At 31.4% G+C, this 282,804-nt stretch overlaps 32 protein-coding genes, 3 long non-coding RNA genes, 1 other non-coding gene and 1 pseudogene across 56 annotated transcripts in view; 12 read left to right on the top strand and 25 right to left on the bottom strand.

The window, feature by feature from the left end:
- LOC119369893 (putative LRR receptor-like serine/threonine-protein kinase At1g53440) overlaps positions 1-6,624 on the bottom strand; it is a 10,134-nt gene extending 3,510 nt beyond the window's left edge. Inside the window, exons 1-20 of one of the 3 annotated variants that reach the window (XM_089720453.1) lie at positions 6,362-6,623; positions 6,185-6,250; positions 5,873-6,029; positions 5,595-5,666; positions 5,444-5,515; positions 5,147-5,218; positions 4,946-5,017; positions 4,795-4,863; positions 4,634-4,705; positions 4,276-4,347; positions 3,735-3,806; positions 3,478-3,549; positions 3,255-3,326; positions 3,072-3,146; positions 1,943-2,014; positions 1,231-1,287; positions 919-1,002; positions 253-333; positions 131-142; positions 1-41 (exon numbers count right to left, since the gene is read on the bottom strand). In XM_089720453.1, coding sequence (XP_089576579.1) covers positions 1-41; positions 131-142; positions 253-333; positions 919-1,002; positions 1,231-1,287; positions 1,943-2,014; positions 3,072-3,146; positions 3,255-3,326; positions 3,478-3,549; positions 3,735-3,806; positions 4,276-4,347; positions 4,634-4,705; positions 4,795-4,863; positions 4,946-5,017; positions 5,147-5,218; positions 5,444-5,515; positions 5,595-5,666; positions 5,873-6,029; positions 6,185-6,250; positions 6,362-6,563 — 1,564 coding nt within the window. In that variant the 5' untranslated portion in view covers positions 6,564-6,623. Of the gene's footprint in view, positions 42-130; positions 143-252; positions 334-918; positions 1,003-1,230; positions 1,288-1,942; positions 2,015-3,071; positions 3,147-3,254; positions 3,327-3,477; positions 3,550-3,734; positions 3,807-4,275; positions 4,348-4,633; positions 4,706-4,794; positions 4,864-4,945; positions 5,018-5,146; positions 5,219-5,300; positions 5,357-5,443; positions 5,516-5,594; positions 5,667-5,872; positions 6,030-6,184; positions 6,251-6,361 lie in introns of those variants that run through there. The other 2 variants (XM_089720454.1, XM_089720455.1) reach the window with 2 other exon arrangements.
- An 11,221-nt stretch (positions 6,625-17,845) lies between these two features.
- Positions 17,846-23,656, bottom strand: LOC149496630 (uncharacterized). The gene is made up of 6 exons (XR_016320592.1): positions 23,490-23,656; positions 23,304-23,354; positions 22,944-23,030; positions 18,912-18,983; positions 18,151-18,793; positions 17,846-18,058 (listed from the first exon to the last, which is right to left on the bottom strand). It is a non-coding gene; the product is annotated as an uncharacterized LOC149496630 (long non-coding RNA).
- A 6,139-nt stretch (positions 23,657-29,795) lies between these two features.
- LOC149496631 (uncharacterized) lies at positions 29,796-33,460 on the bottom strand. The gene is made up of 3 exons (XM_089720395.1): positions 32,250-33,460; positions 31,328-31,703; positions 29,796-31,130 (listed from the first exon to the last, which is right to left on the bottom strand). The coding sequence occupies exons 1-3, from the start codon at positions 33,458-33,460 to the stop codon at positions 29,796-29,798; spliced, it is 2,922 nt and encodes a 973-aa protein (XP_089576521.1).
- An 80-nt stretch (positions 33,461-33,540) lies between these two features.
- LOC149496632 (uncharacterized) lies at positions 33,541-36,422 on the bottom strand. The gene is made up of 4 exons (XM_089720396.1): positions 36,414-36,422; positions 34,704-35,148; positions 33,976-34,037; positions 33,541-33,927 (listed from the first exon to the last, which is right to left on the bottom strand). Exons 1-4 carry the CDS (start codon positions 36,420-36,422, stop codon positions 33,541-33,543), a joined length of 903 nt encoding a protein of 300 aa, XP_089576522.1.
- Positions 36,423-36,568: 146 nt separating this feature from the next.
- LOC105647145 (putative LRR receptor-like serine/threonine-protein kinase At1g53420) lies at positions 36,569-46,739 on the bottom strand. The gene is made up of 29 exons (XM_089720397.1): positions 46,521-46,739; positions 46,212-46,368; positions 45,882-45,953; positions 45,731-45,802; positions 45,454-45,525; positions 45,161-45,232; positions 44,960-45,031; positions 44,809-44,877; positions 44,647-44,718; positions 44,265-44,336; positions 44,067-44,138; positions 43,496-43,567; positions 43,239-43,310; positions 43,020-43,091; positions 42,837-42,911; positions 42,162-42,233; positions 41,330-41,398; positions 41,040-41,114; positions 40,394-40,474; positions 40,264-40,275; positions 40,133-40,173; positions 39,362-39,714; positions 39,066-39,252; positions 38,854-38,973; positions 38,644-38,765; positions 38,358-38,562; positions 38,047-38,281; positions 37,805-37,958; positions 36,569-36,969 (listed from the first exon to the last, which is right to left on the bottom strand). Exons 1-29 carry the CDS (start codon positions 46,669-46,671, stop codon positions 36,748-36,750), a joined length of 3,192 nt encoding a protein of 1,063 aa, XP_089576523.1. The 5' UTR covers positions 46,672-46,739; the 3' UTR covers positions 36,569-36,747.
- Positions 46,740-57,525: 10,786 nt separating this feature from the next.
- On the bottom strand, positions 57,526-64,270 carry LOC105647146 (putative LRR receptor-like serine/threonine-protein kinase At1g53440; annotated as a pseudogene). The gene is made up of 19 exons (XR_016320352.1): positions 64,044-64,270; positions 63,874-63,945; positions 63,673-63,744; positions 63,231-63,302; positions 62,948-63,019; positions 62,747-62,818; positions 62,500-62,571; positions 62,021-62,092; positions 60,886-60,969; positions 60,394-60,480; positions 60,263-60,274; positions 60,142-60,182; positions 59,583-59,950; positions 59,306-59,492; positions 59,092-59,211; positions 58,883-59,001; positions 58,562-58,766; positions 58,245-58,476; positions 57,526-58,165 (listed from the first exon to the last, which is right to left on the bottom strand). The product of XR_016320352.1 is annotated as a putative LRR receptor-like serine/threonine-protein kinase At1g53440 (transcript).
- Positions 64,271-64,425: 155 nt separating this feature from the next.
- Positions 64,426-66,473, bottom strand: LOC110010864 (uncharacterized). The gene is made up of 7 exons (XM_037636745.2): positions 66,286-66,473; positions 66,101-66,151; positions 65,739-65,898; positions 64,959-65,027; positions 64,793-64,864; positions 64,601-64,672; positions 64,426-64,517 (listed from the first exon to the last, which is right to left on the bottom strand). The coding sequence occupies exons 1-7, from the start codon at positions 66,437-66,439 to the stop codon at positions 64,445-64,447; spliced, it is 651 nt and encodes a 216-aa protein (XP_037492673.2). The 5' UTR covers positions 66,440-66,473; the 3' UTR covers positions 64,426-64,444.
- An 8,960-nt stretch (positions 66,474-75,433) lies between these two features.
- On the bottom strand, positions 75,434-76,102 carry LOC149496633 (RING/U-box superfamily protein). Its single transcript, XM_089720576.1, has one exon. It carries the CDS (start codon positions 76,089-76,091, stop codon positions 75,669-75,671), a length of 423 nt encoding a protein of 140 aa, XP_089576702.1. The 5' UTR covers positions 76,092-76,102; the 3' UTR covers positions 75,434-75,668.
- On the top strand, positions 75,475-75,546 carry TRNAE-UUC (transfer RNA glutamic acid (anticodon UUC)). Its single transcript has one exon. It is a non-coding gene; the product is annotated as a tRNA-Glu (tRNA).
- On the bottom strand, positions 75,997-78,235 carry LOC105647103 (Trm112p-like protein). 3 transcript variants are annotated; one of them, XM_089720577.1, is made up of 4 exons: positions 78,001-78,235; positions 77,847-77,901; positions 77,590-77,689; positions 75,997-76,396 (listed from the first exon to the last, which is right to left on the bottom strand). In XM_089720577.1, exons 1-3 carry the CDS (start codon positions 78,099-78,101, stop codon positions 77,597-77,599), a joined length of 249 nt encoding a protein of 82 aa, XP_089576703.1. In that variant the 5' UTR covers positions 78,102-78,235; the 3' UTR covers positions 75,997-76,396; positions 77,590-77,596. The 3 variants fall into 3 exon arrangements, with proteins under 3 accessions (XP_089576703.1, XP_012088484.1, XP_037492687.1); XM_012233094.4 differs by lacking the exon at positions 75,997-76,396 and adding an exon at positions 76,678-76,975; XM_037636759.2 differs by lacking the exon at positions 75,997-76,396 and having other exon boundaries at positions 77,468-77,689.
- A 111-nt stretch (positions 78,236-78,346) lies between these two features.
- Positions 78,347-80,388, top strand: LOC105647101 (Pentatricopeptide repeat (PPR) superfamily protein). The gene has a single exon (XM_089720573.1). It carries the CDS (start codon positions 78,355-78,357, stop codon positions 80,050-80,052), a length of 1,698 nt encoding a protein of 565 aa, XP_089576699.1. The 5' UTR covers positions 78,347-78,354; the 3' UTR covers positions 80,053-80,388.
- Positions 80,389-80,864: 476 nt separating this feature from the next.
- Positions 80,865-83,820, bottom strand: LOC105647100 (SKP1-like protein 1B). Its single transcript, XM_012233092.4, has 2 exons — positions 83,349-83,820; positions 80,865-81,275 (listed from the first exon to the last, which is right to left on the bottom strand). The coding sequence occupies exons 1-2, from the start codon at positions 83,649-83,651 to the stop codon at positions 81,102-81,104; spliced, it is 477 nt and encodes a 158-aa protein (XP_012088482.1). The 5' UTR covers positions 83,652-83,820; the 3' UTR covers positions 80,865-81,101.
- An 817-nt stretch (positions 83,821-84,637) lies between these two features.
- Positions 84,638-92,456, bottom strand: LOC105647148 (putative LRR receptor-like serine/threonine-protein kinase At1g53420). 5 transcript variants are annotated; one of them, XM_089720693.1, is made up of 13 exons: positions 90,887-92,456; positions 90,522-90,767; positions 89,748-89,900; positions 89,521-89,592; positions 89,294-89,395; positions 87,352-87,575; positions 87,231-87,271; positions 86,672-87,038; positions 86,397-86,581; positions 85,662-85,866; positions 85,345-85,576; positions 85,112-85,265; positions 84,638-85,026 (listed from the first exon to the last, which is right to left on the bottom strand). In XM_089720693.1, exons 10-13 carry the CDS (start codon positions 85,693-85,695, stop codon positions 84,778-84,780), a joined length of 669 nt encoding a protein of 222 aa, XP_089576819.1. In that variant the 5' UTR covers positions 85,696-85,866; positions 86,397-86,581; positions 86,672-87,038; positions 87,231-87,271; positions 87,352-87,575; positions 89,294-89,395; positions 89,521-89,592; positions 89,748-89,900; positions 90,522-90,767; positions 90,887-92,456; the 3' UTR covers positions 84,638-84,777. The 5 variants fall into 5 exon arrangements, with proteins under 5 accessions (XP_089576819.1, XP_089576821.1, XP_089576820.1 ...); XM_089720695.1 differs by having other exon boundaries at positions 87,352-87,363; positions 87,489-87,575; positions 89,748-90,767; XM_089720694.1 differs by having other exon boundaries at positions 89,729-90,767.
- A 761-nt stretch (positions 92,457-93,217) lies between these two features.
- On the bottom strand, positions 93,218-94,095 carry LOC119369666 (uncharacterized). Of its 2 annotated transcripts, XR_005177227.2 has the most exons (3): positions 93,945-94,095; positions 93,759-93,809; positions 93,218-93,543 (listed from the first exon to the last, which is right to left on the bottom strand). It is a non-coding gene; the product is annotated as an uncharacterized LOC119369666 (long non-coding RNA). The 2 variants fall into 2 exon arrangements; XR_005177225.2 differs by having other exon boundaries at positions 93,218-93,809.
- Positions 94,096-107,134: 13,039 nt separating this feature from the next.
- On the top strand, positions 107,135-109,680 carry LOC149496634 (uncharacterized). Its single transcript, XR_016320656.1, has 3 exons — positions 107,135-107,594; positions 108,363-108,425; positions 109,327-109,680. It is a non-coding gene; the product is annotated as an uncharacterized LOC149496634 (long non-coding RNA).
- A 9,464-nt stretch (positions 109,681-119,144) lies between these two features.
- On the bottom strand, positions 119,145-122,205 carry LOC149496635 (SKP1-like protein 1B). Its single transcript, XM_089720574.1, has 2 exons — positions 121,749-122,205; positions 119,145-119,532 (listed from the first exon to the last, which is right to left on the bottom strand). The coding sequence occupies exons 1-2, from the start codon at positions 122,049-122,051 to the stop codon at positions 119,359-119,361; spliced, it is 477 nt and encodes a 158-aa protein (XP_089576700.1). The 5' UTR covers positions 122,052-122,205; the 3' UTR covers positions 119,145-119,358.
- A 1,989-nt stretch (positions 122,206-124,194) lies between these two features.
- Positions 124,195-126,078, top strand: LOC105647104 (senescence-specific cysteine protease SAG39). The gene is made up of 2 exons (XM_012233095.4): positions 124,195-124,995; positions 125,123-126,078. The coding sequence occupies exons 1-2, from the start codon at positions 124,563-124,565 to the stop codon at positions 125,710-125,712; spliced, it is 1,023 nt and encodes a 340-aa protein (XP_012088485.1). The 5' UTR covers positions 124,195-124,562; the 3' UTR covers positions 125,713-126,078.
- Positions 126,079-127,116: 1,038 nt separating this feature from the next.
- On the top strand, positions 127,117-129,397 carry LOC105647106 (senescence-specific cysteine protease SAG39). Its single transcript, XM_012233098.4, has 2 exons — positions 127,117-127,954; positions 128,203-129,397. Exons 1-2 carry the CDS (start codon positions 127,435-127,437, stop codon positions 128,790-128,792), a joined length of 1,110 nt encoding a protein of 369 aa, XP_012088488.2. The 5' UTR covers positions 127,117-127,434; the 3' UTR covers positions 128,793-129,397.
- A 108-nt stretch (positions 129,398-129,505) lies between these two features.
- On the bottom strand, positions 129,506-135,818 carry MCA1 (PLAC8 family protein). Of its 2 annotated transcripts, none has more exons than XM_012233099.4 (10): positions 135,517-135,818; positions 135,355-135,426; positions 134,884-135,141; positions 134,360-134,802; positions 133,290-133,705; positions 132,613-132,710; positions 131,562-131,633; positions 130,836-130,942; positions 130,018-130,111; positions 129,506-129,920 (listed from the first exon to the last, which is right to left on the bottom strand). In XM_012233099.4, exons 4-10 carry the CDS (start codon positions 134,774-134,776, stop codon positions 129,868-129,870), a joined length of 1,257 nt encoding a protein of 418 aa, XP_012088489.1. In that variant the 5' UTR covers positions 134,777-134,802; positions 134,884-135,141; positions 135,355-135,426; positions 135,517-135,818; the 3' UTR covers positions 129,506-129,867. The 2 variants fall into 2 exon arrangements, with proteins under 2 accessions (XP_012088489.1, XP_012088490.1); XM_012233100.4 differs by having other exon boundaries at positions 135,345-135,426.
- A 17,520-nt stretch (positions 135,819-153,338) lies between these two features.
- On the top strand, positions 153,339-156,376 carry FBS4 (F-box family protein). 2 transcript variants are annotated; one of them, XM_037637584.2, is made up of 6 exons: positions 153,339-153,458; positions 153,676-153,712; positions 153,877-154,343; positions 155,353-155,427; positions 155,571-155,680; positions 155,788-156,376. In XM_037637584.2, the coding sequence occupies exons 3-6, from the start codon at positions 153,987-153,989 to the stop codon at positions 156,047-156,049; spliced, it is 804 nt and encodes a 267-aa protein (XP_037493512.1). In that variant the 5' UTR covers positions 153,339-153,458; positions 153,676-153,712; positions 153,877-153,986; the 3' UTR covers positions 156,050-156,376. The 2 variants fall into 2 exon arrangements, with proteins under 2 accessions (XP_037493512.1, XP_089576152.1); XM_089720026.1 differs by having other exon boundaries at positions 153,423-153,516.
- Positions 156,377-158,360: 1,984 nt separating this feature from the next.
- Positions 158,361-162,415, bottom strand: LOC149496636 (GDSL esterase/lipase EXL3-like). The gene is made up of 5 exons (XM_089720844.1): positions 162,098-162,415; positions 160,193-160,323; positions 159,808-160,041; positions 159,175-159,430; positions 158,361-158,744 (listed from the first exon to the last, which is right to left on the bottom strand). Exons 1-5 carry the CDS (start codon positions 162,375-162,377, stop codon positions 158,548-158,550), a joined length of 1,098 nt encoding a protein of 365 aa, XP_089576970.1. The 5' UTR covers positions 162,378-162,415; the 3' UTR covers positions 158,361-158,547.
- A 4,932-nt stretch (positions 162,416-167,347) lies between these two features.
- On the bottom strand, positions 167,348-171,261 carry LOC105647110 (GDSL esterase/lipase EXL3). The gene is made up of 5 exons (XM_012233102.4): positions 170,934-171,261; positions 170,274-170,404; positions 169,910-170,143; positions 168,183-168,438; positions 167,348-167,652 (listed from the first exon to the last, which is right to left on the bottom strand). Exons 1-5 carry the CDS (start codon positions 171,196-171,198, stop codon positions 167,459-167,461), a joined length of 1,080 nt encoding a protein of 359 aa, XP_012088492.3. The 5' UTR covers positions 171,199-171,261; the 3' UTR covers positions 167,348-167,458.
- A 7,227-nt stretch (positions 171,262-178,488) lies between these two features.
- HIPP27 (Heavy metal transport/detoxification superfamily protein) lies at positions 178,489-179,534 on the bottom strand. Its single transcript, XM_012233104.3, has 2 exons — positions 179,423-179,534; positions 178,489-178,976 (listed from the first exon to the last, which is right to left on the bottom strand). The coding sequence occupies exons 1-2, from the start codon at positions 179,525-179,527 to the stop codon at positions 178,590-178,592; spliced, it is 492 nt and encodes a 163-aa protein (XP_012088494.2). The 5' UTR covers positions 179,528-179,534; the 3' UTR covers positions 178,489-178,589.
- Positions 179,535-184,204: 4,670 nt separating this feature from the next.
- Positions 184,205-188,413, bottom strand: LOC105647113 (PCNA domain-containing protein). The gene is made up of 8 exons (XM_012233105.4): positions 188,254-188,413; positions 187,502-187,654; positions 187,294-187,383; positions 186,876-187,030; positions 185,906-186,026; positions 184,875-184,994; positions 184,722-184,792; positions 184,205-184,639 (listed from the first exon to the last, which is right to left on the bottom strand). Exons 2-8 carry the CDS (start codon positions 187,607-187,609, stop codon positions 184,393-184,395), a joined length of 912 nt encoding a protein of 303 aa, XP_012088495.1. The 5' UTR covers positions 187,610-187,654; positions 188,254-188,413; the 3' UTR covers positions 184,205-184,392.
- Positions 188,414-189,165: 752 nt separating this feature from the next.
- LOC105647115 (vacuolar protein sorting-associated protein 35A) lies at positions 189,166-197,545 on the top strand. Its single transcript, XM_012233106.4, has 21 exons — positions 189,166-189,427; positions 189,508-189,604; positions 189,706-189,829; positions 192,204-192,389; positions 192,790-192,877; positions 193,059-193,115; positions 193,218-193,307; positions 193,417-193,539; positions 193,675-193,809; positions 194,077-194,193; positions 194,389-194,628; positions 194,711-194,773; positions 194,993-195,082; positions 195,291-195,380; positions 195,752-195,841; positions 195,925-195,993; positions 196,094-196,174; positions 196,274-196,381; positions 196,473-196,576; positions 196,850-196,963; positions 197,066-197,545. The coding sequence occupies exons 1-21, from the start codon at positions 189,335-189,337 to the stop codon at positions 197,274-197,276; spliced, it is 2,370 nt and encodes a 789-aa protein (XP_012088496.1). The 5' UTR covers positions 189,166-189,334; the 3' UTR covers positions 197,277-197,545.
- A 676-nt stretch (positions 197,546-198,221) lies between these two features.
- On the bottom strand, positions 198,222-202,583 carry RAC6 (RAC-like 6). The gene is made up of 8 exons (XM_089720664.1): positions 202,292-202,583; positions 201,874-202,175; positions 200,949-201,036; positions 200,747-200,856; positions 200,572-200,635; positions 198,966-199,030; positions 198,811-198,876; positions 198,222-198,719 (listed from the first exon to the last, which is right to left on the bottom strand). Exons 2-8 carry the CDS (start codon positions 201,970-201,972, stop codon positions 198,618-198,620), a joined length of 594 nt encoding a protein of 197 aa, XP_089576790.1. The 5' UTR covers positions 201,973-202,175; positions 202,292-202,583; the 3' UTR covers positions 198,222-198,617.
- Positions 202,584-204,350: 1,767 nt separating this feature from the next.
- On the bottom strand, positions 204,351-207,736 carry ISI1 (binding protein). The gene is made up of 5 exons (XM_037637603.2): positions 207,362-207,736; positions 207,066-207,271; positions 206,695-206,793; positions 205,462-205,535; positions 204,351-204,814 (listed from the first exon to the last, which is right to left on the bottom strand). The coding sequence occupies exons 1-5, from the start codon at positions 207,657-207,659 to the stop codon at positions 204,589-204,591; spliced, it is 903 nt and encodes a 300-aa protein (XP_037493531.1). The 5' UTR covers positions 207,660-207,736; the 3' UTR covers positions 204,351-204,588.
- Positions 207,737-212,573: 4,837 nt separating this feature from the next.
- On the top strand, positions 212,574-219,242 carry LOC105647118 (hypothetical protein). Of its 4 annotated transcripts, none has more exons than XM_012233111.4 (5): positions 212,574-212,740; positions 212,933-213,065; positions 213,246-213,290; positions 213,428-213,529; positions 215,585-219,242. In XM_012233111.4, exon 5 carries the CDS (start codon positions 215,757-215,759, stop codon positions 218,628-218,630), a length of 2,874 nt encoding a protein of 957 aa, XP_012088501.2. In that variant the 5' UTR covers positions 212,574-212,740; positions 212,933-213,065; positions 213,246-213,290; positions 213,428-213,529; positions 215,585-215,756; the 3' UTR covers positions 218,631-219,242. The 4 variants fall into 4 exon arrangements, with proteins under 4 accessions (XP_012088501.2, XP_020540151.2, XP_020540150.2 ...); XM_020684492.3 differs by having other exon boundaries at positions 212,939-213,065; XM_020684491.3 differs by lacking the exon at positions 212,933-213,065 and adding an exon at positions 214,198-214,306.
- A 2,746-nt stretch (positions 219,243-221,988) lies between these two features.
- On the top strand, positions 221,989-229,612 carry LOC105647119 (hypothetical protein). Of its 3 annotated transcripts, none has more exons than XM_012233112.4 (3): positions 221,989-222,192; positions 223,376-223,483; positions 226,131-229,612. In XM_012233112.4, the coding sequence occupies exon 3, from the start codon at positions 226,302-226,304 to the stop codon at positions 229,170-229,172; it is 2,871 nt and encodes a 956-aa protein (XP_012088502.1). In that variant the 5' UTR covers positions 221,989-222,192; positions 223,376-223,483; positions 226,131-226,301; the 3' UTR covers positions 229,173-229,612. The 3 variants fall into 3 exon arrangements, with proteins under 3 accessions (XP_012088502.1, XP_012088503.1, XP_012088504.1); XM_012233113.4 differs by having other exon boundaries at positions 226,204-229,612; XM_012233114.4 differs by having other exon boundaries at positions 221,989-222,187.
- A 1,979-nt stretch (positions 229,613-231,591) lies between these two features.
- On the bottom strand, positions 231,592-232,506 carry LOC105647149 (pectinesterase inhibitor 4). Its single transcript, XM_012233145.4, has one exon. The coding sequence runs from the start codon at positions 232,466-232,468 to the stop codon at positions 231,821-231,823; it is 648 nt and encodes a 215-aa protein (XP_012088535.1). The 5' UTR covers positions 232,469-232,506; the 3' UTR covers positions 231,592-231,820.
- A 1,501-nt stretch (positions 232,507-234,007) lies between these two features.
- On the bottom strand, positions 234,008-237,044 carry LOC105647120 (3-dehydroquinate synthase). The gene is made up of 8 exons (XM_012233115.3): positions 236,607-237,044; positions 236,352-236,502; positions 236,089-236,256; positions 235,748-235,974; positions 235,300-235,423; positions 234,638-234,700; positions 234,404-234,547; positions 234,008-234,318 (listed from the first exon to the last, which is right to left on the bottom strand). The coding sequence occupies exons 1-8, from the start codon at positions 236,930-236,932 to the stop codon at positions 234,187-234,189; spliced, it is 1,335 nt and encodes a 444-aa protein (XP_012088505.1). The 5' UTR covers positions 236,933-237,044; the 3' UTR covers positions 234,008-234,186.
- Positions 237,045-238,204: 1,160 nt separating this feature from the next.
- LOC105647121 (putative methyltransferase TCM_000168) lies at positions 238,205-240,763 on the bottom strand. The gene is made up of 4 exons (XM_012233116.4): positions 240,517-240,763; positions 239,455-239,859; positions 238,923-239,195; positions 238,205-238,845 (listed from the first exon to the last, which is right to left on the bottom strand). The coding sequence occupies exons 1-4, from the start codon at positions 240,604-240,606 to the stop codon at positions 238,498-238,500; spliced, it is 1,116 nt and encodes a 371-aa protein (XP_012088506.1). The 5' UTR covers positions 240,607-240,763; the 3' UTR covers positions 238,205-238,497.
- Positions 240,764-241,611: 848 nt separating this feature from the next.
- On the top strand, positions 241,612-248,186 carry ATRAD17 (RADIATION SENSITIVE 17). 3 transcript variants are annotated; one of them, XM_020684493.3, is made up of 12 exons: positions 241,612-242,102; positions 242,324-242,381; positions 242,628-242,713; positions 242,791-242,838; positions 243,472-243,528; positions 245,108-245,210; positions 245,601-245,911; positions 245,996-246,350; positions 246,532-246,657; positions 246,923-247,015; positions 247,109-247,169; positions 247,661-247,819. In XM_020684493.3, the coding sequence occupies exons 1-12, from the start codon at positions 241,908-241,910 to the stop codon at positions 247,671-247,673; spliced, it is 1,506 nt and encodes a 501-aa protein (XP_020540152.1). In that variant the 5' UTR covers positions 241,612-241,907; the 3' UTR covers positions 247,674-247,819. The 3 variants fall into 3 exon arrangements, with proteins under 3 accessions (XP_020540152.1, XP_012088508.1, XP_012088509.1); XM_012233118.4 differs by having other exon boundaries at positions 241,615-242,102; positions 246,817-247,015; positions 247,661-248,186; XM_012233119.4 differs by having other exon boundaries at positions 241,615-242,102; positions 245,721-245,911; positions 246,817-247,015; positions 247,661-248,186.
- Positions 248,187-248,922: 736 nt separating this feature from the next.
- LOC105647122 (hypothetical protein) lies at positions 248,923-251,453 on the top strand. 2 transcript variants are annotated; one of them, XM_020684494.3, is made up of 3 exons: positions 248,923-249,089; positions 249,768-250,133; positions 250,711-251,453. In XM_020684494.3, exons 2-3 carry the CDS (start codon positions 249,774-249,776, stop codon positions 251,326-251,328), a joined length of 978 nt encoding a protein of 325 aa, XP_020540153.1. In that variant the 5' UTR covers positions 248,923-249,089; positions 249,768-249,773; the 3' UTR covers positions 251,329-251,453. The 2 variants fall into 2 exon arrangements, with proteins under 2 accessions (XP_020540153.1, XP_012088507.1); XM_012233117.4 differs by having other exon boundaries at positions 248,924-249,089; positions 249,765-250,133.
- A 3,002-nt stretch (positions 251,454-254,455) lies between these two features.
- On the bottom strand, positions 254,456-258,688 carry LOC105647125 (pyridoxal-phosphate-dependent serine hydroxymethyltransferase, putative (DUF632)). The gene is made up of 4 exons (XM_012233122.3): positions 257,569-258,688; positions 257,258-257,442; positions 256,843-257,066; positions 254,456-255,785 (listed from the first exon to the last, which is right to left on the bottom strand). The coding sequence occupies exons 1-4, from the start codon at positions 258,284-258,286 to the stop codon at positions 255,002-255,004; spliced, it is 1,911 nt and encodes a 636-aa protein (XP_012088512.1). The 5' UTR covers positions 258,287-258,688; the 3' UTR covers positions 254,456-255,001.
- Positions 258,689-267,982: 9,294 nt separating this feature from the next.
- LOC105647126 (L-ascorbate peroxidase 3) lies at positions 267,983-270,983 on the top strand. The gene is made up of 8 exons (XM_089720319.1): positions 267,983-268,386; positions 268,813-268,862; positions 268,931-268,996; positions 269,083-269,131; positions 269,226-269,308; positions 269,606-269,685; positions 269,777-269,882; positions 270,689-270,983. The coding sequence occupies exons 1-8, from the start codon at positions 268,149-268,151 to the stop codon at positions 270,875-270,877; spliced, it is 861 nt and encodes a 286-aa protein (XP_089576445.1). The 5' UTR covers positions 267,983-268,148; the 3' UTR covers positions 270,878-270,983.
- A 260-nt stretch (positions 270,984-271,243) lies between these two features.
- LOC105647127 (Tetratricopeptide repeat (TPR)-like superfamily protein) lies at positions 271,244-273,406 on the bottom strand. The gene is made up of 4 exons (XM_012233124.4): positions 273,086-273,406; positions 272,713-272,925; positions 272,479-272,634; positions 271,244-272,362 (listed from the first exon to the last, which is right to left on the bottom strand). Exons 1-4 carry the CDS (start codon positions 273,251-273,253, stop codon positions 271,469-271,471), a joined length of 1,431 nt encoding a protein of 476 aa, XP_012088514.1. The 5' UTR covers positions 273,254-273,406; the 3' UTR covers positions 271,244-271,468.
- Between the last annotated feature and the right edge of the window lie 9,398 nt (positions 273,407-282,804).

Raw genomic sequence — 282,804 nt, forward strand, 5'->3', positions numbered from 1 at the left:
TTTTTTTATGACATTTTTTCGCTTTCTGAGATATGTACTCGCTGAAAGATAAATAAATGTGTAAATTGTAATTAGACACATATAATTCAAGATTCATTACATAAAATTAAAGATGTAAAAGCAAGCATACCTCGTTGGCTCACTGAATAGCCATCAACAATATGCAAGTAGTAAGCAAAAAAGCAAGGTGAGTTTTGAAACAATTTACAATGCTCCAAACAACAGATAATGTGAAATATGTTTCCAATTTACATGATAATCGTATTTGACGAAGGTTGAAGTGTTCCATTTTCATGGTTTGGCATATTTGTGAAATCATTGTGCGAAAGATCACTGCAAGACAAAATGGAATTATTTGCTAACTCCACATACAAATATATATAAAGATTAAATTACTGTGTTAATTTTTATTTTGATGCATTATACACTTTGACTTATAAAAATGTACGTATTAAACACTTTAATTTTATCTATTGAACACATCAACTTATAAAATTAGATTGATTAAATATTTTATTAAATAATTAAAAAAAAAGTGAAAATTATTATTCCAATGATTATATTAACCACATATCAAATTAGTATTTTACATGTAAAAAAAATAAAAACCTTAAAATTACTGTTGCTAGTGTGAGAGGGTATTTAATTATTATAAAAAATGAAATTGAGAGGAACCCTATTTTAAAATTCAAAATGTCGCAATATTTATTTATCAAAGTCGAAGAACTACATCATATATTCCCCAATGAACAAAGAAAATTAATTGGACATGAATGTGGCTAAGAACACCTTAATGCTGATTCATACCGAGACATGCTATCGAGTATATTCTTGAATAGCCCAAATTCAATAAATTAAGATTCAGCTGTGCACGCGCTTTTATATATATATATATATATATATATTTTATGTACTTACAGTTCAAGTGGTCGATAAAGCTGTGGTGATTGCTTACTGATCCACCGAGGAAATTTCCCATTAAACTTATTTCTTGATAAAAATCTAACATAAAAAAAAAAAAAAAAAAAAAAAATTGAACCCATTAGACATATTTCAACTTTGAATATTATTGTAATGAAAACAAAAGAATAATATTATAATTACTATATAAATTGTGTATAGTAATTTAATTATTATCTATCATATGGAATCTATATACACAATGTAAATTATTCATTTGCATGATTGATTGTGATTAAACAATATTAGGAGAGAAAATATCTCACATACATCGTTCCTGTACCAAACTCTTGGATTTCACCAGTTAAGTTGTTGAAACTCAAATCACTGCAAGAAGGAAACATCAAACATTAATTAAATAAAACTTGCTTTCACTAAAATTAAAATTAGAAATAATAGACGATTACGTTTTTTTACATAAAGCCTCTCTCTTGAAAATCTAAAAGTCCTTTTTTTTTTTCTTTCATGAACGGCCAACGACGAGTTCTCACTGGTCCAGTTTTCCTTTTATTTTATTTTTCTGAATAATCCAGGTATTCTGTCCTTTGACATAGATCTTGGTTATTATTGCCTATATTTTAGGATGATTGTTGCATGTACCTTGGGATTTTGCTCTTAAATGGGGTTGTTTTTTACTGTTTCTGATTTATCATTGTCACCGTTATGGTGATTTTACTTAAAAAATTTTGTTATCTAGATAGTTATGCAAAAACATGTGCAAATCCTTTTTGATAGAATGAAGAAATTTAATAGAAGTAAAAATTCATATATGTAGAAAATGAATTTTACTAGTTGAACATAGGAAAATAGTACAGTTAGGAATTTAAAGAATAGATTAAAAATTGTAGGGAAAGAAGTTACAGTTAAATAGCAGTTACAGTTCTGTCATTTTTAGACCATTTATCAATATATTTTTTGCTTAACTAAATAAGAAAATTGGATTCCCTAATAAAACAAGAACACTGATTAGAATAATACTTACAGAACCGTCAATTCAGGCCATTTAGCAATATAAGAAGGAATTGTGCCATTGATTGAGCAATTCCTCAGCACCCTGCATGTATAGATCTCCTTGATGAGCCATTTGTATTTTCGATTGAATTTTTAAATATTTCATAAATTTATATTCTTAATTAGTTTAAAAGTAATCGTTTTACGTAGCTTTTCACAAACCACTAAATGCTAAATATTATATGGTTTAATTTTTTTACTGTGTTACGAAAACAACTTTTGAAGTAGCTTTTAGTGTTTTGAACAGTAAAAATGATATATAGTGTTCGATAATATAGCATTTAAACTAATTATTAGAGGTTAATATAACATTTTATAAAAAATTAACTCATGTAAAGTGTAACTTTTAGTGTTTTATGAAAAACTACTCAAACAACTAAAACTAAACTTTACTAAAACAGCCAACAACTAATTTTGCCGAATAAAGCCTTTATAAAATGTTACATTAATTTTTAAAAGCTAATTCAAACGTTATGTTACCCAACACTATACAAAGATAACCTGTAAAATCTACTTAAATAACCGGTCAACAAGATAAAATCTACTTAAAAATTATTGCCAAATACAATCTAAATATCCTGTAATATTTAATTATTTAGTCATTCACATTTAGTATAATATTACTATTTACTCCCACTTATTTACTACTCCATCCGTTCAAAAAAGATAGTACACTTTCTATTTTCACACACATTAAGAAGAAAGTAGCAATTATTATGGTTAAATGATAATTTTATTCTATAACTTTCCTATTATACTCATCTTAAATAACACAATTTAAGAATTAATGATAAGTAAGAACTAATGAAGGTTATTGAGAATAAGATAAAATTTAACAAGGGTATAATAGAAAATTTAAGAATTAATTGTAATGCAAAAATAAAAAGAAGAAAGTGGACTATCTTTTTGAAACGGAGGCAGTATTACATTATTGTTTAATTCTTCACTTAATGATAAAAATAACTATCCTTGAAAAAAAAAAAAAAAAAAAAAAAAAAAAAAAAGGAAATTTTGACCAATCCTTCACCAATTGCAACAAAATGCAAAATTTAATAAGTTGTTAATACATTGGGACAATATATGTATACAGAAATACTCACAAAGAACTTATGTTCGTCATCAAGTCCGCTTGTTTGGGGAAAGCAAAACCAGGATTCCTTAAGCCACTAACCCACCTGAAATCATTCAACCACTTCTTAGAAAGCTTTAACTAGAAAACGACAGCGCTTCAACTGTTTCTTGAAATGAAATTAGAAAAATAATTGTCATTTAACTGCACATACAATTTCGTAAGATCTGGAAGCTTGAAAATCCCTTCTGGTAGATTCCCTTCAAAATTATTTCCCAGAAGATTCCTGACAAGTTTGTAATGGTACAAACAACATTCTAATTCTTTAATTTTTAGTTTTAATAGTAAAATTACAAAAAAAAAAAAAAAAACATATTATATCCTAAAATTTTAAAGAACTTTTATTTGTATCAAAATAAATTCTTAAGAAATCTTACAGATAACTGAGGTTCTTCCAGTTTGCAATGTAATCGTGTATAGGGCCAGACAAATAATTTCCAGCTACCTCACTGCATTGCATTGATCAATTTGGGAACTTGAAATATATTAGCAAATTCACATCAAGAAATTCCTTAGAAATACAAAATTTCTTTTTGAAGTCTGACTTTAAAAAATAAAATAAAGAAAGTTATAAACAATTATTTATGCCATTTATTGCATAAAAAACTAAATAATAATGATAGGAATGACTTACAAGGTTTCAAGTCCAGTAAGTTGGGAATAACTTTGTGGAATTTTACCAGTAAGATAATTGGAATTCAACCGGCTGCAATCATAAAGTTTTAGTTAAAGAGTAACTATAATACATTAAAAAGTAATTTGTAAATTCAGTGGATACTATCTCTGTTCTATAATACTTGTCACATTTGAAATTTCACGTCTTTTAAGAAAATCATTAAATTTGTCTAAGTTACAATAAATTATGGAGTAAATTAACTATATTACCCTTAATTTAATACTAATTCTCTAAGAAAACCATTAAATTGAAGTAATAATTATTATTCATATACAAAGGAAGGGTAAATATGAAAAAATATTTATTACCCTTTGAAACCCATAAATATGAAAAGTATCATGAAACTGAGTTAGTAATCAATTTGACTAATTTAATAATTAAAAAACCTGTAGCAACTCTGTCGATTTTAATGACATTTAGAATTAGTTCATAAGAAGAAAAATATACCTTTTCATAATAAAAAAAAGACGAAAAATAAATAAAATTAAATGAAACTTACAAACTTGTAATATTGTTCAATTTTCCAAGTGCTTCAGGAAGTGGACCCGTGAGTTCATTGTCATACGCAGACCTGTTTTTTATTATTATTATTATTTTTTTTTTTAGTATACAGCATATAGTCTATAACATTAAATATAAATTGTTTTTGGGTGATTATTTTGTTTCAAAATATAAATTGTTTTGAGTATTTTTAACGAGTAATAAATGATAAATTTCCAATATTACTCATATTTACATTATGTACAATAATCACCTTTACTCAGTTACTCTTGATTTGAGATAAAAGATAATTTAATTATAATTTAAAAGAATTAATTGTTTTCTTAATTTTCATGTAAAAATTTTAAATGACTTACAATGTCTTCAGCGATTTGAGGTTACCAAATGATTCAGGTATGGATTGATTCAGGAAGTTGAACTCCAAATACCTGTTGCATGGAGTTTTTCAACAGCAGTTATAAGCGCAAATTCATTTGATGTACTGAAATAATTCTATAGCAATAAGGGAAGTACTCACATTCGAATCAAATTTTGCAGATTGCCCAATCCAGTCATTGGACCATTCAAGAAATTGCTTGAAAGATCCCTAATTGCACAAAACTCAACTTAATATATATAATCACACAGTCAAAATAAAATTACAGACGTTACGTAATTGATTAACTTACAAATACTCAAGTGAATTTAAAGCTTGAAAGCTACTGGGAATAGTACCTTCAAGCTGATTGTTCTCTAGATCGCTGATCAAATAGAATCACAAATGGCATATTTGGTTGTTTCAGAAGTAAAGTAATACTGAATGTATTTTGTTGAAGACAATTAAACTATTCATGTCAAGATTAAAGAATTTGCAAGTTGATTATTCTTACAGCTTTGTCAAACTAGTTAAATTTCCCATGTTTTGTGGTAGGGATCCAGTCAACTGATTGAAGGAAAGATCCCTGAATTTTAATCAAAAAATAGAGAATTAGTGTCATACTGTTTGCTCCTATATTTATAAAAAGAAACTAGATGGGAGTTTACAGAATTTGCAAGTGTTGAAGCCCACTTATTGCATCATCCATATTTGTTTGTTTCAGTAGTAAAGTAATATTGAATGCATTTTGTTGAAGACAATTAAACTATTCATGTGAAGATTAAAGAATTTACAAGTTGATTATACTTACAGCTCTGTCAAACTAGTTAAATTTCCCGTGCTTTGTGGTAGGGATCCAGTCAGCTGATTGGAGGAAAGATCCCTGAATTTTAATCAAACAATAGAGAATTAGTGTCATACTGTTTGCTATATTTATAAAAAGAAACGAGATGGGAGTTTACAGAATTTGCAAGTGTTGAAGCCCACTTATTGCATCATCCATATAACCACTCAGCGAGCTACTCATTTTATTTCTGTCACCATGAAATGTGAAAATATAAGGTCATAATTAAATATTTACAATGATATTTCATTTTAACGAAGACTATAATTATTACTGAAATATAGAAGTGTAAAGTCATGATTGAAATCCTCCCAAAGTTCAGGAGGCACAAAGATAATTTGCCAACATTCAAGATCAAATTTATGCATTACGCCACATACATACATACATACATACATTTCGGTTATATGGCAAGTGAAATAGCCATCCTTGTCCTTGAAACTGCAATCACACCTTATTGCAGCACCAGCCACCAGGTTGCTGCTATTTTGACAGTGTGAAACATTGAAGTATGTGACGCCTAAACCGGTTAAGAAAGTTGTAAGAGCATCCACTGTCAAATATTTCAAAAAAATTTACATCAAACCCAGAAAAAGTCAAACAGTGATTTCATATTCTTCAATTTGAACAGAAAGGAGAAAACAAAAAAACGATTAGCACTGATTCTTGAAAGAAAAGAGAGAGTTAAATGTGGGTATGGAAGCTTACACTCGTCACAAGGCAGAGCTTGGTTTCTGTCACAATATTCCCTTCTAGATGTTCCACCACTATAAACTGTAGACAGAATTAATGTTAATCCAAACAAGTAACAATGAAATTAGCTAATTCTTGAAAGAAAAGAAAAGAAAAGAAAAGAGTTTGAAAATTGTGTTTATAGAAGTTTACCGCTATTACAAGTAAGTTTATAGGGGGGACATTGACAGGAAGAATAAGGTCTACCACTTTTACAGTAAGGATAGTTATTAACGGCAACTGCTTTCTGGTTTCTAGTAATATAAGGTTTATCAGCTCCATGAACAAGTTGCCATTGAAGAAGGAAAGTAAGAATGGGAATAAGTAAAGCCCTCCCTGAAAGTTTACTACACATTCTTTCTTCTTTGGATGGCTGTTTCTGTTACTCCTAAATTTATACAGCCTCAGAGAGTCAATGGCAAGTCCTCTATGGTCCCCGTATATACTAAAAGAAAGGAACTTTGATCCTTATCAATCAAAAAGAAAGGAACTTTCATCCTTTTCAACCAAATAGACTCAGTTAGGAGAAAAAAAAAAAAAGAAAAAAAGGAAACTAAGTCAAGGTCAAGTTTTATTATCTTTTAATTTTTTAAATCCTTAACTATAATTAAACGTAAAATACATAAATTTATCCTTAAATTTTGTTACTTTAATTTTATAGCAGCTTTTCAACTTTTATTTTTATCCGTCAAATATATCAACTTATAAAATTATACATATTAAATACTAATTAGACTAATTAAACACCTATTACATAACTAAATATTATAAAAATTATTATTCTAAAAATTATGTTAACTATATATCAAATCAATATTTTATATGTAAAATATCAAACTTTAAAAATTATTGTTATTACTATGAAAATATATGCAATGTTATCAAAATTTCCACAAATATGTAATAGATCATCCACAAAGTTCAGAGCGCTCTAATTGCCATAAATCTAGTTTAACAAATGCAAAAAAAAAAAAAAAAAAAAAAAAAAAAAAAAAAAAAAGAGGATGTATAACAATCTATTTTTGAAAAGAGAAGACTTGATATGTATATATATATATGTGTGCGCTCTGTTATAATGCTCTCTCTTTACATTATTGTCTTTTTTTAGTCTAAAATTAATATATATTTCTCATTTATTTCTTCGTACACATTGACTCTAAGCATGATGACACTCTTAAACTCAACTTAGTAAATTCTCGAAGCAATATATGAAAATAATAAATTAAATTGTTTTTAAAAAGAAATAAATTATTATATTTTATTATATTTATCACATTTAAAATTTTATATTCTTTAAAAAAAATATTAAATTTATTTAAGTTACAATAAATTATTAAGTAAATTGATTTTATTATCCTTAATTTTAATTCTCCAAAAAAACTATGAAATTAAAGTAATAATTATTGGTCATATAAAAAAGGTAAATATGAAAAAAAAATTTATTATTATTTAAGACTATAAATGTGACAAGTATTTTAAAGGAAACTATTTTTGCAAATGTGACGAATATTATGAAACGGATGTAATAATTATTAATTTAATCTAAAGAATATATTATGAAATAAAAGTGAAATATCATAATTTCTAAATAATATAGAGCGAAAAAATCAAATAAAGATACAAAATTTATCTTTTACAATGACTTGAAAATGGAAAAAAAAAAAAAAAACTTTCATTTAAAAACGCAATGAACAATAGAAAGACAAATTCAGAACATAAAAAAAAAATATAAAAACTTAAAATGATAAGTAAAATGTGAATTAATCATATGGAAAGAGTTCTTTTAAGCTTTTATACAAAATAATAAAGATAGAAAATTAGTATTTGATAGCATATATGCTTTTCAATGTAAGTTTAAATTGTATTATTTGAAAACTAACTAACAATATTATGTAATAATTTTATTTATAATAATTTAGAAATAATAAACAACTATATATTATTATACAAAATTAATTAATATTTTTATTTATATAACATATTAAAATAAAAAATAATATAATATAATGCATTATATATTAATAATTTTGGCTATAATTTAGAGAACAATTTATTTATTTTTTCCTTTAATCTATTCCCGAGTTAATATAAATGATGTATTAGAAATATTACTAATAAAAAGAAAAAAAAAATAAAGAAACGGAAAGACCAAAGCATTGTGACTAAATTAAGGCCACGATGACACGCAACACAAAACAAATGAACAAGTCCTTTTCTTTTGAGCATAGGAGATAAGAATCACTTTGAGTCTTTTTCTTTTTCCCCTCCTTTATTATAATAGTAATCATGGCAATTCTTAAAAACAATTTATTGTATGTAAAATACAAAATTTAGGCGATGGTAAAGTAATGCCATGTTTGCTCCTAAAGCCATTATTTCTTTTCTTGATAATTACAAGTAAAATGATAATGAAATATTAATTTGGAAAAAAAATTTTAGCAATTATTTTTGTAAGGTTAAAATTTTTTAAAATAATATTTAATATAAATTTATTATTTAAATAATTATAAAACAAAAAAATGATTAAAAAATATTAATTTAAAAAATAATTTTACTATTAATTTGTTTTGAAATTTAATTAAATCTAAATATAATATAAAAATAATTTTTTAAAAAAGATGTGAAATTTTAATTGTGACATGTATTATAAATATATGTCTTCAATTATTCAGGTAAAGTCTCAATTATTGTGTAACTTTTCTGTCTCAAAAGCATAAATGATTGAAAAAAGTAAAGTTCCATTAATATCCCACTCTTGTAGAATTTGACTCCAAGAGTCTCTTTACTAATTTATTGAAAGCCTGAATAGGGTAACGCGACCATTGAACCCAAACAACCGTTGGTGTTGGGAGAAAAAAAAAAAAAAAAAACAAGTTGAAGTAACACAAATTACAAAACAAGTATTCTTTTTTAAAACAATGGTAATTTGTTTTTTTTCTGTTAAACAAAAAGACAAAAATAATTGATTCGAATTTGTAATGTGATTATGCTTGATATTCATTCCTAACAAATAAAGTAACATGTCTTAATCTTATGCTACTATTAAATAATATTAATTATTTTAATAGTATTTATTATTTTTTTAACAATTACCTAAACGAAAAAATGGTGGTAGAGTGATAGTTAAGGTGATGGTTGTGGTGGAATGATGATAACCAGTAGAGTTTGAGGTTGAGTTTGATTAGCATTCCGTAGAGATTATAATGGAATGATAATTAAAATATGGGTAATAAAAAAATTCATCAAAACATTATAATCAATTATTAATGTAATATTTATTTCATTATATAGTTGATTCCATTTAGACACGGCCAAAATTCAGTTTTTGGAACCGGAACTGTCAGTTTGAAACCGGTCCGAACTGGAACCGGAACCGGTAGCCTACGACTTGATTCCGGTTCCACCATTCTTAGAACCTTGAATCGACGGTTCTAAGAACCAGCCAGAACCGGTTGGAACCGCCGGTTTTTCCGGTCGGTTTGAAATTTCGGTTTGGACCGGTTTGTAGTTGGCTAGTGCAAAGGTCTGAATAGAAAAAAGGAGAAAGTAAACCTGAAAGGTGTAGTGGCGCAGTTGGCTATAGCGTAGGTCTCATTGCGAAAACCGTTGATTGATATCCTGAGTTCTCTCACCCTATTTCCTTTTTATTTTTATAGCTTTTTTTTATTATATATCCATAATGATGCTCGTTGTAATTTTAATTTATTTGTAAGAAAGAATTAAATAAAATATTTACGATAGTTTTTCATATTTTGCTTTTTTTTCTAAAAATTTGAATAAATTTAAAATTGAAAAGAAGATTGATGACCAAAAATTTAATTAGTATAAAACTTTCATCATTAACAATTTTCATTTTATTAAATCTACAATTATATTATATACCGTTCAAAATTTTGTATCACACATAATACACTAGAAGCACAATCATGTGTGGATGATTGGAGTAAGGCCGAATTAAGAGCACAAGAAAATACTAAAGAAAATGAAGATTCATATGATTTTTACGATGGGTCCTTAACGAGAATATCAACCTGTAGTCGCAATAGCGACTAAAGTAAAATGGGTGAAATTAGTGTAAGGTAAGTAAAAATTACGTGGGATTTGATTCTTCTAAACCCCAAGAGAATACGTAGACAACTTAATTTTTTTAAAATAAATTAAGTTCAAACCCTTTTTTTTTTTTAATTAAGTTTCAGCCTTTTTAAACAATAAATAAATTTAGTTGAAGACCTTTTTTTAAATAAAATAAAGATCAAGTTTTTTTTTTTTGAAAATATAAATTAAATTCAAGCATTTTTAAATTTTAAATTTTGAAGAAAAATATTCTCTACTTATTTATTTTACATTTATGCGATTCGCTGGAAAATCGGTCGGAGAACCGGCCGGAACCGTCGATTTTGGAACCATTAAGGAACCCGAACCGGAACCGTCAATTTTCGATTTAGTTCTGGACCCGTCGGTTTCGGAACCGTGGCCATGTCTAATTACATTGAACCAAATGCAGCCTTATAGAATATTAGAATACTGATATGGCACGATGCTAAAATATTATTTTACCTTTTATTTTAAGAAAACTATTTCTTTAATATAATTGATAGAGAGTTTGAATTAATATAATTAATGACACTCTTCAATTTGTCAATAATTAATAAAATTAATAATATTATTAAAAATTTTGAAAACCTTTCACTTTTTTATTTTTAAATAATTTCCTGTTTTTCATTAATATTTCATATAAACCGATATTCTTTAGTTTTTTTGATAACTAATAAAACTAATAATTTCATTAACATTTCGAAAATCTTTCTCTTTCTTTTTTTAAATAATTAACAATACTATTAATTTTTATATCTACGGAAATATTCATTCTCTTCATTTTCCTTTTTTATTGATATGAAATTCACATAGATTTATCTTTCAATATAAATGAAACTATAAAGAAACACAGAATCATATATTCAACAAAAAAAAAAAAAAATGGGACTCTCTTTGCACATAATATCAAAATTATTTTTCACGGCATTTTGTTAATGTGAGCTTGATCAATGTAGCAACAACAATGTAATTACAAAATGTATTTGGTTTCTTATAATCAATTGATATGTGATTTTATGATTTATATATCAACCTTTAACTATTAGCATGTTAGATCCACATAGAAGCATCTTACATGTTGTTATTATAATTAAGTGTTTATCTTTATCATTAATTATAGTGTGATTCTGACATGATATCATTTAACTCATAGAATTCATGTTTTCAAGATGCTTTTTTTCTAATTAAAATTAAAATTATAATTGATTTTATAATGTGATTTTGTACGAAATTCTATTCAAAGCATTAAGTTTTACAAAATATATAAACAAAAAAAGAAAAAAAAAAAAGAAAAAAAAGGAACACTGAAAACAAATAAACAACACCATATAGAGTGGTGAATGGAGCAGAGTTCACATAAGAAAACTCCATAGTAAATCACAAATATTAAATTAGACTGGGGAAGGATCCATATCTCTGTTTCTACTGACTTGGAAGCCCCTAGTTTCGAGTAATGTCCTAATATCCTCAACGGTTTTTTTCCTGGTGGTGTCGGGGGGACGTAGGTACAATTGGCTAAAACTTATTAAAATTCTGGTCCCTTTTATTTATTGCTTTGTTTTTATTTATTTAATAGCTATTGTTGGGCAAAATATTTTTGGTGGTTATTATCTAATTGATTACATATCTAGGTAAATTCTATCAACCAACACGAATTTAGTCTAAGGAAAGTGGATTTTATGTGAAACCACTTGTAACTCCTCCACCTATCTGAAAATTTACCTAGTATAGTTACTGAGTGCAATAATTCACAAATTATTTTAATTTGGTGGAAAAAGCCCAATTTCCACGACACATTAGACATATGTAACTTGTTAATTTAGTTTTATGACCTTTCAATGGTAAAAAATAAATTAATATTAAATTAGTGTGAAAATTTTTCAATAATTAGTGTCCTCTTTTAATATTAAATTAAAAAATCAAGTAAATTAATATATTGTGTTACCTATTTTATACAAGTAAGCACAATTATTGAAGTAAAGTCTCAATAATTGTTCCATTAGCACTCCTACATCACAAAACCCTGAATCATTAGGAGACGCAGAAATCACAAAAGCAGGATTTGGGGTCACAAAAGCTGAGAAAAAACTAGCATGTTATAGCATACTTTCACAAGGTTTTGAGTTCTGTATCTGTTTTTATGGTTCACAGTGAACTCAATTAATCCTCATTCATCTTTGGAGGCAAAAAAGTTGGCCGGAGGCGCAGATGACCAAACTCATGACTTAAGTTATGGTAATTAATTACGCAAGTGTTTTCTGTACTGATTACTTTCTGTCCAGTTAAAAAATAAATTATAATTCTTATCGTGTAATATTATATTCCCTTCGTTCTATATTTTTGTCTCATTTTTCTTTCCATCCATCCCAATTGTTGTCATGTTTCTTTTTTTTTAAAAAAATTAATAATATTTAAAATTTATTATTTTATTTTATTTAATAAATTTTTTATCAATAAATATAATAATCAAATTACTACATTATCAGTAGTTGGGGACTAACAAGTTACCAGAATTTCAAAAATTATCAAATAAACGAGTTGTCGAAATTCGGTCAAGCTCAAGTCTTCTTACCTTTAATTTTTAAACCCTTATCAAATCATGCCCTACAACAGGACATAATCAAGATAAGTCTTCAAAATATTAATATATTAAAGAGAGGGTCTTTCCCTCTTTTTTTTTGCCCTTTCTTTTAATCTTAAATTAATATTTCTCATTTGTCTCATTCTCATCATGTGCATCATCCATGACGACAGTATTAGCTGTAAGCACGATGATACACGGAATTTAAAAAAATGACCAATTATGTGAATTCACCTGTCAATTTAATAATTTTAATTTTATAGTAATTCTAAATGTTATAAATGACCTGCGGCATATTTGAATTTGTAAATTTTTAAATGAATATGGTCGGAGAATTCATTTGTAAATGAATTTGAGGTAAATTTGTCATATTTGATATGCTATAATTTAAAATAAGGAATTTAATTGAATTCAACGAAATTATATTTTGAATAAATTTTTAAATAAAAATTCATTTGTCTTTATTTCTTATAACACTCTTGATATGAAAATTTAATAAAAATAAATAACAAACACCAATTATATTTATTATGTACAATATAATAACTAGTATTTTTTTTATTAAAATATAAATAATAAATTTCATATAAATGAGTACACTAATATTTCACTCTAATTGATTAATTATATGAGCAGTAACATTCATCATAATAATTATTTTTAATTGATGTAAAAATTTTTATTGATTTAAGTAATTAATTTGGAAACTAAAAATAATTAAGAATGTTACTATTGTTTTAATTGCATGGAAAACAATTGTCGATACACAGTTTTTTATATTATTAGACTTAAAAGAAAAAACACGCCATTACTAGTTTGGAATTTTCCAAAAAAATAAAAATAAAAATATAAACTAACGTCATTACTGGATTAAAAAAAAAGACATTGTTATAGTTTGAAATTTTTCAAAGAGAATAAATAAAAAGGAAAAAAGAAAGTAAAAATAGTTGAGATTATAGCGGAGGATAATTTTGTTAATAAAATTTTAATGGTCAATTTTGTGAAATTTATTTATAAATTTCATCAATTTTAGTAGAATTTGAGTTAGACATTCTCAATTCCATAGAATTCAATTCGTAAAATTTAAATCTGTTTTTTTTTTTTCATTCTAAATACAACATTTTGGATTTCCAAATGAATTTCACAAAATTTGTGGAATTCATTTATTCCAAATGGATTGCACACCTTTCCATACTAATAGCAATATTTTTTAGGATTTTTAGTTTTTATGCAAAATATGAATTTAATGTGTAGTTAATATAACTTTTGAAATAATAATTTTCACATATTTAAATTATATAATAAATATTTAATTGATCAAATTTTGCAAATTGAAATGTTCAATAAAATAATTTTGTAAATTTAAATGTTTAAGATACATAATTTTATAAGTTAAAGTAATTAATAAATCAAAATAAAAATTGAGGGTGCCTAATTTCAAAGTAATAAAATTTATGAATGAATTTTTATATTATTTATATTAATATTAATATTAATATATTTTATATTTTATACAATTTAAATAATTTACATAATATTTAAATAATTTAAATAATTTTATACAATTTATATTTTATACCGGAGTTTTATTTTATTTTTTTAAGGGATCAGATCCTATTACCTCGTGAGGTCACAGGAACGGACTAGAATTTTCTCAGATTGGACTCATCTTCGTATGGATATCAAACTTCTTTTAAGTCAGCTTTAGGATTATTTTCTAACTTGGATTAGAAGGCAAAATAACAAAACCTGCTCAGAGAACTAGACAAACTTGTTCGATTAATAAACCTACTCAAATTGGTCTCTAAATTATATCAAACAACATATAATTAAATAATTTTATTTGCAAAAACTATATATGAAGTGTTTAACTTATGAGTTAACATGTTGATCATTCTGTTCAAAATAACATTAACTAACTATAAGATTTTTAATTTATGATTTCCGTTAACATTTTAATCTTTCTATTTTTGGATTGAAGGACTAAAGCATTAATAAAATCTCGTAATTCTCGAAAATAGAAATCCTAATATATTAACTTGACTATGACTTTTACTACAGTACAGAATTCAAAAATTTTGTATTGATACAGAAACTTCATTTGCATGCCATTTGGACATGCGCTAACTTGCTAGGTAGGTCATAAGGTTAAAACATGATTTTAATATAAATAGTAGGGTACTTGAAATTATTTTAAACACAATAAATAACATTTTAAGATAATTATTTTTATAAAAATCTCTAAACGATCTCAATACATATTAAAAAAATTTATAAGTATGGATTATATAATTCATAATTAATTTTGATACGAAACTAAGTTTTGAAGTTATATTCTTAAAGCAAATGATTATGGCTTTTTTGAATTTTACAATAAAATTTTAAAAAGTAAAAGGTGAATGTTATAAATTCGATTATGATCATTATATTGTAAATTTATTTGGGATAATGCAATTATTATTGATGTATTGGATTAATTATATTATTGTTTTGAGCTCTAATAGATAAAACACTTGCTTTTATATAAAGTCAAGCTTATAATGGATATATTCAAAAAATTAAGTTGAGTTGTTTTTTCGGTAGATCACAAATAAAGTTCAAATTAAACAATTACAATTTACATAAATTATAAAATAATTTTAGTAAAAAAAGTTAAGTTATGATATATTATAACTAATAATGTAGGAGTATATAAAAATTAAATTATAAATCATATTATGATCAGCAACACAACAAACTTAAAATATTTTTTTATTTCATCTTAGGAGGTAAATAGTAGCTCAATAACTTATTTAAATTCAATAATCCTTTATTTTAATTATTTATGAAAAGAATATTTGATACTTTTGTTGTTTTTAAACTTCTTGCGTTGACGTCTTTTAGATTGGTAAAACAAACTTTTAACTAAAATAATAAATATAATTAAATTATATATGAATAAGGATACTGGTTTTATAGGCAGCAGGTTATTAGATCTTTTAAATTTAATGGTCCACGTTTAGGTAGTTTAAATCTAATGAAATATAACTATTTCTTTATTTATACAGAATTTCTCATTCTGTATAATAGACTTACCTATGATTTAAATCAATTTATTTTTTTCTCTTTAAACTACTGGTATTCTCCCATTAATGCAAATTTAGAAATATTGCTAATGAAGAGGAATAAATAAGTAATTTGCTTTTTTAATGAAGTGCTTTTGAGCGAGTTTTCACTGATTTAATAAATTAAAGAAGTGAAAGAGTTTTTATTATGTAGCTCACGATTTTATTTTTAACTATTTTGATTAAAAATAACGTAAAATTAGTTTTAGAATTACAAAATTACAAATTATGATTTCAATTATACCTTAATTGATAAAACTTATAATGAATTGAAAATAAATATTACTTTAAAATTGAATCCCGATGGCCAATTCCGTTGGTGATGTTATAAATAACTTTAAAATTATTAGTCAAATCCCCCTTAAATGCATTCTTAAAAAATGAAAAATAAAAAAAATACAATCCATGAATGGTCAAATTATTACTTTTTTTTTTCTGAATCTATTACCAGATTATATAAAATAAAATATATAAAATAAACAACACTATAATGGTCACAAATTATATAAAACATGTTTTGAAAGGAGTAAGAATTATATAAAATGATACTACCAATCAGGTGGTAGTTTTGTTGGTCTTCTCACTTATGTGAGGAATAAAAAATTTCGAGTTCAGAGTCCTCTAAATCATAGTTGCACTTTTATCTTTTCTTAATAACAAATCTAATTTCTCTTTTGCCGATAACAAAAAAAAAAGTACTCACAAAGACTCTAAGTGTGTTAAGTTTGCTTGCTGCGGGAAAGTAATACTAGGATTCCTCAGTCCAGTAACCGATCTGAATCAAAAAATCTCGTCTTAGAAAGCTTTAGCCAGCTTATTTTGACCTAGTGGCCTCCCTATGAATAAAAAACAAAAGAAAGAAAGAAAGAAAGCATTAACCAGAAAACGCCAAAGCTTCAATTGTTTCTTCCAAATGAAATTATGAAAAGAAGTAGGTATTCAGTTACTGCACGTACGATGTAAGAAGCTTTGGAAGTTTAAAAATCCCTCCTGATAGATTCCCTTCAAAATTATTTCCCATAAGTTCCCTGACAATTTTATAATAGTACAAACAATATCAGATCAAGATAATTTTTTTTTTCATTTTAAATAATAATATTCAACATTCTGAATCTTTATTTATTTACATTTATTTATATCAAAAATAAATTCTTAGAAATACTTGCAGAAAAGTGAGGTTCTCCCAATTTGGGATGTAATCCGGTATAAAACCAGACAAATTGTTTCCAGATAGTTCACTGCATTGCATTGAATCACAGTTTTGGAAATTAAAATATTTTTACAATATTTGACATCAAAAGACCCCTTCTAAAAAAAATGAGAATAATAATAAAATAAACAACTTTATTTTTCAACTTTGCTTTAAAAATAAATAATGTTTAAGGATGACTTACAAATTTTCGAGTCGTTTAAGTTGAGAATAATTATGTGGAATGTTTCCAGAAAGATAGTTGGATCCCAACGAGTTATAACCATAAAATTTCAGAAGTTGGCAATATAAGCAATATAATTTAAATTTGACTAATTTAGTATTTAATTCTATATTTTAATAGATAAATAATAAAGACATGCTTACTAATAACAGGACTTATTGCGTTTTTATTATTCTCTCCTATTTACTTTTACTTATTGGTTTGTAACTTTAAATGTATTTAGTTTGATTTTTATATTTATTTTCTAATTAGGTTTAGATTAGTAATTTTATTCCTAATTAATTTAAATTTTCTACTCTATAAATACTCCTTTATCCAACATTCTAAATAAAGTCTTTCAATTAGAATATTAGAATTTTCTCTTCCATAAAGTTATGTTTGTTTTATTTATCACTTAAATAAAACTTAAAATTTTACCAGATTGCCCAATTTTCCAAGACCTGAAGGAAGTGGACCGTTGAGTTCATTTTCATCCAAAAACCTGTTTTTTTTTTTTTTTTTTTTTTTTTTTTTTTTTTTTTTCCAGTGAGTTAGAAATAACAAATAAATAAAAAAAAGCTTCATACAAAGACCAAAGTTGAGTGAGGTTTCCAGTTAGTCAGGAATTGGGCCTGATAACATGTTATCGTCAAGAATCCTGCAAAGCCGCAATGTATATATATATAAAATTACAATTATATTGCGCCGGAAAGAAAAGAAAAGAAAGGAAAAGAAAGGAAAGGGCCTTACAGGTACTGTAGCAATGAGAGTTACCAAATGATGCAGGTATTTGCTGATTGAAGAAGTTGAAGCTCAGATCGCTATTGCAGGGAGTTTTTAAACAGCAATTAAAAGGTAAATCAAATATGCCATCCCAAATGACTTTTAAAGTTCAAATTTTAAAGACTTATGGCTCAATAAAATTAGAGGTGTCAAAATGGATTCGTGTCTAGTTTGACACGAATCCGTCTACACGTAACACGATTAAAATCAATACGAATACAACCCATTTAATAATCGTATCAAATATTTAAATACAAACACGATCTGTTTATGACATGAATCCATTTAAACTCAATACTAACTCATTTAATTTTCAGTAAATCGTGTTCTCATATCATGACCCATTTTGACACCCTGAATAAAACATGAGTTGAATAAGTACTTACATTGCATTCAAATTTTGTAAATTGCCCAAGCTAGTGATTGGACGATCCAATTAATTGTTTGAAAGACGCCTAATTTTGCACAATTCTCAACTCAATATAATTAAACCGTAAAATGTACAATTGAAGATAGAGTGATATATAGGCTAACTTACAATTCTTGGAGCAACTTTAAATGCTGGAAGCTACTAGGAATAGTACCATCAAGCTGGTTGTTGCTCAAATCTCTGATTAGGTACAATCACAAATCACAATTTTATTTGTTTTGTAGTCAGGTAATACCATTTATTATAAATATAAAATATATATATGTCCTAGTTAAATTTATAAATCTGCAATACTTACAGCTTTTTGAGACTAGTTAAATTTCCCAGGCTTTTCGGTAGGGTTCCGGTCAATTGATGGCTAGAAAGATCACTGAATTTTAACCGAACAAAATATATATTAGAGAACCATTGGCATACTTATTGAAGCCTAATTATTGTGTCATCAATAGGACCACTTAGTGTACTCTTTATATTTCTGTCACCCAAAATGCATAGATTTAACATTAATTACTTAAGCCCCTTGTATGAGAACACCTATATATCAAATCAATTATCAATGGTATTTTGGCTCAGACGAGTATTTCTGATAACACGCAGGAAGGAGTTCTATGGACACTATAGGGCCAAAGGCCTATATTACGCATTTCTCCATAGGAAAGGTTTCGGTCTAGATAGTTTTGCGTTGCCTGGAATGCCCAAAGACCTTGACCTGAAACTCAGATGTACGATACCCTTATGTATATAGCAAGATGAGTGATAAGTGTAATTTTATAGTTGTTTCAATGTAATTTTTATTAAAGTTTTTAGTATTTTTAATTACTTTATTTAGTTTTTATCTTAATTTTATTTATGTTTTCATATAAAAGCTTCATTGAATCATAATTCACTTGATCTTAAGGAATTTGTAGGGTTTGCACAGAAAAGAACAAAATGAAGTAAAAATATTTTAGCATGCCCAGCCCATGCCAATTAGCATGACTGTGCTAAAACCAAGGAAAATCAAGCAAAGAGTCAGACCTTGGCACGCCCCAGACTGTGCATCCAAGCACGCCCGTGCTACATACCAAGTGCTGATTTAAGTCAAAATTTCCAACCATTCCTTATCATTTTCATGAGCTCACCTTGGATATTTTCTTGACATGCAAATCAAGTTCTAATCTATGCACATGGAAGAGACAAGATTGAGAGAAATTTAAGGCCTAATGAGAACTTTATTCCTGATAAGTGCATTATCAAGTGCTTTTATTGTCTATATTCGTATGCATTTTTGGGTTATTTATGTGCTTAATTCACTTTGTTAGACAATTTTTACCAATTAGACATTATTTTAGTTGCATTTGGAGTAATATGATTAAATTGGTAAAATTCCAGCATTTTTTTATCTTGACCCTTGTTCGGTTTTTCAGGGATATCTGGAGTTGTAGACCTTCAAATTGGATTCCGTTTCATGCGTTGGAAAGATGAAATAAAGTTCTACAATTGTCAAAGAGGAATCAGAAGCTAATTCAGTCTCAATATTGATCAAATTCAGCTCTGAATTTTGAAGCTATGTGCTGTATAACTGAGCACAACCTGTTCTGTTGTGGACTTCATATCTGGAGTTCCAAGTGTCCAAACTAACTCAGCCTAGGCCCATTGAATTCTTAGAAGACAGCCCTATGGTTGTTGTGAAGACAATTAAATGAAATGAAGTCGTTTTGGTCTTCAAAAACGTCATAGAAGATTAAAGTTTTGAGCAGAATTTCTGCGTCAATCTGATTTCGTTTTTTAGGTCATATTCTTGTTGTAGATGTCCGTTTTGGGCGAGCCTTAGCTCGTTAGAAAGCAGAGAGAGAGATTTTCAAATTTATTGAAGGAGTCAGAGCCAGATTTGGAACAGAAGATGCTGAAAAACAGGAGAGAAATCAGAACATCAAATATTTTCTGTTTACTGCTTTTGAATTTCCCAATTGATTAGGGATTCTTTTTCCTTTTGGAGGTGTTATATAAGGAGTGATTCTACGGCAGCTAGGAGGCACGTTTTTCTTCTCTTAGTTCATCTATTAATCTAGGTTTTTGTTCTTTATTCTTTGTTTTTGGTGATTCGAAGCCATGATTATGAGTGGCTAATTTCTTTACACCAATTCAAGGGATTTATCATCCTTGCACTTTTGTGAGACTCGGGTTTTAAATGAGTAGTTTCTTCTTAAATATCTATTGTTTCTTGTTCTTATTGAGTTGATTCTATTGAATTCTTTGCTAAAAAGGCCTATTAGTGAATTGTTTGGTAGGATTAAGTGCTATTTCAAATTTCATAATCCGTAATTGTTACGAAAGTTTGAATGTTAGTAGCAATTAGGTATTACTAATTATATTTCAGGTTTTCAGTAATAATCTATAGAGACAATAGGATTGAATTAAATGGTTTATGTTTTATAAATTATTGTTCAAGTTTAACTACTTCCTGATTCTTAATGCTTTTATTAAATTGAAAGGCATTGCTTAATACCTGATCGTTTAATAATTAGAGTTAATGAGGGTGCTGGGCTCAAGTTAATGAAATAGGGGAGTTTTGGGAATTTATCATGCTTTTTGGTAAATTTCAGTTAAGTATTCAAAGAGTAATTAAATCATAAGTTGTCTGTGATCAATTGTGCATTGGATTAGAAATCACTTTGAATTGGTTTTTTCATCAATTTGCATTACTACTTTAGTTTAATTAATTAATTTTCTTTTTGAACTGTTAAGTTGAATTTTTCACAAACAAAACCCCCTTCTTTTTAACACAAAAATTAAGATTTCAGTCTCTAAGGTTCGACCTGAATTCACCACTTCTACAGTTAAATTCAGTAATTTAAATTTGGTGGAACCGACAAACATCAATTCCCTAAACAAGGTGGAATTTATTCCCTAAACAATGTAGAATTTCTCTCCCAAGAAGTTTATATAAAGATAGGAAGGATCCCAATTCATCCCATCATCTCATCTTCCATCTCATATATCTCTCATTCTTTTAGTCTTGTACATAGTTTTATTTTCTTTAGAAGTTAAGTGTTCAAGAGTTGTGTAAAGTTTCAAGGAAGCCATCTAAACAATTTATCACTAGTTCTTATTTCTAAACTCTTAATCTTGTTTATTTCTTTCATTATTCTTATTGATTATGGAATATTTATCAAGTATTATTGAGTTTTATTTAAGTACCATGTGTAACTAAATTCTTATACTAGGGGTTTGATGTAGCTTAATCTTTTTTTCCAATTTATGCGATTAGATTTATTTTTCCTTATTCAAGTTATGATTTATTAATGAACTTAATGCTTTTAGGCAGAATTTTCCCCTAGATTGATTTATTTCAATTATCACTATCGGAAGAAGGATCTTTGATATGAAAAGGTTAATAAAACACATGAGAATAATTACTTGATGCGGAAGCTATATGGTTTGACTCATGGGAGGGTTTTATGATTTATCAACCTTAAATTGTAAATCCATAAACAACTACATAACTTAATGATTTAATTCATATTTGATTGCGCTATTGGAAGATAGGTAATTAAATGGAATTAAAATAGCTAGCAATACATCGGAAGAACTTGTTAGTGAATTCAGAGTTGTTTCCCCTACTTGAATAATTAAATTGATTAATGAACTAATGAAATAAATTGGAAAGAATTAAGTGAAATCAAAACCCCTAATAGTTTCAATTCCTTGATTTCTTTTAATCAATTTTTGTTTACTTGACTCTTGTTTATTTTACATTTATAAAACAATTCTCTCAATTGTCGTCTAAATAATAATGAGATAACATAATTTTGGTACTTGGATTACAATCCTCGTAGGAACGATATCTTACTCATCATATATTACTTATAGCGATTCGTACACTTGCGAAATAAGCTGTCAATGAGCCTTTATAATCAGATGATATGCTAAGACTTTCGAAGGATGCATGGCTGGCCTAGATTACAAGTGGAGTCTAGGCACCACGCAGCTGTCAAAAGCTACGAAACCCTAGACCCCATGACATTTGAGAAAAAAATAATAAAACAATAAATTTTTTTTAAAAGCCTTTTTTTTATCGGTTTGGTATTTAGGGGCCAAGCTAGACCCAAAATTAAAGGGTTCAAAGAAAAATTTTCAAAATTAAAAGGTGCCAAAATCAAAGAAAAAATCTTTTTGGACTATTTTATAGAGAAAATTTAAAAGAAAAAAAAAAAAAAAAAAGGAGTTTGGGGGGCCAGGCTCCCCTCAGTCCTCTCCCTCCGCCTCTGTTTGTATATAGAACCAGCCAGACACAGGATGTAGACAAGTCTATAATTGACAATATATATCAGAATTTGGAGATACATACATTTCAGTTATGTGGCAAGTGATGTTGCTCTTGTTATCCTTGAAAATACAATCACACCTTATTTCAGCACCAGGCTCCAGATTGCTGCTGTTTTGACAGTGTAAAGCATCGAAGTGAGATGCTGAAGGAAAACTGTTTATGAAAGTTCTAATGGCATCCACAGTCAAGAAAAAGAAAAATCTGGTTAAGCCAAGCATTACATCAAACTAAACGGAACTTAATTAATCCAAATACAGAATAATGAAATGGTTTGCTAGCTAGGAGTAGAATATTATATGCATGCAAGTTGGGTTTCGATTCCTGAAAGAAAAGAAAAAGTTAAATGGATTGAGAATTGCGCTTTTAGTTACAGAAGTTTACACTCATAGCAAGGCAGAGTTTGATTTCCGTCACATTCTATTTCAGATTTTCCTGTAGAAAGCACACCATAAAAACAAATTACTACAGATGGGAGTTAAAAGAAAATAGAAATGGTTATTTAGCTAGTAGGAGCTAATTCTTGAAAAAAAAAATTGAAACTTGAAAATTGTGCTCATAGAAGTTTACCCATTTTACAATTAGGATTATACATGGGACATTGACAATTAGAGCTATATCGGTCAGGACTACATACAAGAGAATCTCCATAAACAAGTTTCCGATGGAGAAGGAAAGTAAGGATGGGGATAAGTATAGCCATAACTCATGTTAGAGATATGGATGCTTAGAAAACTTTCCACGTCTTAGGAATGGAAAATAAAAAAATGAAAGCACCAATTAACGCAATTCTATTTGAACTTAAATATTAATATTAATAATTTATTAAAGATAATTTTCAAACATGTTGATTTGGTGTAGGCATTAATTGTCACGTTTTCGTTGGAAAAGAAGAGTGGTTGAGTTTTTGCCCATTGCCAGGTTGTCCATATGGCGGTGGGACCAATTGAAGCAACTGCTGATGAAAAATAAATTTTATTCTGACTTTTATTTTTATTTAATTTGGTCTTAAGTAAAATCCATAAACTAAATTTGGTCTTAACTAAATATAGCCCATTGGATTAAAACTGGTTGGCCCACTAAAGAGTAAAATGCTAATTTCATTCGTAATAATATAAAGTTTATAAATCTTTCATATAGTTAGCAATTACATAAATAAATAAGGTTCATCGTGTCGACCTTATCTCTATTTTTTTTTCTAGTTTTATGTGATTCTTGAAATTATGACATTTTAGTATAATTGTATTATCTACTCCATCCCTTAAACGGTGAAAATAATACTTTTTGATGAAAGGTTTAAATGGATAAAAGTATTAATAGATTTAAAAATTAGAGAATGATTCAATTATTTACTCAAAATATAGAGATGAAGTGGTAATTGGAGTCATGTGTTTAGAATTAAATAGTTTTTACCCATAATTTTGACAAGGGCTAAGTTTCTCCAACAACCTAGGTAGGTGCAATAAATTTCATTTCAATTTTTTTTCTTGATACGTGGGAGGCTTAATGGACGGAAACATTGTGAGCTATACGGTAAGAGATATCTCTCTCTTTTGAATAACATTCATTAAATTGGTGATAACTTTTATGGTAGAGAGGACTCAAACTCGAAATATTTCACTCTCTACATCTTTTACGAGAGGTAGGACGACCAATCAAACTACACCTGATTGGTTGTTATTTATTTATTTATTTAATTTAAAGCATCATATATATTATAATTAATTCAAAGGTAAAAGAAAAAAAAAAGAGTTGTTGCTTTTTTTTTTTTTTTTTTTTTTTTGCAAAATAATCAATTGCATAAGATACCTATACTCCACAACCAAATTAGGCCAAAGTCACGAGACAAATAGTGGGTAGGTAGCATACTTAAATTGACATTATTAATATTAAAGATACTTAAATTATCTTTAATATTAATAATTTATTAAAGATAATTTTCAAACATGTTGAGTTATTAGTATAACTCATTCAATGACTAATGTAATCAGGAGAGTGATTGGTATGTGAATATTAGTGCTGGAAAAAGTAACGAAAAGAAAAGGTTGATAAATAATTAATTAGGTGTTTCTTTACATTTTATTTTAGTTGTTGTTGCATTAGTTAGAATAATATTTTAGTAAATTAGTTAGAGAGCGCACGATTCACTGCATAAAAAAAATTAGGAGTTTTATTAAGAAATTTCTCATGTAAGCATAAAAAAAAACAAAGCATTTAATTTTAAATATAAAATAAATAAAAGTGTGACTCATCTAAGGCTTTTATTATATATATATATATATATATATATATATATATATACACACTAGTCTTTTTTATGATGTGCGTTGCGCGTTTACAATACTCGTTATATTTTTATTTTTTATACTCTTTTAATTTTTTATCTATATAATATTAAAAGGATAAATTTTTGTTTAGATTGAAGTAAATACAATTGGTTAATTTGTATTAGATTTTGTCGTATAAACTATTTAAAATGTTATTTTTTTATGTAGTTGATTCTATTTTATATAATGAAATGATCTCAAAGTTCAATCCATTTCTAGGAATGGCAAAATCAGCCCAACCCGATGGGTATGCACTCGACCCAAATCCAGTCAAACCCAATTTTTAGAGTTTTGATTGGATTTGGGTAAAACCCGAAAGTTTCGTTTTGAGTACGGGTAGGGTATGAGTATTGTTATTATAAACCCAAATCTGATCCCGAAATCGACCTGAACTTTTGGGTTGAGTAATATCCGAACCCGATACCCAAACCCTGAGAAGTTTGAAATTAATTATTTTCTCTAAATTGTGGTATGAAATATTTAATAAAGTAAAATAATTATAATTTGAATAATTTTGAGTTAATTTGAATAATTTGAATAATTTTGAGTTAATTTGAATAATTTAAATTAATTTCAATAATTTGAATAATGCGGATAATTTAAATTAATTTGAATAATTTAAATTTATTTAAACAATTTGAATTTTTCAAAATTTTAAATTTTAGAATTTTAAAATTTGAAGCTCAATATTTAATATTTCATTTAAATAAATATCTTATTTTTAATTTTATATTTTAGTCTATATATTATTTATTGTAGATTGAAATTACTATTAGTTAGAAGAAAACAAGAAAGACTCTAACTAAGAAGAATTTTTCAATTTCTCAAAAAAACAAAAACATTTTATCAAAAGCTTCAACACGAGTAATAGTTACAATAAAGAATTTATTTATCAAATATTTCAAAGCAAGCGGTGTCAAGTCATGCTTATCTTCGTTAATTTATCAGTTGAAGAGTCTACTACTATTACCCTTCAGTGACATATTATGATAAGAAGAGCAAGCATTATGATAAGAAGAGTAATTTTGTAATTAAAATTGTAATTTATCATTTTTTGAATATTTATTTATGTATTAATTGATTTTCATATTTTTAATAGAATGATACTTTTATTTTTTTTTAATTCTTTTATTTATTGATTCAATATAATCTAATTTTTTAAACAATTTGAATATATGAATAAATAGGTATTTGCGGGTAACAGATACCCACGAGTACCCATAGATAATGGGTACCATTGGATATTGGAAACGCCAATCCCTGGCAATGGCGCCAAAAAAAAAAAAATTTATAATCAGTTCGACCAAATCTTTTTTACATAAACATCTGAAATAATCTAATAAAAATAAGTAAAAATAAGAATGAATGTCTAAATTAATAATAGGGTAATTAATATTGATATTGGTAACGTCAATCCCCGGCAACGGCGCCAAAAACTTGACAGTGATTTTCACAAGTGTACGAAATCGCAATAAGTAATATAGAATGAGATGAGTATCATTTCCACAGAGATTGTTTACCAAGTGCCAAAGTTATGTTAACCTACTATTATTTCAACAGCAATAAGTGGAATTGTTTTTAAGAATTAACTTCAACAAATAAAAGAGAATAAAAAGAACTCAAGTAAGACAATTTTTGATTAAAAGAAATCAAGAATTAAAAGCTACTAGGGATTTTGACTTTACTTAATTCTATCCAATTTATTTAATTAGTTTGATAATCAATTTTAATTATTCAAGTAGGGGAAACAACCCTAAAATTACTAACAAGCTCTCCCGATGTATTGTTAGCTATTTTAACCCGATCTAATTACATATCTTCCAATAGCGCAATCAAACATGAATTAAATCATTAAGGTTTATGGTTTATTTTGTGAATTTATAACCTAAGGTCATTAACTTATGAAAACCCCCAAGAGTCAAACCATATAGCTTCCGCATTAAGTTATTATTTCCATATAATTTACTACCTTTTTTATATCAAAAACCCTTCTCCAGATAGTGATTAATGAAATAAATCAATTCAGGGGAGAAACTCTGTCCGGAAGCATTAAGTTCAATAATAAATTATACTTCGAACAAAGATAAGCAAATCAAATATTATAAATTGGAATCGAAATTAAGCTACATCAAATCCCTAGTATGAGAGTTTAGCTCGACATAGTAATTAAATAAAACTCAATTAAACTTGATAATAATTCCATAATCAATATGAATAATGAAAGATAAAAACAAGATTAAGAGTTTAGAGATAAAAACTAGTTAACAAATAATTCTGGACGGCTTCCTTGAATCTTCGCACAAATCTTCAACATTCGAAGTCTTGAAGAGAGGGAGAAAAACAATAGAACAAAAGAATCAGAGATCCAGTGATCCTTTACAATGAATGAGTTCTCTCTTTATATAGACTTCCTAGGAGAAAATCCGACTTCGTTTAGGAAATAAAGTCTTCATTAAGTAAGAAATCTTTTGGAAATAGGAAACTGTTTAGGCTTTGAATTTCTTCTCAACTAGGACTCTCTCATGCGCCTAAATAGGATTAGAAATTGATTTGCATGTCTAGAGGAGAATCTGTGGCACAGGTGTACCAAATAGCACGGCTAGGGCGTGCTAGGCTCAGAGTCTCCATGATGGATGCAGCACGGGCCGTGCTCAAGCAAGCACGGCTTTGGAATGACGTCCTCTTGCGGCACGGGCGTGCCAGATAGCATGGCTGGGGCGTGCTAGGGCCTGAGTCTCCACTTGATTTTCCTTGAATCCAGCATGTGTGTGCTGATGTGCACAGGCAGGGCGTGCTATAGCTTGAGTATTTTGCTTTATTTTGTTCTTTTCTGTGTTAAAATTCTACAAATTTCTTTAAGATCAAGTGAATTATGATTCAAGGAAGCTTTGAATAAAAACATAAATAAAACTAAATAAAAACTACTAAAAATTCTAATAAAAATTATATTAAAAATACTATAAAAATGACACTTATCAATAAATTTCTTAATTTTATTAGAAAAAAGAAAACCGGAAAAATTTTAATTAATTCAAGAATCTAACCCAAGCTAGTAGGCTTCCCCAATATACTCAAGCTAAGACCTTACCCTATCTAAAAATCTATTGTCAAACACCGCCTATGTGTCATCGTTCAAGTATGTTCACCTTATAAGAGAACTAATTAAATAAATAAAAAAAATAAGTATGCATTTATTACCTTTTCCAAAAGATAAATAACTATTGTCAGGATCTCTAAGGTTTTTATCAATCTTTTTCCCACTAATGATTTCAAGTAGTAGAAGCCCAAAGCATCATAACTTAGTTGCAAAGACGCCTTTACTGTGGCCTCCCCTTGAGTTAATAATTTCTGGAACTCATCATAAACTTTTTCCCACTCATTAAGCTGGCGTTTTGATTTCAATAAGGCTGCTATGGTTTTGATTGCTAGAGGAAGTCCTCCGCATTTCTTCACTATCTTTTTTCCAACTTCGATGATATTCTCATCTTTACAGATATCGTCATGGGGAGAAAATGCAACCTTGTGAAACAATAACCAGCTTTTTTCATCTTCTAAAGCTTTTGGATAATGGATTCGAGAACTGTTTACTCGCATACCGATTGCAACTTCTTCTATTCTAGTTGTGATAATGATGCAGGTATTTTGATCTCATTTTTTTCTCAAGACTAGAGCATAAGTCCTGCCAATGAGATAGATTGAAAACATTCCATATATCGTCCAAAATGACAAGGCAGAAACTTTCATGATCATCACCTCCTTGTGTCTCCTCCTGCTGCTGTTTTTTTAGTTCTTCCAATATGCTCTTTATAATGCTTTCTTCATTGCAATCTTGAGAAACAGTCAGCCAGATTTTGTTTTGCTTAAATGTATCAATTACTTCCTTGTCATTGTAAATTTCCCAAACAAGAGTAGTTTTGCCTGAACCTCCCAACCCGACAATGCCAACAAATTGCAGTGGTGGCCTATTCTCGCAGAGAATCCATTTCTTGAGCTTTCTTATGTCTTCTTCCAATCCTGTTGGATATCAGCTCTGATACCACTTGTTGGGATTAATGCTCTGATACCACTTATTGGATATCAGCTCTGATACCATTTGTTGGATATAAGTGTAGTGATAAACTCTAAGATTGATTAATAATTTATAACACCAAGAATAATAACGGGGAAGGCAACCAAAATAATACTAACACAAAACACCAAATATAATTGTATTAATAAGAAGCAAACATTCACAAAGCTTAAGGAAAAGATTACTTACTTGGTTTTTGCTTGGTGCTTGCTTGGTTTTTACAAATGAGGTGAGGGGTGGTATTTATAGGCATTTCCACCTCCTCAATGTACGACTAAGATTTGTCTACAAAATGGACGGTTTATATTACATGGAGAATTCTAGAACTATGTTGACATTATACAAAATATCTTTTGGGTGGAGTAATATGGAGTATTCTAGAATGTGGGCTTGGACCTCTAACTTTGGGCTTAAGGCTTCCCAAGTCTTGGCTTATTATAGCAGCCCATTTTGATGGTGACTAAATTAATCGGTGATATTTTAATACTCTCCCTTAACGATTAATTTCTCTTTCTTCATCATTCCCAACTGTTGGCGAAAATCTTCATATTTATTTGCGTTTAAACTCTTTGTAAAGATATCGACTGGTTGATCCTCCGTCTTGATATATTTCATTTCAATCTCTCCTTGTATAACCTTCTCTCTAATAAAGTGATAGTGAAACTCCACGTGTTTTGTTCTCGCATGAAACACCGGATTCTCAGCCATTTGTATAGCCGAATGATTATCACAATTCAACGGAATCGGATAGTCGATGGGTTGATGCAGATCGTTCATAAGCTGCGACAACCAAACACTTTCCTGAGCTGCTGTTGCTGCTGCCCGATACTCAGCTTCTATTGTGGAAAGTGACACTGTAGGTTGTCTCTTGCTGCACCAAGAGATTACTCCTGAACCAAGACTAAATGCATAGCCTGTTGTCGAGCGCCGAGTGTCGTGATCTCCTACATAATCAGCATCGCAGTATCCTTCCAACTTGATAATTTCGCCTCTCTTGTAAAAGATCCCATGATCGATTGTACTTTTGACATATCTCAATATTCTTCGAACTGCTTCCAAATGAGGTTTCTTAGGCTTCTGCATAAATCGGCTGACTACTCCAACTGCAAAGGAAATGTCTGGCCGTGTCATAGTGAGATAGATTAGGCTTCCCACTAGTTGTCTATACATAGTAGCATCTTCGAGATCATTCCCTTCATGAGCACACAGCTTGACATTAGCATCCATTGGAGTAGATATCGGCTTGCATTCCATCATTCCAAACCTCTTCAGTAGATCTCTTGCATACTTCTGTTGTCCAAGGAACAAACCTTCCTTGGCTTCTTCTATCTCCAGTCCAAGAAAATGCTTGAGCTTTCCTAGCTCTTTCATTTTGAAACGAGTAGCCAAATTCTCTCGGATGAGTTGAATCTCTTCACTGTTGTCGCCAGTGACTATTATATCATCAACATATACTAGCACTATAGCTAGTCTTCCTTCATGATCTTTCACAAACAAACTGGAGTCTGCTTGTGTCATAACATATCCATTCTTGATAAGGAATTCTGCAATTTTGCCATACCAAGCCCTCGGTGCTTGTTTTAGACCATAAAGAGCTTTCCTTAGCTTGCACACATAGTTAGGATTCTCACGACTTCTAAACCCTGGTGGTTGCTCCATGTAGATTTCATGATCAACTTCACCATGTAAGAATGCGTTCTTCACATCCATCTGCCACAAAGGCCATGACTTACTAGCTGCTAAAGCTAGTAATACACGCATAGTAGTGATCTTGGCAACTGGACTAAATGTCTCATCATAGTCCAAGCCATATTGCTGAGAAAATCCACGAGCAACCAGTCTTGCTTTGTATCACTCAATGATCCATCTGGGCGAGTTTTGATTTTGTAGACCCATTTGCAAGAGATGGGTTTCATATCTCTTGGTTTTGGCACTAATTCCCATGTTTGATTTTCCTCCAAAGCAGCAATTTCTTCTTCCATCGCAGTAGTCCACTCCATCTTCTTTGATGCTTCTTCATAAGTTGTTGGCTCCTTTATCTCTGCTATAGCAGCATTTGCATATTTTGGATTAGGCCTTCTTTCTCGACTTGATCGCCGAAGTGGAGGATAATCTGGATCTTGTTCTTCTTGACTTGGCTGTTGTTGTTCGTATGCACCTATCTTCCATGGGCTCTTCGATTTCTCTTGAACTCTGGATGGCTCTCCTTGACCTTTCTCTGGGATGAACTCTCCCTCTCCTATCTTCTTTTCAACTTTTTCTTGAATTTCTTTTGAGTTTGGTAGCAGAGTTGCTTCAGATGACCACCAAGATGATGTCTCATCAAAGACCACATTTCGTGAAATATGGCACTTGTTAGTTGTAGGATCACAACATCTCCAGCCTTGTCTTTACTCATTATAACCAACGAATATGCAGCGAAGTGCCTTTTTGTCAAACTTGCTTCGAAGTTCATCCGGAACGAAGACATAACATACGCATCCAAAAATGCGAAAATGACTTACAGGTGGTTTAATGTTCCACAATTTCTGGAATGGGGATGTAAACTCCAGTCTTGCTTGAGGTAGTCTGTTGGTGACGTACACAACTGTATTCATGCACTCTGCCCAAAATCTAGCTGGCACATTCTTCGCATGGAGCAAACTCCTGCAGATCTCCACTAGGTGTCGATTCTTTCTCTCAGCAACTCCATTCTGCTGTGGTGTTCTTGGACATGTGAATTGCCTTCGAATGCCTTGCTCTTGGCAATATTTAGTGAATTCGTCAGACGTGTACTCTCCACCATTATCGGTGCGAAGGCATCTAATTTTATTTTCGATTTCTTTTTCAACTTTCTCCTTGAAAGCTTTGAATTTTTCAAGAGCTTCTGACTTCACTATCATGAAATCAACCCAAACATATCTCGTGTAGTCATCGATGAAAGTAATCATGTACCTCATATTACTATTTGAAGGTTGCTTGATCCGTCCAAGAACATCTGAATGTATTAACTCCAATGGCACCTTGGCTCTATGTTTTGACTCTTCAAAGGGAAGTTGGTGAGCTTTTCCATATTGGCATCCTGCACATATAGTGTCTTCTCGGCATTCCAACTGAGGAAGACCTTTAAGCATGGACTTCTTCATCATCACCTTAAGCTTGTGATAACTAACATGTCCCAGACGAGCGTGCCAAAAGTCAGCTGTCTCATTCTTCCTTGTTCTGTCAACATAGGTTTCTTGTGCTGACATGACGTAGATTGATTCTACTCGCCGTCCTTCCATGACTGGATCTCTGATTAATTTAAGGTTACGATAAACCTTCACATTATCAGGACCGAACACCACATAATAACCTACACTTGTTATTTGTGATACAGAGAGCAAATTTTTCTTCATCTTTGGCACATGGTAAACCATCTGTAACTCCATTTTCTCCTTACTAGAGGGAGAAACAATGGTTGTCTTTCCAATGTGAGCTATTGGCAATCTCGTGTTATTTGCTATGACTACAACACGACCTCCATCATAATTGGATACATTCGATAATTTCTCCATGTTTTCTGTCATGTGATTAGAACTTCCAGAATCAACTATCCAATCATCATCATAGTTGATTCTATCACTTACAGATATTAATGACGACTCATGTTCGGGTCCTTTCTGCATCATCTCTACTGGCTTTTGTAGAGAATATTCTTCCTCCTGAACAAAGAAACTGTGAATATCCCATTCCTCTTCACTTTGTTGCTCGTTCTGGGTTGATGCTGTGTTTCCTTCTACTCGTCTGCTTCGACATTCTCGGGCGAAATGTCCTCTTTTATTGCACTTATAGCAACGATCATTTTCTCGCCAATCATCTTTCCTTTGTCCTGGTCTTGCTCTCCCTTGCTGTGATGGTCTCCACTTTTGCTTTCTCCATCCTTGTTGATTGCTCCTTTCTTTTCCACCATCTACTCTCGCAACGTTTCGAAATCCCCTCTTTTTAGTAAAGAGAGCTTTCTCATCATCCTTCAAAGCTACTTTAGACATTTTTTCGTCTAAAGTCTCTTCATTGGACAAGATATTCTCTAACTCGTCTAAGGTTGGTTGTGTAGCCCAACCACGAGTAGCAGTCACAAGACCCTTAAATTCAGGTCTTAGACCATGGATGATGATCCTCCTCATCCTTGTCTCGTTGATCTCGTTGTCTGGATCTAATTTCGAAATCTCCTCGCATAAAGATTTTACTTTAGAAAAGTATTGACTTACAGTGAGGTTATGTTGCGAGATTGAGAACAACTCATTTTCGAGCCGTTGCAGTTTTGCTTCATTCTTCTTGGCGAAAGCAGACTTGAGGATGTCCCACGCTTCCTTTGGTGTTTTAGCCGACTTGATTCGTTGCATTGCTCATCTTCTACTGCAACCGTCAGCACATACATCGCCTTCCCGCATTTTGTCTCCCACTCTTTCAAAGCTTTTGCATCCCCAACTGGTGGTGTAGTATTATCTCCTCCGACGATATCCCATAAGTCTTGACCTATGAGATAATATCTCATACGGGTACTCCAGTTCCCGTAATTGTTGCTATTTAGCTTCTCAATGCTATTAGTAACTCCAGAGAAATCCACCATAAGGTACTGGTGTTCCTGACACTAACCAATGCACAACGGTCCTTGACCAATCACAATCACAATCCTTACTTGTGAATTTGGTTGCTTCAACAACAGTCCCCGACTGTTAATTCCAGCAGAGTAACAATACCCTGCACTTGTAAATGAACACCACCAAATACCATGGCTACAACAACTACCACCACAACCAGGCTCTGATACCACTTGTTGGATATCAGCTCTGATATCACTTGTTGGGATTAATGCTCTGATACCACTTGTTAGATATCAGCTCTGATACCACTTGTTGGATATAAGTGTAGTGATAAACTCCAAGATTGATTAATAATTTATAACACCAAGAATAATAACGGGAAAGGCAACCAAAATAATACTAACACAAAACACCAAATATAATTATATTAATAAGAAGCAAACATTCACAAAGTTTAAGGAAAAGATTACTTATTTGGTTTTTGCTTGGTGCTTGCTTGGTTTTTACAAATGAGGTGAGGGGTGGTATTTATAGGCATTTCCACCTCCTCAATGTACGGCTAAGATTTGTCTACAAAAATGGACGGTTTAGATTACATGGAGAATTCTAGAACTATGTTGACATTATACAAAATATCTTTTGGGTGGAGTAATATGGAGTATTCTAGGGGCTTGGACCTCCAACTTTGGGCTTAAGGCTTCCCAAGTCTTGGCTTATTATAGCAGCCCATTTTGATGGTGACTAAATTAATCGGTGATATTTTAATCAACTAATGAGTCAGATGAGTTGAGGTGCTGAGAAATAAATAATCCCTTATCCATACTTCCTTCGTTCTTGTTCAATTGTTGTGATTGACTATTGAGATACTTGTGCATGCTATCCTCTACCTTTTCCATGCGTGAATTTAAACGTTTCAACCTTCTTCCCATTTTATACGCGAAAATTGGATCATTTAGCGAGAAGCAGTGTCCATCTTTCTTATATTCCTCTCTGATGATGCAATCTGTTAAAATGTCATCAGCATCATAAGCCAAATCTCTCAACTGAGACAAAGCTACCTCTAGAACTTGTTTCTTTTCCTTGAGCTTATCCATATCAGCAAAGAAACCATTGACAATTTTAAGCTTATCCTTCAAGTTCTGGAGGTCAGATTTGAAGTCAATTGCATATTGAGCTTGATTTTTGATCGCTTCAGTAAGTTCATCTGCTAGTGTTTCAAGAATCACAGTTGCCACTGCTTCCTTATTCTTTACTTGTTTGGGCAGCACCTGTAAAGTTCACCAATTTACCAAAAGAATGTAACTCAACTGCCCATAGGCTTGGGACTAAAATGAATAATCTGTTAATTTCTTTACATCAACGGTAATATTAATCAAACAATAATATTCTAAAAATTATATTACATGTCCTTTTATATATATATATATATATATATAACTATCGGTGTTGATTAAGAAGAAGGGTTTGAAAAAGAAAAAGAAGGTGGTCGTCTGTATAGTGGACGAAGAGCAAGTATCGGGTGGAAAGAGAAGAAAAAGAAAAAGAGAAGAGGGAAAGTAGAAGAATAGAAGGGGATGTAGCTTTGGACATTCGTTTGGTTGTTTTTGTTTGGGATTAGTGAGATTACTGTTTTAGGTTCTGAATTATGGCCATCTTTGAAGTTCTCAAATTAGCTTACTCACAAGGTTACACCAAGGTTCAGGTAGAAAATGATAATTTGTTAGTTGTAAGTACTAAATATCATTAATGGTGTCCTGTTGCTGTTTGGCTTTTGTTTTGTTAATTTGATAGTTCTTTTCCTTGAATTAGTCCATTCATATTTCTCATATTTTTGTAGAAGCTAATTGGTGGCAATGACGTGCTCTATAAGTGCATAGTGGTACAAATAGTATAGAAAAATTATCGCCTTCATAAAAAATAAATTGTTGATTATTAAATTATTATGATTTGAATTATCTAAAATTCTAAAGAGAGCTAAGAATAAACTAAACAATTAACATAAAAATAGAAATAAACAACTAACAAAATATAAGACTAATATAATCTAAAGGCCTAGTGTTGAGAGTTATATCAGCGTTAGCTTAATATAGTTATTCACGATCTTCCTAAATTAACAATATTTAATATCTTAAAGAAGGTTAGCCTAACATGTCCAAGTCCTTTTTCTAAAGCCAAATGAGTGTTAGAATCAAATGATATCTACTTTTACAGTATTAAGTTGATTGAAATCCAATGAACAGGTGTCAACCCTTTTGCTCTTAAAGATGAGCTATCTATACGATGAATTAAACATCGTATAGATATATATGCACTATATATATACACTTAATAGCTAAATTAATTATTTACATGTAAAAAATTATTCCCTTCATCTCAAATATTTCTCAAACAATTTAGGTATACCTAGTTAAATTAGTTTGGATATAAATTTTTTTTCTTATTTTTTCGTGTGTATAATAATAATAATAATAATTCCTTGAAATAGGAGCAGCTTGCTATGCTTCATATCAAACTTTGACGCTCAAGAAATTACGTTGGCCATCAACAATGCAGGTTTGAATTATTCATATCAAGCTTCATATCTAAAATAAATATTGTAGACAAGCGAACATTGGGTTACTTCTGAACATTGGGTTTTCTATGAATTAAAATAAATAAAAATATAGATAGACTAGTAAATAGTAGCAGTATCACAAAATAGGCCATCTAATCAAACCATTACATTCTTTTACAAGGTTGCAATACATATAAAACTGTCCAAAAACATAACAAGAATACAATAAAACAGAAAAAAAAAAAAAAAAAAAAAAAACACCACCATAATAATAAATGAAAATAGAGTCCAAAATTAAATTCCAAGTGTGAAATTAAACATCAGTCATATCCTTAACGGTTTTTTCACCCTGAAGCACGCTCACTACATCTGATATTGGGGGTCGTTTAGAAGGCCAATCGGTGCACAGCATTGCCAACTCAACGATGGTAATGGCTTGATAAAGCATTGCTGATGATACTCTCCCTGGTGGACGCTCTTTCAATGTTTCATCAATTAATTGTTCGTACGTTTTTTGCTTGCGACACATGTCGGCCTACATTTAAACAGTTTTGCGAGTGAGTTTAAGGCCCTGTTCGGCCTTTGAGCAGATTGGACCAAATTAAAATTCTATTTCTATTAATTGTACTGTTTAATAATAGCTATTATAATAGGTTTTAAACATTGGATGAGCTATATCAATTGGTTTAAAACTCCTTGGTTTTTTCTCCAAAAGTCAGCTAATTAAATACTTAATATCTGTTTTTGTCAATTTAAATTAAACATTTAATTAAACCACTGTTTTTATCGAACACTTTTAATTTAAACCATTATATAAAAAGTTAACATGTAATAGTTAACAGCTAACAGCTCATAGAACACCTAACGGCTAATAAAACAATTAACTGATACTATAACATCTAACCTAAGGATCTTTTCGATAAAATTAGCTGTTTTGATAATTGTTAGATGTCTTTTCATAAAATTTTAAAAAGTAAACGTTACATGGATTAACTTTCTTTTTATAAAATGGTACCTTAATATCTAAAAGTTAATTCAAACGCTATGTTACCGAATACTGCAAATAATAGCGTTTATTGTTTCGACTAATCAAAACACTAAAAGCTATCTAAAAATTTATTGTTGACGCTATGTTTTTTTTATCGGCAAATAAATTTCTTAATTTTATTAGAAAAGAGAAAACCGGGAAAAAGTTTAACTAATTCAAGAATCCAACCCAAGCCAATAGACTTCTCTAATACACCCAAACTAAGACCTTACTCTATCTAAAAATCTGTTGCAAACAGTGCCTAAGTGTCATCGTTCAAGTATGTTCACCTTATAAAAGAACTAATTAAATAAATAAAGAAAAATAAATATGCATTCATTACCTTTTCCAAAAGATAAATACTATTGCCAGGATCTCCAAGGTTTTCATCAATCTTTTTCCCACTAATGATTTCAAGTAGCAGAAGGCCAAAGCTATACACATCAACTTTCACTGTTATGTTATTGTGAGATACATACTCAGGTGCCATGTACTTCCTGCATGTAACATCAACAAATTATCCCTTTTTTTTTGTTGTTGTCTATAAAGCAATAGTGAAGAAATTTTTGTTGTTTCAGTACTTACAGTGTACTTCCGGGATCTTTAGTGAACATAAATGGATCATCTTCCTCATAAAGCTTTGCCAATCCAAAGTCTGAGATTTTAGCATTATAATCTCTATCAAGCAGAATATTACTGGCCTTGATATTTCTATGGATTACGGCCGGCTCCCTTTTATGTAAAAACTCCAAACCTAGGGCTATTTGTTCACAAATTTTGTATCTTTTTTCCCAACTAAGTTGTGCCGAACAATTAGCATCTGCATATAAATACTTAATAAGTTATAAAATGGATATAAGATCAGTGAGCTCCTGGGATAAAAGAAAATAACGTACCAAATAAGACTTCCTCAAGGGATCCGTTTTCCATATATTCATAAATTAGCAAATGCAAGCCTCTTTTTGAATAAGAACCCAGTAATTTAACAAGATTCTGATCTCCTAAATTAGACAATGCAAAAACTTCTGCTCTTATTTCAGCAGCTGCCTTTGATTTTGGAAAAAGCTTCTTCACTGCTACTGTCAAATTTGGCAGTATAGCCTGCAAACAGAGCAGTGGAAGGAGAAAAACATAATGAACTATAATTAACGCCAAGAAAATAACAAGATAAAAGATTTCAACCTTGTAGACTATTCCAAAACGACCATCCTTGCCAATCTTTGTTTTTGGGCTGAATTTTTGAGTGGCATTAATTATTTCTTTAACACTGTAAGCCTGTTCTTCCGAAAGGTTTATACGTGTTTCTGTGTTCCAATTTCAAACATCAAATCAAAGAAGTTACAGTGTATGTGTGTGTGTTTATAAATATTATTAGGGGATGGATGCTCTTACTGTGCAACTCTCTGTCTCCTATCCATCCCATTCTCCACAGGAAAGCTAACAAAAGGAACAGAAAAAGGACGCAAGCTGCCGCAATTGCAACTATTTCCCAAGCTTTTAATTTTCTTGGAGCTTCAAAACCCAAAATGCAGTAGTCATTATGAAGTGAAAAAAATTAAAATGTTCGATCACACACTGAAGCAATAAAATGTTCAACATTATACCACGCGTTATGGAAATAGCTGAAACGAGAGGTCCATTATCATCTAGAGATCCCCTACCAGCCCAGAAGAAGTCTATCTGCAATGGTTCGTGGTCAGGTATTATAGCCGTGAAACTTTTCATAATGGTCTTATACTTAGCTCCTTCAGCCTCTTTCTGTATGTTGAAATCCTGTAATACTTTCTTTCCCTGTAATTAAAATCAAGAACTCAAAAATTAGTTTCAATCGTCACAAGAGCATTATAACAAGTTCTAACCAATAAAAAGAATCCCCTTTAGAAACAATTAGGCAAATTACCTGAATATGTACCTCAAAAATGCGTTTCTTCAGAATACTATAATCTTCCTTTTTGGAAAATGAAGTTTCAGCAAAAAAAAGTTTGATATTGTATTTGCCTTTACGCAAGCAGAAGGCATAATAGGTAAGGAAGATAGGAGCAACACGAGCATTGACGTATAGGTCTCCCTCAGGAACGGAAACTCCACATGTTAAGTTCTCTCTGGTGGTTGGAGTGATGGCGCCTCCAGAAACGCTATAAGCCCAATTTCCATCAGGACTTTCATAAAAGTTTGATATTGCAGTATCATTTTCATAACTTTGCTTGTCAAAATCCACGTGGTCACCACCACAGTTTATTGACAGGGAGTGAGCTGCAACAAACATTTATTAGTAATCTCTATATTTAAAAGTTTTTATTTAGAGTCTATTTAGCAAAATTAGCTGTTTTAATAGCTATTGGCTATTTTAGTAACATTTAACTGTTTGAGTAACTTTGGTAAGAGCAAAAGCTACGGCAACTTTGGTAAGAGCAAAAGCTACTGCGTTTAGTGTTTCATCAGCTATTTAAAACTGTCTATTTTAGTAACGTTTAACTGTTTGAGTAACTTTGGTAAGAGCAAAAGCTACGGCGTTTAGCGTTTCATCAGCTATTTACAGTTATGGATCGAACACAATCTTAATCATTTATTTATTACTATTATTTTTTTATTTCTACAAGCAGTTAAATATTTTCTTAATACATGAAAAAAATACCCACTAAATTTTATAAGTTGTGGATGGTAAACTTACTCTTTTTAGGACATTTTTTCCCTTTCTGATATATGTACTCTCTGAAAGATAAATAAACATGTAAATTGTAATTAATAAACATATAATTCAAGATTCATTACATAAAATTAAAGATGTAAAAGCAAGCATACCTCGTTGGCTCACTGAATATCCATCAACAATATGCAAGTAGTAAGCAAAAAAGCAAGGTGAGTTTTGAAACAATTTACAATGCTTTCAAACAACAGATAATGTGAAATATGTTTCCAATATATCTCTTACATGATAATCGTATTTGACGAAGATTGAAGCATTCCATTTTCATGCTTTGGCATATTTGTGAAATCATTGTATGAAACATCGCTGCAAGACAAAATGGAATTATTTGCTAACTCCACACATAAATATATATAAAGATCAAATTACTGTGTTAATTTTTATTTCAATGCATTATACACTTCGACCTATAAAAATGCACGTATTAAACACTTTAATTTTATTTATTGAATAGCTCAACTTATAAAATTAGATCGATTAAATATTTTATTAAATAATTAAAAAATGTAAAAATTATTATTCCATTGATTATATTAACCACGTATCAAATTAGTATTTACATATAAAAAAAAACCATAAAATTACTGTTGCTAGTGTGAGAGGGTATTTAATCATTATAAAAAGTGAAATTGAGATGAACCCTATTTTAAAATTCAAAATGTCACAATATTTATTTATCAAAGTCAAGAATTACATCATATATTCCCCAATGAACAAAGACAATTAATTGGACATGAATGTGGCTAAGAACACCTTAATGCCGATTCATACCGAGACATGCTATCGAGTATATTCTTGAATAGCCCAAATTCAATAAATTAAGATTCAGCTGTGCGTGTGTGTATATATATATATGTTTTTATGTACTTACAGTTCAAGTATTCCATAAGATTGCTTAATGATCCACTGAGGAAATTTCCCATTAAACTTATTTCTTGATAAAAATCTAACATAAAAGAAAAAAAAATTGAACCCATTAGACATATTTCAACTTTGAATATTATTGTAATGAAAAAAAAAAGAATAATATGATAATTACTATATAAATTGTGTATAGTAATTTAATTATTATCTATCATATGGAATTTATATACACAATGTAAATTATTCATTTGCATGATTGATTGTGATTAAACAATATTAGGAGAGAAAATATCTCACATTTTCACATGCTTCGTTCCTGTACCAAACTCTTGGATCTCACCAGTTAAGTTGTTGAAACTCAAATCACTGCAAGAAGGAAACATCAAACATTAATTAAATAAAACTTGCTTTCACTAAAATTAAAATTAGAAATAATAGACGGTTACGTTTTTTTACATAAAGCCTCTCTCTTGAAAATCTAAAAGTCCTTTTTTTTTTTTTTTTTTCTTTCATGAACGGCCAACGACCAGTTCTCACTGGTCCAGTTTTCCTTTTATTTCTTTTTTTTCCTGAATAATCCTGGTATTCTGTCCTTTGACATAGATCTTGGTTATTATTGCCTATATGTTAAGATGATTATTGCTAATATCTTGGGATTTTGCTCTTAAATCAGATTGTTTTTTTACTGTTTCTGATTTATCATTGTCACCGTTATGGTGATTTTACTTATAAAATTTTGTTATCTAGATAGTTATGCAAAAAAATGTGCAAATCCTTTCTAATAGAATGAAGAAATTTAATAGAAATAAAAATTCATTTTGCCCTATCAACTCAATTGGAGATTTCAAATCGAGATTGGTTTTTTTTAATTCTTTGATTTGTTATTTTCAATAGAAATTTTGTCTATTTTTCATATCTGTAGAAAATGGATTCTACTAGTTGAACATGGGAAAATAGTACAGTTAGGAATTTAAAGAATAGATTAAAAATTGTAGGGAAAGAAGTTACAGTTAAATAGCAGTTACAATTCTGTCATTTTTAGACCATTTAGCAATATATTATTTCCTTAACTAAATAAAAAATTTGGATTCCCTAATAAAACAAGAACACTGATTAGAATAATACTTACAGATGCGTCAATTCAGGCCATTTAGCAATATAAGAAGGAATTGTGCCATTGATTGAGCAATTCCTCAGCACCCTGCATGTATAGATCTCCTTGATGAGCTATTTGTATTTTGCATTTTTATAAACTTTTGAATTTTTAAATATTTCATAAATTTAATTATTTAGTCATTCGCATTTAGTATAATATTACTATTTACTCCCACTTTTTTACTACTCTATCCATTTAAAAAAGATAGTTCACTTTCTATTTTCACATACATTAAGAAGAAAATGACAATTTTATTCTATAACTTTCCTATTATACTTATCTTAAACAACACATGAGCAATTATTATATTGGAATGATAAGTAAGAATTAATGAGGGTTATTGAAAATAAGATAAAATTTAACGAGGGTATAATAGATAATTTAAGAATTAACTATAATGTAAAAAAAAAAAAGAAAAGTAGACTATATGTTGGGACAAACTAAAAAGGAAAGGTGAAAATCTTTTTGGGACAGAGTCAGTATTACATTATTGTTTAATTCTTCACTTAACGATAAAAATAACATTCCTTGAAAAAAAAAAAAAAAGTTGACCATGTCATTCACGAATTTTAGACCAATTGTAACAAAATGCAAAATTTAATATGTTTTTAATACATTGGGACAATATATGTAGACAGAAATACTCACAAAGAATATATGTTCGTCATCAAGTCCGCTTGTCTGGGGAAAGTAAAACCAGGATTCGTTAAGCCACTAACCCACCTGAAATCATTGAACCACTTCTTAGAAAGCTTTAACTAGAAAACGACAGCGCTTCAACTGTTACTTGAAATGAAATTAGAAAAATAATTGTCATTTAACTGCACATACAATTCCTCAAGATGCGGAAGCTTGAAAATCCCTTCTGGTAGATTCCCTTCAAAATTATTTCCCAGAAGATACCTGACAAGTTTGTAATGGTACAAACAACATTCTAATTCTTTAATTTTTAGTTTTAATAGTAAAATTACAAAAAAAAATAAACATATTATTTCCTAAAATTTTAAAGAACTTTTATTTGTATCAAAATAAATTCTTAAGAAATCTTACAGAAAAGTCAGGTACTTCCAGTTTGCAATGTAATCGTGTATAGGGCCAGACAAATAATTTCCAGCTACAGCACTGCATTGCATTGATCAATTTGGGAACTTGAAATATATTTACAAATTCACATCAAGAAATTCCTTAAAAATACAAAATTTCTTTTTGAATTCTGACTTTAAAAAATAAAATAAAGAAAGTAATAAACAATTATTTATGCGATTTATTGCATAAAAAACCAAATAATAATGATAGGAATGACTTACAAGCTTTGAAGTCCAGTCAGCTGGGAATAACTTTGTGGAATTTTACCAGTAAGATTGTTGGAATTCAAGCCGCTGCAATCATAAAGTTTTAGTTAAAGAGTAGCTATAATACATTAAAAAAGTAATTTGTAAATTCAGTGGATAATATCTCTGTTTCATAATAATTGTCACATTTAGAATTTCACGTATTTTAAGAAAATCATTAAATTTGTCTAAATTACAATAAATTATTAAGTAAATTAACTATATTACCCTTAATTTAATACTAAATATCTAAAAAACCATTAAATTAAAGTAATAATTATTATTCATATACAAAGAAAGGGTAAATATAAAAAAAATATTTATTACCCTTTGAAACCTACAGATATGACAAGTATCATGAAACTGAGTTAGTAATCAATTTGACTAATTTAATAATTAAAAAGCCTATAGCAAATTCCTATATTAAAAAATTACCTCTTACAGTTTCGTTTTTAATAACATTTAGAATTAGTTAATAAGAAGAAAAATATACCTTTTCATAATAAAAAAAAAAGACGAAAAATAAATAAAATTAAATGAAACTTACAAACTTGTAATATTGTTCAATTTTCCAAGTGCTTCAGGAAGTGGACCCGTGAGTTCATTGTCATGCGCAGACCTGTTTTTTTTATTATTATTATTATTATTTTTTTTAGTATACAGCATATAGTCTATAACATATAAATAAATTCATACATAAGGATATATAAATAAATAAATTAAATTAAATTAAATGACTTCATACAGAAAATCAAGTTGAGTGAGGTTCCCCAGTTCATCAGGAATTGGGCCGGATAACATGTTACTGTCAAGATTCCTGTAAAGCCACAATGTTTATATTATTGAAATTGTAAGTACGTAATATTACCCGTTCATCCTAAATATAAATCGTTTTTGGGTAATTATTTTGTTTCAAAGTATAAGTTGTTTTGAGCATTTTTAACGAGTAATAAATGATGAATTTCTAATATTACTCATATTTACATTATATACAATAATCACCGTTACTCATTTACTCTTGATTTGAGATAAATGATAATATGATCAAATTATCTTTGATTTAGTTATAATTTAGGAGAATTAATTATTTTTTTAATTTTCATGCAAAAAAACCTTAAATGACTTACAATGTCTCCAGCGATAAGAGGTTACCAAATGATTTAGGTATGGATTGATTCAGGAAGTTGAACTCCAAATACCTGTTGCATGGAGTTTTTCAACAGCAGTTATAAGCTCAAATTCATTTGATGTACTGAAATAATTCTATAGGCAATAAGGGAAGTACTCACATTTGAATCAAATTTTGCAGATTGCCCAATCCAGTCATTGGACCATTCAAGAAATTGAGTGAAAGATCCCTAATTGCACAAAACTGAACTTAATATATATAATCACACAATTAAAATAAAATCAGAGACGTTACGTAATTGATTAACTTACAAATACTTAAGTGAATTTAAAGCTTGAAAGCTGCTGGGAATAGTACCTTCAAGCTGATTGTTCGCTAGATTGCTGATCAAATAGAATCACAAATGGCATATTTGGTTGTTTCAGTAGTAAAGTAATACTGAATGTATTTTGTTGAAGACAATTAAACTATTCGTGTCAAGATTAAAGAATTTGCAAGTTGATTATACTTACAGGTATGTCAAACTAGTTAAATTTCCCATGCTTTGTGGTAGGGATCCAGTCAGCTGATTGGAGGAAAGATACCTGAATTTTAATCAAACAATAGAGAATAGTGTCATACTGTTTGCTATATTTACGAAAAGAAATGAGATGGGAGTTTACAGAATTTTCAAGTGTTGAAGCTCACTTATTGCATAATCCATATTTGGTTGTTTCAGTAGTAAACTAATACTGAATGTATTTTGTTGAAGACAATTAAACTATTTATGTCAAGATTAAAGAATCTGCAAGTTGATTATACTTACAGGTCTGTCAAACTAGTTAAATTTCCCATGCTTTGTGGTAGAGATCCAGTCAACTGATTGGAGGAAAGATCCCTGAATTTTAATCAAACAATAGAGAATTAGTGTCATACTGTTTGCTATATTTATAAAAAGAGATGAGATGGGAGCAGAATTTGCAAGTGTTGAAGCCCACTTATTGCATCATCCATATTTGGTTGTTTCAACTGAATGTATTTTGTTGAAGACAATTAAACTATTCATGTCAAGATTAAAGAATTTGCAAGTTGATTATACTTACAGGTCTGTCAAACTAGTTAAATATCCCATGCTTAGTGGTAGGGATCCAGTCAGCTGATTGGAGGAAAGATCCCTGAATTTTAATCAAACAATAGAGAATTAGTGTCATGCTATTTGCTATATTTATAAAAAGAGATAAGATGGGAGTTTACAGAATTTGCAAGTGTTGAAGCCCACTTATTGCATCATTTATATAACCACTCAGCGAGCTACTCCTTTTATTTCTGTCGCCAAAATGAAATATGAAAGTATAATGTCATCATTCAACATATGCAAAGATATTTTATTTCGGTGAAAGCTATAATTATTACTGAAATATGAAAATATGGATATGTACAAAGATATTTCATTTTGGCTAGACTATAATTATTACTAAAATGTGAAAGTATAGAGTCGTTGAATCCTCGCAAAGTTCAGGAGGCACAAGAATAATTTACCAAAATTCTAGATCAAGTTCATCATTAGGCGACATACATACATACATTTCGGTTATATGGCAAGTGAAATTGCCATCCTTGTCCTTGAAACTGCAATTACACCTTATTTCAGCACCAGCCACCAGGTTGCTGCTATTTTGACAGTGTGAATCACTGAATTTTGTGACGCCTAAACCGCTTAAGACAATTGTAAGAGCATCCACTGTCAAATGTTACAAAAAAATTTACATCAAACCCACGAAAAGTCAAACAGTGATTTCATATTCTTCAATTTGAACAGAAAGGAGGAAACAAAAAAAGATTAGCATTGATTCTTGAAAGAAAAGAGAGTTAAATGTGGGTATGGAAGCTTACACTCGTCACAAGGCAGATTTTGGTTTCTGTCACAAGGCAGAGTTTGGTTTCTAGCAATATAAGGTTTATCAGCTCCATGAACAAGTTGCCATTGAAGAAGGAAAGTAAGAATGGGAATAAGTAAAGCCCTCACTGAAAGTTTACTACACATTGTTTCTTCTTTGGATGGCTCTTTCTGTTACTCCTAAATTTATACAGCCTCAAAGTGTCAATGGCAAGTCCTCTTTGGTCCCCGTATATGCTAAAAGAAAGAAACTTTGATCCTTATCAACCAAAAAGAAAGGAACTTTCATCCTTATCAACCAAATAGACTCCGGTAGGGGGTAAAAAAAAAAAAAACAAAAGCAAACTAAGTCAAGGTCAAGTTTTATTATCTTTTAATTTTTTAAAATATTTAACTATCAATAAAAATGGAATACGTAAATTTATCTTTATTACTTTAATTTTAAAGCAATTTTAACTTTTATTTTTATCTTTTAAATATTTTAATTTATAAAATTATATTTATTAAACACTTATTACGTAACTAAATATTATAAAAATTGTTATTCTAAAAATTATGTTAACTATATATCAAATTAATATTTTTGTATGTAAAATATCTAACTTTAAAAATTATTGTTATTACTATGAAAATATATGCAATGTTCTCAAAATTTATAACTTTAAATATGTAATAGATTATCCACAAAGTTGAGTGTCCTGTTAGTTGCCATAAATTAAAAAAAAAAAACAACGATTGAATGATGTGGAACATATATATAGATATATATATATATATATATATATATATATATATATATATATATATATATATATATATATGTGCGCCCTGTAATATAATTATCTCTTTACATTATTGTCCTTCTTTTAGTCTTAAATTAATATATATTTCTCATTTATTTCTTCGTACACATCATCCTTCATTCAGTACGCATTTACTCGAAGCATGATGACACCCTCAAACTCAACTTAGTAAATTCTCGAAGCAATATATAAAAATAATAAATTAAATTGTTTTTAAAAGAAATAAATTATTATATTTCATTATATTTGTTACATTTAAAATTTTATGTTCCTTAAAAAATTATTAAATTTATTTAAGTTGTAATAAATTATTAAGTAAATTAATTTTATTATCTTTAATTTTAATTTTTCAAAAAAATTCAAAAATTAAAGTAATAATTATTGGTCATATACAAAAGGTAAACATGAAAAAAAAATTTATTATTCCTTAAAACTACAAATGTAACAAGTATTTTAAAATAAACTATTTTTTCAAATGTGAAGAGTATTATCGAACGGAAATAGTAATTATTAATTTAATCTAAAGAATATATTATGCAATAAAAGTGAAATAACATAATTTCTAAATAATGTAGAGTGTAAAAATCAAATAAAGATACAAAATTTATCTTTTACAATGACTTCAAAATGGAAAAAAAAAAAAAAGAAACTTTTATTTAAAAACGCAATGAACAATAGAAAGACAAATTCAGAACATAAAAAATATAAAAACTTAAAATGATAAATAGAATATGAATCATATAGAAAGAGTTCTTTTAAGCTTTTATACAAAATAAAAAAGATAGAAAATTAGTATTTGATAGCATATATGCTTTTCAATGTAAGTTTAAATTGCATTATTTGAAAACTAACTAACAATATTATGTAATAATTTTATTTATAATAATTTAGAAATAATAAACAACTATATATTATTATACAAAATTAATTAATATTTTTATTTATATAACATATTAAAATAATAAATAATATATATATATCCAACTGAAAAATATAATGCATTATATATTAATTAATTTTGGCTATTATTTAGGGAACAATTTTTTTTTTTCCTTTAATCTATTCCCGAGTTAGTATAAATGATGTATTAGAAATATTACTAATAAAAAGAAAAAAAAAATAAAGAAACGGAAAGACCAAAGCATCGTGCCTTTCATTTTCCAACAACAAGCTCTAAATTAAGGCCACGATGACACGCAATACAAAACAAATGAACATTCAAGTCCTTTTCTTTTGAGCATAGGAGATAAGAATCACTTTGAGTCTTTTTCTTTTTCCCTTCCTTTTTATAATAATAATAATGGCAATTCTTAAAAACAATTTATTGGATGTAAAATACAAAATTTAGGCGATGCTAAAGTAATGCCATGCTTGCTCTCAAAGCCATTATTTCTTTTCTTGTTAATTATAAGTAAAATGATAATGAAATATTTATTTGGAAAAAAAAAAATTTTTAAATAATATTTATTATTTTAAACAACTATAAACAAACAAATGATAAAAAATATTAATTTAAAAAATAAGTTTACTATTAATTTGTTTTGAAATTTAATTAAATCTAAATATAATATAAATACAAATCAATTGATAATTTATACAGAAAAAATTTCAAAACTTAATTTAATCAACAACAGATTAGAATTCTATCTACCATGTGCTGCGCAATATTAATTGGATGAATCATTTAAATAAAATGACTTTCTAAAACAATAGTAAAAATGTTGTTGATTTATATTACCTACTCTCCACAATATTTATATTTATCGCATTTAAGAAAATAATTTGTTCTAAAATACTTCACATTTGCGGTTTCAAGATTTCAAGAGTAATAAACTTTTTTATATGTTCACCTTTGTATATGGCCAATAATTATTCATTGTTTAGATATATTAAATTAAAATAATATAATCAATTTACTCAATAATTTATTATAACTTAGACAAATTTAATAATTTTTTTAAGAGATATGAAAAATTTATTGTGATAAGTATTATGAATAGAGTTAGAGTTAAATTATATTCAATTATTCAGGGAAAGTCTTAATTATTGTGTAACATTTCTGACTCAAAAGCATAAATGATTGAAAAAAGTGAAGTTCCATTAATATTCCACTCTTGTAGAATTTGACTCCAAGAGTCTCTTTACAAATTTATTGAAAGCCTGAATAGGGTAACGTGACCATTGAACCCAAATTACCATTGGTGTTGGGAGAAAAAAATAAAAAATAAAAAAAGAAAGAAAAAGTTGAAGTAACACAAATTACAAAACAAGTATTCTTTTTAAAACAGTGGTAATTTGTTTTTTTCTGTTAAACAAAAAGACAAAAATAATTGATTCGAATTTGTTATGTGATTATGCTTGATATTCATTCCTAACAAATAAAGTAACATTTCTTAATCTTATCCTACTGTGAAATAATATTAATTCTTTTAATAGTGTTTATTATTTTTTTAACAATTAGCTAAACGAAAAGATGGTGGTGGAGTGGTAGTTAAGGTGATGGTGGTGGTGGAATGATAATAAACAGAAGAGTTTGAGGTTGAGTTTGATTAGCATTCGGTAGAAATTATAATGGAATGATAATTACAATATGGGTAATAAAAAAATTCATCAAAACATTATAATCAATTAGTAATGTAATATTTATTTTATTATATAGTTGATTACATTTAGACATGGCCAAAATCCGGTTTTTAGGACCGAAACCGCTGGTTTGAAACCTGTCCGAACTAGAACCGGGCGGAACTGGAATCGGAACCGGTGGCCTACGGTTTGATTCCGGTTCCACCATTTTTGAAACCATGAACTAGCGGTTCCAAGAACCAGCCGGAACCAGTTGGAACCGCCGGTTTTTCCAATTGGTTTGAAATTCCGGTTCAGATAAACGTCAACAAAGAAAAGGAGAAAGCAAACGTCAAGTTGTGGTGGCGCGTCGGCTATCGCGTAGGTCTCATTGCTAAACCCGTTGACTGATCCTGGTCTCATCTTATTTCCTTTCTATTTCTATAGTTTTTTTTATTATATAACAATAATGATCCTCATTGTAATTTTAATTTATTTGTAAGAAAGAATTAAATAAAATATCTAGGCATGGCCACCGGTTTGGTTTTAACCGGAACTGAATCGTACTGTAAACGAATTGAAACCGGACCGAAATCGGCTGTTCAAAATTTTGAACTGGAACCGGCAGTTCAAGGACCGGTTAAGGTTCATTTGAATGTTAAAAAATAAATCTGAACCGGCGGTTAACTGGCGATTTCGGTCCGGTTCGAACCGGATTCACAAACAAAATTATTTGTTGCTTAAAATTTTTAACAAAAAAATTTATATAGTTGATTTGATTTATGGTGAAAAGAAAAACACAATGATACATAATTTCTAAAAAGTAGTGAAAAAAACAACATCATTAAATCATTTGACTTAATTGGTAGAAAAAAAAGGTTCAAACTAGCCGTTTGAACTATGTTCATTTGTAAAAAGAAAAAAATTATGTGTAAAAAAAAAAAGGTTCAAACGGCTAGTTTGAGGTGGCATTTAATTTTTTTATTTTTGGTAAATAAATTTTATTCATTTTTAATCATTTATTTATTTACTGTAATTTACTGAATTATCCAAAAATATAACTGTTATTTTTCTGTTATAAGGGACAATTTAGAAAACTAATAAATGAGAAACATTTATAAATATGATGAGTTGATGATTTTTTATTTCACAATCAATTATATCCTAACTTTTCTCTTATTCTCAATCAAAATTCTCTCAAATTTCCATAGTTCATTATTTTTTTATTGTTTTATTTTCCTTAATATTAGAATTATCTATTATTTATTTTTTATTTTCTTACATCCAATTCCAAATGCTTTCTCTAATCTCAAATTTTTCCATTCATAAATTTACTTCATTTGATTTTTTAAATAATTTTCTTAGTATTTGAAAATAATAATTTCCAACTCATTCCATTAATTTGATATTCCATTTATAGTTTTTTATATTAGTAAATTAGCAAAAATTGTAAATTTAATGTAATAATAGTTCTAAGTTAGTTAATAGAAGTTTTTCTTTTAAAATTTATAATAATTCATTTAGTTAATAAAATTTAAACATTTTAAAATTATTATTTATTCAGGAATTCGAAATCAAAATTTTATTATTTTTTTAAAAATTTGCGTAATGCCGGAACCGAATCGGAACCGTAATTTGAACCGTCGATTCGCCGGAACTGTACTGAACCGTGCCGGAACCGGAGGTTCAAGGGTCGGTTCCGGTTCAAAATTTTAAACATCTTGAACCAGCGGTTCAGTGAACCGGAACCGGCCATGCCTAAAAATATCTACTATAGTTTTTCATATTTTGCTTTTTTTTCTAAAATTTGAATAAATTCAAAATTGAAAAGAAGATTGATGACCAAAAATTTAATTAGTATAAAACTTTCATCATTAACAATTTTCATTTTATTAAATCTATAATTATATTATATATTGTTCAAAATTTTGTATCACATCTGATTCACTAGAAGCACAATCATACGTGGATGATTGGAGCAAGGCCGAACTAAGAGCACAAGAATATACTAAAGAAAATGAAGATTCCTATGATTTTTACGATGGGTCCTTAACGGGAACATCAACCGGTAGTGGCAATAGCGACTAAGGTAAAATGGGTGAAATTAGTATAAAGTAAGTAAGAATTACGTGAGCTTTGATTCTTCTAAACTCCAAGAGAATACGTAGGCAACTTAATTTTTTAAAAATAAATTAAGTTCAAACCCTTTTTTTTTTAAAAAAAAATTAAGTTTTAGCCTTTTTAAACAATAAATAAATTTAGTTGAAGACCTTTTTTTTAAATAAATTAAGATCAAGTTTTTTTTAAAAAAAATAAATTAAATTCAAGCATTTTTAAATTTTAAATTTTGAAGAAAAATATTCTCTACTTTTTTATTTTACATTTATGTGATTCGCTGGAAAACCGGTCGGAGAACCGGCCGGAACCGTCGGTTTTGGAACCGTTAAGGAACTGGAACCGGAACCGTCAATTTTCGGTTCGGTTTCAATTCCAAATTTTTTGGAACCGAAATCGGCGGTTCCGGAACCGTGGCCATGTCTAATTACATTGAACCAAATGCAGCCTTATAGAATATTAGAATACTGATATGGCACGATGCTAAAATATTATTTTACCTTTTATTTTAAGAAAACTATTTCTATAATATAATTGATAGAGAGTTTGAATTAATATAATTAATGACACTCTTCAATTTTTCAATAATTAATAAAATTAATAATATTATTAAATTTTTGAAAACCTTTCACTTTTTTCTTTTTAAATAATTACCTGTTTTTCATTAATATTTCATATAAACCGATATTCTTTAGTTTTTTTGATAACTAATAAAACTAATAATTTCATTAACATTTCGAAAATCTTTCTCTTTCTTTTTTTAAATAATTAACAATACTATTAATTTTTATATCTGCGGAAATATTCATTCTCTTCATTTTCCTTTTTTTATTGATATGAAATTCACATAGATTTATCTTTCAATATAAATGAAACTATAAAGAAACACAGAATCATATGTTCAACAAAAAAAAAAAAAAAATGGGACTCTCTTTGCACATAATATCAAAATTATTTTTCACGGCATTTTGTTAATGTAAGCTTGATTAATGTGGCAACGACAATGTAATTACAAAATGTATTTGGTTTCTTATAATCAATTGATATGTGATTTGATGATTTATAAATCAACCTTTAACTATTAACATGTTAGATCCACACAGAAGCATCTTACATGTTGTTATTATAATTAAGTGTTTATCTTTATCATTAATTATAATGTGATTCCGACATGATATCATTTAACTCAAAGAATTCATGTTTTCAAGATGCTGTTTTTTCTAATTAAAATTAAAATTATAATTGATTTTATAATGTGATTATGTGCGAAATTCTATTCAAAGCATTAAGTTTTACAAAATATATAAGACAAAAAAAAAAAAAAAAAAGAAAAAGAAAAAAAAGGAACACCGAAAACAAATAAACACCACCATATAGAGTAGTGCATGAAGCAGAGTTCACATAAGAAAACTCCATAGTAAATCACAAATATTAAATTAGACTGGGGAATGATCCATGTCTCTGTTTCTACTGACTTGGGAAGCCCTAGTTTCAAGTAATGTCCTAATATACTCAACGGTTTTTTTCCTTGGTAGTGTCCGGGGACGTAGGTAAAATTGGCCAAACCTCATTAAAATTCTGGTCTCTTTTATTTATTGCTTTGTTTTTATTTATTTAATAGCTATTATTGGGCAAAATATTTTTGGTGGTTATTGTCTAATTAATTACATGTCTAGGTAAATTCTATCAACAAACACGAATTTAGTCTAAGGAAAGTGGATTTTAAGTGAGACCACTTGTAACTCCTCCACTTATCTGGAAATTTACTTAGTATAGTTACTGAGTGCAGTAATTCACAAATTATTTTAATTTGGTGGAAAAAGCTCAATTTCCACAACACATTAGACATATGTAACTTGTTTATTTAGTTTTATGACCTTTCAATGGTGAAAAATAATTCACGATATTATTTTTATTTCTTATATTGTTTTTATTTATTTATTTTATTTATCATGCGTCACAACATTTTTGGTGCCAGTTTCTTTCATTAATTTTAAGAAAAAGTAATAATTTATCAAATGGCTATGTAGTTGTTCATATATTGAAAGCAATATTTTTTTTTTTTCAGAAAAAAAAAAGAATAGCATTACTGAATATCACCTAATAAAGATAATAAATAAAGCAAATGAAGACATAGATAATGATGGAATAAACCAGGTTGAATATAAAGAAAACAAAAATAATAGATAATGATGGAATACTGAACCAACATTTAGGGTGAATTTTTTTCAATAATTAGTGTCCTCTTTTAATATTTTATACAAGTAAGCACGATTATTGAAGTAAAGTGTCAATAATTGTTCCATTAGCACTCCTACATCACAAAACCCTGAATGATTTATTCTAGTAATCATTAGGAGACGAAGAAATCACAAAAGCAGGATTTGGGGCCACAAAAGGTGAGAAAAAACTAGCATGTTATAGCATACTTCCACAAACTTTTGAGGTCTGTGTCTGTTTTTATGGTTTACAGTAAACTCAATTAATTCTCATTTGTCTTTGGAGGTAAAAAAGTTGGCCGAAGGCGCAGATGATCAAACTCATTACTGAAGTCATGGTGATGAACTACGCAAATGATCTTCAGCACTGATTACTTTCATTCGAGTTAAAGAATAAATGATAACTCCTTATCGTGTAATATTATGTTTCCTTCGTCCTATATTTTTGTCTCATTTTTCTTTTCATCCATCTCAATTGTTGTCATCTTTCTTTTTTTTTAAAAAAATTAATAATATTTAAAATTCACTATTTTATTTTTATTTAATATATTTTTTATCAATAAATATAATAGTCAAATTATTACAATATCATTAATTGGGGACTAACAAGTAACAAGTTACAAGAATTTCAAAAATTATCAAATAAACGAATGTTATAGTTGTCGAAACTCGGTCAAGCTCTAGTCTTCTTACCTTTAATTTTTAAGCCCTTATCAAATCATGCCCTACAACAGGACATAGTTACGTTTGGACATTGGACACCTTTCTAATATATATATATATATATATAAAAGCTTTAATCAAGATAAGTCTTCAAAATATTAATATATTAAAGAGAGGGTCTTTCCCTCTTTCTTTTTTCCCTTTCTTTAATCTTAAATTAATATTTCTCATTTGTCTCATTCTCGTGCATCATCCATGACGAGAGTATTACCTTTAAGCACGGTGATACTTGGAATTTAAAAAAATGACTAAGTATATAAATTCATCTGTCAATTTTATAATTTTAATTTTGTGACATTTGAAATATTATAAATGACTTATCGTGTATTTAAGTTTATAAATTTTCAGACTGTTTGGAATAAATGAATCTGATTATAGAGTTCATTTGTAAATATTTAATATACTTAATTATATAAGTTAAAATGATTAATAAATCAAAATAAAAGTTGAGAGTACCTGAATTTTAAAATAATAAAATTTATGAATGAATTTTTATATTGTTTATATTAATATTAATATTAATGTATTTTATACTTTATACAATTTAAATAATTTACATAATGCAGCGCGATGAAGACCGGAATTTTATTTTATTTTTTTAAGGGACCAGATCCTATACCTCGTGAGGTCACAGGAAGGGACCAAATTTTTCTTATGGATATCAAACTTCTTTTAAGTCAGCTTTAGGATTATTTTCTAACTTGGATTAGAAGGCAAAATAACAAAACCTGCTCAGAGAACTAGACAGACTTGTTCTTTTAATAAACCTGCTCCAATTGGTCTCTAAATTATATCACATAACATGTAACTAAATATTTTTATTTGCAAAAACTATATATGAAGTCTTTCATTTATGAGTTAACACGTTGATTATTCTGTTCAAAATAACATTAACTAACTATAAGATTTTTAATCTATTGTTTCCGTTAACATTTTAACACCTCTATTTTTGGATTGAAGGACTAAAGCATTAATAAAATCTCAAAGTTTTTGAAAATAGAAATCCTCATGTATTAACTTGATTATGACTTTTATTACAATACAGAATTCAATAATTTTATATTGATATAAAAACTTCATTTGCATGCCATTTGGACATGCGCTAACTTGCTAGGCAGGTTATAAGGTTAAAACATGATTTTAATATAAATAGTATGGTACTTGAAATTATTTTAAACACAATAAATAACATTTTAAGATAATTATTTTTATAAAAATCTATAAACGATCTCAACACATTAAAAAAATTTATAGGTATGGATTATATAACTCATAATTAATTTTGATACGAAACTAAGTTTTGAAGTTATATTTTTAAAGCAATCGATTATGGCTTTTTTGAATTTTACAATAAAATTTTAAAAAGCACAAGGTGAGTGTTATAAATTCGATTATGATCATTATATTTTAAATTTATTTGGGATAATGCAATTATTATTGAGGCATTCGATTAATTATATTATCGTTTTGAGCTCTAATAGATGAAAAACTTGCTTTTATATAAAGTCAAGCTTATACTGGATAAATTCAAAAAATTAAGTTGAGTTGTTATTTCGTAGATCACAAATAAAGTTCAAATTAGACAATTACAATTTACATAAATTATAAAATAATTTTAGTAAAAAAAGTTAGGTTATGATATATTATAACTAATAATGTAGGAGTATATAAAATTTAAATTATAAATCATATTATGATCAGCAACACAACAAACTTAAAATGTTATTTACATAATGATCTTATATGGCAAATATATATTTTTTATTTCATCTTAGAAGGTAAATATTAGCTCAATAACTTATAAATTCAATAAACCTTTTATTTTAATTATTTATGAAAAGAATATTTTATACTTTTGTTGTTGTTAAACTTCTTGCATTGACGTCTTTTAGATTGGTAAAACAAGCTTTTAACTAAAATAATAAATATAATTAAATTATATATGAATAATGATACTGGTTTTATAGGCAGCGGGTTATTAGATCTTTTAAATTTAATGGTCCTCGTTTAGGTAGTTTAAACCTAACGAAATATAACTATTTCTTTATTTATACAGAATTTCTCATTTCTGTATAATAGACTTACCTATGATTTAAATCAATTTATTTTTTTCTCTTTAAACTACTTGTATTCTCCCATTAATGCAAATTTAGAAATATTGCTAATGAAGAGAAATAAATAAGTAATTTGCTTTTTTAATGAAGTGCTTTTGAGCGAGTTTTCACTGATTTAATAAGTTAAAGAAGAGAAAGAGTTTTTATTATGTGGCTCGCGATTTTATTTTCGACTATTGAGATTAAAAATAAAGTAAAATTAGTTTTAGAATTACAAAGTTACAAATTATGATTTCAATTATATCTTAATTGATAAAACTTATAATGAATTGAAAATAAATATTACTTTAAAATTGAATCCCGATGGCCAATTCCATAGGTGATGTTATAAATAACTTTAAAATTATTAGTCAAATCCCCTTAAATGCATTCTTAAAAAATAAAAAATAAAAAAATACAATCAATGAATGGTCAAATCATTAAACTTTTTTTCAAATCTATTACCAGATTATATAAAATAAAATATAAAAATAAAAAACACCATAATGGTCACAAATTACATAAAATATGTTTTGAGGAAAGCCACAAAATAAACAACACCTACTATTAGACTATGTCTTCGTACACAATATCATTACATTTTTTGAGTAGTTGCATAGAAGGTCACAAAATATATTAAATAAACAACACTATAATGGTCACAAATTATACTTGAGAGGAAGCCTTTTTCTCAGTAATTTCCTTAACAGTTTTTTCACCTAGAAGCACACTCACCACATCAGATATTGAAGGCCTATTGGAAGGCAATTGTTCAGTGCACAACATTGCCAAGTCAATAATGGTGATGGCTTGGTTTCGTGTTGTTGATGATAGTTTCCCCGACGGACGCTCTTTTAATGTCTGATCGACTAGTTCTTCGTATATTTTTTGTTTATAACATTTATCGGCCTATATAAATGCATTACCTTATCAGAAAGCTATGCAAATTAATATGGAAAAGGATGAATTTACCTTTTCCAAAAGATAAAAGCTATCGTTATGATCTCCGAGATTTTGATCGATCTTTATCCCACAAACAATTTCAAGAAGCAAGAGGCCGAAGCTATAAACATCAACTCTCACAGTTATGTTTTGATGAGATGCGTATTCGGGTGCCATGTACATTCTGCATACATTCAACAATGAGAAATTATCTTGAAACTAATTTATCGAACAGAAGAATTTTGTGTTTTCTTAATACTTACAGTGTGCTTCCTGCTTTAGTGAACATAAATGGATCATCTTCCTCATAAAGTTTTGCCAATCCAAAGTCTGAGATTTTAGCCTCACAATTTCCATCAAGAAGAATATTACTGGCCTTGATATTTCTGTGGATGATGGGTGGCTCCTTTAAATGTAGATATTCCAAACCGAGGGCTATTTGTTGGCAAATACTGTATCTAGTTTCCCATCTAAGTTGCAGAAAACGATTAGGACCTGCATGCAAATATAATTGAATCATCAAACTACTAAATTAATTTCAAATGGTAGCGAGGTCTTAGGATAAAAGAAAAAATATTACCAAATAAGACTTGCTCAAGGGATCCGTTATCCATATATTCATAAATTAGCAAATGAAGGCCTCTCTTTGAATAAGAACCTAACAGTTTAACAAGATTCTGATTTTCCAACTTAGACAATGCAAAAACCTCTGCTCTTATTTCTGCAGCTGCCTTTGATTGAGGGAAAAGCTTCTTCACCGCTAAGGTCAAATTTGACAGTTGAGCCTATAATATGGATAATGGAAGGAGAAGAAGAAGAGAAGAAGAAGAAAAGAAAAAGAAGAATTAATATATGGACATGAGTAATTATTGCCAACATAAAAAACAAAACAAAGTTCAACCCTGTGGACTATCCCAAAACGACCATCCTTGCCAATCTTCATTTTTGGGCTGAAATTCTTAGTGGCGTCAATTATCTCTTTAATACTGTAAGAATCCGTTCCAAAATTTATGCGTGTTTCTGTATTCCGTTGCAAGAATCAAATCAAATAAGTTAATGAACAATTCTTTGCAAAATTGATGAACAATATTGAGGGATGGATGTTCTTACTGTGCAGCTCTCGGTTTCCTATCCATCCCATTCTCCACAAGAAAGCTAACAAAATGAACAGAGAAAGAACGCAAGCTATTGCAATTGCAACAATTTCCCAAGCTGATAATTTTCTTGGAGCTAAATAATCCAAAATGCAGTAGCAGTTATTAAGTGTAAAAAATAATGTTAGATCAAATAGAGGCCAATGAAAAAAAAAAGTTCAACATTATACCCCGAGTTATAGAAATAGCTGAAATGAGAGGACCATTTTGACCCCAAACAGATCCCTTGCCAACCCAGAAGAAGTCTAATTGCAGAGCTTCATTGTTAGGTACTGTAGCCGTAAAAGTTTTTACAATGTTCTTATTGGCACCTCCAGCCTCTTTCTTGATGTTGAAATCCTGTAATACTCTCTCTCCCTGTAATCAAAATCAAGACCTCTACATATGACCATTCACTTAATTTATATGAGAAAATTAATAATTTCAATCCCTTCATTACAAAATTACCTGAATATATACATCAAAAATGCGTTTGGCCACTATGCTGTGATCTTCCTTCTTAGAAAATAAAGTTTCAGCAAAATAAAGTTTGACCTCGTATTTGCCTTTACACAAGCAGAAGGCATAATAGGTGAGAGAGACAGGAGCAACACGGGCATTGGCATATAACTGTTCCTCAGGAATTGAAACTCCACCTCTTAAGTCCTTTATGTAATCACCTGAATTGAAAAATGTTGTGACAAAGCCTCCAGAAAAGCTATAAGCCCAATTTCCTTGCGGACTTTCGTAAAATTTTGACAATTAAGTATCATTTTCGTAGTTTTGTCCGTCAAATTTCACCGCCTAGCCACCGCAGTTTATAGACAAGTAGTGATCTGCAAGAATCATTATTAAGTAATTAATGAATATTTACCAAGTGCAAGACTTGATATTAAGAACAATTCTATGTTTTATTTGAAAGAACTGAACACGAAATAATATTATAACAAAAATGATTTTATTTTCTTATTTGGTTCACAAAGAATTCAAACATTCAAATATATAGGTTGTACAGAAGTAAACGTACACTTCATAGGGCATTCTTTTTCTTTTCGAGATATGTACTCACTGAAAAACAAACAAATTTATAATGAGAAGTGTGGAGGGGTGTGTATATCTATATAAATGTGTGTGTGCGTAAAACATACCTGTTCGGCTGACTGAATATCCACCAGCAACATGCAAATAGTAGGCAAAAAAGCAAGGTGAGATGGGAAAATTTTACATTGTCCCAAAACAAAAAATTGAGAGCGAGATACGTTTTTAATAAAACTCTTACATAATAATCCAATTTGGGGAACGCAAAAGTGTTCCATTTTTATGGTTCACGTTGGGAACATTTCTCAAATCATTGAATGAAAGATCCCTGTCAGGCAACAACGCGTTAGAAACAGAAATTTTGTTTCTAAAAGTTATATCCGTTTATAAATCTATTTAGAAACAGATCCATATCAATGCTAATTCAGAAACATAAAATTCGCTTTGTAAATGATATAATTCTATTACTAATTTTTGTATTTATTTTTCCATCCATAGCTAAATTCGTTGTCACGTCATGTCTTTCTAAATTCTTGAGAATTAAAATGCTGAAATTTTCTTTGAACCAAAAAAAAAAAAAAATGCTGAATTTTTCTGGTAGTGGCGCGCCTCACACATATAAAAAATCACTAATAATATACTAAATACTCTTATAGTAATATAAAAGCATGCAACATGAAGTTTTCCTTGAATTTATTATTATTATTATTATTATTATTACTTATATACTTACACTTCAAGTGGTCCATAAGATGCAACCGTTGAATTACTGATCCATGAAGGAAACGTTCCATTAAGCTTATTTCTTGCTAAATATCTATAAAAAAAAGCATTAAATTAAAGTAATAAAATTAAGGAGCATATTTATGAATTTTGCCATGATTAGTCTATATTCCTATGTGATGGACTTAATTAATTTAAAATTATATAAATTAGTTAACATGAGAAAGTCCGTCACGTACAACGTTTGTAGATTTGAACCAAATTGTGGGATTTCACCAATCAAGTTGTTGAAGCTCAAATCATTGCAGGAAAAAACCATAAAACATTACAAAAGAAAATAGCTTTATGTTCTAAAATCTTGTTTACAAAATTCTTCATTTTTGTGAATTTAAGCTTATTTTTTCTAATTAAAAACCATATTAAGACATTTTGTAATTTCAGCATTGTACTAAAATTAAAATTAGAATTTTTCATATAAAGTAAGAATAAGAAAATCAAATTTTACTCGGGGCAAATTGAATATTTAAAAGATGAAAAGTTATTTCTTTATAAGCATACACATATCGCTCTAGATAAATTTTTTCCACCTTTACGCATAATTCGCATCCTCTTCGCCTATAAATAGCCATATAGAGATGGACAACTCAAACCATCTCACCAAAAATATCCAAAGCAATTCATTTGCTTTGTAAAACTGAGGTTCAAAGCAAATTGCTTTCAACTGGAGAAAAGAAAGAGTGCTAGAGAATAAAAAATAAAAAATGAGATTTGTATGAGTTATTGTAATTAGTGTAAGTGTGGTACTGCAATGTGTGAGAGTAAAAGAGAGATGAAAAAAAAATTTTAAGTTGAAGCTCAACTTGAGGCTCGATTTTAAATCGAAAAATTTTAAGCTCAAGTTCAATTCGATGCTCAAATAAATTTAAAATAAATATTATATATATGTATATATAAAAGTTCAATAAGACTTGATGAGTTTTTAAACTAAACATCAATAAAATTGAGCTCTGCTCGTTTGTTAATGAGCCGACTCGAATCCAACCGAACTTTTTCAAACATTTATGCTGAATAGCTTGTGAGCTGGCTTGTCTACACCCCCCTCGGGAGACTCAAAATAAGCTAACACTCATTGAAATAATACTTACATATCTACCAATCCAGGCCATTGAGCAATATACGAAGGTATCGTGCCATTAATTGAGCAATTCCTAAGTACCCTGCATACGTCATTCAAGAAGTTGATGAATAACTTCATCTGTATGTAAAGCTCTTCAGTGTGCTTTTTATTACTTCTATTTTAATATTCTACTCCTTCCTGTTCATTTATTTGAACAAAATTTTTAACTGGATGTTTGATTTAATTAGACAAACTTACTAAATTTAGACTAAGAACAAAGTATCAAATTCATATTACCCTTTATTTAGCTTTCTTTATTGCATTAAAAATATGAAAATTACAAGAAAGCAGCAGACAATCGGGTTGTGGTTTTGTTGGTTTTCTCACTTATATGAGGAGTAATTAATAGATATCGAATTCGAGTTCTCTCCATCATAGTTGCACTTTTATCTTTTCTTAATAATCAATCCAATTTCTCTTTTGCTGATAAAAAAAAAAAGTACTCACAAAGACTCTAAGTTTGTTAAGTTTGCTTGCTGCGGGAAAGTAATACCAGGATTCCTTAGTCCAGTAACCGATCTGAAACCAAAAAATCTCGTCTTAGAAAGCTTTAACCAGTTTATTTTGAACTACTGGCCTCCCCATGTATAAAAAACAAAAAGAAAGAAAGCATTAACCAGAAAACGCGAAAGCTTCAATTGTTCCTTCCAAATGAAATTATGAAAAGAAGTAGGTATTCAGTGACCGCACGTACAATGTAAAAAGCTTTGGAAGTTTAAAAATCCCTTCTGATAGATTCCCTTCAAAATTATTTCCCATAAGCTGCCTGACAATTTTATAATAGTACAAACAATATCAGATCAAGATAAATTTTTTTTTTTCATTTTAAATAATAATATTCAACATTTTGAATCTTTATTTATTTATATCAAAATAAATTCTTAGAAATACTTACAGATGAGTGAGGTTCTCCCAATTTGCAATGTAATCCGGTATAAAACCAGACAAATTGTTTCCAGATAGTTCACTGCATTGCATTGAATCACAGTTTTGGAACTTAAAATATTTTTACAAATATTTGACATCAAAAGACCCCTTTAAAAAAATTGAGAATAATAATAAAATAAACAACTTTGAACTAAAACAAGCTAAAATTATTTCAATTCTTTAGGCGACAAATTGCCTATTTCTTTTTCAACTTTGCTTTAAAAATAAAATAATGTTTAAGGATGACTTACAACTTTTCGAGTCGTTTAAGTTGAGAATAAGTCTGTGGAATGTTCCCAATAAGATAGTTGGATCTCAAGGAGCTATAACCATAAAATTTCAGAAAATCGCAATATAAGCAATATAATTTATAAATCATATATCGATTTGACTAATTTAATATTTAATTCTATATTTTAATAGATAAATAATAACAGGAATTCTTGTGTTTTTATTATTCCCTCATATTTACTTTTACTCATTGGTTTGTAACTTTAATTGTATTTAGTTTGATTTTTATATTTATTTCTAATTAGGTTTAGATTAGTAATTTTATTCCTAATTAGTTTAAATTTTCTACTCTATAAATACTCCTTTATCCAACATTCTAAATAAAGTATTTCAATTAGAATATTAGAATTTTCTCTTCCATAAAGTTATGTTTATTTTATTTATCACTTAAATAAAACTTACAATGTTGCCAGATTGCTCAATTTTCCAAGACCTGGAGGAAGTGGACCGTTGAGTTCATTTTCATCCAAAAACCTGTTTTTTTTTTTTTTTTTTTTTTTTTTTTTTTTTTTTTTTTTTTTTTTTTTTCCAGTGAGCTTAGGATATATTGCATGGAGTTAGAAATAACGAATAAATAAAAATAAAAATAAAAAAGCTTCATACAAAGACCAAAGTTGCGTGAGGTTTCCCAGTTCGTCAGGAATTGGGCCTGATAACATGTTATCGTCAAGAATCCTGCAAAGCCACAATATATATATATATATATATATAATTACAATTATATTGCGCCGGAAAGAAAAGAAAAGAAAGAAAAAGAAAGGAAAGGGCCTTACAGGTACTGTAGCAATGAGAGGTTACCAAATGATGCAGGTATTTGCTGATTGAAGAAGTTGAAGCTCAGATCGCTATTGCAGGGAGTTTTTAAACAGCAATTACAAGGTAAATTAAATATGCCAACCCAAATGACTTTTAAAGTATAAATTTTAAAGACTCGTGGCTCAATAAAATTAGAGATGTCAAAATGGGTTCGCGTCTGGTTTGACACGAATCCGCCCGACATGATTAAAATCAATACGAACACAACCCGTTGAATAATCGTATCAAATATTTAAATACAAACACGATCTGTTTATGACATGGTCTATTTAAACTCAACACTAACTCATTTAATTTTTAGTGAATCGTGTTCTCATATCATGAGATATTTTGACACCCTAATAAGTTGAATAAGTACTTACAGTGTATTCAAATTTTGCAAATTGCCCAAGCTAGTGATTGGACCATCCAAGTAATTGTTTGAAAGACGCCTAATTTTGCACAATTCTCAACTCAATGTAATTACACAGCAAAATGTACAATTGAAGATAGAGTGATATATAGGCTAACTTACAATTCTTCGAGCAACTTTAAATGTTGGAAGCTACTAGGAATAGTACCATCAAGCTGGTTGTTGCTCAAATCTCTGATTAGGTACAATCACAAATCACAAATTTTATTTGTTTTGTAGTCAGGTAATACCATTTATTTATAAATATAAAATACATATATGTCCTAGTTAAATTTATAAATCTGCAATACGTACAGATTTTTGAGATTAGTTAAATTTCCCAGGCTTTTCGGTAGGGTTCCGGTCAATTGATGGCCAGAAAGATCACTGAATTTTAACCGAACAAAATATATATTAGAGAACCATTGGCATATTGCTTGATATAGATATAAATTAGATATAGAATCAGATGGAAGCTTACAGAATTTGCAAGTATTGAAGCCTACTTATTGCGTCATCAATAGGACCACTTAGTGTACTCTTTATATTTCTGTCACCCAAAATAAATAGATTTAACATTAATTTAACATTAATTACTTAAGCCCCTTGTTTGAGAACACATATATATCAAATCAATTATCAATGGTATTTTGGCTCAAACGAGAGTATTTCTGATACTACGCGGAAAGGAACTCTATGAACACTATAGGACCAAATGCCTATTTTGCACATTTTTCCATAGGTAAAAGTTTCGGTACAGGTAGTTTTACGTTGCCTGAAATGCCCAAAGACCTTGACCTCAAACTCAAATATACCATACCCTTATGTATATAGCAAGATGAGCCTTTATAATCGGATAATATGCTAAGACCTTCGAAGGATGCATGGCTGGCCTAGATTACAAGCGGAGTTTAGGCACCACGCAGGTGTCAAAGGCTACGAAGCCTTAGACCCCATGACATTTGAGAAAATAAAACAATAATTTTTTTTTAAAAGCCTTTTTTTTATCGGCTTGGTATTTAGCGGCGAAGCTAGATCCAAAATTAAAGGGGTCAAAGAAAAATTTTCAAAATTAAAAGGAGCCAAAATCAAAGAAAAAATCTTTTTGGACTATTTTATAGAGAAAAAAAAAATGGAGTTTGGGGGGCCAGGCGCCCCTCAGTCCCCTCCCTCCGCCTCTGTTTGTATATAGAACCACCCACACACAGGATGTAGACAAGTCTATAATTGACAATATATATCAGAATTTGGAGATACATACATTTCAGTTATGTGGCAAGTGATGTTGCTCTTGGTATCCTTGAACATACAATCACACCTTATTTCCGCACCAGGCTCCAGATTGCTGCTGTTTTGACAGTGTAAAGCATCGAAGTAAGATGTTGATGGAAACCTGTTTATGAAAGTTCTAATGGCATCCACTGTCAAGAAAAAGAAAACTCTGGTTAAGCCAAGCATTACATCAAACCAAACGGAACTTAATTAATCCAAATACAGAATAATGAAATGGTTAGCTAGCTAGGAGTAGAATATTATATGCATGCAAGTTGGGTTTCGATTCATGAAAGAAAAGAAAAATGCTAAATGGAATTGAGAATTGTGCTTTTAGTTACAGAAGTTTACACTCATAGCAAGGCAGAGTTTGATTTCCGTCACATTCTATTTCAGATTTTCCTGTAGAAAGCACACCATAAAAACAAATTACTACAAACGGGAGTTAAAAGAAAACAGAAATGGTTATTTAGCTAGTGGGAGCTAATTCTTGAAAAAAAAATTGAAACTTGAAAATTGTGCTCACAGAAGTGTACCCATTTTACAATTAAGATTATACTCGGGACATTGACAATTAGAGTTATATCGGCCAGGACGACAGACAGGAGAAGCTCCATAAACAAGTTTCCGATGGAGAAGGAAAGTAAGGATGGGGATAAGTATAGCCATAACTGAAAGTTTCCTGCTCATTATTTCTTACTGCACAGCTTCTTTGCTTGGCTCGTTCTATTACTCCAAAATTTATACAACATCGAAATCTAAATGGCAAGTCTACCCTTGAGATCCATAATTATAATTTTATTTCTCTTTCTATATTAATTAGTTTCTAAATTTAATTTCATTGAAATATTTAGTCATCTTATTCAAAAAATCTAATTTAAAAGTTAAATTTTATTAAATTATGTTACTATCTATTCTTTTGCAACTATTATTAAATTACTATTTAGCCTATCTCTTAACTACAAAATGTTGTCTTTTGAACCGAGCTTGATGGAGTTAAATCTCAAAGATTTTTTTTGATTATCGGAAAAGGAGACTTTAAATCCGGATCTATTATTGCTGGGTGGTATATGCACTTACTATTAAGTTATGACATAGTGTACAGTTAAATCTCAAAGATTAACTAATTAATATCTTTAATTAGAAATGAAATTATAATTATAATTAAATCTAAAGGACTAAATAGCTACTTGCTCTTACTATTTTCATTTGAACTGGGTGAATCATGCCATCTAACTATTAACGGAATCTTCTCCTTTTTATTATTTTTTTTCACCTTTTTTTAAGAAAAAAAAAATTCAACCTCTATAGATTTTTTTTTTTAAAATAAACCTCTATGATTGTTAGATATATGGATGCTTAGAAAACTTTCCACGTCTTGTTTTCAGCTTTTAGGAAAGTAAAATAAAATATGAAAGCACCAATTAACACAATTCTACTTTAACTTAAATATTAATATTAATACTTTATTAAAGAAAATTTTCAAACATGATGATTTGATTACTGTGTATAACTCATTCAATGACTAATGTAATCAGGACAGTGATTGGTATGGCCGTATGGGAATATCAGTGGGGTTGATAAATAATTAATTAGGTGTTTCTTTACATTTTATTTTAGTCGTTGTTGCAATGATAATTTAATGGATAAATAAACATTTAAAATAAAAAAATAAAATTTAACTTAAAATATAAAATAAATAAAAATTTCAAATCACCAATTCACTTCTCAACTCCATAAAATTAAATTTTCATTTTGATTAAAAAGTTGATCAAGTTAATGACGGCTAAACCTAAAATTAATATATAGATTTCTTTTTTACCATTAATATTCTGCTATGTATGTAAATTAATTAAAATATTAAAATAAAATAGTCATCATATTGTAACAATCTTTGTAATCATGATTTTAATAGTGATTTGAAATTTATTAAAATTAATATTTTAACACTAAAAACAAAAAATTTTAAATTAACTAAGAGAAACTAAATTAAAACTTCATTAACAAAATGCGAGAAATAAAAGTAAAAACTTTATATTTAGTCCTGCCAAATAACTGAATTTAATCATAAGATTTCTATTATTTTAGGCATAACCTTTACTTCATTAACTCTAAAATTCTACTCCCGCCGTCCCAAAATATAAGTCATTTTTATACGATTATTTTGTTTCAAAATATAAATCGTTTTGAGTATTTTAAAGAGTAAAAAATGATGTTTTTCCAATGTTACCCTTATTTAAATTAGTTGCAAATAAATACTTTCACAAGTAACTATTAGTTTGAGATAAATGATAATTTGGTCAAATTACCCTTGAGTTTATTATAATCTAAGAAAATCAATTGTTTTCTTAATTCTTCTGCAACAATTTTAAATAACTTATATTTTGGGACAGATAGAGTATTATTTTAACATGAACTACATATATAAGCCATTATAACTATAGGGGAAATGCACTTTCTCATCAAGACCTAAACAGCCTTTGGCAAAAGTCAACATAGTAATCGGCAAGAAATCTTTCTATACATACTAATAGATAAAAGCCAAATAATCAATACCATAATATTCTTATTTATAGAGTAAACTAGCAACATGTTTGTGCTATGCACAGTAAATATCTCTATCTATAATTTTAAAAATATGGTGATAATATTTTAAAATATATAATTTAATTGAGAAAAAATTTATAATTTAAATTATTTTTAATTTCATATTTATTAATTTTGTTCAAAATTAATAAATTAAAGAACATATATTTCAAATTCAAAACATTAGACTAATTATACAAAAATTAATGTCCATAATAAAATTGAAAGAAAAGAAAATATATATTAAAAATCATTGTTTTTAATTTATTTTTGAATTAATAAATTTTCTTAGGCGATATTAAAATAATGAAATAAATAAAACAAAATAGACAATAGAAATTCAATCATAGACATATATATATTATTCTTAATGATAATTTCCTACCGTTTTCTAAAGGTGTTATTTTTATAGTATTTTCAATATAATTTTTATTAAGATTTTTACCATTTTTAATCATTAAATTAGTTTTTATTTAATTTTGTTATGTTTTATTCAAAAGTTTCCTTAAATCATAATTCACTTGGTCTTAAGAAAATTTGTAGGATTTTGGCACAGAAAAGAAGCAAAATAAAGTAAGAAACTCAGGCTCTGGCACACCCAAGCCGTGCACATTAGCACGCCCGTGCTAGAGCCAAGGAAAATCAAGTGAAGAGTCAGACTTTAGCACGCCCGTGCTGAAATGACCCAGGACTTCCAGAGCCTAGAACGCCTTGACCGTGCTATGGAGCACGCCCGTGCCACAATGGAGACATCAACCCAAGGGCGTGCTTCAGCAAGCACGCCCGTGCTGCAATTACCCTGGACTTCCAGAGCCTAGCACGCCCTGACCGTGCTATTGAGCACGCCCGTGCCACAAGACCTTATTCAAGCGTGCCTCTGAGCACGGCCCGTGCTGATTCCTCCACAAAGCCAAGTGATAAGTATTATTTTTATAGTATTTTTATTGTGATTTTTATTAGAATTTCCATTACTTTTAATTTATTTATATTAGTTTTTATATAATATTGATATGTTTTTATTTAAAAGTTTCCTTAAAACACAACTTACTTGATTTTTAAGAAAAATGTAGGGTTTTGCAAGAAAAGGACAAAAATAAGGCACAATATAAATTAGCACGCTCAAGCCCGTGCTAATCAGCACGCCCGTGCTCAATGCAAGGCAAAACAGGCAGAGGAAGGAGCTGCGCATGCCCCAGATAATGCTGAGCCGCACGCCCGTGCCACATTTGCCCTGGACTTCCAGAGGCGCGCACGCCTCTGCCCGTGCTAATGCGCACGCCCGTGCCCGCACTAAAGATACAGTCCTGACCCGTGCCAAGGAAGCACGCCCGTGCTACAATTGCGCCAGACTTCCAGAGCCTGGCATGCCCCAGACTGTGCCAGGCAGCACGCCCGTGCCAAGGAAGAGATCCTGAATTTGAGTCAAAAGTTGCCAACTAATCCCTGCCATTTTTACAGCCCACTTTGAATACTTTCTTCACATGTCAGTCAAGCTTCAAACATATGCACATGGAAAGCCATAATTGAGAGAAATTTATGGCTTGATTTAGAGCTTTTCCACCTCACAAAGTTGGACTTTATTCATTAAAACATGTGGAATGCTCCCCCAAGATATCTATATAAAGAGAAGAAGAAGCCATTTCAAAGTCATCCCATACTCTACATCTCTTCTCCCATCTCTCATTTTATAGCTTTGTATATAGTTTTATTCTTTTAGAAGCTAAGTATTCAAGAGTTGTGCAAAGGTTCAAGGAAGCCATCCAAGCAATTGTTAACTAGTTCTTATTTCTAAACTCTTAATTTTGTTTATTTCTTTCATTATTCTTATCAATTATGAAATACTTATCAAGCATTATTGAGTTTTATTTAAGTGCCATGTCTAACTAATTTCTTATACTAGGGGTTTGATGTAGCTTAATCTCTTTTCCAATTTATGCAATTAGATTTATTTTTCCTTATTCAAGCTATGATTTATTGATGAACTTAATGCTTCCAGGCAGAATTTTCCCCTGGATTGATTTATTTCAATTATCACTATCGGAAGAAGGATCTTTGATATGAAAAGGTTAATAAAACACATGAGAATAATAACTTGATGCGGAAGCTATATGGTTTGACTCATGGGAGGTTTTCATGATTTATCAACCTTAAATTATGAATTCATAAACAACTACATAACTTAATGATTTGATTCATATTTGATTGCGCTATTGGAAAATAGGTAATTAAATGGAATTAAAATAGCTAGCAATACATCAGAAGAACTTGTTAGTGAATTCAGAGTTGTTTCTACTACTTGAATAATTAAATTGATCAATGAACTAATGAAATAAATTGGATAAAATTAAGTGAAATCAAAACCCCTAGTAGTTTAAATTCCTTGATTTCTTTTAATCAATTTTTGTTTACCTGACTCTTGTTTATTTTACATTTATAAAACAATTCACTCAATTATCGTTTAAATAATAATGAGATAACATAATCTTGGTACTTGGATTACAATTCTCGTGGGAACGATATCTTACTCATCATATATTACTTGTAGCGATTCGTACACTTGCGAAATAAGCTGTCATCAAGATCCGGCACGCCAGACTGTGCTTCCCGGCACGCCAGACTGTGCTTCCCAGCACGCCCGTGCTAAAGACCAAGAGCTAATTTAAGTCAAAAATTGCCAACCAATTCCCACCATTTTCATGAGCTCACCTTGGACACTTTCTTCACATGCAAATTAAGTTCAAATCTATGCACATGGGAAAATCATGATTGAGAGAAATTTAAGGCCTAAATGAGAACTTTATTACCTAACAAAGGTGGACTTTATTCCCTAAACTATGTGGATTTCTCTCCCACGAAGTCTATATAAAGAGAAGAAAAGTTCATTGCAAAGCATCCCATTCCATCCTATCTCATCTCAGATCTCTCATATATCTCATTTTTCTCTTGTACATAGTTTTATTTCTTCAAAAGTTCAAGTATTCAAGAGTTGTGCAAAGGTTCAAGGAAGCCATCCAGAGCAACTTGTTAACTAGTTCTTATTTCTAAACTCTTAATCTTGTTTATTTCTTTCATTATTCTGATTGATTATGGAATATTTATCAAGTATTATTGAGTGTTGTTTAAGAACTATATCTAACTAAATTCTCATACTAGGGATTTGATATAGCTTAATTTCTTTTTCAATTTATAATATTAGCTTGGTTTTTCTTTGTTCAAGTTATCATTTATTGATAAACTTAATGCTTCCAGGCAAAGTTTCTCCCTCGAATTGATTTATTTCATTATTCACTATCGGAAGAAAGATTTTTTATATGAAAAAGTTAATGAATCACATGAGAATAATAACTTGATGCGGAAGCTATATGATTTGACTCATGGGGGGTTTTCATGAATTAACAACTTTAATTTATGAATTCATAAACAAACTACAAAACTTAATGATTTGATTCAGGTTTGATTATGCTATTGGAAGATAGGTAGTTAAATGGAATTAAAATAGCTAACAATACATCGGAAGAGCTTGTTAGTAATTTTAGAGTTGTTTCCCCTACTTAAATGATTAAAATTGATTAATGAACTAATAAAATAAATTGGATAGAATAGGGTGAAATCAAAATCCCTAGTAGTTTTAAATCCTTGATTTCTTTAATCAATAATTGCCTGCTTGACTTCTTCTTATTTTCACTTATTGAATTTAAATTATTGAAACAATTTCCTCATTTATCGTTTAAATAATAATAGGTTAACATAATTTTGGTACTTGGTATACAATACTCGTGGGAATGATATTCTACTCATCATATATTACTTGTGGCGATTTCGTACACTTGCGAAAGCATTGTCATTTTCTCTTGTGATTTATCAAACTTTTCCTAATTTGATGGAGTAATAGATATTAGAAGAGAAAAAAAATATATATCAATGTCGAAAAGAAATTGTATAAGATTTATTGAAATGCAAAAAAAAAAAAAAAAAAAAAAAAAAAAAAATTGATGTTACCAAATCTCAAAGAGCGCTATCTATTTATAATTTAGTAATAATCAATTAATGACAATTCATATATTATCATTAAAACTAATAAAGACAACTATATGTTGCAATTTTAAGACAAATAACTATTGGTTTGAGATAAATGATAATTTGGTCAAATTACCCTTGAGTTTATTATAATTTAAGAAAATTAATTGTTTCCTTAATCCTTTGGACAACAACCTTAGACAACTTATATTTTGAGACAGAGGGAGTATTATTTTAACATCAACTACATATACAAGCCATTATAACTATAGAGGAAATGCACTTTCTCATCAAGCCCTAAACAGCCTTTGGCAAAAGCCAACACATTAATTGGCAAGAAATCTTTCTATACATACTAATAGATAAAAGCCAAATAACTAATTCTTATGTATAGAGTAAACTAGCAACATGTTTGTGCTATGTACAGTAAATATCTTTATCTATACTCTTAGAAATATTATGATAATATATTAAAATACATAATTTAATTTAAAAAATTTATAATTTAAATTATTTTTTAATTTCATATTTATTAATTTTATTGAAAATTAATAAATTAAAGAACATTTATTTCAAATTCAAAACATTAGACTAATTATACAAAAATTAATGTTTATAATAAAATTGAAAGAAAAGAAAATATATATTAAAAATCATTGATTTTAATTTATTTTTGAATTAATAAATTTTCTTAGGCTATATTAAAATAATAAAATAAATAAAATAAAATAGACAATAGAAACTCAATCATAGACATATATATATTATTCTTAATGATAATTTCCTACCGTTTTCTCTTGTGATTTATCAAATTTTTCCTAATTTGATGGAGTAATAGAAATTAAAAGAGAAAAAAATATATATCAATGTCGAAAAGAAATTGTATAAGATTTATTGAAATGCAAAAAAAAAAATTGATCTTACCAAATCTCATGAGAGCGCTATCTATTTATAATCTAGTAATAGTCAATTAATGGCAATTCATATATTATCATTAAAACTAATAAAGACAATTATATGTTGCAATTTTAAGAAAAATAAATATTGAAACGTTTGAATATACATCGTTAATAAAACTAATAATAAATATTTTCATCATTAATCTTCTCTATCATTCTTTTAAATATAAAATTTTCATTCATAATAATAAATGATAATTATGATTGATTATAATGATATTCAATATCAATATTATAATAATTTTAATTCAAAAGATAAGTTATAATACATATTAATATGATATTCAATGTCAAAATTATGATAATTTTTAATTAAAATTAGGTTATAATATTATAATAATTTTAATTATTTAATCCATATTCATATGATAATTAAATAACAATTAAAACCAATATTATATAATTTTAATTGAGAAAGATAGATTACAATACTATAATAATTATAATTATTTACTTATATGTATTAATTATGATAATTGAATGATAATTAATATCAATATTTATATAACACTATAACTAATAATTAAATTCTATGCGGTATTATCAAAATTTAAGAGTCCCATGTGACATTTTAATTATATGTGTCATCACCAAAAATCTTATGTGGCAAGAATAGGGGAAGAAAATTCATTTAAAAAATGTCACATGTCAACTTCTTGGGAAAAAAAATACTTGCTTTATATATATATATATATATATATATATATATATATATATATATATATATATATATATATATATATACTAGTCTTTTGTATGATGTGCGTTGCACGTTGACAATGCTCATTATATTTTCATTTTTTATACGCTTTTAATTTTTTTGTCTATATAATATTAAAGCATAAGTTTTTGTTTAGATTAAAGTAAATACAATTGATTAATTTGTATTAGATTTTATCGTATAAGCTACTTGCAATACTATTTTTTTATGTACTTAATTCTATTTTATATAATGAAATGATCTCAAAGTTCAATACATCCCTAGGGATGGCAAAATCAGCTCGACCTGATGGGTATGCACCTGGCCTAAACCCAGTCAAACCCGATTTTTAGAGTTTTGACTGAATTTGGGTAGGGTTTGGGTAAAACCCAAAAGTTTCATTTTGGATATGGATAGAGTATGGGTATTGTTATTATAAATCCAAATCTGATCCCCAACCTGACCCGATCTTTTGGGTTGAATAATATCCAAACCCGATACCCAAACCCTCAGAGGTTTGAAAATTAATTATTTTCTTCAAATTGTAGTATGAAATATTTAATAAAGAAAAATAATTGTAATATGAATAATTTTGAGTTAATTTGAATAATTTAAATTATTTTCAATAATTTGAATAATTCGAATAATTTAAATTAACTTGAATAATTTAAATTTATTTAAACAATTTGAATTTTTCAAATTTTTTAAATTTTAGAATTTTAAAATTAATTTAAAGTTCAATATTTAATATTTCATTTAAATAAATATCTTATTTTTAATTTTATATTTTATTCTATATATTATTCATTGTAGTTTGAATTACTATTTGTTAGAAGAAAACAAAGGAGACTCTAACCAAGAAGAATTTTTCAATTTCTCCCAAAAACAAAAACACTTTATCAAAAGCTTCAACATAAGTAATAGTTAGAATAGAGAGTTAATTTATCAAATATTTCAAAACAAGTGGTGTCAAGTCATCCTCGCCTTTTTTGATTTATCAGTTGAAGATTCTACTACTATTACCCTTCAGCACTTCATAAAAATCTTATATCATTTAAAAAAATAATTTAAAAAAAAAAAAGAAAGAAAAAGCTACAGGATGTCTTTTAAGCCTATCTAGTAAACTAGTTGTTTCTTTAGTATTTTCAGTATGAATGGCTAAAAGTTGGAGAAACATTGAATATAATGTGGGAATAATATAAATATGTAAATTTGAAAAAATTGAAATAGGAATAATTAAACCTATCCTACCCCACAACTTATCAAGATAAAGATTCCAGTTAGTGTGCACTATGATTATTTTATACTCTCAATTAGAATGCATAAAATTCTCTCTCTCTCTCTCTCTCTCTCTCTCTTTATATTTTTTTTTCTTAAATGGATTATTAATTAAAACTAAATACATTACCACTAAACACAATATAAAAATTATTATGCTTTTTATGATTATCAAACAACATAATTCCGTTGTCGTCCAGCGGTTAGGATATCTGGCTTTCACCCAGGAGACCCGGGTTCGATTCCCGGCAACGGAAACTTTTTTAAGCACCGGTTTCCTACCCGAATTAACTGCCACTAGTACATTTGATTTCATTTCATTGCCACTTTTTATTGAACGTATTCTAATTATTGCACTTAAAAAATCATATTACAACTTTTAAAAGCCAGCTACATGAAAAGAAGAAAACCATATTACCATCTCTTCAGTGAACTGCTCTTCTCTCTTATATAACCTCTCTTCTTCCCCCATTTCAAACCGGCACACCGGACAAGTTTTCCGGCACAAATTGAACCATCTATCAATACATACCTTATGAAAAATATGCGAGCAAGGAAGATTACGCATCTCCTCTCCTCTCTTCAGTACCGATAAGCAAACACAACAAATTTCGCCCTCTATCTTGAACTGAGTTGACTCGCTCGACTTTATCTCTTCAAGAGACTTAACTGCATCCTTCTTAGCATTCTCCGAAACATCCAACGTAGTAGTTCCTCTGAATGATGTTACATCTTTAATGCTTAGCTGCCTCCTTAGACCAATAAAATTGTAAATAAAGGAAGCCAATTTTCTGAAGACCATTTGATTTTCTTAATGGATGATTAGCATTTCTATTATATCTTTAATAAGAGGAGTTAAGCAAAGATGATGGTGTGTGCAAGTTATGGTTTACTTTTTTTTTTTTTATTTGTAGTTTTTTTGAGTGGTTTTGAAGAATTGTTAGATACAGAGAGACGATTTTGAGTTTCCAACAAAAAGGAGGTTGTACCAAAACAAGAGTGTTACTCTTCACCTTTTCATATTAGTAAATACCTACCACCTTCACCTAGTAGTAGTCTACTTGGCTTCATTCTTTCGCTTAGCAGGTTGTCTTCCAAGTCATAAACCTGCAATTATTTCAGTACTAACTATATTATCTACATATAATTTGTTAATGTATAATCTTCAAAAATATGATAACCCGGAAATCCAGAATGAGATTTTTTTTCTTTCAGACCATCTTTCTATGATATATTATTACAAATAGCAGCACAACCTTCATGGTGAGATATCATTCGCTCGTTAAACATTCTTAATTGCTTGAAATTAAGATAGTTCGGACTCAGGAGTTTAAGAGTTTTATAAAACATTCTTGATTTAACAAAACAGAGTGTTAGAACAAACTGAATGCTGTTCAATTGGGTTCCTGAATAGTAAGAATTATTGTCTGTCACCAACAAATGGTGCTCAAGAATGAACAAATACAGCCCTTTTTCTGTCAAGTTCTTATCAACACATCTGAATAACAAGAAAGTCTAATATCATTGTTTATATTTCAATGAATTAAATAGATGTGTATTAATTATTAACAGTTGAACTTCACTGCAGCTCAACACTTGATTGAAACCTCGAAGGTGTGGAGAAGATGATTTATGGCCTCTTAGAGACTGGTTACGATTCACATTTCTTTCCCCTTGTAATAGAACCTGGTTTGTCATGTTAAATTCTGTAAAAACTGAATTCATAGACTGAAATGAACAATTTCTTTCATATCAAGCATGGAAATACTAATTCTAAATCATCCATCAAACCTAAATAGCGCACCAGTTTAAGTCTACTAAAAGGATCTACCTCCTCCTCTTAGAATATAAACAACAAATTGGCAAAACCGTAATCCCAACTAGTTAGAGTCGACTGTATGGAACTGCTTCCTCATCTCAAAACATATGCTATAAAAACCTCAACAATTAAAATAGCAACAACAATCTCATCTCCACTCACCTTCCAATTCCTAAAGAACAAAGCTACTTCAAAAAAGAAAAGAAAGTTTACCTACATCAAAACATAAAATAAGCTCCTCACTGTTAAAAATCTAATAACAGACAAAATTTGAAATGCAAACAAAAGGAACCTGCTAGATTTGAAAGCCTTACTTCAACCATTCAAACCATTTTCTCACAATATGAAGAAATATCGGGTAGACAAAAGAAAATGACTTTGATCTTGCATTTCTTGAAAGAACAAGTTTATCAAATTCAAAATTACCTGTTCCTATAGCAAATACATTGTAATCAAATCTAAATTTGAGATTATTGACTACCTCATCATCACTCCTTACTAATAACAGATGAATCAGCAGCACCATCATTTTCAAGAATTTTTCCATCTCTTGGAACCAGGCAAGGAACCCCATCTTTTATCTATTAAAAGAGTACAAGCAAGAAAAAACATTCAAAAATAGAAAAAGAAAAACAAAAAGAAAAAAGAAGCGTAATATTACAGAAGATTTTAGCAAAACAATACCCATTAAGGAATTTTCAGTAGAAGGTATAAAATTTATCAGAATTTAGAACTTACAGGATAAGAGACACCAATAGCATCACTGATAAGAGAGTTCGTTTCCTCACAATACCTACCAAAATGAAAGATCAAAGCTTGATTTTGGAAATAGCCATGAAGAAGAACAAAAAAAAAAGGCAAGAAAAAGAAGATGAGATGAAAAATTGAGCACCTTAAGGGCTGCTTGGAGAGTGGGCAGACCAAAACTTCAAAGAGAGTCTTGTTAATTCCATTCCGTGCTTCTTTCAATAAGGCTCTGTTCAATCTCACCATTTTCCGTCCTAAACTTGTGATTTGCAGAGATTTTTGGTTGCAAGTATAAAAAGCCCTCTAAGTTCAAAACGCAGCATTTTGTTTCTTATGTTAGTTAATACGACAACGTTTTATTCTTGCGTTTTAGTCTATGTTATTACTTCATTCACCCCTTCTTCCTCCCATGAGACTGAAAAGAGTTCCCTTCCTCCATGAAAGCCGGAAAACTGAGAGCATTGGCATGCGTTAATGGCTAAAATCAGATCCCAAATGAATGGCAAAAATTTCAATGCGAGACCTCTTCCGAATCAGACTTGGAAACACCATTTTCACTCATCACCGCCGATCAATTCTAGTTTCTCCAAATCAAAACAATCTCTTTTTAGCTTCATATTCATATTCTTTCCCTTATGTCGAAGATAGACCGTTCTCTATTTATCATCCAAGCATTGAATTTGTCAAATTATGTCAAAACAGTGGACATCTCTTTCAAATTCAATCTCAGTTGATCACTTCTGGGCTTTTTCCCTTTTGGTCAGCCAAACTTCTAAAATATTATTCAGATTTTGGTGATATTGATTCCACCATTTCGATCTTTAAATACATTGATTCTCCTGGTCCTGTCGTCGTAAATAATGTTATCAAAGCATACTCGCTTAGTTCTATTCCACAACGAGCTTTGCTTTTCTATTTTGATATGGTGGCAAATGGATGCTTTCCAAATAGCTATACTTTTGTTTCACTCCTTAGTTGTTGTGCCAAATTAGGTTGCGCCAAATCTGGGCAAATGTGCCATGGGCAAGCTTTGAAGAATGGGGTTGATTCTACGTTGCCAGTACAGAACTCATTGATTCATTTTTATGGGTGCTGCAGTGCTGTGGAACATGCTACAAAGGTGTTCGATGAAATGTCTCAAAGAGATTTAGTCTCATGGAATTCTATTATTAGCGCCAATGTTAGCAGGGGTGATTTAGTTACTGCTCATAACATTTTTGAAGTAATGCTTGAGAGAAATGTAATTTCATGGAATATCATGATTAATGGGTACTTGAAAGTTAATAATCCTGGGTGTGCTTTGTTGGTATTTAGGAAAATGGCAAATAGAGGATTGCAAGGAAATCTTAAAACTATGGTAGGTGTGATTCGTGCTTGTGGTAAGTCAGCCAGGCTGAGAGAAGGACGTTCTGTTCATGGGTATCTTATTAGGAAATGGAAGAGTTTGAGTATATTCATTTATACATCTTTGATAGATATGTATAGTAAATGTCGAAGGGTGGAACTAGCTTCGAAAATTTTTGATAGTTTGATGCATAGAAATTTGATTTGCTGGAATGCAATGATTTTGGGTCACTGCATTCATGGAAAACCAGAAGATGGGCTTAATTTATTTGCGGATATGGTAGAAGCTATCGAACCAGATGAAGTTACTTACATAGGAATTCTATCTGCTTGTGCTCGAGCCGGATTGTTGACAGAGGGCAGAAACTTTTTCAGCCAAATGACTCATAAGTATTGTCTAAAGCCAAATTTTGCACATTATTGGTGCATGGCTAATCTTTATGCAGGTCTTGGCCTAGTTAATGATGCAGAGAATGTACTAAGGAACATGCCAGTCGACAATGAGAATGTCTCACTGGAGTCGATTGTTTGGGCTAATTTGCTTACTGTAACCCGTTTCCAAGCAAATGCTACTTTGGGGGAAAGAGTTGCAAAATCTCTGATAGCTAAGGAACCTTGGAATTTCTCGCACTATCAGCTGTTAGCGAATGTCTATGCTGCAGCATCCAAGTGGGAAGATGTTGCTAGAGTAAAAGAGATGTTGAAAAAAGGACAGATGCGAAGAAATCCAGGGTGTAATCTTGTGGATTTGAAAAAAATTGTTCACGAGTATAGAGTAGGACATTGTTGGCAAGAGGGAATTGATGAAATGACCAGAATGATAGGTGAAGTGGCTGAAAAACCAATTTCATGAATTGCTGATTTAGAACAGCAATGAATGATGGTGTTGCAGGCTGGAACTTAGCCTCATGGTCTAATATACAGATGAGAAAACTAGGTAGTAACATTGATCCATTGAAAGAAAATGTCATGCGTTATCATCTGATCATGGAGACTGTTGTAATAAAATTTTTCTAGTTGATTGGCAAATATAGTGGTAGGTCATTTTTGAACACAGACAGAAGTTTTGCGTGCAAGTTCTTCAAGCAGACGCAGTTGAACTTGAGGAACCGTCAAATTTTGGCTATTACAAAAAAAGATTTATCTTTGAGTATTGCCAATAAATGCTTACTCGATATCTTCTCTCTTTCCCTAGTTGTCTTTTGATAAAGATATTTCGTTATGCTTATAGATACACTTGTTCAACTAGACCTCCTCCTAAGTTTGGCATACTTTCCAGATGCAAGTTCTAAGTGTGATTATAAACACATTCTAATTGCAAAACTGCATTTTTTTTTTCATAGCTCATTGGATGAAATCAGAATTATAAATCAAGTTTTAATTTAATTTATAAGCAACAGCACACAGGATCACAAGTCCCGCAAAATCCTAAAACTGCACAAATCGCTCGCAAGAACACAAGAGACTGGCATCAAAATTTTAGTACGTAAAGACCATGATTCATACAGGCAATTAACAAATTGTAGAAAAATTCCACCATGATTGTAGAGAATTATAGAGAATTAAGAATTTACCTACAATGATTCATAATAATTTCCTACATGCATGTATAACTGTGGAGGACAAAATACATGTAAAAGGCAAAGACCACTGAAACACATCTCGTGGATAACCAGCAGAGAGATTGATTACACGCCAGAGAATCCGAGCATTATTTACATTTAAATGTGCCCAGAAGTTCATAACAGTAATTGAAATGTGTCCACAAGTTCAGAACAATGAGTGAAGGGTTAGGTCTAATCACTGGTCTACAGATGAGATAAAGCAACAAAGTTTGTTTAGTATTTAACCACATAATCCACCCAAAATATTCCATAATTGCTGATTAAATATAGAACCACTTCATTCAAATGCCCATTGGTTCTCCCGACGAAGTTCTTCCTCCTCCTCAGGGGTAAAGTCATCCTTGATATTAAATATCTCCCGGATCTCATCAGGCGTCTTCCCCTTGATCATGTCTGCAACAGTCTGGCACGTCAGGTCCAGCAACCCCTTTATGTTCAAGTAGTTGGCAGCCTAGAAACATAATCAGATCACCAAATAAGAATTTTTGGCCAGGGCCAACAGCCAAACTCATATCAACCAGCCTATAAAATCAGACTTCATTTGAATGCATGTCAAAATCCAGAAAAAGAACCCCTTCTATGTGACAAATAAAGATTCGACATCATAATTTAGGAGGACAGCAGTTCTTCTCATCCCACTTACAGAAGTGATGCCAAATTTGTCCAAGAACACAGAATTAAAGCCAAACTTATGTTCACATGTTACATATCAAAACATCTATGACATAAAATAGAGCCCAATGCTAAAACATTAGTTGTGACAATTCAAAAGTTTAATGGTCATATGAAAACTATAATGCACTTTAACAGTAATATAAAATAAACTTACGAGATCATTAATTACCAAAAACACTACCATCAAACCTTAATCCTATTATAGTTAGTAAAGGTATGCCTTAACTTAGGGCACCTCAAAACTTAGAGGCGGGCGACCTCACTAAGGCGCTTGCCTCTAGGCAGAGGCTCAAGCAAGGCAAGCCTCCCACCTCCCACCTCCCACCCCCCACCCCCAAAACCAAAAAACACATACACACAAAACAACCAAAGCCCAAACAGTCACCTAAGGATTTCCCTCAACATAATTATGTCCAGCTCGCATCTATTTACATAATAAGTAAATAAATAAAAGAAACAAAACATAATGCATAAACCAATGTTGCGCTCTGCAATCCAGCCTCCACTCCTCCATCCAGCATCTGCTCCTCGCTCACCTCCTGCAATCCAACCTCCTCTCTCTCTCTCTCTCTCTCTCTCTCTCTCTCTCTCTACTTCTCTTCCTATGTTTGCTCTCCATTTACTTTGTGTTTTTTTCTTTTTCCATATGCTGGCTTCTACTCCCTTCTGTCTTAACTCCTAGATCTTAAAATATAAGCCGTTGTGTTGCTGATCTTTTTCCTTAATTATGTTTTTCTGATTTATGCATGTCTTTGTTATTTTTCCTTTAGTATCTTTTAAATATAATTTTAGGTTTCATGTGCGTTTTAATTGTCCTTTATTTTTTACCTTTGCGCCTCACGTCACTTAGACACATGCCTTCCCCCATGGCAAGAGCCTGGGCTCCAGCAGCCATTTGCACTTTAGTGCATCTTTTACCTTTAATTGCTATTAATTCTATAGAGATACCATAACCTGCAATATTCCAACAATAAAATATTTATGATTCACAGCCAGCAATCATTAACCTAAAAAAGAATTCTCTTTCATGAATCATGAGCAACCAATAACAACAATGACAAAGATGATGAAAGGTTACATGCCCAGTACAAATAATGGCACAATAAATAAACTAATATCACTCCATGATTCAAGAAAATTTGTCACATGATACGACAGCTAGTCAATTCAAAAAGAATTGAACATTTAACAATTAATTCATAAATTCATAATTGTTTTCATATGAACACTTCGCAAATACAATCAAGATAACATTAGCTGTATGTTACACTTTATAACATAGAGTTATTATTTTACCAATAAGGTCTTCATGGGCTCCTCTACTAACCTATTGCAGTTTTACAACTTTGCTATTAACTTCAATAATGACTCGGACAAATGCACAACAACCATCTAAGAAACTCCAAGTTCATGTTTGGTATGTTGAGATCGATCTACAATTTCAGCCTTTCCTGTGGTCCCTTTATCAGTTCGTTTTCTCCCCTACCCTAACAATGTCTATCCCTTTTTTACTTCTTGCTTTACCTAACAATGCATATCATCATTGATCAATAAATGCCCTATTTTCCATTTTTGATATAAACTAGACCTTACATAGATCTATTTCTGGATAAAAAATTATGAAATAACTAAAACAAAACACCAAAATTAGCTAACATGATAATATATACTCATAAATTTCTGAACATACCTACCTAAAATCCCTTTGAAAAGAAGCCATAACTTAAATCAATCTAACTATACAGAAAAACGCAGAAGAAATCCTAAACATAATTGAAAAGGCCACAAATGAATCAAGAAGGAACAGATCTAACAAAAACGGCAAAAAAGAAAAGGGTGAAGTATCGACCAGAATGAGATCAAACAGGGTGGCTTGATCAACTTTGACAAACTCAGCGTCCCAGTTCTTAAGCTCATCATCTGCGCCGCCGTTGCTCCGATCATCGTACTTGGGAGTCTCGACGTGCTTCTTGCAGTACTCAATCACCTTAGCCAAGATCTTGCTTGTCACATTAGGCAGAGGGATTCCGTTATCGGCGCAATCATCCTCGATCATGGGCTTGATCGTTTGCGATTCCAAAGCCACCGCCTCATCCACCTCAAACGCCTCTCCATCGATGCTCTTCAGGGTAATCTTCTTTGACGTCGACATCGTTTTGGATGCAGCAATTCTCTAGACAATAGAAAACGACAACGAAAAACGAGCCTCCGTACGGTTCTCTGGCGTTATAAGGTTCAATTTCTCTGCCAGAAACCAAGGAAAACAAAATAGTTGGTGAACCGAAGAATCGCGATAATTTCAATTTACAGGGCGAGTGAAACAATTTGGGGTGAAGATGATCATACGTAGCATATTTTATTTGGGATAATGTACACCGTCTACGTGTCAATAAATTATTTGATTTTGTTTTTTTATAACAAATCAGATTTTTTTACAGGGATAATAGTAAAGAACTGGGCGTAATCGGTAAACGGATTATTATGTTTTGGACAATTACAAAATAACCCCTACTTTTGCCCTTTGTATACAATATTGTCCTTTCGTTCTTATTTTTTGTAATTATTCTTTGTATATTTTAAGGAAGAAACTGTTGAAAAAATGAGTTCCAGACGATCTAATTGCAATCTACAATTAAGAGTGCCTTTTAGATACTGCCACGTAAAGTGTTTGACAACTTTGCATTTCATTCGTGAACTGGCATGTGAAATTCACAGCAAAAGATAAATAAGTAATTTGCTTTTTAATTAAGTGCTTTTAACGGGTTTTCATTAATTTAATAAATTAAAACAGAGAAAGAGTTTTAATTGTAGCACATGATTTTATTTTCGACTATTGAGATTAAAAATAAAGTAAATTTAGTTTTAGAATTACAAAATTACAAATTATGATTTTAATTATATCTTAATTGATAAAACTTATAATGAATTGAAAATAAATATTACTACTGTTATTTTGAATTGAATCCCGATGGCCAATTCCATAGGTGATGTTATAAATAAATTTAAAATTATTAGTCAAATCCCCTTAAATGCATTCTTAAAAAAAAATAATAATAAAAATATACGATCAATAAATGGTCAAATTATTATATTTTTAATGGTCAAATTATTATATTTTTTTTCGGATCTATTACCAGATTATATAAAATAAAATATATACAATAAATAACATTGTAATAGTCACAAATTATATAAAATATGTCTTGAGAGGTAGGTCACAAAATAAACAACACTTACTGTTGGACTCTGTGCACAATTACCATTACACATTATAATGGTCACAAATTATACTTGAGAGAAGCCTTTTTCTCAGTAATTTCCTTAACAGTTTTTTCACCTAGAAGCACACTCACCACATCAGATATTGAAGGCCTATTGGAGGGCAATTTTTCAGTGCACAACATTGCCAAATCAATAATGGTGATGGCTTGGTTTCGTGTTGTTGATAATAGTTTCCCTGACGGACGCTCTTTCAATGTCTGATAGACTAGTTCTTCGTATATTTTTTGTTTATAACATTTATCGGCCTATATAAATGCAATACCTTATCAGAAAGCGATGCAAATTAATATGGAAATGCATATATATTAACATGGAAAAGGATGAATTTACCTTTTCCAAAAGATAAAAGCTACCGTTATGATCTCCGAGATTTTGATCAATCTTTATCCCACTAACAATTTCAAGAAGCAAGAGGCCCAAGCTATAAACATCAACTCTCACAGTTATGTTTTGATGAGATGCGTATTTGGGTGCCATGTACATTCTGCATATATGCAACAATGAGAAATTTTCTTGAAACTAATTTATCGAATAGAAGAATTTTGTGTTTTCTTAATACTTACAGTGTGCTTCCTGCTTTAGTGAACATAAATGGATCATCTTCCTCATAAAGTTTTGCCAATCCAAAGTCTGAGATTTTGGCCTCACAATTTCCATCAAGATGAATATTACTGGCCTTGGTATTTCTGTGGATGATGGGTGGCTCCTTTTTATGCAGATGTTCCAAACCGAGGGCTATTTGTTGGCAAATACTGTATCTAGTTTCCCAACTAAGTTGCAGAGAACGATTAGGACCTGCATGCAAATATAATTGAATCATCAAACTATTAAATTAATTTGAAATGGTAGCGAGGTCTTAGGATAAAAGAAAAAATATTACCAAATAAGACTTGCTCAAGGGATCCGTTATCCATATATTCATAAATTAGCAAATGAAGGCCTCTCTTTGAATAAGAACCTAACAGTTTAACAAGATTCTGATTTTCCAACTTAGACAATGCAAAAACCTCTGCTCTTATTTCTGCAGCTGCCTTTGATTGAGGGAAAAGCTTCTTCACCGCTAAGGTCAAATTCGACAGTTGAGCCTATAATATGGATAATGGAAGGAGAAGAAGAAGAAGAAAAGAAAAAGAAGAATTAATGTATGGACATGAGTAATTATTGCCAACATAAATAACAAAACAAAGTTCAACCCTGTAGACTATCCCAAAACGACCATGCTTGCCAATCTTCATTTTTGGGCTGAAATTTTTAATGGCGTCAATTATCTCTTTAATACTGTAAGAATCCGTTCCAAAATTTATGCGCGTTTCTGTATTCCGTTGCAAGAATCAAATCAAATAAGTTAATGAACAATTCTTTGCAAAATTGATGAACAATATTGAGGGATGGATGTTCTTAGTGTGCAGCTAACGGTTTTCTATCCTCCCATTCTCCACAAGAAAGCTAACAAAATGAACAGAGAAAGAACGCAAGCTATTGCAATTGCAAGAATTTCCCAAGCTGATAATTTTCTTGGAGCTTTAGAATCCAAAATGCAGTAGTAGTTATTAAGTGTAAAAAATAATGTTAGATCAAATAGAGGCCAATGGAAAAAAAAAGTTCAACATTATACCACGAGTTATAGAAATAGCTGAAATGAGAGGACCATTTTGACCCGTAACAGATCCCTTGCCAACCCAGAAGAAGTCTATTTGCAGAGCTTCATTGTTAGGTACTGTAGCCGTAAAAGTTTTTACAATGTTCTTATTGGCACCTCCAGCCTCTTTCTTGATGTTGAAATCCTGTAATACTCTCTCCCTGTAATCAAATTCAAGACCTCTATATTTGACCATTCACTTAATTTATATGAGAAAATTAATAATTTCAATCCCTTTATTACAAAATTACCTGAATATATACATCAAAAATGCGTTTGGCCACTATGCTGTGATCTTCCTTCTTAGAAAATAAAGTTTCAGCAAAATAAAGTTCGATCTCGTATTTGCCTTTACACAAGCAGAAGGCATGATAGGTGAGAGAGACAGGAGCAACACGGGCATTGGTATATAACTGTTCCTCAGGAATTGAAACTCCACCTCTTAAGTCCTTTATGTAATCACTTGAATTGAAAAATGTTGTGACAAAGCCTCCAGAAAAGCTATAAGCCCAATTTCCTTGCGGACTTTCGTAAAATTTTGATAATGAAGAATCATTTTCATAGTTTTGTCTGTCAAATTTCACCGCCTCGCCACCGCGGTTTATAGACAGTAGTGATCTGCAAGAATCATTATTAAGTAATTAATGAATATTTACCAAGTGCAAGACTTGATATTAAGAACAATTCTATGTTTTATTTGAAAGAACTGAACATGAAATAATATTATATCAAAAATGATTTTTATTTTCTTATTTGGTTCACAAAGTATTCAAACATTGAAATATATAGGTTGTAGAGAAGCAAACGTACACTTCACAGGGCATTCTTTTTCTTTTCGATATATGTACTCACTGAAAGACAAACAAATTTATAATGAGAAGTGTGGAGGGGTGTGTATATCTATATAAATGTGTGTGTGTGGAAAACATACCTGTTCGGCTGACTGAATACCCACCGGCAACATGCGATTAGTAGGCAAAAAAGCCAGGTGAGATGGGAAAATTTTACATTGTCCCAAAACAAAAAATTGAGAGCCAAGGCGAGATACGTTTTTAATAAAACTCTTACATAATAATCCAATTTGGGGAATGCAAAAGTGTTTCATTTTCATGGTTCACGTTAGGAACATTTCTCAAATCATGGAATGAAAGATCCCTGTAAGGCAACAACGCCGGATTATTAGTGCACTGTAAAGAAAAGAGGAAAACACAATTTAGAAACCGAAATTTTGTTTCTAAAGTTATATCCGCGTATAAATCTATTTAGAAACAGATCCATGTCAATGCTAATTTAGAAACAGAAAATTCGTTTTGTAAATGATATAATTCTAGTACTAGTTTTTGTATTTATTTTTCCATCCGTAACTAAATTCGTTGTCACGTCATATGCCTCTCTAAATTCTTGAGAATTAAAATGCTGAAATTTTCTTTGTAACCAAAAATAAAAAAAAATGCTGAATTTTTCAGGGAGTGGTATAAAAGCATATAAAAAAATAACTAATAATATACTAAATACTCTTATAGTAGTATAAAAGCATGCAACATAAAGTTTTCCTTGAATTTATTATTATTATTTAGAAATATGTCCAGCCAATGTTCAATATTTAGATCTTATAAAAAAAATAGAATAATTAATACTCCAACTGCAGTGAATTTCCCTTAAATATAACAAAATGGTCATTAATTTGATTAAATTATACGCTTTATTTCGTATCATTATTCTAATTTCATAAATTATATTTAATATGAATAAGGATATAACTTTATTAATTATGCGTAGATATACTCAAAACTACATAGCTTTAATAGATCAAGACTATTCTAGATAACTTATATTTATGAACAGATGGAATACAAAGTAAAGATGGTAGACAAAATGTTTTATAAGGAAAAAATTGGAAAAAAATAATTAATATTAATAATTTCATAAAACATAATTTGAAATGAAAAAAAAATTCTAAATTATCACTTTAAAGTGAAAGGGAAAGACTATACACTTTACTATTAATAAAATACATAATAAAAATATTAAGAAAATTTTAGTAATGTGTAATTAGCATTTAATTTTTGAAAACTTCTAAAAAATTTTATTATTTAAATTGACTAAATCACATAATATATGTTTACTATTAAATGTTTTGACTATAATTTAATTAAAAACTAAAATACTTACAATCGCGCGAGTAAACGTGTAATAACTTATCTTAATATAATATACTCCTTCTGTTTCAAAAAATAAGTCATTTAAGGTTATTGCACAAAGATTAAGGAAGCAATTAAATCTCTTAGATTATAACAAACTCAAGAGTAATTTAATCAAATTATTATTTATCTCAAAACTAATAGTTATTTATGAAAGTATATATTATAATTAATCTAGATAAGGGTACCATTAATTGAACAATTCCTAAGTACCCTGCATACGTCATTCAAGAAGTTGATGAATAACTTCATCTGTATGTAAAGCTCTTCAGTGTGCTTTTTATTACTTCTATTTTAATATTCTACTCCTTCCTATTCATTTATTTGAACAAAATTTTTAATCTGAATGTTTGATTTAATTAGACAAACTTACTAAATTTAGACTAAGACCAAAGTATGAAATTCATATTACCCTTTATTTAGCTTTCTTTATTGCATTAATATATGAAAATTACAAGAAAGCAGCAGTCAAAATACACCTAATACAGCCAATCGGGTGGTGATTTTATTGGTCTTCTCACTTATATGAGGAGTAAAAGATATCGAATTTGAGTTCTATCGATCATAGTTGCACTTTTATCTTTTCTTAATAATAAATCTAATTTCTCTTTTGCTGATAAAAAATAAAAAAAAAATTAAAAAAAAAAAAAAAAAAAAAAAAAAAACACTCACAAAGACTCTAAGTGTGTTAAGTTTGCATGCTGCGGGAACTGCACGCTGAAAAAATCTCGTCTTAGAAAGCTTTAACCAGCTTATTTTGAACTGCTGGCCTCCCTAAGAATAAAAAACAAAAAGAATGAAAGAAAGAAAGAAAGCATTAACCAGAAAACGCCAAAGCTTCAATTGTTTCTTCCAAATGAAATTATGAAAAGAATTAGGTATTCAGTGACTGCACGTACAATGTAAAAAGCTTTGCAAGTTTAAAAATCCCTTCTGATAGATTCCCTTCAAAATTATTTCCCATAAGTTCCCTACAATTTTATAAAAGTACAAACAATATCAGATCAAGATAAATTTTTTTTTCATTTTAAATAATAATATTCAACATTCTGAATCTTTATTTATTTATATTTATTTATATCAAAATAAATTCTTAGAAATACTTACAGATAAGTGAGTGTGATACCTTAGACAAATTTCACATCGGCTAAGCACAAGGTAAAAGTGATGTACTTAAGGTTGGACAGGTCTTAGGATGCCAAGACGTGTTTTGAGCTGACAGGTGGTTCTCTAGCCCAAAAAGAAAACCGTGCAGGCATTGGGCCCAAAGCGGACAGGCCTGGGATGTTATAGTGAGATTCTCCCAATTTGCAATGTAATCCGGTATATTGAATCACAGTTTTGGAACTTAAAATATTTTTACAAATATTTGACATCAAAAGACCCCTTTAAAAAAAATGAGAATAATAATAAAATAAACAACTTTGAACTAAAACAAGCTAAAATTATTTGAATTTTTTAGGAGACAAATTGCCTATTTCTTTTTGGGATGTTCCGAATAAGATAGTTGGATCCCAACGAGCTATAACCATAAAATTTCAGAAGTCGGCAATATAAGCAATATAATTTATAACTCATATATTGATTTGACTAATTTAATATTTAATTATATATTTTAATAGATAAATAATAAAGACATGCTTACTAATAATGACAGGAATTCTTGTGTTTTTATTATTCCCTCCGATTTACTTTTACTTATTGGTTTGTAACTTGAAATGTATTTAGTTTGATTTTTATATTTATTTCTAATTAGGTTTAGATTAGTAATTTTATTCCTAATTAGTTTAAATTTTCTACTCTATAAATACTCCTTTATCCAACATTATAAATAAAGTCTTTCAATTAGAATATTAGAATTTTCTCTTCCATAAAGTTATGTCACTTAAATAAAACTTACAGTGCTGCCAGATTGCTCAATTTTCCAAGACCTGGAGGAAGTGGACCGTTGAGTTCATTTTCATCCAAAAACCTGTTTTTTTTTTTTTTTTTTTTTTTTTCAATAAGCTTAGGATATATTGCATGGAGTTAGAAATAACAAATTAAAAAATTAAAAAAAAAAAAAGCTTCATAGAAAGACCAAAGTTGAGTGAGGTTTCCCAGTTCGTCAGGAATTGGGCCTGATAACATGTTATCGTCAAGAATCCTGCACAGCCGCAATGTATATATATATATAAAATTACAATTATATTGCGCCGGAAAGAAAAGAAAAGAAAAGAAAAGAAAGGAGAAAAAAAGAAAGGAAAAGAAAGGAAAGGGCCTTACAGGTACTGTAGCAATGAGAGGTTACCAAATGCTGCAGGTATTTGCTGATTGAAGAAGTTGAAGCTCAGATCGCTATTGCAGGGAGTTTTTAAACAGCAATTACAAGGTAAATTACGTATGCCAACCCAAATGACTTTTAAAGTCCAAATTTTAAAGACTTATGGCTCAATAAAATTAGAGGTGTCAAAATGGGTTCGCGTCTGATTTGACACGAATCCGCCTACACGCGACACGATTAAAGTCAATATGAATACGATCCGTTTAATAATTGTATCAAATATTTAAATAAAAACACAATCTATTTATGACACGAATCCATTTAAACTCAATACTAATTCGTTTGATTTACAGTGAATCGTGTTCCATATCATAACTCATTTTGACACCCCTGAATAAAACATGAGTTGAATAAATACTCACAGTAGATTCAAATTTTGCAAATTTTCCAAGCCAGTGATTGGAAAGTAATTGTTTAAAAGACGCCTAATTTTGCACAATTCTCAACTCAATATAATTACACAGTAAAATTAAATGTGTACACATGCCTTGAAAAAAAGAAAAACGCATACACACGTTTTCTTTTAAAAAAGAAAAGAAAAAATGGATGCACTAATTACGCGTCTCTCATTCCCTATAAATAGAGGCAGCTGCAGCTCACAAAACACACAGCAGAAAGAAAGGAAAAAAAAATGTAGAAAGGGAGTCATCTAGTTTTAGGAAGGGTTTACTACAACTAGGAGAGAGAGAAAAATAGTGAGGAAATTATTTTTGCGTTGTTTTTGGAAAACACTTTGAGTGCCACTATTTTTGTAATAGTGGAAGAATTATTCAGAGTTAAGGGTAAACCACTTAAATTTCTATGTGTCATAATTTTGATTATCCCGCTGCGTAATTATTCTCATAATTTTATTGTCGAGGCCCTAATAAGTGGTATCAGAGATTTTGCGACAGTCAAAGCCCCATTCACCTTGGAAAGACTTCCTCCTTCCATTCATGATCAATACACATTGATATTAGGGATGTGTTGAAGATGAAGATGTTACAGCTTGAGAATATCCATACATAAGAAAATGGATCAGACATATTCTTTCAAAGGAGAAGTTCGAATACTGTCGATTAGCTGTAGGGATGATGATGGCTAATGTTTCTACTTAATGTGCAGGGGAGAATTGTTATGCGATGCCCACTTAAGTGGGATCCACATACTTTGAAAAAAAGAAAAACGTGCACACACTTTTCTCCTTTTCAAAGCATGTGGGTCCCACTTAAATGGCCACAACACAACATACCCTTATGTATATAGCAATATTAGCCTTTATAATCAGATAATATGCTAAGACATTCAAAGGATGCATGGCTGGCCTAGATTACAAGCGGAGTTTAGGCACCATGCAGGTGTCAAAGGCTACGAAGCCTTAGACCACATCAGTATCAGTTAGAAGAAGGTTATGATCTTTGCGGGTTGAAACAAGCAAAAGAAGGGATTTTGATCACCTCGGATCGATGCCAAAAAAAGGTGTTTCCAGCTGTACTTCATCACCGAGGGGAAGGAGATAATTAGCCCACAAACGTTCTAGGCGCGTGCTTTTGGAGCCAACGTCTTCTGAGCGGGCGATTGGTGTTGTCTCGAGCTTTCATCCTTGGGAAAGAGAGGTAGTTTGAATGTCACTGCCCAGTACGAGCGCTTTGATCCTGCGTTAGTTCTGCTCGAGCCTGAGTTTCAACTCGTCGGCTACTTTGACAGATAGGGGTTGCACCGACCAGTGCTGTGGTCTTTCGCCCCGACATGCATGAGCTTTGACTCCTACCATTCCGGGCTCAAACGAACTAACCATCTTCTCTTTCTTGTTCCGTTCCCTCCACACCCGCATTCCATTCCTCCGCCTTAGGCCTTGTAGTGTCTGCTGGTATGTAGCTGCCTAGCTCTCCTGGTCCCATCCCTCGTCAGAAGGAGCCATATACTCCACCCGAACCCTCTCCATCTCTATACATTTCTCAAGATCCATCTATCCAAGAAGAGCTCCAGTATAAAGATCTTCGTTAGTACGTAATCCGATTGTATACCACCACTGATAAACACCAGAATAAGCGATATTGACTGGACCGGTAGCAATACCAAACCAAATACGACGAGTAGTGGGGTCCTTGGAAATCGTAATGCCATAATGCCTTTCAAATCCTCATACATGACATTTGAGAAAAAAAATAATAAAACAATAATTTTTTTTAGAAAGCCTTTGTTTTTTTATCGGCTTGGTATTTAGGAGCGAAGCTAGATCCAAAATTAAAGGGGTCAAAGAAAAATTTTCAAAATTAAAAGGAGCCAAAATCAAAGAAAAAATCTTTTTGGACTATTTTATAGAGAAAATTAAAAAAAAAAAATGGAGTTTGGGGGGCCAGGCTCCCCTCAGTCCTCTCCCTCCGCCTGTGTTTGTATATAGAACCACCCACACGCTGGATGTAGACAAGTCTATAATTGACAATATATCTCAGAATTTGGAGATACATACATTTCAGTTATGTGGCAAGTGATGTTGCTCTTGTTATCCTTGAAAATACAATCACATCTTATTTCAGCACCAGGCTCCAGATTGCTGCTGTTTTGACAGTGTAAAGCATCGAAGTGAGATGCTGAAGGAAACCTGTTTATGAAAGTTCTAATGGCATCCACAGTCAAGAAAAAGAAAAATCTGGTTAAGCCAAGCATTACATCAAAGCAAACGGAACTTAATTAATTCAAATACAGAATAATGAAATGGTTAGCTAGCTAGGAGTAGAATATTATATGCATGCAAGTTTGGTTTCGATTCCTGAAAGAAATGAAAAAAGTTAAATGGAATTGAGAATTGTGCTTTTAGTTGCAGAAGTTTACACTCATAGCAAGGCAGAGTTTGATTTCCGTCACATTCTATTTCAGATTTTTCTGTAGAAAGCACACCATAAGAACAAATTACTACAGATGGGAGTTAAAAGAAAACAGAAATGGTTATTTAGCTAGTAGGAGCTAATTCTTGAAAAAAAAAATTGAAACTTGAAAATTGTGCTCATAGAAGTTTACCCATTTTACAATCAGGATTATACATAGGACATTGACAATTAGAGCTGTATCGGCCAGGACTTCAGACATGAGAATCTCCATAAACAATTTTCCGATGGAGAAGGAAAGTAAGGATGGGGATAAGTATAGCCATAACTGAAAGTTTCCTACTTTAACCAATTAACGCAATTCTACTTTAACTTAAATATTAATATTAATAATTTATTAAAGATAATTTTCAAACATGATGATTAAAGGTTGATAATTAGTCAACGAGTGCATGATTCACTGCATAAAAAAGATTAGGAGTTTTAATCATAATTGTATCCTTTTTTTTAAGAAATTTATCATGTAAGCAAAAAAAAAAAAAAAGCATTTAATTTTAAATATAAAATAAATAAAAGTGTGACTCATCAAGGCTTTTATTATAATTCAAAATTCAAAATTCTATGTACCCTTTGCATACCATTTCAACATACTATCTTGCTATGCAGGCCGTACAGTTAATGAAAGGGCTTATAATTTAATTGTTGAGTATATAACAAACATTAGCTGAACTAAATATCATTTAAAATTATAATTCATTTCCAAATCAGGTATTATCACAGTTTGATTCTACATTAAAATCGAACCAATCGAAATCAGGACTAAATTGTGGTCAATGGTTTTCAATTTTAAATCGTAACCAAAACTATATTTGCTTACAGTTGGCTTTGGAGTACATGCCTCACTGTGGGGTTCTAACCATTAATAGTCGTTCCAGCAGGCAACAACTTTTTTTTTCAATTTTTTTATGAAATTCCTAAATTACCCCTCCTAACAGTTATAAACGGCTACATAACGGCTAGTTTTAAGAGTATTTGTGGAAAATTGATTTTTTGAATTTATTATAAATACCTCATTCCATTTACAATTTCCTCACACAAAATTATCTCTACTCTCTCTATTCTATATTATTCTTCTCTACTTTACAATCTCTCTAATTTTCATTCATAATTTATTGTCCAATATATTGCAAGATAATTTCTTCAAAGTCAAATCTCCAATTATTTGTCCAAAATATTGTGAATTAATTTTTCAAATTCTAATCTCTAATTATTCTTTCTAATTTTTTTTTTGTTCTATTTTCCAAATTACATATTATTTTCATATAATGGCAAATGGAGGAAACTCAAGATCCACTAAGGGCAACGAAAGGATTGGAGAAATACAATATTCATCTATCCCTACAAACGATATCTTCGATTTCACTTCCGACCAATACAATATTAAGGGATATCCAAATGAAACATACTTGAAAAAAAATTAAGTTCAGGCCCTTTTTTTTAAAAAAAAAATTAAGTTCCAACTTTTTAAAACAAAAAATAAATTTAGTTGAAGACTTTTTTTAAAAAAATAAATTAAGTTCAAGTCTTTTAAAAAATAAATTTAATTCAAGCTTTTTTTAAATTTTAAGTGTATTTTTTTTTTATAAATTATTTCACAAATTTTTAAATTTTAAATTTTGAAAAGTGGTCTTCAAAATTTAAATTTTAAAATTTAAAATTTAAAATTATAAGATTTGCTAGAAAACCAGTTGGAGAACCGGCCGGAACCATCGATTTTGGAACTGTTAAGGAACCGGAACCAGAACCTTTCGATTCCAAACCGGAATCGGCGGTTCCAAAAACGGAACCGGTGGTTCCGGAACTGTGGCCATGCCTAGGGGGAAATGCACTTTCTCATCAAGCCCGAAGCAGCCTTTGGCAAAAGCCAACACATTAATTAGCAAGAAATCTTTCTATACATACTAATAGACAAAAGCCAAATAGTTAATACCATAATATTCTTATATATAGAGTAAACTAGCAACATGCTTCTGCCATGCACAGTAAATATCTTTATCTATAATCTTAGAAAGATTGTGATAATATTTTAAAATATCTAATTTAATTAAAAAATTTTATAATTTAAATTATTTATAATTTTATATTTATTAATTTTGTTGAAAATTAATAAATTAAAGAACATCTATTTCAAATTCAAAATATTATACTAATTATACAAAAATTAATGTCTATAATAAAATTGAAAGGAAAGAAAATATATATTAAAAATTATTTATTTTAATTTATTTTTGAATTAATAAACTTTCATGGGCGATATTAAAAATAATAAAATAAATAAAATAAAATAGACAATTGAAACACCCTTAATTTTTATTTTCGAAACTTTTGAATTTTTTTTATTAAATCAAAAATCTATTATTATTCTTATTATTATTATTACTATTTAGTAAATTGAGGAAATGTTCCAGAACTTAACTAAAAGAGTCAAAATAAATCAAATCAAATTAGAAAATCTGCAAATCGAGCCAAAAATCGAATCAGACCAAATCGGTTCGAATCGAACCGAAATGATCTAGAAACCGACCCACTTTCTTTCTTCCTTTCTTTTTCTCTCCTTTCTTCTTCTTCCTCCAGCGTCGACCTCACCCTCGCCCTTCACCTCCTCTTGTTTTTCCGATGACCAGAGACCCGCGCCGCGCCTCCTCGCCGTCGACTCCTCGCCGCAGCAGCCCGCCTTCCTTCCCTTCCCTCCGTTTCCGTTTCTGGTGTGCGCAAAGGTCACAGCGAAGCGAGGACCTCAGCGCGATCGAGACAGTCGCGTCTCCGTCCTTCCCTCCGAGCAACTCCGACGACGATCTCCGACGAGGTAAGCTGATGGTCCTCCCATTTCACTCCTTTAGAAATCATTTTGTATAGATTAGGCGATTTAACGCAGGAATTGATCAAAATGGGACTTAGGGATTTAAGAATAAAAAATTGGGATTTTGTTAGATATTGACATAATTTGTAGTAGTTGGCTATAGAACTAAGTTCTATATGAAATTTGCTGCGTCTTGGCGTAAGAATTGCAAGATTCAGGAACCAAGGTACCTCCGGCCACCGTAGACGGCGGCAACAGCGGTGGCTCCGGTGACCGGAGTTCCTTAGAGGCAGAACCTTGCATTCCTCGTGTAGAGTATGAATATATAATTAGTTTTACTATCTGACATCAATTGATATTAAATCTATGGATTAACGTATATTTAGAAATCAGGTTTCAGGCTAAAAAAAATAAATAAAAATAAAAATAAAAAAATAAAAATCAAGGAAGTCGATAAACAAGAACTATATGATCTTAGAAAGGTTTAATTAGCTAGTTAGCAAAGTAATTAAATTTGGTTAATATTATTAAGTAATATGTATTTGAATGTTAATTAAGGATTATTAGTGTATTTTGTTTTATATGTATGATATTGTTATTTGGATGATATGAGCTGCTGAAAGTATAATATGTAAATTTGGGTAAAGTATGACCTGTTGTTCTTATAAACAGCAGCTAAGGTGAAGCTAGTGTCATTGTATATAAATTAATATATTAATGAATGGTTTGATTGTAGACCTTGCCATAATTAGAAATTATATTTCTATGCCAAGGAAATTTATAAGGCCTATATTTAAGAGTCAATCAAGTTACTTAGTATAAATATACGTTGAATTTTTACTTAGGTTAGCATTGATTCTTAGTGGCTAGTTTAGAATTTTAGTAAATGTTTAAAGATGTTGTTTATACCTTAAGCAAGGATGATGAAATAAAGGTTTAATAAGGAGTTTTTCAATAGTTAGAAGCTAATTAACTTAATGGTATAACCTCTGTTTATATGTATATGTATAAAAGATTTCATTTATTTGTCAATTAGCTAAAGAAGCTGATTATATTTATGTGAAGCAAAGAATGTTCAATAATATTATTGGAACATGTTTGAAAGTTATTATAAGTTGTGAATTAATAGTTGAATGTTGACATTATTATTTGGATGGAGGAAGGGAAATTTAACTGTTTGACCGCCCGACGGATGGGCTGTGTGCATTGAATGATAACTATATATAATATTGTGATATTTGAGCAGGTAGATAGTCCAATTTTTAGGGGAGGTGCTGCCGAAATTTCGATAGAATTTAGACTAGTTTTAATTAACAATATAATTAATAAGTTTATTTAGAATAATTCTATAACTTAATACATAGTAAATAAAGGGCTCTAATTACTTTACTATCATCATTATTTATTTAATTATTCAATTACTTATTTATTCTCATTATTATTGTTTATTATCATTATTATTATTTATTCTATCATTGTTGTTTATTGTTAATATTATTTATTTATTTGCATTTGAGTATGAATGTCTAATTGTGCATTGCATTCCGCTGTTTAACTGTGCAATATGTCTGCAATTAATTGCAATGCTTGATTAGTTGTGATGTGACAATGCCTTACTTTGTTTGTGTGGAATTGGGATGAAGTGGGTCAACATGGGTTTGTGAGGACGGTCGATAAAGCATGGATCCTAATTGTGATGAATTATGAAATTGGACCGTCGGCCGGGAAATTGGGAGATCGGTGCCCCCGTGTGCACCTACTGTACCGTTACCGTAAACCACAGGTTGGTCTCTTTATTGGGCGCACCTGATAATCTAGATTTGATCGCAGCCCGCAGGGTAGCCTCCTGTTGCGAGCGCCTGATGATCTAGATTTGAAGGAGACGACCGGGTTACCTCCTGTTGGTATGGAAAAGAAAAGAGAGAACGGAAAAACAATGAGAGGGCTAGTCAAGTAAGGATTAGACCGGTCGGCCAGTATGGGGGATCGGCTCCCTGGTGCACACGTTGTGAGAGGATGAGCCATGTGGGAGGACGGCTCATCGGGGGTTTCGGTGACTCCACTGACTAATTTCCACGTGATGTGATTATATGAAGATGTTAATAATTGTGAGTGCTGGTGATATGCCATTTGTGTGACTGGCTGTGTAAGCATATAACTAGTCGGATGACTAGATTGATATATTTATACATTTGTGTGAATGCGTGTGTTGTGCAATAATTATTATTCATTAATAACTCATATCTCTTTTGTTTAAATCTTTCAGGAAGTAGCATTTTCTAAATCCCAGCTATAACTCTGCTCTTTCAATGTTAAAAAGAAATTCTCTAATTTTAGTATTGATCTATTAAATAGATAAATGTCCGAAGGCTTATCTGTATACGTCTGTTAGTGAACTCCACAGTTGTAGAACTTGTGTACAATTAGTCGTGTATTAACATAGACGACATATTTATGTGAGCCCATATTAAAAATGTGATGTATTGTTAATTGGGCCCGAACTGTGAAATGTTGTAACTGATAAATTTGGGCCGAGATTTAATAGAATCTTGAGGTTTATTTTCCTATAAATATGGGCTGAATGTTTAAAATTATATTGAGATAGTAAATTTTTAGTGTTTCAGACTTACTACGGGCCTCGGGGGCCTTAAGCTTACCTGGGCCCTAGTGCCGGTCCGGCCAATGGAAATGGGTCGTGACAACAATAAACATTCAATCATAGACGTATATATATTATTCTTAATGATAATTTTATATAAATCGTCTTGTGATTTATCAAACTTTTCCTAATTTGATAGAGTAATAGAAATTAGAAGAGAAAAAAAAATATATCAATGTCGAAAAGAAATTGTATAAGAATTATTGAAATACAAAAAAAAAAACAAAAAAAAATTGATCTTACCAAACCTCCAAGAGCTCTGTCTATTTATAATCTAGTAATAAGCAATTAATGACAATTCATATATTACCATTAAAACTAATAAAGACAACTATATGTTGCAATTTTAAGACAAATAAATATTGAAACATTTGAATATTTATCGTTTATAAAACTATTAATAAATATTTTCACTATTAATCTTCTCTATCATTTTTTTAAATATAAAATTTTCATCATATAATAAATGATAATTATAATTGATTATAATGATATTCAATATCAATATTATAATAATATTAATTTAAAAGATAAGTTATAATACATATTATGATATTCAATGTCAAAATTATGATAATTTTTAATTAAAAAATATGTTATAATATTATAATAATTTTAATTATTTAATCCATATTAATATGATAATTAAATGACAATTAAGATCAATATTATGTAATTTTAATTGAGAAAGATATATTACAATATCATAATAATTATAATTATTTACTTATATGTATTAATTATGATAATTGAATGATTATTAATATCAATATTTATATAAAACTATAATTAGTAATTAAATTTCATGTGGCACTATCAAAATTTGAGAGTTCCATGTAACATTTTAATCTTATATGTCGTCACCAAAAATTTTATGTAGCAAGAGTAAGTGAAGAGCATTCATTTAAGAAATGTCACATGTCTAATTTCTTGGGAAAAAATGCTTATTGTGTGTGTATATATATATATATACACACTAGTCTTTTTTATGACGTGCATTGCACGTTGACAATTCTCGTTATATTTTTATTTTTTATACTCTTTTAATTTTTTGTCTATATAATATTAAAGTATAAATTTTTGTTTAGATTAAAGTAAATACAATTGGTTAATTTGTATTAGATTTTGTTGTATAAGCTACTTACAATGTTATTTTTTTATGCAGTTGATTCTATTTTATATACTGAAGCGATTTCAAAGTTCAATCCATCCTTAGGAATGGCAAAATCAATCCAATCCTGAAACAACTCGAATTTTTATTTTCAAAGATTTTCCAATTAAATTTAATAAACCGACAGCTTGGAAATTTATTTTAATATTTTAATGTGAACTCTGTGGGAAACCGAACCAAAAATCGATTGAAAAACCCGTAAACCAATTGGAAACTGAAGATTTGGGCCGAACCGAACCGAATCGAACCGGTTCGACCCAAACCATCTAGAATTTTCTTTTCTTTCTATTTCTAGCGCACCTCACTCCCCTTCCCCATTTTTTTTTTCTGCGCTTCCCGATCTCCGGCGACACCATCTCCGCCACCTTCTTTTCCTTTTCTTTCTTCTTCTTCTTCTTCTTCTTCTTCTTTTCCTTTTCTTTCTTTCTTTCTTTCTTTCCCCTTTCTTCTTCCCTGCACCTGCATTCGCACCACTGTCCAGCAGCTCCAGCAGCTCCAGTCGAGCGCCACTGCCGTTCTCACTGCCGCTCGTCACTGGAGCAGCTCTGTCGCTCGTTCCGCCTTGTCCTAGCTCACGCAGCGCCACAGATCGCACAGTCAGGCCCTCTGTCAGGTCTGGCGCGCCCACAGCAGAAGCTCCAGCTGCAAGTCTCGCTGCCAGCTGCCTCTCTTCGCCTCTCTCCGCCTCTCTCCGCCACTGCTAGTTAGATCCGGCCACAAGCAGTTGCTGCCCTTCAACCCGGCAACTCCCATTCTAGCAATTCGACAACAACTATATTTGGGGTATAATTAATTTAAATACATTTTAGTTAATCGATTTAATTTTATTCATGATAGTTAATTAAAGTTAGTTATTTTAGTTAGTTTAATTTTAACAATTTTAGTTAATCTAGTTAATGTTAGTAATATTAGTTAATTAAATTAATTTTATTATTTGTAGTTAATTAATTTAGTAATGTTAGTTAATGAAATTAATTTTTATTAATTGTAATTAATGAGTTAGTTAAGTTTAGTTAAGTTAATGTTAGTAATGTTAGTTAATTAAATTAAACTTATTACTTTGTAGTGGATTAATGTAATTAATTTAATTTGGTAAATGTGGATAGTTAATAGCTTTGAAATTTTAGTGTTGATTTAATTAAGATAGTTTAAACATAATGTTATTGTGTGGTGATGTTGAGTTTGATGGAGGATGGGAAATTTGATTGATTGATTGCCCGATGGATGGGCTGTGTGGTTTGGAAATATTAGATATATTGTTGATATTTTAACAGGTGGATAGTCCAATTTTTAGGGGAGATGCTGCCGAAATTTCGGTAGAAAATAAAATAAATTTTAATAGAAAATAAAATAAGAAATAAAATATAATTCAAACGAAAACAAATAAAATAGAGTTAGATAGAAAGATAAAATTTTAGTACAGATAAGAAATTAGATATCGAGATTAAATTACGTAGAAAAATTTAGAATATAAAATAAAATTCTTAGAAGGGTAAGGAGATATTTTGTCTGATAGAATTATTTCTTTTTGTGTCATTCTTACTTTGCTTAGATCGCCCGGGTCCATCTAGTACTCCAGGACAGAATCAAAGCTAGAACTTCGCTCTCCATCACTGTGAGTAATAATAAATAATGCATATCAACACTGCATATGCATAACATTTATTCATAAACATTATGTTTTTATTTACATATTTACAATATATTACAAGTATTTTATCATATATATTAAGTTACGATCATTATAATTATACTTATATATAATTGTGCATTTGGATGAAATTGGTGTAATACGTTGAAAGAATTGTTTGATTACTTGTGCTGTGCATATACTGTGCTTTGTTTGTGTGGAATTAGGATGAAGTGGGTCACCATGGGTTTGTGAGACTGTTTCTGTTATACGGATCCTGATTCTGATTTCTGTTATATTCTGATTCTGTTATATGGATCCTAATTCTGTTTCTGTTAGCCGGGTAAATGGGAGATCGGCGCCCCCTTGTGCACCTGATAATTCTGTTTGTTCTGAAACCACAGGATGGCCGCTTGTTGTTGCGCACCTGAAAATCTAGATTTGATTGCAGCCCGCAGGGTGGCCTCCTGTTGTGAGCGCTTGATGATCTAGATTGGATGGAGACCACCGGGTTGCCTCCTGTTGGTATGAAAAAAAAAAAAAAAAAAAAAAAAAGAGAGAATGTAAAAACAATGAGAGGGCTGGTCAAGTGAGGATTAGACCGGCCGGCCAGTATGGGGGATCGGCTCCCTGGTGCACATGTGAGAGGATGAGCCATGTGGGAGGACGACTCATCGGGGGTTCGGTGACTCCACTGACTAATTTCCACGTGATGTGATTATTTGAAGGTGATATTGTTTGTGGGTGCTGATGTAATGTCATATGATTGACTGTTGTGTGTTCATTCAGTATACTAGGGTGCATTTTGCTTGACTGTATGTGGTGTGTATTATTTATTATTATTCACTGAGTTGCAAAACTCACCCCCCTTTTCTCCAAACCTCCCAGGTACTAGGAAGCAGCTCATTCGACTGAAGCTCTGCAATCTTCTCCGCAGAGTTATAAATGTAAATTTTATATTTTTGTTATTTAAATTTGGATGTGCTAATTATTCTATTATCAGAATATTATTGAACTCCGCAGTTATAGGGTCGTGTATTTCAATCGGGCTCTGTCGTATGCGTTATTGTGTAAACGACTTGTTATATATTAGATGCAGGTGGATTAATATAACCATATTATGAATATGACTTATCATGATTAGGCCCAAACTAATCTTTAATTAAGATATCTAAAATTGGGCCGGATTGTACAATATTTATATTTATATCCTAGCTGTATGGGCTTACTGTTCCTGTTAAATGGTGTGGCATGTTTAAGTAGAGTAGTTTAGGCTTACTACGGGCCTCGGGGGCCTTAAGCTTACCTGGGCCCTAGTGCCGGTCCGGCCCACGGAAACGGGTCGTGACAAAAGGTGGTATCAGAGCAAAAGTTCATAAGTCTAGATGTAACTGCGGAGTAATTCCTGTCATGTCTTGACATAGTCTTCCTTGCTTTCCTCTTCAGCGTTGTTCGCAACCAGATTAGAGTCAAGTTGTTTAATAAGTAAATTTTGTATCCTTGTTCTTTAGAGATGTGATTTAGTTACTGATGCTAAGGGGATGGTTTAAACAAAAACCCTTTTATGGAATACATATTTAAGAATGCATGAATGTGTGTATAGGTGTGCTTGCGGAATTGCGAATGAGTTGCTAATAATTTAACAATAGAACTAAATGATTTGGATTCGAGGACATCAGAATCTATTTAATTAGAGTATTGAATGAGTATATGAATTTGATGAAATTTACATGATGTTGGTTAGTGGAATTTCTTATATTTATTGAGATAAATATTTTCTGGATGGAATGGATATACATGATTTTTATAAGGTCTGAATGTTGAAGGATTTGGTGCGATTTGGTATAATAATTGGTGATGAGTATTTTTCATAAAGAATAATATTGGTGGAATTATTAGATGAAGTAAGTTTTATTTATGAGTAATTACTGCTTGGTGGGACAAAGTGTATTGTAGCATTCATCAGCTATTTCGTTTAAAGTTTATGAATGTAGGGAATAATATAAATTATTGTGGTTATAAGAAAAGTAAATTGTGATTCTTAGTAAAAGATAAACTACTTTAATCATGGTGTACTTAGTGGTGGATATTGTGTGGATTGTGGCATCTTATGGTTTAATATGGTACAAGTAAGAATTAAATCTAATGGTATTTAGCCTTTTGATATTTAAAATAATTGTTGCACACTCGATGGTATGTGAATTACAAACAATGATTTTTGTTTAATGGGAGATTCTATGATCTGAGAAGGAGTTAATGACTCCATAAGGGAATTAAGGTACTTATGTTATGTAAATAGTGAGCTATGATGATTAAGTGTATTGATGAATGACATCGGACATGGAGAGATAATTGTCCAATTATTGAATTGATATAATACTAATGAAATAGATAAGTAAGGATGGATCTAGTCCTGTTATTGTTTGGATATTAAGAAAAGAATCAATTACAGAAACGTGAAGGGTATAAATTAATATGATTTAAATGAGGATAGTCAGTAATTAGAGGTTTAATAAATTAAGGATTATGGGTAACAAGATTTGATAAAACTAGAAATAGTGATACCTCAGCAGCTTTAAGATAAAGACTTCTATACTTTGGGAATTCATGAGTGTATTAGACGGGACATAAGCAAGACCCTAGTATATGTAGGATGTTTAATAAGCCAGACTAAGTTTATGGATCTAGTATAATAAAATGAAAGTAAAAGATAATAGAGGAAACTAGTGGACTTGGGATTGGAACGCTATTATGTTGGGTGATAATTATATTAGAAAATGATAATTAGAATATAATTTGAAGGAGAATAATATTTGTGTAATTGTAAAGTTTCTTGTTATATTGATGAAAAAAAAAAATAAATAGAGATAAGGTGGATATTAAGAATTTAAATGATCATAAATAGTAATTTTATGCTGTAAATAAATTTAAAATTTATAAAAATTTAGAAAGTTAACAGATGTTTTAGAATAAGTAGTTAAGACTATGTAGTTAAACAAAAAAGGAGCGAAATATTATTAAAGATAGACTTTCTATTGGAGAGAAAGAGAGAAGAGAATTTTGACTACTGTAATTTGATAGCATCTAGTTGGAATAATAGTTGATAAAGGATCACGGGACTTAGCTTGAGATGACAACGAATGTAAATAAATTTAATTTCTTGACGTAAAGCAATTAAAATAAGGAATTTCTATTAATTAGTGCAACTTTTGCAAGTTGCTTGTTTTATTAGATAAAGAAGGGAAGTTATATTTATGTCCTTGGTAGAACATGAAGGTAATTAGAGTATTTTCATTCATTAGTAAGCAAGCTGAGTTTTAATTTACCATTTGCATGGAACAGTGAAACTTGGTATAAGAAGGAAAAGGTGAATTTGGGTTAGTTTTAACAAATTAATGAAGAGAATACATGTTAGTGTTTGAAGACTAAGGATATAAACTAGAGGATTATTGGATGTGATAACAGGATGGTCTAAGACTACATCTTGATTATATTGGAGTGCCAACTCATGTGTGTCGATCAGATCACTAATCAATTCAAATTGCTCATGGGATTAAGAATAAACATAAAACAATGGACATAGTGTAATCAGGAATTAGATTATAGGTTTAATATCCTTAATCTCATACTTAGCTAGAGCAAATGCACTACTTGTTTAGGATTTCTGGATACGTAGACCTAGGTAAATTGGATATAAATTACGGTTTGGAGAATTTTACATCTTGATTAAGCTTGTAAAAAAAAAAAATGTAGACTGGATTTCATGATGGAATGGAGTATAATAGAACTGTGTTTGCGAATTTTAGAAAATAAATTAAGAATTATCCGGCATGGCAACAACTAATTTGGCTAGTTGCATAAGTTGTTGTCATAATTAGTTAAGAAATGGTATGATATGATAATTCGGGAAGAAGGATAGAGAGGTTAATAACTAAAATAGAGACTTGATTGTGAATTGAAATTTTCTCTATATAGTCGATGTATTATTTGTTTTTATGAGAATTCTCATTAGTAGGAATTGAGAATAAATTATATATCTTTTGTTGGAAAATAGTTAAGTTGATAAATATGTGATGAGATTGGGATAGAAGTCAGTATATCCTATCAGTTGATAGCACTTAGCTAGAGAAATGTCATGATTTTGTTTGAAATAAGCTTGTAGTAATGCCATGAATTTGTTCTCTTTAATTGGAAAGGATTGAATGGTATTTAATGGTAGAATTGATAATAATAATAAGGATTCTAAATTGGAATAGTAATAAATTTGATTGAATATGTGGATTCTTATATCAGTAAGATTACATAATGGGTTGGTGTATGAGTTTCTTATGGAGTGATGATCATTGCCTATGATAGCTAGTGAGAGAATAAATGACGATACATCAATGTAAGGACACATGATATAGAGCTAATGAGATCAATAACCCTTACTTGAGCAGATGTTATAAGTGAATAAAATTCTTACGTGTAAAGGTGAATATTAGTGTCGAATCTGTGCTTTAAGTTATGAATATTTGACTTGAGGTGACAACTTGTAGACATAGTATGATTCACGTTTAAATTAACTTTAGGGATGGATTTATCTTATAATCATCTTACCCTCTCTATAAATTAGATTTTCTTCCCAGGTCTGTTCATTGGTTTGTCTTAATTATTAAATTTAAGAAAAATTAGATTCACCACTCTGACTAACGAACTTGCAACTTTATGTGAGAAGCATAACCACCATTGTCGTAAACAATTATTGTATCCTAGTTTCTTGTTATTTTCAAAATTCGAGGACGAATTTTTTTTTAAGGGGGGAAGACTGAAACAACTCGAATTTTTATTTTCAAAGATTTTCCAATTAAATTTAATAAACCGACAGCTTGGAAATTTATTTTAATATTTTAATGTGAACTCTGTGGGAAACCGAACCAAAAATCGATTGAAAAACCCGTAAACCAATTGGAAACTGAAGATTTGGGCCGAACCGAACCGAATCGAACCGGTTCGACCCAAACCATCTAGAATTTTCTTTTCTTTCTATTTCTAGCGCACCTCACTCCCCTTCCCCATTTTTTTTTTCTGCGCTTCCCGATCTCCGGCGACACCATCTCCGCCACCTTCTTTTCCTTTTCTTTCTTCTTCTTCTTCTTCTTCTTCTTCTTTTCCTTTTCTTTCTTTCTTTCTTTCTTTCCCCTTTCTTCTTCCCTGCACCTGCATTCGCACCACTGTCCAGCAGCTCCAGCAGCTCCAGTCGAGCGCCACTGCCGTTCTCACTGCCGCTCGTCACTGGAGCAGCTCTGTCGCTCGTTCCGCCTTGTCCTAGCTCACGCAGCGCCACAGATCGCACAGTCAGGCCCTCTGTCAGGTCTGGCGCGCCCACAGCAGAAGCTCCAGCTGCAAGTCTCGCTGCCAGCCGCCTCTCTTCGCCTCTCTCCGCCTCTCTCCGCCACTGCTAGTTAGATCCGGCCACAAGCAGTTGCTGCCCTTCAACCCGGCAACTCCCATTCTAGCAATTCGACAACAACTATATTTGGGGTATAATTAATTTAAATACATTTTAGTTAATCGATTTAATTTTATTCATGATAGTTAATTAAAGTTAGTTATTTTAGTTAGTTTAATTTTAACAATTTAGTTAATCTAGTTAATGTTAGTAATATTAGTTAATTAAATTAATTTTATTATTTGTAGTTAATTAATTTAGTAATGTTAGTTAATGAAATTAATTTTTATTAATTGTAATTAATGAGTTAGTTAAGTTTAGTTAAGTTAATGTTAGTAATGTTAGTTAATTAAATTAAACTTATTACTTTGTAGTGGATTAATGTAATTAATTTAATTTGGTAAATGTGGATAGTTAATAGCTTTGAAATTTTAGTGTTGATTTAATTAAGATAGTTTAAACATAATGTTATTGTGTGGTGATGTTGAGTTTGATGGAGGATGGGAAATTTGATTGATTGATTGCCCGATGGATGGGCTGTGTGGTTTGGAAATATTAGATATATTGTTGATATTTTAACAGGTGGATAGTCCAATTTTTAGGGGAGATGCTGCCGAAATTTCGGTAGAAAATAAAATAAATTTTAATAGAAAATAAAATAAGAAATAAAATATAATTCAAACGAAAACAAATAAAATAGAGTTAGATAGAAAGATAAAATTTTAGTACAGATAAGAAATTAGATATCGAGATTAAATTACGTAGAAAAATTTAGAATATAAAATAAAATTCTTAGAAGGGTAAGGAGATATTTTGTCTGATAGAATTATTTCTTTTTGTGTCATTCTTACTTTGCTTAGATCGCCCGGGTCCATCTAGTACTCCAGGACAGAATCAAAGCTAGAACTTCGCTCTCCATCACTGTGAGTAATAATAAATAATGCATATCAACACTGCATATGCATAACATTTATTCATAAACATTATGTTTTTATTTACATATTTACAATATATTACAAGTATTTTATCATATATATTAAGTTACGATCATTATAATTATACTTATATATAATTGTGCATTTGGATGAAATTGGTGTAATACGTTGAAAGAATTGTTTGATTACTTGTGCTGTGCATATACTGTGCTTTGTTTGTGTGGAATTAGGATGAAGTGGGTCACCATGGGTTTGTGAGACTGTTTCTGTTATACGGATCCTGATTCTGATTTCTGTTATATTCTGATTCTGTTATATGGATCCTAATTCTGTTTCTGTTAGCCGGGTAAATGGGAGATCGGCGCCCCCTTGTGCACCTGATAATTCTGTTTGTTCTGAAACCACAGGATGGCCGCTTGTTGTTGCGCACCTGAAAATCTAGATTTGATTGCAGCCCGCAGGGTGGCCTCCTGTTGTGAGCGCTTGATGATCTAGATTGGATGGAGACCACCGGGTTGCCTCCTGTTGGTATGAAAAAAAAAAAAAAAAAAAAAAAGAGAGAATGTAAAAACAATGAGAGGGCTGGTCAAGTGAGGATTAGACCGGCCGGCCAGTATGGGGGATCGGCTCCCTGGTGCACATGTGAGAGGATGAGCCATGTGGGAGGACGACTCATCGGGGGTTCGGTGACTCCACTGACTAATTTCCACGTGATGTGATTATTTGAAGGTGATATTGTTTGTGGGTGCTGATGTAATGTCATATGATTGACTGTTGTGTGTTCATTCAGTATACTAGGGTGCATTTTGCTTGACTGTATGTGGTGTGTATTATTTATTATTATTCACTGAGTTGCAAAACTCACCCCCCTTTTCTCCAAACCTCCCAGGTACTAGGAAGCAGCTCATTCGACTGAAGCTCTGCAATCTTCTCCGCAGAGTTATAAATGTAAATTTTATATTTTTGTTATTTAAATTTGGATGTGCTAATTATTCTATTATCAGAATATTATTGAACTCCGCAGTTATAGGGTCGTGTATTTCAATCGGGCTCTGTCGTATGCGTTATTGTGTAAACGACTTGTTATATATTAGATGCAGGTGGATTAATATAACCATATTATGAATATGACTTATCATGATTAGGCCCAAACTAATCTTTAATTAAGATATCTAAAATTGGGCCGGATTGTACAATATTTATATTTATATCCTAGCTGTATGGGCTTACTGTTCCTGTTAAATGGTGTGGCATGTTTAAGTAGAGTAGTTTAGGCTTACTACGGGCCTCGGGGGCCTTAAGCTTACCTGGGCCCTAGTGCCGGTCCGGCCCACGGAAACGGGTCGTGACAAATCCGATGGGTATGCACCAACCCAAACCCAGTCAAACCCGATTTTTAGAGTTTTGACTGAGTTTGGGTAGGGTTTGTGTAAAACCCGAAAGTTTCGTTTTGGGTATTGTTATTATAAACCCAAATTTAATCCCGAACCCGACCCAAACTTTTGGGTTGGGTAATATCCGAACCCGATACCAAAACCCTGAGAAGTTTGAAAATTAATTATTTTGTTTAAATTGTAGTATGAAATATTTAATAAAGCAAAATAATTATAATTTGAATAATTTTGAGTTAATTTGAATAATTCCAATAATTTAAATTAATTTGAATAATTTAAATTTATTTAAACAATTTGAATTTTTCAAATTTTAGAATTTTAAAATTTAAAGTTCAATATTTAATATTTCATTTAAATAAATATCTTATTTTTAATTTTATATTTTAGTCTATATATTATTTATTGTAGATTGAAATTACTATTAGTTAGAAGAAAACAAGAAAGACTCTAACTAAGAAGAATTTTTCAATTTCTCACAAAAACAAAATCATTTTATCAAAAGCTTCAACCCAAGTAATAGTTACAATAGAGAATTAATTTATCAAATATTTCAAAGCAAGCGGTGCCAAGTCATCCTTGTCTTAGTTAATTTATCAGTTGAAGAGCCTACTGCTATTACCCTTCAGTGACACATTATGATAAGAAGAGCAAGCATTATGATTAGAAGAGCAATTTTGAAATTAAAATTGTAATTTATCATTTTTTGAACATTTATTTATGTATTAATTTATTTTCATATTTTTAACGGAAAGATACTTTTATTTTTTTTTAATTCTTTTATTTATTGATTCAATATAATCTAATTTTTTAAACAATTTGAATATATGAGTAAATAGGTATTTGCGGATAATGGATACCCACGAGTACCCATGGATAATGGGTACCCATGGTTATACTCGAATCCATTGAATTTGGGCATGGGTATGACATTCTCTACCCGATAGGGTATCGGGTAGGGTATAAAGATAATGATAGTTTGGGTATGGGAATTGCACTAACCAACCCAAACCCAACCCATTGTCAACCCTATACCTAATCCTTTAGTCCCTAATTTATAAATATAGATTCTTAAAACCATGATAGGTGCTCAAAAAGAAAATTAAATTATCACTCAATCCCTAACCCTGATCTTCAATCTCAAATCAATATCTATATACAATTATAATGAAAAATAATAATAAACTTTTTTACTGGTAGGTAACGAAAAGAAATGAGAAAATGATCTAAATTAATAATAGTAATCAATTTTGGCTATAATGATAGTATTACTTACTCGGACCATTAGAGAAATGAATATATGAATATACACACAAACTCTTAAAACCTAAAAAATGACCCAAAACAGAAATATGTAGTTCTAGTTTTTTTCAATTTCATAAATATTATTTTCTTTCAAGTCAAACATATTTAGGATATAAAAGAAAAAATATTAAGAAAATTAAAAATGTTTAATTAGGAAGCCATTTATTTGTTGCAAGGAGATATAAATCTCTTACTAAATTAATATGATAATTATTACAAATTAATTCAAAAATGAAAAAGAAAATAAAAATAACAAATTTTTATTAAGAACTCAAAACAACACATAACAAGAAATAAATTATATTAAAAAAATTATCAATTTGAATTTCAAAAATAACCCTGGAAATGCTATAATTTAATTAAATTTGATTTTGATGGACAAAAAATAAAGTTGAGTCAATAAATGAAAATTACAAAAAAAATTATGCCAGGATCCCATATTGGTCAATTAATGAGTTTATTCAAGTATTTTGTTTCTCTATTGTTCTAAGTTGTAAATTTAAAATAAATAAATAAGTTAATCAAGTAATAAAAAAAAGATACATGGAAGAAATGTTATATCCTCTCCAAATAAACCCACAATGTTTCCTACAACCACAAAAAAAAAAAAGAAGAGTATACTTTTTTCTTTTTATTATATATATATTTAAAAAATAATTTTTAGAAATTATATCCAATCAAATAATAAAATGTAATTTTTTTTTTTTTTTTTTTTTTGTCTTAACCATAGGTATCCCAAGCCCACTGAGCTAGAACTAAATCATGGTCGCACCAGATTGGCCCAATAAGATATAAAGTGTTTTCAGTGAGTATTTACTCAAACTCTCAACCTTACCTAACGAAGAAGAGTGTCGAACTATTCATCTAAATACTCGTCGGCAAAAAATGTATTTTTCTAATTGGCTACGACTAAGGCTATTTTAGCATATTCTAAATTTCATTAGAGGTGATATCGGAAATCTCATTATTCTCCCTGTATTCTGACATTTCATCTGAAATTTCATTAGAGGCGATATTGATTCCTCCTTCATTCTAATTTAATATGAATACGTATTCAATTAAGAGTAATTCTATTAGTCTTTAACTGCACTTCATAAAAATCTTATATCATTTAAAAAAATAATTTAAAAATAAAAAAAGAAAAAGCTACAGGAGGTCTTTTAAGTCTATCTACTAAACTAGCTGTTTCTTTAGTATTTCAGTATGAATGGCTAAAAGTTGGTGAAACATTGAATATAATGTGGAATAATATAAATATATAAATTTGAAAAAATTAAAATAGGAATAATTAAACCTATCCTACCCCACAACTTATCAAGATAAAGATTCCTGTTAGTGTGCACTATGATTATTTTAGACTCTCAATTAGATACATGGAAGAAATATTTAATAAAGCAAAATAATTGTAATATGAATAATTTTGAGTTAATTTGAATAATTTAAATTATTTTCAATAATTTGAATTAACTTGAATAATTTAACTTTATTTTAAAATTTTGAATTTTTCAAATTTTTTAAATTTTAGAATTTTAAAATTAATTTAAAGTTCAATATTTAATATTTCATTTAAATAAATATCTTATTTTTAATTTTATATTTTATTCTATATATTATTTATTGTAGTTTGAAATTACTATTTGTTAGAAGAAAACAAAAGAGACTCTAACCAAGAAGAATTTTTCAATTTCTCCCAAAAACAAAAACATTTTATCAAAAGCTTCAACATAAGCAATAGTTACAATAGAGAGTTAATTTATCAAATATTTCAAAACAAACGGTGTCAAGTCATCCTCGCCTTCGTTAATTTATCAGTTGAAGAGTCTACTACTATTACCCTTCAGCACTTCATAAAAATCTTATATCACTTTAAAAAATAATTTTAAAGAAAAAAAAAAAAAAGAAAAAGCTACAGGAGGTCTTTTAAGCCTATCTAGTAAACTAGTAGTTTCTTTAGTATTTTCAGTATGAATGGCTAAAAGTTGGTGAAACATTGAATATAATGTGGAATAATATAAATATATAAATTTGAAAAAAATTAAAATTGGAATAATTAAACTTATCCTACCCCACAACTTATCAAGATAAAGATTCCTGTTAGTGTGCAGTATGATTATTTTAGACTCTCAATTAGAATGCATAAAATTCTCTCTCTCTGTCTCTTTATATTTTTTTATTAAATGGATTATTAACTTAAAACTAAATACATTACCATTAAACAAATATATAATATGTCACAATATCACATACTCGCTTAGTTCTATTCCACAACGAGCTTTGCTTTTCTATTTTGATATGGTGGCAAATGGATGCTTTCCAAATAGCTATACTTTTGTTTCACTCCTTAGTTGTTGTGCCAAATTAGGTTGCGCCAAATCTGGGCAAATGTGCCATGGGCAAGCTTTGAAGAATGGGGTTGATTCTACGTTGCCAGTACAGAACTCATTGATTCATTTTTATGGGTGCTGCAGTGCTGTGGAACATGCTACAAAGGTGTTCGATGAAATGTCTCAAAGAGATTTAGTCTCATGGAATTCTATTATTAGCGCCAATGTTAGCAGGGGTGATTTGGTTACTGCTCGTAACATTTTTGAAGTAATGCTTGAGAGAAATGTAATTTCATGGAATATCATGATTAATGGGTACTTGAAAGTTAATAATCCTGGGTGTGCTTTGTATTGAGGTGGTGCCCACTCAAGTGGGACCCACACACTAAAGTTAAAAATGGAAGGAATCAAAGTTGGCAGCAAAACAATTCTAAAGCTAGGCAATAAAAAAATTTAAAGGTTGGCATGCAATTTTGACCAAACGGAGAGCCGTGAATGAGTAATGCACGGCTCTCTCGTATCCTCTCCTATAAACAAAGGAGATTGCCAAGCTCAATGCACAACACAGCAGAAAGAAGAAAAAAAATATAGAGAGAGTTAGCTAGGGGAGAGAAAAATAGTGATGAAATTATTTGGGGTGTTTTTGGGAAACACTTTGTGTGCCATTATTTTTGTATTACTCTCTTTGTGTACCTACTATTTTTAATAGTGGAAAAATGATTCGGAGTTTGTCCCGTGGACATAGCCCTAAACAGTTAAGGGTGAACCACGTAAATTTCTGTGTGTCATAAGTTTACTTTCCGCTACGTTAATTTTCTATTAATTGGTTGAAAGGGCCCAACAAGTGGTATCAGAGCTGATGCCCAACAACTTGTATCAGAGCTGATGCCCAACAACTTGTATCAGAACTGATGCCTAACAAGTGGTAACAGAGCTGATGTCATATTTCTATTTTCCCGCTGCGTAATTATTTTCGTAATTTTATTACCGGTGCCCTAACAAGTGGTATCAGAGCCGAAGGTTTCGGCAAGTCCAGCCGATCAGATAGCGGTACCGGATCGTGGATATATTTTGAAAATAAATATACCACGATGAAGAGAAAATTACAACGAGTCCATTGGTGCTGTCCACTTAGAAAGATGTTGCAGAATCGACTTAGTGATGAATAGTAAAATAGTAACTCAAAGTTGATGGTGAATCGTACTATTGGCATTACTGTTGCTGAGCCCGTTTCAATTAAGCCCAACACTATTCACGTGTACAGTTACTATTCATGCATACAGTTACTATTCGAGTATACTGTTACTATTCATGGTCACTATTTACGTATACTACTGTTCACGTATACGGTTTATGTTGATGATGATTTTATGCGCAAGTCAAAATGGACAAGCAAAATGATCAGTCTAAATGGCGAGAATTACCATATATGGAGAAATTTGATGATTAAGGTTTATGTAGCACCTTCAGAAATGGTCAGTGGAAGCTCACAAACGGTTCATTTGTGGTAACTAAAGACCAAAAGCTGTACGTGATGCATGCGAAACTCTCCTAAGACACTTTGAGTGTAGCGGAGAATGACAGTACAGTTGAATTGTGGCATAAACGACTACGCCACATGAGTAAGAAAACTCTGGCAAGAAAGAACGTACTACCTGGATTGGATGAAGTTCACCTAGACAAGTGTCCTGATTGTATGGCGGGAAAGCTGAACAGAGTAGCTTTCAAGATTACCCCTCCTTCTAGAATGAAGAATGTATTAGATCTAATTCATTCAGATTTGTGTGGACCATTGACGATGTCATATGGTGGAAATTGATATTTTGTGATATTTATCGATGACCATTCTAGGAAGACCTGGGTATACACATTGAAGTCTTCTATACCTGGTTGAGAGATAGACAGGCAAGAAGCTGAAGTGTATCAGGACAGATAAAGGTGGAGAATACACTGGGCCATTTGATGCTTTCTGCAAAGAGCATGGCATTCGACATCAAACGACACCTCCCAAGACGCCGCAACTGAACAGTTTGGCTGAGAGGATGAACAGAACTTTGATGGAGAGAGTTAGATGTTTACTCTCACATGCAAAGTTGTCTAAAAGATTTGGGGTGAAGCGTTACTCACAGCAGTTCGTCGTTCACTCTGTTTCCCTCTATAGTATGATACTCCAGAGAGAGTATGGTTAGGAAAGAATGTTTCCTATGATCATTTGTGAGTGTTTGGTTGCAAAGCCTTTGTGCATATCTCGAAGGATGAACAGTCTAAGCTTGATGTCAAGGCTAGACGGTGTGTATTCATTGGTTATGGCCAAGACCAATGTGGCTATAAGTTTTATGACCCAATCCAGAAGACGATTATAAGAAATCGTGATGTTGTATTTGTTGAAGATCAGACTATTGAAGATATTGAAGCAAAGTGCCAATAGATGTGATGAAGACTCAACAGACATACAGAGAGTCCCTCCAATAGAATGCAGACAAATTGGAGATGAAGAAAATATTCCACAAGAATAAGTGCCAGAGTTAGAAAATCCAGAAGTTCCTAATTAGAATGAACCAGATGAAGATTATGGTGTTCATGTTCAACCACCAGCACCGGAAGGTTCTCAAACATTAAGAAGATCTAGTAGAGTCTGACAACCATCTACTAGATATCCAGTCAATGAGTATGTACTGACGACTGACGGGGGAGAACCTGAAAGCTTTGAAGAAGCTATAGAAAATGAACACAAGAGGAACTGGATTGAAGCCATGCAAGATGAAATGAAGTCCTTGCATGAGGATGAAACATTTGAGCTGGTAAAGTTGCCAAAAGGCAAGAAAGCTTTGAAGAATAAGTAGGTGTTCAGGATCAAGCAGGAAGAACACAGTTTCCAACCACGATTCAAAGCTAGACTGGTTGTGAAAGGATTCAATCAAAGAAAGGGTATTGATTTTAATCTTTTCACTAGTTATGAAATGGCATTCATTCAGACAGTGCTCGGAACGGCCGCCAGTTTTGAACTAGAAATCGAGCAAATGGATGGAAAGACTACCTTCCTACGTGGAGATTTGGAAGAAGAAATATACATGGAGCAACCAGAGGATTTCGTAGAAAAAGAGGATTGTGTTTGCAAACTGAAGAAGAGCCTGTATGGCTTGAAGCAGGCACTGAGACAGTGGTACAAGAAGTTTGAGTCTGTTATGGGGGAGCATGGCTACAGAAAGACTACTGCAGATCACTGTGTTTCTATTCTTTGATGATGACTACATTGTTTTTGCTCTATGTGGTTGATATGTTGATTGTTGATCAGAATTCTAGCTTGAAGAAACAGCTAAGTAAGTCTTTTGCTATGAAAAGACTTGGACCAGCAAAGCAGATTCTTGGCATGAAGATTACCAGAGATCGAAGAGCCAAGAAATTATGGTTGTCACAGGAGAAGTACATTGAGAAAGTACTTCAAAGGTTTAGAATGGAAAATGATAAAGCGGTTAGTTGTCCTCTTTCTAATCACTTTAAATTGAGTTCTAAACAGTGCCCTTCTACGGATGGAGAGAAGGAAGAAATGGAAAAGATTCCATATGCTTCAGCAGTTGGAAGCTTGATGAATGCCAAGGCGTGTACACGAAAAGATATTGCTCACTTAGTTGGAGTAGTGAGTCGATTTTCTTTCAAATTCTATAAAGGAACATTGGACTATAGTGAAATGGACTTTCAGGATATCCAATCACATTTGCAGGGGGAACCGTGTCATGGCAGTCAAGATTACTGAAGCGTACAAGGAGTTGCTGTGGATGAAGAAATTCTTGAATTAACTCGGAATTCATCAAGAATGATATCAAATATTTTGTGACAGTCAAAGCGCAATTCACCTTGGAAAGAATTCCTCCTTCCATTGAAGATCAAAACACGTTGATGTTAGATCAGTGATGTGTTGGAGATGAAGCTGTTACAGCTTAAGAAGATCCATACAGGAGAAAATGGATCAGTCATGTTGACGATGATTCTTTCAAAGGAAAAGTTCGAATACTGTCGGATAGCTGCAGGGATGATGATGGCTAACGTCCCCACTTGAGTGTGCAGGGGGAGATTTGTTGTGGTGGTGCCCACTCAAGTGGGACCCACACACTAAAGTTAAAAATGGAAGGAATCAAAGTTGGTAGCAAAACAATTCTAAAGTTAGGCAGCAAACAATTCAAAGGTTGGCATGCAATTTTGACAAAATGGAGAGCCATGAATGAGTAATGCACGACTCTCTCGTATCCTCTCCTATAAATAGATGAGATTGTCAAGCCTCAATGCACAACACAACAGAACAGCAGAAAGAAGAAAAAAAATATAGAGAGAGTTATCTAGTTTTAGGAAGGGTTTCCTAAAACTAGGGGAGAGAAAAATAGTGATGAAATTATTTGGGGTGTTTTTGCAAAACACTTTGTGTGCCACTATTTTTGTATTACTCTCTTTGTGTCCCTACTATTTTTAATAGTGGAAGAATGATTTGGAGTTTGTCCCGTGGACGTAGACTTAAACAGTTAAGGGTGAACCACGTAAATTTCTGTGTGTCACAAGTTTACTTTTCCGCTACGTTAATTTTCTATTAATTGGTTGAAAAGGCCCAACAAGTAGTATCAGAGTTGATGCCCAAACAACTGGTATCAGATCCGCCACGTTAATTTTCTATTAATTGGTTGAAAGGGCCCAACAAGTGGTATCAAGAAAAAAATTGTTAATCTTGTGGATTTGAAAAAAATTGTTCACGAGTATAGAGTAAGACATTGTTGGCAAGAGGGAATTGATAAATGACCAGAATGATAGGTGAAGTGGCTGAAAAACCAATTTCATGAATTGCTGATTTAGAGCAGCAATGAATGATTGTGTTGCAGGCAGGAACTTAGCCTCATGGTCTAATATACAGATGAGAAAACTAGGTAGTAACATTCATCCATTGAAAGAAAATGTCATGCGTTATCGTCTTATCATGGAGAATGTTGTAATAAAATTTTTCTAGTTGATTGACAAATATAGTGGTAGGCCATTTTTGAACACAGAAAGAAGTTTTGCGTGCAAGTTCTTCAAGCAGATGCAGTTGAACTTGAGGAACCGTCAAATTTTGGCTATTACAAAAAAAGATTTATCTTTGAGTATTGCCAATAAATGCTTACTCGATATATTCTCCCTTTCCCTGGTTGTCTTTTGATAAAGATATTTCGTTATGCTTATAGATACACTTGTTCAACTAAACCTCCTCCTAAGTTTGGCACACTTTCCAGATGCAAGTTCTAAGCGTGATTATAAACACATTCTGATTGCAAAGCTGCATGTTTTATTTTATTTTATTTTATTTTATTTATAGCTCATTGGATGAAATCAGCATTATAAATCAAGTTTTAATTTAATTTATAAGCACCAGCACACAGGATCACAAGTCCCGCAAAAAATCCTAGTACTGCACATATAGCTCGCAAGAACACAAGAGACTAGCATCAAAATTTTAGTTTGTAAAGACCATGATTCATAGAGGCAAATAACAAATTATAGAAAAATTCCAACATGATTATGGAGAATTATAGAGAATTAAGTATTTACCTGCAAGGACAAAATACATAATACTTTCCTACATGCATGTATAACTGTGGAGGACAAAATACATGTAAAAGGCAAAGACCACTGAAACACATCTCGTGGATAACCAGCAGAGAGACTGATTACACGCCAGAGAATCCGAGCATAATTTACATTTAACTGTGCCCAGAAGTTCATAACAGTAATTGAAATGTGTCCACAAGTTCAGAACAATGAGTGAAGGCTTAGGTCTAATCACTGGTCTACAGATGAGATAAAGCAACAAAGTTTGTTTAGTATTTAACCACATAATCCACCCAAAATATTCCATAATTGCTGATTAAATACAGAACCACTTCATTCAAACGCCCATTGGTTCTCCCGACGAACTTCTTCCTCCTCCTCAGGGGTAAAGTCATTCTTGATATTAAATGTCTTCCGGATCTCCTCAGGCGTCTTCCCCTTGATCATGTCGGCAACAGTCAGGCACGTCAGGTCCAGCAACCCCTTTATGTTCAAGTAGTTGGCAGCCTAGAAAACATAATCAGAACACCAAATAAGAATTTTTGGCCAGGGCCAACAGCCAAACTCATATCAACCAGCCTACAAAATCAGACTTTCATTTGAATGCATGTCAAAATCCAGAAAAAGAACCCCTTCTATGTGACAAATAAAGATTCGACATCATAATTTAGGAGGACAGCAGTTCTTCTCATCCCACTTACAGAAGTGATGCCAAATTTGTCCAAGAACACAGAATTAAAGCCAAACTCAAGTTCACATTTTACATATCAAAACATCTATGACATAAAATAGAGCCCAATGCTAAAACATTAGTTGTGACAATTCAAAAGTTTAATGGTCATATGAAAACTATAATGCACTTAACAGTAATATAAAATAAACTTACGAGATCATGAATTACCAAAAACACTACCATCGATCCTTAATCCTATTATAGTTAGTAAAGGTATGCCTTAACTTAGGGCACCTCAAACACTTAGAGGCGGGCAACCTCACTAAGGCGCTTGCCTCTAGGCAGAGGCTCAAGCAAGGTAAGCCTCCCACCCCCCACCCCCAAACCCAAAACCAAAAAACACATACACACAAAACAACCAAAACCCAAACAGTCACCTAAGGATTTCCCTCAACATAAATATGTCCAGCTCGCATCTATTTACATAATAAGTAAATAAACAAAAGAAACAAAACATAATGCATAAACCAATGTTGCGCTCTGCAATGCAGCCTCCAGTCCTCCATCCAGCAGCTGCTCCTCGCTCACCTCCTGCAATCCAACCTCCTCTCTCTCTCGCTCACCTCCTGCAATCCCACCTCCTCTCTCTCTCTCTCTCTCTCTCTCTCTCTCTCTCTATATATATATATATATATATATATACTTCTCTTCCTATGTTTACTCTCCATTTACTTTGTGTTTTTTTTCTTTTTCCATATGCTGGCTTCTACTCCCTTCTGTCTTAACTCCTAGATCTTAAAATATAAGCCGTTGTGTTGCTGATCTTTTTCCTTAATTATGTTTTTCTGATTTATGCATGTCTTTGTTATTTTTCCTTTAGTATCTTTTAAATATAATTTTAGGTTTCATGTGTGTTATAATTGTCCTCTATTTTTTACCTTTGCGCCTCACGTCACTTAGACACATGCCTTCCCCCATGGCAAGAGCCTGGGCTCCAGCAGCCATTTGCACTTTAGTGCAACTTTTACCTTTAATTGCTATTAATTCTATACAGATACCATAACCTGCAATATTCCAACAATAAAATATTTATGATTCACAGCCAGCAATCATTAACCTAAAAAAGAATTCTCTTTCATGAATCATGAGCAACCAATAACAACAATGACAAAGATGATGAAAGGTTACATGCCCAGTACAAATAATATCACAATAAATAAACTAATATCATTCCATGATTCAAGAAAATTTGTCACATGATACGACAGCTAGTCAATTTCAAACAGAATTGAACATTTAACAATTAATTCATAAATTCAAAATTGTTTTCATATGAACACTTCGCAAATACAATCAAGATAACATTAGCTGCATGTTACACTTTATAACATAGAGTTATTATTTTACCAATAAGGTCTTCATGGGCTCCTCTACTAACCTATTGCAGTTTTACAACTTTGCTATTAACTTCAATAATGACTCGGACAAATGCACAACAACCATCTAAGAAACTCCAAGTTCATGTTTGGTATGTTGAGATCAATCTACAATTTCAGCCTTTCCTGTGGTCCCTTTATCCGTTCGTTTTCTCCCCTACCCTAACAATGTCTATCCCTTTTTTACTTCTTGCTTTACCTAACAATGCATATCATCATTGATCAATAAATGCCCTATTTTCCATTTTTAATATAAACTAGACCTTACATAGATCTATGTCTGGATAAAAAATTATGAAATAACTAAAATAAAACACCAAAATTAGCTAACATGATAATATATACTCATAAATTTCTGAACATACCTAGCTAAAATCCCTTAAAAGAAGCCATAACTTAAATCAATCTATCTATACAGCAAAACGCAGAAGAAATCCTAACGCACGCCCATTATAATCAATAAACACATCATCAATTCAAATTTTCACCACAGAAAACCAAATTCAATCGCATTCAAGTAAAATAACCAAAGACATAATTAAAAAGGCCACAAATGAATCAAGAAGGAACAGATCTAACAAAAACGGAAAAAAAGAAAAGGGTCAAGTATCGACCAGAATGAGATCAAACAGTGTGGCTTGATCAACTTTGACAAACTCAGCGTCCCAGTTCTTAAGCTCGTCATCTGCACTGCCGTTGCTCCGATCATCGGACTTAGGGGTCTCGACGTGCTTCTTGCAGTACTCAATCACCTTAGCCAAGATCTTGCTTGTCACATTAGGCAGAGGGATTCCGTTATCGGCGCAATCATCCTCGATCATGTGCTTGATCGTTTGCGATTCCAAAGCCACCGCCTCATCCACCTCAAACGCCTCTCCATCGCTGCTCTTCAGGGTAATCTTCTTCGAAGATGACATCGTTTTGGATGCAGCAATTCTCTAGATAATAGAAAACGATAACGAAAAACGAGCCTCCGTACGGTTCTCTGGCGTTATAAGATTCAATTTCTCTGCCAGAAACCAAAGAAAACAAAACGGTTGGTGAACCGAAGAATCGCGATCATTTTAATTTTAAGGGCGAGTGAAACAATTTAGGGGTGAAGATGATCATATGTAGCATATTTTACTCGGGATAATGTACACCGTCTACGTGTCAATAACTTGTTTGATTTTGTTTTTTTATAACAAATCAGATTTTTTTACAGGGATAAAACAGTAAAGAACTGGGCGTAGAACCGAGTCATCAGAGTTAAGTCGTAATCGGTAAACGGATTATTATGTTTTGGACAATTACAAAATAACCCCTACTTTTGCCTTCGTATACAATATTGACCTCTCCTTCTTATTTGTTGTAATTATTATTTTAACTATACTACTATAATTTGAATTTATAAACTCCAAATTTTAAAAATGACTTCATTAAAATCAAAATTAAGTTCCTTTTGAACCTATCAAAACCAAATTTAAAAAAAGAAAATTACTCCAATGACCAATTAATTACACATTAAGAGGGTTGGATAAGGTTAACTAGAGGGTTTGAACTTTATTAGGTGAAGCAGAATCAACTTACTTGTTGAAATAAAAAGTTAATACCTCTATTTTATAATACTTATTACATTTTAAATTTCACGTCTCTCAAAAAATATTAAATTTATCTAATTTATAATAAATTATTGAGTAAAATGATTATGTTACCTTTAATCTAATACTAGTTTTTTAAGAAAATCATTAAATTGAAATAATAATTATTGGTCATATACAAAGAGTAAACACAGAAAAAATATTTATTACTCTCTGAAATTACAAATATAATAAGTATTTTCAGACAATATTTTATCAAATATGACAAGTATTATACAATAGAGATAGTAACGCTTTCTAGAATAATTGGTAATTGTGTTTAATCTTTTTTTTTTATTATTAATTTACACCAAGGTTAATCTTTTTAAAGAAAAAAAATTATACCAAGGTTTTATTTATATTCGGCTCCATCATCAATCCAATTGAAACGAAGAATCAATGGCTAAAAATTAAACTAGAATTAGACTGCAATTTAGTTAAATAAGTTTCATTAAAAAAATCATATATATGAAAAATATTTTACTTGGCTAATGGTTTTCCATCAAATAAATCAAATTTGATTGACTCGCTTTGTTTCTAACCGGTTTTAGTCAAACTTAACCGGATTAACAGTCAAACTTGTTGGGTGGATGTTCTCAACAATGTGATTATTATTAAATTAACTTACGTCAAATTCTGCAACTTTTCTCTAAATTTCAAAAGTTACAAATAATAAATTATAAAAAAACTTTAGATTATAAGATAACTTATATTTTGCATCGTAAAATTATTTCTTATGATATTTGAAATTATATCTAAATTTTATTATTAAATTAATGACTAACCAGTATTGAATTTCAAAATTTTATTGTTTTCTTTAATAATTAATTATGACTCCCTCCGTTTTATTTTAATAGCAACATTTGCTCTATTCACAGGGACTAAAAAAATGATTGGAATTCATTAATTTTCTAAAAGTATATGATAGAATGCTTAAATTGCTCTTCATAAAAATAAATATGAAAATAAACGTCACCTAATAAATATAGATAAAATTGAAAAAAAAAACAATTAATATGGTAAATAAACACTTAAAGTGGAATAAGGTAAAACGCTTATTTATTGCTATTAGGGTAGGAACAGAGGGAGTATTAATTTTCTTGATATTTTACGAAAATATATAATTAAATTTGATTTTGAATCTATACTAGATGAATGCAATTAATACTGTAGTTAGAATATTTATTAAACTAATTTAATTAGATTTACTTATAACTTAAAATAGATTTGCTTATTTAAGTAACATTTAAGTTAAAATTAAGAATCAATTCAAGATGACAATCAATATATACATACATATATAAATATATAGATTCACAAACCCAGAAATCAGTATATTTCAATGAATAATTAGAAGTTCTTCAAATTCTGCAACCTGAAATTTCATCAATAACCATTTAGGAAATAAATAAATAAACTTTATGCTTAAGTATGTGTTTTCTGAAAATTTGGGTTAACCAGCAGAGAGCCAATCTGAGATAAAATTTGAAGAAGGAAGAATATAAAAAGAATAAAAAAGAAGATAAGAAAGAACCTGAATGCTGAGTTAGAACCATCTATAAATGCCATTTTCTTGCTACTAGTAAACGGCACGGCAAGATGCATGGTTTGATGTAAACCGCTTAGATACATCAGAAACGACAAGACATCTTAAACTATCATCAGATTTTGGTCTAAATCAGAATGTTTTTCCTGGCACGTAGTTTCCCTGTCTCAATCCTAATAAGTTGCAGGGCATGCAACTCTATATAAATGAAAGAAGAAATCCTACAACTCCATCAATTCTAAAATATACCAATTCCAGTTCTCATGGCGCTCAATACTCAATACCCACGCATCTCCTTGGCATTGATCTTCATTTTGGGGGCTTTGGCTTCTCAAGCCATAGCTCGATCTCTGCAAGATGCATCAATAAATGAGAGGCATGAGAAATGGATGGCTCAGTATGGAAAAGTATATAAAGATGCTAATGAGAAAGTCATCCGTCGCAAAATATTCAAGAGAAACGTAGAGAGGATAGAATCCTTTAACAAAGCTGGAGGAAAACCATACAAGCTAGGCATCAATCAGTTTGCAGATCTTACAAATGAAGAATTCAAGACCTCACGAAACAGATTCAAAGGCCATATGTGTTCTCCGCAAGCAGGTCCTTTCAGGTATGAAAATGTTACTGCAGTGCCATCTTCCATGGATTGGAGAAAGAAAGGTGCAGTCACACCCATCAAGGACCAAGGCCAGTGTGGTAAGTGCCAATTTTCCAAAATACACACACATAAAAGAAAAGGCTTCTTGACTAGATATTCAACTGCTAGACTATTTGGCTAATGGGTTATTTTTCATAGCTTATTGACGAATCAAATTGCATGCAGGATCATGCTGGGCATTTTCAACAGTGGCTGCAGTAGAAGGAATTACTCAGCTAACAACTAAGAAATTGATTTCACTTTCTGAGCAAGAACTAGTTGACTGTGACACTAAAGGAGAGGATCAAGGCTGCCAGGGCGGTCTAATGGATGATGCATTCAAATTCATAGAAAACAATCAGGGCCTGACCACAGAGGCTAATTACCCTTACGTGGGATCTGATGGAACATGCAACACCAAAAAGGAAGCCAACCATGCAGCCAAAATAACTGGCTATGAAGATGTACCAGCCAATAATGAGGCAGCATTATTGAAGGCTGTTACAAATCAACCAGTTTCAGTTGCTATTGATGCTGGGGGCTTTGCATTTCAGTTCTATTCAAGTGGGATTTTTACCGGAGATTGTGGGACGGAGTTAGATCATGGTGTTGCTGCTGTTGGTTATGGAGTTAGCAATGGAACAAAGTATTGGCTAGTGAAGAATTCATGGGGCACGCAATGGGGCGAAGAAGGGTATATAAGGATGCAAAGAGATATTGACGCTAAGGAAGGGCTTTGTGGTATAGCCATGCAAGCATCTTACCCTACTGCATAAAATTCAATATAAGAACAAAAGCTATATAATTAGTACATGTATACATAACATCAGTATGCTTGTTTTTAAAGTTTGATTGTTCATAACCTGAAATAGTTCTTGTACAAGACACTACAAGTTTGTATATTTGCAATTATTATATAATATGAATGTTGTCCAATTCTTGTACAACATCCTATAAGTTTGCGTATCTGCAATTATATGTAATATTAGTGTTGATATGTTATGCCACTTTCATCTTCAATGTAGATTACATAGTTTATTTCGTGGATCATAATTCTGCTGTGAAACGAACAGGTAAATATTGGTTTTTATAAGAAAGATTAGGGCAAGTAAAAATTTGAGTCGGATTCTATGCCATCACACTTTTTTGGTTATCATTTCTTGGCTGGAAATTTGAGGAGCAAATCTTAGGCAGGGCGGGACAGACAGACAATACAAACAAGAGGGTTATGGCCCACTAAATAAAAATTTTTAGTGGTAAAAAAATTCTTTGAAAAAAATATTTTAATTTCACTCCTCGAATTAAACAAAATCAATTCTTAACCCCTCTTAAACATTTGAGTCGGATCTGCCCCTGATCTTAGTTGTATGTGGACTATCAAATGATAATTGGTCAACTAACAAGGTGTTGTTGGAAGAATCCTCACAAGGATGACACGCAGATTCACTCCCGAACTTTTCTGGTACCCAAAAACCTTTACACTCTATGGTTTGAAATTATTAACTTCATCATATATATTTGTTGGTTTGAAAGTATTAACTTCATGATATACAATTGTGATACTTCTTATTCTACGGTGTTTATTTATATTCTTTCTTTGAGTTTTTCTCAGTTATTAATTACGGCAAAATTAATTATTTTAGCAGTTATTAATTATTTTAGTAGCTGTTAACTGTATGAATAACTTTTCATAAAACACTAAAAGTTAAATGTTACATGAGTGACTTTTTAAAGTTATCTTGACCTTTAAAAGCGAATTCAAAGGCTATATTACCAATCTCTGTAAAAAACAACATTTAATGTTTTAACCGGTCAAAATGCTTTATTACTTAAAAGCTGTTGCCCAACACTATCCTTACGTACAAAGAAAAAAAAAAGTGAAATTTTACTTTGGATTAACTCAAAGGAAACAGGTTATTGTTAATTTTACAAATAGCTAGCTAAGGCCATAATCGGTTCATGATGATTATCAGACTAATACCTTCATTTAGTTTATTCCAAAATTCCAAACGCATAACCAGAGACTAACTCAAGTAACTTAGGATGGACTCTGTAGTTTCTACTATTTGTGCAATGTCATCCTCTGTTGTATAGACCACATGCTACACAGTTCAATTCAACAATTTTCAGAGGCAACAAAAAACTATTAAGGTATAAAAACCTAAATCCTAGAATGGTATAATGTTACCAAGTATTAGACATTATTCACAATTCAAACACTTTTCAGAAGCAAATAGGATTCATTAAAGTCCTTTCCAAGAATAAATGAAACGGTACGGCAACTACAAAAGAAAAGACAAAAGAGTAAACACCCATAGAACACCTGAGAACTAATATTCAGTTCAATCCATATATAACAAATCAAAGTAGATAATAAGACAGTTATTGAAACTTTAAAATATTCAAAATGTGTTAAACTACTAATCTAATTAAAATCATTTTTGTTCCAATCAGGATGCACTTCAGGGCACGTATATTTTTCCTGTCTGAGTCCTAAAATGGTAAGCATTTGGAGCAGGAACTCTATATATATACACGGAAACAATCACACAATTCAGTCATTTCTAACTACCAGTTCATTCCTCATGGCACCAACAATCCAATGCAGATGCATTTGCTTCGCATTCATCTTGATTTTGGTAGCTTTGGCTTATCAAGCTGAAGCTCGATCTCTACCAGATGCATCAATGTATGAAAGGCATGAGGAATGGATGGCGAAATATGGAATAGTATATAAAGATGCTAATGAGAAGGAAATGCGTCACAAAATATTCAATGAAAATGTAGAACGCATAGAATACTTTAACAGAGCTGCGAACAAACCTTACAAATTAGGCATCAATCAATTTGCAGATCTTACAAATGAAGAATTCAAGACCTCGCGAAACAGATTCAAAGGTCATATGTGTTCTCCACAGGCAGGTCCTTTCAGGTATGAAAATGTTACTGCAGTGCCATCATCCATGGATTGGAGAAAGAAAGGTGCAGTCACACCCATCAAGGACCAAGGCCAATGTGGTAAGTAACAAATTTCTTCCCTAAATCACTACTAGATAAGTAAATAATTACCAGACATTAACCATATATATACACACCCAAAGGTGTTCTAGGATTTGAACCCTGAGGCGTATTCTCAATTACTAGACTACATATATAAAGGAAAAGGGGTTCCAGGATTTGAACATCATGGAGAATACTCAACTACTAGACTATTTATCAGATGGCTTCTTTTTTCTTAGCTTATTGATGAATCAAATTGCATACAGGATCGTGCTGGGCATTTTCAGCAGTGGCTGCAGTAGAAGGAATCACCCAGCTAACAACTCAAAAATTGATTTCACTTTCTGAGCAAGAACTGGTTGATTGTGACACTAAAGGAGAGGATCAAGGCTGCCAGGGCGGTCTAATGGATGATGCATTTAAATTCATAGAAACAAATCAGGGCCTAACCACAGAGGCTAACTATCCTTATGAAGGATCTGATGGAACATGCAATTCCAATAAGGAAGCCAACCATGCAGCCAAGATAACTGGCTACGAAGATGTACCAGCCAACAATGAGGCTGCATTATTGAAAGCCGTTGCAAAGCAACCAGTTTCTGTTGCCATTGATGCTGGAGGTTATGAATTTCAATTCTACTCAAGTGGGATTTTTACCGGAGACTGCGGCACCGAATTAGATCACGGTGTTGCTGCTGTTGGGTATGGAGTTAGCCAAGGAACAAATTATTGGCTGGTGAAGAATTCATGGGGCACGCAATGGGGTGAGGAAGGGTACATAAGAATGCAAAGAGATATTGATGCAAAAGAAGGGCTCTGTGGTATTGCCATGCAAGCATCTTACCCTACTGCATAAAATTCAGAGATCAAACAAAAGCTATCTAATTAATACATGTAATATATATTGTCTGTATGCTTGGTTTTAAAGTTTGGTTGTTTATAATATGAACTAGTCAGTGTGCAGTTCTTGTACAAGACACTACAAGTTTGTATATTTGCAAATATTATATAATATGAATGTTGTTATTTTTAGGCTATTTTCCTCCCCAATCCTCTAATATCACAAGAATAGAAGGCATCACAAAAATAATTCAAAAATTTCTGATTGTGCAGGGGTTTTATGCCATTATTGGGATATGCATGTGCACATCTTATGCTTGTGTATCTTACATAATATGGATGTGGATAATTTTACTCGTCTTATCTTCATTCCAAGGTAGTTTCATTAGTTTTCTTTGCATAATCTTTGGAATTATGGAAAGGATTGTAGAACTTAAAATTTTCAAAATTCTTCAAGGAAATTTTAACTGTATAACTACACTGCAAGATTAGAACTTGAACATCGCACAAAAGAAGGTATCGAGACACATTCTGAAAGAAAATTGAGATTACAGGAATCAGACACGAACGTTTGGGTTCCTAGGGTTAACTCACAAGACGCGCAGCTTATGGCTTTTGTAAACATTGAACACTGCAGACTACCATTATAATTAAATGCACTCGCCGGAAATATAACCAGCAGAAATCATGTCCTCATCATTCTATGTAAATGCACATACATAATACATCTGTACAGACTGGTAATAAAATATAATGTAAAACCAAAAATACAATCCAATGTTGTTCAGTAAAGGAAGTGCACCTTGCCTAAGCTAACCTTAGAGACAGATCACATGATTATACAAAACCAAGTAATAAACTCAAAAATCATTAAAATGAAGTGTATAATACATCATCTGCTGAACATGGAATCAATAAAAAAGTTACTTACACATGGTGGACTCAACATATAAGGGTAAGAGTAATTTATGGCTAAAAGGCAGTTCCAGACATGTTCCATATAACAGTGGCAATTAGCTATTACCTCTGTATATGACCTTCCACGTATATGGATAAGTCCAACCAACTAAAAAATGCATTTGGGCTGTCACTTAGGATTCCATGAACTGTGAGGGTGGTGGGCTTATTTTTGTCTTCTCAGGACCTACAAATGTTGATTTCATATCAAATATCAAGCACTTGCTAATTGACATAGCCACCTATCATTAACTAAGTTCTAATAAAGATCCTAAGAAACATACCATAAACCCCACGAATCTCCACCTCACGGTATTCCTGGACAAGGGCACAGCAGCAACACATCAAATGCGACAGAAAATCATCTACAAAGCCTCCCTGCAAAGGAAGAAAAGTAAAGGTAAGGAACCATATTTGAGAAATTCAATGTAAATTAAAAACAAGATTAGCCATGAGTTTGAACAGTCCTCAGTGAATTCCCAACAAAATCCAAATTTGAATATGCAAGAACAGAAGACAAGGCAAAAACAATTAGAAATTCATAATTGTGCAGGGGTTTTTGCGACTGAATCCTTAAGTTTACAGTGTATTATCTTCAGTTCCTCATGGCTAATCTTGGGCATGTGAAGAAGTCCTAAGAGCAAATCCTGAGGCTAACAACTCCCATATGGGGTATTTGGTTGCAAGAATTCAACATTCCCACTTGGAATCCCTTTCCTCGAAAACGAAAATAAAAATGTTGCGTTTTTAGATTCGGTGCTTATTAACTCAAAAAGACATGTTTCCTTTCTTCCCCCTCTTTTTAGTGGTTTTAGCCAGTACATCTTATGTGTTTATAATAAACTGCCAAACCATCAAAAGGAAGTTCAGAACCCTCTTAATTTAGCAATAAAATTACAGTTACATGAGCACTTCCATACCAATACACGTTACAATCCTACTTTACAGTTTAGAGCCCTGGACACAGGCTTTGATTTCAATTATATGAGGAAGCTAGGAGCACAATTACACAAATAGGGAACAGGTTATTAGCATTCTCATTCGCTTAACCTATAGACTGTTCTCAGAAAAAATATTATAAGCTCATAGATAGAGGAACTACCGTGATATTCAACATTTTGCGAAGCTTCCTTCTGATGCAACAAGTATAGCAACAACATGATAATATCAATGAATATGCCATCAACTCATTACATGCTTCTGCTGAAGCTGCAATCAAAAGTTCAAAACAAAATGTTCATACATAAGCTTCAGAATATATCAAAGCATGCAAAGAATTTCTAGGATATGTTATTGTTCGAATTTCAGTTCGTATGACAGAGGAAAAATACTTAGTTTGTCAGAAGTCCTCAATTTGCCCATGCAGAATTTAACTAAAATAACAGCCCATCCCATATATTCACCTTATATATGACATTTAAGCCCAAGTTCACGTAAAATTAATAAGATTTATAACATGCCCATAAAACCTATAGAACAATCAGACCCATAGGGAATTTGTTGGCTTTAAATGTTATCCAGATTTTAATATTAGATAACATGACATAATTTATTTGGATGCCAAATTTTAAATTCAAATTGTGCGCAAATATCAAGTAATAAACTAGTAAGGTAATTTATCATTACAATAAAAATGGAAGGAAACGAGTTTTGATATCCTTCACCCTCATTTCTAGATAAGGATAAATTTCAGTTTCGACTGATCTGCATGAAACATTGTAATAACTTGGCACAACTAAACTAAGCTTTAATCCAAAATGAAGTTAGCAACATGATTCAAGCTACATTGTCCAAATGGTAAAATTGACTATAAATTAGATCCACTTACACATGTGCCTGTTGGTTGCCACAGTAGCTATCTTTGAAATAGTGCCACAAGGATAGAAGAATGTTCTCATACCTGCAGATTGAGAAGGATGCAAATGAGAGAGAGAAAATTTGGCTAATATAAGGTGGTCTTTTAGTAGCAACAGGAAGATTAAAAAGATGAAAGCACAGAAAGATATAAATGGTTTTGCAATTGTTCTACAATTATTTGTCCTTTGTACATGCGAGTAGAGAGAGAGAGAGAGAGAGAGAGAGAGAGAGAGAGAGAGGCTCTAAAAAACCAATCTGAGACAAATTAGCCAACGATATTTAAAATCAGATTGGCAGTCCATTAAAATTCTTTCTCAGGTTACTACTTCAACTTTTTTATATTGTGCTGCATAGAATATTATGTGATCCAGTTTGTAATTATGATACTATGGTGGCAGATGGTATTAAACAGAAAAGAGGTAGACCTAAAACCACATGGAAGAAAGTTGTTGCAAAAGACATATTGTTTCTTGACATTAATGCGGATTTAGCTATGAACAAAGCATAATGGAAACAAATGATTCATATAGCCAACCCCAACTAGTTTGAGATTAAGGCTTAGTTGTTGTTATTGTAGTAGTCATCTTGCATAATGGGCCCAGTCTAGAAAATTTGAAGGCAGACAAAAACTGAGACAAATTTCATAAGTGCACTCGTCACATCTGGCACTAATAATCAAAAAAAAACATAACATTTTGGTGTTGTTTCATGAGTATGGCAAAACCTTTAAAGGCAACACCACAGTAAAAGCTAACTGGAAGATAAAAATCAAGGAGTAAGCAATATATGTTCTGCATGATGAAAGATTGTACTAGGAAGAAGTTAATTTTGCTACCACTGAAATTGAAGACTGCAAGAATATAGACGTATAGAAAGTTAAAAACACAAGCAGATTAATCCTTCTTACAGCTAGAACACAATATCAAAACAAAGGACATGAAAATTGAAAAGCAATGGCATGGATATAGTAATTAAACTTCTTATCAGATAATGAAAGCATATGATCAACTGAGAGGACATACATAGAGAAGGCTCTGAACAACAACCAAGCAAATCAGTATGCCATTCTTCATCTCGATATGAGCCTTTCCGTGAGAGCAGATCATCTCCTGATGTATTTCTACACAAAAGTATAGCATCAGACTTTACTGAACTGCACTTGCTTTACAAGACTTAAAGATTGTAAGTTAAACAGAGTAAGGATCATAAATTGAACAGAGTATGCAAGAATTAATGTTGGAAAACCTATGTCAGTATCAGAAATTATTAAGATTTGAAAAAACTATTTTCATTTTAGTATTTCCAACCCAGCAGTGTCACCTTTTAGGTGTTTCAGAGCATTCAATTTTTCAGATGTAGTAGATAGCATCTACACGGACTGCTGAGTGCTTCAGCTAATTGGGATGGCATTCTTTGGTATTAAACAAAAATCTGGCAACCAGTTATACGGCTTTCTGAGAAAGCGCTCATTTAAAGGAACACTTCTGAGCTAATTGACAGTTGCAATCAATAATCACATACATCAATTGAATAATGTTATCCTTTAACAAGTGAGCAGTTCAAAATCCAAAGTGTTTCAATGCCTATCAGGCATGCCAAAGGAATATGCAAAACTGTGTCATGGCAGATGTAGTATCATACTATATGCATACTTCAGCCATGCTGACAGTTCATATACATAGATTATGAGGAATCTAACCTTGAAGTTGTGCGAGAATTATTTTTCTTAGGATAAGCTTCATCATATGAATGATTTTTCTCACTAACATCTGAATAACTGGGCTCCAGTTTCTTGGAAGCTTTAACAGGTGAACTCTTTTGTGGAACAGAATTCGCAACAGCAGCTTCTGTTACTTCAATCAAATGTTGGATAACTTCACATTGGTTCACATCCAAATTAGCTTGTGATCGTTGAAGTTCAAGCTGAAGCTTCTCATTTTCCTTTCGAAGAGCTTCATTAAAACCTAAGTTTGGGTAGGAACACGAAAGAGTTTTTTTCAACATAATGGTTTGATCTTTCAAGGGTTCTTGCTTCAAGATCACATCTTGCACCCTTCTATCCTCTTCATCCAATGTGTACTCACGTTGATCCTTCTCAATATCTTCCAGTCTCTCCTGCATATTGTGGCAAAAAGTTGTTTGCTAAGATTAGACCATACAGATACAAAATGCAGACAATTTAAAGTACATGGGCAACACCAAGCACGCAGAATATATTGGTCAAATTCTGCAGATCATTATCAATCAGAAGGGGAAAAAATGCAAGATGAATAGATATCCTTCTTGCTTCTTTCTTCTTTTCCTTTTGTTGGGGCACACAATAAGGTTAGACCTCCTGTTTTCAGAAGTAGTATAATTCATGATAACATGATTAACAACATAAAGTAGGAATTGAGAGTCGGAAAAACACAGCCAAAGTTCCAAATCAACAACTTCATCAACTCAACTACATTCGGCTGCATACGATCCAACAATTAGCAGGATTAAAAATTCTATAATTGCGCAAAAGCAGTATAGAAAAGAAATAAGAGATCAATCAACCAAGTATATGGCTTCTACAAACAATTCTATTTTCATTGACAGTTGAGATTATCATCTGAAAACTTCAGTGGCGCAAATTCCTTGACTAATTGTGATACAAAAGGATGACCAGGCGTCCCATTAAGAAAATACATGAAGACAACAACCATTATTTCATTTCACACAACAACAAAGATAATAAATAATGACAGCAAAATAATAACAAGAAAAATAACAACTGATATGTACCCTGACACGAGCATTATCCACAAGAGTAATGAGAGGAACTAGCCGCAAGTACCGGTCGATCTCGTTCTGCGCCTTTCTAAACTGGTAAACAATATTCCAACCCATAGCAAGCAAGTAGAGATAGCTTCTATCTTGACAACTATTAACCAAAATATAAGACCTTCTCAAAGCCTCTTCAAGCTGCTCCAAAGGCTCCCTTGTCTCTGGATACTTCTTAAGCTCTGAGATCTTAAGCTGCTCCAATAAGTTCCCAATCAACTTAAGATGCTGCGCAAATTGCTTGCAATTCTTCTTGTGCATTCGCGCTGTAGTCGCAGCCTTCGCTATCATCGCTATTAACCGCACTGCATCAACACCCGTAAGCTGGGCCACAGTCGCAAGCTCCCCCAAATTATCCCACGACGCCATCTTCAACATTTAACTAATGCAACAACCCAAAATTCCTGCTTTTCACCAAAATTCACATTGATCACTTTAAAACTTCAAAATTTACCAAATTTGCAAAATTTTCAAATCTGTGTTACCTCTTCTAAGCCAATGACCTCAACATTCACTCGGCCTTTGGAATTGTTATCATTTGCATTGCCATATCAGAGGAGAAGCAACAGTCAATACTAGAAATAGAGTTTTAAGATTTCTTTTTATACCAAAATGTTCTGGTTTCAAGCCGGATCAAGATCAAATGCTACTACTTCAGCGGATCTATTTGGAAACCGAATATCCATTCAAGGACTTGCTTGTTAAGATCTTCAACTTCACTCCATAAGCGCTAAACAAAGTAACTGAAGAAAAAAGAGTCCGTTTCAACTTTCAACTTCCACAGAATTAAGCAAAAAAGGGGAAAAAAAAAAGCAGTAATGAAGATTATTCATTACGCTTCTTGACTTGCTTTTCAACGGAAATTAAAACTGAAAAAAAGAGTGCAGATAATACAATTAATTAACAAAAAACAAAACAAAAAGCAAAGGAACTACAGTTCACGCACATTAACTAACCTTCTTTTCTAAATTTCAGCTCAAAAAAAAAGGAAAAAGAAAAGAAAAGAAAATTCGCCAAAGATCGAGGACCTGCATTCAGCAATGGAAATTCAAGTTACAGAGGAAAACTTGCCGTGGAAGAAAAATCAGTAAAAAAAAACTGGCGAAACAAACACTCACCTCCACTAAAATGTACTATAATCTATAAATAACCATTAAAAAAGAAGAAAAGAAGAGTAAACTAATAAGAAGAAGAGCATTAAATTCTGGTATTAGCAGACATTGCTTTGCTGAAAATAACTCAAAAGTCGAGCTCCTTCGACCTTCTTCTTTCTGTGAATGGAATTTGGAACTATTTGAGCATCTTCGTCTACTTCTTCTCTTTCTCTCTCTCACCGCATTTGTCAATATCTAATCGCTCACGGTTTCGGTGGCGTTTGTCCCTGCGTTTTCCTTCATTCCACAGGTCTTTGGCCTTAAGTGCCACATCATCATGCAATACGCAGTACCGGAGCCAGACAGACGGGCAAGGATTTTGGTTAGTGGAGGAGGAAAGTACGCAAATACCCTGGTTGAAATTTGAAATTACGAGAGTGGGTCGCTTAGGTCACGGAGTAATGAGAGGGCGTTGACTGTGAGGATGTTTTTACTATGGGAAATGTGAAAAAAATAATAAATAAATAAAAGAGTAGCCAGCTGGAAATTTGGTGTAGTGTTTGTATTGTGCATGAATGGATGTGCTATCTTGTACGGATATGGTAAATTAATGGCGTATGGCTATGGCTGCATGTGCCATCAGATTGAGTTATGCGGCTAAAATTTTGAGTCGGAGTCGTTCCAATAACCCGGAAAGAGGAAAAGCTCCTTATTAGAGAATTGCAATTGGTGACACACGAGTTGTTTCGAGTAGAAAAGGCTCAAATTCTTTTCCGTAAGAGACGAGTATTCGATATTTATGAATAGAAAAAAAATTTCGTTTGAAACGCTTTTTTTATACACTTATTGCAGTATTGAGTAAGATTAATCTTAATTCAATGAGTTAAGGATAACTGTGGTATAAACAAAAACAATTGTAATTAGTAATTCCAAGGATTTACTCAGAAAAGCTAGATTTTTCTACAGTTTATTGACCATGGTTTTATTATTAGAAAAGTTCTCACAAAATGATCTTTAAATATGTAGACTAAGTTGGAATGTGAGTCTTATTTGATTTCATTGGAAAAGGATACTTATTCGGCGAAATTAATTATTTCAGCGAACGTTAAAAGTAAATATCACTTGCAAACTTGCTTTCAACAGGACCTTGATCTGATTGGAATAACGCAAGTTTTTCAACTTTTATTGATATGTGCAACATATCAATATATTCTATATTTTATAAATATAAATTTTTTATTGGGCAAGGCAAGGGCAATAATAGAAATTGACTTGCATTGTGGCAAGCTCTCTCTTCCTCCAAAATTTAAAACTCTAAAAGCTTTTTTTTTTTTTTTTCCACAGGCGACCAATGGTCACCTCTTTTCCTTTTTTATTTTTTATTTTCAAATAATTTATAGATTTATATACAAATATGAGTTATTGTCACCCATATTTTGATATTTTATTCTCAGAACTAATTCTGAGTTATTGTTATCACCATTATGATGATTTTGTCTAACGTCTTTTGTTACTTGGATAGTTATACTGGAAGAAGTGCACATCTCTTCTCCAATAAAAGGAAGAAATTGGAAGGTAATAGCCATCAAGTGGAGTAAGCAATCGCCTATTGTACAAATATTATGCGCTATCAACTCGTTCATATGCTTTAAATCAAGATTGTATTTTTTTATTCTTTATATGAGTGATTTATTATTAGACTTCTTATATAAAAATATAAAAACATATTGATTTGTATCTCTTATCTATATACAATTTTCTCTTAATGAAATTTCTAGTTTGATTTCTTCTCAAAAAAAAAAAAGCAAGGGCAAGGATGATAATTTTCAACAAGGTTAGATTTTTTTTTTTTTTTTTTTTTTTTTTTTTACTTTCGTAGGTAGTTAGGTTACAAAAAGCCATGATGTAAGGGTGGCCATGATTCAAAAACCGGCGATACTAATTTCAAAATCGACGGTTCCGGTTCCAAATAATGTGGAATCGGAACCAAACCAAAAACTAATGGTTCTGGTTCTAGTATGGAACTGGCCGGTTACAATTTCGATATCGATTCCTTAGCGGTTCCAAAACTGACAATTTTAAACTGTTCTCCAATCGATTTTTCCGGTGGTTCTCATAATTTTGAAATCAAAAAATCTAACTTTCACAAACACCATTAACATAACTAAACGTAATATAGCCGTTTATAGTTATTAGGATGATTAATTTAGAGATTTTGATAAAATTTTTTGAAAAAATAAAATAAATATGTTGGAACTGGTTGGAATCGTCATTTCTAACTGGTGGCCAAAACCTTCCGCTCTGGCCAGCTCTCGAAATCATCGGTTCACAATTTTAAAAATTTTGGAATCGGAACCGAACCGCAACCTTCCAATTACGGTTCTGGTTTTGGCGGGTTCCGGACAGTTTCAATTACAGTTTCAACTGATTTCGAACTGACGGTACCAGTTTCAAAAATTGGAATTTGACCATTCCTACTAGGATGGGGCAGAATTTATTGGTGACAAGTGAGCATAACCTGCCTCTGACTTTTCCCTTTACCATTCTTATAATTAAAGGGGAAAAAAAAGGATTGCATTCAGTATTCATATTACTTCTCGCTATTTTTATTTTTAAGGAAAATTTATTATGTAGTTTCTTAGATTTGACTGAAATTGTTAACCTGTCTTTGTGGTTTGGTAATCATTTAGTAATATTTAACTATTTAATCATTTATATTCAATATAATGTTATTATTTTGAGTGCATTTGGCGTAGCAGTTCATGGCAGTTGATGGCAGTTAGCAAGAGAGGTTAGTTAATGAATTTTGATTTTTGATAAAATTTTAATATCAATTATTGTTAAAATGTAAATGAGTATTAAGAGTTTTTATATATTATAATGTATAATTAGTATTTTTATGATTGTTTTTTTAGTTTTAAGGTGAACATATTATGTTTTTTTAATGTATTGTTTAAAAACAAAAATACTAGTTAAATGTTTTTAAAATAATATTTAATAGAAATTTATCATTTTTAAATTAATTGTAAATAATATTATCATAAAACGATATTAATTTGAAAAAAAATATAATTTTATTAGTAATTATTTTTAAAAGATTAATGAAGTCTAAATATAATATAAATACAAATCAACTTTAAAATGTAGTTGATAGACATTAACAAATGATAGAATCAACAACTAGCTATTGATTAATATTTTTACCAAATTTCTACACCTAATTGTTAAGTCCAAATCAGCAACCAACTTCATGAACTAACCGAACCAAATGTCCTCTTAATTCGGCATATATGCTCATTAATTAGCTTTAATTTTTATATGCTAATTAAATTCGCACTTTTTTTATCAAAAAGATCCCAAAATGCAATTAAACTCAACAATTAGTTTAATTTTAGAAGGGAGTCTTTGCCCCGGGTCATGCATAGATTAATGCAGCATCAGTTTCATTTTACTCTTGGCAACAGGCACAAACGAGATTCGAATCTCAACCTATCAATAGTCCATAAGGTACTAGAATGTGGTCTCTGTCTATTGAAAGTTTTCTTAAGTGCAATATCGACGCATCTATGCATCCCAATTCTGCTCAGGTGGGTGCTGGTTGGGTGGTTTGGAATGCAAGGGGAGATGTTCTATTTGCTTGTCAAAATCAGTTGCTATGGGAGCTCTCTCCTCAGCTTGCTCCTTTCCTTCAAAGAGGCTTTTAGATGGGTAAAACAAAAAGGTTTTAAAAATGTTATCGTTGAGTCAAAAGATACTTAATGAACTTATTGATACTTCTATTTGTTTCCTAAGAAGGTCAGCGAATCTCGTTCCTCACGTAGCATCCACACTAGATGAGGTGCTAGATTACCTTATGGGAATCTCACATCGACTGAGCACAAGGTGAAAGTGATGTATAAGAATGGGCTACCCTTACACTAGCAAGAGGCCTCTCGACTATTGAGTTGGTTCTAGCTTAGCAATAAAATCGCGTGGACCTGAGTTGCTTTGCTGGTGTAGGATTCGCCTAGGGTGTCAAATCCATCCCCTTAGAGACTCAAGGTCCTCACTGAGGTTTGCCCCACCACCACTCATAGTTTTTGTTCATGGCTTAAAACTAATTCAATAGCCCAAAAAGCCTCTTGTTAGTCTAAGGCTTCCTCATCCTTATGTACTTCAATTACACCTTGTGCTTAACTGATGTGAGATTTGCCTAGGGCATCACAGCTCACCTGCTAGCAACTAGAGCTTATTCTGTGTTTGATCCTATGGAGTGGGTCTTGTCCTCCATCTTTTCTTATTAATGTTCTTTTAGCATATTAGTAGTGATGAATATTTTACCTTTCACAAAAAAAAAAAAAAAAAAAAAAAAAAAAAAAAAAAAAGAAAAAGAAAAATAACGAAGAATTATATTATTCACTATTTCTCCTTATTTTCCACCCTATAGTTGGACTAGAAGAAAAATAAAAGTGAGAAAGAAAAATAAATTTTCCTTTGTTTGGGGTTCAACTTATAGAGGTAAAAGATGATATTATTGTAAATTTATATTTTTACCGTTATTTTTTTTAATTGATATTTTTACCTTTATACATCTATAGACTATGCATCGTGGAAATTGTTGTAAAGTTATTTTCTTAATTTCTTTCAAACAATAGCATTTGCCTTCAACTTCATTCCCATTTGCTCGCGAATTAATTTAGAGAGATTGTTATATAATGTATTTGAAATGATTTCATCTCTTCAATTTTCCTTCCTTTAAAATTTTACATCCATATTTCAAACAAGAGAAAAGAGGTCTTCCTCTATTATTTTCTACTCATATTTTCTTTCCTTTCATAAAATCACATGTTCCCAAATAGAGTGTAAGGCTTTGCTTGAAAAGGAAGAAAGGATAATAATAAGGAATTGACAATTTCTCTATAATTATTTTCACGTTTGTGTTTAGATATAATGAAGAAAATGAAATAAATTTATTTTCTTTTATTTGGAAGAATAAAATCTTAGAAGAAAAAAAATATCATTATTAAAGATTAACAATTATGCTTTCATTTATTTTAAACTAATAGGATGTTTAAGAAATGATTAACGTTAATTAATTAATTTGGAGTATTTATGTTATTTAATGAAAATAAGTAAAAATCTCACTTTTCTTGATTATTATCTCTCCAAATTGGAGAGATTCAAAACATGTTGAATGGAAAATTCCTTCAATATTTATTCTCTCATTTTCCAAATAAGATAAAATATATTTTTTAAATATTTTTATGATAGTCCTATAAAAGGAGGAAAGCTAAATATCAATTTCAAGTCTCAAACATTTTACAACAATTTGAAAGTCCATTAGGGGTAAGACAATCCACTTCTAGGTGTAAATTGGTTTGGAATATACCAATCAAAATTGAAATTTCAAATCGAATTTTGATTTGGAATGGAATTTTGAATTATGGAATTTAAAATGGAATTTTTTTTTAAAATATTGGAATATGAAATATGGAACGGAACCCTGATAGAAATTCTATATTCCGATCCACATGTATAATTTTTATTTTTATTTTTTAATTTTAATAATATTTTAATAATAAAATATTAAACTTGAGTAAAATATTTTTAAAATTTAATATTAAAGAAACTCGAAACCTATATAGTTTAATGAAATATTTTAATCACAATAAAAATTAATTTAGGTTTGAATATCCAAGAGTCAAAATAAAAAAACGAAGCATGCTTTATAAAGTCATGATTTACATATTTATCATTGATCTTCTTGAGTCTTGTCAAATGACAAGGAAAATGAATTATCCTTTTTTTCTGTTGTGCTTGATAAGAAAATTTCTTTTTGATTATCAACTTCGAAAATTTTCTAAAATTTTCTATATGATTGCTCTCTTGACCTGTTTTTTGCTTTTTAATCTTATTTCTTTTTCTAATTTTTTATTTTTGAATTTTATTATATCTATTTCTTGGTCGCACTAATTTTTTATTTTCTTTATTTGTTATTACTTCATTACTAATTAAATGGAAAGTTGTCAAGTGAAGATATGTATTCATTTCTTATCATAAACTTGAATTTATTATTTTGTTGCAATTTAATTATAATTTTGAATATTTATATCTAAATTAAATAATTATATTGATTATTTTTTTGTTAAATTTAAAATTTATATCTTAAAATATGTCATAATGGACTAGATTTGTGTTTAAAATTGAGAAATTTGGAATAGTCAAATTCCAAATCGAATTTTCATAAAATAAAATAAAATGAAATTTTAAATTTCAAAATATTTCAGAACGAGAGTTGGTTACATTTCATACCATGTGAATTACACTATTATTCACTCCAACGAGAAGAAATTAAATACTACAACATCAAAAGGGACCCAGGCATCACCTCTGCCACTACTTGCAATTCCAAGTCTCTTTGACGAGTAGAAACAAAAATATTACCGATATTAGCCTATGATAAATAGAGGAATAGACCATTTAGGTAATTTTCTTCTTCCTCTCTTACCCTAATCCACTTTCCACTCCAGCCCATAGTTTTCCATTTCCCCAATCTCTGTGCCTAAATGGTAGTATAAAATAGAAAGCAGCAGTAAGAATGAAACAGTAAAAATAGGTTAAAATGTCAAGATGATGAATAAGAAAAGAAAGTGGGGCAATAACGTCCATCAAAAAAGCAAAAAGCCAAACTAAAAACAGGAAAACGCAAAAAACAACTTGATTAAAATGTCTATATTCTACCAACTGCCATGTGGTGTCACTATGGTTCAGATTATGACAAAACCGCACATGCCATCACCTTTCACACGTGTCCATCATGTCTCTGCCTTTCGCCGTTAGTCGCTCTCTGTCTCCTTCTCTTCTTCGTAGTGAGAGAATGGTGAATATTCTCCCATATATTAATACTGGATTGTCTTTTGTATTGCAGGTATATTCTAAATTATTAAGCACTAAGTCGGAGGTTAGAAGATTTCTTAAATTAATGTTGGTCATGGATTTTTCTTTTTCATCTTACGTCGTGTCGTTATCACTAATTATATAATTTAATTTTTTAATGCCAAATTATTTTATAATTATTTTAACTTTGACGTGGATAGTAGCCCTGTACAGTATAATTTTTTATTATTAAAATATAGGGTCGTGAGACAGTCCAGCTGACGTATCCTGAGTTGCTCGAGTCCTATGTTGGGGAGAAGATGGGATTTCAAGAATATTTCTTTGGGCATTGAGGGTTTGATATGGTATTAAACTCCATAAGCTTGTACCCTTATAAACGTAGAAGTATAACTGTTAGAATCTATCTGCACAACCCCAATTGATTTATTCAAAGGTCTTGTTCGTTAGCTTTGAGCAATTGAAGTCAAAACACCGTGACTATTATTATCTTAGGTTAATTAAATAACTGACAATTATTAATATAATATAAGGTTATTAAGATTATTAATTTTCGCGAATAAATTTTAAGTTTGTCACCCATTATTTTATTATGTGATAAAATAATAAGAATTTTTTGTCTCTCAACTAAAAGTCTGGAGTTCAAACTCTGAGTACGGAGCTCCTTTAAAACTTGATAAGTAATCTTTTTTCTCCTTTATAAATCTACTCGGACCAAATTTAAATTAATAAGACATAAGACTTTTGAATAACGGATGATTTCAGGGAAATAAGGTTCATTTCTTAAATAGCTTTTCACAAGATTGAAGAAATAAATTTAATACAGAGAGCAAAACTGGTTAGTTTAAGTTACTAATGTAAAAGGCAAAAATTATGACAATTATAAATAAAATTTTATTATGTATTATGACTTAGTAAAGTAGACTTTAAATATTTTTAATGGACATGCCATGTAGAAAATTTACCTTGTTAATATAGAAAATGTTACCTTTTACCTATAAAATAGTGATTTTTTTTTTCGACATCACATTATCCAAATATTGAAAAAGAATTTTCACCCTTTGTAATTACTCTTTTTGTCTCAAAATATAAGTTATTTTTTTATTTGTTATTTTATCCCAAAATATAAGTCGTTTTGTATAGTTCAACAAGTAATAAATGATATTTTTTCAATATTGCTCTTACACTAAATACAATAAATACTTCACAAGCAACTATTGATTTTGAAATGAAGGATAACTTGGTTAAATTACCCTTGAGTTTGTTATAATCTAGGAGAATTAATTATTTCCTTAATCCTTGTGCAAAAACCTTAAACGATTTATATTTTCAGACAGAGTGAGTACTTTACAAGCAACTATTGATTTTGAGATAAATAATAATTTAGTCAAATTACCCTTCAGTTTGTTATAATCTAAGATACTTAATTGTTTTCTTAATTTTTATGTAAAAATCTTAAACGACTTATATTTTGGATCAGAGAAAGTATCGTTTTTTTATTCTATCACTACCCCCAACTAACACCTCGGTGGTTAAATATCATGTTGTCAACATAGCATGTCATCATCGTTTTCTCAGTTGCCTTCTTTTTTCTCCACCCTTTTCCGTGTATAGATAGCATGCCTGTATTTGTAATTATAGTTATAGACCACATTTGAGCACTCGTTGACTAGTGGGATCCCAAGTTATGAAGTTTCTTTCTCAGTTTAGGGGTGGGAATGGGACTCAGACTCAGGCTTGGTTGGCGATCGATGGTGACCTAATTTGCGACTGTGGGTGGGTTCATAATTACCTTTCTAATAAGGTAGCAGCAACCAGCAGTGCCAATAAAAGTGACGTAGCAACGAGTTAAAGCCAATTTAGCAAAAAGAAACAAAATTAGTGGTGAACGAAACGACTTAAAAATGAACTCGTTTACACTTAATAATCCCTTTCTTTCTCGTTGTCGTTTTTAGTGTACGCCATTAGTTGGCAGAGCCATTATCATTGACAACCCTTTTAACCAAAGATGGATTGCTATCTGAGACCCCAAAAACCATCAACATTGAGAATATTTTTTGGTTGGAGATTTATTTTTTCTTCCTCTTTTTAACATCATAAAAAAAGTGTAATAATACAAATGGATATTAGGACAAATGATTCCGACACTTTTTTCTTTTAAATGATGTTGAGAGTTCAATCTGAAGTAAATACTTGCTAGAAGAGCTTTACTCCTTATTTGCCGACACCGGACGTGAGCAGATTTAGTCCTGAGTTCTAACTCAGTGAGTTAGGATATCTTTATGGTTAATTAAAAAAAAAAGGTAATAATTCCTAAATACAAAAACCGAAAGATACCAGTGAATATTAATTATAAAGGACTAGATTTGATAGAAAGCTTTGTTCAATCTTCCCTGTCTTGGGAAACAAATCTTAAGAATAGGTGTATTGTTTTTTACCTAACAATAATCAAAGTTGGATCTCTTCTATGGTTAAGTCTCTTTCAGTTAGGGACTTGCTTTCTAAATAAAACATTCTTCCCCAATTCCCAATTGCTTGTTGAACTGTCCATCCTAAGCTGCTGTGACATTTTCTCTATTGCTTCCTTAAGCCGTGTTTCTAGATAATATAACTTCAAATGTCATTATAAAAGAAGTTTAAAGTGCATCATTGATATCTTACAACTTTTCAAAAATTAATTTATAAGTATAATATTCACCTTAAAAATAAGATTTAAGTATTTCTAATAAAAAAATATATATTTTTTTATAGGAATCAATTTATACACATTAGAACTGATTTTTCTGTCAATTAGGTGTAGTCAGATTGGTTTTTGTACCTTTTATATAAAATATAGGGAGTGAGAGGTTTACTCTATTCATACTTTGTCTAATAATTTTTTTTTTATAAAGCAATTGATCAAATGGTAATCTTAAGCAGACCAATCATGGAGTCATATTATTAGCCAGTGATTATATGTAAGACCAAGTTTGAGGTTTTTATTCTCTCTCATTTTCTTTATTATTTATTTATTTAACTTCTCCAACCTTATTCATTAAAATAATATATTTTTAATATTATCAATGAATGTTATATTACCGTGGTTGTGTTCGATAACAGCTTTTTATACATATTTTAGCATTTTGATTGGTCAAAATGTTAAACGCACTTTTAAAGGTTAAGGTAGCGTTTTATAAAAAATTAACCCATGCAACGTTCAGCTTTTAATATTTTATGAAACGGTACTTAAACATCTAACAGTTAAACGCTACTACAACAATTAATAGCTACAAAAACAGTTAATTTTATCAAACAAATCCTATAATATATGTATTGCATATATTGTCACGGATATGAACTTCCATGTTTTCTGCATATGCATTGTAAAGTAAAACCTCAGTGAACAGAAGGTCCAATTTTAATATTTATATTCCAAAATCCTAAACTAAATAAAAATGGCAATCTACTAATCCTATACTACTAGTATTTTAGCCCTCAATTGCTAGCTAATGCCATCCTTATGGGTCGGTGAGATAGATTTATTATTTTGAATAACCAACTAAAAAAATTTATTATTATTTAATTAAGTAGATAATCAAAAGAATTATTATTATTATTATTATTAGTTGTTTAAGTGCCCAACTAAAAGAGTTTGTATATGAAAAAGTGAGTACTTGGAATCCATTAATGTTAGTGATTTGAAGAAAAGAGGTCACTGAAGAACAAACAAAAAAATATTGGTTTCTGTTGGCATGAAAAGGCTGGAAAGCAAGAACCAAAGTACCACTTGGTTTGGTTTGGTTTGGTGGTGTTAAAATTGTAGAATATAAAAAATGAGTCATACCCACGTTTGACGTTTTGTTAAATAATGTAAATTTTGATGTTGAAAGTGTAAAAGTGTTCACTTCAAGAATATCCAGGTTGGGAAAATTGCAACACTGTACATTTTCTCATAAACTTATTGTTTATGTAAGGCCAGGAAAGTCCTGACCCTTTTCAGTGAAAGGGATTCCACTTCAGATTTTTTTTTTTTCCCTCTTTTCGCGGGATATTTTATTTTTTCAAGGTAAAAAGAGTCAATAATATTAATTATTTTAATAGCTGCTAGATATTTTATTAGCAATTAACTGTTTATATAACGATTTAAATTTTTTATTCTCCTTTTAAATATAACAGAGATGAAAGGTGGTATCGAAAATGAAAAGTGGTATCGAATCTGGACCAGCTCATGAATTGCATAAATATCCTACTAAAAGATTAGACCTCACTCCATTTGAACAGTGAAAATTAAAATATTATGATTTCTTTTTTTCAAATACAAGGTATATTTTGTAATGCTGCCATTGCCAACTATGAGTGGATGCCAGAGCATAACTCTTAAGGCTTGGCTAATTGGCTAAGGGATTAATTGCCAAATAAGATGGCAAATAATTATCTCATTAATTGACATAATAATTACATAATTGTCAGGATTACAATGCTGCAAATGAATTAAATTTGGGTTGGTTTTGGCTCCATACTTAATTGCTTGATCTGTAGAACTTAGGCTCTCTGTCTCTAAGTGATTGTTTTTTTTTTATATAACAATCAGTAAGTTTAATTTCTCCCGGCCGTAAAAACGTAAAAGTTTTTAGTACTCTTAGCAAAATGCGCTGTACAGGATCAAACTTATATTCTCGTAAATCTTTACGAGGATTGAGGTCGCTTACCATCCTAATTAACACATTCTTGGTACTAAATGATAGTTTTAGCATACTGATCGGAGCATCTTACTTAACTATAAATTAATCCATGTCATCTACCTCTCCTCTTGGCAGTTAAGATTAGTACTAGGTTGGTGAAACATAATTTATTTATTGCATTTAATTAGTTCCAATGCATATTACTTTTAGTTCCAATGACCATTTATTAAAAAATTAATTATTGACTAAATGCTTAATTAGTATTTCAATTTGCTTATTATAAACAAGGACATTACAAAATAGAAAGATGTAACACTAAAAATTAAAAATATTTTAGATGATATCATGATTTATAATTTAAAGAATTATATAGTTTGTACCTTAAAGGATTTATATATTCTTAACTATGATTTATACTTATAAAAAAATAATATGTATTAGCTATGAAACTACAAATAAAATGGAAGTACGAATTTAATAAAAAAAAACCTTTAAGATTATTTATGTTATGGATTTTTATTTAATTAAATTAGAGAAGTATATTTAATTCCATTACGTACATAAATATCTTAATATGAAGTATATTATTCATTTATGATTTATTTATTATTTTCTGTATACAAATTAATAATTTCTCTTCAATTTAGATAATATTATAATATATTTATTATAAACCATGAAATATAGATTATTTTTTAATCCGGAAAATTTATTTATTTTATTTAATCTAGTTATAATCACAAAAACTTTCTAACTAATCAAACTCGAAACATGAAAAAATACTAACTAATTCAATTAAGTATATTAGTGTTTAATATAGATTACTCTTTATTCCCTAAAAAAAAAAAAAAGAATTACTCCTGTAAATAATTTGCAATTCTAATATTAATTTATTTATTTATTTATTTATTATATTTAATTTGGTTATTTGTTTTAATTTTTTAATTTTATTACACATACTATGGATATATTCATTCCAATTGGTATTGTGTATATATATATGGCTCGTGTGTTCAAATTTATGGCATCTAGTCACAGTTGAAATTCATGGACAAATAAAAATTTTTTTCTCCTAGAATTTTCAAAAGTTCACAATAATTAAAAAAAAAATGCTCTTCAATACAATGTGCTCAACTTTGAAAAATAATTTATCTACATTCAAAAAAAAAAAAAAGAACTATTTATTAATTTATTATTTTAAATAATTCATATAAAAAATTCAAAAATTATATTCTAATTACAAAAATACTAGAATATTTGTGTGTATGGTCAAAATTATATATATATATATAGTTACTCTTAGTGATTTAATTAGTAGTTTAACATTAAAGCATATCGTGTGATTATATATATTGTGCATATTGTAAAATTGAATAATTATATTGTGCATGCATATGAAAGATTAAATAATTATATAATTGAAGTACATTTATCAATATGGATTATAGAACTGCATATGAATTTTAAATGAAAGATTAAATAATTATATAATTGAAGTACATTTATCAATATGGATTATAGAACTGCATATGAATTTTAAAAAGTAGTTGCTCAATATAGACTATATAGTATAAAGTTATTTACTAATTCTATAGAATAAATATATGCATATGACATACATAACTATACCGCATGGTTTATTTCATAAAATATTAATGTACTAATTGAATCATAAGAATAAATATTTAGCATATGTACTAATTATGTGAAGCAAGATTATATATAGTTATGTAATTACAAGAGTTGTTTAAATCATAAAATATTAAAATGGTAATTAACTCATAAGGAAAAATTATAATAAATCTATTTCATTAAACTTAAAAAATTAAATATACTTACATTGTAACACCTTGAAATATATTTTGTCTAGGTAAGTTATTATCTTGAAATAAACAGAACCTTTTAATTATAAAGATTATATATTATTGATACAAATTCAAATATTTTCTGAATAACATACTGTCATTCAGTGCGGATTTTTGCTCAGCTTTTAACAATAATCAAGATTAAGAGTTCTTCTGTCGCCTATATAAATGATCTCAAATTCCCCTCCCAAGAACATACTATTAATTCTTAATTATTTTCATTAACTTTTTTATTTTTCCTTAATAATTTAAGCATGAGAGTGTTTACAAGTCTATTCTACCAGCACTTTGACATTCATCTATAAGCTAGTCTCCATTGCATAAAGACTTGATCGTAACATTTTATCACCCATTCATATCCCACCACATATCAATTATTACTTAAACTAAAATTAAAAATTTACAAACGAACTTCGAAAATAAATTATATTTGTAACATTTATATTAACAAAAGTTTGAGCAAGTCCAAACCAAACCAATAATTAGATTTGGCATATTGTATTAATAAGACAAATTAAAAGATTTCATATTTTTAAATGATATAAAATACACAGCTCAAAATAATAACATTTTGAGTCAATTAAATGTGGTCCAGTTGATCTTCTCACCTATGTGAGCAGTGAGAGATATTGAGTTCGAGTTCTCCTCACCACAAGTGTTTTTACTAATTTTGTAAGTTTAACAATACTCTATTGTGTTATCTCGGTTAATTGGGCCTTCGATCAATACAAAATAAACTTGTCCAAAATGGATGTCCAATCCACATCTTGTGAGTTGTGAGAAGGCCAATTTAGGCCTGAAGTGGAGAAGATAAGGACCAATTTCTATGCCCAACCGTGCAAGCTACACCTCCTCCACTTCCTTCCACTTGTGGTCCTCCACGGTTGGCCATTGTATTTGTTTGGTCCATTATAATTGCTTTCACTTTAGGCATTCTAAGAAATTATTCCATAACTAAATTTCTTTCTTTATTTCTTTTTTTTTTTTTTAATGCGACATTTTAATCTCTTTTTAACATAAAATTAATGACTGGCTTTCCAGTAAAAAAAAAATAACTGGCTTTAATTTTCCGTTTTTGCTAAATTTTATTTATTTATTCATTTTAATTTTAATTTTATTATTTAAATAAATTTTTATAATTATTAATTAATTTGTGTAATTTATATTTATGCAAAATCAAAATTTATTTAATTTTGAAATAGTATTTTAGTTGAGTTATGATGGTTTAATTTAGTTTGACTTATTTATTTGTTTGCAACATTATGTATACTATTATCATTTTTTTTTAAATATTATTTTTTAAGAGTTTATTGTTTATTATATTTTTTATGGAAGATATTTATTAGATGAATGACTAAAAATATTTGATTTATTTTTTATTAAATGAATGGCTAGGTGGGCATGAGTAAATTATTTCTTTATTATTTATTTTAGTGAGAACGTAATTAATTATTTATAGATTATTTTTTTAAAGAGTTTTAATTTATTGGTTGTAGGACTATTTTCTATTTATTCCTTTTTTTCAAAGGAGTTGTAATTAATTAGTTGTATATTTATTTATTTTCATGTAATTCTTATTTAGGGATATAATCCTTTTCTCCTCCCTTATTTGCTTGTATGTTTAATTTGTTTGTTGTAGATGTGATTTATTTTTATGTATGTGAATATATCACATCAACATGAAAACAATTTTTAAATTTCAAAATTAAAATCTTTTCAAAAGGGATTTTTATTAGTAAAATCATGTTTAAAAATTAAAATCAATCCCTAAAAATAAAAATTAAACTACACTACAACCACCGCTCTATCACCTACCACCTCAACCACCATTCCATCACCATCACTATATCTTTATTAATACTGAGAAAAATTTTTGAACCAAAAGCTATTAATTTTTATATTAGATATGAGTTTTTATAATAATGTAAGACTACATTTAGTACATGAAATAAAATAAAATAATTAAGAAGTGAAATGAACAATAGAATGAAACTAGGTTTATAAATTCCTTTCAAAAAAGAAAATAGGTTTATAAAATGTTATTTCTATATTTAATATGCAATAAGGAATAAAAATTATTTTTTTATTAGTTTATTTTGTTATAAGAATGGAAAGAATGGAATTAAAAATCATTACAAATATCAAAATATTCATAATTTTTATATTGTAATTTAATTTATTCAATGAAAATATATGAAATTATGTGTAAAAAAATAATTTCCAATGCCTTTAACTTTTGTTTTGTTTTTTCTAATTTCTTTTAATTTTTTAGTTTAAATAAATTTAAATGGTTTTTAATAACTTAATAATGAATAGTTTTTTGTTTAAATATTTCTTTTGTATTAATAATAAAGTAGTGGTTGTGTTGGAGTAGTGGTGGTAGTATCGTGATGGTGGAGTTTGAAGTTAAAGCTATGTTTGACAACAACCTTTTAAATATATCGAAACGTTAAACGCTATTTTTTTTATAATGTTCGGTAACATAACATTTGAATCAGTTTTTAGAAGTTAAGATAATGTTTATGAAAAACTAACTCATGTAACATTTTTAGTATTTCATAAAAAGTTACTTAAACAGCTAATAGTTAAACACTACTAAAACAGTTAACAGCTACCAAAACAGTTAATTTTGTTGAACAGATCTTAAGTTTGATTGAGATTTAAATTTTAAGAGATTGTAATGGAGTGACAATTATATAGGTTTTTGGATGGAATGCATGTTATATTATTTTAAGTAATGGTAACTGTAATACTCATTACATTACCAAGTAAGGTAAAAGTCCATCCAAAACATCACAATCAATTGTGAAATGTGTGACATCCCGACTTGGCAAAGTGATCCTAAGAGGGCGGCTAGAGTAAAGCTCTTGGCTAGCTTCTATGATGACAGACTAGCTAAGGTAGTAAAATGCGAAACACATGAATGAATCAAATCATATATCGAAAAGGAAAATTAATCATCAGATGTGTCTTTTGGTGACATTGTCTCAAGAGTTAGAAGAACTTTAGGATTAAGCGTGCTCGCTTAAGCGAAATTGGATGACCAAACGTAACTTTAGAGATTTTCCATTTCACCTGCGGGACAAAACTGTGTGGATATTATAATTGATTATATTGACCAAACGTAACTTTAGAGATTAAGTAATTAATTATAAGAAAAGGAAAGAAAAAGTTTGATTGGTAATGATGATTTTATAGTAATGTAGGTGGGTTCCATATAAAATCAACGTAGTGGAGGGTATCTTATCTCAATTGACCATGTATAAATTGGATGACCAAATGAAGGTAATTTTACATGGGAATATTTTGATATGCTATCATGACATCATTAGCTTGGAAAGCCATAAGAAAAGAAATCTATTATTATTATTATTATTATTATTATTATTATTATTATTTTGATATATATTGAAACTTTAGGGAATTTTAGTTGTATCTTGCCAAATATTTTTGTTAAAATCATGCTGTTTTTAATTTATTTTCACTTACAAAATTTATTTCTCTCTTAAATATTACTAAATTTTTTTAAATATTCATTAAGAAAAACAATGATAGAATGTTAGTTTTAGAAAATGTAGACCAATAATAATTTTAGAGATCACCATTTTTATTTTTTTATATTAATGAAAACCAAATCGAACTGAAATTTATTAAATCGAACCAAATTGTGTGATTCAAAATTAAAATATTTTGTTATTTTCCAAATTTATTTTAGTTACTAAGTAATCTTAATTTAGTTTGAGTCTAAATTAATTTTTGAGATTAACCACAACATTAAAAAACTAAATTGAACCAAACTTTCAAAGTTACTTCAATTAAGTAACTTTAATTTAGTCAAGATAAACTATTTTTCATATGAAAAATAAAAGAAGGTAGTTGTCAATAATCCCATGTGCGTGAGCATATTAAGATAGACTCTTGTCAATCACTAATACATAGTGTTTTTACTATCTCGCCTAGAAAACTTGGGCCCATGATCCATAAAGTATTTCTCCTATTTCAGATCCGAATCCTATATTTTAGCATATTCGAATTTATCAAATGACTCTAATACCCTTTAAATTCATATTCAGCGAGCGCCAGTCACGCGTTATTAATGAGTCGTGACGGGATTAATTCGACATTTAATGCCTCACAGATAGTATCTGATAAGGTCCCGCCTCATCACGTGAGGGTAATTTAGTCATTCTGAAATTTTTTAATTTCCCTCTCAAATAAAAAATCTACTTTTTAAAATTGAAAAAAATTAAATAAATCATTTTTAAGGAAAACAGAATCCAATGACTGCGAAATCCACGGCGTGCCTCGATAATGACGCATGAAATATTTAAAACACCAACTTGTACAAAATATTATGTCAATATCCAACCACAACGTGCCACGTATACTCCAGGTCACACTACTTTGTTGTGATTCGGTTTCTTTTAGAAATACTGCCAAACAAAACATTGTTGAAAATTTTGGCGGGCATTGAAAAAGAATTCAAATAAAGAGCAAACCCTAGAAACCGCATTTTTCCCTCTCCCCAACTTTCTCTCTCTTTCGCTCTTTCTCTAAGGTTTATGCGGTGAGTGTTCCTCCTCTCAATTTCTATAGTTTTTCCTTGTAATTTCTTGAAATTTTCGGTGAGTTCATTTCTGTATTTCTTTGATTACTGCTCGAAGGCTATTTTTACAAAAAAAATTCTGGTTATTATTTCACCATTTGATTCCGCTTATGTGATTTGATTATTTAGGGATTTATTGTCAGGGTTTTGTGATGTTTCTGTGTTTTTATATTTGCAGGTAGATTAATTAAAGAAATTTGAGATCTCTAATTCGTGTAAGTTGGATGTTCAAGAGCTCTTTGTTTCTCGATTTTATTCTGACAATGATTGTAGATTTTCTTTAAATACTTTAATTCCACGATTCAGTTTGTGAATACGTGATTATTTATATGTTTTTGTATTTTTTATTGAAGGATTTTCTGGAAATAATGTGTTTCAGGTCTCAATTGATGAGGATTAAGTTATTTTTAGTTCATTGTTGATTGAATTTAAAAAGGGGAAGTAGCGGACAATATTTTGTTAAATTGAAAAGGAAATAAAGGGGTAACTATGGGGAAAGTGTCTCCAAAGGATAGGGATTCAAAAACCCCCAAGAAGAGAAGGCGGTTAAGGAGCTCGAGCAGTAGGTATCTGAAACCTGGTGCGCTTGCTCAGCTTAGATATAACAAGGCTTCGGCTACAAAGTCATGTACTGATCTTGGGAAGAAAAGGGTTGCTGTATTTACCACCAAGAAGGCAGAGGAAGATGATCTCATGATTGAAAATAACGTTATTGATAAGAGCCCATTGCTTTTATCTCCTGTGAATTTACTTAAACAGACTCATTTGGTAAGGACACCAAAGACACCTCGAACTGAAGATTGTGAATCTGAGTCTCGGCTTGAGTCTCTTCCCACGGATTTACTGGTAATACTCACTTTCGTTGACCTCAGTTTCTTGTTTGTGGCTCTATGTGCATGCATGTATTTTTCTGTTTGACATAGCAATATAAAAAGTTCTAGACCGACTTCCTTGCTATATATTGTGGTAATATGCAAACATGTTTATGTATTGGCGATACAAAAAGGAAGGATACTGAAATTGTGGTGAAAATGCTGTTGGTTAATTTATCCTGTTGTTGCTGTTGGATGCGGATCTTAATTTCTGAATGGTGTAGTACAAATCCCTTTATTTTTTGCTTACTTTTCTTCTTTGATTTTCCTTGACTATGGTAATAATGAAAATCAAATTCTAGATCTGTAAAACTATGAATTTATTTATGTATTATCTTCAATTTAGAAAGCTGCTAAGTTAAATTAAAACTTAATGTGTGGAAATATTGCAATTTTGTTCAGAGTGGTAGCGTTCTTAAGATATGAATTTATGAAATTCTAGCAAGATGAATCCAATAACATTCTACATCAAGTCACCTTACCTGTTGATGTTTTTCAATACATTTTATTCTGTAGCTCTGAAACATCATCATGCTACCTATAGTTGTGTGGCCATGCTTTTGGAAATAGGCTCTGTCAATGTTTGCTGCTGTGTGAAAGCCAGTCTTGTTATATGGGATCCTCAGTTTTTGTTCAAATTAGGAAAAGAAGAATTTAATACATGATTCCAGTGGTTACCAACAAGCAGAATGTAGAATATCGCAAATTTTATGGTTGTAAATAAAACCTCAATAAGATTGAGGTAGAGATGATATCAATATATTGCTGCAAGTGTTATATACTGAAGTTAATATAATAGATTGACTTGTCGATGCCAGCTGTTTGTGTGCTTTTTATTGTTTTCAACTTTGTATTTGTAAGAGCTGTCTGTTCTTCTAAATAAAGATTTTGTATAATATTTACTTTCCATTTCTTTGGCGCCTATGAATTAAGTAAACAGTTCAAATCTTAGATATTGATTCTTGTTTTCTTTTGTTATTGAGGTTAAAATACTGTGTCACCTGCACCATGACCAATTGAGGCCGGTTTTCCACGTATCTCGGAGGATTAGAAGAGCAGTAAGTTTTTACTCCCTGCATTTGTGATTATGTGCAGATTGTGTCAAATAGAAGTGTTAAACTTCGAGGTGCATTTGCATGTGGGACTTGAACCCGAATATGAGATTGAATTGACCATGGGTGAATTTCTTATTCCTGGCCAGGTTTTGCTTGCAAGACAATTTCACTTTAATTACACAACACCGGATCGCTCTAGACAGGAGATGTTGAGAACAATGACACCACGGCCTACTGAACACTGGCCTTTTGTTAGGTGTGTATAAAAATTGTGAGGATTTTAATCAGGTCTTTCTCTGATTTGTAAGATGTCTATCCTGGCTAACTGTTTCCTTTTTCTTAATGTTTGAATGATCACTGCAGCAAGGGGGAAGGGAAGGCTGCTTTCCTGCCAAGCCCACATACTCCAAAAGCACCAAGGCATGGTCCCCGGCCACCTTCTCGCATCAAAGTAACTGAAATGAAGCAAATTGCTGCTGTTCTCTTCCAAGATTCAGCATTTCCTCCAAGATGCATGGTGCCCTCTGCTTTGTCAAAGCCACTGTGCAAATCATTGGCTTCTAACCGAGTTTTATTCTACGAGGATGAGTTATGCCAAGCAGTTGCTCAGAATAAGCTTCGTTGATCTCTTTCGTATCCCCTGCTCTTTTTGTATATAGTTTGTTTCTATCCCTATATGTTGTCATAGTTAGGAAAGGAAGCATGCAATTTTGTAGCTCTGCTGTGTTAGTATAAGGAGATAAGTTTTGCATAAGATGTCAAAAGATTTAGGTGTGGCTGTGGGAATAATATATTTGAAACTGGTTACTTGTATATTTCTATATATGTTTGAAAGAACGGTTTTCTTCTCAAAAAAACTGGTATTTGAAGTTACCTGCCATACTAGTTGTTCCAGTGTTTTTGTTTTCATATGATAAGGAGTGGCTTTGCTATAAGATCTGCCTTGTATTAACTCTGTTCAATCCTTTCCTTATGTCAAATTTGTCTCTTTGCATTTTTTTTTTTTTTTAAAGTATTATTTATGGTGTCTAAATATCAAAGTTTTCAAACCCGGCTCAGTTATTGAGCTGGTGCAGGTACAGGGTCAAGGGTGGGAGGTTACCAGGTCAAACTGTAAATGGAATGGTAGGTATTAGGTTGAAAGAATGTTTCGTGGGTCGGTTTGGTTCAGTTTAAAGTTATATTCTAACTAAACATAAAATAACAAAATCTAAAGAAACCAAACTATTAAAAGTACTCAAATCAAACCAAATCTAGAATAACTGCTTAATTGAGTTTAATAATTTCAGGTAGTTGGGAAGGAGAGAAATTAAATAAATAAATACATTTCAAAACAAACAAACAACAACAAAGTTCTAATCATACGGATTCTCAAAAAAAAAAAAAAAAAAAAAAAAAAAAAAAAAAAAACCAGAAAGGACCTAAGCATACGGGAAAGGGTTTGTGAACACTTAAATTGGAGATGACAATGCTTGTGCGACAGCCTCACATTAAATAACATACCTAATATCTCTTTTTTTTTTTTTTGTTTTTTTTTTACTTTAATATAAAAAGGATTAACTAATTAATTGTAATTTTATTTTCTTTTGGCCTTAAGCTAATATTGGAAAAAAAAAGTCATATTACCTTTTGAAAAAAAAAGAAAAAATCATTTTTTTCTTTTTATTTGGAGGGTTCGATGGACTGAACTAATATTGTGGTTCATGGAAATTCAAAACACTTTTCACGTCTCACATTTTTTACAAAACGTGAAAAAACCAAACTCTTAAAATCTAATTTTAAGCTTACAGTTTTAAATATCTCTTTATACATAGTAGAAAAAGATTTTCTTGATTTTTGGTGTAAAAGCTGTTATCGCCAATAACAACGTGAAAAATACTTTCATTGTTCAACAATAGTCGATATTATGAATGTCGTGGTGTGCTAAATTGGTTCCCTTCCGTAGGAGTTGGAAGTTTGAACTTCTTTGTAGTAATGCTTATATTGTCCTTGGTAAATTATCTTTATACTTTAACATCAATAATCAATATATACATGATTAATTTGAAAGGAAATAACTATGTTAAATAATAACTTTTTAAGTAGTTTTTAATGTTTTGAAAATACCAAATGCTGTTTTTTTTTTATTGTTTAGTAATATAATGTTTGAATTAATTTTTAGAGATTAAAATAATGTTTTATAAACCTGTGTTCAACAATAACTTTTTAAGTCAAAATGTTATACTATTTTTTTATAATGTTCGGTAACACAGTGTTTGAACTAATTTTTAGAGATTAAATTAGCGTTAATTCATGTAACGTCTAACTTTTAATATTTTATGAAAAACTACTTAACCAGCTAACAGTCAAATGCTACTAAAACAGCTAATTTTGCAAACGGAACCTAAAAAGTTAACTCATTAACGTTTAACTTTTAGAGTTTTATGAAAAATGCACAATTAAATTCTATTAAAACAACTGACAATTATCAAAACAGCTAATGTTACTAAATAGACCCATAGTTAATTTTTGGATAATTAATTATTTAATCCTTAAGATATAGACGAATCACATTCCTATTATTTTATAAAATTACTAATTTGTCTTAATTTAAGGTTCAGTGCGGTTAAACTTTTTAATCCTTGGATTCAAAAATTTACATTTTAGCCATTAATATTTTATTTTTTAAACAAAAATAAAAATATCCTCCAGTAATTTTTTTTTTACAATTTTTCCTTTGGCACTAATCCTCATCCCTTCAATTTTTATCCTGCACTATACCCATCAGTCACCAAAATCAAAATGCCAAAAAATTATACTTACCAGAAGTTTAAAAGAACTAAGAAAAAAAAAAAAAATCAACACTCCTTTCGGCCCCATTTCCCAATGAATAAAAATTCTTTTGAAAGCAATGCAATTGAAAAAGATAGAGATATATATGAGAAGGGACAGCCACAAAGTAAACGAGAATCGTTTTATAACTCACAAGTATGAAATACACGCAGTGATGACAAAAACAATAAGAAACAGCAAGTGGAACCAGATCCTTAAAACTAAAATCGTTCAGAAAAAAATGGCAGGACATAATAATTTTTATGCACCCTTCTCTTATATACTAGTATAAGATAAAGAAAGCTAAGAAGCCTAGAAGAATTTGTACAGACACTCATTGAGTATCATAGGAGTAAGGATTTGGTAAGTTTTCTCCGAGGGATGGTAACTGTCCCAAAATATGTACTTCGAAGCATCTTCACATGTATGTTTGTCTTCCAAAGGATTACACAGTATGCTGACCTCTATATTTCCTGTTCCACAGCAACCTTTTGTTGCCTCTTCGAACCCTATTTTGCACATCAAAATTGCCATTTTTAGTTCTTGTAAAGAATTTGGGTTTTGCCAATTAGATGTGGTCTGGTTGGTCTTCTCACTTATGTAAGAAGTTGAAAGCAATGACGGAGCTAGGGGTCTAGGGGTGGCCTCTGCCTCCCCCAACAATTTTTTTTTTAAATCACCCATAAAATATTAAAATTTTTTATTTTGCCCTCTAAAATAATAAAAATTTTCAATTTTCCCTTCTTAATTCTTGAAAATTTTTTTAGCCCCTTCAATTTTTTCCCCTCTAAACTTAATTCCTGGCTCCGTCAATTTGGTGGATTTAGAAGAGGGCTATCTCTGTTGTGTAGCCACAATATTATTTCAGCTAATCGAGCCTTCCAATAAATAAAAAAAAGAACTCGAATTTTAAATATGACAATATAAAAGAATGAGTACCATATTGAGAAGGGTTCTTGATAATGGAAAGAAGTGGATTGTAGATGTCAATATTGACAAGTCTAACATCTGGAAGCTCTGTGTTGAGAGAATCAATTGCAGAAGAGATCTTGGAATTGAAGAGCTTTGCTGCTTCATTGGCAGACTCTGAACACTCTCTCACTATTCCTCCACCTAGAGTTCTCTGTGATGGCACGCACCCAATTGGTGGTAAATTAAGGACTCCAATTCTCCTTGCTCCAACTTCATAAAGTTCCTGTTAAAGTATTAAAACTAAGTTAATCACGGCTCAGTTAAACCGACTAATTGAACCGGTTTGATTTTAACATATTTAGATTTTAATAGAAAAAAGCCAACATTTTTTTCCGTGCCATACTAATGGGTTCGTTCGGTTTTATCTTTAAAAATTTTGATATGTTGAGTTGAATGCTCACCATTTTTATTGCGAAAATATATACATGAAATAGAGACAGAACACACCATTTATTTGATGCTATATCTATATTCGATAAATTTTCATAAAATCGGTCTTTACAGATTAAAGATTAACATTATAGCGAGTTCTAAAAATCAAGATATAATTTGTGAATATGTGGCTAATTAGAATTTACCGATCAAGTAATGTGAACATACCTTGTAAAAAGTTGAAGCAGAGCTCACCATTAAATCAGTATAGGAATTAATATCATATTGATATCTTCTAAATGGAAGAGCAAAATAGGTATTGGCAATATCATCGCTTCCTATGCAAACTATGAATAAGCCTTTGGATAGAATTGTTGATGTTCCTTCTTCTCCCACGATTGATTTTAGTTTTGATAAGTAACCTCGAAATAGGTCTAATTGATCCGATAATGAAAGTACAGACTGGTGAAAAATTAAGAAAATTAATTGAAATTAGAAATTAAAAAAAGAAAAAAGCTCAAATAAAGGATAATAAGTATATAAGATTAATTAATTAGTACTTTGAGCTCAGTGCTAATCGGAGAGATCGCGGGTGAAAATTATTCGTACTTACAGCTATTTTGGATGTTTGAGGATCATAACCAGAACCACCTGAAGCAAAGCTCACTCCAGTAAGAAGGTCTTCAGGCTGCACATTTGGATCAAGATAAGCTGGAACCAGCTTCTTTATACCTAATATTTGAGCTACAAATGCATAATCCATCATATATTAATAAAAATATTAAGTTAAATGATTTATATGAAATTAGCTTTTCAAAAATTTAACTAATTTTTGAAATTTAATTTTTCTAAATAGAAAAAACACAATGCACGCACGAGTTAGAGATATGACACTTCCTTTTAATTTAATTGAGCCGAATTTTCATTTTTTATTAATAGAAAATTTTCAATATCTCTAATTAAAATATTAATTAAACTGAAATGGAATATTTTGGTTTGGTATTTGGTTGTAATTGAATTAACTGAATGATTTGTTTAGTTATAATTGATTTTTTTAGAATAATATTTAGAATTTTTCTCTATTTCGAAGTAATAGAAATCGTGGGTTACCGGGTTTGGTTCAATTTTTATTTTTTTGTCCTCACCAACGACTGCTCACTCGTGTTGTCGTATCAGCCCATCGTTATGCCATATTATTAGTTTTTCTAAACAACTTCTATGGATGAAGTTAAAAATATAAAAGTGATTTAATGAACAATTATAGACATATGGTAAATTTTTTTTGTCAAATTTATCCTTTATATTTTTCATTTTTCCTATTTAATATGAAAAATGCTTTTGAGAACATTATAGAAAGAAAAATGGAATCGACGTATAAAATATGCATGAATAATAGAGAGCATTTCTAATGCAACTAAGAACTGTGGCTTATGTGTCTTAACAAATAGAAGTTGTAGATGGTGATGCGACTAAAAGTATATTTGTAGATGTTAGATTTTAAAAATGGCTTTCCAATACACAAAGAAAAAATCAAGTTCAACGCAAGAAGAAATTTGAACGCGAATAAAAGAGAAGACATTAAGAAAAATAAAAAATAAAAAAATGAATAAATAGGAAAAAAATAAAAAGCTAGAGTCATGTTGTCTAACAGATCCTCTAAAAATAGAGAAAGTGATGAATAATGTCTCTTTTTTTTTTTACACATCAAATCCACAGACTAAATAGAAAATAGCGTCGAAGAAGGTAAGTTTTTATTTTTAACTTTTAAATTTTTGAGACGTGGTAAATAAATTAAAACTATCCATAATTGTATTGTACATGTTCTAAGAAGTATATGTCATTGTATGTGTTTATGAAGACAGGCAGGTAGGTGATGTAAATTTTGCTAATTTTTCTATGTTGATGTCTAAATTTTATTTTTGTCAATTACATGCACTTGATCAATTTCTTTTTGTCGGAAAATATAAATAAATAATTTTACTCAATAAATGATATATTATATCAAAATTCATTTCTTTCATCTCCCTTGCCCTTTTTTATATCTCATTTTTTTTTGTCAAATGAAAATCTAAATTCTTTATATGTTTCTTTATATTTGAACATAAAATGATTTAGTTTCAAAATTAAACTGAACTAATAAAAATAACATCAATTCTTGTTTAGTTTTCTAGTTTTAAAAGATGTTCTACAAGCGAAAATTTAGAATTCGGTTGTCCTGATTTATTCAGTTTTTTGTGAAGATAATTCAATTTAAATTGGAAAATCAAATTTCAATTTAACCAACTAAACAAAAATGATTTCCATGACGATTGAAACCGAATACAATCGAATACCGTTAGTTTAATTTGATTTTTCAGTTAGAGTTAAACGTTTGCTTCCCCTAGCATATAGGGTAAAAAATTATTGATGAAATATACTCAATTTGTAAAAAATTTATAAATAAAAAGAAAAATAGAATATTAGAAAAGTTTTATACTAATTTGATAATTATCCCTATTAGCTAGCATAAAGTAAATACCTGCAATATCTGAAGGAATGAATCCATTGCTAAACCTTCCTGTTGGCTTTCTTCCAATGAAGTCTCTCCCATAAGGTGGGAAGTTACACTTAATAATTGTTTTAACATAGTTATTATTACCTGGATCCACTATTGAATCTCCAAACACAATAACAGCTGGAAGCTTTTCATGCATATAATTATTAGTTGATGAAATGTTTAAGGCACAAATTGGAAATAATATTATTACAACATAGAAAAAAAAGATAAAAGAAGCTGAATTGTAATAAAGAAACTTCATATTCTATGTCTCAGCTTTATGTGTTTGTTTTTGTTACAGAGATTTTGATACTATTATGATTATTATATAGGAGATTTTATGTATTTATTATTGGAACCCAGAATAATTATTTTCTAGTTGTTAGATATATGTTGGGAGTTGCGATAAATGAGTAATTAATTTATGTTTACAACACGTGTTTGTGTCTAGAAGTTGGGATTTCTACATCATAAACGCTCATTTAATAGCTTCATTGCATGAGCTGGAGCATGCATGGCCTTGCCTCCAAAGATCAGTCTCTGGACTTTGTACTAGTGAGATGCTTATGTATTTCATTTATTTTGATTGTGATATTCTCGTGTAATAAATGAATATCACAATAATAATAATAAAAAGAAATAAAAATAATTTATATTAGTATTTTTTTTTCCATTACAAAGCGAATAACCTAAAAGAATATTGGCCAAATACATAAACTCACCTTTCAACTTTATAAGTATGTATTTAGTTATATATAATTATATTGTCGAAGTATTTTCCTGTATTTAGTTATATATATGTAATTGTATTATATTCCTCTACTCTTTGGCTGCTGTCCATAAAATGAAAGAAAATACAAATGAATTGGATTTAGTTTTTATTTTTTAAATTTTCTCAACACTAAGTTTATTAGGTGTGTGTATATATACAAGTCTGGTGCTTGTTTGTGGTGTGGGAACAAAGCATCTATTTGGAATTTTGGGGGCTTAATTTCACCCGTTGTACCTGAATTACCCCATTTGTTAGGTAAAAATGTCAAACTTTAATTTATGTTACAGTAGAAAACATTTGGGACTATTCAAGAATCCAGGTGATATTCACCAAATTGGTAAAACTTACATGGTGAAAAAGACTCGAATTCGAAACATTTCACTCTTTATATCATCTACGAAAGATAAGAAGATCAATTAAACTACCCCTGATTTGCTCAAACAAATGTATTTTACTGTAACATAAATTAAAATTTTGATATTTTTAAAGGTTAATCTATAAAAATACCCTAAACTTTGAGTGTTGTTGCAGGATCACTCTAAAGTGACCTTTGTTCCCTAGCACCCCAACATTGAAACTTAGATATATTGTATGTGGGGTGACAATATATCAAAGTTTAGTTGGGGCGCTGGAGAAATAAAGGTCATTTTACAGTGATAATGTAACAACACTCAAAGGTTAGAGTATTTTTGTTGGTTAAGCCATTTTTGCACAATAAATTAAAATTTAGGTACATCAATATAATATGGGCGTAATTCCTGTACCACTGATGAAATTAAGACATACTTTAATAGTCTACCATTATGTATAAGTACAACACTAAAAGCTTTTTGCACTTTGAAAAGAAGGGATGTTGAAAATACGTAAACAGTTGTCCCACATTATTAGGAAGGAAAGGTAAATATAGATTGATCCAAAAACCTCATAATTGTTACTAACCCCACTTTGACCCAGAAGAGCCTAAAAAAAAAAAAAAAAAGGCAACATAGATGTTTTTCTATTTAAAAAAGAAAAGAAAAAAAAAACATTATGGAACCCTAATGTGGTGGGTATAGCGTCAGTTATTTATTGGTTGATCTAATAAACAGGAGCTAAAAAACATAAATGAAAAGAACCTACCGTTTTCTTTCAATACAACCAAGAGCATACAAGACAGAAATATAAATAAAATAATGTTGTTAAAATAGCATATGATTAAGGGAGGTGAAAGATCATGAAGATCCACCCAACAATCATTGTGGCCTTTCGACGGTAGTTTTTGAGCTAGCTTTTAACGTTTTGACTGAGTCAAAACAATTAAATATTTCATTTAATTTAATAATTTTGTTTATAATGAGTTGAACGCACTTTTAACACAAAATGATTTAAACCGTTTTGATTGATTCACCTTTCTCATTATATATCATTTATTCATTTTATGTTTTTGCAACATGGGATTACCCACATTCTGCAACAAAGCCACCTCCATGAAAGCTTTCTGCCAAAACCTTCAACGACTGGTAATCTCCACTGTTAAGCTCAGAAAACTCTAAAGAAAGAGGAAAAAAACACATCACATCCGTAGATCAGTTTTGAGAAATATAGTAAAATAACAATTCTTTTAATGATGATTAATTATTCTTTTTTTAAAAGGAAATGATGATTAATTATATATATAACAGTACTTTTTCATGGTTAACATTACATTAATTTGTAACAGTCTTTCTGTTTTTGGTCATAGCATTTGACAAGGATCGTTGGCGTTAATTCATTACTTTCTTTTTTTAGGTATAAATAGTTGAAAAGTAATGAGGATAGAGATTGATGAGTGGACTGTTAGTTCTATCACTGTGACATTAATTAATACCTATAAGTAGTTACTTGTTAATTGAATATTCATATATAAAAAATTGGAAAAATTATAGGCAATGAATTGAATTTATATATAAAAAATTCTTCAAAGAGAAATATTAAGAAAAATTCATATTTCTTCATCATCATATAAATATATATTGAATACCAACTACAAGAATAATATTATATTAAATAAACTAAAATACAGGATATTATATATAGGAAATGTCAAAATTTTTATTGCTAATTTATTTCGAAATAAGCCGAAGATAAAGGTTATGATTTTAAGAAATTAATTAATTTATTTTATATTTATGATTTATGATTTATTATGGCATTAGGTGAAGTACTAATCCTTGACATTAAAACTACTAGAGAGTTAAATTATTTAGAAGGAAAAATAATGTATTACTAATCCGTTAATTAATTTAATATTAGCAATGGATTTTTTAAATTTAAGCAATTAAAGAATCCATTGCTAAATTGCGTTTTTCTTTTAGTATGGTCATCAAAATTCTTTATTGTAGGACCCATGACTCTACATGATTTTTTATTGAGCAGAAGAGAACATCCAATCTTAATTTATTATTTTATTTTTAGAGTAATTTTCTATCATACAAAATATTCGACTTAGTCTTCCAAAAAAAAAAAAAAAAAAAAAAAATCAACCTGGCTTGCAAATATGGACAGACCTATTCTCCCAATATACGTTTTTGATGAATTGAAATTAAATGATGGGTAGTTTAAGAAAAAGAGTAATGTAAAGAACAAAAAGGAGTCTTTGAAAGATTTTTTTTATTATCAATCCACTTTGATTTGAAATAACGAAAAGATGACTAGCAATCCATGTCCCTTCTATTACTAAAGTGGATATCCAAATGTGGATATAAATATACCACTCCCGTTTCTATTCTAATCTGGTGATTCCAATCTAAAATTTAAATAGAAAAATAGAAAGGGTTCGAATAAAATCGTAAGAATATGTATGTTGTACATTTTATTGCATTTCTCTGGGATTGTAGTTCAATTGGTCAGAGCACCGCCCAAAATAATCATGAGTACCTACGATATTATAAGTTTCTTCCTCTTAACCGAATCTGTAACCTTCATTAGCAAATTCATTTTCTATGGTTTCCTTGAACTACCAAAGCGTTTCTTATAAATCTAATTCTGAAATTCCATCTAGTAAAACAAAAGAATTATAAATTTCTAAAATAATAAATAGGAATATCGCAAATAGAGCCATTGCAACACCCATCAAGAGAGTGGTTCCCCATCCAGGAGCTACTTTACCATATTTCAAATTCAATGGTTTCAATAAATCCCCTACAACAGTTCAGTGGATGAAGGGAGAAACTTCTCGAAGGAGGAAAAAGATCCAATGACTTCGAAAGAATTGAACGAGGAGCTGTATGAGGTGAAAATTTCATGTGCGGTTCTGTAGAGTAGCAATAAAGGTGACTTATCTGTCAACTTTTTGGAAAGAATTGGGCCAAATTTTCCCAACCAACCAACCACTATCTGCCTTTATCATTTAACTGCCAAGCTTGAATCAAAACCATGTTATGCACAACTAAGCCTCGTTTGGTTCAAGTTCATCTACTTTTTGGGATTTCGTGAAGTTCGATCCAAGGAAGTAAAGTTTCAAGAAAATTACTTTCAGGGAAATACAATGTGCTTGTATTTAGTTGATATATTGACTTCCTGAAAAATAAAATTGTTTTAATAAAATTTTATATATGAATGTCAATAATACCCTACCATGAAGTTGAATATATCAATTGAAATAATTCATTGAAAATATTTATGAAGCAAGGGCAAAGTTTTCTAATTTCTAGAGCTCAAGAAGTTCACTTTCTTGGGTTGAGGGGTAACTTACTTCTTGTATGGTCAAGGAAAAAAGAGTTTCAAGTTTCTGGAAATTTCTATATTTTTTGGAACCAAACAAGATGACATTTCTCTCTTTCCCGAAACTTCAAGGTCCCGAGCAAAGTCACCCCAACCAAACGAGGCCTAAGATTATACTAAAAAAAAAAAAAAAAAGAATTATAAGCAAAAAGAAAACTTCATGTCTACACCTACAAGATTGGACAAAGTTGAAGCTTCAATTTGTGGGAACCAAATTAGATGACATTTCTCACTTCATGGAAACTTCGAGGTCCCGAGCAAAGTTACCCCAACCAAACGAGGCCTAAGATTAAGCGAAAAGAAAACTTCATATCTCATACACCTACAAGATTGGAAAAAGTTGAAGCTTCAATTTGTCAAACCTTTCCGAACTTCACCTTTCATTTGAAGAAAAAAAAAAAAAAAAAAATCACCGAGTGAGATATGGGCATACTCTTCTAGTAGATTATAATTCCACCTATAGAGTATATTCAATAATCGTAGTGGCTTCTGATTGAATAGAGAAAATTGAAGTTTCTTTTTTCTACAAACTGAATTAGTGTAGTCAAATCGATTTGGTTCAGTTTAATTTATGGGTTAAAGTAATTTATTTCCTCCAATCAAACCGAAAATCGAAATTAAAGTCACGGAAAAATTATAAACTAAAACGAGACGGATAGACCAAATGAGAGAACTAAAAAATCGAAGATTTCCTCTAATGCTCATGCATGCCTCATATCTAATCGAAGATTTCCCTCAATTAATGTCTTCCATAACAAAAATACAGAAATAAAAAGTAACTAATAATAATGAGACATTTTCACTCTTAAATACCAATTTGATAAGAATCATCAAAACATGTTGCTTATACTGGGAATGATCATGTTGATTAGGGTTTGGTAAGCCTTCTCTGTGGGATGATAACTATCCCAAAATATGTACTTAGTGTCATCTTTGCAAGTTAATGGGTCATCAAAGCGATTACAAAGGTAAGTCACTTCTATTTTTCCTGTGCCACAGCATCCTTTAGTTGCCACTTCAAAACCTGCTTTCGCAACAGAAATGTAAATGTGATAATACTAAAGGAAATTTTTGTATCAAGATAGCAATTTGTGGTTATAATTAAGTAAATCATGGTTATTAGGTTATGTTCCGCAATAGTTTTTTGAATAGCTGGTCAAAACGTTAAATGCTATTTTTTATAATATTTGGAGTTTGTTCAGCCAAATTAGCTATTTTGATAATTGTTAGATGTTTTAGCATCGTTTAATTGTTAGCTGTTTTAGTAGTTTTATAAAGGGCTAGAAGCTAAACGTCACAAGGGTAATTTTTTTATAGAAGCTACTGCCGAACACATTTTTCGTAACATAACGTTTGACCTAACATTTAGAGGTTAAGATAACGTTTTATAAAATGTTAACCCCTGTAACATTTAGCTTTTAGCGTTTTATGAAAAGTTATTCAAGCGCTTACTTACTAACTACTCAAACAGTTAAACGTTATTAAAATAGTTAATTTTACTAGCAAACCTTTAGTTTGATTTATAGGGTTATAGAAGGATTTTGATTAAATTACCATATTTAGCAGGATTTTGAATGAGGGAAAGCAGTGGATAGTAGATGTCAAGATAGATAAGATTTGCATCAGAAAGTGTTGTGTTGAGGGAATAAATAGCAGAAGAGAGCTTGGAATTGAAGAGAATAGCTGCTTGGTTTGCAAAATCTGCACACTTTCTTTCTATGCCTCCACGTACGGTTCTCTGTGATGGCACACACCCTGCTGCTGGTACGCCCAATATACCAATTCTTCTTACGCCAAGTCCATAAAGCTCCTGTCAATTTCTTTCCCTCATTACATATTCAGAATTTTCAGTCAATCATTAAAAAACAGACATTGTAAACGTATTCTAGCCAGGAAGTACATAGATGACTTGACAATAATTTTAAGTTCGAGTTTCCTCCTCAATGCTTAAAAAGAAAAATTTATTGTAAAAAAAAAAAAAATCATTCTTGACAATTAACAGTATTTAGGGCTGTTTGGTTTAGCCGATGAAGGTTAACTAATAAATGATGGTATTTGGTAAAATTTAAATAGTGATTAAAACGTAAAATACTATTAAGGATATAATTGTTTTTTTATATCATATTATGTATTATGTATAATGTACATTTGTTTTTAAAAAATTTTAATGTGAATATTTTATTTGATTGGATCAACATAAGATATCATGTGCGATATTATTGCAAGAAAGCAATAATGTCCCTACTTGGGTAATATTCTGGTATTACGTTAAAGTAGTAAGAACAAAACGACAGAGAAGTGACGCTGAGAGGCAACAGTGTAGTGATATATTTCCACACTTTAGTTTTAATAAATCATAAATGCATGATGCTACTTCTACTTGTGCAATAAATATTCCCTCCCAGTCCATTTCTAATTGGGAGAATTCATGAAAGGCTCATGCAATTGAAGTTTGGTAAAAATCCGAATTGAGCAAGACAAATTTTCAATTAGCACTAGCTAGGGTGTTTTATTACCTAAATTCAATTTAAAATATGAAGAAAATAATAAATTAAAATTACAGACCTTATTATATAATTCAAATCATATTTAAGTCTATGGTTTAAAACCAATAGTTAGTTGAATCAGAAAAATGGACATAAAATCCGGAATTCTAGATTCAAAACTTTAAACCATTATTGTTAGAAAGAATGATTTTTATTTGAATATCATTTTTCGCTTCAACATTAAGATACGAAAAAAGATTTTACTTGAATATACATGTGATTTTACTATTTTACTGTTATACCAAAATTTCTTTTCAATTCAATGCTGAAAAAATATTTTAAAATATATTTTCAACTCTACGCTAATGATATATGACATGTTACGAAAATAAATTAGGTCAGAATGTATCTAATAGTTTTATATATATATATATATATATATATATATATATATATATATATATATATATATATATATATATATAACCAGGAGATATAACATCATTCAAAATATAAAATATAAAGGTTTTTTGTCTTGTGTTTCCTAAAATCGAATTTGTGTTCTCGTGACTCCGGAAATAAAATTTACTTACGACCCGATCAACACGCCTTAATCGTAGTATTACTTTTTCTTTGCTGTCGTGAGAAGGACGTAACTTAGCTTAGCTGTTAGATCCTAAATTTTTTTTTAATTTTATTTTTTCGCTAAAAGATAATATTACTCTATTCATGCAAACCAGCAAAGAATGTATTTCAAAGCTTGAAGATTTTCAACCATAGAAATGTTCAACATACCTGGAAAAAGCTTGAAGCTGAGCGAACCAAGAAATCTGTATATGAATTAATATCATAGTGTAATTGCCTTAAAGGAGTAGAATAATAAGTATTCAGAATATCGTTGGTTCCTGTACAGATTAAGAAAACGCTTTTGGATATTATAGTTGCAGTTTTTTCTTCTCCAACTGCTGATTTAATCTTTCTTGTGTATTCTTTGAACTGCTCTACTTGATCAGATAAAGAAAATGCAGGCTGCAGATAATAAAATCAAGAAAATTGGAATTCCAGGTTTAATTATGGAAACTTATAGTTTTGGTCATATAACAGGAAAATGGAAACAAGGATGCAAAGAATCAAGAAGATCAGGGAAGCCATTAATTACTGGTAATTTGTTTGTGATAGGATCGTAGCCATTGCCGCCTGAGGCGAAGACAACTCCGGTGAGAAGGTCTTCAAGCTTTAGGTTTGGATCGAGATAAGCTGGCAAGAGCTTCTTTACCCCAAATGCTTCAGCTGGTCATTAATAAAAAAATTTATGTTTTAGAACTTAATTAATTAAGTTAATTATTATTATTATAACTTAAAACTTAAAACTTAAAACTTAAAACTTAAACGTTCTTTGTTTCATAAATTAGTGTTGAAACCTTTTGTTTTTAGTCTTTTTTTTTTTTTTTTTGGCATTTTTATTTCTATAAAATTTTGTTTTACCATACAAATTAAAATACAATGATAAATAAGTATCAAAATAAAAATAAAAATTTAAGTGTAATATTTTGATAAACAAACATTAATCAAATGCGCATTTAAAATATAACGAAATAAATTCTTAATTTAGTATTCTGATAAATTTTATTTGATTACATTTCATTAGTGATAAAATAAAAATTCAAGAAGAAAAATAAATTTGAAAAATTTCATTCCATTTCATTGATTTAATCATATGATTTTTTGAAAGCAAAACATCAGGAAATTGCATTAATTATAGTAAGGTAACAAACACTGCGAAACCTAGTTCCAAACTTGGAGACGAGCAAAAGAATACCTATAAAGTCAGAAGGAACCCTGCCATTGCTAAACCTTCCAGTTGGTTTTCCTCCCATGAAGTCTCTCCCATAAGGTGGGAAGTTGCACTTAGCAGTCGTTTTGATATAGTTGTTGTTGCCTGTATCTACTATTGAATCTCCAAACACAAAAACTGCTGGAATCTTTTCATTGTTAGGCAAAGTTATAGTAGCAGCATTATTTAATGTGATAGAATTAATAGCCACTGCTAGAAGAACAAATAGAAATCTTCCAAATAGAAACATTTTTTGTTTTGTAACAATAACAAAAATGTAATTCTTTTGTGGGTTTTATATAGAATGTGCTACCTCGTTAATAGATGATATATATATATATATATATATATAGGTATTTATTGGACTCGCAAACAATACTTATTAAATGCTGAATAATATAGTTAGATATATGGTAGTAGTTGGAGTTCATTTAATAAAGAAGTTGCAATAGTAAAACTCATTAACTGTATTATAAACAATTTAAAAATTAATAATAATATAAAAAAAGCAAGTGAACTATATTTCGGGACAGGTGGAATGGAGGGACTAATTTAAGAAAATTTGTATGCTTTGAATTGATGGCATTTTTAGGTGTTCTTTGTATTATAAATTTGACAAATTTGAATTGAAAGGATAAAGTTGAATGATTAAGTAAGAAGTTAAATCTATAAAGATAAAATTAAATAATGTAGATATTTTAGCTTGGATCAATTAATACTGAAAGGTTAATTTCTACGCTTATATACTCTTTATAGATTTGTTATTTGAACAATGCGTAATTCATAAGACTCTTGCAACTGGATTTGAACATCCAGATTGACATTTGAAATTTGAAATCTCCTCCTTATGTTTAACTTGGTTTTGTCCTTAAAATTAAACTTGAATTGGTCTCGATGAGACAGGATATCTAGATGAAAGCGGGAATTGAAAACATCAGTGAACTGAGAAATAATATCGTATCATTAATTTAGAAAAATGTAAAATGGGGAAAATTAGTTACATAAACTCTTTTTGCATGTGCAAAGTAGCCAGCTAAATATAAATTAATTAAAACAAGGGGTGAGCAGCATTTAGTCTGAACCGACTCATTTCAATTTAGTTCGATGAGGTTTCTTAAATATCGGATATCGATCCGTTTATGTAGGATAATCGAATGATTTTCAATTTTCAGCTCCGTCATTTGTCTAGCTAATCAAATTGATTTTTATGCGAAAATAGAAATCCAAACCGATTGGATTAGTACTACAAGAAAAAAAGAAATTACCATCAAAAAATTGCCACTATTTCCTTATTTTTTGTCATTAATTTGGTATCACAGTGTTCAGTGCGATTTCAGTTGATATGATATCTATTTAGTCCGGTTCGATTAAATCGAATGCTCAGCCCTAGTTAACAACTAAACTAACTTATAATAAATTTAAAATTTATATGCTAATAGTTTGTGATTGACTTTCTTCATTAGCCGTAAACATACCAAATAGAGACACAAGGAAAATATGCTTGAGAATCATGAAATCTAATATAATGATAATTAATGCAAATGATAATTTACGTGTCTTTCTTGAAAATGAAAAATACACTATAAATTATTATTGATAGAGACCTTTTTTTAATCCGCTATATTAGATTAAGGCTTTAGATTAAAGTAGCTAAAAGTCGTTCGGTTTTAATTTAACCCTTTTATAACTAGAATACGGTGATTTTGAAATTAAAATTGAAGATTTTGAAACCCTCATCACGGTACTTATAAATAAAGTATTGTCCATTTCCGACTTGTCTTTACATTATGGTTTTGCTATCGATATGTAACAATCAATTCATACGACTCTTATCAAGAGAATCCCCTCTTTGGTATAATTCAGAAATGGTATTTTCAGCCATAAAAACTTTCATTTTCAACATCACATCTCTTAAGCCTCGTTGGTGGGACTTTATGTACATCCGAATAATAAATGGATATGCTTGAAAAGTCTCTGTTGGTTGCTCAATTTCTCTTCCTTAACTATATAGTTCGATCATTGTCTTCTGCAAAATCCTCTTTTTGAAAATTTTTTGGACTGTTTCAGTTTGTTTTCTTTATCTGATTTGAGTCGCTGCTTCCATAATTAGAGTACAAGAGACAGTCTCTGTAATCTGAAGCGCTGGATCCATAGAAAAACACTTATGGTGAGTGACAGTCACAAATTTTAAAACGTGATTAATTTTATATTCAAAAACATATGAAAATATTTAGGGTCTTTTCGGTAAAATTAATTGTTTTGATAGCTGTTAGTTGTTTTACGAGTGTTTAGCTGTTTTACTAGCGTTTTATAAAATGCTAAAAGTTAAACGTTATATGAGTTAACTTTTAACTTTTTATAAAACGCTGCATTAACCTCTACAAATTAGTTTAAACATTATATTACCGAAAACTATAAAAAAAACATTTAGTATTTATACCATTCAAAATGTTAAAAACTTCTTTAAGAAGTTATTTTCGAACACAAGAGAATACTAAGATATATATTTTCCACTGCCACTAAGCCAATTATAACATGTTTGATGTTTCAACAAATACTATTATCTCACATGTCTTGTCAGTTCTAATTGAATGCAATCACATGTCAGGAATCAAATCCGTGAAATCCCAAACCTAATGTAGTTAAATCTAAAAGTCAACTCAGGATATCTAGATTACTATTAACTTCCCTAATAATTAGGGTGGGATTTACCTTAATCACATTTCAAAGTCAATTAAGGATCTGAAATTACCGCAAGTCAAGGAACAACTATTTGTCAATAAATATTAATTCAATTTGTTTATATATATACTTAGATTTTCAACAAAAAGCTAGTTACAATATGATAGTCTGATTCTCACATAATTTGGACAACCAACAGGTGGTTTCATCAAACAACATAAATTCAATTTTTAGGCGAACTTTATCTATTAACTTTATTTATTATAAGATCAAGAGTTTCAAATTTGGAATCTAAAAAAAAAAAAAAAGAATATTTATTATATACAGTTGGTAAAAAATTCACAATTTTACACATTTTAAAACAATAACAAAAAAATAATAAGGAATTGATATCATATTTAAATTTTTGAATGAAATTGGAAAATTTATGATTAATGAGAGGCAATTTGTCGTACTATTATTACTACATCTGTTATATGATACTTATTATATTTGAGAAAATAGTTTATTTTAAAATACTTGTTACATTTATAATCTCAAGGTGTAATAAATATATTTTTTTTCATATTTAGTTTTTGATATGACCAATAATAATTATTTCAATTTAATAATTTTTTTAAAAAATTAATATTAAATTAAAGATAATATAATCAATTTACTCAATAATTTATTATAACTATTATAAAACAGAAGTAGTATAAAATTTGTCGTAACCCTCCAATCACTGTGATGTTGACAACTCTACGGACAACTCTAAAACCAGCCAAAAATATCTCTCTAAATCAGAATAAAAGGCAATTTTATTAAATTCTATCCAGATCGACGAGTCGTTCAGAAACTGAATTCAAAAATCAATTTGATTTTTTTTTTTTGAAACATTGTTAAAAGATATAACTAAAGCGAACCAATTGAACCGTGAATGAACCGATCGATTTATAAAAATTCACAAGATCTAAATTTAGTATATTTTAGGGTTAAAGGAATATTTTAAAATCAATTTAGGTTGTATTATTATTTTAATGCTTTTAGTTGTATGTTAAATCATATTTATGAAGCTCCAATAATTAGACTTGCAGATTATTTATAATTATCTTAAATTAGTAATATTTAATGAATATATTATTAATACTTTGATAACTGATTCTTCAATTATGAACCGCCACTTAAATCAATTCTCCATCTACCTGATTTTGAAATTTGGTCAATGTCTAAATATAATAACACTAGTAGAAAGCCTAGAAAGGAAAAACTTCAATCCAATTTCTCTTTAAAGTTACTTTTTACTCCCTAAAGTATTATTTGTCATATAGGTATATATAAGGCGCTAAGTGTAATTTCATTTTAAAATCTTTTTTTTTTCTAAATTTTTTGTAACATCTCAAAAAAAAAAAAAATCACATTTTCCTTTCCCCTACTGTTTCATCTCTTTCGAAAGAAATGTTTTTTTTTTTTTTTTTTCTCACGTCTTTCCCCATCTTTTTCTTCTATTTTTTTTTTTTTTTCATCCAACTTCCGCACTCTTCCCTTTTCTTTCCTCCCAAAACATAGCTTTTGGGATTGTTTGGGAAGAAAGGACAGAAAAGGAGATGAAAAGACAAGGGAAAGAAATTACTTTGAAAAAAGTGTCTCCTGTTTCGCAAATTAGGGACTATGGAGGAAAAATTCTCTTCCACACAAAATGATTTCTCCACAAAATGAAAAGAATGAAAAGAAAAATAAGAATTTCAATTACCAATAGAAATTAATTTGAGTAAAAATGATTCAAGTCTTGTAATAAAAAAGTTGAGTATTCGATTATTGTAAATTGTGAAAATTTTTATTGAGTACGCTTCGCGTTTATGAGCCTGACTATTTTTTCCAAATTGAAATTATTTTTATTAAAGTAATGAAAGATGTTACAGTAATTTTAATTTCTATTCTATCTTTTTACTCCACATCTCTGGCCCTTATCCAAACAAGATGAGAGAACAAAAAGTATATTTCCTCATTTCCTTCATATCCTTTCAATTTCCTCATCCCATGGTGTTAGGTTCATAATTAAGGCCTTGGCCCAACTTAATTACCAAATTAATAACTTCATATTGCAGAGGATGTGACAAATTATTTCTAGATTTCCTTTTTTAAAATTTATTGTCTTTCAGGAAAGCAGATTAATATTAATTTCATGGCCCTACATAAGCAATAATGCAACTAATTTCGATTATCTTGTTTTAAATTTATATCCAAAATACCATTATCTTTTCAATGAATTATTGTTATTGTTGTTGGGACTCCTTTTCAACTATGTGATTATTATTATTATAATAATAATCCATTTAGATACATTTAGATTAATCTATTATAATTATTTATAATTAATCTATTTATTTTTTAAAAAATCCATTTAGATTAATATACACGTTATATGTAGTAAAATTAATTATTTTAATAGCTATCAGTTGCATATTAGTTGCCGGTTATTTTACGAACATTTCATTAGACGTTAAAGAAAGTAACATTTCATAATTTGCTTCCTCAAACTTTAAATATTAGTGTAAATTTATGCCATTGGATATTATTAATACTAAAGATAGTATTTTGACTTTATTTAAAACATTTAACGCCACCTAAGACGCTTGCCACATAGAGTTATATTATAGATATTTTCATTTAATTTAAATTTTGAAATTAAAATTTTAGGATATTACACTTAATTTCCCTCTCTTTTCTCGTTTTTATTTGTTGAGTTTCTAATTTTTGAAGTGCAATTTGACGGTATTTTCTAATACCCGTATCTTTATATTCGGATTGAGTGACAATTATAATTTTCAAATCCTTAACTTTATAAGTAAAATTCGCTTGAAAATACAGCTATCTTTAAATTAAGCCAAACAAATTCAGTAACCAGAGCCAAAGATTTAGTCAAGTGAGATGCTATTTTACAAGTCCAATAGATTGTGTGAACCTATCAACCATCAAAAGGTAATAGAATATCAATGTTGGGTCAAATAAGGTATAAACTAATAGCCTTCATCTTCAAAAAAAAAAAAAAAAAAACTAATAGCCTTCACCCTTCAGTTTTGATTTTATATATATAATTGTTGGATTCTTTGTCCATCATTTAAAACCAATGAAACAAAGAGAGTTTTGAACTTGAAGAATCCCTCTTGCACCTGCAGCTTTGCCTGGATTTCTAAAGGCACTACCATCACCGTTAAGTTTAATTTTCCAAGTAAAATGTTCATACATGAAATCACGGTTCTACTGTATAATTTTTCCATTTTGAAATGAAAACAATGACAAATACTCTTGATAAATCCTAGATATAATGTAATGGATTGGAGGGAGAGAAACAACATCCCTAACCAAATTTCTAACAAAAAAGGTCATCTTACTTTCATTGCCATCTCTCCAAACATAATCAAATTTCTAGTGATAAGTGCATATACAACCTAGCAATAGATTCAGGTTTCTCACTTAATACCGTTACCTTTTCAATGAATTATTGTTATTGTTGTTGGAATTCCTTTTTTTTTTTTCACATAAATTGATTATTTTACCTTTTTAATTTTTGATTATTTTTTAAGATTTTCAATAATCACACTTACTATTTGTTAATTAACACTACAATAAAAAAAATTCCTTTTGTGATTTTAAATTTGACAAGATAAAAAAAATAAAAAAAAAAAGCCTATACATTAAAATTTTCGGGTCAACATTTAAACTAAAAGTTATACATCTTATAGAAATGGACAGATTGTTAGGCTAGGAAGATCTATATGTCAGGATCTATAATTTAAGACTCCACTATTCTTTTTACCAAACAACAGGGACTACTAGGTGTGTTAGTTTAGGACTACTAGTTGTGTTAGTTACTGACCCCGTTGGCTTGAGCCAACTGTCAGGTGTTGACGTTCCGATTTAAGACACTCCTGAACACTGATAGGAGAAGCTGCCTCCTTCTTATAGAATCGTAGCATTGTGGTCTCAGCCACAACAGTAGAGCACGAACAGCCAATAAAATGGACCGTGGCTCCTAGACAACAGTCAATATTTAGACATTATACGTAACGGATTACTATCGTGAAGGATCGGATGGATTGCTATTATAAAAGATAGAACCTGGATAAAACAGACAAATAGAAGATGGAACCTGGATCAAATAGGCAGATGATCAATAGTTTTACCACTAGATGAGTTCTTAAGAATAAAAGAATATATATATTAGTTTTACTACAATTTAGCGAATCACAAAGTTTTTTAAAAGATTGACAACCCTAAAAAAATAGTTCTAATAGTTAAGCTATAATAATAAATAAATAATTTTAATATTTGAGCAAGATTTTGCTTTAAGAATTATTAAATTCAACTTCTACTTATATAATTTATACACATTATGATATATACTCATTAATTCAAAAACATTCTTAATAAATTAGACAAAGCCCTTAAATATATACTAATTTAAAATTTTAAAATAAAATTTTTTGATAGAGAATCTTTAAAAAAAAGTAAAAATGTAACACATAAATAAAAAATAAAAAAGCAAATATAATCCTATAAAAAAAGGTCTGTCAATAGGGTAGAATATGAAGAGACGACACAGAAAAAAAAGGTAAAAAAAAAAGATAAATTACATAATTAAGTTATGAAAGTAACTACAAATAAGATATTCTAAAAAAAAAGCACAAATGTAACTGCAAATTAGACATAATTAAATAAAAGAACAAGGAAATATAATTCTTTAAAACAGAAAAAAAGAAATTAAAGAGTTGAGTTATTAATTTAATAAATATAATTGTTTGACTTATTAATTGAAAAAAAATCATTTATATTGTTAATGCTTTTTTTAATAAAAAAATTCAAAAACATTTATCAATTATTTTTTAAATAAAATTTAGATTAACATTATAAAAACATTTATCAATCATTTTCCTACTTATTGAACACTACTTTACAAAATTGGGATCCACGTAATTCTCACATGACCACACAAGCATTTGGGTTCTCATCGCTAAAAGCACTGACGGTTTTAACTTCAAAAGAGCTTGCACGTGCGAGTGGAGGAGGCTCCGGCTCATCTAGCACATTCCGCACGTACCCAGGTGGGGCCTTCTTATCATAAGCTCCAGGAGCGTAAGGGTGAGGCACGACATCATACGGTACGTAAGGCCAGAAATCAGCCTTCTTCCCCGTATGATGTCTGACACGTTGCAAGACCTTGTTTGGGTCTACGTATCCAGTGACGGTCAGCTTGTGTTGCTTGGGGTCCACTTCTACATTTGTTACTCCCTTCATGCCTTCTACTGATTTCTTCACTTTCCGCTCGCATCCTTCGCAGTCCATTCTCACTTTAATCTCCACCGTCTATTAATATCATGAAACACAGAAGATGTATTTTTGAAAAATCGTTTGGATTGATAGAATTTAAATAATAGAATATATACCTTCTATAAATTTGGTAGATTCCTTCATTTAGTTGAAAAAAATAAAAATTGACAAGTTTTATCATATAATAATAATAATAATAATAATAATAATAATAATCAAAAGATAAGCTTGCTCCTTTCAGTAATTAATGCGCGCAAAAATAAATAATAAAAAATCAGTAATTCTTTCTTATTTTAAACGGAGGATACGTTCTGTTTATACTGAAATCATATTCTAATAAAAATAAAAAATTTAAAATAAAAAAATTTATATATATGTTTAAATTAAGCATCATTATTCTAATAAAGATTTAAATTTAAAAGAAGAAAAATCAACAAAAATTAATTTTAAAATATCATTAAAAAGTATATATAATTAATTACCTTCAATTGCTTCCTTTTGAGCTTCTTATCACGATCATCACGAGAGCAGAAATCCAGAAAACCCATAATCACAGCAATGGCAGTAAAATTTTTGTTAGTTAACATCAAACAAAAGCAAAGGGAAGCTATAAATACCACGAGCTTGAGCTGCTAGCGTGGCGCTGTTGTGGATAACCACGTCTGATCTAAGTATACGTGGACAATTATAAGCTATTACATGTCATTATCTTGTCATCACTCGGATCCTCTAGACTTTTCCTACCGTTAGACAGCTAAAAAGGTATATACTGGTATCTCTCTCTCTCTCTAATTTGTGAATGTATATAATTATACATTCTGCACTGGTGACAGAAATTAGCATTTGAATAAACATTAACAACGCGTTACTGCATGTATAAGTATTCGATAGGACCTGATATCATTCCAACCACAGAACTTAATTATTATGTTACAAAGTATTTTCAATTTTGTTGGTTTTTTTTTTATTAAAAAATTTAAAATTTTCATTGTTGTTACTTCTCATCATCATCATCATTATTATTATTATTAAGAAAATTGTTTAGAAATGTTTTCATTGGGTTGTGGTTTGTGAAAATCACTGTACAACTATGTTTGTAAGTATATTTAATTTTGTTTGATATTTTCTCTTAAATAGTTGTATTTTATTTACAATTAATCCTATTATTTATTATTTTTTTGACTCGTAAGTTTATATTGAATCCATATCTAGCCGTGTATTCACATTTGATGATTGAGTTGAGTAAAAATATTTATTCGCTCATATTATGAGTTGGGTACTTTAAATTGATAAATATAATCCACGTGCACCTCTAACTGATAACTACTGGTCGATAGCAATTTGCTAATGAATATTAATGTTCGATAAAATTTTGACAGAGGTTACTAATAAAATTTAAAATGACTGTTAAGAAGATAAATATTTTTATACATTATGAAGGGCAATATACATATATTTTTTAATTTCTAAGATGAATATATTATTTTTTTTTTATTACATATCATATAAAAAATATTGACTACATTTTTAAAAATAGTAATTTAGTAGAAAATTATTTAAATATTCAAAAATAAAATGATCTATCTATACCTAATTTCTATATACAAGCGGTAGCCTTATTATTTCTTTCGCTTCTAATTTTTTATTTATTTTTAATAAACTTAGATCTATTTTTTCAATGATAAAACTGCTTTTCTATTATTGCTTTCTCTCTTTATTTGAAATTTTTTTTTATCTATTCTTTTGAATTATTACATAAAAATATGGTGTTTGATTTTATTTAATTGGAGAATTTAGATCTTAATTTGTAGATGTGGATCTTCGAATAATGGAATCTAGTAGTGCCACACGTTCTTTCACTGTTATTGGTGCATAATAGTGGGAACTCATTATTGTATGTCATATGTTACAAGGAGGGCTGTAAACGACCCGAGCTTTGGTGAGCTCAAGCTCGGCTGTGATAAGGATATACTCGAGTTCGAGCTCGACTCATTTAAAAATAGCCAAGCTCGAGCTCAACTCGATAACCATAAATGAGTCAGCTCGAGCTGGAACTCGAACTTGAAATCTATTAATCAAAATGACGCCGTTTTAATATAGTTTTTAATTGATTTTGTCTTCTTGAGCTAGCTCGTGAGCTCGATACGGCTAGTTCGTGAGCTCGGCTCGATAAAGTTGACTCGCGAGCTAATGACCCAAGCTCGAGCTCTGCTCATTTATTAAACGAACTCGATAGCTCGGCTTGATAAGCTTATTGAATGAGTTCGAGCAAGCTTTTACCGAGCCGAACCCTGAGTAGCTCATGAGTGCTTGTCCCGTTACAGCCCTAACTACAAGTTTTTGAAAAACAATCAATGTATAGAAAGAGAAGATATTTTATCATCCAAACCAATTTAAGGACTAGTTGCTACTATGAATATTTATATCTTTTGTTAAATATCATATCCGAGCAAAAAAATCTAATGTAATCTCTTTTAATTTTGGTTTTATTATTTAAAAGAACATAAATAATTCTTTGGTTTGTTAAAAAATAATGAACTCAATAAGCTATGACTACTAGTAATATTCTCATGCCGTGCACGGTTAAAAAAAATTTAAACAATTAAGAACAAATAATATAATGTATATATGGGTTGTTGATAGATTTCGAATAAAATTTTTTATATTATACTATTAAAATATATAAATAAAGATAGATGAATAATAAAAATTGCACTCATGATTTTTTAATAATGAAAATGAAAATGAATAGATAAACACGTATCGAAAATAATGGAGTTTATAAAGGTAAATAAAAAAATAAAATAAAAGGAGAATTAATTAGTTTGATTTATTTTATAATTAATACTATAAAAAAAACTCCCAACATCACTAAAATCTACAAATTTAATGCAAAAAATAAAAAATTATTTAATTTACTTTCAAATTATTTATTTTAAAACTATTACAAAACAATAATCATGCTATCGTTTAAATTCATAAATTAAATAATTTATTTATATCATTAAAAGCTATATAAGTTACTTACTTATACTAAATATAATTTAATTTAATCAATAAACAATCATAAAATCAGTTTATTTTCAAATAAATATAAAGATAAATAACTAAAGCACATGTTAGTACTATGAAATTTAAATTATACAAAGCCAAATAATAATAAAAATTACACATGTCACTTATTTAGATTCCTAAATGGCAGCACCAAAGGAAAACCAGCCTGCTTTATATGTATATTTTTTGATTTGATAGTTTATGGCTACAAAAACATGTTAAATAATTTTTAAAAAAGAAGACAAAAAATGTTTGAGTAATAACTTTTAATTCTATTAGTGAAAATAGTTGAAATATAGAAAATTCTAAACTTAAAACAAATGATTAATATATTTAAAAGCATGGACCAATAATCTTTGTCAAGAATACAGAAAAATATAGAGATACAACTTATACATTTTATTTCTAAAAAAGCTAAAGCGTTTCTTGAGGATAAATAATTTAAAATTTAAAAAAAGTACATTACTACACAATTTAAAAAAAAAAATAAACAGAAACGTTTAGATAGGAAACGTTAAAGATACATTAATGGTTGTTAGAGGAAATATTTGTTACTTTGCAAATTTGAAAGTAAAGCTTTATTACAAAGCAATACATTAATATATTAATTGAATAATTCACTGTTATTAAACTTTATCATTTTTTAAAAATTAATAATTAATAATAATTACTTAAAGCTATTAATACATTAAATAACCAAATCAAACCAAATCAAAAACACTAATTTAAAATAAATCCAAACTAAACCAGTACATTAATACATTGAATAATCAAAGCAAATTAAACCAAAAACACTAATTCAAAATCAATCCAAACCAAATCAAAATATTAATACATTAAATAATCAAATCAAACCATGCCAAGTGGAAGTCTAATTGGAGGAATATACCACATATCAAATTAAAATGTCAAGTGAATATACCACATGTCAACTTTCTAGGGAATAAATGCTTGCTTTATATATATATATATATATATTGATTTATGATACTTGATATTATTATTAATGAATTGTATACAAATAAAATGATCAAAAATATTAATTTAAAAAAAATTACTAGTAATTATTTTTATAAGATTAATAAAGTCTAAATATAATATGAATACAAATCAGCTATCAATTAATATGAAAAAATTGTAAAACGTAGTTGATGAAATCAAGAGCTGATTGAAACTTCTGTCAATTATCATCACTTGCTAATTAAAAAGTCAGTTATCATTACTTGCTGATTAAAAAGTTCATTGAACACATATAACCTAACTGTTAAATATGAATCAACTATCAGGTGCATGAATTAGTTAGAACCAAACTTTTGATCTTATAAGGAGAGAATCGTTAGCATCAAAAGGTACTTAAGGGAGAAATTTTCTTACCTTTCTCTTCAAACCAGTCAAAACATTCAATGTAAATGTGGCCTCTGCCTAACTTAAAGTTGGACTGGAAATAAATTCTTTTGCTACTCATTTGTCAAATTGTTCCACTACTTTAGGAATTATAACTTTGAGCCCTATTGTTGCCTGTGCTCTCTTAAATCTCAATGTCCTGAAACTCTCAATAGTTTCTTTCCTATAACTCTTTTGGTCTTTGAGAGCATTGTGTTATTAATCCATAAATAACAATTGACTGGTGAGTGATCTAGTAGGATTCTGTTCTATTAGGCATGCCAAAGTTTATTATAATAAAAAAAAATCGATTGGCTGATAGCTTGAAACGTGGATTGCAGGTTAAGCGATAAAAATTCTCCACTTACTATAATTTGTAAATTAAGGAACTGAAAATTATAAAAAGAGTTTATATGCATTGGATAAAGTACTTTGCACACAAATAAATGTACTGAAAATGTAAAGACAACTTATATAGTAAAATAAAGGGACTAACTAGAAATTGTAATGAGAGCTTAAAAAGTAAATAACAATAGTTTGCATTGCCAATGCTGATGGCAATGAATAACACTATTCACCTGAGGGTTAAAAGACAATTGAGTCTCTAAATTATATCCAAATTAATATTTAAATTCACTTATGCTCGAGAAATGACTTTGAGTTATAACATCTCTATTTGTGTTTTATGTCATTATCACATGTCCTTCGGTGCAAAAATTAAGCTCTTTTCGTCCGGAAAGTAAACATCTTCCATCTAAAGTGTATGTCCAACCAATAGTAAAGAACTCATTTCTTGGATGAAAAGACCCAATCATAAGACCAAAGGATAAATTAGAAATGTCATAATTATTTTTCAAATATAGAGAAATTTAAGTGTCGATTTGAATATTATTTACAGACTCACTTATATTCAAATATAAAAATGCTTAAAATCTAAAAAATTTTAGCATTAAACCACAATTTTCATCGAAAAACCAAAACAAAAATAGTGTAAACATCTTGAGGAAGCGCCCTGTCAGTCATTTGGGGTGCCTTCATCTTCCTCAGGCCTCACAAAGAACTCAATAAAAGCTATTCGACTAGGCTGTTGATAGCCAGCAGAATCAATGTGTTGATGTGAATTTGATAGTCTCCCAACTGAAACCAGGTGCTGAACTTTCAACATTCCACCTCTCCCAATGGTCAACTTGCTTCCTCTGTTCTCTTTAATAACGGTACCGGGTATGTTAGAAGTAGTTGCCCTAAGGAACTTGTATTTATACCTGCACACAAATAACAGAACCGGAAAGATTTAATTAAAGACTGGTGCCTTTGATGTAACAAATCAAAAACAATTGAAGATACCTATAAGCAACTTGGTGATCACAGTGAAATGCAATTAACAAATCAGTATTCACATAGTACATGAAGTCTATCTGCAAAAAAAGAAAAAGAAAATGTTTAGGCTAGTAGATGGTCAAGTATTCTGAGGACGACTTGCTTGTATATGATTCACACCTGCAAATCTCCATGGCCTTCAGCTTTGAAGGTTACAGATGGGGGTACTGGTTTTAGAATAATCTGGATGCTGGCTCCTGGCCATTCAAGATCATCGATAGCTTCCTTCAGTGCTGCAGACTGCATTGCAAGTATGAAGAATTCAGCATTCCTTAAAGGAGGATGCATTTGATGGGGAAAAAAAAAAAAGATGCTCAATAAGCATGAGTGACTCCATAAATCTTACTATCAGAAGACCACATAAATATTACCTATTATATCAGTTGCTTGAATAGATATCATCCAAACAGATTCATAGGTAATGTAACAAGAGAATCTTCAATCCTATTGCAAGAACATAAAAGGACTGGTCAAGAGCTCATGGGCATTTGCCAGGATACATGCTACTACTGCATTCCTTGAAGCTTGAAGCTCCAATAAACGACATTCAGATGAAAAACAGTGAATGGAGTATTGAAAAAGTAATTAACAGAACTACTCAATGACTTCGGAAATGAATCGGGATGCAAGAAGAAAAGCAAAGTTATGATAGCATTAGATTCCTCGATCAAATAGGTTCACGACAATTCACTCTCAAAAAACCCAAAAAGGCATTAGGTGATTAGATCCCAACTCTTTTAGGAAGCAGTAGAAACCCCATCTCACTATCAACTATTTTCTTCCATAAGATGCATGCTAAATTCATAATTTAAATTTGAATTAGTAATATATTTATACTAAAGTGTGTTTACTGCAATAACATAATGCATGTCCAGAGTTTGTTTTTAGGATGTAGAAATCTAATATTCTAATGCATGTATTACATAATATTACATTGAACCATATTCAATGAATCAGCAAGTTCTTGAAAGAAATTACCATCAAAAGCCACACTGTAATATTTTTTAACCAAGAGAACACTATATGAGAAAAATGAAATGGTACAAGTACCCAAGTAAACATGCATGGTGCAAACACATGAGAGACTCAAGGGCAAAAGTGAGACCAAACTGGTGGTTTGCTTACATGTAAATGCATATCTTAAAGTATACCTTAACAGTAAAACTTAGTGGTGTACTTCCTGCAGGTTCAAAGTTGTAGTCCCATGAAATTGTATCTGGAATTCTTGTCCTGATTTCCGCATAAATACAAGTATCTGGGGAATCAACAGACCTAAACATTGAGGGATAGTATGAGTTATAGCAGGATTCATGGACTTTAAATCTAAATACAAGAAACTCTTGGATTGTGGAGTGCTGTTGCCCCTCAAATAGGCATTTCTTATTAAACTTCCTCCAAAGAAACATGACAATCTCTTGCACATTAGGATTTTAAACAAAATGGATCAATGATAAACCATTCTGCTTAACCAAACAGATTTTAAACTTTTGACAAATGACATCTATTTCAATAGGGAAAACAAAAGTGTAAGGAGGATGCCATTTATTCCAATTTGGAAAAGAAAAAAAAAAAAAAAAGCATAAAGAAGAATATGTAAGTTTCATTTTGAACATTTAAAAAATTTACATTTTGGGTATTCAATCAAACAATTAGTTGACATTAGGGATTTGATATTCACAGAAGGCCTAACTGCAAAGAACCACTTATACTACAATCCTCCAAAGTATCAATTTGAATTGCATTTTATTCTTGAACATCCTTGCTGCATATGAGAATTAGAAATGGTTTATTCAGCTTTTCAGAATGCAGATGAAGACCAAAACATCCTTGCTTTTATACTTCAACATCCTTGCTACATACAAGATTTTTGAAATCTAATAATTTTTTGGGTAAGTCTCAACTAAAGTATGCTAAGTAATTGTAGCACAAATGAGTGTTTTATTTCCTTAAAGTCCCATATGATGAACCCATGTCCAATAAATCTAATACCCTTTACCCTAAATATTCTAAGTAGCCAAACCGCAATTAGTCACATTTTGACCTGAAAAACTCTGTTGATCAAGCATTCTAGGTCTAGAAATTCTCAATTAAGGAGTATAGATAAGTAGAACATCTCCATACTTGAGTAGAAGCTGCATGTCTGGTCCAGGATATTGAATTTCAATTGCAGTTGCATGTCCAGGAACTGAAAATGTGTTCAAGCAATCAACAAAAAGCCCCAAGCTCAATCCAAACCTAGGCCGTCCTTGAGCATTATATTCATATCGAACAAAAAGCTACAAATATAAATCAAAACTATTCATCAATTAGACACCAATAGGGAAGCTCCCTGCTACAGGGGGGACAAAAAAAGAAAACCTACTTTTCTCAACTCATGAAAAAAAAAAAAAAAAACTACTTACAAAAGTTAGAAAAACATCATTTCTTTAGTTTTCAATTGTTTTCTCAACAATCAAACAAAAAGTTTGAGTTTTAGTAAACAAAAAAAAAAAAAAAAAAAAAAAAAAATGAAAAGCAATCAATTTCTTGGTTTTGGTACCTCTTTTTGGAGATAAACTTTTGCTTGAAGACAACCTATCTCCTCAACTATCAAAACAATGCCATGCTCAGATAATTCCACTACCGCGTCCTGTATCACATCAATATTGGATAGAGAAAAGAAATGTTAGAACCACAAAAAATCCTACAGGTCCGTGCAGCATAAGCAACTTCTAAATAGACTCTATTATGTCCTTTTGGTCCCAGACCTGATGGCGTTTCCATCGAACAGCGGAAAATGCATCAACCATGCCTTGCACATTGTCCATCTGGCACACCAAATCAGGTGCCTCCGGCTCTGTTGCTGATGAATTCATGGTCTTCTTAATCAATCAAGTGTTTTAAATATTGCATATTCAAACCTGCATATATGTGAATAAATTAATAATTTGATACACAAAGATCCAATATCAAATTGATTTTCTGTTATTAACATCATCATATACAATTAAGATCTTCATCCAATCAAATTGTAGGAAGTCCCAAAAAATCACAAACTAAGTTCAACTACTAACAAACAAAAGTTTGCATCAGTAAAAGAATATCAATTTGCATCTGCAACCCAAAAAATGTTTCTCAATCTGCTTGTTGGTATCTGAAACCAAATGTTTCCCATCTTCCACTCTGCTAAATACACCAATTCACCATGCTTCAACTCCATAAGTGGTTGAATGCCACACAAACACCAAAACCGATAATGATATCTCAAGAACCACAGAATTGTTTCATATTTAATAATTAGAAAAGTTAAAATAGATATCATCACGTCAATATATCCATTGAAATAACGAAACATAGCTTGCTATTTTGCAAATTCCATAGCAAAAGAATACTAGTTTAATTTAAAGGTTCATTCGAATAAAAATTAGGTGATATTGCATATGCTAAGAGCTCAACAAAAAGGCTCATCCAAAAAAATAAAAATGAAAATAGAAACTGAGGGGTAGACTGAAACTCATACCATCTCTAGCAATCTCAACTCCACCAAGTTCGAGCATAGAAACGACACGGCCTCTCCAATTTCTTTCCTGAGTAGTAGAGAGAGCTGAGTCGGGTTACAGCACTGTATTGAGTTTCTGAGAAAGAAAACGTACCGCCCTTACAGCACTTTCCCTGGATCTTCAAGACCGCTCTGTTGCTCTAAAACTAAAAGTAATGGGCTTTGGGTTTTCGCAAGACAAAACTTGATTTTGAATTGGGCCTTCCTGCTCCCTTTTGGGCTTTTAATTTTGAATTAATAATTTCAACAACTATTTTTTTTAATCAGAAAAAAATTCCAAAGAACAGCTCCATAAGGTAAATGTGAATGTTGACCATTTGAATCTTTTTCTAAAATTCCTTTTTTACTATGTTTTCATTCATTTTTATTATTCCTCCCTCTCTAAATATAAATTCTTTAATTTTTATACATTGATTAAAAAAATACTAACTAATTTTTTTATATTATAATAAAAATATTGATTGATATGACTAAATTACTTTTTATTTCACATTAGTAATTTTAATGATTTAAAAAATTATAAAACTAGTTAACATATATAAGAATTTAACTGAAAAAAAATTATCAATCACTCCTTAATATTCGTAAAGTGATAAATATTTATAGATAAAAATATTATTTTAAAACTTGTATTTGTAGATAAAGAATATATATATATATATATATTTAAATAATTGTAAACTATAATTTGTGCTTTTTCATTTTTTTTCTTCTCTTTGTGCTTGTATCTTTCATTAGTGGAACTTTGCCGTTTAGAATTGTCCATAAACGTTGACGTGGCAAAGCATGAGTGGCCCTCCATATGCAATTCCGTCACGGACCGCCGAGGGTCGCATTGCTTACCAAGATGAACATAATGGATGGTCTAGATTCGATCAGCTAAATTATCTTTGCCAACGGTAGACCTGAAGACCACAGGATCACACCGATCCAGAATAGCAGCTAGAAGTACTTGACAGGCAGTTGAGTTTCGTTCGAAAACAATCAAGTCAAAACGCAACTTCGGTTTGGATTCCAAGATCGTTTAAGGGAGAGAGCGAGAATGATCGCAGACGGGGTGGAAGACGAAGAGAAATGGCTGGCGGCAGGGATCGCCGGCTTGCAACAAAACGCTTTCTACATGCATCGCGCTTTGGTAAACCCTATTTTTTCACTTCAATTTGTTTCTTTCTCTGAAAACGCTAACTTTTCTCTCCATATAAATCCTTTGGTTAGGATTCGAATAATCTCAGAGACGCTTTGAAGTATTCAGCGCAGATGCTCTCTGAGCTACGGACTTCGAAGCTTTCTCCTCATAAGTATTATGAACTCTGTAAGATCTAACTTGCAGATTGAATTTTATTTTACCCCTATCAATGGAATTTATATTTAGAGGTTTTAATTGTGTTTATGGTTTGTGTTTGAATGCATTAGACATGCGAGCATTTGATGAATTGAGAAAGCTGGAGATTTTCTTTAAGGAAGAGACTAGGCGTGGTTGCTCAATTATTGATTTGTATGAGCTTGTGCAACATGCTGGTAACATATTGCCAAGATTGTAAGTTCATTTTCATTTTTAATTTACTTTTATTTTTATGCTTTAATGAGCTTGTTTGTTTAATTTTATGTGATTTTGTTTACTTTCTTTATGAATCAACTACCACTCAAAAAGTGCATTTTCTATTTATTATGCCCTTCAGATATGTTATTTTTGTAGCAATATTCGTGAAATCATCGCTGTACTTCTATTTGCTGCTTGATTCATCCTGATTTTGATTCTTGATTGGTAAATGCATTCTGAGAGTTGTGATTCAAATTCACTTCTTGTTATGTTTAATTGTCAATTATCAGAAACAGGAACAAAACTTTATTCTTCAAATTTCAGATTTCCAATGGCAACAGGTTCGTGGATATAATTTATCCATGGTTGTGATGAGAGCTGGTCTTTTAAACTTAGGGGAGTGACGTGATGTTTTTGATTCTTTTAGTTCTGTGACGCTTTTTGGTACTTGTCAAGATTAAGAACCAAGTTGTATGCCTCTCTTTGGCCGTCATTATCTGAATGACATTGCCAGCATTGTTGTCTTCAAGTGAATTAGTTTGCCTTGGAATTCCATGTACTAATACTCTTACTCTTCGCATGCGTGACCTGAACTCCTCCAAACATTTCAATAGAAATGTGTGAAGAGAACACCAATAGAAATGCTCATAGAACTGTATAGTAAGCAGTCAACTTAAGGGCTTCATTGGTTAATTAACTAATTATCTTAAAACATAATTAATACTTTTTTGCTGGGTAAGAAAACTACCAAGCTTAGTCCCAAACTAGTTGGGGTCGGCTATATGAATTCTTTGTTTCACTTATCCGCTATGAGCAAGTTAATATCAATGCAAAGCAAAGTATAAGCCGGAAATAATTTGAAACTACGTGAATCTTTTGCCTCCGTTCTATTTTGTTCATAGTTATATCCTCATTAATATCTAAATATCGTAGATCCTTAGCAACAACTTCCTTCCAAGTAGTTCTAGGTCAATGTCTTCCCTTTTTAGCATCCTCTACTATTAAAGTATCACATTTGCTGACCGGGGCATATTGGGGGGTCTATGTAATATGTGACCATACCGTCTCGTGTCTTTCTCTCATTTTATCTCCAATTTCCGCTACTTGCATCTTTTGTCTACTGTTAACCTTAAATATGTGTTGGCCTTTTATCTTCAAGGTTGGGTCTCATTTTGCTAGGCATTGATCTTAAATATTCCCTAACAGATGCTAGCATTCTTTTTTCTTTTTATCTTCAAAAGAAAAATAAAATGTCACAACTAAGCAATTTGAGAGTTTTTGTATATGCAATTCCTAGTTTAGTTATGCTGGCACCATGTTGAAGATTTTGTATATAACTGACAAGGTTAAAAGGATTGGCAATAGTTCCAAATTGGACCCAAGGTGCTTTTTCTTTTTTGGTCATTAACTCTGACATCGTTGTTATTGGGTCTCACCTGTTGTTTTTGGACCTTCATAAGTCAGGATTATTTGCTTATGCCCTTTCAATCTAAGCTACTTGACTTCTAAAATACATGATATATGCCTGACTAGTTTTCTATCTGCCAAATCTGCTTTCGTAAATAGGAATTGACCAAGCATAGGGGCCTGAAAATTTGATACACATACATCTATATGTGTGCCTGCATGTCCGCTATATGCCAAATCTGCTCTCATAAAGAGGCATTAACTGAGCTTGTGTAGCATGCTGGTCACCAGGCATACGGACATGAAAATTTGATACACATACACATCAAAATTTTTGTTTTTTGAGGCCAAGAATCTTGATAAGCTTGATTTAATTAGAGACTTGAATGATGGTAGGTGACCTCCTCCACAAATCCAATTCTTTTTTAAGCTACCAAATTAAATCGTGTGGGCCGAATTCTTCTTTCTTGCTTCCTATAAAGGAATTCTATCTCTGTCCTTTCCTCCCTCTGATCAGCTGGACCTATATTAGCCCAAGAACTGCTTCCTGGTGCCTTTTCCCCTTTTTTTCATCCTTAGCTTGGCTTGTGGAAGGGCTACTCTTGAAAGGCTAAAGCTGTAGTAATGTAGATAGGCTGATAATTTAGGCTTTTTGTAAATTTGTATTGATCCTTTGGTTTGAACTTCAATTTTTTATGAAGTAGCTAAAATATTAATCGTCATAAGACATGAAATCTTTAGTGGAAATAACTATTAATTTCCTCATTCAAGAAGCTGCACCAAAATAATAAGTTCTTGAGAGAATGTAAATAAATGCTTGCATGTGACATGCATAATTCTTGCAGTAAGCATCTTGTGTGTTAGATTGCTTAGAAAAAGATGTCAGTCCATATAATGAATGTTATTTGTCTGAATTCTCTTACTACTTTGCGTCTTATTCTATGTTTTCTCTTCCATTTTTCAGGTATCTCCTTTGTACTGTAGGATCAGTATACATCAAATCTAAAGAAGCTCCTGCAAAGGATGTTCTGAAGGATCTCGTTGAAATGTGTCGTGGAATTCAGCATCCTGTGCGTGGGCTCTTCTTAAGGAGTTACCTTTCTCAAGTCAGTAGGGATAAATTACCTGATATCGGCTCTGAATATGAAGGGTAAGGATATTATATAGTTGTATGCATTCTGTTAAAGGTTTAGGTTAAAAGTTTATTTCTGTGGTTTGGGGAGAAAATTTAGTGCTTTTAGTGTTGAAGACCAATTAACTTGAGCAGTTTTAGTCAACGTTGGGCCATGCTTTGATGACCTGAGGGTAGATCTACTTTGTGGTAGCAAAAAAGGGAAATCCATCTGTTTGTTGTACGTACTAAGAAAACATGGATAGCTATCGAGCTTTTGCCGTTCTCATTATAATAGCATGTGTACCCTTCAACTTGAATTATAACACTAAATTGACAGGGGTAGTATTTGTATTGGTTACATTCTTTTATCTTGTAATCCTGTGGTTGATTGTTATTGGGGCTGAAAGATGTACATCGGCTGTTTGACCTCTTCCAGGGATGCTGACACGGTCGTGGATGCAGTGGAGTTTGTGCTGCAAAATTTTACTGAGATGAACAAGCTGTGGGTTCGGATGCAACATCAGGTTGGTTGAAATATCTATGACTACCTGCTCTCATGTTTGGCATGCATCACAATGCTTGCATGTCGTGGAGGTAAAATATATCATGAGGGCATGATTTCTGGTCATGCAGGTCTTATACTGCTTGTGAATCATTCATACTCTTAGCTGATCCTGAGTTGAGGCTTGCTATCGGGCTCTGCAGGGACCTGCCCGGGAGAAGGAGAAGCGGGAGAAAGAAAGGAGTGAGCTGCGTGACCTTGTAATGCCAATAACTCATAAATGGTTAATTTCTGCAATGCAACTGTGTAGTGTATGTGGAGTGCACATGAATGGCTAAGTCTTTGCTCCTGATATTTAATAGGTGGGGAAGAACCTGCATGTCCTCAGTCAGATAGAAGGTGTTGACCTTGATATGTACAAAGAAACTGTACTCCCTAGAGTCCTTGAACAGGTTTAACTTTTATATTTTACTGTTAATGGTATGCATTTTAGTGTTTTTGTTTTCCCCATATGCTGTGTAGTCATACCATGCTGGGTTTTAATTTCAATCATTTTTACAGGTTGTCAATTGTAAAGACGAGATTGCCCAGTTCTATTTGATGGATTGCATTATTCAAGTCTTCCCTGACGAGTATCATTTGCAAACTCTTGAAGTTTTGTTAAGTGCTTGCCCCCAGCTTCAGGTATGAACTTTATATTAATTGTTGTCATGTTGTGATGCATTTGTTGATTTCATTCCCTTTCGGCTTTCAACTATTTATACTGCAACAATTGCAGCTTCTAAGTTCTGTTTCCTTTTGTGCCTTTATGTTTCAAAGCCATCTGTTGACATCAAGACAGTGCTCTCTAGATTGATGGAGAGGCTCTCCAATTATGCAGCTTCAAGTGCAGAAGTTTTACCTGAATTCTTGCAAGTGGAAGCTTTTTCAAAATTGAACAATGCCATAGGAAAGGTAAAATTTGGCGTATAGGTTAAACTTTTCAATGATTAAAAATATTTTGAATTGATTACATCAAGCTGTCTAGAGTATCACTATGGAAGTGCTATGAATTTGCATGTTCTTGTCGTTCCTAGTTTCCATAGACGTTCTGGAGAGCTTGACATTTATTTCTAAATGAATTCCTTACTCGTACTCTTTGCAATTATTTATTCAATTTTCAGTTCTATGATTAGAAAATTTATGTTAAAACTGCAAGTACATACGTATTTGTTGATGCAGGTAATAGAAGCACAGGTCGATATGCCTATTTTTGGAGCTGTGACTTTATATTCATCTCTCCTAACATTTACTCTCCATGTTCACCCTGATCGGCTGGATTATGCAGATCAAGTGTTGGTAAGTCACTTTCTGAAATACTTGTGCTATTGAATTCACTTATATGTTTGTCTTGGAAGTTGGGAAGTTCCTTGTAACTTTGCATGGGCCTACATTTTCTTGTCATGGAAAACAAATTAGATTTCTGTCAGTCTTAGTGCCTATTTTAGATATATTTTTTTGTCTAAGTGATTCTTTGTCTCTATTGATTGTTAGGGGGCATGTATTAAGAAATTATCAGGCAAAGGGAAGCTTGAAGATAGCAAAGCGACAAAACAGATTGTGGCACTCTTAAGTGCTCCACTAGAGAAATATAATGATGTTGTTACTGCATTGAAGCTTTCAAACTATCCTCGTGTCATGGAATACCTTGACAATGAGACCAATAAAGTTATGGCAACTGTTATAATTCAAAGTATCATGAAAAACAACACATGTATTTCTACAGCTGACAAGGTATTCTTCTCTATGTTGCTCATCCTTTTCTTTAAAATAGGTTTTCTAATCAGACTCTTTTCTTGTTATTTATGTCATGTAGGTTGAGGCATTATTTGAATTAATCACAGGGCTTATCAAGGATTTGGATGGAACTCCAGAAGAGGTTATTTGGACTTTACTTCACTTTTTCTGTCACTAAATGTATTGTATAACCATTAGAAATTAAAATTTCTAAGTATCTTTCTTAATTTTCCACCAAGCACATACTGAATTGTTTGTATTTCTAACCAGTTGCTTTTCTCTCATCGTATTCTTCTGGAAACTCAGCCATCACATGTGGTTATTTTTCTCAATGTAAAATCCTTCTTTCTTCCATATCTAGGTTGATGAAGATGATTTCAAAGAAGAGCAGAATTCTGTTGCACGTCTTATTCAGATGCTGCATAATGATGATCCAGAGGAAATGTACAAGGTATTCAATTTATTGCAGTATGTGCTTATTATCTTTTTAAGAAGCAATTGATATGTTGAACATGTCTTCTGCTGTTTTATTTTCTTTTCTTTTTTTATTTTCCGAGAGCAGTTTATCAATTAAAAAGATACATGCAAGTGGAGCTTGACTGTTGCGTATTTCAGTATGTTATTTTTAAACTTTGTCAGTCTTCTCCTTAACATTGCAGATCATATCTACAGTTAGGAAGCAGATCATGACTGGAGGACCAAAGCGTTTGCCATTCACTGTTCCTCCTCTTGTCTTTTCTTCTCTTAAGGTTTGCTTCTTTCAAATAGTGTTTCAGTGTTTGAATTGGTTAAAATTGCTGTTGCGAGTCCTACAATTTGGACAACTGTAATTTATCAACACTGACAGCACACCTCATAGTCAGTTATCTGTTCTGAATCATGCTATATTTCATGGAAATGCAATTGAATAAGCTGCAATAGCCATCTGATAATGAAGGTTATATCTGCTCAGAACCCAATCTGAAGCAACTTGCAAGCCAAGTAAAGGAAAAAAAAAAAAAAAAAAGAAAAGAAAAAGTGCTTAACCTGTCTATTTGGAAGCTTGGACCTACATTGTCATCTTTTTGCAATGTGATTTCCAATTTACATAATAAATATTGGGTATTTTTTTTGTATGCAGTTGGTTAGGCGACTGCAAGGCCAAGATGAAAATCCTTTTGGAGATGAAACATCGACCACGCCAAAGAAAATTTTTCAGCTTTTAAATCAGGTACATGTTATTTGAAGTTGTTTGTCTGTCTTTTATGCTGGCATATTGATATAAAAAACCCTATATAAACTATTTTGTTTCAGACAATTGAGGCTTTGTCAACTGTCCCAGCACCTGAACTGGCTTTACGGTTGTACTTGCAATGTGGTGAGGTATAAAGATGCTTGGAATATACCTGGGCTTTTTAGGGTTCCATTTGGCAATCCCACGTCTCATAACCAATATATTTTCATTTTATTTTTTATTGATCAGGCTGCAAATGATTCTGATTTAGAACCTGTTGCTTATGAATTTTTCACCCAAGCATATATTCTGTATGAAGAAGAAATATCAGTAAGTTGATATCCAAAGGAGTAAACAATAAATCTTCATAGAGTTCAACTCTTCAAGTCATTCTACGTGTCATTTTACTAATGGACCTTCTCGTAACAGGATTCCAAAGAACAGGTGACTGCTCTACATTTAATAATAGGGACTCTACAAAGGATGCATGTATTTGGTGTTGAAAATAGGGATACTTTGACACACAAAGCCACTGGGGTAATTATAGCTGCATTTTAGTTTTAATTAATTACTAGTTTCCAGTATTTAGGACTGTTTGTACTGATGTCAAGACTTTTGATTTGAGCAGTATTCTGCTAAGCTTTTAAAGAAGTCTGATCAGTGCAGAGCTGTTTATGGGTGTGCGCATCTCTTTTGGGTTGATGATCAAGATAACATGAAAGATGGAGAGAGGTGGGTAAAATGTATTTAGCATTATATTCATCAGCATGGTCTGATCTTTGCAATTTTACATTGATAGCAACAATTGATCTGTCTTAATGTGATATCTTTTTGAGTATCATGGAGGCATTTCACTAATGAAGAAAGAATAACGAGTGCTGGTCTCTGTTTAATTATTGCTTTTGGAGAATACAAAAGGCTGAGAGGTTGTTTTGAGGAGGGGAGATTGCTGCGAGACAATAATTTTGTCTCCCTAATCAGATAGATATTATTTGTTTGTGTCAGGGTTCTGATTTGCCTAAAGCGTGCACTAAGAATTGCAAATGCTGCACAACAAATGGCCAATGCTGCACGAGGTAGCACTGGATCAGTGACGCTCTTTGTTGAAATTCTGAACAAGTAACGGTTCCTTATCTAATTTTACTGGACTATCATTTCTTCCATGTGAAATAACATTTTTAACTTCTAAGATAGAAACCCTAACCTTAGATGTATTTGAAGGTATCTTTATTTCTTCGAGAAGGGAAACCCACAAATCACGGTTGCTGCAATCCAGAGCCTGATTGAATTGATTACAACTGAGATGCAAAGTGACTCCAGTATGCCAGACCCTGTTGCCGATGCTTTTCTTGCCAGCACATTGCGATACATTCAGTTCCAGAAACAGAAAGGTGGAGCGATTGGTGAAAGGTACGAGGCCATCAAGGTATGACCGGACAAATGGAGTTTCAAATGCGGTTTGCTGCCATTGACTCCGAGTATCCAAGTTTAGTCCAGTGCAATGTTGAAACCTTTTCTGCTTATTGGAACAATACAGAATCATACACCGATGTTTTATTGATGGTTTAGGAAATTAAATACGCTCGAGTACAGTTCAACCATGCCCATTTTGTTGAGGTTTTGGTATATGACACCGTGTTTAGCAATATTGCACCGAGTTGTATCAATTGTTTATTACATAAATCTTTTGTTTTTAAAATATGCTTGGGGGTGTCTTCTATTAACTTCCATATCTAGACAGACAGAATTTTGTCAATGCGCTAAGGCATATGCACTGGACGCTATATTCGGTAGGTGGCCTGTTAATGGAATATGTATCGTTAGACATGATCACATGGGGGCCCACTCATGAATTCACTGTGTTCTGTGGTGTTTATTAATTGGCAATTACATGAAAATTACCAATTAGCCAGTTGCATATTATGTCTTGTGGATCCAATTAAAATGGAGTTCAAGGGCAAGGAAATGCCAAATAAATGTTGTACAGAAACCAACTAATTTTACGTCCCCCGCTCTAGGTTTAAGATCAAGGGATTAGCTTTGTTAGTACATGATTATCCTCTAATTCCTACTTTGCTACTAGCTCAAAAGCTTATGCAGCAAAACATAACAATTAACAAAGTTCAGTGATAATTGAGCTTCATGATTTTGACCTGCAGTTATGGCATCTACATTGTTTGCTTAATGATTTTCTTAAATGGATTTTTAGCATCATTTTCATACTCAGCATAGATTTTCTTACATATTGGGAAACCCATAATTCTAAGTTGAAGATTAGATAGCAGAATTGAAAATCAAGCAAAAGTCTATTAGAGAAAAGCAAAAACGTTGAATTCATTTAAACTGACAATCAATAATGGAAAAAATGACATGGTGATGGAAGAAACCTACAATTTATATGAAAAACTAGCAAGCTGCTAATAAACTGAGCATGAAATCCAATTCCAAGCCCTTGAAATGATAGAGGAATAGATAGAATCCATGTGAGGCAAGGTTGTTTTCCTAACTGGATATTCCAGTCTATGAATACATAATTAAAACATATCAAAATCGGGACGTAAGAGAAAGAGGTGGGCAATTACATAACCAAATTCAACAATTAGACATCCACAATAATCCAAGAAACCAAAATCAAACCACCTCATGCTTCGCAGAGATCCTAATTACAGTCTGGGACAATAATTGAGCTTCTTTTAAGAGCAATGGAAAGAGAAAAAACGAGGAAGAACGTGGGTAATGCAGAGGCCGTTAACTCCTTATATACCCATTTCAATCACAATATGGAACAGGCCTTTTGCGCTTTATTCTTCTTTTTCTTCTGCTTGGGCGGTTGAAGGACAACTCTGATAGCTGCATCGAAAACTCCCTTCACATTCTACAGGAAAAAGTATTACGAATTTTATATGCTTTTGATGACATTCAAGAACTATACAACATAATACCCTGATACATGGGAATTCATATACCTGCTGTGTTTTCGAACTGCATTCGATATAAGCAGGTGCATTAATCAGCTTCCTCAGTTCCTCTCCCTTTTAAATAGAAAAATAATGATACTAATGGTTATGAAATAGGAAAGGAATATTCCAGGTTAGCTATTCTAACATGAATAAGTATCTACCTGAACTGCAGTAATGGGTACAGCACCAGGATGGTCTATAAAGAACTGTTTATCATCCCTAAGATCTGGCTCATTGAAAAATCACAGGAAAATGCAAGGATTATAAACTCGAGAATGTAAACGGTATTACATAGTCTGCATAGAGCAGCCCATGATTAAACAAATAGGTAACAGATGAAATAATAACTAATGATGATGAAGTAAACTAATTGCTTCCTAATTACAAAGGAAACTACATCTAAAAGCTTATAATGAAAGAAAACATTCTTTATAAGAACTAAATTCAGTGATGAAACTGTTGACAGGGCTGCCAGCCAATATATAGGTCCCATGGCATAAATATAAACTGACGGAAATAAGCTCAAGATAAACTCAAACCAAATCATACATTTTTAGACAGCAATATCAAGCCCCATCAAAGTGGAGTTCAAGTAGGGTTGACTTAATCACATGGAACCATTGTCCTCAATATATCCATTTAAATAATCCTCAGAGAAAATAGTATCATCATTCTGATAAATATAGCACCCTCTCTTTCTTCCCTCTAATATGAACATAAAGGTCGACTAAACATAAAAAACATAAAAAGCAATGACCTGGCTTAAAACCGATCCACCTCTTAATAAATAATCTATAAAACACCTATTTATTGTCACTCTCTGCCGATAATCATTTTCCATTCTTATCAGCCATGTGGTGGAATACAATGACTTAAACCTATAATTTCCACCATATCCCTCTCTCTTTCTCTTTCTCTCTCTCCCTCTATCACACAAACATGCAAACACAAAGACACACTCACAGATAAAACCACAAGAGCAACATTGCTAATAGATTTCAATCAAGAGCTTTTTTAGTAAGATATTTTAGCACAACACTCAATTCAGGTAGTAAAATAAACATCTTTCCATAAAATCTAGAAGATAACATTATCCTCCTTGCAAATTAAACTATTAAGATAACAGTCAAGAGAAGGTAAGCCACCAGGAAAGCACATCGCTGCTGCTAAACCATATGAGAATAATTTTGTCAGTGAGCTTTTCCTTGGACAAAAGATGTGCTACCCTAGGAAAACTGAATTTTATAGCAACTTATTGACTTGCACCCATGAATAAGAAAGTTTTGATTACTTATGGAAAGGATTGGCAAGCAGGCCTCCAAATATTGATCATGAAGCCATTGCGGAAGAAACATTATCATAATTCATCCACTCAATAATGTAGAAAGGAAGATGAAAGAAAGAAAAACACGTCTAATATAAGTTTCTAGGGAAAACATACATTTGTAAACATGTCTGCATTAATAACCATTGGAATAATGAACCATCTCAGCAGCATCTAAGGCCCATAATTACATGTAAACGATGCATAGTAGATAATTGAAGCTTCAGATGATCACATTAAGACAAACTAAACTTGAAAGATTTCTGGTATAAGAATCATGTAGAAAAGCAATTGACGGGACTAAATCATCACAATTTATTATTGAAAAAAGAAAAGGTTTATAGAACGGGAAAACAAAAGTATAAGCATATGTATGTGTGTAGATAACCAAGCTAAGTCAATAAGCATATTTGATTCAGATACCAATACAGAGGAAAATTTACCGAGCTTTGTTCCGACAAGAACAATTGGGACCCCAGGTGCATAATGTTTCAACTCTGGAATCCACTGGAAACGAAACCAAATATGGAATGTTATAAAAGTGTTATGATTATTCTTGCACTTAGGAATACTGCAATTGTACTCAAAAAGAATCCATGTAATTATGTAAATATCAACCTTCTTAGAAACATTTTCGTAACTGGCCTTGCTAATGAGAGAGAAGGCCAGTATGAAAACATCAGCTCCACGATAACTCAAAGGTCTTAACCTATTATAATCCTCTTGCCCTGTTCAATTAGCAACATACTCAGACCCAAAAGGAAATAGACTCTACTACGAAGTATCCAGAGTTAAAGGGGAAAAAGCCTGTGAAAATTACCAGCAGTATCCCACAATCCCAGGTTAACAGTGCTTCCATTGACAACTACATTTGCACTGAAATTGTCAAAAACAGTTGGCACGTAATCCTGTTTAACAGAAAGTTCAAGAGGAATTATGGCCAAGGCATGATAAGTCAAACTATTCAATTAAAAAGCTTTTAACAACTTTATAATTTATATAAAAAAAAACAAAATTTATGAAGACAGATTACAAAATATTATTTTGGCATTAATAGGCTCAAGGACAACTGGACAAGAAGCAAAAAATTTGAAAGAGGAATTCAGGAACAAGACATGTTAGAATTGAGAGCAGACCTATTTCATACAATCAAGTTAGATTTTGATGTAATCGCTAATAATAAAAACACCAGTACGTGTCTGTAATGTATGTATTTCATAAAGTAAAGACTTCCAAGTATTTATTCATTTCTACATTTTCCAATAACAGAAGGGAGAAGTATCCTTCTCCAAATAAAAACATCCATAGTTCTAAAACTGAGCCAAAGGCAAAATGATACTAATGCATACATTTCCAATGAAACAATTTATTCATTTCTATAACCCTTTTCTTTTTTTTTCTTTTTTTTTTCCCTTCTAAATTAAAAGAAGCTTTTCCAATGCTTTTGCATTAAGCATTCAAATCGGATAACATAAATATCACGTCCTCAATACCATTCCCAAAGTGAGAAATAAAACTAAAACTTTACAAATGAGCAAATTTCATAATCAAAATTCAAAACTTTAATCTATAATCTTAATAATTCCATACTCATTTGTAACAAACATTTCCAAATTAGGTATCCCTCAAACAATCGAAATGGGTATTGAAAGACCCAAAGTGCACAATCAATCATAATGCCATGTTTACCCAAAATCCAAAAAGATTATTAAAAAAAGAAAAGAGAGAGGGAGGGATAGAACTACCGTAGGAAAAGTGTTGCTGGTGTAAGAAATCAAGAGACAAGTTTTACCAACGGCACCATCACCGACCGTGACGCACTTGATAAACCTGGAAGCGCTCATTTCTTTTTTATTTTAATTTTTTTTCCTCTCTTCGTTATTTATTGATATTCGTAACACCGAGAATTCAAAAATTCAAGAAGCCTCAGATCTTTTCACCTGAGGACAGTACTGACGCCAAACCCAGAAACCCTAAAACGACCAATGCGAAGAAAAACAGCTTCTTCTTTTTCTTTCTCGTTGCTTCTTCTTCTTCAGTAAGCCATCTGTTCATCGAAAAACCGAAAAAGAAAGAAAATGAAAAAATGTTGAACGAAACCCTAAAACGAGAGAAAATGGAGAGAATAGAAAGAAAAGGGGAAACAAAGAGAGGGAATGTAACTGAAAAGTGGAGAAATTTGGGGAAATTGAGAGAGAGAACAGAGAAAGAAGCTCTTTGGCCGGGAAATTATGCCGTTGAACCGTTCGTTCAGTAAAACCAATCTTCGCCAACCAAAATCTCCGATTCTTTTTCCCGTTTTTTTAATTATTTTAATATTTTTTTCCTTTTTCTTCTCCTTCGTTTTATCATTACGCATTAATCGGATCGCGGGTCGCGAACTGTCTACTCTTCGATTTCGGATACAACCATAACAATTTGGCGGAATAAATAAATTTACTTTCTGAATTTTGAAACTTTGAAGGCACTCTAAATTATATGCATGATTTTTCACATACTTAAATTTGTAAACTTTGATAAAATTGCTGCATCTTTTCATACTAATATTAATATTTTCTCTGTTCTATTTTAATAGCAATATTTATTTTTTTTATAATAATTAAAAAAATGATCGAAACACATAAATTTTACAAAAATATATAATATAAATATCGAAATTGCCCTTCTTAAAATTAAAAAACTATTATTTTATTTTACTAGAAATAACCTAATAAATATGACTAAATTGAAAAAAAAATAATTAATATACTCTTAAAATCCTAAATGAGCATTTAAAATGAAACCAAGTAAAATATTGATCTGTTGTTATTAAGGTAGAACTTTTAGAGCTTTTAACTTTTTTATGTAAAATACTGAATTGATACGTAGTTAATATAAATTTTTAAATAATTATTTTCATATTTTTTAACAATTTGATAAGTATTTAATTGATTTAATTTTATAAATTAAAGTGTTAGATAAAATGATTTTTATAAATTAAAATATTAGATATAATTTTTCTAAGTTAAAGTGTTTGGCTTATCAATATAGATGTTAAAAATGCCACAAGATTAAAATAACCAAATTGATGAATGGATTTATGTATTCAACCATAATAATTGTGATAGTTATTTTATAGGAAAATTACTACTCATTTCTTTCACAAGTTATGAAGTCCTCAAGATTTAGTTTAGTAATATTGCTTAATACCTATCCAAAAATTTCATTCACTAGTAAATGAAAAATTAAATAGTGTCGACCAGGTGTGGTCTAATTGTATAGTGACATTTTAAATATGAAGACATAAATAGTTAAATATTACAACATATTTGATGGTAAACATGGTATTTTTTTTTTTTAAGAGGTAATGACTAAATTGTCTAATGGCACAAAATTTTAAGGGTTTTCCAATTTTTTTTCAAAAACATTAGGGATGAAAAAGTAATTTTAATCAAATCTCTTACACTAATCTGCCTCTTTTATTTTAGAAAATATTTTAAATAAAACTAAATATTTAATCCTTCAAATTTTATAATAATTATAACTTCATTTCTCTTATTTGGTCATTTTGCATCAAGTCATAATAATTCAATAATAAATATAAAAGACTAAGTAATAACAATGTATTTAGTTGTAAAAAGCCAAATAATTGAATATTAGTATTTAACTGTTATAACGACTATCTCTATAAAAATTATTAAATAGATTAACGATACAAAATTTCATAGATTAATTGATTTATTATTAAATAAGAAAAAAAAAATATAATTATGATCAAGCATGAGGATTCAATAATTATTTACCCTAATTAATGTACGGAAATTGTTCAATTCGATTTAACATGTTGCATATATTATAAAATAATTATCTTTAAACGATTTATAAATAAGTAAATTCTCATAAGAATATATGTCTCTTTTTCAAATCATTCTTATTTCTAGTCTGACATTACAACAGTCGACCATTAAGTAATTAATCAAATATGTCTTGCCAAATAATTACATGTCCCAAAATTTAATAATGCTGAACTACAATTCAACTGTGCTTGAGGATTTTCTATGAAGTGAAAATGAGAATGATAGAAGTTGACCACAAATGAACATTTATCCTTGTCGATGAGTTGATCTTGCGATCATGATTTGCATCCTGTAGCCTCCATTTCATACCTGTGAAAGTTAACAGAGCATGCAATAGAGAAACACATAACATGTGCCTTAGGTGACATCCGATGAAATTGGAACCATTACAGAGAAACACACAACGTAATACATAATCAGTGAGTGATGCCATGATTTTACAATGGGGCTAGAAGAATTTTTCAGGGCTATGAAAGCTTGAAGGTTGAACGCAGCATGACAATTAGTAGGCAATTCGGGAGTTAGAATTGATACTATCTACAGTAGGTATTTGCATTTCCTAGTCAGCAATTACAGTTGATAAAAGAGAGCAACAAATTCAAAACAAGTATTTTATCTTTCAAATTAGTACAGATCCAGTGACTCGAGCACTCTGCGAGCTTGGATATGTAGTGCAGTCAGTCTTTGTTCAGGGTCAAGGGTTGAGCCAAATTGACTGGCTGCCCATATCAAGGAGGCCGATTTCTCACCAAGAAGTCGCCTGATGTCTTCATGTATGGTAAGCATCGGAGGTGCTTCCCTACCATTAACATGACCGATGAGTAGCAGCAAGAACTCCCCACATTTCAACCTAGCAAGAGATAAAATCGTTGTACTTTAGCAATAAACTGTGACTCACAATATATACTCAAGCCAAGAAATAAGGAGAAGAAAAAAGTGTAACTTTGACATTCTTAATCAAATCCAAAGTAACCTAGAGCATGAAATGAAAATGGGATTGTGTTATATGTAGCTAGAGTATATTTTGAATAAATGGTGATTTATAAGTTGAATTACAGTATATATATATATATATATATATATATATATATATATATATTATTTTTGACTATTATTTTATTAATTAATTAATCATTCATTCATGTTAATCTCAATGTACATCATATATTAATATTATAAAAATCTAAAGAATATAAAAGAAATGCCATGCTATTATTACTTAATTTTTATATTATATTTCATATGGCGAAGGCATACTTTTCCTTTTTCTTTCAAAAATATTCAAATAAAAACCCATCGGCGCTAAGCATTAGGGAATGCTAAACATTTGGTAATTTTTCCTCCGACCAGGATAAAAGATCCCATGATAAAAAAAACTAATGGAAGATTATAAATGACAAGTAAAAAATGAGCAATGACAACATGTAATGTATGTCATAAAAGAACTAATAAATAAATAAACGGGGAGCACATGAGCTGATGAAAATTTAATATTACCTGAGATTTTCATCCACTTGCTTGTCCCTGATAAGCACTGTTACTTCCTCAATGCCATTACAAACCTCAAAATCCTGAGCAAATAGGGATGTTACATGACAAAACAGAGGTTTTGAATCCATTAAATAACATGATTCAGCAGGTTGAAGAAATCTTAATCTTAGCTGTGATTGCAATAAGTTTTAAAAGTAGCTTCTTTAGACCTAGCAAAGTACTAGAATGACTTGGTGTGCAATCTGAAAAGCAAAGAAGTCCTAGCCTTACAGCAGAGAACATATGTTGTAGCAACCCAAAACATAATTACAAAAGAACAAACAATAAAGGGAAAAAAACCATACACCAACTGGTTAGCACTATAATAGCCTTGAAACAACCAAGGTACCATGCGTAAGTGCTGTTCACAGCATCAGCATAACCCTTCATCTTTGAGAGCACAAAATCAAGGCCCCTGTTTCATTTGATATTAACCCTAAACGAAATCCCTTCATTTACCTTCCTAAACTCTAATTAGCCACAGACAAATAAGTCTACTTCCTTGAAACCCTAATTTTGATACAAAATTTTCAGCAACTATTTCTTTGATAGTAAGCTTTAAATGAGCTATATTCATTTAATCTCCTTCCTAAACAAAACCATAGAAATTCAAGTCACTTGACTGGGGTCCCATATAGAAAATGATGGGAGAACTCAAGGTCAAACCAACCATCAAAATCCGTAAATCAGAATCACATCTTTATTTAACAGGAAAAGGAAGTTTTACAATCAACAAAAGTCAAACGAGCTAATTAGGGCAGTCTATAAGAGCTCCTCCATTCTGCCCATGCTGTATTAAATACTTAAAAGTACATTTTTATATCCTACATGAGTGCCAGTCATTATAGTGATTTATTTTCATAAGATTACCAGAAAAATGATTGCAAATGTAAGCGCAATAATTCCTACAAGCAAGTTAACAATTGATGAGATTTAACTTGAATTCAGGGCTAAATGGATATTATCAATGACAGCCTTCACAGGAGATACTATAAAATCGAGTTCATTTTTAACAGTGTGCAAGCATATAGATGTGGTACACCTATTAAGTTAAAACATCATATTATCCTATTATCTCTAACTGTTTTGCTGCAAAATCTAGGGGAAAAAGCAGAAACTGATTGGACATTAAATTTAGATAAACATATCGAGTGAATCTACTTCATTAAAAATGAACTTCAATAAGAGAAAAGTAAATACCATTTGATTGGATGATGAATCTAGCATTATTGAGATTAGAGCATCTAAACAGGCACCTTGCTCTGCCGCACCTCTAGTAGACAATATATGCAACAAAACCTGCAAGTAACAGATTCCAAGCCAAACAGCTCAAATTTTTTATCCAAGAAATTCTAAGAAAATGCCATGGAAATAAACAACACTACAAAACCATTATGATAAAGCACATGATTCACATATAAGCACATTTATACATATTGGAAGAATTGGATTCCTTTACCAGCTTACTGACTTCGCTGAATGAATGAAAATGGACAAGAAGGATCAACAGCCATATTAAGTGAATTGAATTCCTAAATTTTAGTACATAATTTCGAGATAAGAACCCATACCTCAATAGCCTTATGTTGATGGGCCAAAATCGTGCTTTCTCTGTGGAGAAGACAACAACCTTCCAAAACACGAAGCGCAAGCGCAACCTCTGCACCTGTTGAAGGACCAGTAATCTTCAAAGGCTCGACTCCAAATATATGATCCAAACTGTCCACTTTGTCATCCTCTGTTTCCTTGAGAGAATGCCGAAACAGAACAGGAACCACTGCCAATATCAATTCCATTCATAATTTTCATTTTTCAGTTTCTCTCAATTGAATGAGCGAATTTAATTTAAATTTCAAAGGAATCAAACCTTGAAGTTCCGGTATAGATTGTGTTTGGCAAAAGAGGTTGATAGTGGCGTCGGACTGTGCAACGGATCTGAGGAAGTTAAGCAGAAAGCGGAGGCCACGGAGGCGGAGGAAGGAGAATTCGGCGCGAGCATCTTTGAGGCTTGTTCGAAGAGCGAGAGTGACCTCTCGGTACAATCTTTGTCTATTCAATGAGTTAACTAACTCCTCGACTGCCGTGACCGACGCTTGTGCCTGTGGATCTCCTTCACTTGAATTGTCCTTTAAGCCGGAGCTCCATAAGGCCTTTTTCAGATGCATCCCCTCTCTCTCTCTCTCTCTCTGTTCAATACACCGGCAGCCACCGTTTACACGTTTTTTTCTTTCTGTTTTTTTTTTTTTTTCTAATATTTTGGCGTCAGAATTATTCAAAAAATTAAATTTCAAATTACTATTTAATCCTTAAAAGTTAGCATAATTAATATGGACAATTGTAGATTTGATGTACAAACTTTTCAAAATTTTCTATTTTTGTCTAAATGAAAAAACTTTTACAATCAAATATTCAAACCGCAAAAAATATTTTAATCAAGTATTTTGTGCATATATAGCTGCAGAAATTGCTAATAGAATGACATATACCAACGGTTCGAGCACATAATTGTGATGTTTGAAGAGATAAGAGAGAGAATAAAAAGACAAGATGCACTTATTGATAACCTACAAAGGAAGCAACCAAAGAATATTCCTAATGCTTATGGAAATAGTAATGATAAGCAGAAAGTGAGGATATTAACATGCTACGTTCTCCGTAACTAGTGATAAGATTGGTGGAATTATTATTGATGAAAATAGTTGTGTCAATATAGTTTCTACTTACTTTGTAGAAAAATTAAGGATATCTACTTCTAAACATCCTAATCCATACAAGTTTTAGTGGCTAAATGAAAGTAGTGAGGTAAGGGTGACTACACAAGTTCTTCTACCATTTTCAATAGGAAAGTACAAAGATGAGATATTATGTGATGTAACTCCAATAAGTTCTAATCACTTGCTTTTGGGAAGACCATGACATGTTAATAGGTTTGTTAATCATGATAAAGTCAAAGGAACTTGTTCTTTAACGAAAGATGGAAGAAAAATAACTTTGGCACCTCTTGATTTACAACAAGTACAAGCTGATAATCTTACGTTGGAGGAAAAAAAAAAAAGGAGAAAGTTTGTTTTTTTTTTATCAATAGTAAATTAGAGCCATTAATTGAAGAGAAAGTGAAAAAGATTCAACTAGTTGAAGAGAATTCGATTATAGCTAAGATGGAATTACAAAAGGAACCGACGTCTATTAAAGGAATTACACATCAAGTCGATTCTATATTTGAAAATGAGTTGCATAGCATTTTTATGCAACCAATAAAACATGATCTTTTTAAATTTATTGATAATTGTGATAGTGGTCACTTTTATTTTATTGTAATCTATAGCAGGTACTCAAAAGCGCAAAAAATTGGCCAAATATTTTGATAAAATGAATGTTTTAGAACTAAGAGGATAACACTTCTAGTGGTTAGAAGAGATGATTCTATATTCTTTTCAAAATGATCTTATGCAAGATAAGGAACTCAAGAATTTTCTATTTGATCGAGGATATGTATTGATTTAGTTGTACTTGAAGGAAGAGATACAATAATATATTTACGGAGCAATAAAGATTCGAATTTGAGGTCCAAGAAAGAGGGTATGACGTGTGTTGAAAACAGAAAGACAACAAGCACACGGTGATCATAAAAAGATGGACTTGAAAGAAGATACAAGGCTAATTAACATGATCCAAACATGTGACTCTTGAGTCTTTTAATTAGTTTTATGTTTTAATTAGCGTAGCTGGGCTTATTTAAATTGGGCTTTATATTTTATTTAGTTTTTAAGGTTTCTTAGCTTATAAATACTTAGCTTTCAAGCATTGAAGAGATGTTCCAATTTATGCATTTTAATTCAAGAGAGACGAATTATCTTTGGTTCTCATTGAACTTGCTTTTGAACTTATCAAATATAATTTATCTTTGTGGCATTTATTCATTTTACCTTGATATCTTTAATTCATACTTCTAGTTGGATATTGGGTCAAGATCCACAATTCCATCTAGTAAGAAACTCCTAATTTGAGAATTAGAGTTTCTAATTTGGGATTTAGGATTTATATATCAAATTCGATTTGGAGTGTTAAGACACAATTCTTGGAGTTCCGCATCATTTGGTATCAGAACAAAAAATAGGGTCCACATTATAGCAAAAAATAGCGTTAAATATAACTAGTCCCTAAATCATATTAACATTAACACTTAAGTCACTCTATATTTGAGAAATTACTATGACGTCTCCAACTTAATTTTCCGTCTCACTATTAGGTCCTTCCATCCAAAAAGTAAACTCTTTTAGTTAGATACACTTTTTAGACATAATAATATACTTATTTTTTGGATGGAAATAACTCATTTTGATAGGACTTGAGAGTGAGATAAAACATAAGTTAGGGACATTATAATGCTTTATTAAATATAAAGGGATTTAAATTTTAACTTGAACATAATTTAGGAATCTAGTTATATTTTATCAAAATAAAAAATATGCTAACTAAAGTCTCGTTCGGTAATCGATTTTCGAGTAAAACTTAGCGTTGAATTATTTCTGCTAAACCTTTCAACAATATAATATTTATAATAGATTTTAAAGGTTGATGGAGCATTTCATTAAATATTATACATGATAACGTTTAATGATAATTGATTAATTTATATCTACACCCATTATTTTTTCCCTTGAATTCACAAGCTGTACTTTATTCGCAAGTTGTTTACCAATTAACAATTCCTAAAATTTTAGGATTTCACAAGTTGTTAATGCCCCTCTTATCCTCCTTTTCCACTAGCTATCGTCTATGTGAATTTGATTATAGCCTTAATTTTGTCCTTAGCTATTTGAGAACCCAACAAGGTTAGTAAATATTTCAATTGCTGTATGATTGTTTATTGTAAATTCATATTTAGTGGAATTTGCATGTAATTCTTTGTGTTATGGATTTATTATTACAAGATAATTTTTTTTTCTTTTCAAATTTTTATTTTTTATTTTGCAAGTCTTATTTATTTGCTAGATTTCATGGTGATAGGAAAAAAGAAAATCAAAGCAAACTCTACTAATATCAAGCTCAATACTTTTTATTTATAAATATAAAATTTAATAGTTGATAAAATAATTATAAAAAAAGTCTAATATTGTTAGTTGGGATATATGTATATATATCAATCAATGAAGAACAACTACGACAATTGACGGGCCTAAAGAACTTTTGACTTGAGAAAAACTCTTATAGGAGAAGGTATTAAGCTCTTAACAGTTCCTCTTCAATTCAATAATGTAGTTGAATATAGTTGTTAGAGCTAGTTGCCTTTTTGTAGTTGTTCTTCATCTTATAGTTGTTTCACTTTATTATTCTCTTAGAACTAAGACTCTTAAAAACTCAATAAGATGATAAGGAATAAGGGGCTACGGTCCGGAGTAAGCTTTTCCGGACTGAGCGGAGGGGATAATCTAAGACTTATTGAGTTCCCGTCCCGCTATTCCTTTATGGAATGAGTTTGTAACGTAATGTGTTAATGAGGTAGTTATGATTGTTCTAATTATGATATATATACTTAATATCCTTGCTTCACTTCAGGAAATTCATTAACACCGTATTCGATTCCATCTTCTTCTTCTGTGCTCGTGACTATCTGTAGTATTGGCTAACTGGGCACAACCTATTTGAAAAGGAATGTAAAAGCATTGCGGATTCTTCCTTCAAACTTCCTAAGGAAATTTATAAAATTTAAAACTCTAGACAACAACATATATAGACATTAATTTGATCTTACTTTGATGATATTCCAAGGTCATAGAAGAATAAAACACTCCTGCACACCAGGTATAGCTTAGTGATGAGTACACATACAACTTGACAATAGATTCAGGTTTGAATCCCCCTCCCCTAATACTAAAAGAAAAAAAAAAGGAATAAAATACTCCTCATAAGTTAGGGAATCTCCAAACAAATAAGCATAATATGACAATTAAATCTCAAAGATAATCGTCTGAAAACTCTTAAATTATCTGTAAAGTATGATTTATTTCAATATATCTATTTCATAAGAAACTATTCTACCTTAGCTTGGATTGCACATATCACACAAACTTTTATGAGATAATCTGATTGATTTGTTTTCAAGAGTCTACTGAAAAAATTGCTAACTCTTCTTTTTATGTCCTTTTGATGCTTTCTACTGGATCATAGGAGAAGAGAGCAAGACATATGAGTGGGTAAGTTACAAGAGTTGGGAGTAAGGAAATTTTTCCTTTTGCTTTTCCCTTCTTACTTTACTGAATTGAACACAGCCATTCCACGGTAAGCCTAAGGACAATTATAAGCAATAGGGGATGAAAATAGTATGTTAGATATCGTAGAATGACATGCTAGAGGAGACTCGGTGTCATGCTCTCCGCCAACCAAGGTCGATTTGCGAGACCGAGCTAAAGTGAACTAGGTTGCAGGCATCATATTCTATTAAGAGCAGGTGGTGTCTCCATAGGGAAGGGACTCTATGGACACTATAAGACCAAAAGACCTATAATGTGCATCTCTCCGTAGGTGAAGAATTTGTTATAGGCAGTTCTACATTGACTAGAATACCCAAAGGCCTTGAGCTCAGACTTGAATATGTATTAGACCCTTATGTATATGCAAGGTATTTGCGTATTTTCATTGGTTCTTAATGTCTAAAGCATACATTTTTAGACTTAGACTTATTTATTTAATAGGTACATGAAATAGTTAGGGATGAGCATTTGATTGGTTCAATTAAAAATGAAACAAACCAGTATAAGTCAAATAGATTGAATTGAATTAAAACAATTCAACTCGATTACAACTATTTTTAAGTGGGTTTATGCTTATTTAATTTAATAAAGATCAAATTGAACAGAAATTTCAATTTCTTTTATTAAATTAAAACCAAATCGATTATGTAAAATACCAAACTAAAATTGAATCGAATCGGATTGGTTTAATTTAGTAGTTTGGTATAGAGATTATCAAAACGAAGGACAAAGTAGTAATTTAGGTAAAATATGGAGGACTAAACAGTAATTTCAACCTAGAACGTTATGCCCTTTGATTTGATTATCGGGTCTTGGGTTCCGGTTTTATGAATATTCGTGCGGCTACTGTATTCTCTTGAGGTGCAGTTCTTCAAAAGAAAAACCCTCTTCTGCCTTCTCCACTTTCTTCTCAGGCTTATTTCACAGTCAATTTCGATTATTTGCTCAGTCTTAATAATCCTGCGGCTCCAAATCAAAACCCTAAATGCGAGGTATAGTTGTCTTTATATGTCGCACTCAACTTTTTAGTACTTTCTGCAAAATTTTCGACGCTAATTTGTTAGAATAGGGCAGTCAGAGTGAAAGGTTGTTGTATTGAAATATCCAGAAAGCTATATTAGGTTGTTCCTTCTGCATGTATAGGAGTATTGGGCTAATCCTTATGGTCAACTGACTATTGGCAGTTGTAGTAACTGGCACAGAAAGCATTCCCCTAATGCAAATGTATGTCAACTGAAGCAACGCTGTGTTAACGAAGTTGGCTTCGGTATTCTGTTGAAGTTGCAATATCACAGTAGGCCAGTGGATGTCTTGGGGGTGAGTTAGGGCGTAGAGTTCTTGACCTATGTTTTATGTATAATTTGTGGTTGTTAGAATTAGTTGTTAGAACATATTTCAGATCTAATATTCTTCTGAAAACTTATTTTGCTCGCTAATTTTATTTTGCTATTATCTGGACAACATTTTCAGTTAATAGGTTTTTGGTTTTAATTTCAGATTCATTATTTTGAGTTCCTCAATTGAAACAATCAAAACCTTCAGGTTTGTTTTCTGCTTAGTTCTGCGTTTTAGTCATCCCTCTTCTTTTTTTTTTTTTTTTCCTTTTTCATTTTTCGAATTTTAGGGTTCAACAAATTTTCATTTTGTTTTACCTTTTCTTTTGTTTTGTTTGCTGTCAGTTATCACAATTCCTTCAATAGATCACCCAACAAGAACTGTAAACTTCTTATTTGGTGCATGGACAACATGTAGAATAGTCGAAGCAGCTTGAGCAAGAACTGGTATGGATCATCTGTTTCTAACTTTTGCCTTTTTCTGTTCTTTATTGAGATGTGGATGTTTGATCGTTTGCATATGCATGCAGTAGCTTTAAATGATCTCTAGATTAACGTGCCACCATAACTATCAGTATCAAAATAAATTTTAGACCACATAGAAGTATTTTATCTTCTTGATGAATTAGAAACAATGTTGTAATAATTCATTGTAAGGCTTCAATGTTCAAAGTAAACATAAGTGTTTGCTTTGTGAGAAGATGATGAGAGAATGAGAGAGAGTATGTTTTTATTGCCATTTTTGTGAATTTTTCTAAATTTGAGTCATTGTGAATCTTTCTTATATGCTCTTTTTGTTAAATAAGAAGACTTGCTTTTGCAATTCTTCTGCAGTAGATAGAAATTTACTTTTACTTTTCCATGTTTCTTTGGTTTTTTTACATGCATTCATCACAAATGAAGAATCAGGTGGCTGAAACTGGGTAATTGATTTGAATTGTTGGCGTAGTTGTGTCTACTGTATGTAATTGTTACTGTGGATGCACTTTTAATGGTTAAGGTTAGCCATAATACTTGAATTTGTTGCATCTAAAGGTACTTAGCTGTTATTGCATGATGAGGTATAGTACTTTTTACACTAATTGATTCTTGCCAATGGATTTGATTGGTTCCAGGCCATGGAACAGACTTTTGGATACAAGTTCATCTTATAATAGCAGCAATTTTGTGTAGCTTGAGCCTGTTTTTAGAAAGAAGAATAAAATTTTCAAAATGGGGAAAAGGGTAAGAAAGAACTTGTGAAGTTGTATTGCGTTTATTAGAAATGCCAAGTTGATGAAATTGTTTGAAGGTTGCAGTTGCTTGGTGGTGTGATGATCATGGAATTGTCTCTTTGTCATTTTTCTTTTTGCTTCCTATATTCTCAATCTTATATATAAGTTTCTCATATGAGTTCTAAATCATAATATCTGTTTGCTTTCATGAAAAATGTAAGGACATGGTATAGATTCGTTTTTCAATCATAAAATGCTTTACTTTAATTGCGTTTTAGATGTGTCATCAATTAACATTCTTAACCTTGCATGAGTAATTTTAGAATGATTACTGTATGTGCTACAAGAGTTTGGGAATAAAAAAAAATGACAATAACCATAGCATTATTTACAAGCTAATGGAAAAAAATAGCATTATCTAATGGCCTTAGTGGAATTTTGACCACAATATAGCTTGTCATCAAATGGAAATGACTAGATTGGATAATAAAGAAATTTTTGTCAAACTTAGATTAAATATCGCTTCAAATTTGTAAGCCCTCATTCATTAACTTAGATTGTAATTCGTTCTTTTTTTCACTGAATTTTCCATATTTGAAAATAAGAGACAAGCCTGGTTTATTACCGTACCTTGATGTTATGGTTTCATTTTTCTTGCTTTGCTCCCTTTGCATGTATGTGGTACTTAGTTATGAGTTACTTGGTTGGTTGTTGATTCCAAGAATGTGTTTAAATTGGATTTTGCTCTATTTGAATGCAATTAGGGTTTTAGTTCACAATTATGTTAATTAGGGTCCAGGATATGTTGGAGTTGTGTATAATTAGGTTTTGGGTCTCAAATGTGTTGTTATACTTCATCTAATATCTTGCCAGGGTCTGTTTAAGAAAGGAAATGGATATGGATAGAGAGAGCTGAGCAAGAAGTGAACTTGGCATTTCCTTGAAAGTTGATAGAGTAGAACAAAGTTTTATTTTATTTTATTTCTTTTGTACCTTTAAACTTTGAAGAGTTCATTTCATTCAGTAATGGGTTTATTTGTGTTTTAACAAAAGATGAAATAAGGCAGACTTTGCTTGAAAGTTAGTTCATTGGTTTAGTGGTTTGCTAAAATTTGTACTAAGCATGAGCATACCTTTGACATTGTACAAGCAAAGTGAAATAACTCTTATTTTCATGTAATATGTAGTGATTGGAAGCATAAATGTGATTTTAGCTTCAGTTTACTTTTATTCTTCTTTCCTTGTCAATGGTAAGCTCTTGTTAATTTTCATTAGTACAAATCTGCAGGCCCAATGTGATACAAAAGTTGATAGGTGGAGATTCCTGGGATTTTATGGAGGCTCAGCATTTGAACTTTGCAGGTTAATTTATTGAAGAAACAATGATGCTTTAAAATAACTTCGTGGTATTGTGCACTTGAAGCAATTTGGAGCCAGTTACTTTGGTGGTTTGATTAGTGATGGAGTGCAATAAAGAAGAGGCAATCAGGGCGAAGGGGATTGCTGAGAGTAAGATGCAAAACAAAGATTTTCATGGTGCTCATAAAATTGCACTCAAAGCCCAACAGCTGTATAACGATTTGGAGAATATTTCCCAGATGCTAATGGTTTGTGATGTGCATTGTGCTGCTGATAAGAAACTTTTTGGGAATGAGATGGACTGGTATGCCATCCTTCAGATTGAGCAGACAGCTGATGAGGCCACAATTAAGAAGCAGTACAGGAAGTTTGCTCTCTTACTTCATCCTGATAAAAATAAGTTTCCTGGTGCAGAGGCTGCTTTCAAGTTGATTGGTGAAGCTCAAAGGGTGCTATTAGACAGAGGAAAAAGGTCCTTGCATGACATTAAACGAAAAGCTCCCACAAGCAAACCAGCACCGCCTTACAGGCCTCAACAGAGAGCAGCTTACACCTCTAGTATTGGGGTTCAAAACAATTCCAGGAACAACTTTATGGGCTTCAATCCTCAACAGCAACATATGCAGCAGTCGGATCAACAGGGTTCCTCCAATGGCCGTGCTACTTTCTGGACAGCTTGTCCATACTGTAATGTAAAGTACCAGTACTATGTGGAAATTAAGAATAAGTCTCTTATTTGCCAAACTTGCACTAAGCCTTTTATTGCACATGAGCGGAGTGTGCAAGGGGCTCCAACTGGAACTAACTTCAGCCAGTCGGCATTTCCCCCAAGAAAAGATGTGCCAAATAATAGTTTTAGCAAAGTAGAACTTAACCGTCAGGGCAAGTCAAGTGCTGAGCAACCTAAAATGGATTTCTTTCAAAAGAAAGGTTGCAATTCTGAGTTTGCTTCACAAAAGGCAAATGGGAAGAGACGAAGGAAGAAAGATGCAGAATCAAGTGAAAGTTGTGACTCTGATAGTAGCATTGACAGTGAAGATGGTGATTTCAATGCAGGAGTGAATTCGAAAAGTTTTGGTGAGTTCCGAAGGAGATCTGATCGGCATAAGCGGAATGTTTCTTACAAGGAAAATCTGAGTGATGATGAAGACTCTACGACCCATCCAAAAAGGGCCAAGGGGAGTGGATCATTCTGTTCAACTGAAGAGGATTGCAGAAATGGCACAAAGGATGATTTCATTGAACCAAATAAGCATTCTGGTTCAGCTTCTTGTGCAAAAGGTCATAATGGGGAGAAACAAAAAGCAGGTCCAAAGAGCTCTTTAGAAGAAAATGGTCATAAGAAGATCAATGAGGTTCATATTGATTCTGCATCAGATTCAAGCTCAAAATCTACATCAGTTCCTGAGCTCCATGAATATCCTGATCCAGATTTTAATGACTTTGACAAAATTAGGAATGACAGGTGCTTTTCGATAGGGCAGATCTGGGCTGTTTATGATACCTTGGATGCTATGCCTAGATTTTATGCTCGAATTAGGAAAGTTTTCTCTCCAGGGTTCAAATTGAGGGTAACCTGGCTGGAGCCAGACCCAGATGATGATGATGGAATCGAATGGGTCAGCGAGGACTTGCCAGCCTCATGTGGTAAATTCAGACATGGGCACTCAGAAAATACTGAAGATCGTCTTATGTTTTCCCATAAGATCGACTGGGAAAAAGGCAGCCAGAAGGACACCTACAAGATATTTCCAAGAAAAGGAGAAATTTGGGCAGTCTTCAAGAACTGGGATATTAGATGGAAATCTGATGTAGACCCTAACCGGAAGTTTGAATATGAATTTGTAGAAATCTTGTCAGAATATACTGAGGATGTTGGTGCATCTGTTGCATATTTGGGCAAGGTTAAGGGCTATGTGAGTCTTTTTTGTCGAATCAGGAAGGAAGGAAAAGACAAATTTCAAATTCCACCAGGTGAATTGTTCCGCTTCTCTCACATGATTCCATCATTTAAATTGACGGGTGAGGAAAGACAAGGTGTGCCAAAGGGATCTTTTGAACTCGATCCTGCTTCTTTATCCCAAAATATCGAAGAGATTGCTGTTGCTGAAGATATGGCGGTTGATATTGGTAAGACTCATGCTGACAGCACAGGTTCAAAATCATCAGATAAAGTGAAATTCAATGTGGAATCTGAAGGACGTACTGCTGCTCAGCAGGCTAGTGATATAAAATGTGAAGTTGCCAATGATGATCATAGTGTTCCTTCAACTTCAACCCCAGAAGCTCTCGAAATTCCAGAACCAGAATTCTTTGACTTCAATGCTGAGAAATCCTTTGAAAAGTTTCAAGCTGGTCAAATCTGGTCTCTGTACAGTAATGAGGATGGCTTACCAAAGTACTATGGTCAAATTACAAAATCTGGTACTAGTCAGGATTTCAAATTGCAGCTCAAGCGGCTTGTTCCATGTGCACTACCGAATGATGTTATACAATGGCAAGATAAAGATATGCCTATTTGCTGTGGAAGATTTAGGACTAAAAAGGGTGAATCGCAGCCCTATACATCTGCTGTTTCCTTCTCACATCAATTAAGTGCAGAACCTGTTGGTAAGAAAAATGAATATACCATCTTTCCTAGGAAAGGTCAGGTTTGGGCACTGTACAGGAACTGGTCTGCTGAAATTAAACATTATGAATTGAATGAATGTAAATATGATGTAGTGGAAGTGCAGGAGGAAAATGATTTGGTGATCAAAGTTTCACTTTTGGAGAAAGTTGAAGGTTTCAACTCAGTTTTCAAGGCTCAATTAGAGGATGGTTCAGCTGTTACAATGGAGGTTCTCCGTGTTGAACTGCTTAGATTCTCCCATCAGATTCCTGCTTTTCGACTAACGGAAGAGAGGGGTGGCAGCCTGAGAGGCTTTTGGGAACTTGACCCTGCAGCACTGCCTGTTCATTATTTTGCTACTTGAAATGACAGGTTTATTTAAGTGCCATCTATTTGCAGTCAATATCAACAGCCAGGGCATGTTTGAGATTGCTCTTTTGGTAATGGATTTTTGGCATCAATCTCTCAACTGTGTTATGAAGTTGTTTTCGGAAGTTTTATGCAGTGCTTGTTTCTTTTGGTCTCAGTTTATCTGCATTCAATAGAAAGAAATTTGTCTGCTGACTCTTTGGTCCCTTTAATTTTGGGTTGGAGCTTGGTTGATTCGGCCACAAATCAATGGTGGGGATAGCAAATTAGCTGAAGCCTAAAACTTAGATTTCGTCACTCTGTTGCTGACAGTAGATTGTCTTACGCGACTTTATAGTTTCATGTGAACCCTCTCATTGTAAGATGCTTATGTTATCCCCTTTTAATTTGGATGTAGGGATCAAATTTAGCAGCTCACAGCAATTGTATCAATGCTGCACTATTTTTAGGGGTTAAAGCTATGTTTAATGGGATTTGATAGTAGCATTAAATATGGGTAACTATTGATGCAATCAGGTCCAAAACCAGTGGGATAGTAGTTTAATGATCGAGTAGATGTCAATACAATGGTTGGTTTTATATTTATAATGGTTTGTCCTAGTTTATAGATTGATGGTTGTCTCTCTTCTTGCCTTTGTCCTTTTTGCCTTTTTATTTGTGCTTGCTGCAGGGACTGCAAGAAACAAATCTATCTAGGTATGTGTCTATTTCGATTTCTGTTAGGATTCCTTGTTATTATTCAAGAAACTTGACTCAAATTGTGAAAGGCCATTGTGTTCTTCTCATGGGTACTGCAGGGACTATCGCTCTGTGACATTAGGTTATTGAAGGTTATACATTCTAATCATATCTATGTTCTTTATATTCAACAACAAACTACTTTCTCGGTCTTGTTCTTTATGTTCTCTATATTTAAGTTTAGTAACGGAAATTTAGAAACGGACTCATCTGTTCTGCTTAGAATGGCAATGTAAGTATGCTTCCATCTAGGGTGGCATTGTAAGTATGCTTTTATCTAGGGGTTGAGCATTCGGTTAATTTGAACCAATTCAAATAATCGAACCCAATAATATGAGGTTTATTACAAAAAACGGTTGCGCCAAATAATCGAACCCAATGATATGAGGTTTATTACAAAAAACTGCAACCGTCCGAATAAATGGATTAATATTTTCAGTTGGTTAATTAAAACCGACTACGAGAAAATATCTAGATTCAAACTTTTGCAATATATATGTTTTTGTCTCCAGATTTGCAGTTTGCACTCTTAAAACAACTATATACATATATGCTTATAAGTTTACACTCTTAAAGCAACTAGATACATATGCTTATAAATTTAGACAATTGTATAGAATAAAAAAAATAAATAATAAAATTAATTAATTTATCCAATAAGTCACAAGTGTCCAAACAAAAATTACAATGGTAGTCATATATAAATTCAACTATCCAAATAACAATTAATACGATTAATATTAAAAGAAGCATTTATTAAACTTTTAGTTAAAAAATTACAGTTAATAACCAATTAAACATGACCTCTTTGTTAGTGATTCAAAAATTATACCATATTTTTGTCACATGTCATAAAAACTATACAATTATAGTCTGCACTCTTGCTTTTATTTTAATATGGGGTAAAAACACAATGTTTTGACAAAAGAAAAAATCTGAGATAAAAAAATATATATATCTTGAATAGAATTTGGATTAGTTGAGGTTTTTTTTCACGCTAACTGCACCATAACTGAAAAAACAAATTAATATTTATAACTAACCGATCCAAATCAAAACTAATTTATTAGCAGCCGAAAAAATTACTCGGTTTGATTTAAATTTCGATTATATCCGCGATTTGCTCTCCCCTACTTCCATCCCTGTGAAATCATCATCACAAATTTTGACAAGAATGTGATGCCTTCAACTCTTAAGTGATATTTGATTATCAAAATTTAATTTTTCTATGGAAAATAAAATTTTAGGAAAATATTGCAAAAAGTTAAATTATCATATTTGGATGATAATAAAAGTTTGCTTGGAAAGTAAATTAATTATGAAAATAAATGCTATTATATAATTTTAAAATATTTTATTTTCGATAAACTTATAATTTTCTCATCATTTGAGATGTGAAAGCACTTCCCTATAGAACAAATTTGCCTAGACTAGTTATGACCCAATTTATGTACCAAACAAATGAAATTAATAATTATTTAAAAAGTATATCAACTTTATCATTTTTTTTTCTAAATGTATGGTCAACAATACCTTCATTTTAATAAAAATCTTTAATTTTATTTGTTCGGCCATAAGTTGGAGCCATTGATCCATCTAAGTAAATTTTTTTCCCTTTCCCATATGTATGGAAAAATATGGATGTAGTCTACATATCTAAAAAATTAATTTTCATAGAAAAATACCAACCAAATATAATAATTCAATTTTCTGAAATCACTTTTTAGTGACACTTCGATTACTAAATGTCTTTTAAAGTCATCCTAGTTTTCTAACTATTGACTTTAGAAAGGAAGAGGTTAGGTTATATTACAAAATAAGAATTGAGTTGTAAAAAATGAATTAAGAACACTGGATGAATTGAGGTCGATATTTTTAAACTTTTAAACTCAAAAAGGATTAATTATGGAAAGTGGAACCCTCTATGGTCATAGACTCATAAGTAGGGATAGAAAACGGGAGGATATCCCGGGATACTGTACTTACAGTGAAATTGCTAACCATAACGAATATAGATATAGCATGTGTATAGGCCTTTGGGTGCTCCTATCATTACATGCAATCCATTACTTGTTATATTAAATAATTTGGGCATTGATACATATCCATTATTAGTAAAAGATATATTTTTAAATAAGTTTGTATTTGGATAATTTAAAGTTTGCGGATACTCTACTTGTTTAAGGGTTATTTTAAATGGATTTATGATAGACATGGATACTAAAATTTTAACGAGTTCAGATACGAGTATTTAAATGGTTATTAAATAGAAACATGTATGACCTACGGGTTATGATTTAGTTGCTTGTAGGCTGAACATATAGAAAGATTTCTCGAGTTCGATTCCCACTAAATAGACCTACAAAAGAGGCGAAAAGCCTTAAACTAAGCACGGACCGGATTAGGAGAGCTTACTCATCCCACTTATATTCCCACTAACTTCTTAAATCTTAACCGGTTTTGATTTGGGGTGCAATTGTAATTATAAATTCACCAAATTAGGGTTCAATTGCAAAAACAAAAATTAATGGGTAAAGCTGTAAATTTGTGTAAAATCGAGGGTGAAAATGACATCGTCAGTCGTCACGTTCTATTCATTTGATTATCTGGTTAGTGCCCCATTGGGTTTTTATTCAAATCGTGCGGTGACTATATTCTTCTCCTGCTCCGAATCTTCTAAAACGAGCCTCTTCCCGCCTCTCTATCTCCTTTTCAAGCGTATTTTCGATTTGCATCTCGATTATTTCCTCAGCAGTAATAATCTTGCGGCATACTGTACTCTCTCTGCTGTGATTCTTCGAAGAAACCCTAATCGTAAGGTACTTTTTTTCTTTCCTTACAACGATAAAAATTTGAAAATTTTTTAGAAAGGAATGCATCTGAGTAAATAGTTATTGTATTGAAGTATCCAACTTGCTGGTGAATATTATGAGCATTGGACCAAATCATTTAATGAGTTTTAAATTTTAGTGTTCACTGGATTATTTTCCTATTAATTTTTCTGGATGGTTAAACAGCTTGTTTTTTCTGTTTCTAATGGACGCTAAGCAAAGTTGAACTCAAACTTCCACATTGAAGCTCTGGAACGCTTATATAAGCTTATTTGAAAATTGTTTCTCGGTCTACACTAGCTATTTGTCAACTGAATCATATGAAATGTCCGTCTACTTATTTCTTTTTTTAGCTTTCTTGAATTTTGGACAAAAACACGACTCTTTCCTGCCTACCTATGTGATGCATTTGGTCCTATCATGCCAATGTAATTCGAAAGGGGAAAATATGAAGGACTTATTTTCGCGTTGATTCTAGAGATCCACTTAGCCCTGAAAAGAAAGAATACCCCAAAGAAAGTTTAATTTGCTAGAAAGCTTTTAGGTAGTGACATAAAAGATGAATGGAATTTGCCTTAGTTCTATTGATTTTCCCCATTTGGTTTAGAGTTTCTTTTGACTTTGAGTGGTTTTGCATCTGGGTTTGGTTTGTTTCAGTTTATAATTGATTGTTGTAGCATCATTTTCATTAAATCCTCTTAGGCTATTGGGTTTGCTTTTTTGATTTATCAATTTAATGCTTATGGTCCTTGGAGTGCCATTTTCAAGTAAATTCTCATGGTTACATGAGGCTTGTGGTTATTTAGTCTAACATTGTACGTGTGTGTTGGGGTTGGGTAGAGTTTAGAGTTCTTCAATTATGTTTGTATGTGGAATTTATGGGTGATCCTAATTGGTTGCTAGATTAGAACATACTTCAGATCTAATTGTTTCCTATTATCTGTAAAACAATTTCAGATAATAGGCTTTTGTTTTTACTTTCAATTTCATTATTTTGACTGTGTTGATTCAAAATCAGCTGGAGTCTTGCGGGTTTGCTTTCTGCCTACTTTCTGTTCTATTCATCTCTCTTATTTATTTTTTTTTTCTTTCAATTTTGGAATTTTAAGGTTCTATAATTTCCATTTCAGTTTATGTTGATTACTGTTTCTTTTGTTCTGTGTGGATTCAGTTATCAGTATCACAGTTCATTAAATAGGATCACCCAACAAGAACTATAAACTTTGTATTCATGCAAGGACAGCATGTAGAATAGTTGAAGCAGCTTGAGCAATTCCTGGTATGACTTGACATCTCTCTCTCTCTCTCTCTCTCTCTCTCTCTAAAATTTTGACCTTTTCTGTTAATCAATGAGATGTTGATAATTTATAGTTTGCAAATGTCATGGAGTAGCTTTAATTCATCTCTAGGTTATCCTTCAGCATAACTATTAGTATCAGAATAAATTTAAGATCTTGTGGAAGTTATCTTATCTTCTCGATGAATTAATAATAATGGTATAATAATTCATTGTAAGGCCTGAATGTTAAAATGTTAAGACCTGAAGTCTTCAAACCAAATGTAAGTGTTTTGCCTTGTGAGAAAATGATGAGAGAAGAAAATGGGAAATATGTGACCTAGAGAGAGAGGAAAGACTGCAGAATTTTATTGCTACAAATATGGGTCTTTCTAAATTCAGTCAATGTTGTTGTTGTTGTTGTTTCTAAACGTAGAACATCTATTTATCTTCACTCCAATATGCTATTTTCTCAATATGGTAATTTCTTAGTTCAGAAGAAGTCACTTTATGATTTTTATGCAATAGATAGAACTTTTGCTTTTCCATTTGTCTTTGGATGTTATGATTTGCAGTCAGCACAAACATAAAATTAGGTGGCCGAAACAGCAATCTATTTGAATTATATTCATATAGTTGTATCTTATGTATGCTATTGTCACTATGGATGCACTTTTAATGATCTACGTAACGGTTAAGGTAACCATCTAGAGCTAGTTAACTGTTATTGGGTGCTGATGTTTAACTATTTGTTGGTCCTTTTAACACCAATTGATTCATTCAAATGAATTTGATTGGTTTCATCCATGGAAAAAAAAAAAAAAAAAGAATTAGAATGGCTCAATAAGGTCCTTGTTGCTCTCTTCATTGTTTTGAGCATTAAAATAAGAAACTTCTTTCTCCGTTTCACTCTCCCTTGGATCAACATCTATCAATATTGTTCTTCCCTGATTGCTATTTGTCTATCTTAGTTGTGGGATGCTCATAAAAATTAGGAATTTTAATAGAATTAAAATCGAGAGCTATTACCAGCCTCTCCTCTAATCTTATACCACGTTCGGAATGTTAACGAATCATGGGATTATTAAACAAGTTGGTATACTCAGGGAAAATATTGTTTAGCTTCAAATGATGGAACTTCTCATGCATTTCTATTTATAATCAGCTGGCAAAAATTGCTTTCATAGCTTAGTTTTCATGTGCTGCCAAGTGCTTATTTTAAGCTTGCTTTGTCATGTACTTTGCTTTTTCAATTCTCGTCCACCATTGAGGTTCATTACCCTTCAATTTAAGCTTTACAATTGCACCTTTCAATTTTCAGCATGGGTTTCCATTCTAAGTAATTCCCTAGATTGGCTTCCTAATCCAAATAGTTCTCCACATATAACTTTCCATGAAATTGAACTGCTTCAACCTTTAATCCTCCACCATTCAAATCAAGTGCATGTAGTAACTTCTCTTCCAATCCACCTCGTGTTGCTTGGTTTGTGGGTCGAACATCATGAAAGGGTTACTTGACTTTCCTTTCAATCTCAAGGTCTCCCGAATTTTGAGTTGTTCATGGTGGGCTCTTGGATTCTCCATCGTGCTTCTACAGTTTCTTGACACTACAAGGCTTGTATAGCCCTAGACAAATCCTCGGTCATTCTTTGCATCTTAGCCAATTCTGTTTGTTGGGGCCGATTGTTTCTATATTGATCTCTGCCCCTACAACCATAGTTTAGAAGAGGGAAAAAAAAATCTAAAGTAATCAAGGGTCTTTTATTCTTTGCTGCTTTAATATTATTAATTTGAAAAACAAAAATCGTGCTTTCCAAAATGTAACTAAGATTTGGAAAACAAGTTTAGAATATTTTCCTTTGTTTTCTCTTATAACAAAAGTCATGTTTTTCAATTGCTTTCAGTTAAAAAAATAAATTTTTTATAATTAAAAATTATAATATACATAAACTTGTTCTAAAAAAAATATTTTATTGAATAATCATAAAATGTATTTAAATAAATTAATAAATATTTTTATTTTTAATTTTATATTGTGATTTAATTAGTAATTAATTTTATCATTATAAAATATATATTTATAATGAAAACATTTATTTTTGAAAAATTTTACGACGTGATAAAAATTGATAATATTATTATAAATAAATCAATAGTACATATTTAAAAAAAAAAATCTAAAATAAAAAATTTTCTAAATATCTTTTATAATATTTTGCTTTTTTATGAAAGTTATGAATATTTTTATTTATTTTTTGAATTGAAATAATATTTTACTTATTAATAAGTGAATGTGCTTTCCATTTATTCGTTCTTTTTTTTTTCATTTTCCAAAAAAATTATTTTTTTAGAAAATAGAAAGCAAAAAACTGTTTTCTATCTGTAAACACACCCTTTATGTTTGGATTTTTCAAGAATAAATTTATGTGGTGAATATTTTGCTAAGAATAATATATAGTTCCTTTATATTAGCATGAGCTGTATTGTTCCTGTAGCGTTGAGCAAGCAAAGTGTTCAGAATGCATATTTTCATGTAATATATATATAGTGATTGGAAGCATTATTGTCATTTTAGCTTCAGCATAGTTTTCTTCCTCTTTTCATTGTCAATTGTAAACTCTTGTTGATTTTCGTTTGTACAAATCTGCAGGGATGATGTGAACATGAAAGTTGTTCAATGGATATCCCGAGATTCTAAGGGGCCTAGCATTTTAACTTTGCAGGTTAATATGTTGAAGCAACAATGATAATTTGAAATAGCTTCTCGTTTTTGTGCCCTTGAATCAATTTGGAGTTGGTTTGTTTGGGGATTTGATTAGTGATGGAATGCAATAAAGAAGAGGCAGCAAGGGCGAAGGGGATTGCTGAGCAAAAGATGCGAAACAATGATTTTGTTGGTGCTCATAAAATTGCACTCAGAGCCCAACATCTTTATAAAGATTTGGACAATATTTCCCAGATGCTAATGGTTTGTGCTGTGCATTGTGCTGCTGATAAGAAACTGTTTGGGAATGAGATGGACTGGTATGGCATCCTTCAGATTGAGCCGACAGCTGATGAGGCCACAATTAAGAAGCAGTACAGGAAGTTTGCTCTCTTACTTCACCCTGACAAAAATAAGTTCCCCGGCGCAGAGGCTGCTTTCAAGTTGATTGGTGAAGCTCAAAGGGTGCTATCAGACAAAGGAAACAGATCCTTGTATGACATTAAACGGAAAGTTTCCATAAGTAAATCAGCAGCGCCTTACATGCCTCATCAGAGAGCAACTTATAGCTCAAAAATTGGGGTTCAAAACAATTATAGGAGCAACTTCGTGGGCTTCAATCTTCAACAGGAGCACACACAGCAGTCAATACATCAACAGGGGTCCATCAATGGTCATGCGACTTTCCAGACGGCTTGTCCATTCTGTGATGTGAAGTACCAGTATCATGTTAATCTTTTGTATAGGTATCTTCTTTGTCAAAATTGTAGTAAGCACTTTATAGCACGTCATTGTCTTGCGCAAGGGGCTCCAACAGGAACTAATTCGAACCAATCAGCAATTCCCCCAAGGAAAGATGTGCCAAATCATGGTTCTATCAAAGAACTTGACCGTCAGAACAATTCAAGTTCTGAGCAATCTAAAACCGAGTCCTTTCAAAAGAAAGGTTGCGATCCCAAGTTGGCTTCACAAAAGGCAAATGGCAAAAGGCGGAGGAAAAAAGACTCCGATAGTAGCATTTATAGTGAAAATGTGGTAGTTGATGAAGCTGGTGATTTTGAGGAAGGATTGAATTCAAGATGTTTTGATGAATACCGAAGGAGATCTGATCGACATAAACAGAAGGTTTCTTGCAAGGAAAATTTGAGTGATGATGAAGACTTTGTGACCCATCCAAAAAGGGCCAAGGGGAGTGGATCATCCTGCGCAACTGAAGAGGAGTACAGAAATGGCTTAAAGGACGATTTTCTTAAAGCAACAAAGTATTCTGGTCTAGCTTCTTGTGAAAAAGGTCATAATGGGGAGAAACAAAAAGCAGGTCCAAAGAGCTCTTTAGAAGAAAATCATCATGAGAGAAGCAATGAGGTTCATATTCATTCTGCTTCAGATTCAAGCTCCAAATCTGTATCTGATCCTGAGCTCCATGAGTGTCCTGATCCAGATTTCAATGACTTTGACAAAGGCCGGAATGAAGGTTGTTTTTCGGTAGGGCAGATCTGGGCTGTATATGATACCTTGGATGCTATGCCTAGATTTTGTGCTCTAATTAGGAAAGTTTTCTCTCCTAAGTTCAAATTGCGGGTAACCTGGCTGGAGTCAAACCCAGATGATGAGGATGGAATTGAATGGGTCAATGAGGGTTTGCCAACTTCATGTGGTAATTTCAGACATGGAGACTCTGAAAATACTGAAAATTGTCTTATGTTCTCACATGTCATCAGCTGGGAAAAGGGCAGCCAGAGGAACACGTACAAGATATTTCCAAGAAAAGGAGAAATTTGGGCTGTCTTTAAGAACTGGGATATTAAATGGAAATCTGATGTGGACACTAACCGGAAGTTTGAATATGAATTTGTAGAAATCTTGTCAGAATATACTGAGGATGTTGGTGCATCTGTTGCATATTTGGGCAAGGTTAAGGGCTATGTGAGTCTTTTTTGTCGAATCAGCAAGGAAGGAAAAGACAAATTTCAAATTCCACCAGGTGAACTATTCCGCTTCTCTCATATGATTCCATCATTTAAATTGACGGGTGAGGAAAGACAAGGTGTACCAAGGGGATCTTTTGAACTCGATCCTGCTTCTTTGCCCAAAAATATTGAAGAGGTCGCTCTTGCTGAAGATATAGTGGTTGACGTTGGTAAGGCTTATGCTGTCAGCACAGGCTCAAAATCATCAGATAAAGTGAAATCCAATGTGGAATCTGAAGGAAGTACTGCTGCTCAGCAGGCAGATTTGCAAGGTGCTGATCTGGAACCTGAAGTTACATATGAGGAATGCAGTGCTCCGCCAACTTCAACCCCGGAAGATATTGAAATTCCAGAACCAGAATTCTTCAACTTTGATGCTGAGAAATCCATTGAAAAGTTCCAAGTAGGTCAGATATGGTCATTGTACAGTGATGAGGATGGCTTGCCAAAGTACTATGGTCAAATTACAAAAATTGGTACTGGCCAGGGTTTCAAATTGTGGCTTAGGTGGCTTATACCATGTGCACTGCCGAATGATGTAATTCAATGGCGTGATGAGGATATGCCTATTTGCTGTGGTAGATTTAGTACTAGAAAGGGTGGATTACAATCCTATTCATCCACTGATGCCTTCTCACATCAGTTAAGTGCAGAACCTGTTGGTAAGAAAAATGAATATACCATCTTGCCTAGGAAAGGTCAGGTTTGGGCACTGTACAGGAACTGGTCTGCTCAGATTAACCATTATGAATTGAATGAATGTAAATATGATGCAGTGGAAGTGCAGGAGGAAAATGATTTAGTGATCAAAGTTTCACTTTTGGAGAAAGTCGAAGGTTTCAACTCAGTTTTCAAGGCTCGATTAAACGAAGGATTAGCTGTCATAATGGAGGTTCACTGTGTCGAGCTGCTTAGATTCTCACATCAGATTCCTGCTTTTCGACTAACAGAAGAGAGGGGTGGCAGCCTGAGAGGCTTTTGGGAACTTGATCCTGCAGCACTGCCAGTTCATTTATGAGTTGAAACGGTAGGTTTATCCGAACGTCATCTATTTGCAGTTGATATCAACAGACAGCGCATGTTTTGGGAAATGCTGTTTGGTAATTGATGCTTAATTCCCAGTTTTCCGGTGTGCCTGGATGATGGACGCCAAGTTGATTCTGCTTGCATCAATGCATCAACTGTGTTTTATGATCGCTTTTGGAAGTTTCTGCATTTAGATAGAAAGAGAACTGCTAGCTGACTTGATGACTCTCATTTTGTCTAGCTTGGTTGGTTAGGCCACAAATCAGTGGTTGGGATGGCAAATCAGCTGAAGCACAGAAATTGAATGTTTTCACCTTTTTTTTTTTTTTTTTTTCCTGAAAGGGGACATGCAAACTCTCATTGTATGATGCTTATTTTATCACCTTCTGATTTGGATGGAGATATCAAATTTAGCTGCCAAACATATTTGTATGAATGCTGAACTTTATTTTCTTTTTTTGGGAGGCTCAATGTATAAATTAACCCTTGAATTCTTCACGGCAAATTTTTTTGGCACTCGCTAATTTTATTTTGATATATTAAATATTTCAATTTATTAAATTGGATTTACTAAATATTATATTTAACTTATTGAACATCTTAATTTTTAAAATTAGATTGATTAAACACTTATTGAATAGATAAAAAAAATATAAAAATTATTGTTTCAAAATTATATTAATTACATATCAAATTAAATATTTTGCATATAAATATCAAAAATTTTAAAAATTATTGTTTGTGTGAGATTATTATAAGAAGAAAAGTTTAAGAAGTAACAAAAAAGTTCAAGATGTTACAAAATTGATTTTAAAATTCAAGGTGCCATAAATTTTTTTTTTCTCAAAATTTAAAGGTTAAATTATGTATATCACTTTTTTGGCACTAGAACTATGTTATGCAAATGTGATGACAGTACCAAATATGGATGAATATTGATTCAATGAATACTTCAAAATAATAATAATAATAATAATAATGTCATTAAATTTATTAACAAAAAATACATCTAACAAAGTTAAAATACTTTGTAACATAATTGATGTTACAATAAATTTCACAAAGCTAACATTTCAAAATTTAGTACAAACTAAACTAAATTAATTCAAGTTGGGTCACGATTGCAGGTTTACCTCATGAACATCCGATTCAACTCATTCATAAATTATGAAGATGATTGATCTAACTTAACCTGGTATCTTTTCAAACCTGTCGAGTGAGATTGGGTTGACTTGCGTTGTTTGAATCTTGGAATTACATCGAGTTAAAACAGATCATGCAGGACCCTACTTCTTATTATATTTGAAACCATTTTAGGCTGGTTGGGATTGACTCAAATAATGAAGTAGCTGTATTCTTGTTTTGCGTGCTGCGGAAATTCTTTCCCATGATGTTAAGCTTTAGTGATTTCTAAGAAAGGAATAATGTACTGGAAGTTTCCATCTTCAATTCCATTTGCCAATCTGGAATTCTTAGAATCTATTCAAGTTATAAATGGTTGTCTTGGTGAATGCATATCTTCGTGGCACAGGATACGGGCGTTCATGAACTCCATCCAATCCGAACCAAAACTACGGTTTTAAAAGGTTGATTGTTTGATTTGGTTTGAAAAACATAAATACAGAAAGGTCAATTTGATTTATAATTTCAAGTCAAAAACATCCAAGTTAAACTGAACTAAATGCACTCAATATTATTAGTTTATATGTGCATTTAAATTAGCCAAATTACTGTTTTTTTTTTTTTTATACATGGGAGGTCCAACAGACTGCAATAACATTGTGGGCTGCACAGTAGAAGCAACCCTCCTCTTTAAATAACATTCATTAAATTGGTGATTACATCTACTTCGAGAGGGAGAAAGACCAATCAGACCACACCTGATTAGCTACTATTCTTTTTAATTATGTTAATATTTAAAATTTTATGTATATTTCAAACATATTATAATAGGTAGATTTTAATGCATAAAGGGTTTATTAATGTGATGTGAAACTATTTATTATTATTATTATTATTTTTTTTTTTTTGTAACTAGCAAAGGATTAAGGAAATACAGCTTGAAATGGTTTATGGGGTAAATAGTGTAAACAAATAAAGAAATTTACAGTGTCAGCATCTCGAAGAAATTTAAGTTTATTGCATGGCGTTGAGTCATCTAAAAGTTTTTACTCCAAATCTGAAATCTTTCACATGGGTTGCAAATATAACGCATAGCTTTGTTCTGGAAGTTTGATGCATCACCAATTTGTTATTCTCTATCTTCCATGAAAACGGAAACGAATAAATATGAAAATGCAGAAATTGTACGAATAAACTATATTTAAAATATAATTTTATACGGAACGATATTTTATATAGAGAAATGGAAACGCGAAAATGATATATTATATAAAATTACAATGCAGACACTCAGATTATCGTGCTGTTTGTCTAATTACAAGTACATAATTTTATTCAATAAAATGCCACAAACATGAAATACCTCAAACCATAAGAAATTAAAAAAAGAAAAATATATACAAAATGGGTTTCGACACAATGATGTTATAGTCGTCTCCTGGACCAGGATGTCCAGGAGGAGCATATGGAAGTTTAAAGCTTCAATTGGAGCTTTAACTTAAGAAGAAGAAAAAGAAATTATGGAAAACTGAGCTTTTGATTTACAAGAGCCAAAGCGTTGCTAGTGATTCTTGAAACATTCAATATAGCTTTCTTTATCTTACTCTTAACTGCAGAGCTTACTTTAGTACCATCAAACCCATCAGTGCAACCATAATCATCTGTAATGGCAGCACTAACCCAAGTTTTTATATTAGAAATTTGGAATCTCACATCAGAACTATTAAAGTCTAAACTGCTCAAATCGCTCAATGATTGGTTTAGCTCATAAATACTGTCTCCAATTTCATCAATGCAATCTTGAACTACTTCAGCTTCAGTTTCGCTCAGTTCTTGTTGGTTTGATAAATCTGTCATAAAATATGATGTGTTAATGGAAATTTGTAGGGATACATTTAATGCTGTGGTACAAAGGATTAGGTCATCGGTTTTTATTATGGATGAATAGGAAGAAAGAGAGCTATAGCACAGTTTTGGATATGTGGTGGATTTGCAGGCTGTTTTTAGGTAGTTTCTATAGGTTTTGTTAGAGGTTTTGGTGGCGGCTGTCGTGGTGGTTGTGGTGGCGGTGGCGGTGGTGGATGCTGCGGTGTTTTTGGTGTTTGATATGAAGAGAACGAAGGTAAGTAGAAGTGGAAATATGAGAATTTGGGTTTTGGTTTCCATTCTCTCTCTCTTTCCTATCTTTTTTCTCTTTCTTTTTTTTTTTTTTTCCTGTGCAATTATGGGTGAATGGAGAAATTCCAATTTATAGGAAAATCCCAATTTGGTGCCAAACTTTAATTATTGGTTGTATCTTAAAAAAATGGAAATAATAATAATTAATTAATTAAGGAAAATTCAAATATAAGACATGCAATTCACATATAATTCTAATTCTAAGATTGGAGATATGGTATTAATTATCTTACTGCCTAATTAAGATACCTTAAGTTTTGATAGCTATCCCTTTCAAAATGTATATAAGGCATGGTCTGAAATGAAAATACTAAATTTGAGGGGCTAAAATCTGAAAAAATTATTTTGAGGGCTATTTCTAGATTTTTAAAAATTATGCACAAAAATTTTGGGGATTATTTTTAGAACTTTTGAAAGTTTTAGGGCAATGGCTATCCCTATCAGATATGTATATTTACTCAAAGAAAATTGCAAGTTTCAGTTTTTAAAATCATTTTGATTGATAGATTTTAACATTCTATGAATCTGACAAATTATTTTGTTTGGTTCAAAAAATTTATTAAATTTATAAAAATTTCATTGTAGTCTCAATTTTATCATTTTAGAAGAAGAAGAAAAAAATCTTATTTCACACGTAGAATTTCTCTATTCTATTATTTCTTTAAACCTCTTAATTTTATTTTAAGAATATCTTTTAATTTCATAAATTTTATTTTTCAATTAGACATAAAATGGAAAAATCCACAAAATTTAAATTCCATATATTTTGTGAAAAATTTAAAATTTATAAGAAATTAAATAATACAATTTTTCTATACTTTATAACTAACAGAAAAAACAAATATAATTAATAATTAATAATATTCATTGAGTATCAATCTTTTATTAGTAATTATAATCTTAGTAGTTAGTACTAACAAATTTATAATTTTTAAAATTAACAATATTTTGTGATAATATTTTAGTATGTTTGATATATATATATATATATATATATCCACATGATTGTGTAAGAGTATCCTACCTATAGTATGTATAAGCAATGTGTGAATGACAGTTAGGAATTAAATTTAAGAAACGGAGAATATGTATTGATAATTTAAAATTTAGAAAAGATTAAAATTAAAAGTTTTGAAAATTAAAATTGAAAGCAAGAATGAATTAGATATTTAAAAGACTTAAAGGCTAGAAATGTGTATGGAAACGTGTATATTTTGACAAGAACTTCATTATTATTATAATAATTAATGTTGTGACAAGAACTTTATTATTACGGATGTCATGTGGAGAAGAAATAGGTATAGATGCTGGCAAATATCGCATGGCGTGCAAGTGTTGTGCTACTAGACAGCAGCCAAGCCCGAAGCGTGATAGTGCGAAAATGCGTGAGGATGGCTTCAGCAGGCAGCAGCAACAGCCGCCTTTGGGCTCTCTCTCTCGCAAAAATAGGAAAATGGTTTCTCACAAAAGGATTACAAAAAAGAACTTTATTGATCCTGACATAGTTACTAGAAAGAAAGAGAACAATGAAATCAAAAGAAGAGAACTTTATTGATCCTTACATATGATTACAACTCGATAACTACCTTTGCCTGCTCAAGTTGCCAAGTAGAAGAATACTGGTAAGACCATCAAGATACACAATCCACATATCTAGTAAAACAATTGCACGCAGTTTGGAAAAAAAAAAAGTAGCCAGACAGGAATCATGACTTGCAAAATGCCCGGAGTGTATCATCGAGAGCCTTCCTATCATAATCACCCGTAAATACACAATTACCCAGAGGACCCTTAAGCAGGATAAGTCTTAGCAGCCCATCAGCTACCTTCTTATCAACCTGTCATAAGATAAGAATACAGGCACATTAATCATACGAGGAAAGAACTTGAAATTTATATGGCAACAGCATTTATCGCTCTTACCGCCATGACGGATTTAAACATTTCTACAGTCATGGTGTCTGGTGGCGCGGTGGGTAACTTAGCCTGTTGAAGAATGTTATGAACTCGCTTTACAATTGAATCATCAATCCAACCAAGGCGGTATGACATGTCAACAGCCATCACCTGAAAATTCCTCATGAGAGCAAGATCAGCACATGGAGGATGATATAGAATAAAAGGATGACAAAAACAAGAGCGGCAAATGTAATATACCATGCCGGCTGCAACAGCTTCTCCGTGAAGCCACTGCCCATATCCAAAGCCAGTTTCTATTGCCTGAAAAGACATGCCACACAAGAAAAGAAGCTATCAATGAAGTATTTGGAGATAAAGAATGAATTATTTTGATAATGGAAGAACCGGACAATGGCAAGCTCAAACACAAAGTTTGCAGCTTAACTAAAAGGTGGCAGCGAAAAAGGAAAGAGCATAGTGAAAGAATGGAAGTAACAAATTCTGCCTATGAAATCAAGAGATATACTTCATTAACTATTTCTCATCTTTCAGCATTAGCAGCAAGTTCTGCTTAGGTGAGGCAAGGTATGAGTCATTACCAAGAAAGCAACTCCACAAGTTGCTTCATGATGAAGGAGAAATGAATAAAATATTGGATGAACATTTCACGAGAGACACTTGGGTAAACTGCCATAAAACACTTTGTAACCAACATCTGTTTGTTCCTCACTGTTTAGACGAAAATAAAGAAGCATATGATTTAAGCTAACATTGCAGGATAACCTGTTATGAGCAAATATCACCCAGGAAAACAGTCCTTCACTTGTCTGCCTCTCTCTCTCTCTCTCTCACACACACACACACACACACACACACATACACACACATGACAATGTCAATTTCAAAAGGACAGAACTTACATGGCCAAATGTATGACCCAAGTTCAGTGTTGCCCTTAGTCCACTTTCCTTCTCATCCAAGGATACGACCTCAGCCTTATTTTCACATGAACGCTTTATGGCATATGCCAGTGCATCTGGATCCCTGCCATAGGCGAAAAACCAGAAGAAAATAGCATTGTTAATGGGAAAAGGCAGACAAACGCAAGATTTTTATGCATATTTGCTTTATGAAGAAACCCAGTTTTTTTAAGATAATCATTATAGATTAGTTCGAGAAAAAGGCTAATCACATGTATTCCTGAAGGAAGAAATTAGATCCAACATTATGGATTCCATTTCAAGTTGTTCACTAGATTTCATATAAAACAAAATTGATCTTAAAGAAGAGTTCAGTTAGAAAGTATAAAATGCAAATTTGCTTGTTAGAAAACCTAATCAAATTTCATTTTTGATTGAAATCTAATACCTTGCCATTAATTTTGGCATATTCTTCTCCTGCCACTCAAAAAATTCAGCATCTCTTATAAGCCCATACTTTACAACCTCTGCAAGGCCAGATGCCAGTTCCCTATTGGGCAGAGTGTTTAAAGTGTCAGTGTCAATGAGCACACATTGAGGCTGGTAAAATGCTCCAATGAGGTTCTTTCCAAGGCGGTGATTAATACCAGTTTTTCCTCCAACAGAAGAATCAACCTGAAAGGCAAACAATTTGCAAGAACAAAGAAATGATAAATACTTGTGAAATCAGATAAAAAGGCTTAAAGAAAATATAATTGAAAAACAAATGAGTTTGGAGTAGCAAAAGACCTGTGCCATAACAGTGGTGGGAATCTGAATGAAATTAACACCGCGGAGAAAAGAGGCAGCGGCATATCCACACATGTCACCAATAACACCCCCTCCAAGAGCAACAAATGTACACCGTCTATCCAATCTTGATTCAATGGCCTTGTCAAATACTTTCATAAGAGTTTCCTGTCAGCATTAGCAATATTTGCATCGATTCTACAACTTTCCGTAAAAAGGAAATAAGAAAACAAAAGTTGAAACTGAATTTTTATGAGACCTACCATATTCTTATACTTCTCCCCATCAGGCAAAATTACACTCTCAACTGAAACATTTGGGTTCCCTCTTGTTAATGCATCAACCACTCTATCCAGGTATATTGGTGCTACTGTGTTGTTTGTCACCACAAGCACTCTCTTTCCATGAACATGCCTAATGAGAAATCAACCATTAATGATCAAACTGAAATTTTTATTTTTATCTTTTTACTTCAGTAAGAACCCACAAGAATCAGCAAAGCACACAATTCACAATACCTTTGGAGCAATTCAGGTTGATCAAGAAGTCCTGATCCAATGTAAATCGGGTAGCTCCGGTTACCCAAATCGACTTCCACAATGGTAGGCGCTTTAGAACTTGCTTCACCAACCGACTGGTCCATAACCTGCGCAGAGCTGGCAATTATCCTCGAGGACCTAATTCGAGTCGAATTCAGCACCGGTAGGCCAACCCGTTCCGAACGAAATGAAATCAAGTTAGGGTTTTTGAGTTGTAGATAGAAATCGGGCAAGTTTTTAGACCTTAACGTGGAAGAATTGGCGGCGGAGAGAGAAGGCGAGAATGTGTTTGCCATGGAAGCCATGAGCTCCGATTCTGATTCGAATCAGTTCTCTTTGCTAAAGAGAAAATATGATTTTGGGTTATAGTTTGTGGTTTGGTAAGCATCATTGAGAGTCTGTTGAAGAGGAAGGACACTGGGGGTAGGTGAAGCGAAGCCTATTGGTGATAGACGTCGGATTGACCAGATCTGTAGGTCCGGTTAACCAGATTATGAATTGTGGTTGGTCCGGTTCAACAAAATGTCTCTTTTTTTTTTTTTTTTTTGTTTTTTTTTTACTCTCAAAGATCCAAAGTTTCCAAACAAATTATTTTAAATATAAAGTGAATTAAGTTTCATTTTGTTAGTATAAATCAACTTGAATTCTAGAATTATTTATAAATATATAACTTGATTTAATTATATTTTTTACAAATTTTTAAAAATAAATATTTCATTTCAAATATAAAAAATGGGTGTTTCCAATTTTACACCCATTCAATGTATTATTTAATTCAACTAACGTTGGAATAGGTTTTTAATAAACTTGTTGGGTTGAAAGTTGAATCAGGCATCATGGGAAAACAATACATTTGAAAGTTTGATGCTAACTGAAATTACTAATGATATGTTGTCTGAACTAATTAAAGACAATTAATCACCAAAAAGTTAGCTTGTAGCTAAGTTCTGGCTGCTCAGTACAAATTCTTGATCAAATATTTGTTTATTAATAAAAAATTCCTCATGGTTGTTGTAGATGTAATAAAATGGTTTTAAAGAAAAAAGTATAGTTTGATTTTGAAGATAGGCTGAAATGCAATGACCATTTAGTCAAAGGGATAGACTTATCTAAACTTGGGTGTGTTCGGCAAAATTAATTGTTTTGGTAGTTGTTAACTGTTTTAATAGTATTTACGTATTAGCTGTTAGCTATTTGTGTAGTGTTTCATAAAATGCTAAAAGCTAAATATCACACGATTCATTTTTTTATAAAATGCTGACTTACGATTCATTTTCTTATAAAATGTTGATTTAACCTCTAACGGCTAATTCAAATGTTATGTTACCGAACACTATAAAAAATAACATTTAGCGTTTTAATTGACTACTTAAAAGCTGTTATCAAACACAGTCTGAGTCTATCACCACATTCATAAACCAAACCTAAAAATAAGATTTTTTGTTTTAATGAGAGTATTTTGACCATACAAATATTGATCTGATTAATTTTGTAGGTTCATTTTGATATATGATTAATCACTAACCAAAAAGAATCATATGTTTATGGGAAGTCTTCAATATACGAATGATGCTATATGACCACAAAATTCAATTTATTAATAACTACTAATCCAAGAACCAAAAATTTTTAATGAAGGCCAAGCATGACTTCCTTTCAAGAAAGCTCTTGGGCAACAAGATAATTCTTGTTATTGTGTGACTATAACCTCTATATCAATAGCTTTTCTCACCATAGAAACAGCAAGAATCTCTAGTAAAGAATAGTCTGGCTTTGGGTGTGTAAACATTATTTTAGAATTGTTATAGAACAGAACTACCATGCTTTGCAGAAATGGCCATATAAGAAGTTTATCAAGAAAATGAAGCAGCTAAGCTTTTCGGATTATGGAAACAGCAACACTCACATGCTCTACTTCCTTAGCATCAGTTGCCATAATTTCAGTGAACTTTTCAAATAAAATATCCATAATATTGGCTCCAAAGTGATTCCGAATCATCGACTCATTGACTGCTCTGATGGCCTTTCCCATGTTTTTTGCAGTTTTTGCCCTATCACACTTGATTCCTCCATTACAGCCATCCCAAGGAAGTATAAGGGTAACAAGGCGATCGAGGGCAAATGATCCTTCTTTCTCTATTTCAGCTTTGATGTCTTCTGTATATGGTTCATAGTATGGTGTATTATATGTATCCAGCTTTTCTTCTTCGATAAGCCCCTGAAATGGATTGATATTATATGAATTTAGCTTGGAAAAAATGAAAATGAGAGGAGCAACTGAAGAACAGCGCATACCTTTGAAACTAAATCTTGGAACGCCTGTCCTAAATAATCCCACAGTAAACAGCTTTCATCTGCAGCTGGGTCGACTAGTCTTCTTCCCTTGAACATCAAGACCATGCGCCCTCCTGGAACTACCTCTCTTGATCGAGCCTCGAGAAACGAAGAGAAGTCTCTCTGAAATTGTGCCTTGTATGCGTTTATCACTTCAGGTGGACTTGTCTTTGAAATGAATATCTTTCCTTTGTTTATTAGAGGATTCAATTTGTTGCTCAATTCTGGAGGCACCTTATTTATGAAATGGAATCAGCAGAAATAAAAAGAGAACCGTGCAAGACTAAAAAAATGTGAATGTCTTAGCAGTTGGTACAATTAGGAAGAACATTAATTCATTACAATAACAAATTCAATCCAATTATTTGCAGCCACTAAGATACCATCTTCCTGGACTGAATTAACCATGATGGTGACAGTTATGCGACTATTATAGAAGAATTTTACGATATGCTTATCAAGGATTGGAGAAATTTATTGATAGAAAGCTAACCTGTGAAAGCCAATGAAGACTGGAAGCTGAGTGCACAAAATGTAGGCTTTTTGATGGAAAAAGCCTCCCATAAAAAGAACCTGGAACACCATAAATATAACATGGCCCAAAGTTGTGTCCGTTTTCTTCCATCATTTTCTCATGGAAAGCTGGCAAAGACTTGAAAACAGTGTTGAAATCATTCCCAGGGAGATCATTTAAAAGCACACAAAATTCAGGTGATGATTGACCCAATTGAGAGCACTTTTTGTGGATGATGCTTGTGATTTCAGCAACAGCAAAAATACTGGTTGGCCCTGAAGAACAACCAAGGTCGGCTATAGTAACACACTCAGGTAAGTTGCTGTCACAGAAATCTATCACTGCTTGCACTAGTACTGGCACTGTCTTGGATAGATATGCACTCTATCAAATATTAAAAGAAAAGCAAAATAATATGGGCAAGGTACACAACAATAAAGAAAATTTCCACTTAATTGAACCTTTAAAAAGAAAAAGAATCTTACTTTCACATCATTGAGCCATACCCATCTGAAACCATTGACATTCTTTATTGTTAAAGACAATCACACTGTTTCTTTGCAACGATACTACAAACTGAATTTTTTTTTGATCCAGCGGTCCTCTAACACTATTACAACCTAAAAACGATACTACAAACTAAAAAACTAAAAACTAGTATGAACAATTAGTGTTCAATTCCAAACTAAAAATTAGTATCAAGAAAACCACTAAGACTACTATTTCAAGAGTGTCAACCACCAAGGTTACTACTTCATTGTTAGTAACTTAATAGAAACCAAAAAACAAACATCTAACCGGCAATATCAAAAGAACTTGCAAAATGAGGAAAGAATTGAAGAATTTAAAGGAAAACAAAAACAGCAATAATAATAATAAAACATAATATCACTAACCCACAAATAGAATTAGAAAGCTTTTAGCCTAACAGCCATCTTCTTCATCCTAAGAGAATTAGTAAAGAATTCAACAAACCTGAACTGATCAAAACACAACAGAATACAAAAAGAAAAAGTATTGGAAATAGGAAACTGAAGTGACCTGTGATTTTGAGTTGTTAGCATAGCTTTCCTCTCCAACACCTCCTTTCATGCGGAGGACATGCTGCATTCGCTTGTTATCTTCCTCCATTTCTGAATCACCTCTGTTCTTCAGAGACTGAGCTCCTTCGGTTAATTAGTTGATGTAAACTACTAAAAAGAAAATGGAACTGTCGTCGTGTGTGCATTTTGAGGTAGATAACTACAACTCTGCCGTTTTTTCTTAATTATAACGACGTTGCTCTTGTCCTTATTCCATTTTATTCTAAAGCTTTTTTCGGAAGTTACTTTAAAGCGAATTATTAATTTATTATTAAAGTATTTAAAAAGTATATTATGTTAATCTAAATTTTTATTTTTGAAAATTAATTTACTTCAATCTGTATTTTATAATCATCACCTTTCTCTATTACTAGTAAACTGATGTCTACTGATTGATATTGTGAATAATTAACTTTGTCATTTTCTTCAATTCTATTATGAATTTCTAAATTTTCAATTCAAAGAAAGAACTTACACTTTATAAATTGTTTTTCTTTCTTTTTTTTTTATTTTTGAAAATAAATTGTCTTCCTTCAATTAGCAGTTTGTTAGAAAATGGCTCAACGTGAGTGGATCAAATTGATGCAAATATTTCTCAATTAACATAATAAGGGATATGTTAAAACGATAACCTAGTAAAATAACTGACAGCTTTATATTAAGACAAATAATAATTATTAAAACAGGTATAATCTAATTAATCAGATACCAAAATTGTCAAACCATGAGTTGGCTTGGCTCCAATTCCAAGTACAATTCAAACTTTTTTTTAAAAAATTAGTTTTTATAAGTTGTTTTTTACGGTTCAAATCGAAACAAATCCAAATCAACCTGGTTTTAGTTCTTGGCAAGGGGGGAACTGAAACCTAATATAATCCCATTGATTGATTTTCGTTCTGGTTGGAAAAGATGACGCCAAGGAATTGAAATGGGCCAGCTTTATTGATGTTGGCGTTTTGGGCCCTAAACAGCCCCAAAATGGGCTAAAGCTGAAATAAAAGTCCAGCCCGTCACGCAATTTTCACGAGCTTAGTGGCTTCCTTTGTACTCTCTCTAAAATTTTCTCTGAAAAAAACCCGCGAAATTATACTCCCGTAATTTCTGCAACTGAAAGCACTTCTCCTGTATTTTTCCATTTCTCAATTATTTATTTTTTCCATTCCGTGTTTCAACAAAGTTCACTTCCTATCGTTTAATTTTGCTCTGATTTTCTAGCTTTAGGGTTTCATTGAATTACGTTACAGGAGTATTCAAGCGATGGATGAAGAGATTCAATTTCAATCCAGGTTTGTTAGTACAGAACCCTAAACTTTGAGTTCTTTTAGGTGATTTCTTTTTGCAGTGACGGTGATGGGGAAAAGAAATGCCGTTGTCGTTTTATCATCGGATGATGAGGATAATGAGACTTCACTGCATTTGAGTCGGAGCTACTCGAAGCCGAAACCGAGAGCATTGGTTACTCGTACAAACCCTAGAGATTTGAAGAAGCCTCGCCTTTCCAGTTCTCAGTCTTGTTTGAGTAGAGAAGCTAGTAATGTAAATGAGGTATACATTTATTTGTTTATACTACTATGTTACTCGATGAAATTTAATTTAAAAAAATTTTATGAATATATAAACGTAGGATTTTAAGTGTTTTATTTTTTCTCAATTTGCTAGACATATATGCAATTACTTTTGTGGGGAAAAAGAAATGAAAATACAAAAATTGATGCTGTTCTTTGGTTATCTTCCAATTCTTGATTTTTGGATTGTCTTCCATGCAGATCAGATTCCCTTGTGAAGATTTTGATGATCTTTTTTATGGGTCCAAGGTATCTGCTGGTATGCCATGGTTTTCATTTTTGTTATGGGCTACGCTTACTTTTTCTCTTTATATATGTTGGATATTATTGTTAGTGTTAGTTGGGAAATGGAAAGGCCAATGTCTTAGGTTATTCTTCTTCTCAATGAATTTGACAACTGTACAAACAGTTGAATTTATCAGTTCTACAAAATTGTCTTTTCCTTTGAACCCCACATATTCATTTTGCCCCCTTAGAGCTAATTGGAAGGGGACACATGGACCAGGTTCTGCAAGGAGCGAAATAAAAGAATTATGGATTGATAAATACAAGCCTCGTTCTTTGGAGGAACTTGCTGTTCATAAGAAGAAGGTTAGTTCATTTGCTTCACATTTTATGCGTGAATTTATTTGTTTTGAAAATTTCATTTTTGTCTGTATTATTTTCAGGTCGAAGGAGTTAAAATATGGTTTGAGGAAAGATTGAGAGCTTCAAAGGTAACTCTCTAGTAATGTAAGCTAGCAAGAATAATATTCAAGTATGTAAATTACCCTGAAAGAAAAATATGAAAATGAAGTTAACAACCACATAAATATTTTTCTGGCCTAGAAGCTTGATTGTGAGAATAAAAAGGATGAGATTTACATTCAAGCATTAAAGGGCAATTATCACTTATTTAGTCCTTTAATAAATAATATTGAGTAAAAATTGAAGTTCTATGACCAGAAAAGACCTTTCTGTCGATCATGCAAGAAGAAAGACCTATAATGTAAACCAAGGACTTCTGCCAGGAATTTGTTTACATTCTCTGGCTGTGTTGCATCCCTTGTCCACTCAGTTCAGAATCCTAGTGACTACCCACCTCACAATTATTGCTTGGTGATGAGGGGGTGTGGGGGCTATTTGGTTCAACCTTACCAAACTAAAAGAAAGTTATTTGGCTTAAGGTTACAAATTTATTTCATGTTGCTTGCTGTTGTTTTATTTTCTCACTGTTTTCCAGAATTTAGGAAATTCTCAGGGCTAGTGCATGGGAAAGACCCCTGTAAACTGTAATTCTTTTTATTTTCTTTTATTCAAAAATTCATTCTGCTTCTGGTCAATTTCCTTTTCTTTTTTCTTTTGTGCAGGAAAAAATTGAAAATAATGTTCTTGTCATCACTGGGCAAGCTGGTGTTGGAAAGTCTGTAAGTTTCTGCTCTGCGGTTCACATGTTATTGTTTTGAACCTGCCTAATCTATTGGCAACAGATTAGATTGCATGGCCTTGAATAATATTTGGTTGTTGCTCCTTAAATTATTCCAGAATTGATGTGATCTGAGATGAAGATGCTTCAAGTTCCATTTATTTCTGGAAAATATTTTCCCACAAAACATTTTCCAGATTTTCTGATATTTGGGGCACCTAGGAAAATTTGTTAATGGAGGATATTTTCCTATCACAAGGAAAATTAAGGAAAATAACTTCCTTTTTTTTTTAAGCGAAGAGAACAAGTTACGAGCTTTCATAAACTTATTATAATGTAAAAAATAAAGCTTGTAAGTATATGCAGATTTTTCCACTAATCGTTGATATTGTTATTTAGAATCTTACAATTTGCAATTTGCAATTTGATTCGATTCCCATGCCAAACAATATGAATCTTTTGGGTGATTCAGAATTGGGCATGAATCTTATGATTCATACAATTCAAATCGATTCTCATGCCCAACAGAACAAGTGGAAAAATCAATGTAGGGAAGAAGAGCAAGAGAATATGGTTATATTAGAAAGATGAAGATGAGAAAAGGCTTGAATTTGGCAATAATAAGGAATGAACATGGATTTGTGTAGGAATTTTAATGGCTTAATAGATTTACTTTGTTTTTGTTTTTAAAATTTAACTTAATAGTTTGATATTTTCTACTCAGGAACTACACAAGTCATTAGGATCACTTTCATTTGTGTTTTGTACATGGTTTGAAATTGAAATGTATATAAATACATTATTTGCAATTAAATTTTTAGTATCTTTTGATAAAATAATGGGAAATGTATCCATAAATAGTATATTAATTTTCATTAATTTTGAAAAGTTTACTGAATCTTACAATTTGATCCAATTCTCGATTCTCGATTCTAAAATAAGAATTCTGATTCTTGACTCAAATCTTTTGACAACTATGATCAGTAGTCAACAATGCCAATTGTGTGAACACCAGTCACTGATGACTGCCTAGCCACTACTACACCAATGACTCTCACAATTTATATTTTTATGTATTTTTCTCATATTCAATAATAAATTTGTAAAAAAGTGAAGTTTATATAATTCTGAACATTTTTATAGTCTTACTAATTAAAAATGATAGTATTCTTTAACTAATTTTCAATAGTTCAACCAAACAACAAAAGTGAGTTATCTGGAAAATATTTTACAAGGAAAACAATTTTTTGGAAAATATTTTCCAAAAATAAGCTATTTTCTGAAAATAAATAGAGCCTAAATGTGATCCATGTCCTTCTTTATTCTCTGTTCTATGTGTTTGGCATGTGCGAATGACTAGCTGTGTGTGAATGGACCTTTCTCTATTCTAAGGAAAGAAATTCATACATGCTTTATGTGTCTGTGGTTCTGTGTGATGTTCCCATCGCTTGCTTTCTTTATGCATTCTAATAATCAAATTTTGGTTGATAAGCAAGGGATAAAGCTACATTATAGAACTAAGACCATAATTGAGATGGTATCCCATTGATGATCCAAAAATCTTTCCTCCTGTCTTGTAGACAACTATCCATGTGATTGCATCTCATTTTGGAGCCAGATTATGTGAATGGAGCACGCCCACTCCCACGATTTGGCAAGAACACATTCATAATGCAAGTGCAGGTAATTTTTTCTGGAGAAATGAACTTGAGTGATGGACTGGTCATTGGTCCATTATTGCCTTTTGTCATGCCCAAATTTTCAATTCCCAAGTTATGTTCACTTCCATTTGATATAGGCCTCAAAACTCTTCTTGCTGAGTAAAACAGTCTCCTCTGAAGGTTGAATGCCATGTGATTCAATACATACAATTTGTTTCTGGCTGTTTGATCAGTGTCTTTAGGAAAGGGGTTTTAAGTTGAAATTTCTTCAGAATGATGCTATTTAGGACAAGGAAACTCTACATTTGATGTCAGATTCATGCCATTTTTTTGTTTTATTAAATTTTAGAAGTAATAGAATTGTAACGTCTGATGGTGGCTATAATTGTTGGCATTTCCTGGTGTATATTAGGGACACAGTACATGTCCAAGTTGGATGAATTTGTGAACTTTATTGAGAAAGTAAGGAAGTATGGATCGATTCCTCCATCTTATTCAGCTGAATCAAAATTGCCAATTATCCTCTTAATAGATGATCTTCCCGTGACAAATGGAAGAGTTGCTTTTGAAAGACTTCAAAACTGTTTGCTACTTCTTGTAAGAACAACTCGGATACCAACAGTGATACTGGTAACTGACTATGATAAGGCAGATTTGGCAGACAACACTTCACGATACATGGAAGAACTTCAGTCGTCTCTTGAGAGTGCTGGAGCTTGTAAGGTTACTTTCTTAAACAATTCATAAAAGAATTGTTAGTATACAGGTACTGGATGCTTATTTGGACTTGATTTGCAAATTTTCCAGGTTGCTTTTAATCCAATTACAAATAACTCCATTAAGAAGGCACTTACAAAAATATGCAAACACGAACAGTTTAATGTGACTGCTGAACAGATTGATCTGATAGCCAAAGCCAGTGGAGGTGATATCAGAAATGCAATTACATCTTTACAACTTTTCTGTGTGAAACCAAACATGGGGCTCAACTCATCATTGTCCAATTCTACTCCGAGTTACTCTGATGGAAAACCAGATGATATTAATTCTTTGATCTGTGGTTTTTCATTGCTATTTGGCAGAGATGAGACTCTTTCTCTGTTTCATGCTCTGGGCAAGTTTCTGCATAATAAAAGAGAAACTGAAGTTACAATGGGATCAGGTACATCCTGATAGGTTATTATCTGTTGAAGTTTAGTAGTACGTCTTATGTGGTTGTGTCAAGCAAGCGTGTTCATGTGTAAGATGGTGCATGTGCTATTTCTGTCTTGTGTGCAGTTGAATGATGCTGTTACATATGTCTGAAATTGTTTTCTTCTAAGCTAATTGTACATTTGTTGTAGAACATGATGCATTTCTTCTACGGGACAAGTTCTCTCGGTTACCATTGAAAATGGATGCTCCTGAGAAGGTTCTTTGCCAAGCACATGGGCAAGCAAGGCCAATTGCTGATTTTCTGCATGAAAATGGTAACCATCCTATATAAAAGATACTTGAATAGTTGCTTTGCTCCTCTTTTCCCCCTCAATTCTCTTTCAATGACGTATGGATATACATAACATTTTTCTACTTTTGGATTCTTTCTACTATATATCCTGCATAATTGGCTCATTCTATTTTCCATGCAGTTTTAGACTTTATAAGTGATGAAGCAATGGATGCTGCCAAAGATGTGGCTTCATATTTAAGTGATTCAGATTTGCTTATTTCCTCTTTCCGTGGAATCTTGGCCAGATATAATGAGGCAGAGAGCGTTCTTCAATCAGCTGCTGCTTCAGTTGCTGTTCGTGGTGTGTTGTTTGGAAATTCTCATCCTTCGCCTTCCAGGTTTATGTTATATGCTTTATGCATGTGATCTTATAAGCAATAAGTTATGGGTCTGAGCTCTATTACCACTAACCGGTCCTTTTGGCCATGCAGGTGGCATGCCATTCGCAGACCAAAACTTTGGCAAGTGGAACAATCACTTTTGCTTAACCAAGTACGGTGAATTGGTCTATTCCATTTTGTTCTCACTAATTCCTGTTGCTTACTCGTACTTCTCTTGATCATTTTTTCAAATGAAAAGCCAGCACAGATAAGTACAATCTGCCTCCTTCAAATGTAACATCCGATATAAAATAATCTTGAACCTCAAAGGAAAACTACTCTAACCATAAGCTGAACCTGAACAGAACTCTTTTAGATATAAGCTCATTCCAATAGTGCTGTTAAAAGTTTACTTGAGCAGGCTCATTTTCATGTCATTTGGATTTTGAATTACTTTGTGTTGAATGATAGCCTTTGAGAGATTTGAATTCTTATGTAAGGAGTTCTTCTCAGTTGTGCCCTGTAGTAATTTAAGCAAATTGTTTACTTGTTCTATGGTCACCTTGTGTTGTGAGCGGAAACGTATGGATGCAGGTGGTTGCATGTGACTTATGTAATTACTTTTACCTTAAATAAGTAATCTTTTTATGTGCTAAAATGCAGAAAGAGACCATAAGCCAAAGGCTTACTGTTTATGGTGGATCCAGCTTCTCTAACATGTCAGATGTAGCTGCCGAGTACTTACCTGCTTTAAAAAGCCTTGGAGATGGAGCATCAGGTTTTGAAGCTCATAAAGTACACCACAAAGGGACATGGGATGACAGTTCTGAGAGGATGAGCTTGGATGACGAAGAAGGCCAGATTTCTGATGATGAAATTGAAGATTGGTAAGAAATAGCGACTCCAGATTGGAAGATTGAAGATTGGAACAAGGCCAGAAACAAGCTCAAGTTCAGATTTGTTCCAAGGTAAAGATATTATTGCGGTTTTTGTACTAAAGTCTTGTAGAAAAAAATGAATGTAAATTTTTTGTCCTGGGAATATCTTGTTAGTTCTTGTTCCCGATTTTTGAAATTTCTGTTCAGTTTCTAGTTGAAGGTAAATATCCAAGTGGAAGCCAATTAGTCTGGAAAACTCTTAGCTGTTGATGTTGGTAAACAAATTAGATTAATTGTTATTTTAATTCAAATGTGTACAATGGCAATAGTGTATTACTTTGGCTAGGCAGATTCCAAGTGGAAAAAAAAAAAATCAATTTCATTGTAGGTAATTTATATGTAAAGGCTCAAAAAGCAATTAAGAAATTATATAAGAATGGTGTATGAATTGCTTAAATTTCATTGTAGATCGTTTCTATATACGTTTTGAAATTGAAATAATTTATCCTTTACAAAAAATTAAAAAATAATTTACTCAGATGCTCAATGTATTTATCCCAAAAGTAAATTAGAAAGAATAACAAAAAAAAAAAAGTAGGAACTAATCTAATCGTGTTCATTCGGTGATAAGCGCCCCTTCATTGGGTGATAAATGGCTTTAACGTTTACGATTTATGGTCCAAGAGGATTAAATTTTCTAATTATAAAAAATAATTTTATTATAAAAAATAATTTTTATTAGGCATAAGGAGATTAAATTTTTTGATTATAAAAAATAATTAATAATAAAAATTTGAATTGACTCCAACTTTTATAAATAAAAAATATTTATATTTTTATATTACAACATAAATTTTTATAAATATAAAACTAATATAAAAAACTCACATATGACCCAAATATAAAAAACTCGTCAAATTTTTATGCACTCCTAAAAAAAGAGTAATAGAACTTATTGTCATTCATTAAGCCAAACATACCCTATAATATAAACTATATAAAGTTAGAATTGAATATCAGTCAAATCTAAAATATAAAATAATAATAAAAAAAAAAACTAGAGGTTTTGACTTCTTTTTTTATTTATTTTAACGCGGTTTGGATTTTCAAAACGGAAGAATGAGCGTTATCGAAAGGTTCATCTGTTTGTGTTTATTGATGACCTAACCAACCAATTAACTGATACGCATTGCTGATAATGATTTTCTCCTAAGGTACAATTGCTTCTTTTTTTTTTTTTTTTCTCTCTGTATTTTCTAGGGTTTTAGAATGCCTTTAATTTTGAAATTTCATCTGCGATTTCGTCATGGTTGTCTCTGAAATTTAATTCTTTCAATTGATGGTTATAATTGTAAGCAATCATCATCGTGATCCTTCTGGGCATGTAGTTTCTGTCTGTTCACAAGCATGATTTATGAACTAGGAGTTACTTGGTTTCTTGTGTGTGGGAAACCATTAATATATTAGTTTATTTTGAAAGTGAAAAACATAGGTTTCTTTTGAGATGGACTATATTACATGATTTGATGGAAAGTTTAGTTTATGTTTGCTTCAGAGACCAAAGATCCTGTGAACATTTCTTGTAATTATCAGTTTTGCTTCCATTTGATAATATCAGAAATTTCTAAGTTTCCAGTGATTATTGTGTCGATTTTTTTTTTTTTCTTTTGGGGGGGGGGGGGGGGGGGGGTTTATTAAGCTTTACTAGGGATTCGAACCTATAACCTCTGTTCATTGGAAGTGATTCCAGTACTACTGAGCTAGAGAAGTAGAGAGTTCATTGGTGACTCTCATATCTTTTGATCCTAACTGATGATTTTCTGTTTTTACAATTTTTTTTTCTGCTTGAATTTTTTTTTTTTTTTTTTTTTTTTTTTTTTTTCAAATAGAAGTTTTAGATGGCTACCCGAGTTACACGGTCAAGGCAGGGATTAACGCAGCAACCAGAACCACAATCACGGGCTCGGTGGACAACTGGGCTTACTAAGATATTTGCAGACTTGTTGGTTGACCAGGTTCAGAAAGGGAATAAACTAAATAACAATTCTTTTAACAAGAAAGCATGGACGGTTATGTGTGATGAATTTTATCAGAAGACAGGACTGAGATGGGATAAGGAGCAGCTCAAAAATAGATACTCTGTCATGAAGAGGCAGCACTCTATTGTAAAGTCACTTATCAATCAAAGAGAATTTTGTCTAGATGCATCTACAGGGAACGTTATTGCAAGCAATGAAGCATGGAACGAATACATAAAGGTATGCTTCTTCTGTGTTGATATCCTTGTTTTTGCTGACAAATATCTCCTGCCTAAGATGGAGGAATCTGCCTTAACCCCATACTTGGTGGTAGACTTCTTGGCTACAAATGGAATTCTTAAATTTATTGAAACTCTTCTTTTCAGATTAGTGGATGAGCATGTTAGAAATTGTACTAATGAAAGGTTTGGCATTATTGTTTGATGTATTGATGAGAAAAATGCTATCTTGAAAATATTGATTAGAAGTCTATAGATTGTTGTTATTAAAGTTAATTTGATATGTTCTAATCATAAACATTTTATAACAACTAAATGGCACTCTAAAAATACTTTTTTCAATAGAATATAAAATGGGACATTTTTGAAAAAAGCAGGTTCAATCTTAATGTCAAATAGGCACAAATGTGTCCTTGAGAATACCATGGAATGATTTGTGAAGCAAACTTTAGTTCCATAATAGCCATTATTTTTTATCCACATTATAGGGTTTGGAGTTCCTCCAAAGTTGGGCCAGGGGCTGACCTATGTTTCTTTAATTGTCCGTCTCAAACACTATGTGAAACATCCACCTCTAGGCACATCCTGATGCTGAGCCTATAAGAGTTAGTGGCTGCCCAATCTTCAAACAGCTTGGTGTGATATTCTCAGATGCGCTAAATAATGAGAACCATGAAGAGTCAGCTGAACAAGAGGAAGAGTTTCCTTCATCAGTTCCTTTTGAGAGACCTTTCAGCACAATTCGAGAAGTGGAGCCTTTGAACACTATCCAAGAGGACGAGGAGTCATCAGAATCTGAGGATGAGGATGATGTTGCAGACGATCAAGAAAAGTATCAACCTAGCACACGTAGTACTACTGTTGTGCACAGTACAAGTACTGCTTTGGACAGTGCAAATGCTGCTAATCGTAAAAGAGGTCGCAAGGGGATTGATGATGCTATTGCAGGAGCTATATCACACATGGCAGCTGCATCAAGGCTTAGGACAGCTGCCATAAGGCAAATTAGTGAAAGATACAGTGTTGCTGATTGTATCAAGGAATTGGATGCAATGCAAGGTGTGGAAGAAGGGATCTATTTTGCTGCTCTGGATTTGTTTGACAACCCTAATGCTAGAGAGATTTTCTTGTCTCTCAAAGGCGACAAGCGAATGATTTGGTTGCGTGGTAAGTGTACTGCTCATCTAATATCGTAGTTTATAAAGAGGAATTATCTGGACTTGTGCAATTATATACTCTTTAAATAAAGTAGTTGCTTCTTTTAACTTTGTATATATTAAGTCTAGTTTTTGTTTTGAAAAGTATATCTTTCTTGATCTAAGCTTTTTGCCCACAACATCATCATATGGTGCAAGAATGGGATTTTGCCAAGGAAGATATATTTTAGCTAAGCTTGCAGCTGTTTAGGACCATTAATCTTAGAAGCATATGGCAAACAAAATAAAAGCATTTTCTATTGAAGGAGTAATTAGTATTTAATCCTTAGTGTTTTCTCAATTACACTGTTATGGACCTCTGTTTTTAATTATGGATAAAATTTGCCTATACTCGCTGAATAGGATCATCCATACATGATACATCAAGCCAGTCAAAAAATGGTTTTTTTGAAAAATGATTACTGTTTTATCTTTTTTTTTTTTTTTTGAAATTATATTATGTAGTTCCTGTATTAAAAAATTAAACATTGATTTGAACTTTTTTTCCAAGGCAAAAATCTAAACTCAAAATGGCAATTAAATGCAAAGATTGCAGAATTTAATGATTAATTGCAACAGACGCTAGCTAATTCAACAAATTATGAATAGCTTATATTTACAATCAAAGAACTCCCCTGCCTTTTCTTCAACCTCTCTGTATCGATCGAAGAAAGTAAATAAAAGAAAAAAAAAAAGAATCAATTACTTTGAGACAATACAATCACACAAACAACTAAAGCTAACCTAAAATGCCAAAGGTGAAGGCAACAAAAATCAAATCTTGGCTTTTTACTCATCTTTCTATCTATTCGTCCATCAGAAAGAAGGAAAGGTTTCACCTTTATCTCTCTCCGCATTCGTAGTTCTCAAAAGCTAACAGTTCTAATCTAGAGAGAGAGAGAGAGAGAGAGAGGGAAAGAGAGAGACACTCAACTTTGGATTTTTTTTTTATTTTTTTATTTTTTTTTATGGACAGGAAGATTTTTTTCTTGTATGTATTACCGTATAGAAGATTGCTTTTTAATGGTGGCTTCTTGCATGGAAGATTTATTCTTTTATGATTTTCAGTCTCTTGTTTCTGATCCAGTAACTATTTCCATGCAGGGCACGTATAGCCGTAAAGGTGGTTCTCCCTTTACCGGCAGTTTTGTCTGAGTAAAAAAATAATATAATGGCCTCACATATGAAACGAGCGTTTAGAGTTAACTGTTAAGGGTATTGGAAGCATAATAATGTACATAGAGTGGCGTAATGTAGAGACAAGAAATTTAAGGGTGCAATATAAAAAAGCACGTGCAGAAAAGGGTGCTTGCTATGGTACCACGATGTATCATAACTCAAAATTTTACACTGCTTAGGTTGAAATTTTACACGTTTACGCATGCTAACGTACCTGGTTTTTATTTTCATTTTAGTTTTGTTTTTTTAGCCTTTAAAGATTTATCTATAGATACAGAAATTTTCTATTTTTTACCGTAGTTTTATCCATTGTGTAAATAGTTTTAATTTAGTAAAAAAAAATGTGTGTATAGGAGAATTAATTGAAAATATGTTGTTTTAAAAAACGGTAAACAACACGTCATTTATATATACCACAAGGATAAATTTTGTTAGTTCAAATACATAAATTAACCCATAAAATTTACCGCTTCAACTCTTAAAGAAAAGCATGTTTTATGCCGGTCAATATTAGAGCCTAAGCCCTTTCACAAAACAAATTATATATGTTTGAATTAATTTCATTTATGGATTAAATTAATGAAAATAAAATTTTTTTAAAAATATTTCTTCCTTTATTTTTTTTTTTCAATGTATAGTCAAAAATATCCTCTTTCCACTGTGCGACTTGTTACAAAATCACTTTATGATCTTTGTTACCCAGACACCTCCATTTGAAAATTTAGATATATTGATACCCTAATTTAAAAATTAAATCATAAAAGGACTGAAGTGATATTTAGTACGAGACCCATTGATTTATCTTGGGTTAGCTTAACCCGCTAAACCAAAAATTCACCCTAGTGTGCTTCCCTAATCCAAAAATCTCTCTTTTAGAAACCAACATTCATCTTCTAAAATTCCAAACAATTATTGAACTTTTAAACTCTCTCTCTCTCTCTCTCTCTCTCTCTCTCTCTCTCTCTCTCTCGCAAAAATCATTACAGGAAAGGCCAAAAGATCCTGTGAGAGATTTGTCGGATGCATGATAAAATGGCGACCTTACTTCTTAACGTGAATCAGGAGCCAGTAACTGATTACATAATGGTTAATATAAATTCCATTATGATTTGTATTCACCTATGGTGTTTGGTGACTAATTATTACAGTTTAAGGAAAGTGTTTCTCAATTCGCACGAAGAAAATATGGCTCCTCATGCATCTAAGTAGACCAAATTGATAATTTCTATAGGTAATTGAATGGGACAATTTTAGATAGTCTTTATGATTATTTTCAACCCTAAATGTGGTGTTTCTGTTATAGAAAGTTAATCTCTGAAAGTTTACGGGAGATTTTATAATCTCCATGGAATTACTGCACCAGATTTATTTATTTTATTTTATTTTAAATTTTGTGATGATTATTACGTAAGAAATGACAAATTAAAAATCTAGTTAATAGAATATTATGCATTTATTAGTTTTGTTTATTTGGAAGCATTAGAATTTTTTATATGAACCTCTTAAATAGTCATTTTTTTACATGAGTCAATTTGTTGAAGTTTTTAGTCATTTTGTAGAGGAATATTGAGGACTTAGTTTTGGTTACTTGTATCAATGCATAGCAATGTAAGAAATCAATCATCCTTCAGGATCTCTTGACCTTTTCTATGGTAATTTTTTTCGAGGGAGAGAGAGAGTTTGAAAGCCTAGTAATTATTTAGGATTTTAGAAGATGAATAGTTGGTTTGTAAGAGAGATGTTTGAGTTAGAGAAGTTAATCCAGGGTGAATTAATGGATCTCCCACTAAATATCACTATAGTCTTGTTTATGGTTTAATTTTTAAAATCAGGGTATCAATATATCTAAATTTTCAAATGAAGGTGTCCGAGATAATTGAGGGTATTTTTATAATTTAAGGCTGGTATATATGACCTTAAATTCAAATTTGTAGCAGTATTGCACAAGTTCAAGCAAAATTAAAATAGTCTGTTTATTAGGGTTAAGACAACTATACAAACCATACAATGAACATGGAAAATTTCCATTCTGATTTTCCTTTCGCTTTTTCCTAACATATTTTAGAGGCTAAGTGGGTATTTTCTCAACTTGATCACAATCAAAACAATCCACATTCAATTAGCAACCCATCCTTTCAATATTCCCACAAAGACAGTAACTTCATCCTTTTAAAGCAATACAGAAAATTCAAAACCATTCACAACTTTCCTATAACAGAACAAAGCTGCTATTATAAACCCCTCAATGCAAAATTTCAAGCTCCATGGCAACACCAAGCTCATACTCCATCTGATCCTACTACCTGAGTTCTCGCTTCATGTGCTCATCTAGTTGTCAACCATTTCAACTGATACTGACATAACTTTTTCCAATAAATAGAACCTAGGAGGTTCCTGCAACACTTCTCCATGGTTTTATCTAGCTACAGAACCGGATGCCTATCTATATACAGAGTTGTGATTTCAAATACTCAGGCTAAATCCAGATCTCTTCTTAAGGTAATAACCTCTTGACCTCATTTTCCTGATCAGCATTTTTTGCTTGGTTGTATACGGACTCAAATGCCTGCATGCATACACTTGAAAACCCTACTATTGCCTGAAAGACGTGTGGGAATCCCATTTGCAGATTATTTAGTGTCATCGCTCTTGTAATGCTTACTGATTTTTCATGCTTAGTTTTCTCTTCCTCTGCCTTTGCTCTCAAGATCTCGACTTTAGCTCGCTTTTCTGCTACTGGGTCCTTGCTTCTTGTACTACTAGAAGTTTCAGGCACCGAATATGGACCATACTTGATCTCCAGTGATCTAAGCTCTGATACTTTCTTCTCAAACTCCTTGAATGCTGATTCTGATTTCTTCTTTTGCTTGTGCTCTTCTGCTTGTTGAACTACTATAGCATGAATTACTGTTAAGAAGCTCTTAATTCCTTCAGATGCAACTTTATCTGGAATTCGATCAACTGCATGATGCCACTCTTCACAGATAGAGTAAATTCGAGATTCTTGATTGGTTCGAGAAAGAGGGTTTTTGCTGAACTGAAAAAGACTAAGCCGAAGCCAGCCGGTGAGGGACTGAATATAATCCCTCTGGGACTTGACTAGGTTGCAGAAAGATTGGTGCCATTGCTGAACTTCGAGTTCAAGCTGGAGAGTCGATTGCCTGTGAATCTCCGATGTTGGCTCAGTAGATGGGATAGTGTTGAGGTATTTGAGCTGCTGAACTATATGTGTTTGGACCTGGTGAGCTTCATACATGCTTCTCCACATGCACATCAATCTGCAAGCCAGTGGAAAATAATTCATAAAAGGAAAAACAATTCATCTCATAACATTCTTTATTGTACTAAAATCCTAAACTTGTGCTAACGCAATTTCCTAATTACCATCAAGAATTACCAAAAAAAAAAAAAAAAAAAAAATCAAGAAAATAAAATGTTGCATGGGACTAGCCAAGCCTGCTATATATCCTCTAAATAAAAGCAAACACACTATGGCCAATATATCAGAACCATTATTTATCTGGTGACCCCACATCAGAAATACATAGTACACAGAGCAGCAAAATTGTCTCCTTGAAAAAGACAACGGGTCGACAAAAGTTTTAAGCATCAATGTAAAGACAGATTCACATAACAAAACCAAAGTCATAACCCCCAAATTACAGTACATGGAAATAGTAACTGGATCAGTAATGTAATCTTTGAAACAAAAGCAAACAAGAGAGTGAAAATCATGCCACCAGTAAAAAAGAAGTCAAAAGCAATCTTCTGTACATACAAGAAGCAAATCTTCTGGTCCATCAAAAAAAATTCCAAAGTTGACTCTCTCTCTCTCCCCTCCCTCTAAATTTTTTTCCTGAAGATATGTTCTTTGTTCAGTACGTACGCACAACCGATTAATTGCTGATTTAATGAAATACTCTTTCCTTTTAAATCTTATAACGGCTAAATGCACTAAAGTACTGAAAACTACCGTTCTTAAGGCTCTGCAACCCACAAAAAATATAAACCATGTATATATATATATATATATATATATATATATATATAGATATACACACATGCATATATATATATATATATAGAGAGAGAGAGAGAGAGAGAGAGATAATAGGCTTAGTGAGGCCATACAAACTTGGTCATTAATTCTGTTTGAGTAATAAAGCTCTAGAAGTATAGTCCTAAAATGCAAGTACCAATTTGTACTATCTCTAGATTTGGAAAGTGAAATGGCATTGTCACATGATAAGCTTGAAGTGTTATACTAGTGGCTCTTAGCTAGCTCCTATTATTAAATGTTCATAGTCTTATGGAAAGAAAAGAGAGAGTACTAACCCTTTTACAAGCTCAAGAAGTTGAGGGTAAAGCTCTGTCTCTCTTAATTTGATGATTTCAGCAGAAGTAGTCTCAATGGCCTGTGCAGCTACCATCATTTGTGATTCTAATTTCTCCACTTCTTTCTTTGTCTTTTCTGTTTTTACATAATCAGCCCTCTTTACCTCTAATTTCCTCAGTAATGCCACTTTCTTCTCATGCTCAATCTTTATACTCTCAGCATTCTGATTAAAATCCAAACAAAAAGATCCCAATTAACGAAGTTCACAAAATAAAATATTATTATCATCATCATCTTCAAGATTGATAAAGACAAGGCAATGACCACTTTTGACTCTTTTTGACCCTTTTTGACTGTCAAATAAACTGGTAATTATGGGTCAATTAATTAGTGCAATAATTCATTAAGATCTACCTTGACCTCCTGGAATAGCTTCTTCTCCCAAGCATATATCCTCTCTACAGTCGAGCAATGGCTAATTCCTACATTATTTGCCACCATTTCATTACACATTGTACCAAATCCATTCATTTTTGGACTTGAACCCCATGCCCATAATGATGGATTAGTCAAATTGCAGCCATGATCATAAACTTTACCTGCAATTAACAACAAATAATTAAATAAAGAATCTTAAGAAGAAAAAACAGAATCTTTTATTTTATTTAGTTTTCTCAGCAACCAAACAGAGGTAAATTAACGAAATCCAAGGAAAAATTATTTACCTCCTTTCGAAAAGTTAGGATTGGGAACTTCTAGCAGCAACGAAAGTTGACTACCAGCATCAGCAGCCTTGAGAAAATACTCATCAACTTCTTTTACAATTTCTACAAGATCCTTACTATTCCTTGAAACCACCATAGCAAGCTCACTCCCACTTCCACTACGAGTCTCCTTCGAAAACCCACTCATAACTGAAGGCGGCGCTGTAATGCTGGCCGCCGTTCCTGTAGCTGTAACCGCCACTTCAGACGCTGTAGTTGTTGTCACCTCTTCCCATTCCTCTTCAGTAACGGACCGTGAAGCTGAAGGAGGTGGCGGACCAAAAGGATCCCAGAAGTCCCAGCTCGATGATTGAGGTGGTGGAGGCGGCGGTGGTGGCGGAGGAGGGGGTAGTGGAGAAGCTGTTATCGATGTCCATGTGTCGGAGCTAGGACTCATTGGTGGAGGAGGAGGTGGAGGTGTGGGAGGTAAAAGTGGCGATGATGGTAAAACAGATGGGAGATGGTGGCGCTGGTGGTGGTGGTGGTGGAGGTGGAGGTTAGCTTCTGTGTTGGAGAACTGGAGGAGAGCTGATCCAGTACTACGCAGTGAGCGAAGGTACATTGTATGAGAAACAGAGACAGCTTGTCTAGCATTAACCAACTGTTTCATGTACCTCTTTCTTGCTTTGCACCTTGAAACCATTTCTTCTCTTTCTAATCTTGAATAACAACAACCCATTTTCTTATTTTCTTGATTTTCTGGTTTAGCTTTCTTTTTCTAGTAGATCAAGTTCTGCTCTTCTTTGTTTTTGTTCTCTAAAGGTAATTAAAGTAAATTTAAATGCTTTTAGAAAGCAAAAGAAGGTTTGTTTTTTCTTTCTACCAATTTGATGGGTTTTGGAAGCAGAAGAGGGGGACGGAAAAGGAGGGAGGAGGAGATGTTGGCGCGGCGGCGGGGGTGGTGGTGGAGGAGGAGGAGTAGGAAAGTAACAGTTGCTTCACTTCTTGAGCAGTGATTGATAGAGAGAGAAAGAGGGAGGGACAAGGAGCATTGGGCAGAGAGCCAAAGTAATTTTATATTTGAATTCTTGTGACGAAAATACCCATAGGAATATTTTTATTTACCGCAAAAATGCCATGGAACATGCAACGCAGCACACAAAGCCAAATGGTCTATGGTTGGTGTCTGCCAAGATGAGGTGTACGCTAAGAATCTCCGTTTGCCAAATCCGGGAAAAGAAAAGGACTCGAGGGTTTTTTAGTAATTTGATGCTTCAACGGCACAAAATATGGCAAATCCTTTCGAAATTAGAGGCTGGTGAATGGTGACTACACACACTTCAGATTTGTTGGAGTTTAATGGCCCTAAATGCCTTAAAATTTACGGGATTTTGTAATTTTACCCTCAATTAATTAATTTCAATTAATTTATCTCCATCTAAAAATAAAAATAAAAATGTACAGAACAATTTCTGTAGTTTATAAAATATAATTAATCTGTTTTTCTATTTTTAAAATATATCAATTAGTCTTTATATTTTGCTTTTGTTATATTTCTAGATCATTTTGTTCAATTTTTATATTTTTTTCCGTTAACTCAACAAGAAAATATAGAGGTTAAAGAAGATATATTAAAATTTTATATGAGAAAAGTTGTAGTATAGTCTTTGTGGTTTGAGAAATACAATTAGTTTGTTCTTATAATTTTTAAAAATATACTAAAGGTGAGAAGAGATAAAAGTGATATTTTCGTCATTCTATAAGGCACTTGACGAAAAAGTTATAAAAATTAAACGAAAGGACATTATAATCTGATGAAAGTGAATTACATAGAGATTTTAATATATTTTAAAAAAATACAGTGTCTGACTACTTGTATTTCGTAAAATAGGGGACTATTATAATTTTGCCTTCTAGTATTGAGAGAAAACTAATTCTTTTTAATTAATTAAAAAAAAGACAAAATCCCAAAGATTCTTTTCAAGTTTTGTTTAATGTATTCAGTTGTTTTTATCCCTTTTTTTCAGAAAAAAAAAAAAATCTATGTTAAATTGATTTATCTAGTCCAACTACTCGATTAATTAGATTTAACCTTTTTTTTTTCTTCTTCTTCTAAAATAATAATAATAATAATAATAATCCCGACGTAAAGAAAAAGAGAAAAAGATTCAAAGAAGAAAAAAAAAGAGTTAGAGCTTCAATTTTTAGTTATTTTTAACAAGAATTGTGACGCTTATCGCCTACACCATCTTTTAATGACTTTAAGAACGTTAAAAGAGAGAGACTATTCAATTCTAAATTTTTCAATTTTATTTTATCTTATTATGATAATATTGGAACAATTAAGGTGATTGAAGATCTTAGTAACTGAGAGTTTGAAGATGACATTAACATAGTTAGTAATATTGCCAAATGTAAGAGAAATACATTTTTTCCGATAGTAAATCAGGCCTTTTTCCGGTGAAACTACTGGCAAACTTTAGTGAGGTAAGGAAAACCGATCTTCAAAACTCTATTAGCCATTGATTGGTAGCTTTATGCCCTTATTCTCTTTCATATGGAAATGAAGAGTAGCTTGAAAGAGGTAATTTTGGGAAAGAAGAGAATTAACTTGTGTCAAACTCTCAGAAATTGAGTAATGAATAAATTGTGAATTGTGAATTAATCTTTATAGGCTCAATTAAAATATTTGTATTGGTGAAGAGATAATTATGGTTAAAAATGGGTCTCGTAACGATATAATTAGCTTTGTGATTATCCAAATCAAATTTGTATATCTAATTATTATTTTTTTTTTATAAAAGTCAAGCACTTAACCGATAAGTTTTCGTTTAAAAATTTTAAAAAAGTTTAGACGCTAAATATAATATCATCTCTTTATAAAATACTTAAGTTTAATTAATTTAATTCTAGTTAAATTAAATTTTAAATAAAGAAGATTGAGTAACAAGTTGATTTAATTTCAAAAATTATAATAAAAAAATTTAGTATTATAAATTATAAATTAGTAAATTCAATGATCTAAACGAATTAAGCCAAAATATTTAAATATAATTTAAGTATAATCAAGTTGAATTTAAACAAAAAAATAATAATGCTGAGTTTGAATATAATTACTCGATTATAGTAATTGATAAGTCTAATAGAATATTTCAATTTTAAATATATTTTATATTTATATCATATTTAAATGCTAACTTATTAAGTAATACTCCAAGCATGTTAAATATTTTTTCAATGGATGAAAAGAAATGTTATATTGTTATTATATAGAGAGTATTTCGGACCGGGTCAAGCTGAAAATATCCGACATCCAAACCCGATAAAACCTCCTTTGTTAATACTTTTTTCTTTCTTTATCGATCTTTCATGCACCTGTAAATAGAAATAGGACCACATGGTCTCGTGATAGTAAAGAATTGTGAAAAGATTTGCTTTGGCAGAAATCAGATTGCATTGGGAATTAATTCAGGTCAGGTATAGTTTATATATCAATTGCTTGCATTTTTTTTTTTTCTTCGCTAAATCGGTGATAATTTTATAGTGGAGAAGACTCAAATTCGAGACATCTCGCTCTTTATATCTTCTACAAAAATAGAAAGACCAATCACATCCCTCTCTCCTTACATTTTTATATTTCTAGTATAGAAATGTTATTATATTTTCTAATGTATTTTATAAAAATTTAATATATGAATGTAAGGAAAAAAGTTGTGTTTGACAGTAACTTTTTAAATAGTTTTTAAAATTTTGATTAGTCAAAACGCTAAATGCTATTTTTTATAATGTTAAGTAATATAACATTTGAACAATCTTTTAGAGGTTAAGGTAGTGTTTTATAAAAAGTTAACTCATGTAACGTTTTATGAAATGCGTATCGTTTTACAGTTAATAGCTAAACGCTATTAAAACAGTTAACAGCTATCAAAATAATTAATTTTACCAAATAGACCCAAAAAGCACCAACACATTTATGATGAAACAATATATGAGTCAAACAATTAAAAATACATATTCTAGTGAGTGACTTCCATCAAATAATTTTTTAAAATGTAGACATCTTGGAACCAAATTTACATGTAAAATGAAAAATTAAGGTATTGAAAATTTAATATTTAAATATTCAAAATGAAATATTTTGAAGGGAAATAACATGTAAGTGTCAAAATTAATAAATCACATAGTTTTTAAAAGTCTAATAATTAATTGAGTTAAACTTGCTTTTAGAAGAATAAACTTATCATTTTAAATAAATTTGAGTTTATTTTAAACATTTAAGTGATATAGAATATAAGCTTAACTGTCGAAAAAACATGGTCCGATTGGTCTTCCACTTACATAGGGAGTGGAGATTCTCAAATTCGAATTTTCTAAATAATAAAAGTTTTTATTAATTTGACAAGTCAAAATAATGTTCTTAATAAATATATATACTTAACCAACAATTTAAAGTAAAAAAAAAGGGATAATAATAAGGTGTTGACTGGAGTGATAAGCAATTTCAATTCCCGTAAAAATGACGAATTCATTCTTACTAACGATGTCGATAAATATTTAGATATTATAATCTTTTTTTTTTTTTGCCTTTTTTTTTTTACTTTTATCTTGTCCAGTGAATTTCCACATTCTTACTAAAGTTTTGCCTCGTATTCCATACTTTTTAACATTGGCTTTATTTTTTAATTTTTATTTTATTTTTGGGGTAAAGAATGAAATATTACTTTGAAGGTCAGTTCCTATCTTTTATATTGTTATACACACTTAACTATTAGTCCAACAACAGACTAGCTTAAATCATCCCATTATGCAATATTTAAAATGTTTACTTCTTTCTTTCTTTCTTTATTCTTTTTTGTGGATTTTTTTTTTTTACACAAATTAGAATTTTTTTCAAATGCATTGCAAATTATATTAAATGCTCGTTTAAAGGTAAAGCAATCTGTTACGATAAATATTAAAAATTAAATGAAAATTAGAAATGAAGAAATCGAATCGGAGATCTAACGGTCTGAAAACATCAGCTTTATAGTGAGGACGAACTATTTTGTAATTTTCATGCGTGGTAGAACTAAAATGCATATAAAGAGTTTTGGGTTAAAGCTTTTTCGTACATTTCATTTAAGTATAATTTTATTCCTAATGTTGAGAAGGAAACAGACATTAAATTTAGAAAAGACAATGTTTCTTTAACATTAAATTTAGATTCGAATAGATTAAAAAAAGCACAAAGCCAGCTAAATTTTCTTTAGGAATCGCACTCTTTCTCTACCTGTCAAAGTTCATTATGATTTATTATTTTCTCACATGGAGCTCTTCACAGCCACAAATTTAACTGCGACTCATGATCCACACTAGCTAGTCTTTTTTTTTAACTAGAATGTTTATTTCTCTTGGACCGTAAAAGTTTTTGGCTCTCTTAGTAAAGTGCGCTTTTTAGATATTAAACTTGTATTCTCACTCTTATGAGAAATGAGGTCGCTTATCACCTTAACCAACACCTCGTTAGTTCTACACTATTCTTTAGTAACACTTTCAAGGTGACTAAATTGTAAGTTTTATGAGTGCAATTATTCATATTTAACTTTGATTTAAATATCGCGGTTACTTCGGTTTTATGGTTTCTGATTGTAAAGCTCTAGTGGAAGAGCCATCTTTGTGTTTTGTGTCTTCTGTGCCTCTTAGTCAGATTGCTCATTGCATGGGCAATGGCGGAGGGAGGGAAGTCAGGGTTGCGCCCGCACTCCTAACCAAAAATTTTTTAAAAGAATTATCTCATAAAAATATTAAAATTTTTTATTTTAGTTTTAAAAATAGTAAATATTTTCAATTTCGCTCTCTTAATTTTAATTTTGGGCTCCGTCACTCTTCCATAATAAGGGTTGCTGTTTCTACGTTTGAAAAAGTTGTATGGAATAATACCCATCATCAGTTATTTGATGTATTACGTTTTGATTCCGCTAATCTAATTGAAAGTCTTGAACTTTTCCTAATCTTCAGCCTATCCATGGTTAATGTCTATAGTCCTTTATTAAGGTTAAATTTTCTGATTCCTTAATATTGTTGAATGGAATATTCTTCAGATAATATGAGTGTTGAATGTTAGTTTTCAATTTGTTAGAAGACAATGTAATGGTCCGGCACTTAGTTTAGCAAAAGGTGGCCTTAATAGTTCCTTTTGTCTCGATTTGTATTCCCAGCTGTGTTGGATGCGGGAATCAGTTTTTCTGTAATGTTTGCTTTCTATTGATGAATATTCTACATCTTCATCAATTATATATATATATAGTACGATGCAATAGTGACTGTAAAAGTGGAAATGGAGGTGAGAGTGAGTGGACGAGAGTACCTAGGGGTGAGCAAGTTGGTTCAAATGAATCCAACCAAGGTGAAAAAAATATAGGGGTTGAAATTGAGCCAAATTGAAGTTGGTATCTGAACCGAACCAACTCAAACCGAACTAATCAATTTGATTAGTTTTGATTGATTTTTGTCATAATCGATTAAATTTTAAATCCAATTGACTAGTTTCTGTAAATTGAGCCAAGCCAATTATGATTTTAATTCCAACTAATTAACTCGACAAAAGCGTACTTCTCTTAAATAAATTGACTGAATCAAAATGGATCGATTCAAGTTTTGATTTGGTTCGGTCAATGGTTTTGTACAATCTAGGAATACCTTAGAGTGAAAAGAATAAAATATTTAAATTTTGAGGTAATTCCGGCGTTGGATTTAGAATATTTTAATTTTTAGACAGTTTGAAGAGCCACAGAAGCATTTGGGCGAGTCTATGGTTGAAAAATGGTCAAGGATATTTTATTATGATAAAAATTAAGTCTAAATCACCAAAAAAAAAAAAAAAAAGATTTTGGCAAATTTAACCAATACACTTTTAATTTTGTTAATTATTATCTCAAACTTATATTTCTTTGCCAATTGCAATCTTCATTCAGCCTATCAATTTGTTGTTTATTCGACTATTAATTGGCCCCATAACACGCAAGTTCACATTCATATGGCAATTTTTTGTGCATTCATTTTAACTTTTAGAATCTCTAAGTTGGAAAATTAATTATTGAGATAATCTCCTTCTCACACTACAACTAGGTATGGCCATCGGTTCATTTTGAATAGGAATCGAATCGGAATTGAACCGTACTTTAAATGAATTAAAATCGAACCGGAACAGTCAGTTTAAAGTTTTGAACCAAAATCGGTGGTTCAAGGACCGGTTAAGGTTCATGTGAATGTTAAAATCTGAACCTGAACCAGCCTTGAACAGTCGATAAACCGGCGGTTTTGGTCCCGTTCGAACCGAAAATTTTCTATTTTTATTCTCAAAATGATAATCACTTAACCTATTTTATACATCTTTAAAAGTTTCAATAATATTTTACTATATGATATACTTTACTTAAGAATTTTTTTTTTTTATAATACACTTTACTTTAAAAGTTAAAAATCTAAAAAGTAAAACAGTAAAAAAAAAAGAGAAATATTTAGTCTAAACTTATATTGTTTTTAACTTTTGTTTACCCTTTTAAATTGTTTAACAAGTTTAAAATTACATTCTTTTGAAGCATTTTTTCAAAATTTTCTTATAATTTGTTTAATTAATAACATTTAAACAAAATAAAGTGATAATTTATTTAATTATTTTGTAAAATTAATTAATTTTATTCTTATATGAGTAAGGGCATTCTAAAATTTATTTAAAATAAAATTTACCAATATTTTTAAAATTCATATTAATATTTTCAAAAGAAAGATGTAACGTTGACCTTTTTTTTTTTTTGAAAAAAATATAAATCTCCGGAAACCGTGATCGGTCGTCGATTCATCGAAATCGCACCGGAACCGGAATTGGACCGGAACCGGTGGTTCAATGAACTGGCCATGCCTACCCACAATAAGTTTGAATGAATTTAGTTATGGGCTTTACAATTAACGGACTCTTGATAGACCTTTGGCGAGCAATTCACACCGTCAACAACCCCAAGGTTGTAAGGTCTACCAAGTATGTTTCTTTGCTCTTGGAGTTGCATCACTCATCCACGCCTATCGAACTCCAAACATAGGTCAAAATTGACAATAAAAATAAGTGCATGGTATTAATTGACAATTAAAAATATTGACCAAATTTAAAAAAAGTTCATAAGTTCAAGCTTTTTTGGTGAATAAGCCAAAAATTAAAGTGGTGATTTTTGTGTTACAAATTACTCTCTATTTCCTGATGTTTGGTTGGGTTAAATATACTAGGGAAGTGTAAGTAGACCAGGTGATTTTTGTTGGATTTTGGATTCTTTAGGTTCTTTTGTTTTTGAGCGACAATGGGATGTCCTTCCACAGGTTCGCATGCTATGCTTGTGGTTATGGACATGTCACTAATAGTGTAGTTCTGAGGCTTATTTAGAAAAGCTTAGGTCCAATATAAGATTCGTTGATTTCTTTGAAGGGTTGCTCAGAGGAGAATAACATGTAATGACGAGCGTTTTAGAAGGGTAATTTCATAATGTATTAGTATTGCGCTAGTTGTTCTAACATCATCGGATATACTCTTTATGTCTTTAAGGGACCGGTGTACAAGGGTGTGCAAAACCATCAAATTGAATGGAACCAGAGGTATTTTGGTCCAGTTAACCCTACTCAAAAAAAGTTCGGTTCGTCAAGTTAATCAATTTGGACAGAAATTTACTACCGATCAAGCTCGATTTTATACAAATTAATTGGTTAGGCTTAAAACCGAACCAATCTGGCAAAAATCAATATCAAACCTTCATATTAATGAGGTGTTTTCAAGATAACCAAGTAAATGGTTATATGGTTTTTCTGCATCTGTTGGTAGCTCCATAGCTTTTGAAGCACAATTACCAGTGTATTTCATGGCTTAATTATTGTTGAGAGATGGATGGGTGAATATTGGAGTTGCATACCGATTCTTAATTGATGGTAGATATATTGTCAAAGCAGGGAACAATTTTGTCAAGTTTAGAAAATATATAGCGGTTTTTCTTGCAAATGATATTTTACTAAAGCCTCGAAGTCTTCATGTTGGAGGGTCCATTCCAAGTTCAGGAATTTTTGGATGTTTGATTTAGTTATAACTTTTCAAGTTTTAAAAATTTTTGAATGCCGTAGAGAGTTTAAATCACATTGTATATACATTTATCATGATGTTATGTCTTGGTGTGCTAATTTTAAGTTAAACTTCCTCGTGTGTTTATATATATAGTTTAAATGAAATGTTAAATTGTAATTATGGTTAAGCTAATCATGTGGTATCGATTGGTCGTTTAGCAAATATAGAAAGTGAGGGATCTCGAGTTTCATGAAATTATCATCAATTTAGTGAATGTTATTCAAAAGGAAGAGTTGCTCTCGCTGTGCAGCCCAAATTATTATTCCGATCCTTCGGAACTCTTGTGTATCCAAAAATTGTAATTACGGCTAAAACATATTTAACGACAAAAACGTGATAGGAAATAACTGATGGGAGTTGGGACAGAGGGAGTTCAGGGCCCAAATGAGATTGAGTGGGCCCATAAATGATGATAGTTTGTTGCAGAACAACGTAGGTGTGACGAACCAGTCTGCTTGTTCCATGCCAGGAGATCACAAGGCCCACAACCCAATGAGGATAAGTTGCTCCATCACCCAACACGCGCTCTCAAAGCAACGAGAACCACAACCGCTTATTAATAATACTAAATATTATTAATATTTTTTAGTTATTGAAGATTGATATGTATGTTAATGATGTAATCACTTAATTCAATCATACTTATGTAATTCTAAAAAAAAAAAAAAAAAAAAAAAAATCTAACTTATGTATTTGTAGGCTTGATGGAGTAAATCAACTTATGAGATTTGTTAACACATATTTTTATTTTTTTTTTAAATAAATGAAAAATAATACTTAGTTATTAATTTCATTATATTAATATTTTAATTAAAAAGTAAATTAAATTAAGTATAAAATACTATAATTTTTTGAAGTAATCAATACTGTAAGTTTTGAAATTGAAAATGAAATAATTTTCTATTTTCTAAATATAAAGTTAGACAAATTAATAGATTCATAATTATTTAAATGAGAGAATGAAAATCCAATGAAGGAATGAAAATGCTAATCGAATTGAATGTCATCATTTGCGGATGTTCAATATGGTTAAATTCTGGGGTTCGACTCTTCACTAATTGACCAATTCATTTATTTTTTGTTCTTAGGTATATTAATAATTTTAAAAAAAAACTAGTTAATTTACTTTTAAGAATACTCTAATAAATAATTTAATAATTTACCAAAAAATTGAAGTGAATGCCAGGCACGCGCTCTACGAATGCAGCTCCATGAAACAATCGAATTTAATAATCTTATGGAAGCCTACCTTCCCCCCTTAGACAGAAAATTCAATTCTTTGCGTTCTCTTTTCAATCAGGTCCTTCCCTTACATTCTATTGTATCTTTAACTCTTTCTCATCTCTAATTCCATATATAATAATTCCAAACAAACCTTTATAATACATCTGTTTCGGTTTCTGTTTTTTCTCCTTGATCGATCAGCCTCTGTTTTTCGTTTGTTCAGTTTCTAGTTGCATCAATGGCAGCTCCAAAGGTGGATAGAGAATACTTGAAAGAGATAGAGAAGGTTCGTCGAGACCTTCGCGCTCTCATTTCCAGCAAAAGCTGTGCTCCTCTGATGCTTCGCTTAGCGTGGCATGATGCCGGAACTTATGATGCGAAGAATAAAACAGGAGGACCTAATGGTTCTATCAGAAACGAAATAGAGTACAAGCATGAAGCTAACAAGGGTCTTAAAATCGCCATTGATTTATGTGGTGAGCTTTTCTTTTTTTCTTTTAATTTTTTAATAAGTTTCCTCACACTTTAGTCCTTAATATTTTAAATTAAATTGCAATTTCCTCTTTCAAAATTTAAAATTAACTTCTTTTAATATAAGAAATTTCAAAATTTAAATTAAATTGCAATTTCCTCACTAATATAAGAAAAGATAGCAACTTCAATTCACTATTTCTTTTTTAAATCAATAAAATAATATGCTAATATCAAATTTCATCTCTCAAATTCCATTAATCATCTTTGAAAGTCTTATTATATGAGGACTAGATTTTTAAAAAAAGTTTTTAATTGAGGCAAGCCTTAAAGGGTTCCTTATGTTGTTTATCTTGTGATTTCTGATTTTGGTTTTCATAAATTTTGTTTTAATTTTTTTGAATGTTTTTCTGTTTTTCATTTCATTTCAGAGGAAATCAAGGCCAAAAATCCAAAAATTACATATGCTGACCTTTATCAGGTGATCATATATTCATATTTAGTGAAACACGAAGGTTAAATATTTATTTATTTTCTTGTATGTTTTAGCTTGCTGGAGTTGTTGCAGTTGAGGTCACTGGAGGTCCTACTATTCATTTTGTTCCGGGAAGAAAGGTATTTTAATGGAAGAACTCTGTTCAAATCTTCATTACCTAATAGTTCATGTTTATTAATTTTCTTTCTCTGTTTTCTTTTATCAGGATTCTACTGAATCTCCTGACGAAGGGCGTCTTCCTGATGCAAAAAAAGGTTTCTTTGAGTCTATTTATATTGGTTTTGTTTATTTATTTTAACATGAATTGCGTTATCACTTTAACTGAAAAACATACTATTGTGATTGTAGATGCATCACATCTGAGGGATGTCTTTTATCGTATGGGTTTATCAGACAAGGATATTGTAGCACTCTCTGGCGGTCATACATTGGTAATTTTTTTTAAGAGATTTTAATTACATGTTGCATGGAAGCGGAGATGAGAAAAAACAAAAATGATCGCGAGAAACAACATTTAAAATATAATTTTACATAGAAAAATAATATTTTATAAAAGGAAACGGATACGTAGAAAGTTTCTGAAACATTGCATGTTTGATGACTAAAAGTTTCTATGCATCGTAAATGCTAGTGATTTTAGTTTTTGAATTGTTGACCCCGGCTCAAAATTCAGGGCTGACATGCATTTAAACAAAATTGAACTTAGATAATTTTAATTGGTTTTGTAGGGAAAGGCTCATAAGGAAAGATCAGGATTTGACGGTGCTTGGACAAAGGATCCTCTGAAGTTTGACAACTCATACTTCAAGTAAGAAACCTATTTTTTATATATAATCAAATTGCATAAATACAATGTGGAAGATAAATATGCTTATGTTCTCAATTTGAACTCAAATCAGAGAGCTATTGAAAGGTGATGATTCTGAGGGATTGTTAAAACTCCCCACTGATAAGGCTTTAGTGGAAGATCCTAAGTTCCGCTCCTATGTTGAGCTATATGCAAAGGTAATAAACTAAGATCTTTGTTTGGTGTGAATGAACTTCACCAAATTTTCTAGAATTTGTTTAAAATTTCATATTTTTATGCTTGAGACGAAGGTTTATCTAGCGCACAAACATCCCACATAGTAGATTCTGCTTTTGGTTAAATTTAATTAAAATTGTATCTACACAGCCTTCCCTCTGCTTTTGCAGAAAGACTGTTCCTGTGGCTTGACATGTGCTTGATATATATTATTTTACCATCATACATGAAATATTATGGAGTTCAATAGCTTAACAAAATTCTATCATTTTAGATTGGAAAAATTATATTTTTATTCCTATATTTGGAGATAATTAACTACTTTATTTTTGTAGTTTAAAGATTATAATATTTTATCCTTATAGTTGGATCTGTTAAACGAAATTAATCATTTATCCATTTTTTGAGATTTAAGTGGTTAAGTGTTAGTGAAATTACAGGACTGACCCTATATACATATGAACTAAAAGGGAAAAATTATATTTTTTGTCCCTACATTTTGAGATAATTAACTATTTTGTCTTTACATTTTAAAAATTACACTATTTTATCCCTGTAGTTTGAATGCATTAACAATTTCAATCTAAAATAATAGATGGAAGGGTAATTTCGTTTAGTGGGGACAAACTATAAGTTCACTTATGCGAAAACGTAGGGATAAAATCGTATTTTATCCCTTGTAGATTTTAATTTCACCCATGACTAACAAGGACAAGAATCCTTTTATGCAATACAATCTGCAAACATGGACCAGTACTTATGATGTAAATTGTTGAAAATATGGCAGGATGAGGATGCCTTCTTTGCAGATTATGCGATGTCGCATAAGAAACTATCAGAGCTGGGCTTCAAGCCTCCTTTTAAAGCAACTGCAAAATGCAGTGCACTATTTGCACGGAGTGTCGTTGGAGTAGCTGTAGCTACAGCTGTGGTAATATTTAGTTACTACTATGAAGTTCAAAGAAGAGTTAAGTGAAATTAGTACTTTTGAGTGTTTCAAAAATCACAAAAACAAGTTTTATTTCATTTAGATCCTAATTTGGGATCAGAAATTGCAAAACCCACAATAATTTATCTGTCTCTATCTTGTATGATTTTTAGTTTCTTCAATGTTTGTCAATTAAGTTAGAATATGATTCAAACTCATTATAGTAATTGTCCTTCTACAAGTATGCACTCACAAGCTTTCTGCCGATTAATAGCAACTGCGTGACCAAAGGAAATTGCAAGCCAATTAGGTGTGGTCCGATTGTTACTGTTTGGTAAGTCGAAGAGAGTGCTACCTATTTTGGATAGAGCAAAATGTTATTTCGGCACGTCGGCCTCCTCATAACATAGAAAATGCGTGAAATGAGAGACATTGAATTATTCCCAAATTGCCTTTTTCAAGAGGCTTACAATAAATAGATAGAACAACAATAAACTACTTGCAGCGGCAAAACTCCACTGCATGCAGGAAACTAGGGTGCTCAAGGAGAACAAGTTTATCTCCATCCTAGAATTTATAAAGATAAAAATAAAATTAGTTAAACTAATAAATAACTAATTAATGCTTATTAGCCTAATTTCAGCAAGCTCTTGGGCTCAGAGACAGAGTAATGTCTTGGAAAACCTTTAATCTCTTTTCGATCTTGGGTTGAAGAATCCCTCCATTACTATTGTTGCTAGTTTCATTTGATGGACCTAAAACAGCTGCAAGAATTGCATCCTCAAAATCTTTACTATCTGGCAATAACTCACATAATTTCTCCTCTGTTTCATCTGATAGCCTTCTTGATTTTGTTTCTGGTTTATCAGTCTCCACTAATGGCATATTGGCCAAAACCCCCATTTCATTTCCTCTTTTTGAGTTTGCAGCATTTCCTGATCTTGTTCTTTTGAGACGCTCATTTAATTGACTTCCAATTGGTTCCTTAACCAATTTTGTAGAATAAAATGGAGGTGCATCTACATTTAATGAGTTTCCAAAAGGAGCAAATAACTGTTTGATACTTTTCTTCTGAGGAATAGCAGTTTGATTTGTTATTATATTGGAATCGATATTCTCATCTGCAAAATCATCATGTATTTTTGTTGTATTTGTTGTTGGAAATACTGTATTTTGATCTTTGCAGGGTTGAGGTTGCCAAATTGATGAAGAACCAAGAAAGGCATCGAAAAGCCTACTCTGTTCTACTCTGTCTCCTCCTTTGTTCATCATTTCGGATTCGAGATCTTTTAGCATTTGCTGTGCTCTTTCGTAGGCTTTGAGATGCGAATCTACTCCTCTTGGTCCATCTGCAACTGCTGGTTTCACTCGCCGCAATGTTTCTTTAGCCTCTGTTATTCTCCCCTGTTTCATTAAGCATATACCAAGATTGCACATTTTGTTGTTATCAGGCGCAATTGATAGTGCTCGCCTGTAGGCATCCTCTGCTTCCACATAGTTATTCTGCTGCATTAATGCCCATCCTAAGTTCCCCTGAAACAAGCAATTGACCAAATTTTCAACTTATATTTTTCTTTATAGTTAATGATGGCTGGCAAGTTGAACATTTTTGAACAGAGGGAAAACAGAGAGACGCTAGCATTTCTTACCAGTAATCTAGTTGCTTCTTGTTCTACAGAGACCTGAAATTTCTTGCCTTGAGACCGAGCCGTTTTTGTTCGTTTCCCATTAAAAGCAAGGCCTTGTTGAATCAAATAAAGCTTGTGTTTCAACAATGATATTTGGTCATCTAATCTCCCACATCTCTGTAACACAATTTTGAATCAGAAAGCAAATTTAATGGAAAAAAATTGTTTACATATGGGAATTAATTAGTCAAAAACCTTGTAAAGATCCAAAAGAATATTGTCGAGAGACTCCTGGGCTTGATCTGAACATCGACTTCGCAGTGACTTAATAGCTTCAATAGCTTCCTCTGCCCTATTTTGTTGTTTCATAACAATTGCCATATCTTTTAAAGCACTATCAACTCTATCTCCAGCATTAATGGCTGCCCAAAACAGAGGAATTGCTTTCTCCGGATCTTTATCTACCAACTAATAATAAAAAACCCATCAAGAAAAACACATTAGTTAAACAAGAAATCGAAAAAAACTGCTTAAAATCAACAAGTAATTAGATAATCATAACCTATCGACAAAAAACATAAATAAAACAATAAAAAACAAAATTAGCAACACATTTGAAATTACTCACTTGAACATTTTTAGCTCTAACGTAAGGAGTGTCACCAACAGGTACTTTATGAATGGCATGAAACGACTCAGACCGAGTTCTTGAAACTCCAAGAGGCTTTGCCGGTGAAGTAGGAGCAGATTTGGTGGGTCTAAAACCAGGAGGAGCATTCCACATATCTTGCAACATTTTTGAAAAAAACGGAGAAATACCCTTTTTCCTCTTCCTGTCTTTTCTGCTTCCGTAGGTAGAGAGAGAACAGTAGAGCTTCTATGGGGAGAAGATGAGAGATGGAGAGAAAAGGAGAAGAAGAGGAGACAGAGAAATACGAAGGCAGGTTGCGAGTTTTTTAGAGGCGTACCAGTACAGAAAGAAATTTGAAAAGTTTTCGACCGTTGGGGGTTACCGTTTAACGTAGTAGCCGTTGCGGACTTCTCTAATAATTTATAGATACACTGGATGTATATTAGAGAACATGTATTCGCATTTCAACCCTTCGATTTCAGTAAACTTGTAATTTAAACCCTTTTCTTTTTTTTTTTTTTTTTTTTTTTTTTTTTGAAAATAGCTCATTTCTGTTTCTTTAAATAATTTTTGGAGTTTTGTAGAAAAAATTATTTTTAAAAGCTTATATTGTTTTGTATCTTACATTTTAGTAATAGTTGTCAAATCATGTTTTGTTAATCTGAAATTTTCTAATGTTTATCATGACGCAAATAATAAAAATTAAGAGTTTATATCTTTATAGTCACGATCTTATTTTAGCTTTATTTGAAAAGAAGAAGAAAGAAAATAATGAAAAATTATCGATTTTACCATATTTATTTTCCATCTCTATATTTGGATATAATAAAGAATTTTTTTTTCTTTATTTGAAAATGACAAAATTTTAGAAAAAAGAAAAATCCTATTACTAGAGATTGACCATTATACATTTATTGGAAATTTTGAAATTGATAATTATTAGAAATATGGGGACATTCTAATTTCACAAAAATAATGAAATTTTCACTTTTTTTTAATTAATGTTTCCTTCAAATTGGAGAAATTTTGAATATGTAGACACGGAATGAAAATAAATTAAATTTATTTCATTCATTATTTTCCTCCCCTTTCTTAAACAACATAAAATTCTCCTTTGAAAAAAAAATTCCACCCAAATAAAGGGCTCGGATTGAAGTTTAAAATTAGGTCAAAACTATTAATTAGATCAGTATTGGCTTGTAAGATCTTAAATCTATCCAATTAGAAACTTTATCAAAAAAAAAAAAAAAAAAAGTGAAAGAGACAATTTTATGATACAATAAAATGATTACTCATAATAAGTAAAGGAAATTTTTTTTTTTATTTACCCAATAAATGAAGAAAAAGAAAGTAAATGGTTAGATCTTTATTCTAATATCATGTTTCTAAATTGAAGTGAAAAAAAAAATTAAGTTAAAAATATTGATCCTAATAATATAAGAGTGTAAATGATGCAAAATCCTTTCAATTAAAAACTTTTGATGTGTCAATGGGAAAAATAAATTCAAAGATTGAATGTATGATAGTATAGGAGGACCGTTGAAGTATGCACTGGATGAATATATTTGGAGTAAAGAGTATATAATAAGAAAGGTCAACAACCAAAATAGTAGAGGTTATATTTTGTGTTAAAGGTAAGTACAAATCAATATAAGCGTAATTCATTATAAGTCTAACTATTAAATGCATTTTTTAATTGAATTTGATTAATTGTCCCTGGAGCTTAAATTCTTAATATGGTATTAGAGCTTAAGACTCGAACATGCATGAAGAAAGTTTTCATATGGATCTTATCTAGATGGACCCGTGCTAAGCTATGGTATACTTCTTTAGTGGTTAGGCCACTTGAGGGGGGTGTTAAAATGTGTGGGTAATCTCACATTGATATGTACTATCCGTAAAAACTAACATGGGATTTATTGATTAACAAAATAATTTTAAAAACAGTCACATCAGATTTTTTTTTTCCTCTCCTGCTTTTTCTATAAACGGAGCAATTAGTATATAGAAAAAAAATAATAATTGGATTCTTTAATTTTGACCTGATTAACATTTGAGAATCTCAATTTTGAAAAACCAATTTTGAGGTTTCTAAATTTTAATTTTATCAACAGAAAGGTCCGTCTGTCCGAAATTAATGATTTCTTCGTCAAATGGACGTAAATTCCACAAATGGCCTCCCGGTCCTTCTTTTGGAACTGTCCTTTTGGCTTCTTTGTCCAAAATCTTAATCCTAATCATATGGTTCCGGCTTTCGTAAATGTAACCTTCCATGTCTCGATCCTAGCAACGTCGTCGCGTTTTTTCCTCTGTAAGTCTGTGCGACACTATAATAAGCCTCCACGAGCTCTCCTCATTACATCTCTTACTTCCCCTCTATTGGTTAGGTGGCTTGCAAATCCCACATCGAAAGAAAGGGAAGAGAATAGGGAGTTGTTTGGCTATAAAAGGAGCTTAGCTCCTTAAGTTTTATTCATTCCAAAACTTGTCTACTTGTCTTCCAATTCTTAAGTGGGTTAGACAAGTTTCTCTCCTCTCTCAATTTGTATATTTCTTTAGTGAAATATAAATTTGGTAGTGTCCGAGGACGTAGGCAAAATTGGCCGAACCTCGTTAAATTTTGGTATTCTCTTTTATTTATTGCTTTTGTCTTTATTTATTTAATAGCTATTGTTGGGCAAAAATATTTTTGGTGGTTATTGTCTAATTAATTACTTCTAGGTAAATTCTGTCTAGGCAAGTGGATTTTAAGTGAGACCATTTGTGACTCCTCCACTTACCTGGGAATTTACTTAGTGTAGTTAGTAAGTACAGTAATTCACAAATTGCTTTTGGTGGAAAAAGCCCAATTTCCACAACACCCTCCTATACCCTCAGCTTTTATTGCACTCCAAAATGCTGAGATTGAAAAGCAGATGACGCTGAAATTGAAAAGGAAGGAACGAACTGTTATTTCATGAGAGATGATGAGGCCAAACAACGATGGTAGAGGAGAGAAATATTAGGGAGTGAAGATGAGAATGAGGGAAATGGTGGCGGAGATACGATAACCGAATAACAGAGGAAGAATTTGGCTAGGGACTTATAACACTGTAGAGGAAGCAACTAGAGCCTATGATGCTGCACTTTTTTTGCTTACATGGACCTTCTGCAATTCTCAATTTCCCAATGAATCCACCGGATATTCCTCAGTAACTGATCTTTCACCGTTGCAGATTCGGGAGGTTGCATTGAAGCATGCAAGGAAGTGGCTGGAGATAACAACATCGAAAGAGGCATCTAGGTTGTTGAAGGACTCGTTAGAATTGCATGGAGAAGCATATTTTTTTTACCTGCCATATAGTGTAGAGTAGAAAAGTTCGGAAAGGATTTCCAGTTGTGCTTGCGGCGACAATAATGGCTATTGTATTCAAAGAAGCTAAAAAGACAATTCCAAAAAGAGGATCGAACCAAAAGGGCATTTTCGGAATTCTACATCCATTTGGTGGAAAAAAGCATTGATTTTGGATGGAAAGACCTTTCTGTCGACCGAATCAAAATTTAGACACTTAGAAATTGATTTTTGAAAATTAAGGTCGAATATTAATTAGGTCAAAACTTAGAATCCAATTATTATTTTCCCTTATAGATAATATAAAATAAGGTTTCATCCAGTTCAACATGTCTTCTTAACAAATTGACTTTAATAAATTCTATTCAATTAAGGAAGATATTTTAATTTCAATTATTAGTATACTGATTTCTTTATTTTTTTAATCGATAAAATTAAAATCCTTTAATTGTTTTTAACCAATAAAATTAAAATCATTTAATTTTCGATTGCTAAATTTAGTATGTCTGTTTTTGTCAATCTTATTATTTTCCATTACTTCCACTTTTATATACATTGTAGACTCACTAATACAAATTTTAAATTGTTGTCTTAAATGTATATTAAATAATCAGATTGAGGCTGCCATTTTGTGGTTATAGAAGGCGACTGAAATAAGAATTAGTTGTCTTATTCTGGAATCTAATTCACTGCTCTTGGTTCGGCATTTCTGTCTTACTCTGGAACTCGTCTTATGATTTTGGATTTAATTGCTAGATCTTTTATTGATATTAATCAGATGTGTTCATGTTTATCATAGTATTAATCGGGTAGCTCATGAGCTATCAAAGTTAGTTTTTCCTTATTTGTTAGGAGAAACGTTTGGATAGAGGAGGTGTCTCCTTTTATCGTCAGCTTTGTTCTTGCTGATTATGCTTAAAATACAAAATTAAAGATAAATAATGGAATCAAAATCCTATTTTAAATATTTAAATTTTATTATATATTTATTATTATCAAATTCAATAGTTAATTGTCCACTTTCATTTGAAATTTATAATTTATAAAAACATTTCCTTTCATGAAGCTGAGATTCTATAGAACGAAAATGTTTTTGCATTTCTTTTTTCTAATTGAAGATTGTTCTTTTTGTTAGGAATCAGCTCTGATACCAGTTGTTGGGCATCAGCTCTGATACCACTCGTTGGGCCCTTTCAACCGATTAAGAGAAAATTAACGCAGCGGAATAACACAGCGGAAAAATAGAAATATGACACACAGATATTTACGTGGTTCACCCTCAACTGTTTAGGGCTACGTCCACAGGAGAAACTCCGAATAATTCTTCCACTATTAAAACAATAGTAGGTACATAAAGAGAGTAATAAAAAAATAGTGGCACACAAAGTGTTTCCCAAAACACCCCAAAATAATCCTCACTATTTTTCTCTTCCAGTTTCAGGAAACCCATCCTAAAACTATAACACTCTCGCTTGCTACATTTTCTCTTTCTTTCTGGTGTGTTTTGAAGTGTTGCGCCATCTCCTATTTATAGGAGAAGTGGACGCGTTAATCACGCGTCCACCGAAACTGTAATGCGTCCACCGAATCCTAACGCGTCCACCGAAAATAAATTTTTCCTCTTCCTTTTTATTTTTTCAAACCGTGTGGTCCCACTTGAGTGGGCACACCACTACCAACAAATCTCCCCCTGCACGCTCAAGTGGGAACATTAGCCATCATCATCCCTGCAGCTATAATCTATTAGATCTGCCCACCATCTTGTACCGCCGCTACAACTTTGCGAGACACGCCGCCCGATCTCCTTTTGTCGGGAAGACTTTCGACACAAGGCACCACCTGCAGATCTTTTTTCGATACAGCCACCATTTCTTCCTTCTCTCCATCCGTAGAAGGGCATTCTCCTGTGACAACCATAATTTCTTGGCTCTTCGATCTTTATACCAAGAATCTGCTTTGCTGGTCCCAAGTCTCTCATGCAAAGACTTACTAGATTTTTTCTTCAAGCTAGAATTTCGACCAACAGTCACCATATCAACATCATAGAGCAAAAACAATGTAGTCATCATCAGAGAATAGAAACACAGTGATCTGAAGTAGTCTTGCTGTAGCCATGCTCCCCTATAACAGACTCAAACTTCTTGTACCACTGTCTCAGTGCCTGCTTCAAGCCATACAGGCTCTTCTTCAGTTTGCAAACACAATCCTCTTTTTCTACCAAATCCTCTGACTGCTCTATGTATATTTCTTATTCCAAATCTCCATATAGGAAGGTAGTCTTTCCATCCATTTGCTCGATTTCCAGATCAAAACTGGCGGCCGTTCCGAGCATTGTCCGAATGGATGTCATTTTCGCAACCAGTCTAGCTTTGACTCGTGGTTGGGAGCTGTGTTCTTCCTGCTTGATCCTGAACACCCACTTGTTCTTCAAAGCTTTCTTGCCTTTGGGCAACATCACCAGCTCAAATGTTTCATCCTCATGCAAGGACTTCATTTCATCTTGCATAGCTTCAATCCAGTTCCTCTTGTGTTCATTTTTATAGTTTCTTCAAAGCTTTCAGGTTCTCCCCCGTCAGTCGTCAGTACATACTCATTGACTGGATATCTAGTAGATGGTTGTCAGACTCTACTAGATCTTCTTAATGTTTGAGAACCTTCCAGTGCTGGTGGTTGAATATGAACACCATAATCTTCATTTGGTTCATTTAGGAACTTCTGAATTTTCTAACTCTGGCACTTGTTCTTATGGAACTTTTTCTTCATCTCCAATTTGTTTGCGTTCTATTGGAGGGACTCTCTGTATGTCTGTTGAGTCTTCATCAGATCTATTGGCACTCTGCTTCAATATCTTCAATAGTCTGATCTTCAACAAATACAGTATCACGATTTCTTATAATCATCTTCTGGATTAGGTCATAAAACTTTATAGCCAAATTGGTCTTGGCCATAACCAATGAATACACACTGTCTAGTCTTAACATCAAGTTTAGACCGTTCATCCTTCGGGATATGCACGAAGGCTTTGCAACCAAACACCCGCAAATGATCATAGGAAACATCCTTTCCTGATCATACTCTCTCTGGAGTATCATACTGTAGAGGGAAACAGAGTGAACGGCGAACTACTGTGAGTAACGCTTCACCCCAAATTTTTAGACAACTTTGCATGTGAGAGTAAACATCTGACTCTCTCCATCAAAGTTCTGTTCATCCTCTCAGCAAAACTGTTCAGTTGCGGCGTCTTGGGAGATATCGTTTGATGTCGAATGCCATGCTCTTTACAGAAAGCATCAAATGGCCCGGTGTATTCTCCATCATTATCTGTCCTGCTACACTTCAGCTTCTTGCCTGTCTGTCTCTCAACCAGGTTTAGAAGACTTCATTGTGCATATCCAGGTCTTCCTAGAATGGTCATCGATAAATATCACAAAATATCGATTTCCACCATATGATATCGTCAATGGTCCACACAAATATGAATGAATCAGATCTAATACATTCTTCATTCTAGAAGGAGGGGTAATCTTGAAAGCTACTCTGTTTCGCTTTCCCGCCATACAATCAGGACGCTTGTTTAGGTGAACTTCATCCAATCCAGGTAGTACGTTCTTTCTTGCCAAAGTTTTCTCACTCATGTGACATAGTCGTTTATGCCACAAGTCAACTGTACTGTCATTCTCCGCTATACTCGAAGTGTCTTGGGAGAGTTTCGCATGTATCACGTACAGCTTTCGGTCTTTAGCTACCACAAATGAACCTTTTGTGAGCTTCCACTGACCATTTCTGAAGGTGCAACAGAAACCTTCATCATCAAATCTACAACCGAGATTTGGACGCATGCTCAAAAGCCCATTCCTCATCAGTCTTGCCTTCCGGTTTAGTTGAACTAAACACTAGCACATGCATTTTGATTACCATAAGGAAATATCTCATTTCTCCATATATGGTAATTCCCGCCATTTAGACTGATCATTTTGCTTGTCCATTTTGACTTGCGCAGAATATCATCACCAACATAAACCGTATACGTGAACAGTAGTATACGTGAATAGTGACAATGAATAGTAACAATATACTCGAATAGTAACTGTATACGTGAATAGTAACTGTACACGTGAATAGTACTATGCGTGAATAGTGCTGGGCTTACTTGAAACGGACTCAGCAACAGTAACGCCAATAGTACTGTTCACCATCAACTTTGAGTTACTATTTTACTATTCATCACTAAGTCGATTCTGCAACGTCTTTCCGAGCGGACAGCACCAATGGACTCGTCGTAATTTTCTCTTCATCGTGGTATACTTATTTTCAAAATATATCCACGGATCCGGTACCGCTATCTGACCGGCTGGACCTGCCGAAACCTTCGGCTCTGATACCACTTGTTGAGAATCAGGCTCTGATACCACTTGTTAGGAATTAGCTCTGATACCAGTTGTTGGGCATCAGCTCTGATACCACTCGTTGGGCCCTTTCAACCGATTAAGAGAAAATTAACGCAGCGGAATAACACAGCGGAAAAATAGAAATATGACACACAGATATTTACGTGGTTCACCCTCAACTGTTTAGGGCTACGTCCACGGGAGAAACTCCGAATAATTCTTCCACTATTAAAACAATAGTAGGTACATAAAGAGAGTAATAAAAAAATAGTGGCACACAAAGTGTTTCCCAAAACACCCCAAAATAATGGAAGAATTATTCGGAGTTTCTCCCGTGGACGTAGCCCTAAACAGTTGAGGGTGAACCACGTAAATATCTGTGTGTCATATTTCTATTTTTCCACTGTGTTATTCCGCTGCGTTAATTTTCTCTTAATCGGTTGAAAGGGCCCAACGAATGGTATCAGAGCTGATACCCAACAACTGGTATCAGAGCTGATACCCAACAACTGGTATCAGAGCTGATTCCTAACAAGTGGTATCAGAGCCTGATTCTCAACACTTTTTATGTTATTAGGGATAATTAAGCTTTTGCTTGATCAAAATTATGATTATTTATTGTTTGCTAGTAGTGATAAAAAGTAATGGAAAAGGAGCTTAGTCTACTTTAATGCATATGGGGGATGAAATTAACATCGAATTAAGACTTCTCTTCTGTTGAAATGAATAATGAAGAAACTGAAATTAGATACCGGTGGGTAAAGAAGGATCAACGTGTTAACGGAATTATAAATTAGAAATTTTATAATTAATTTTTAAAATTAGAAATCTTTACATGTTAATTTGATTATAATTCAGGGATCAATTTATTTTTTGTCTTTATAACTTTAATGTGATTTGCTACGTTGGATGTCTATATTGGATGCTAATAGGGTAAAAGTGGATCCTACTTCATTTAAGTTAGCAAATCGTAAATTTTAAAAAATTTGAACATTAAATTGTAAATATTTATTCTTATATACCAAAATAGCAAAAATTAGCAAGTTTAAACACTAAAGTTATAACCAATCTGATTTTTTATGATTTTGAAAAAATCATTTGAATTGAATTTTTGCATATTCAACAACTTTTCGTGTAACTTATAGTATTTTGACTTAGTTAAGAACACTATTTCTATTATTTATTGATATGTATTATTTTTATAGTATTTTTAATATAGTTTTTATTAAGATTTTTAGTGTTTTTAATTACTTTAGTTAGTTTTTATTTAGATTTATTTCTGTTTTTAATTTAAGCTTCATTGAGTCGTGATAAGCTTGATTTGAAGAGTCTTTAACAGGAAAATAGCCAAAATTTGCATCAAAGAATATTGGAACTAAAATATAGAGATAAAAACTCAACATGGCCAAGTTAGTAAAGTACACGACCATATCTCCAAGAAAGCTGAAAATTCGCCGAATTTAATTATTTAGCCCGTGTAGATTTGAAGCCTGTGTGTGTCTTGTGCATGAGCTGTACGAGAATAATATAATACTTACCTTGTTTGCGTTCCAGCCTTATTTGGTTAAAGAAAACTCTTAATTGGGAAGAAATATAATACAAAATTAGTTTTCTACTCAAATAATATATATTTTTTCTAATTAGGCCAGTTAGTTTCATATTCGGATTTAAAGACATCCTATGAAGCCTATATAAAGAGAAATTTCTACACTAAAAGATGAGATTCACATCACATCCATTATTCCATATTATTTTCTCTACATCATTTATCTTTACAAGACTTCAAGCAATCAAGTTGGAGATCAAGATTCAAGGAAGTGCTACAAGCTAACTGTAGACTAGTTTTTATTTCTAAGCTCTCTTCTTGTTTTATTTTTAATATTCATATTGATTACGAGAATATTTACAAGTTTATTTGTGTTTAATTTATTTACTATGTCGAACTAAATTCATATACTGGGGATTTGATGTAGCTTAATTTCGATTCCAATTTATAG

This window comes from Jatropha curcas, chromosome 4, assembly GCF_041381405.1.
Source record: "Jatropha curcas cultivar XTBG-Jc1 chromosome 4, XTBG_Jcur_1.0, whole genome shotgun sequence".
Taxonomy (NCBI): Eukaryota; Viridiplantae; Streptophyta; class Magnoliopsida; order Malpighiales; family Euphorbiaceae; genus Jatropha; species Jatropha curcas.

Coding starts and splice junctions, on each gene's coding strand:
- LOC149496631 (XM_089720395.1), bottom strand. CDS start 33,460: ATGAGGAGGATCATCATCCATGGTCTAAGACCTGAATTTAAGGGTCTT. Junction 31,704..32,249: donor CCTTCAAATAGTAATATGAG/GTACATGATTAC, acceptor TAATGAGTAAAG/ACAAGGCTGGAGATGTTGTG. Junction 31,131..31,327: donor AGCCAACAACTTATGAAGAA/GCATCAAAGAAG, acceptor GGATTTTCTCAG/CAATATGGCTTGGACTATGA.
- MCA1 (XM_012233099.4), bottom strand. CDS start 134,776: ATGTTGAAGATGGCGTCGTGGGATAATTTGGGGGAGCTTGCGACTGTG. Junction 131,634..132,612: donor TTGTTCAGAGCCTTCTCTAT/GTATGTCCTCTC, acceptor CTCAATCTGCAG/GTATGAGAACATTCTTCTAT. Junction 130,112..130,835: donor GCAAAATGTTGAATATCACG/GTAGTTCCTCTA, acceptor CTTCCTTTGCAG/GGAGGCTTTGTAGATGATTT.
- LOC105647118 (XM_012233111.4), top strand. CDS start 215,757: ATGGAGTGCAATAAAGAAGAGGCAATCAGGGCGAAGGGGATTGCTGAG.
- LOC105647127 (XM_012233124.4), bottom strand. CDS start 273,253: ATGTTGCAAGATATGTGGAATGCTCCTCCTGGTTTTAGACCCACCAAA. Junction 272,926..273,085: donor TTAGAGCTAAAAATGTTCAA/GTGAGTAATTTC, acceptor TTTTATTATTAG/TTGGTAGATAAAGATCCGGA. Junction 272,635..272,712: donor TTCTTTTGGATCTTTACAAG/GTTTTTGACTAA, acceptor ATTGTGTTACAG/AGATGTGGGAGATTAGATGA.
- ATRAD17 (XM_012233118.4), top strand. CDS start 241,908: ATGGGGAAAAGAAATGCCGTTGTCGTTTTATCATCGGATGATGAGGAT. Junction 245,912..245,995: donor AGAGTGCTGGAGCTTGTAAG/GTTACTTTCTTA, acceptor CAAATTTTCCAG/GTTGCTTTTAATCCAATTAC. Junction 246,658..246,816: donor TGATTTTCTGCATGAAAATG/GTAACCATCCTA, acceptor TTTTCCATGCAG/TTTTAGACTTTATAAGTGAT.
- FBS4 (XM_037637584.2), top strand. CDS start 153,987: ATGGGGAAAGTGTCTCCAAAGGATAGGGATTCAAAAACCCCCAAGAAG. Junction 154,344..155,352: donor CTCTTCCCACGGATTTACTG/GTAATACTCACT, acceptor TTTGTTATTGAG/GTTAAAATACTGTGTCACCT. Junction 155,681..155,787: donor GAACACTGGCCTTTTGTTAG/GTGTGTATAAAA, acceptor TGATCACTGCAG/CAAGGGGGAAGGGAAGGCTG.
- LOC105647119 (XM_012233112.4), top strand. CDS start 226,302: ATGGAATGCAATAAAGAAGAGGCAGCAAGGGCGAAGGGGATTGCTGAG.
- LOC149496635 (XM_089720574.1), bottom strand. CDS start 122,051: ATGTCATCTTCGAAGAAGATTACCCTGAAGAGCAGCGATGGAGAGGCG. Junction 119,533..121,748: donor CACTGTTTGATCTCATTCTG/GTCGATACTTGA, acceptor TATGTTTTCTAG/GCTGCCAACTACTTGAACAT.
- LOC105647121 (XM_012233116.4), bottom strand. CDS start 240,606: ATGGAGGAAGATAACAAGCGAATGCAGCATGTCCTCCGCATGAAAGGA. Junction 239,860..240,516: donor CTAACAACTCAAAATCACAG/GTCACTTCAGTT, acceptor AATATTTGATAG/AGTGCATATCTATCCAAGAC. Junction 238,846..238,922: donor TCCAAGATTTAGTTTCAAAG/GTATGCGCTGTT, acceptor AATCCATTTCAG/GGGCTTATCGAAGAAGAAAA.
- LOC105647103 (XM_089720577.1), bottom strand. CDS start 78,101: ATGGTGAGATTGAACAGAGCCTTATTGAAAGAAGCACGGAATGGAATT. Junction 77,902..78,000: donor CTCTCCAAGCAGCCCTTAAG/GTGCTCAATTTT, acceptor TCATTTTGGTAG/GTATTGTGAGGAAACGAACT. Junction 77,690..77,846: donor CTATTGGTGTCTCTTATCCT/GTAAGTTCTAAA, acceptor CTCTTTTAATAG/ATAAAAGATGGGGTTCCTTG.
- LOC105647120 (XM_012233115.3), bottom strand. CDS start 236,932: ATGGCTTCCATGGCAAACACATTCTCGCCTTCTCTCTCCGCCGCCAAT. Junction 235,424..235,747: donor ATGCCAAAATTAATGGCAAG/GTATTAGATTTC, acceptor CGCCTATGGCAG/GGATCCAGATGCACTGGCAT. Junction 234,548..234,637: donor AAGCTGTTGCAGCCGGCATG/GTATATTACATT, acceptor AGGAATTTTCAG/GTGATGGCTGTTGACATGTC.
- LOC149496632 (XM_089720396.1), bottom strand. Junction 34,038..34,703: donor ATTGAACAAGAACGAAGGAA/GTATGGATAAGG, acceptor TTACAAGTGCAG/GGTATTGTTACTCTGCTGGA. Junction 33,928..33,975: donor TGAAGCAACCAAATTCACAA/GTAAGGATTGTG, acceptor TGCATTGGTTAG/TGTCAGGAACACCAGTACCT.
- LOC105647122 (XM_020684494.3), top strand. CDS start 249,774: ATGGCTACCCGAGTTACACGGTCAAGGCAGGGATTAACGCAGCAACCA. Junction 250,134..250,710: donor CATGGAACGAATACATAAAG/GTATGCTTCTTC, acceptor ATCCACCTCTAG/GCACATCCTGATGCTGAGCC.
- LOC105647145 (XM_089720397.1), bottom strand. CDS start 46,671: ATGTGTAGTAAACTTTCAGTGAGGGCTTTACTTATTCCCATTCTTACT. Junction 44,139..44,264: donor CTCACTCAACTTGATTTTCT/GTATGAAGTCAT, acceptor TAAAAAAAACAG/GTCTGCGCATGACAATGAAC. Junction 38,282..38,357: donor CCTTGAGGAAGTCTTATTTG/GTACGTTATTTT, acceptor ATTTATATGCAG/ATGCTAATTGTTCGGCACAA.
- ISI1 (XM_037637603.2), bottom strand. CDS start 207,659: ATGCATCTGAAAAAGGCCTTATGGAGCTCCGGCTTAAAGGACAATTCA. Junction 207,272..207,361: donor ATCTATACCGGAACTTCAAG/GTTTGATTCCTT, acceptor TGATATTGGCAG/TGGTTCCTGTTCTGTTTCGG. Junction 205,536..206,694: donor ATTCATCATCCAATCAAATG/GTATTTACTTTT, acceptor CTATTTGCTCAG/GATTTTGAGGTTTGTAATGG.
- LOC105647106 (XM_012233098.4), top strand. CDS start 127,435: ATGGTAAGCATTTGGAGCAGGAACTCTATATATATACACGGAAACAAT. Junction 127,955..128,202: donor CAAGGACCAAGGCCAATGTG/GTAAGTAACAAA, acceptor AATTGCATACAG/GATCGTGCTGGGCATTTTCA.
- LOC149496636 (XM_089720844.1), bottom strand. CDS start 162,377: ATGAAGTTTCTTTATTACAATTCAGCTTCTTTTATCTTTTTTTTCTAT. Junction 160,324..162,097: donor CATTCCTTCAGATATTGCAG/GTATTTACTTTA, acceptor ATGCATTTGTAG/CTCAAATATTAGGTATAAAG. Junction 158,745..159,174: donor CAAGAACCCTTCTCAATATG/GTACTCATTCTT, acceptor TGTGCAAAATAG/GGTTCGAAGAGGCAACAAAA.
- LOC105647115 (XM_012233106.4), top strand. CDS start 189,335: ATGATCGCAGACGGGGTGGAAGACGAAGAGAAATGGCTGGCGGCAGGG. Junction 189,830..192,203: donor GGTAACATATTGCCAAGATT/GTAAGTTCATTT, acceptor TCCATTTTTCAG/GTATCTCCTTTGTACTGTAG. Junction 193,308..193,416: donor TCCCTAGAGTCCTTGAACAG/GTTTAACTTTTA, acceptor TCATTTTTACAG/GTTGTCAATTGTAAAGACGA.
- LOC105647110 (XM_012233102.4), bottom strand. CDS start 171,198: ATGTTTCTATTTGGAAGATTTCTATTTGTTCTTCTAGCAGTGGCTATT. Junction 170,405..170,933: donor GGTTCCTTCTGACTTTATAG/GTATTCTTTTGC, acceptor ATTAATGACCAG/CTGAAGCATTTGGGGTAAAG. Junction 168,439..169,909: donor CAGCTTCAAGCTTTTTCCAG/GTATGTTGAACA, acceptor AGAAATTGACAG/GAGCTTTATGGACTTGGCGT.
- LOC149496633 (XM_089720576.1), bottom strand. CDS start 76,091: ATGGTCTTCAGAAAATTGGCTTCCTTTATTTACAATTTTATTGGTCTA.
- LOC105647149 (XM_012233145.4), bottom strand. CDS start 232,468: ATGGAAACCAAAACCCAAATTCTCATATTTCCACTTCTACTTACCTTC.
- LOC110010864 (XM_037636745.2), bottom strand. CDS start 66,439: ATGAGCAGGAAACTTTCAGTTATGGCTATACTTATCCCCATCCTTACT. Junction 66,152..66,285: donor TAATCTTAATTGTAAAATGG/GTACACTTCTGT, acceptor TGCTTTCTACAG/GAAAATCTGAAATAGAATGT. Junction 64,518..64,600: donor TTAAAGTTGCTCGAAGAATT/GTAAGTTAGCCT, acceptor GTGCAAAATTAG/GCGTCTTTCAAACAATTACT.
- LOC105647125 (XM_012233122.3), bottom strand. CDS start 258,286: ATGGGTTGTTGTTATTCAAGATTAGAAAGAGAAGAAATGGTTTCAAGG. Junction 257,067..257,257: donor AGCTATTCCAGGAGGTCAAG/GTAGATCTTAAT, acceptor GATTTTAATCAG/AATGCTGAGAGTATAAAGAT. Junction 255,786..256,842: donor CTTCTTGAGCTTGTAAAAGG/GTTAGTACTCTC, acceptor ACTGGCTTGCAG/ATTGATGTGCATGTGGAGAA.
- LOC105647104 (XM_012233095.4), top strand. CDS start 124,563: ATGGCGCTCAATACTCAATACCCACGCATCTCCTTGGCATTGATCTTC. Junction 124,996..125,122: donor CAAGGACCAAGGCCAGTGTG/GTAAGTGCCAAT, acceptor AATTGCATGCAG/GATCATGCTGGGCATTTTCA.
- RAC6 (XM_089720664.1), bottom strand. CDS start 201,972: ATGAGCGCTTCCAGGTTTATCAAGTGCGTCACGGTCGGTGATGGTGCC. Junction 201,037..201,873: donor CCAGCAACACTTTTCCTACG/GTAGTTCTATCC, acceptor TCTGTTAAACAG/GATTACGTGCCAACTGTTTT. Junction 198,877..198,965: donor TACCCATTACTGCAGTTCAG/GTAGATACTTAT, acceptor TCTATTTAAAAG/GGAGAGGAACTGAGGAAGCT.
- LOC105647126 (XM_089720319.1), top strand. CDS start 268,149: ATGGCAGCTCCAAAGGTGGATAGAGAATACTTGAAAGAGATAGAGAAG. Junction 269,309..269,605: donor TCTCTGGCGGTCATACATTG/GTAATTTTTTTT, acceptor TTGGTTTTGTAG/GGAAAGGCTCATAAGGAAAG. Junction 269,686..269,776: donor TTTGACAACTCATACTTCAA/GTAAGAAACCTA, acceptor AACTCAAATCAG/AGAGCTATTGAAAGGTGATG.
- LOC105647100 (XM_012233092.4), bottom strand. CDS start 83,651: ATGTCGACGTCAAAGAAGATTACCCTGAAGAGCATCGATGGAGAGGCG. Junction 81,276..83,348: donor CCCTGTTTGATCTCATTCTG/GTCGATACTTCA, acceptor TTATGTTTCTAG/GCTGCCAACTACTTGAACAT.
- LOC105647113 (XM_012233105.4), bottom strand. CDS start 187,609: ATGAATTCATCAGCAACAGAGCCGGAGGCACCTGATTTGGTGTGCCAG. Junction 186,027..186,875: donor GACATGCAGCTTCTACTCAA/GTATGGAGATGT, acceptor CTCAATGTTTAG/GTCTGTTGATTCCCCAGATA. Junction 184,793..184,874: donor AAGGCCATGGAGATTTGCAG/GTGTGAATCATA, acceptor CTTTTTTTGCAG/ATAGACTTCATGTACTATGT.
- LOC105647101 (XM_089720573.1), top strand. CDS start 78,355: ATGGCAAAAATTTCAATGCGAGACCTCTTCCGAATCAGACTTGGAAAC.
- LOC105647148 (XM_037636751.2), bottom strand. CDS start 85,695: ATGGATAACGGATCCCTTGAGCAAGTCTTATTTG. Junction 85,266..85,344: donor ACTAAAGCAGGAAGCACACT/GTAAGTATTAAG, acceptor GCATATATGCAG/AATGTACATGGCACCCAAAT. Junction 85,027..85,111: donor GCTTTTATCTTTTGGAAAAG/GTAAATTCATCC, acceptor GCATTTATATAG/GCCGATAAATGTTATAAACA.
- HIPP27 (XM_012233104.3), bottom strand. CDS start 179,527: ATGTTAACTAACAAAAATTTTACTGCCATTGCTGTGATTATGGGTTTT. Junction 178,977..179,422: donor TCAAAAGGAAGCAATTGAAG/GTAATTAATTAT, acceptor TGATATTAATAG/ACGGTGGAGATTAAAGTGAG.